Source organism: Mustela lutreola, chromosome 14 (genome assembly GCF_030435805.1).
Source record: "Mustela lutreola isolate mMusLut2 chromosome 14, mMusLut2.pri, whole genome shotgun sequence".
NCBI classification, from domain to species: domain Eukaryota; kingdom Metazoa; phylum Chordata; class Mammalia; order Carnivora; family Mustelidae; genus Mustela; species Mustela lutreola.
Genome location: NC_081303.1, coordinates 11,566,057 through 11,823,670, shown reverse-complemented (window position 1 = coordinate 11,823,670; position 257,614 = coordinate 11,566,057). Strand labels below are relative to the sequence as shown.

Sequence of the window (257,614 nt, the reverse complement as noted above, 5' to 3'; positions counted from 1 at the left end):
GCTCCTCCCCCAAGCCCACAAATGCCACATTGTATCACCTAGTACTTCCCATGGTACCTGCCATTTACTAAATGCTGAATAAACATGATAAAAGGAAATGGAAGAATGAGGCTACCGTGAGGGTAGAATAACCCTAAGGTAAATCACAAGCATCCACTACCCCATTCATGGCATCAGTGCGAGTGGGCCTCCTATGTGGGAGAAGGGAACAGAGAATAGGGCCAGGATTTCCCCCGCCTCTTGGTGGGACACTTTAACCACGGTGGCAACTCCCTGTAAGACTCAGCGTTGTTTCCTCCTGAATGGGTGACCCAGGGGGGTGAATGTATAGAAAAGTAGTGGAGAGAGACCATTAAAGTCAGAAGACCTCCAGCCGGGCTGATTACCCCTAAAGCACATGAAGTGCACACATAACTTTCTCTGGGTGTCAGAGTGATTTATGTTGTGTATACACTGGGGAGAGGCTCCTAATCACCTCCTTGGCATCATACCCTGGGGCTCTGGCTGGTTGCATTCTTTCCTTCTGCAGGCTTTAGGGAGTTCCTGTCGTCTAGGAGGTTATACCCAGCCACGGCCTCCAGAGGGCACCATGGAGGCGCTTCCTGGCAGCCTGTTCTGCTGATCAGTTTCCAGGGTCAGTGGTCCCAGATGTGAAAGCTGCTGAGGTCAAAGCAACGGATTAGGGAGCAGGGTGGGTGGGGGAGTGTGGGACACTGAATATCTACTCTGTGAGCTGAGAGTCCTTAAACAAACGTCTCCTTTTGTTGGGTCAGCTCCTTGCAACCAAGGAGCCACGACATGTTATTGTCTCTTTCATATCTCCCGGTTGGCCAACCATAGATGGTGAGTAAAATATATTGTACAAGCCTTGGATGGTAGCTGCCAGGGGAGGAGGTAGCCAGGAGCTCCTGAAAGTGCTCGGGACTCCATCATGGTACTTGGGGGCTATACAGGTTGGTACTACTCAGGAAGGGTAGATGGTATGGCTGGGAAAGGAATCACACCAACTTGCTGAAGGCGTCTCTTGCCAGTGGGAACGAGCCAAGAGCAGATCAGCAAGGAAGGGTGAAGACAAAGCCCAGAGCACACACAGTCCAGGGACATTTGGGATTGGGGAATGTCCCAGGCACAGATGTGGCCGTGGTGCCACAAAGCAGGAGGTCGTGGGGCAGGCAGATGATAGAGAAAAATGTCCTTTTCTAAAAGGGCTCTCTGGCCCCTCTTATGGCCAGATTCAGAGAAAAGCAGACACTGGGGAGGCCCCCCTCCTCTGCGGGAGAAGTCATTCATCCACCACAGCGTGAAGCTCTTCCTGGGTCCAGATAAGCCAGGATGACGCTGGAGTGGGCGTGGCTGTCATCTTGTCACAACCAGAAGGAGCCCTTGCTTCTTCATTTAACTAACTCCAAATTCTGACTCTAGGGTGTGTTTCTTCTCAAAAAAAAAAAAAGAAAAGAAAAAGAAAAAGGAATTAAGTGTAACTCCCTTCTACCCTCACGTAGCCTCATTCTTCCATTTCCTTTTATCATCCGAACTCTCCCATGTATGTGCTTTGCAGAAGAAATCTTGGCTGTGCCTCTGTTCTAGAGGCCGTGGTACCCAGACCCTCCTCCCAGCTGCTGAGGGCCGGGAGCTGACAGCCCACAGCAGCCCTTTTGCCTCCCCTTGCCCAGGGAGCTGCCCAGCTGAGAGTCCCAAACCCTCTTCCCCGCAAAGAAGGGGCAGCTCCGGACACTGACTGACGGGGAGGGGGGCACAAACCCTGGCCCCTGGCTTCAGGGCAGGTTACATCCCAGAGCACCCCTGCAGCAGCCTTTCCCTGAGACCACTCCCCTCCCCTGAGTTATTCCTTCCCCGGGACCCCAACTTCACCTGAGTCAGACTTATCTAAGGCCACACCCTTCGCTTGACTTAGACTTTACCTAAGATGGCATTCTTCGCCTGAGTTAGACTTTACCTGAGATCGCCTTTTTCACCTGAGTTAGACTTTACCTGAGATCGCCTTTTTCACCTGAGTTAGACTGCCCGTGATCCTATCTTTACCTGAGGTGGAATTTACCTAAGATCGCATTCTTCACCTTTAAGACTTTACTTGAGATCCTATCTTCACCCGCATCAGACCCGCACCCGAGACCACATCCTTCATGTGACTACTTACGTAAGATCACGTTCTTCACCTGAGTTAGTCCTAACCTGAGACCCCCGTCATCACCTGAGTTAGACCTTATCTGAGACCCCATCCTCACCCGAGTTGGACTTGACCACTTCCTTGCTCAGTGCTCCCTTTCCCTGTTCCTATCTGACCTTTTCTTCCTCCCTTACAGGATTTCCCTGAGAATAACCCTAAGGTAAATCACAAGCACCCGCTACCTCTACCTGTCTCGGGCTCTGCTTCCCCCGCTGGCCTCGGGCACCCCTTTGCCGTGGTCACCTGTCCCGCCCCTCATGGATGTCTAAGGGTATCCCCTTCTGCTCCTGCCCTGGAGTCACCAGAACAAGGCAGGGGCACACAGGTGGCCAGGGAGCCAGGGGGCGGATTTGGGAGAACTTTCCCTGTGACGCTGGCAAGATTTGGTGAAGGATTTCATGGGGGGAGGAGGGAAGAAAGGCAGGTGTCATGGATGACATCTGGGTTTCTGGATTTAATAACTGGGAGGGGTTGGAGGAACTGGGGGAGGCAGGAGGGCAGGCTCACCATAGCCTCTGGCCTTCCTTGGAGGTGATACCAGCCATCACCCAGCACATGTGGCTGTCTCTCCAACATGTTTGTGTTCCTTCCACCATTGTCTTGGGCGACAAATGACTCCCCTCCATGACTGGCCCTGTGTTTCCAGCTTGAGTCAGTGTAGGTGAGGGGGAAGGAGAAGGCAGGGCTGTGGGAAGAGGGGCAGGGGGAGGTGGGCAGCGCGGCTCCTGTACGTGGAACAGGTCTTACCTCTGTGTGTTCGGGCTCATCCTCTTTTTGCCACAAGGTCTGGAGGGCCTCAGGGCCTTTGCAGTCTCTTCAGCCCCATTCTCCTCCCCCCTTAATGGCCTCAGTGCATAGAGCACCTCTTCCTGATCACTCCATTCAAATTTGTCTGCCTCTACTTCCCCACCAACTCTGTCACCCCGGCGCCCAGACCAGCAAGAAGGACACAGGGCCCTGGATGTGTTTTCTAGTTCTCTTTCTACCCGTTTGCAAGCTGTCAGCCGGCCACACTTGCCGTCCACCGAGGTGAGCTCCTCTCTGGGACTCTTATGTCCGTTACGGCCAGCAGACCTCAGTTCAGACCAGCCTGGGTCTGACGTGATTCCTTTCTTTCCTCAACTTCTCGTTATTACACTTTACCCAAAGCGACCTGTGAGAATTTGATTTTAATCCTGGGAGATTTTGCAAGGGACTAAGTCAGGTAGGCAAAGGTTTGGCAGAACTTTGAGCAAGAGACAGTGATTGCGACTTTGATTATCTTTTACCAGCTTGCCTGAAAACCTTGTTGAGAGAAAAAATCAAACTCCAGCTTCTCCTGATTAAAAAAAAAATTCTGTTGTAAGCTCCACTCACATCAATAATTCCAAAGACTCGCAGGGACGTCTGGGTGTCTCAGTCAGTGAAGAGTCTGCCTTCAGCTCAGGTCAGGATCCTGGGGTCGTGGGGTCGAGCCCCACATTGGGCTTCCTGCTCAGTGGGGAGTCTGCTTCTCCCTCTGCCCCTCCCCCCACCTCTCTCTCATAAATAAATGAATAAAATCTTTAAAAAACCAATTCCAAAGATTTGCAGATTCCTGTCTTCATTTGTATTCATGAAATGTGTTTGTTGTTGTTGTTGTTTTTTTAAGATTTTTTATTTATTTACTTGGGAGAGAGGGAGAGAGCACGAGCAGGGGGAGCAGAGGCATGTAAACAGAAGCATTTGTATAAGGACAAATATTAGTTCTTCCCAGCATACATAATAATTGTTTCCTTGTTGTTTTAATTGCTTTTCCACCAAAATTGGTCTTTTACATTTTTATAGTTATTCTTTTTTTTAAGAGTTATTTATTTGTTTTAGAGAGAGAGAGAGCACAAAAGGGAGAGGGAAAGAGAATCTCAAGCAGACTCCCCACTGAGCACAGAGTCTGACGAGGGACTTGATCTCATGAGCCTGAGATCAGGATGGGAGCTGAAACCAAGATTCAGATGCTTAACTGACTGAGCCACCCAGGGGCCCCATAGTTATTCTTTAAATAATAAATGCATTCACAACAAAGCACTCAAAAGTTACAAAAACTCAGAACCCTTGCTCTAAAGCATCCTTGGCATGGGGGTGCTTAACCAGGGGAAAAAAGCAAATGTCCTTTAAAGAGTTAACACTGAAGAATATTACAGTCACTTAAACCGTGTGTTTCCCCAGATCTTCCGGTGAAAATGAGCCCTGGAATTGGGAGTCCTTGAAAGGACTAGTCAGCTGAGAAAGATTAAGGGACACCAAACAGGGAAAGAAGACATGAGAGACAAAGACCAGAGATATCTCGGCTCGCCAGAGACAAGCTGGGAAGCTCCATCGGTCACCGAGGACAGGGCTGAGAGTCAGAGAAGCCTGATCCTTGGAAGTGTCTGTGTCACACCAGATATCAGCACCTGGTCCTGTGCATTTCCTCATTCAGATCTGTCTTTTCCCAACTGCAACTCCACTCATTCATTAATTCAACAAGTATTGAGCACCAACTGTGTACCAGAAAATGCACTAAGTGCAAACAAGCACCCTGGGCACGTGGAATGTACATCCCAGTGGGAAAGACAGACAATAAACAAGTAAATGAAGAGACAATACCAAGATAATTACATATCTTAAGTGCAGTGAAGAAATACGCAGGTGTCGAGATACGTGAGGGAGAACAGGAGCACTTTAGAAAGAGCCATCAGGGAAGTTGTCTCTGAGTACGTGGTATCCGACCGAGCTCTACCTGATGATGAAGATGAGGTCACAGACGCAGAGGGTCTGGCCTCACTGAATTCCTGGAGGAGACAATCCATGCAGAGGGAAAAAAAACTTGCTTAAAGCCCAGGAGGCAGGGAAGAGTTTCCCAGTGATGGACGTCGGGCTGGTGTAGCTGAGGAGCAGGGGTGGAGGAGGAGGGCTGTGTGAGCTGGGACCGGTAAACTCAGAGGAGCCAGATCACGTGGGACCCTGTGTTGCTCAGGGTCTAGTCGGGAGAGAAAGCACACCCATAATTTTAACAGGGAGCATTTGGTGTGCAGACTCTTGATTAGGTAACTGAAGAGGCAAAACCATAGGGTAAGGTACCACGGAAGTAGCAAGTTCAGGAAGCAGCTAACATCCCGAGAGCTGCAGGTCCAAAAGGAAGTGCAGCCACTTATTAAAGTGGGTGAGTGTGGAGGACCCCGCCGGCCTGACACTCAGACCTCGGAGAAGGGGGCACAGCTGGGCTCATATCGATGTCTCTAAGCTCAGAAGACGAGTTCCTTCTGCCTGAACCTGGAACTCTGAAGAGGCAAGAGCTGACTGGTCCTGGCATTTCTGTGGGTCGTGATGAGGCTGGTACTGGGTGCAGTGGAAAGACCGCAGACTTGTCCCAACGATTGCTATGGGAAGGAGCTACCACTGATAGAAGGGAGTGATGTTCCCAGAACTCTCGCACCCCACAAACAAGCAAACAAACAAACCAACAAGTGCCAAATACAGAAATACAGCTCTTAGAATCCTAAACCCAGCAAAACAACGTTAGAAAAGAAGGATGGGTTTGGAGCTGAGAGACAGCCAAATGACCAGCACAGACCATGGATGCCACAAAAGGGGAACTTCAGTTTTGTTTTAAAAGCAATGGGAAGTCACTGGTGGGTTTTATGTAGGAACTTGGTCTAATCAGATTTCCCTTTTGAGAATATCACCCTGCTGACCGTATAGACATGAGAGCAGAGGAAGGCAGAATCCACAAGGTCGATCAGGAGGCTCCAGCATTGACTCCCAGGAGACATGGCGGTGGTGTGTTGCGGATGGAGAGACGTGGCTGGATTGCAGACGGGGAACGGATAGGACTCACCTACAGCTCGGAGGCAGGGACGCAGGAATGATGAACTCCTGGCTTTCCTAGAGACTTGGAAGCAAATGTCATTTACAGAAACAAGAAGGCTTGGAGAAGTGAATGAAGACAGGGAAATCCCAGGATAACATTTTGGATCACATCATACTATAACATTCCCACTAGACAAGTACATGGAGAGATCAAATAGGTAGCTTGATGGGAGTTAGACTTTGGAGCTAAGGAGAAATGGTGGGACACTACCATGGGTGACATGACTGGGTAGAAGAGGTCCTGGGACTCAGAGCTGGCGACAGTGTCCGATCTGGGCAGAACACTGAGGGAAGCTTCTGGACTTACTGTACAGAATATTTTTATTTTAAAACTCCATGTGTTATATAAGCTCTTCAACTGCAGGTAACAGAGGTTTACTCAGATTAACTGAGATAATCAGGGTGTATTTTCATCAGAGTCATGAAAATAAAGATGAGGACGTTAGCCCACAGCTGACCTTATGGTAACTCAGGGACACACAACGAGCCATGTTATTTTAATAGAGTTTGGAGGAGGTTAGGAGGAGCTAACACAGCAGAGTAAGGGGAGGATCCTAGACTTCCTTGAACACCCCTAGAGAAATATCAAATCCTTCTATATACCCAAGAAATCAATCTGAGGACTGTAAGAACAAAATACATAACTAGAAGGAGAGAAAAGGCTACACCGTGGAAGGCAGGAGACGTGATCTGGAGGAGAAACGGGTCACAAATGCTGTGGAGAGGAGGGGCCTCTAGTCACAGACCGGGGTGGGGGGTCAGTGTACAGGGGTATGCGGAGGAAAACACTTCCCAAAGCCATCGACTGGGAGAATGAGAGGGGCTGATTATTGGGAGTTGTTACAACCCGTGGGGCTCAAAGACTGGAGGTTTAGAGGTCCCAAGTGTGGCTGGTGTGGCGGCTGGTGGGCACTGTAATGTCCCTGTGGAGAAGGCGAGCAGATGCCCAGGAGAGGGTAGAACGACCTGAGGATCCCCTGGGACGCACTGGGAGAGATGGTTCCCCCTTCTTGAAGCACATCTGGGAGGGGTGGCATTGCCTCTCAGGGGACAAAAGAGCCAATCAGCACCACTGCACTCCTCTGCCCCTTGGCATACGTACAGAGACACCTGCTGAGGGCAGGTAACCTAGACACTGGCCTTTTGCTGTACTTTGCTCCAAACCCCACACTCCTGTGCTCTGATGGGACCACCCTTCTGGGACAAACCTTCATGAGTCCCAGCATGGCATGACCCTCCCCCAGAGGACCAGCATGGGTTCCTACCAGGCCTGGTCCTTAAAGTTTGGAGTTTTAAAACCCAGTTGGCCTGACTGGGATAAAAACGAGAGTTTCCCTACTCCCCATTCCAAGATGAGGGAGAGGGATGGAGCCATTTCCCACTCCCCATCAGCATAAACTAACTTCAGTAAGCAGCACAGTACCAACAATGGCAACCTAAACTGCTTACACCAAGCCCCAGCTCCCAGTGCTCTGCAGGTGCTGTTTTTCTTGGGCAAGTGTGCTTGAGAACCAGAGCAGTGGGCCCCTCTTCCAGAAGACCAGCACAGCCCCCTTGTCACGAATCACACCTACTGATCACAGGGTTCTGCAAAACTTCAGCTCTAGTGGAAAAAGCATCAGATCTCTTCTAACAAACAGACCAGAGCACATCTAGTTGAAACTCACCACACTCTGGCCAAGGGCCAAACACTGCCCACTGCAGGGAAGGAGAAACTCTTCAGAGGACTGACCTGAGGGAAAGAGCAGCCAAACACAGCAGCATGGTGCATGCAGCGTGGTGCACGCGGCACACAACAGGACACTGCCTGAAGCACCAGGCCCTGGATGATATATGGCCTCTTCATAATAAAGCCATTACAGTATTCTCAGGAACAGGAAACATAACAGGCCTTCCTAACATACTGAAGACAGAGACTTGGACAAAATGTCAAGATTGAGGAATTCATCCCAAAAGAAAGAACAAGAAAAAGTCATGGCCAGGAATCTCATTGAAATATACAGAAGTCATATGCCAGAGCCAGAATTTAAGGCACCAATCATAAGGATACTACCTGTGCTTGAGAAAAGCATAGAAGACACCAGGGAGTCCCAAACCACAGAGATAAAACACTTAAAACCTAGTCAGGCCAAAATAAAAATATGCTATAACTGAGATTTGAAACTGACTGGGTATAGTGAGCACAAGGATAGAAGCAGCAGAGGAACGAATACGTGACATAGAAGGTAAAATTGTGGAAAATAATGAGGCTGAAAAGAAGATGGAAAGAAAGCTCTTGGATCATGAATGGAGACTTGGGGACTCAGTGACTCCATAAAATGTAATAATGCTCATTTCATAGGAGTCTCAGATGAAGAATTATTTCATAGGAGTCTCAGAAGAAAAAGAAGAGAGGGCAAAGGAGGCAGAATGCTTATTTGAGGAAATTATAGCCAAAAAGTTTCCTAATCTGGGGAAAGAAACAGACATCCAAATCCAGGAGGCACAGAGAACTCCAAACAAAATCAACAAAAACAGGCCAATACCAAGATACATTGTAGTTAAATTTGCAAAATACAGAGACAAAGAAAACAGCCTCAAAGCAGCAAGAGAAAAGAAGTCCCTAACTTATAAGGAAAGTCACATCAGGTTAGCAGCAGACGTCACCGCAGAAGCTTGGCAGGCCAGAAGAAGGTGGCCTGGTATGTTCAACCTGCTGAATGGGAAAAATAGCTAGTCCGGAATATTTTATCAAGCAAGGCTGCCATTCAGAGTAGAAGAGATAAAGAGTTTCCCAAACAAAAACTAAAGGAGCTCATAACCACTGGACCAGCCCTGCAAGAAATATTAAAGGGGTCTTTGAGTGGGAAAGAAAGACCAAAAACAACAAAGACTAGAGGTAAGCAGAAATCCTCCAGAAACAAAGATGTAACAAGTAATGCAAGAACACTAAATTCATATCTTTCAATAATTACTCAGTGTAAATGGACTACATTCTCCAGTCAAAGGCCATAGGGTGTCAGGATGGATTAAAAAAAACAAGACCCAGTGGCTCAGTGGGTTAAAGCCTCTGCCTTCGGCTCCGGTCATGATCCCAGGGTCCTGGGATTGAGCCCCACGTCGAGCTCTCTGCTCAGCAGGGAGCCTGCTTCCTCCTCTCTCTCTGCCTGCCTCTCTGCCTACTTGTGATCTCTCTCTGCCAAATAAATAAATAAATAATCTTAAAAAAAAAAAAAAAAAAAAAACAAGACCCATCTGTATGCTGCTTGCAAGAGACTCGTCTGAGACCCAAAGACACCTGCAGATTGAAAGCAAGGGGATGGAGAACCATTTCTCATTGCTAATGGATATCAAAAGAAATCCGGGGTAGCCATCCTTAGGTCAGACAAACTAGATTTTAAACCAAAGGTTGTAACAAGAGCTGAAGAGGGGCACTCACTATATAAGAATAAAGGGATCTATTCAACAAGAAGATCTTAACACTTGTCAATATTTATGCTACCAACTTGGGAGCACCCAGATATTTAAAATAATTCATAACAAACATAGAGGAACCATAATTTAAGTGGTGGATTTTAACCTACAGCAATGGATAGATCTTCAAAGCAGAAAATCAACAAGGAAACAATGGCTCTGAATGACACATTAGACCAGATGGACTTAACAGGTATATTCAGAACATTTCATCCTAAAGCAGCAGAATACACATTCTTTTTGAGTGCACATGGGACATTCTCCAGAATAGATCACATACTGGGTAACAAGTCAGACCTCAACAAGTATAAAGAGACTGAGATCATACCATGCATATTTTCCAACCATAACAATATGAAACTTGAAGTCAACCACAAGAAAACATTTGAAAAGACCACAAATACATGGAGATTAAAGATCATCCTACTAAAGAATGAATGGGTTAACCAGGAAATTGAAGACAAAATTTAAAAATACATGGAAACAAATGACAATAAAAACATGACAGTCCAAAACCCTTAGGATGCAACAAAAGCAGCTGTAAGAAGGAAGTATATAGCAACGCAGGCCTATCTCAAGAAGCAAGGAAAATCTCAAATATGCAACCCATCCTTACACCTAAAGGACCTAGAGAAAGAACAACAAATGAAACCTTAAGCCTGCAGCAGAAGGGAAATAATAAAGATTAGAGCAGAAATCAATGCTATAGAAACAAAACAAAACTCAGAAGAATGGATCAATGATACCAGGAGCTAGTTCTTTGAAAGAATTAATAAAATTGATAAACCCCTAGCCAGACTTATCAAAAAGAAAAGATAAAGGACCCCCCAAAATAATCTCATGAATGAGAGAGGAGAGATCACAACCAACACCACAGAAATACAAATAATTATAAGAGAATATTACGAAAAATTATATGCCAACAATTTGCACAATCGAGAAGTAGATAAATTCCTAGAAACATATAAACTACCAAAACTGAAATAGAAAGAAATAGAAAACTTGAAACAGACCCAAGCCAGCAAAGAAATCTAATCAGTAATTAAAAAATCTCCCAACAAGTCTGGGCCAGATGGCTTCCCAGGGGAATTCTACCAGACATTTAAAGAAGAGTTCATACTTATTGTTCTCAAACTGTTCCAAAAAATAGAAATGGAAGGAACACTTCCAAACTCATTCTATGAAGCCTTCATTACCTTGATTTCAAAACCAGACAAAGACCCCACTAAAAAGGAGAATTTCAGGCCAAGATCCCTGATGAACATGTGTGCAAAAATTCTCAACAAGAAGACTAGCAAATAGAATTCAACAGTGCATTAAAAGAATTATTCACTAAGATCAAGTGGGATTTATTTCTGGGATGCAGGGGTGTTTCAAAATCCACAAATCAATCAATGTGATACACCACATTAATAAAATAAAAGATAAGAACCATATGAACTTCTCAATATATTCAGGAAAAGCATTTGACAAAGTACAGCACCCATTCTTGACAAAAAAAAAAAAAAACTCAACAAAGTAGGGATAGGTGGAATGCACCCCAACATCATAAAAGCCATATATGAAAAATACACAGCTAATAGCATCCTCAATGGGGAAAAGCCGAGAGCATTCCCTCTACAATCAGGAACAAGAGAGGGATGCCCACTATCACCACTGTTATTTAACATCGTGCTGGCTGCAGCAATCAGACAACAAAATAGAATCCAAATTAGCAAGGAAGAAATCAAACTTTTCCTATTTGCAAACGACATGATACTCTATGTAGAAAACCCGAAAGAATCCACCAAAAATTTGCTAGAACTGATATACAAATTCAGTAAAGTTGCAGGATACAAAACAACATACAGAAATCTGTTGCATTTCTATACACCAATAATGAAGCAATAGAAAGAGAAATTAAGGAATCGATCCTATTTACAATTGCACCAAAACCCATAAGATACCTAGGAATAAACCTAGCCAAAGAGGTTTAAAGATCTGTACTCTGAAAACTATAGAACTCTTGTGAAAGAAATTGAAGAAGACACAAAGACATGGAAAAACATTCCATACTCATGGATTGGAAGAATAAATACTGTTAAATGTCTATAGTTCCCAAAGCAATCTACACATTTAATGAAATCCCTATCAAAATACCACCAGCATTTTTCACATAACTAGAACAAACAATGCCAAAATTTGTTTGGAACCACAGAAGACCCCCAAAAGTCAAAGCAATCTTGAAAAAAAAAAAAAAAAAGCAAAGGTAGAGGCATGACTATTCCGGACTTCATGTTGTATTGCAACACTGTAATCATCAAAACAGTTTAGTACAGCACATGCAACAAAATAGAAAACCCGGAAGTGGACCCATAACTCTATGGTCAAGTAATCTTTGACAAAGCAGGAAAGAACATCCAATGGGAAAAAGACAGTCTCTTCAACAAATGGTGTTGGGAAAACTGGCAACATGCAAAAGATGATACCGGACCACATTCTTACACCATGCACAAAAATAAACTAAAAATGAATGAAAGGTCTAAATATGAGACAGGAAACCATCAAAATCCTTGAGGGGAACAGCAATAGCAACTTCTTACTAGATACATTTCCAGAGGCAAGGGAAATAAAAGCAAAAATGAACTATTGGGACTTCATCAATATAAAAATCTTCTACACAAAATCTTCTGTCCAAGAAAATAATCAACAAAACTAAAAGACAACCTTTGGAATGGGAGAAGATATTTGCAAATGACATATCTAATAAAGCATTAATATCCCAAATCTATAAAGAACTTAACAAAGTTGACAGCCCCCAAACAAATAATCCAGTTAAGAAATGGTTAGTAGGCATGCATAGACATTTCTCCAATGAAGACGTCCAGATGGCCAATGGACACATGAAAAGATGTTCAACATCACTCATCATCAGGGAAATGCAAATCAAAACTACAATGAGAGACCACCTCACAACTCCCAGAATGACTAAAATCAACAACATAGGAAACAAAAGATATTGGGGAGGATGTGGAGGAAGGGGGACCCTCTTACAGTGTTGGTGGGAATGTAAACTGGGGCAGCCACTCTGGAAAACAGTATGGAGTTTCCTCAAAAAGCTAAAAATAGAACAACCCTATAATCCAGCAATTGCACTACAAGGTATTTACCCAAAGGATACAAAAATACTGAATGGAAGGGACACGTGCACCCTGAAGTTACAGCAGCATTTTTCACAATAATCGAATTACAGAAAGAACCCAAATGTCCCTTGACTGATGAATGGACAAAGGAGTGGTCATGTATATATACAATGGATTCTCAGTCATAAAAGAGAATGAAATCTTGCTGTTTGCAGCAATGTAGATGGAGCTAGACTGTATTATGCTAAGCAAAATAAGGCAGTCAGAGGAAGACAGATACTATATGATTTCACTCTTATGTGGAATTTAAAAAACAGAACAAATGGGAGCACCTAGGTGGCGTGGTTGTTTAAGTGTTGGATTCAGTTTCAGTTCAGGTCTTGATCTCAGTGTCGTGAGACTGAGCCCCACATCAGGTGCCACCCTCAGTGTGGCGTCTTCTGGAGATTCGCTCTCTCTCTCTCTCTCTCTCCCTCTGCCCATCCTGCTAGTGCGCTCTCTCTCTCTCTCTCTCTCTCTCTCTCTCAAATAAATAAATCTTAAAAAAAAAAAAAGGTGAACATGGGAGGGGAAGGAAAGAGGCAAACCATAAAATAGACTCTTTTAAAAAAAGATTTTATTTATTTATTTGACAAACAGAGAGAGAGCACAAGCAGCAGGAACAGCCAGCAGAGGGAGAAGCAGGCTTCCTGCTGTCCATCCCAGGACCCTGGGATCATAACCTGAGCCGAAGGCAGACAGTTAACGACTAAGCCACCCAGGCACCCCTCAGTACATATTTTTAGAAAGAATGAGAATTATTTTATGTTGCTGATTAGGAATATATCCCAATACATTATTTTATTTTAATTTATTTTCTTAGTGGGGGAGGGACAGAGGGCGAGAACCCAAGCAGGCTCCACGCCAGCGCAGAGTCCAACACAGAGCAGATCTCAGGACTCCTATACCATAACCTGACCCGAAATCCAGAGTCAGACTCTTAACCGACTGAGCAACCCCAGGCATGCCCCGACTATACTTTAATTAGAGGTAGGCTGCTGGACTGACCAAGAGTCTAATCCACAAAGAACGGCCAAGGGAATGTTTGTGGGCAAAGCACACATTATTTCATAGAATAGTTCTGAGTCCTTCCCAGCACAGGGTGACTAAAGGCCGAACTTCTATGTTATGAAATATCATCATGATAACTTTTACCCGGAATTTTCTTTTTAACATGAGGATTAACAAATGTCCCAAGTAATAATTACGAAATCTCAATAAAGTAGCCATAAAATGGCTAGGGGCCAAGAACGTCAATTGGCTGTCTGTATCTGGGTGACTTTTTAGACTCTGTTTCCTTGGTCTGTATGTCTTATCATACACCCTACACCACACTGTCTTCATGAGGAGAGCTTTGCAGTAAACATTAAAGCCTGGTAGTGTAAGTCCTCCAACTCATTTCTTTTTCTTTCTTTCTTTCTTTCTTTTTTTTTTAGATTTTTATTTATTTATTGGACAGAGAGAGAGGTACAGCGAGAGAGGGAACACAAGCAGAGGGAGTGGGAAAGGGAGAAGCGGGCTTCCTGCCAAGCAGGGAGCCTGATTCAGGGCTCTATCCCAGGACCCTGGGACCATGACCCAAGCCAAAGGCAGACACTTAATGACCAAGCCACCCAGGCGCTCCTCATTTCTTCTTTTTCTTTTCTTTTCTTTTTTTTTTTAAGATTTTATTTATTTATTTGACAGACAGAGATCACTAGTTGGCAGAGAGGCAGGCAGAGAGAGAGGGCAGCAGGCTCCCCACTGAGCAGAGAGCCCAATGTGGGGCTCCATCCCAGGACTCTGAGACCATGACCTGAGCCAAAGGCAGAGGCTTACCCACTGAGCCACCCAGGTGCTCCTCCCCTTTTTAAAAAATTTTGTTTTTTCATTTCTTCTTTTTCAACTTTCAACTTATTCTAGGACTTTGGGTCTCCTCCACAGATGTTGATATCAGCCTCTCCGTTGGGATTTTTATCAAGATTCCACTGAATCTGTAGGGTCATGTGGGAGGAATAGACATCCGAAAAACACAGAATCTTCCAACCCAGGACTAAACTCTCTTTCTCTCCATTTATTTAGGTCTCCTTTAACTTCTCCCGGCAATGTTTTATTATGGAGGTCATCCCATATTTTGTTATATTTATCCAGTGGTGCACCAGCAAAGCAACTTTTGGGTGGGTGTCATAAAACCCTGATTTGTTCTGTGCCAATTTCTGTGTGTAAAATAGGCACACCATGATCAATTTCAAGCGATCAACGTGAGGTCTCTAAGTGGTTCAGGAGAGAGGAGAGAATTTGAGCCAGTTTCTATACACAGTGGATACAATCCTAAATATTTCATGGGTTTGGGGCTCTTTTAAATTCCTAGTATTGTGACTGTAATGTTGTTGGGTGGTTATTTGCAGATGGGGTTGATGATTGTTTGTTTGTTTGTATTAAGACTTTCCTGTCAGGCTAACTCAGCCCTCTTACTGAGGCAGTGACCCTTCTGGGGTCTTTACTCAGTACCCCGGGTGTGCACGCCCAGATTGGTCTCCACACAAAGTCTCTAGGGAACCCCCGTTTCTGGAGCACTTTCCTTGCCTAGCTTCTTCCTCCTCTACCTTCTTCCCCACAAACTGAGAATCACCTCGGTGCCACCCGCCCCCCACCCCCCAGTCTTTGTCTCTTCAATTCAGCAAGATCTGCTAGGGCTCTGCCTGGGTTCCCATTCCCTGCCCAGCAGTGTCAAAATTGCTTTCAAGGCAGAAAGCTGGGGTGATCCAGGGCTAACCTTATTTGTTTCCCTCACCTCAGGGACCACAGGCTATGTGGCCAAATGTCCCAAAGGCCAAGTGTCCCCAATATCCAAGCACCTGTCATTTCCTATCTTTTGACCAGTCTCCTAGTTGTTTATGCCAGAAAGGAGCAAGCTCCAGTTCAGCGACTCCTTTGCTGCCAGAACAGAAGTTACGGGTTTGCTTTCTAGTCTGAGTCAACACGTGCTTAATCTAAAACATCTGTGTTCCAAGGCTTGTTCTGTTGCTAAGGGCCCTGACAGCAAAACACTCCCCGGAGTTATGGGAGAACCAGAGTGCGTCTTCTGAGTGAGGGGAGAGACGGGGGAAGGCTTGCAGGGGAACATGCTGGAGCGTTCAAGACTCCCCAACTTCCCAAGTCCAGCAGGGAACTCCTGATCTTAGGTCCCCAAACCTGCTCGTCCAAGGCTTCCTGGACACCATGCTTGTCACCCTTCTTTCCCTTGCACCCCACATCCGACCCTTTGGTCCATGAGACCCGCCTTTACACTACCTCCAGAGCCCAGCCAGCCTCACCAGCCCCACCATAGCTGCCCTGGTGCTCGCCCCATCCATCTCTGCCTCACCACCCAGCAGCCAGCGTGATCCTTGCAACATGCAATTCCTGGGCTCTACCTGCCAGCAGCTCCTCGTCTCGTAGGGAGTAAAGCTTCATGAGGTCGCCCCAGTCTCTCACTTTGACTTTTGCCATTCTCCCCCTTACCCGTGCTGCTCAGTCCACGGTGGCCTCCTTCCAGGAGCTTTGGCCTCAGGGACTTTGCCTTTGTTCTACACTCTTCCCTGAAGGATTTACTGCCAGACACTCACTCAGCTGGCTCCTTTCCTTCCTTGTCTTTGTTCAAATGTCCCTTCTCTATGAGGCCCTCCCTGACCACTGCATCGAAAACTAGAATGGCCTCCACAGCCTCTAGGCCACCCTGGTCCTGCTCCCCTGCTGCGTTTCTGTCCAGGACACCTACCCCTTCTTGTTTGTTACACGCCTTGCCCCTTGTCTGCTCCATCCCGCCATCACCACCACCACCACCACCACCACCAGGAGGTAAATGAAGGGGGTGAGTATGTGATATGATCAGGAAACTGAAATCAGGGGGATGTGGCTGGAATGAGGGACATGTGGCAATGGGCCCAAGAAGCATGTCAGCTCGCCATGCTGGCATGTTTGAACTTCAGCCTGAAGCAGCAGGTGTTGCTAAAAGGTTCTAAGCTGGCATGGGAGAGAAGGTGTGGAGTGAAATCTGAACATATTAGTAGTAATTTGGTAGAAGATATTGACTTAGAGGTGGTGAGTCTGGACACAAGGAGGCAAGGTTCTAAGATCAATGGTTCAGGTGATGAATTATGAGTACCTGAATTCAATCAGTGGCAGAGTTGGGCTTTTTCAGGGAAAATGGTGGTGGAGTAGGAGGCCCCTAGGCTCACCTTGTCCCACAAATACAACTAGATACTATCAAATCATCTTAAATACCCCTGAGATTTATCTAAAGACTGGCAGAACAAACTCCACAACTAAAGGTAAAAAAGAGGTCATATTGAAGAAGTTAGGACGCTTGGAGACGTGGTTTGGGAGAAAAGTGGATCATGGCTTTTGCAGCAGGGAAGGAGCCACAGTCTCAAAGAAGAGCAAGTGACAAACTACAACACAGGGAAGCTCACAGGGAAAATAAACCACAATAGCAATTGGCTTGGAAAGCAAGAGAGGCTGAATTTCATGAATTCTCATCACCAGTGGGGCTTAAAGCTGAGAGTTTTAAAGGTCAGAAGCTTGGCTTGGGGAGAGCTCGGTGGACAATGGGGATACTCCAAGAGAAGGCAAGCAAACAGCCGGCAGATAGAAATCTGAAGAGCACCTGGGCACACAGAGGGGAAGTTAGTTGCTCATCTCAGAGCATGTCTAAGAGAGGCAGCATTCATGCATGGATAGACCCCTCTGGGAGAAAAGGAACTGGCTGTGCCATTTCCCTCCCCCACACCTCAGCATAACCACGGGGCCACCTGCAGGAAGCACTCACTACCTACCTTGCGTGCCCTAAACCCTGTTCTCCCGACACTCTGGTGGAACCACCATTCTCAGTCACGTTTGCCTCACTCTGGTGGAACCACCATTCTCAGTCACGTTTGCCTCAGTCCCAGAGCAATGGACTCCCTCCCCCAGAAAACCTGCCCAAAGTCCTGCCAACACTGCATCTCCTTACCCAGGAGTTTTGCAAGGCCTCATTTCTAGTGGCAGCAGCAACAGGTCTCATTTCACAAACAGACTGGAGCACACCTGGGGGACCAAATTCACAGCATTAGCACACATTGGAAGCAGCAGGCCCTGGAGAGTAGGGGACACTACATGGCAGGAGGACATTACCCTCAGGAACAGGAAATGTAGCTTTCCTAACACAGAGAAACAGGCACAGAGACAGACAAAATGAGAAAACAGAGGAATTTGTCTCAAATGAAATAACAGGATGAGGCCACAACCAGAGATCTAAGTGAAACATATATAAGTAACATCCCTGATGGAGAATTTATTTTTTTAAAGGATTTTATTTATTTATTTATTTATTTATTTATTTGAGAGAGAAAGAGAATGCAGCGGGGAGGGACAGATGGAGAGGAAGAGGGAAAGAATCCTAAGCAAACTCCTCACTAAGCACGAAGCCCAACACGGGGCTCAATCTCATGACCCTGAGATCATGACCTGAGCTGAAACCAAGAGTCAGATGCTTAACTGACTGAGTCACCAAGGTGCCCCTGCCTGATGGAGAATTTAAAGCAATGACCATAAGGATAATCACCGGAATTGAGAAAAGAGTGGAAGACCTGAGTGAGAACCTTAACACAGAGATAAGGAATAACATAGCAGAGATAAAGTTCTCAACAAATGAAATGAGAAATACACTTGATGGAATGAACAGCAAGCTGGAAGAAGCAGAGGAACAAGTTAATGACCCAGAAGACAGAGTAATGGAAAGTAATTAGCTGAACAAAAGAGAGAAAAAAGAATTATGCAAAATGAGAAGAGATTTAGGGAACTCAGTGAGGCCATCAAACATAACATTTGTATTATAGGAGTCCCAGAAGGACTCAAAAAAGGGGGCAGAAAATTTATTTGAAGAAATACCAACTGAAAACTTCCCTATTCTGGGAATGAAGCAGATATTCAGATCTAGGAACCCCCAACAAAAATCATTAAAAGCAGATCCACACACCAAGACATAGTATCTGTTTTGTTTTGAAGATTTTATGTATTTATTCTAGAGAGAGAATGAGAGAGCATTGGAGTGGGGAGAAGGGCAGAGCAGAGATGGAGAGACAGACTCCATGCCGAGCACAGAAGCCAACATGGGGCTCAATCTCACAACCCTGAGATCATGACCTGAGCTTAACTCACTGAGTCACCCAGGTGCCCTAATGCCAAGACATAGTATAATTAAAATGGTGAAATATAGTGATAAAGACAAAATATTAAAAGCAGCGAGACAAAAGAAGACAGTTACCTACAAAGGAAACTCCATCAGGCCATCAGCAGGTTTTCAGCAGAAACACTGGAAGGGAGGGGTATGTTATGTTCAAAGTGCTGGATGGGAAGAACCTACAGCCAAGAATACTCTATCTAGCAAGGCTCTAAGATTAGAAGGAGAGATAGTTTACCAGACAAAACAAAACAAAACAAAACAAAAATTAAAGCAGTTTGTGACCACTAAACCAGCCCTACAAGAAATATTAAAGAGAACTCTTTGAGCAGAAAGAAAAGACCAAAAATGACAGTGTGAGGGTAGGAAACAATACTCTAAATCAGTAAAAAATCAGTCAAGGAACTCACAAAGCAAAAGGATATAAAATATGACACCTTATACCCAAAACCTGGGTGGGGGAGAGGAGTTAAGAATGGGTTCAAACTTAAACCATCAACTTAATACAGAAGACTTTACATATGCCTAATGGTAACCATGTATCAAAACCACTACTAAATATGCAAGTAATAAAGAGAAAGAAATCCAAGTATATTACTAAAGAAAACCAGGAAAATATGAAGGAAAGACAAGAAATGATCAGAGAAAGTCTTCAGAAAGAAATACAATGCAAGTAATAAGATGATAATAAATACATTACTCTGAGGTGATGAATCACCAAATTCTACTCCTGAAACAAATATTATACTACATGTTAACTAACTAGAATTTAAATGAAAATTTGGGAAAATACTTTGGGGGTGACAGTCAGTTGAGCATGTGACTCTTGATCTCAGGGTTCTAATTTTGAGCCCATGTTGGGTGTATAGATTACTTTAAAATAAAATCTTAAAAAATAATAATGGGGGGTGTCTGGGTGGCTCAGTCAATTAGGTATCTTGCTTCAGCTCAGGTCATGATCCTTGGGTCCTGGGATTGAGCCCTGCATTGAGCTCCCTGCTCAGCGGGGAGTCTGCCTCTCTCTCTCTCTCCACCCCTCCCCATGTTTGTGTTCTCTCTCTCTCACTTGCTCTCTCTCTCAAATAAATAAATAAAATATTTAAAATGATAATGATAATTATTACTTTGAATGAAAATGGACTAAACACTCCAATCAACAGACATAGAGCGTTAGAACAGATTAGAATACAAGACCCTTCTATATGCTGTCTATAGGAGCCTAATTTCAGACCTAAAGACACATGGAAATTGAAAGTGAGGGAATGGAGAAATATTTTATGACGCAAATGGATGTCAAAAGAAAGCTAGAGGGGTGGCTGGGGGGCTCAGATAGTTAAATGTCTAATTCTTGGTTTCAGCTCAGGTCAAGAACTCGGGGTCGTGAGATTAAGCCCCATGACGGGCTCCCCACTGGCTGTGGAGCCCGCCAGAGATTCTTCCCCTCCTTCTGCTCCTCGTCCCACTCCAGCATGCACTCTCTCTAAAATGAATAAATACATAGAATCTTTAAAAAAGAAAAAAAAAGCTGGAGTAGCAATATTTATATTTAGCAAATTAGACTCTGAAACAAAGACTAACAAAGCAAAGACTCAACCATAGAGGGGACGATCCAACAAGATACAACAATTGTAAATATTTATACACCCAAGTTGGGAGCACCCAAGTACATAAAACAGTTAATAACAAGCATAAAGGAACTCAACAATAAAAATACAATAATAGTAGGGAACTTTAACACCCCATTTTCTTCAATAGACAGACCCCCTGAACCAAAAATCAACAAGGAAACATTGACTTTGAATGACACAGTGGAACAGATGAACTTAACAGACATATTTGGAACTTTGCAGCCTAAAACAGCAGAATACACATTCTTTTCAAGTGCACATAAATTATTCTCCAAAATAGATCACATTTAAGTCTACAAAACAAGCCTCAATGAATTCAAGAGATGGAAATCATGCCATGCACCTTTCCTGACTGTGATACTATGAAACTAGTCAACCCCCCCCCCCCACCAAAAAAAAATCTGGAAAGAGCACAAATACATAGAGGTTAAATAACGTGTTACTAAACAATGAACAGGTCAACCAGGAAATAAAGGAGAAATAAAAAAGCATATGAAAACACATGCAAATGAAAACACAATGGTTCGAAACCTTGGGTGCCAGCTAAAGCTGTTCCAAGAGGACGAGTTCATAGCAATACAGACCTAACTCCAGAAGTGAACCAGTGGCAGAAGCACTGAAAGAAAGGGATGGATTCCAATCATATCTAAGAAGCAAGGCCCTCAGGACTTGGTAGATAAACTGGTGTGAGGGGGGTGAGGGGGACAGAGGAAGAGCTTAGGATGACCACTGGACTTCTAACTCAGGTCACTCGAGGGGTGGTCGTGCCATTGGCCTAATACAGATGTAAAGCCATCACACAGCATTTCCAATCGTCCTCCTGTTCCTGGGTCACCAGGGCCTGTGACGCTGGGCTCGACAGCCAAGCCATTCTTTGTGTTCACCACAGGGGAACACCCCGCTGGTGGCAGGAAGCCTGACCTGAGTACCATTTCGTCACAGTTTCCCTTCCATCATGAACGACCAAGCCCATAATATAAATATTGCTTCAGTCTGTCGTCTAGGGCTTTGTGGTTTCTCCACTCACCCCGACTGCCCTATGAAGTAACGGAGAAGCAGATTTTGTCTGGGTTTCCCTAAAGAGAAGTTTAGATTTGTAGAAGGGGACAAAAGTACACAGGAGGGATCATCCCATCAAAATCTACCTTGACAACAAATATTTGGGCACAGCACAGTTCCAGACACTAAACTTAGCACATATGCCCTCAAGGGACTACTTTATCCCTCTGCCTTCTTGCGACATTCATTCCATTAACTGGGTGGTGAGAAAAAGATGCTTTGGCAGCCAAGGTTGACTGGTCAACCGTGAAGTCAATGGTCACGGTGGTCGGCTCGCCGTAACCACCAAGTCCAAGCGATCTGAATGTCCCTCCAAGGCTGGGACTGGCTGTCCTCCCCAGGCTGCAGGATGAGGAGCCCAGGGCTAACACCCAAGAGGAAAGTGTGAAGCATCTTTTTTCTAGAAGAGAGACCAGCCTGATGGGTGAATGCTGGATCTGAAATGCAGGGGCTATAAGCAGAATTAGTAGAGGGGGCGGGTGAGTAACAGGGTAGAAAGGAAGCATCCTGGAAAGATTCCCTGAGGGGCTGGAAAAGAGAAGCAGAACCTGTCAATGAGTATGGAGAGAGCTGTTGAAAGCAACTCCCTTGGACTCAAGCAGCTTATACAGCTATGACCCTGCATTTTATGGAATGGAAGTCGTGGGCGATATGGGGATTAGGATAGAAAGGCGTGCACTATAGGACAATAGAATATTTGCATTCATTTATTTGAAAAGCTTTTCTAAAGCAATAGGTAGCAACATGAGATTGTCACGTTATTGGAATACACAGATTAGAGGCTAGTGCTGTTTAGCCCATAGATAACTTCTAATAAAGGTTATGCCCAATTAGAAGAATGTATATAATTTCTCTTTTTTTTTAAGATTTTATTTATTTATCTGACAGACAGATCACAAGTAGGCAGAGAGGTAGGCAGAGAGAGAGGGTTGGGGAAGCAAGCTCCCTGCTGAACAGAGAGCCCGATACGGGGCTCAATCCCAGGACCCTAAGATCATGACTTGAGCCGAGGGCAGAGGCTTTAAGCCACTGAGCCACCCAGGCGCCCTATAATTTCTTTTTAAATGATAATGTCAAAGATGGCAATTTCAAGTTAAGTATATATACTCTGTAAGAGTTTTATCCCATGGGTTTGAAGTTGGTAACTTTTCTTGAACATTAACTGACCCTACTATGAGTTTCAATAAGTGGATCAAGCCAAGAGGTTCACCTTCATGATGTTTTTAAATGATAAGGGAAATAAAAACATTTGTGCCCAAAACAACGCCACAGATCCTTTCCTTCTACAGCTATTTGAACTGTTGTTTGGAAGAAAGTTAGCTTCCTTGGACTATTGAGAACTGACCTGAGTTAGCGGACAGACATGAAGACAAGAGCTCGTTCTACATGGCCAAACAGTTCCTGTATGGCTTTCATACTCCAAATGGAAATAGATTGTACCCTGAATATATTGTACCTTGAATATTGAACATATATAGATATATATATAATATATATGATATGTTTTCATATATATGAAGCATATATAAACATATATATATGAAACATATATATATATATGAAAAATGGGTGCTATTCTGTGTTTCTGCACTTAGCAACCTGTCTTTGCTTTTATGTTTATGACAAATAGCATCGAAGGAAGTAGCAAGTCACTGCAAAAAGCCCTCTCAATAGACAGAAAGAGACAGAGAGAGAGAGAGAAAATGAGATTGATGGATCTTTTACAAAACAGTAAACATACAGCCTTGCTCACATACAGCAAAACCCATCTGGGTCACTGAGAAATTTTAAGGTTTCAAAGTTGTTCTCTCTAAATATATTAGTGTTTCAAATAGAACCCTGGTTCCCTTTTTGCTAATGTGTTTACAATTTCTTTAACCAGAAAAGAGGAAGTATTACAATACGACTGAGTTTCCTTAAATAATGACATGGCAAAAATGTGTGACTCTGATAGGAAACGTAAACAATTATAGGGCATCTGGCTGGCTCAGTGGATTAAGCATCTGCCTTCGGCTCAGGTCATGATCCTGGGGTCCTGCATCGGGCTCCCTGCTCAGCGGAAGTCTGCTTCTCCCTCTGACTCTCCTCCTCAGGTGCTCTCACTCTCTCTCTCTCAAATAAATAAACCGAATCTTTTTTAAAAAGAAACATAAACAATTATGAATTCTTCATGAAATTTCTTGAACTTTCGTGCTGATGGAAGAAAGAGCAAGACTTTTCAAAACTGAGCTTGTCAATGCAGCTCGCTTTGTTTCAAAGGGCACCTTTGTGAACTATATAATCTGATAAATGTACAGGGATTGACTTGAGGTGAAACTATTTCATGAGGACAACAACCTACTAGAAACATCTAACCCTCGCTGTGAAAATGAATATAGAGCTAATGGGTCAGAAACACGGGAGGGCCTATACTTCACCTTGGGTGTCGCTCCCGAGGACACAACAGTGCCCTCGGGAGCTTATATTCCAGACAGGTAATAGAAAAGAGCTGAGTTTGGGAAAGTTAACAGTGCTATGTAAATACAGCGGCTTTCATGTTAGCTCAAAGGACTAAGCAAGTTTTGAAAAAACACATTTTACACAAAAGGAAATGGATCTGGATTAAAATGAAACCATTTCTGTTCTTTGTAGGCATTTGGCAAGCTCAAGGAGGAGATGAGCAGTGCTGAACAGATTGACGATTTTGGAGTTTGGAGCATGTCAAACGCTGTATAAAGGGATTCTGCTTCTAATTAAATAAAATTAGGTGCTAGCGTTTTGTCCCACCATCCCTGCCAGTTTTGGCATTCTCAGTTATCATCCTTCTAACTCTTTAATAAGCAAGAAACCTATATCACAACAGAGATGGTGAGGCTCACGGGGTCATCTGATCCAGATTCCATGCTCTGACAGATGATCTCATCAAGAATCTTGCAGAGGGATTTGCCTGGAACTTACAGCTCTGGATGCACTTGGCTTCCATGGGCAGAAGCCCAGTTCTAAAGTCCCCGCGGTTAGATAAGGCTGTTGGAATCTTGTGTTGTCTTGATCTGTGTTCCTTGTCTTCCATTACGTGCATTTTTCGGACTGTCCCATGATTGCCAAACCGGTAGGGCCACTTTGGTGTGACGGCAATGGCCAGTCTGGAGACTGGTCTTGTGCCACTGGTGGCAACGGGTGGGTGGGGGGTTCCTGTCTGGCAAGGCTGAGCCTGAGATCATCTGGGAGCCTTTCCCCTGAAATAGCTGCCATTGTGTGTATCCACCTTTGGCTTTAAGCTGCTGGGCGATGTGGTGGGGTGTGTGCACCGGTCCTGGGGAATTTTATGCTCCTTCTCAACAGTTCTTTGTGCAGTTGTCTCTCAGGGAAATTCTGGACAAGTTCCTTCTGTAACTTCAGGGTTAGCCTGATTGGCAAGGTGGGGGGGGGGGGTTCTGTCCAGCTGAGCACAAATTGAAGATACTTGTTCATTCGTGGGCTTGCATCCCTGTTTCCAGGAACAGTTGTTCTAAGGGTAGAAAGTGGAAGACTTCAGAATTTCAGATAATGCCGACTGCTATCCTCTCGGGACTCCTGAGGGTCTTAGCAAAGTCCCACGTGCTACACTTACCCTGAGTTTCAGTTTTTTTTTTTTTTTTATTACCGAGAGTATTCTGCAGGTTTCCTTAAAATAAATGATCAGCTGCTAGATCCCCATTTACAACTTTGATGACTTTCCAAAATTCATAAACGAATAGAACAATAGTTAGCAATGTCACATTAACTTGTTTAAATCTACTGGAATCTGCCAGTGTTCTCTTATGCTCCCCTCCAAAGGACGCCTGATATTGGAATAAATGATAAGGAAACACTTATTAGAGTAGACCAAAGCCAGTACTGAACCAGGATTCTAGGGGTGCTGTAGAATCTGGCTATTGGGAATGGGGAGAATTGTAGTGGGGACATGCCCCTTCTAGTATGGCCCAGGCCTGGCCAGATCCTTTTGTTAGGTTTTCTTCAGCATGGCTGAAAAAGGCAATACTTTCCCAAGAGAAGTTATTTAATGTGGTATGGGGGAGGGGGGAAGGTGAATCACAGAGAATTAAAAAACCATAACATCATTTATTCAGAAATATTCCTTGAGCATTGAGTATACACCAGAGACACAAACAGTAAACAAAACTTGAGAGAAAACTCCAGTCCCTGCTACCAGCCCCTAAAACTCATAGTTTTTAATACCCTTGCTGATTTAAAGGACCAAAACTGCAAAATATAAGGAGACACATGAAAAAAAATTTTTTTTTTTACAATCACTTGTGCAAAGTAAAGGGACATGAGAAAACACTTGATAAATTTGACCAACGGTCCCCATTCTTGTGGTGGAAATTGTCCTTGGGAAGTTAGACAGTAAACAGGTCATCTGGTGCCAGGAAGACACAGCAGGTGAGGGGAGAAAGAGGAAGAGAGGAAGGGGCGTACCTAGTGGGGGACATCAGGGAATGCCTCTCTGAGAAGGCCTGTGGATCTCATTCTATCCCTCTCTAGTCCCAAAAGTTTGGTTCGACCTTGCAAGCACCTCCTGGTTTTCTAGCCCCACCTCATGGACCCGCCTCATGGAAGCTGGTTTTGCAGACAATATGGCGGCCTCCAGCTGAGGACTGGCACTTCTCCGCCACTGGCCCAGGACTCGCCTCTCCATTCTGCTCTCTGGTCAAGGAGCCTGGATTCGTTTTCTAGGTCTGCTGTAACAAATGACCGCAAACTCACTGTCATGGAGGCCAGAAGTCCAAAATCATGGTGTCAACAAGGCCACACTTCCCCCAAAGCCTCTCTAGGGAGATCCTCCCCATCTCTTCTGGCTTCCGGTGTCCTCAGGCATTCCTTGCTTGGGGCTGCATCAGTCCAATCTCTGCCTCCACAGAGACACCTTCCCTCTGTGTCGTGTCTCTTGTCTTCTTAAAGGACACCAGTCATGTTCATTAAGGGACCATCCTACTCCAGTATGACGACGGACCTAATCACATCTGCAATCACCCTATTTCCAAATGAGGTCACATTCTGAGATAGTAGGGTTGGGACTTCACCATAGCTTTAAATTTTTTGTTGTTGTTGCTATTTAAGTACAGTTGACACACAATGTTTATTGGTTTTTGTACAACAGAGTGATTCAACAGTTCCATACATTACTCTAGCTCACATAATCAGTGTAGTCACCACCTGCCACCACCCAACGTTATTGCAGTCTTACTGTTTCCCCCATGCTGTACTTCATCTCCCTGACTGATTTATTTTATAACTGGAAGTTTGTACTTTTAATCCCCTTCACCCATGTTGCCCATCCCCCCAACCTGTCCACTGATGGCCACCGGTCTGTTCTCTGTATTTATGAGTCTATTTCCCTTTTCATTTGTCTGCTCTTTGTTTTGTTTTTTAGTTTCCACATGTAAGTGAAATCATATGATATTTGTCTTTCTCTGAGCAACTAGTTTGGTTAGCATAATACCCTCCAGGTCCAACCACGTTGTTGCAAATAGCAAGATTTCATTCTTTTTTATGGATGAATAGTATTCTAGTGTGTGTGTGTGTACCACATCTTTATCCATTCATGTATCAACGGACACTTGAGTTGCTTCCAAATCTTGGCTATTATAAATAAAGCTGCAATGAAGAGAAGGGAGCATATATCTTTTCAAATTAATGTATTCATTTTTTCTGGGTAAATAGTAGTGAAATTGTTGGGTCATACGGTATTTCTATTTTTAATTTTTTGAGGACCCTCCATATTGTTTTTCACATGGGGTTGCACCAATGTCCATTTCCACCTACACTTTTTATCCAAATCCTCACCAATACTTGTCATTTTGTGTCTTTTTGATACTAGCCATTCTGACAGGTGTGAGGTGATCTCTCATTGATTAGCATTTCCCTGATGATGAGCATCTTTTCATGTGTCTGTTGGCCATCTGGATGTCTTCTTCAGAAAAATGTCTATATATGTATACTTTTTTATTGAATTATTTGTTTTTTTGTGTGGTGAGTTGGATCAGTTCTTTATATGTATTGAATATTAACCCCTTATCACAGAAATAATTTGCAAATATCTCCTCCCTCGCTCATCAATAGGTTGTCTTTTCATTTTGTTGATGGTTTCCTTTGCCGTGAGAAAACATTTATTTTACTTTGGGATAGCCCTCACAGTTTGTTTTTGCTTTGTTTTCTTTGCCTGAGGGCATATATCCCGAGTATGTTGCTAAGACTGATGTCCAAGAGATTATGTTTGTTTTGGTTTAGGAGCCTCATGTTTTCAGGTCTCCCAACTAGGTCTTCAGTTATTTTGAGTTTGTTGTGTGTGGTGTAAGAAAGCAATCCATTTTCATTCTTGGTCATGGTGGCAGCCCATGTTTCCCAACACCATTTATTTGAAGAGACTCTCTTTTCCCTGAAGTATATTTCTGCCTCCTTTGTCATAAATTAATTGACCATATACTCATGGGTTTATGTCTGGGTTCTCTATCTTGTTCCATTGATCTGTGTCAACGTATGTTTTAGGGAAGACACAATTCAACCCAAAATAGACCAAGAGTCCACACAATTATTCCCCAAACAAGTGACTGGGCCAAGAGTGACTGACATCATGACTGATTGCGCACATACACTGAGAATTTCTTAGTGCCTCCATGCGAGGCCGACTTTACGACAACACTTTAATTGTGTGGAAAGCACAATCTTCTTGCAATATGAGTAACACCCTTCTGTCACAGGAGAATGATTAAGGTCAAACTCTCAGTTTATTACTAAATATACGTAGATTGGTAGTAAACAAGGGAATGTAGAATTTGAAGAAATTAGAGGCATCTGCTTAATTTTCTTAAATGTATAGAGATCATAGGAATAGCTAATATTTCCTGAGTGCTTATTAGATTCCAAGTAGAGCCGATTCTTGAACAACGCGGTGGTTGGGAACACAGACCTTTCACATAGTCGAGAATCCACATGTAACTTTTGACTCCCAAAACTTAACCTACAAGTAGACTACTATTTCAAAGCCTTACCAATGACACTAACAGTTGATTAACACATATTTTATTTTTACTTATTTTTTTTAATTTTTCTTTCTTTTTTTTTTTTTTAAAGATTTTATTTATTTATTTGACAGAGAGAGATCACAAGTAGGCAGAGAGGCAGGCAGAGAGAGAGAGAGAGGAGGAAGCAGGCTCCCCGCTGAGCAGAGAGCCCGATGCGGGACTCAATCCCAGGACCCTGAGATCATGACCTGAGCGGAAGGCAGCGGCTTAACCCACTGAGCCACCCAGGCGCCCCCACATATTTTATATAGGTATTTTATCCTGTATTCTTACAATAAAGCTAGAGAAAAGCAAATGTTAAGAAAATCATTAGAAAGGAGAGTGTGGCAGGGCGCCTGGGTGGCTCAGTGGTTTGGGCTGCTGCCTTCGGCTCGGGTCGTGATCTCAGGGTCCTGGGATCGAGCCCCGCATCGGGCTCTCTTTCCGCAGGAAGCCTGCTTCCCTCTCTCTCTCTGCCTGCCTCTCTGCCTACTTGTGATCTCTGTCTGTCAAATAAATAAATAAAATCTTAAAAAAAAAAAAAAAGAAAGAAAGGAGAGTGTGGGTGGCTCAGTTAGTTAAGCGTCAGAGTCTGGATTTCAGCTCAGGTCACTATGTCAGGATCATGGGATCGAGCCCCGCCTCCGGTTCCACGCTGAGTATGGAGCATGCTTGGCAGTCTCTCCCTCTCCTCCTGCCCCTTCCCCTCCACGTGCTCTCTCTCTCTCTGGAAAAAAAAAGAGAGAGAGAGAGACACACACACACACACACAAGTGTTACTACGGACTGATGGTTGTGTTATACAATAGAACAGTTATTAGTCTTTTCCATCACTTTGCAACATGGAAAAGCTATCAGCAGTCGCAGCGACCACACACTCCACATCAAGAAGGTGGGGGAGGTGAGAAGGATCAGTCACTCTGGGAACATGTAAGAATAAGGACATTCAGCTCAGTCAGAAAGCACAGCCCACAGTTCACGTGAGAGAGCTCTGTAGGAGACACTAGTCCCTTGCTTTCAACAGGGATGTATTGAGTCACAGTTCAGGTTCACGTGCATCTCATAGCCTTAAGTTAGAGAAAAATACCACGCTATGGTATTCCTATTTTCATTCTTACTAGCAGGGTCCTTCCTTTTTATTCCTCACTTTAATTTTTTTTTTTTTTTTTTTTTTTTGAGTTTTGGAGTCACTGTCACCCCTGGAAAACTTTTGCCTATGGTTGTTTCCATGAATATTGGGCTACCATTCCTGAAAGAATCCTCACAGCTGGTCAAAACGAGGGAAGACAACTAGCATTTATTGGACCCGACTATGTGTTCGGCACCATTGTGATGGTTTTACATAGGCTGTATACTTTAAGTCCCAGTGACGACTCAAGCAGGGGCACTATTCCCGCCCCAGTGTCCACATGAGGAGTCCATGCTGAGAGAGGTGCTGGCGCTGCTGAGTTGTGGCCTGAATGACAGGTGTAAGCCCTCAGCCTCCTGCTTCTCTTCGCTTCTGTGAGCCTGTTGCTGAGCTCTAATGTTAGGAAATTCCTCTCCTGGTGGGGTGTGGTGCTGAACTGCAACAATAACAACAAAATAACAGAAGAGACAATTATGTATTGTAGTCCTGGCATGTATCATGTGTCCTCATTAATCTTACCCCTATAATAGCAGCTCTGCTTAGGTGGTATTATTTCCCAATTTTATTGCTAAGGAGACAGGGCTGGAAGGTAAATCAACACACTGCTTTCTTCACTGAGAAAGTTCCTCTTTAGACAAAGTCTCTGCACTTAGTGATTGATTTCTCATTCTGGTGGAAGCATCGAGTTCCTTGAAGACCTGTCTATGCTGTTTGAAGACCGCGCTTGGAGGCCCGCTGGCTTCGAAAGGTCAGGTAAATCCCTCGGGGTCTCACAGGGAATGAGTGGTAGAGACAGGATTCCAACCCAGGTCAGACCATGCTCTCGCCCAGCACCGAGCTCCCTTTCCCTGGATTCATGGATCGGGGTGACGGCCGCAGCAAACAACCCTGTAAAACATGCTTTGTCTCCCCCATCCCCTGCCGTGATTTAACAGTGAGTATATTACGGCAGAAAAAACAAGGCTTTTCATAAATGATCTGTTAGAATTACAGAAGCATGTATGGGGCGCCTGGGTGGTGCGGTCGGTTGAGCTTCTGACTCTTGGTTTTGGCTCAGGTCATGATCTCGGGGTCCTGGGATCGAGCCTCACATCGGCTCTCTGCTCAGCAGGGAGCCTGCTTCCTCTCTCTCTCTCTGCCTGCCTCACTGCCTACTTGTGATCTCTCTCTCTCTCTCTCTGTTAATAAAGAAAATCATTAAAAAAAACAAACAAACAGAAATTCACACATATCTTGGATAGACTTGACCATCAGTGGGAGTGAATCAAGAGACCGGACGAATCCGTGTGGGTGGGGAAGAGTAGAACGACCCCTACCTCCCTCGCAGGCACCTGGAAGCAAACTCAGGGAGCCAGCCTGGTTGTCATTTCGCCAGCAGAACCCCCATCCATTGTACTGGCCCTGTCTGGACTGACCTTGCGCTCACATTGGCAGCAGTGAACCTTTCTCCCAGGACAGGAAGTCAGGGGCCCAGAGCTGGCTGTGTTTATCCAGCACAGACTGTCCTCTGTTGTAAGGCCATTGTGAGTCATCAGGCTTCTCCGGCCTGGATGAAATTTCTCTCAAAACAATTCCCCCTTCAAACTCTGACTTCATATTCATCAAGTGATCTTTTATTATTCCATTTCCCGGGTACCTCACCATCGGAAAAGGGGGTGCTCTGGAGAGGACTTACAGGGATCCTAGTTGAAGCAAGGACATATCCACTACTCTAAGCTAATAAATTAGAATTTGGGTTTATATATAAACTTCTAATGAATGTGGTTCATACAAGTCTGTCTCCTTGAGACAGATGAGCTCTGGGAGTCCTGGCATGACCCAGTTTCTGGACCTCCGAGGCTAAGTCTGGAGCCAAAGTCATGGTGCCCTCACCCTGACGGGGTCTGAGGGGCTGTCAAGCCAGATACATTGCTCCTGAAGCTCTTCCTCCGAGCTTCAACGACAAACACAATGGTTGGCCATATAAATGCCTGGAAACAAGTGAAGGTCAGCAAAGTTTTCAGAAGTCTAAAAAGTGACTCAGATGGCACACAAACCCAGAGATTATAGGAGCCACGTAATTCAGAAAAGTGACAAAAGGAAAGACCAAGCTTTGGAAGAGAATGAAAGTAAAAGCACGTTGTAGGGAAACAGACGGAAAACGCCACGGTGTCCACATGAGGCTCTGTCATGCAGTGATTTGTGGGCCCAGAAAACATCGGGAAGCACTCAGGTGGTCAGTGCAGGGGTCGGGATAAGGGGGTCAGGGGAGTCACGGGGCTTGAAAGTAGGGACCTGAGGATGACGCCTGGACTGGCAGGTGGGGGGAAGGGTTTGCCATTTCCACTGCTCACTCTTTTTTTTTTTTTTTTTTTTTTTTTTAGAGATTTTTATTTATTTATTTGACAGAGAGAGATCACAAGTAGGCAGAGAAGCAGGCAGAGAGAGGGGGGGGGAAGCAGGCTCCCTGCTGAGCAGAGAGCCCGATGCGGGGCTCGATCCCAGGACTCTGAGATCATGACCTGAGCCGAAGGCAGAGGCTTAACCCACTGAGCCACCCAGGCGCCCCATCCACTGCTCACTCTTTTTTTTTTTTTTTTTTTTTTAAAGGAGATAGGTTTTTTTTTTTTTTTTTAAACATTTTATTTATTTATTTGACAGAGAGAAATCACAAGTAGATGGAGAGGCAGGCAGAGAGAGAGGGAAGCAGGCTCTCTGCTGAGCAGAGAGCCCGATGCGGGACTCGATCCCAGGACTCTGAGATCATGACCTGAGCCGAAGGCAGAGGCTTAACCCACTGAGCCACCCAGACGCCCCATCCACTGCTCACTCTTAAAGAGGAAAGAAAATGAGCTAAAACAAGCCACTGGAAACATCTGTATTTATGGAACTATGGCACGGCTTTACGTTTCTCTCATCTTCTGGTGTCTAAAGCTTCTCAGAACACTAAGAATTGAAAATGCGAGTGGTTAGGAAGACCTCCCTGCTTGAAATAAGTCTTCATTCTGAAACCGTGGGGTGTTCCCGCACAAGCCGCATCCAAAGAGCTCCTTTGTGTGGACTGCGAGCTGCCCTAAGAGAGCCCAACAGAGGCTAGGGGTGGGGAGGGAAGGGGTGTGAAGGCTCACCTGAGGTTGGGAGCCACAGTTTGGATCTCTTCTTCTCCAGGAGGCTGACAATATGCAGGTTTGACAGCAAAAATAGCAAAGGAAAGAAACGATTCTAGTTAAGTACCATTAGCAAAGCCACTGGTAACTGTCATTGAATGATCTATGGAGATTTCTTGTACATAATAAATGGTTTCCAAATCAGTTGGAGTCATACCCAGCTCTGCCAAGGTTGGTTTTCATGCATCACTTTGTCCTTTCACGGTTCTGCCCCATGACTCTCCCCGAGCCTTGCAGTATCAGTGGGACTGTATTTGACGCTTTGAAATCTTCATGATCTTTATTTTTAACTTTTTTTAGATTTCACTTATTTATTTTAGAAATAGAATGAGTGCACGCTTGGGAGGAGGGACAGAGAGAGAGACAGAGAAACTCACGCAGATTCCCTGCAGAGTGTGGAGCCCCATGCAGGGCTTGATCTCACGACCCTGAGATCATGACCTGAGCTGAAATCCAGAGTCAGTCACTCAACCAACCAAGCCACCTAGGCGCCCCCTTTATGATCTTTAGTCTTTATTTTTATTTTGGTGGGGTGGGGGGATAAATTTTCAAGATCTTTACACTGAGACTCCTATCTTCTTTAATCTTTGAACACTAACTCAAAAAGGCAGGAATTCTTCTATGATGGCTCTGCTGTGTCCCTCCTCCCTCTTCTTTTTCGAAGTTAAAGTTTCCACTGTAGTCCCTGTTGAGGAGCAAGCTCCCCAGCCTTATTGACTAAGTATCTGTCAAGTGTCTGTTTTCCAAAACTGCCCCATTGGTGAGGCAACATATGATTGTCCAATTGGGATTAAGAGATCGCCGGAGTGCTGTGTCAATAGTGCAGAGAGTGTAAAAACCTCCTAAGCACACAAAACCATAAATGCTGTGGGAGCAATGTGCAGCAAGGGGGTGTTTAGTTATTCATACTTTAATCAGAACACTGGATTATATTTAATACCTGGAATTTGCCAAGTGTGTTAAACTTTCATGTCCACAATCTGTGGCCAACAAAATGAAGGGTAGCTTTCTAACTTCAAAATTAGACCCTTTAAAGGATGACTCAGTGGCTCAGTCGGTGAGGCATCCAACTCTTGATCTCAGCCCAGATCTTCATCTCAGGGTCATGAGTTCATGTCCTGCACTGGGCTCCATACTGGGCAGAGCCATCATAGAAGAATTCCTGCCTTTTTGAGTATGGAGTATTAAAAGAAATAGTAAAATAAAATTAGGCCCTTTAAATAAGAGAATGTAGAATCATACAAACAAAAGAAATCTGGGATTATAGAGCCATCATTCAAAAACATAAAAGTGGCAGGCCTTCCTTAAAAGTGTATTTTGTCCAACTGGTAAGAAATGAGTCTGTGACCCAACCCATTCTTTTGAATACATGGCTTGACCCAAACCGAAAGGTGAAGGTAGAATATTCCTATGACTGACTAGGACACTGAGTGTTCATTATAATTGCCAATAAGATATTCAAGAAAGAGTTGTAGCACTCTTTGATTTCAAAGGAAGGTTTAGGGGTGCCTGGGTGGCTCAGTCAGTTGAGCATCCGACTACTGATTTCGGCTCAGGTCATGATCTCAGAGTCTTGGGATCGAGCCTCCCACTGGACTCTGAGCTCAGCAGAGTCTGCTTGGGATTCTTTCTGTTCCTCTGCCCCATCCCCTGCTTGCACGCACACAAGTGCTCACTCTCTCTCTCAAATAAATAAATATTTTTTAAAAAAAGAAAAGAGGGGCACCTGGGTGGCTCAGTGGGTTAAGCCTCTGCCTTCGGCTCAGGTCATGATCTCAGGGTCCTGGGATCGAGTCCCGCATCAGGCTCTCTGCTCAGCAGGGAGCCTGCTTCCTCCTCTCTCTCTGTCTGCCTCTCTGCCTGCTTGTGATCTCTTGTCTGTCAAATAAATAAATAAAATCTTTAAAAAAATAAATAAAAGGGGTTTTATAAGAAATATTTTAAACAAAAGTTAATTTTCGTTTCATTATGTTGTCCTCAGTGAGTTCCTAAAGGACACAGATACTGGTTTTATCAAACTCTGTAGCCCCAGTGCCTTGAGTAACGGCCAGCCTACTGAAAACATTCAATAAATATTTGAAGGATGGACAAAGTACTGAATGAATGATAGGGAACTGAAACAAAACTATACAGAAAACTATAAACAAAACTATACAGAAAAATACAACCTGAGAGTTCCAATTTAGAATCTCAACAATGACATTTTGATTTTATTAAAGTTCTATATTGTTTTCTTTACTAAACAGGAATTCTGTGTCCCACTAATAAATAATTCACTTCTAAACCCTATAGGTCTTCTACACTTAAACTTATTTTCAGGAGAGGAATGTTCTAGGATATGCTGAGTTTTATCCTGGACATCCCATTGCTGGCTTTCCCCCTAGGCATTCTAGTGAACACTTTGTTTTGATTTTCAGAGACACTTCACCATGAAAAATGCATACTGTGCCACCTACACCCTTCTCTAATCAAATCCAACAAATCTACCTGAAGTTTATTAAAAAACCATATAGAGGACACAAGAAGGAGTAAAGATCAGAAAAAGGCAAAAGGGTTGGGGCGCCTGGGTGGCTCTGTCCTCAAGCGTCTGCCTTTGGCTCAGGTCATGATTCCAGTATCCTGGGATTTGCCCAGTGTTGGGCTCCCTGCTCCGCCTCTCCATCTGCCCCTCCCCCAGTTCATGTACATGCATGTTCTCTCTCTCTCCCCAATAAATAAATCTTTAAACACACACACACACATACACACACACACACACACACGCACAGATTTTAAGAAGTAACATTGGGAGAGGACGTGAACAACAAGGAAAGGCAGAGATGGAAATAATTTTAAAGAAGAGATTCATTGTGCTATGGTGTTCACGATAAATACCATAAACGTTCAGAGGGAAAGAAAGAAACTACATGGCTTTTTGGGTATCATTCATGTAAAACATTCTTTCAAGTGCATAAAGACTACAGAAATAGGGACATCTGGTGGGCTCGGGTGACTCTTGAACCGTAGATTTGATTTAATGTTTATATATATTTTTAAAAGAGAATAGATAAAATCCACCCCAAAGTATCCATGGAAAATCATTTGACAATGACAAATGTCATTGACAATGACATTTCCCCATCTGTAAAATGAGCCTAAATATCTCCAGGCTCCCTTTTAGTCAAATACTGCATATTTTGCTTTGAATGGTAAAATCATACATATACACTAGTTCACTAAACAATTATCTTAGCACTAATTTTTATGTTGGCATCATGCCATCTCTGGAAGCATAGCGGGGAAGAAGAAAAATAAGACCCTTCCCTCATCAAGCTAATTGTCAATTGGGAAAGTCAAGGGTGGGGCACTGCTTCTAGCCAATAATCTCTATAAGAATAATGAAAATGTAGCTGTTGAGACAAAAGATTGCCTCTCTTAGAGACAGACAAGCTCCCTTTGTTGTTTTGTTGTTAAAGTAGGAAGGTTCCCTGCCCCCACCAATTTCTTTGAAAAACAAACAAGATCTAAATCACAGCACTTCAATGAGATGCTAAGATCTGTGAAATCACATAGTTGTCTGTTTGCTCCCAGGATGCTGGCTGGCATGGTCCTGAAATAGTGCCTCTTAAATAAAACATTCCAAATGGAAGCATGAGGGTCCCCACTAGACAGGATCATGCTGTAGGCTTTTTACCAGAACCAAAACTGTAATAGCAACAACAACAACAACAACAAAACCCCGAGAACCTACTGGCCATATAGGTAAAAAGGGAATGATGTTCTGAGCTGGGCACACACTTCGCTTTAATCTCTGCAAGAGCCCACCAAGGGAAGTGTGTAAGTCACATTCTCCCTTCTTCCCAGAGTAGAGAACAGGTTCAGAAAGGGAAGTAATTCAGTTAAAGTGAGGTTGCCAGAAAGTAGGGAAAAGAATTAAAATTAAAGTTCTTCTGACTCCAAATGACCATATTCTTTTCATGATACATGCTTTCTCTGGTAAGGGAAAGCTTTGAGGCCAGGTTTACCAAGGCGCATTCTGGGGAACACCAATGAGGCCAGATAATCCAAGAGCATAAATGGAGTCCACTGTCAAGTATCTTTGGGAACTACCAAGCATATTAAAGGCTGTGAGGTATTACATAAAAGAAGCATTTGATTTTATTTAATCAGTTTTTCTCAAACTCATTTAACTGCCAAACCTAGATTTTCCCCCCATTTAATAGTTATTAACATCTCTTGGAACTAACAAATAGTTTACCATATGCTTAAATGACTGAAAAAGAGGAAAAAGTGTTGAATGAGAGCTTTAAAGTGAAAATTCACTTTTTGAATGGAATTTAAATAAACTACTAGCAGTTCTGAGGGTCGCATTAAAAAAATGTGAGATGTAGTTCGTTCTCAAGGTGATGGGGGAGGTGGAGGGGATGGAGGGAGTCAGAGGCAAACAGGGAAACAGACTTAGGACCATACATTTAGCATATTTCAGGGCAAGTTCCTAGTAAAGAATGAGGGCTCAAGTTGAAGGGAAGATTTGGGGGAGAAAAGAGGCTTGAGCTAGACCTGAGGGATAGTGAGATTTAGAAAAGGGGAGAGTCTGGGAGACAGTGAAAGGCAGAAGTATGTTTGGAGGATAGTTGTTGCGGGATTGTAGAGTGCAACGGTCAAGGAAGAATTCTTGAGACATTTTGGGCACAAAAGCTGTTTTTATTATAGTGCGAGGACAGGACCTGTGGGCAAAAAGACCTGCATTGTGATTGTGAAGAGTGACTGATCGCACAGTTTCCCATCCGATGGAAGAGAAGGGGACATTAGGGCTCCAGGAAATTGAGTCTATAGGTTCCTGGAGGTCTATTATTAAGATTGTGTTTCCCTTGTAAATCATTAAGACCTTACAAACTATAGAGGAGTTTCAAGTCTTATAGGACAGTGATCTTTATCAGTTGGCCATTTGTTTTTCCTTTGTTCTTGGGCAGTTACTAGTGCCTGAGGAATACCATATATATCAGATATGTATATAGTATATCCCACCTTATATTATGTATATCCCACCTTATATTATATATATCCCACCTTAAGTTGGGGAGGGGTCATGGGGTGTCAGCTAGGGTTTTGCCCTCCGTTTGCCTTTTGCTCCCTCATCACAGTTAAGAAAGGATCCTCAGAACTACAGGGGGAAATAAAATAGGACAGGTAGGGTTGGTCCAGATTATAGATAACCATACAGAAACCATTCTGCTGATAATGATGAAAGGAAAGATTAAAATCTGATTTGGAAAGCTGATTAATTAATCTGTATCAGTGTGGGGAGAGAGACTTGAATTTTACAACTGGCAGCCCCTTAGACAAAAGTTAACAGAACTCTAACGAACAAATCAGTCAATTCTCTAATCCAGTCCCTCTTGCTCTAAAGATAATGGAAGGCCAGAGAGGTCACTTGATTTTCCTAATGTCACACGGCTTCAGGAGCAGGATACCAGAGTTAAGAACTCAAGAAGTTCAATACGCAGGGATTGAGCACAAAATGGTGCCAAAGAAAGTTAAATGTACCATGGGGAGCAAGGGCACGACACAAATCAGCACATTTGCCAGAGGGATTTCGGTTTGAAAAGGTCTATTTAAAATAATTAAGACAAACCACCAAAACCCCTTTGAACTCCAGGTTAGCGCAACACCTTTGCAAACAAATACGTTGTTATGTTTAGAGGTTGCTGTCAACAAAGAAACACAAATTACAGGAAAAAAGAAATTACATTTTTAAAAGGGAGCGTATCTCAAAAAACACATGGGAGAGGGTAACAGAAAAGGACAAGCTTTCCTGATAACAGAAGCGGCTGCCACAATCTTCCCTCCACCTCACGTTATAATCCTTTTATTTGGTATTTACTATCAGGGACATAGTGGACATCTCCGTGCTTGAAACGCGTTTGGTGCTGGGACTAGCTTCAAAGATACCAACAACAAATTAAGGAAATTCCGCAGTGAAACCCTCAGCGACCAAAACGGCAACTAATTTGGGGTAAAAAGAGGAAAAAGATTAGGCTAGGCGGCGTGACACCTGTGGCCACGGGTATTTAAAAGGGTTTCCCCAGACTGCCACCTTGGGCACGAAGAGTCCGAGCACAAGGAACGAAAACCACCGAGGGTAGACGCGCCCGCCAAGGCAGCAGAGGCCAGCCAGGCGCAGCCAGCTATATCCGCTAGGGATAGACGCTAACGTGGCGGCCCCTCTCCCGCCACAGAGGAACCCTAGCCCCGCCCGCGGATCCCGGAGGCCCCGGCCAGAGATTACCACTCCCGACTCCACGCGCGTACGCGTGCCAGGCCGCCGCAGCGGGGTGGCGCGCAAGGCATCGCGGGACTTGTAGTTTCCTCCCGCACTCCCCCTCCTCCCGCCCCCAGCAGCTCTCTGGAGGCGGGGAGATCCTGCTCTATGTAAATGATCCGCGGTGCCAGGCGGGCTTCCCCTCCCTCCCCCTACCTTCTCCTGCGAGAGTTTGAAAATTCCCGCGGAGCCGGCGCCTAGGCCGGAACACTCGCGAGAACTCAGGTCTCCGCGCCGCGATCCCCTTTCCGGCTGCTGCCCTCCCTCCGCGCCCTCCCTCCGCGCCCTCCCTCGGCGCCCCGCCCCTCGGCGCCCCGCCCCACCCCGCCCCACCCCTCCCAGGCTTATAAGACTTGGTCGGTCCGCCCGCGGTAATGCTTAGAGCAGGCCCGGCGCCATCAGTCTGTAGGAGGCAGAGTCGTAGGGAGGAGGACTTGGAAGGGCGGCGCGGGCGGCCTCTGAGTCGCGGATCTGCGCGTCGGACGGCAGCCGGCGGAGGCGCCTCAGGGGCTGTGGGTCTGCGGCGGCCGGCGAGGTCGCGGGCGGGGGCTGGAGGTGCGGCGGCGTACGCGCCCTGCCTGAGGCGGCCGTGTCTCCCGGGAGATGCTGTGACGGACCCGCGCGGGAGGAGCTCGCGCGCGGCCTTGCGCCCCCTGCACTCAGCGGCCGGGGCGGTCTGCCGCCCGCCCTGCGCAGGTAGGGAAAAGGCGGGAGGGGCCGGGCCGGCGCGCGAGGGCGGGTCCGCGCGGCCTGGGCCGCAGGGCCGCGGGCCTCCCTGCGTGGGGCCGGGGGCCGGGGCGCGCGGCGCGGGAGCGGGCGGCCGGGCTCGCTGGGCGGGCGGCGGGGGAACGCGGTTGGCGGCGGGGGCCGCGCGCCGGGGGGAGGGAGGCCCCCCAGGCAGCGGGTTACATAACCACCGGCCGGCGGCACATGGCGGCGGAGAGGCGTTGCGGGAACCACCCCCTGCGCCTTCCGCGGCGCCGGCCGGGCCCGCACGCCGCGCCGGGGGGCCGGGCCCGCGGCATGCCCTGGGCGCCGTGCTCCGGAGTGGTGGAGACCTTGGTCGGCCTGGCCCCGAGCGAGCTTACCGGGCGGTGGAGCCGGTATTTCATCGCCGTGTGCTCCACATGCTCCTGGGCCTGGCTCGGGTGAGTCCGGGCCGCGGGAGGGGTCGGGGCGGCAGTGGAGAGTGCGGCGATTTGGTCAGCACGTCTTGGGGTGGCTGTCGTCTTCCTGGACCCCCGAACTTGAGGATGATCACTTTTGTTACTACTTGACTGCCGGGCTGTGGGGGAGGTTAGTTGATTCGCAGCGCCAACGAGGTCGGTGCTCGCTGTTATCTTTTTTCAAATACCGTTTGAAAAGTATTTGGAAGAACCTGGGCCCTTTAGGGTAAAATATAGGCCTCATGGAAACTTTCAACTTCCGTTTATTCTCAGAATATCCTAAAGAATCGGTAGATTTTGAGAACCTTTCGTGAGCTTTGACCGACTGAGTGGGAGACCAGGAATGACAAGCGCAGTTTCGAGTTAATGCTGGAGGGATGCTCCAGGTGTGTTAAGTGCTATGGGAAGTGTGCATTCTCTCCGTTACTGTAATTTTTGATCCTGTTTTTCAGTAACCTAGCAAAACGTCACCAGGTCGCAAAACAGCCAGAATTATTTTAAAATGATTTTTAAAAGATCCTTCTGTAGCAATTTGGGGATGGACACATCTTCATTTAAAAGGAAGCATAACATTGTTCCCTTTTCTCCTGCTGACCATGAAAATTTACAGCACCTTCTAATTTTTCTTCAGAATGAGGTCTAACTCTCTTAGGTTAGGCAAGCAGTTTCCACGATAAGTCTCTTCTGCTTTCCAGACTCAACTACTCACATATTTATGCTTTGCCTATTCCAGAATCCTCCCCATATCCGGGCCCATTTTTCTTGAAGATGTATGTAGGTGTTTCTTTGCTCATGGCCTTCAGCCTGGAGCTCCATCCCTGCTTTATTCAAGTTCTGAAATTTCAAATCCTCCTCACTTTAAATGCCATGTTTTCTAGTCACTCTTCCATTTCCCTTTATTCCACATCATTTATACCACTGTTGCAGCATTTATTTTTGTCTGATATTCTAAGGGTTGATTATATGTATCTCCTTCTGGAAGGTAAACTCTTGAGGTCAGGAAGTGGGTCATCTTAGTGCCCTAGAGTTCCCTGCCCAGCACAATGTTTTAAAAGTACTTGGAGATTAATAAATGTTGGAAGTAAGTTTGAAAGAGCCGCTACTAAAGAAGTTTAACTTAATAGTTTATTAGTAGAAGTTTAGAAGCTTTTGAGTCCACTGACAGCTTACACGTACATCATAATTCTTAGTCTTTTTAGGAGTCACAAAGAAAGTAAAAATGCATAGAGAATGTTCTGTGGAAATGTTTGTTCTGTGTTGTTACAATATAATTAGTGAACAACTAAATGAGAGTTTTTTTGCTGTAGTGGGATTCAGCTGCTTTTGAGGCTGTGTGCGTATCCCGCAGAACTGATTTGTGGTATTCTTTTTTTTTTTTTTTTTTAAGATTTTATTTATTTAATTGACTGACAGATCACAACTAGGCAGAGAGGCAGGCAGAGAGAGAGGGAGAAGCAGGCTCCCTGCCGAGCAGAGAGGCCGATGTGGAGCTCCATCCCAGGACCCTGGGATCGTGACCTGAGCCGGAGGCGGAGCCACCCAGGCACCCCTGATTTGTAGTATTATGTGTTATAAAATCTTTCCTAGTAGTTTTGTGAATTTTATTTTGCTTCTTAGTACTGAGACCATATATATTTAAAAATAAGTTGGACCCCAAACTCTGTGGCCAATAAGAGATTTTTCTTTTTAATAAGTTTATTTTTTTAGAGCTGTTTTAGGCTCACAGCGGAGTTGAGTGGTAGGTACAGAGACTGTAGTTCACACTGCCTGCTTCCACTCAGGCATAGCTTCCCCCCATTATCAACATTCCCCACTAGAATAGAACATTTGTTACAATTATTGAACCTACATGGACACATCATTATCACCAAAGTTCACAGTTTACATTAGGGTTCAGTCTTGGTGGTGTATGTTCTGTGGGTTTGGACAGAATGAGAAGTATCTACTGTTACAGTGTTATCAAAGTACTTTCACAGCCCTAGAAATCCTCTGTACTCTCTCTAGTCATCCCTCACTTACTGCTAAACCTTGGCAACCAAGAAAGTCTTTTTACTTTCTCCATAGTTTTGCTTTTTCCTGAATTGTCCTATCATTGGAATCATGCAGTATGTAACCTTTTCAAATTGACTTTTTTCACTTAGTAATAATTCTTATTCCTCTATGTCCTTTCATGGCTTGATAGTTCATTTCTTCTTTAAAGTTTTTGTCTGTTTATTTAAGTAATCTCTGCCCAGTATCTGGAACCTGAGATCAAGAGTCACAGGCTCTCCTGTTTGAACTAGCCAGGGGGCCCTCGCTCACTTCTTTTCAGAACGGAGTGAATATTACGTTGCCTAGACATTCTACCATTTATTTAGCCATTCACCTACAAAAGGACGTACTAGTTTTCTACAGATCTTAGTAGTTACAAGGAAAAGCTGTGATAACATCTGTGTGCAGTTTTTTGTGTGGACATGTTTTCAGCTCCTTTGGGTAAATACCAAGGAGTGTGATTGCTGGATCCTATGGTAAGAATATGTTTAGTTCTGAAAGAAACTGCCAAACTATCTTCCAGAGTGGCCGTACCATTTTGGATTCCCACCAGCAGTGAAGGAGAGTTCCTGTTGCTCCACATCCTCACCAGCATTTGGTGGTGTCAGTGTTCCGGATTTGGGCCGTTCTAAAAGGTGTGCAGTGGTGTCTCATTGCTTTGAAATGCATTTCTCTGATGACATATGAAATGGAGCTTCTCATGTGCTTCCTTGCTATCTGTGTATCCTCTTAGAGAGTGTTTGATAAGGTCTTTGGCCATTTTTTAATTGGGTTGTTTGTTTTCTTGTTGGCTTTTAAGAACATTGAGTTTTTAAAAGTCGATTTTATTGCTTAACCTGTCTATTTCTATTTCTATTCCCTGTGGTGAGTATCTTTGCTGTCCTAAAATACCATGTTTTGGATCTGTTAGTTGCAAGGCATTGTGACTCTGGAATTCACAGGAACAAGACATGATTTTTGCTTTTTAGGAATTCATACTATGGGGGGTGGGAGGACAGACAAACACAGATATCAGGTTTCAAAAATAATAGTTATGATTGCTAACCTAAGGGGAAAGGAGTGAGCTCAGAGATGAGATTATGTGGGAAAGGATGGGTCTATGCAGACCACACTGGGAGTTTAGTCTTTGATGGATGGGGTTTTGGCACATAGAGATGAAAGGGGGGAATAGCGTAAAAGAATGAAAGTGCTAGGCAGTAGCAAACTTCTGGGGAATTTGGGAGACAGCCCTGTAGAGATAGTCTGGAGCTGCCATTCATTGCCTGTGGCTGAGGATATTGGTTTTTATATGCTGTAGGGAGTCATTGAAGGGTTTTGAGAAAAATGATATAATCCTTTTGTGGTATCAAGAAGATGAACATTTTTATTTCACTGGCAGCCAGCATTTTTTTTTTCCCCCAATGTCCTGCTCTGCCTGCCTAGACCTTCAGAAGGAATTGAAACTTTCAGAGGTTGCTGATGTTGACATGTCGTAAAGGCTGGGACTCTACTTAATTTTGTACAAAACTGAGCAGAGCTGCTTAGCGTATATTTGTGAACATACATGTCTATATGAGATGTTCTTTCTAATAGTATAATTTTTCAGTTCTCTTCATTGTGCTTAAAATGTTAAAATTCATACTGTAAATTGTGATTTGAAAGGTCTTGAAGCCAATTTTTGCTCTGTGGATTCAGAGGCTAACTTTGTTTCATTCACTGAGCACTTTTTAAAAACTCTTGTGCCAGGCCCCATGATAAACTAAGAGTTAGAAAGATAGGTATTCACATTATCTAGAAGCTTGGGTGTGACATGAAGACAGAGTAGAGAAGTCCAACATTACATGTATTAGTAAGCAGTAGAACCAGGACTTAAAGCCATTTTAATTCAAAGTTTGTGCCTTTTCTAATACTCTGGATGGAACCTGCAGTTATTGTTCAACTTGCTGTTTCTCAGACACTAAGAGCTTTGAGAAATTCTTTTTCCTCTTGAAATAGCATCAGTTTGAGAACACAGCTCGAAATCCAGAGGTTCTAAAGGGGTAAATTCCTTTAGTTATATAGAAGCTAAGTCTAACTTGCAGGACCAAGAAGTGAATTATAATTGTTATTGTAATCCTAAGAAACAACTGAATGGAGAAGGGAAATGGGGATTTGAAGATAGAGGAGCACTTAGAAGGAAGCTGTGGTTTCAGCCTTTCATTTTTGTGTGTGGAGCATTTTACCAGATGATAAGCATTTAGTATTGGTTGAGTGAATTAAGAAATAGACTCAGAATTGATAAACTGATTATCCATTGAATGTGACAGATTAAACAGATCACTAAGGAAGTTAACAGCTTCAAGGATTCAAAGTTCTAGAGCCTTTAAATTTAATCTCTAAGTTTCTAAGGATAGCACTAACTTAACATCATTATAATCTTAATCTTTTGCGAAAATACTGTGTAGTTGGGTTTGCTATATGGTGTTGAAGTGGCTGCAGAGCATCTTGTTACTGGCCTGAGGTGGAAGGCGTCAGCTAGAGCACAAGCAACAGTGCTTTGGAGATGTGTGACTGACCTTCGATGTACCTGTACAGAAGTCCGTGTTATGGAACTGTGACTGGGCCTAGCAGAGAGAAAATCATGGATCAATTTAGGACAAGTACTTTTACAGAGAAATTGGACCACAAGTGTGCCTGAGAACCAGGTAGTGGGCCTCTCCCCCTTGAAGACCAGCACAACCCACCCCCAACGCATACACTGACCATAGAGTGCTGCAGAACTTCAGCTCCAGTGGAAACCGCATCAGGTCTCTTCTAACAAGCAGACCAGAGCACATCTAGTTAAAACTCGCCACACTCTGGCCAAGGGCCAAACACTGCCCACTGCAGGCACGGAGAAACTCTGCAGAGGACTGACCTGAGGGAAAGAGCAGCCCAAACACAGCAGCGCGGTGGCACGCAGCACACGACAGGACACTGCCTGAAGCACCAGGCCCTGGATGATATATGGCCTCTTCATAATAAAGCCATTACAGTATTCTCAAGAACAGGAAACATAACAGGACTTCCTAACATACTGAAGACAGAGACTTGGACAAAATGTCAAGATTGAGGAATTCATCCCAAAAGAAAGAACAAGAAAAAGTCATGGCCAGGAATCTCATTGAAACAGAGAAGTAATATGCCGGAGCCAGAATTTAAGACAACAATCAATCATAAGGATACTACCTGTGCTTGAGAAAAGCATAGAAGACACCAGGGAGTACCTTAACACAGAGATAAAACACTTAAAACCTAGTCAAGCCAAAATAAAAATATGCTATAACTGAGATTTGAAACTGACTGGGTGTAGTGAGCACAAGGATAGAAGCAGCAGAGGAACGAATACGTGACATAGAAGGTAAAATTGTGGAAAATAATGAGACTGAAAAGAAGATGGAAAGAAAACTCTTGGATCATGAATGGAGACTTGGGGACTCAGTGACTCCATAAAATGTAATAATGCTCATTTCATAGGAGTCCCAGATGAAGAAGAATTTCATAGGAGTCTCAGAAGAAAAAAAAAGAGAGGGCAAAGGAGGCAGAATGCTTATTTGAGGAAATTATAGCCAAAAAGTGTCCTAATCTGGGGAAAGAAACAGACATCCAAATCCAGAGGCACAGAGAACTCCAAACAAAATCAATACAAGCAGGCCAACACCAAGACACACTAAACTTGCAAAATACAGAGACAAAGAAAACAGCCTCAAAGCAGCAAGAGAAAAGAAGTCCCTAACTTATAAGGAAAGTCACATCAGGTTAGCAGCAGATGTCACCGCAGAAGCTTGGCAGGCCAGAAGAAGGTGGCCTGGTATGTTCAACCTGCTGAATGGGAAAAATAGCTAGTCCGGAATATTTTATCAAGCAAGGCTGCCATTCAGAGTAAAAGAGATAAAGAGTTTCCCAAACAAAAACTAAAGGAGCTCATAACCACTGGACCAGCCCTGCAAGAAATATTAAAGGGGTCTTTGAGTGGAAAAAGAAAGACCAAAAACAATAAAGACTAGAGCAGAAATTCTCTGGAAATGACGACTTAACAAGTAATACAAGAACACTAAATTCATATCTTTCAATAATTACTCAGTGTAAATGGACTACATTCTCCAGTCAAAGGCCATAGAGTGTCAGGATGGATTTAAAAAACAAGACCCATTTGTATGCTGCTTGCAAGAGACTCATCTGAGACCCAAAGACACCTGGAGATTGAAAGCAAGGGGATGGAGAACATTTCTCATTGTTAATGGACATCAAAAGAAAGCCAAGTAGCCATCCTTAGATCAGACAAACTAGATTATAAACCAGTTGTTGTAATAGCTGAAGAGGGGCACTCACTATATCATAATAAAGGGATCTATTCAACAAGAAGATCTTAACACTTGTCAGTATTTATGCTGCCAACTTGGGAGCACCCAGATATTTAAAATAGTTCACAACAAACACAGAGGAACCATAATTTAAGTGGTGGATTTTAACACCCCACCTACAGCAATGGACAGATCTTCAAAGCAGAAAATCAATAAGGAAACAATGGCTCTGAATGACACATTGGACCAGATGAACTTAACAGATATATTCAGAACATTTCATCTTAAAGCAGCAGAATACACATTCTTTTTGAGTGTACATGGGACATTCTCCAGAATAGATCACATGCTAGGTCACAAATCATGCCTCATCAAGTGCAAAAAGATTGAGATCGGGGTGCCTGGCTGGCTCAGTTGGTTAAGCATCCAACTTTTGATCTCAGCTCAAGTCTTGATCTCAGGGTCTTGAGATCAAGCCCTGCGCTGGGCATGGAGCCTACTTAAAATTCTCTCTCCCTTTCCCCTGCCGCTGCCCCTTCACCCTGAGTGTGCTCCGCCCCCCCCCCCCCCCATTTCTAATTTTAAAAAAGCTGATTGGGATCATACCATGGGTATTGTCCATCACAACGCTGTTTGTCTTTTTTTTTTTTTGTCTTTTTTTTTTTTTAAAGTAGGCTCTGCGCCCAACATGGGGTGTAAACTCACGACCCTGAGATCAAGAGACACACCAACTGAACCAGCCAGGCACCTCTCCAATCACAGCAGTAAGAAACTTGAAGAAATCCACAAGAAAAAAGCTGGAGAGACCACAAATACATGGAGGTTAAAAAACATCTTACTAAAGAATAAATGGGTCACCCAGGAAATTAAAGAAGAAATTAAAAAATACATAGATACAGTGTACTTGGAACCTCTTAATACTTGAAAACAGTCCCTACAGCACTAGGTTCTGTTTCTGATGGGTTAATGCAAATTTGACTTTATTTTGTTGAATTTATTTTGATTTAAGGTAACAGAATAGTAATAAAAATCTACCCACTGATACATTCAAGATAGCAAATGTTTCACAAAACTTTCTACTTCCTTTTACTTTATTTTAGGAGGTTCTGCCCCAGACATGGGGTTAGAACTTACAACCCCAAGGTCAGGAGTCACATATTCTACTGACTGTGTCTGCCAGGCACCCTTACTTCCTTTTGTTTTAGATTAATTGTGGATTTATAAACTTTACCTTTAAGGTTTTCCTGCAAATTAGGCTGCAAATTATTATATTTTGGAATTTAGTGATTAAGTCAAATGGCTCTGTGTACTCTCTGAGATCATTCTTTTCCCTTGAGTTTTCTCTTTCTAGACCATTGAGTACCCCCTACCCTGAAAGTTTTTATTTCCATATGTCAGTTTTCACCTCAAGATCATTATCTTTTGGTGTTAGCCATTGAAGCAGTTTTTCCCCCCTCAAAAAAGTGTTTTATGCTGTGCTACTCAGAATAATAGTGCTGGGGATACAAAGATAAGGCAGGGTGCCCGAAACTATAGGGCAGACATGGTGTCAGTTTTACCTGAAGATTTGAAGTCTAATTAATGTCCAGTACATGGAAGTTGCTTCATAGATTGTAGCTTCCTTCCCCTCACCACTCATTTTAGGGTGGGAATGCCTTCTGATCTTTTATTCATCTATAATTTCCCATTTCTGTATCATACTGAGGAGGAGGAGTTTTTTTTCTTCCCAGCAGGGATGGCTAAATTATCTCAGGACATTATTAAAATTTTGTGATTTTTCCATCTGGTATCATTTTCACAGTGATTTGAAATGTTATTTTTGTCATAAGTGGAATAGTTCAGTCTCTGGTCTCTTGATTTCATTGATCTGTTTCTCTGTTTTGTTGTTTTTTTGTTTTTGTTTTTTTCTTAATCGTACAGAACCAGCTTTTTGTTTCATGGATTATTTTCAACTATGATTTTTCTGTTTTGTTTCATTAAATTCAGTTCTCTTATTCCTTTCTTCTGTTGATGGTTTAATTTGTTCCTTTTCTAGTTTAAGGTGGAAGCTTAGGTTACTGATAGGAGATCTTCTAGTTGTTTAGTGCTGTGAATTTCCCTCTAAACACTGCTTTAAGCTGTATTACACAAATTTGGGTAGGTCATGTTTTCATTTTCATTCAGTTCAAAATACTCTTCTTTCTGAAGGAACTTATTCGACATTCTTTGTACTTCCTATCTGCTGGTGACTGTCTTTTTCACTCTTGTGTGTTGAAAAGTATTTTGCCTTCATTTTTAAGTGATATTTTCACAGGGGATAGAATTCTAGGTTGAATTTTTTTTTTCTTTCATAACTTAAAATATATTTTTTCACCATCTTCTGGCTTGCATAGTTTTACACCAGAAGTCTCTTGTCATTCTTGTTCATCTTTGCAGTGTAATACTTTTTAAGATTTTCTTTTTCCCTTGCATATGATATATTTTGTTTCAGTTTTAGTATATGTATTGCTGAAGTGAGCCCAAGTATGATGTATTTTGGTGCCATTTCTTCATGTGCCTTGTGGTTGAGTTGTTGGCCTTTTTGGATTTGTGGGTTTATAGTTTTCATCAAATTGGGAAACTTTTGGCCATAAGTTTTTAAATATTTGTCCTTTTTTTTTTTCTTTTTTTGAGATTGCTGTTATATATTAGGGCACTTGATATTGTCCCATAGGTCATTGATGTTCTGTTCTTTTCCTGCCTCAGCCTTTTTTTTTTTTTTCTTTCTCTTCCATGTGCTTCATATTAGATAGTTTCTTCTGTGGATGTTTAGGTTCAGTAATACTTTAAGTGTCTGAATCCCATTCAGTATTTCTCATCTCTCGAAGTTTGATTTGGTCTTTTTTATATCTTCTGATATATCTTCTGTCTTCTTGGACAGAGGTATTATGGCTAGGATAACTGATTTAATGTCCTCATCCAGTAATTCTAACTTCTGTGTTATTTCTAGGTCTACCTCTTTTTTGTGCTCTCTCTCGCTTTCTGTCTGTCTCAAATAAATAAAATCTTTTTAAAAAGGGGAAGGTAATTTTTTTTTCCCACACCACTGAAGCAGTCAGTACCTTTCTGAGTACTCTACTCAGTGCCTCATGTATTAGGAGGTTTTTCCACTTTGGAGGTATTCCTGGCCTTGTGTAAGCTTTGGGGATTGTTTCTCCTCTCTTTTTCCAATGATTCATCCCTTGGCTTCTGGTAGTTTATTTCCATGCTTATTACATGGATCATATGAGGTTCAGGGGACCCCACTGCTGGTATCTAGAGCTCTTTTTGTGTCTCAGACTTTCTGATCGCTATTCTCCCTGAAGCCTTCTAGCTATAATTCTTTAGGACTCCCTTTAAGGGAGAGTTTATTTGTGGTAGACTGTTTTTGTTTTTTTCTAAAAGCGTGTTTCATATTTAAGGATAATTCCAGGGATACATAATTATATGTTGACAGCAGTGTTTGCTTAGAATTTTCAAGATATTCCAGACTTTTGGCTTCCACTGTTGTTGAGAAGTCATTTCTTTTTATTCTACCTAGGATTCACTGTTCTTCCCAATTCCAGAGAATTGGTGTGGTCTCTACAGATTTGGGAAATACCTTTTAGAACATTGATTCTTCTTCTTCTTCTTTTTTTAAAAGATTTTATTTATTTGTTTGACAGAGATCACAAGTAGGCAGAGAGGCAGGCAGAGAGAGAGGGGAAAGCAGGCACCCTCCTGAGCAGAGATGTGCAGGTCTTGATCCCAGGACCCTGAGGTCATGACTGGAGCCAAAGGCAGAGAGGCTCAACCCACTGAGCCACCCAGGTGCCCCAGGCTTTTTTTTTTTTTTTTTTTGTCCTCTTAATAGATTTTATTTATTTGTCAGAGGGAGAGAGAGCACATGGGCACAGGCTTGGGGAGTGACAGGCAGAGGGAGAAGCAAGCTCCCGCTGAGCAAGGAGCCCAATGTGGGACTTGATACTGGGATCATCACCTGAGCTCAAGGCAGATAGTTAACCAACTGAGCCACCCAGGTGTCCTTAGAATATTGCTTTTTCCTTATTATTTAGTGTTATATTTTGAGGGATTCTGAATAAACATGTTAGATCTTCTTCCTCTCTTGCCTGTAACTTTTTTTTAAAGATTTTATTTTTGAGTAGACTTACACCAGTGTGGGGCTTGAACTCAACGCTGAGATCACGAGTCAGATCCTCCACTGACTGAGCCAGCCAGGTGCCCCTCTTGCCTGTAACTTTCAACTACTTATTTCTTTGTCTCTCTGTCCTACATTCTCGAAGAGTTTGGGGATTCTCTTTCTCATCCTAGTTTGCTGTCTTATTTGTTTTTTGAGTTTGCTTTTGTTTAAGTAGGTACAAGAGTACTGTTTGTTGAATGGAGACAAAAGAATATTTGTAAGTTAAAAAGAATCATGATGCAGTGATTACCTGTCTACTCACCATAAAAGTTTTAGAAAAAGGACATTGGAGTTCTTCTGTATTCCTTTCCATTCCAGCCCCTTTCCCTCTTCTCAAAGTAACTACTATTATAGTCCAAGTAACTACTCTTACGGTTTTTGTGTTTATTGTTTCCTTGCTTATTCATAGTTTTGTTACATATGTTTGTGTTTTTAAATATTATTTTCTTAGTTTTATAGCCTTTTAAATGTTATGTGAATATAATCATTTCTGCGGATATTTTTTGCTCCTTTTATTACTATTATTTTTTTAAAAGATTTTATTTATTTATTTGACAGAGAGAGATCACAAGTAGACAGAGAGGCAGGCAGAGAGAGAGATAGAGGGAAGCAGGCTCCTTGCTGAGCAGAGAGCCCGATGCGGGACTCGATCCCAGGACCCTGAGATCATGAACTGAGCCAAAGGCAGCGGCCTAACCCACTGAGCCACCCAGGTGCCCTGCTCCTTTCATTATTATCACACTCTGACATTTGTCCATATTGTTGCATATTGCTGCAATTCTCATTACTCCTTTGAGGTTTTCTCCCCCATTGAGTTTTTTTTTTTTTCCTTCAAAGATTTATTTATTTATTTATTTATTTGGCAGAGAGAGAGCGTGAGCGAAAGGGGGAATACAAGCAGGGGGAGTGGGAGAGGGAGAAACGCTTCCCGCTGAGCAGGGAGTCCAATGTCGGGCTCCATCCCAGGACCCTGGGATTATGACCTGAGCCAAAGGCATAGTCTTAAGGACTGAGCTACTCAGGCACCCCCCACCAATTGAGTTTTAAATTTTATAATTTTTCATTCCAGGAGTTATGTTACTTTTTTCAAATCTACTTGACCTTTTTCATGATAATTTTTAAAGTTTCTTCCTCACTAGCAAGCTAGATCTTTGAGTTCTTTACCATATTAAACATATTTTCTGTTCTCTGATTTTTTTTCAATATCTAAAATCTTTGATAGATTGATTCTGCTGGCTGGAGTTCCTTGTTCTAGTTTGTTATTTTGACTGAGTCATTTTCTTTGGAATTTCATCTTTGAGAACTCTGAGATTCTGGAGAATATTTGGTGGTGTCTGTGGGTTATGTAGAGCATTACCAACCTGAGAATAATTTATAAAACATTGCTGTCTGAGTATTGTCAAATATCATAGCTTGAATTCTGGCCTCCACTTTGTGTGAAGGGAAATATTCTTTTTCTGAGCAGATACTTCTAGCCATGGCCAAGAGGAGCAGCATTATTGCTCCCTGTCCTGCACAGTGGGTGCTTCTCTCACTGATTTCTCACTGATAAGGCTAATGGTATAGCCTTATGGAGTTGAATGGCACAGGGAGGAGGCTCTTCTTTGTGTGCCTTGGCTCTGTTTAGTCCATAGCTTTTTCTTCTGCCTCTATGCATCTCGAGAGTCTCAAAGTCAGAGACCACCAGCATTGGTTTTGGTAACCAACCCTCAAGGCCCAAGCCAGCTTAGAGGTTTCCAAAATCCTGCTGTCTCTCTCTCTCTTTTTTTAAAGATTTTATTTATTCATTTGACAGAGAGAGATCATAAGTAGGCAGAACGGCAGGCAGAGAGAGAGGGGGAAGCAGGCTCTCCACAGAGCAGAGAGCCCAATGTAGGGCTTGATCCCAGGACCCTGAGACCATGACCTGAGCTGAAGGCAGAGGCTTAACCCACTGAGCCACCCAGGTGCCCCCCGCTGTTTCTTCATGTTTGGCTCTATCAATTCATTCAAAAAAGTATTTTAACCATCATTTTTGGTTATTTACAATATAAGGATCATCCAGGAATCTAATCTCTATAGTGGAAGCAAAAGATACATTTTGATTTTTTTTTTTCTTCTATGGAATTAAAGACACATCCCAGACTCGATTCTCGAGATAACTGTGTTTGGACATTTTTTTATGGACTTTCTCCCCTTTGACCATAGCAGTAATTTTTCTAAAATGCATTAGTTCTTCCTGTTTGTGTGTGAAGAGTTCTTTGAGAGTAGGGCAGGTAATAAGATTAATGGCATTGAACCAGTTTTCAAACAATCTAGGGAATCATGTATGTCCTTAGGACATCTGGCTTAATAAATCTATACTCTCCTAAAGCTGTTGGGAAATACATTTTTAGGTGGGAACCACCTCAGACCCAGAAGCACGTAAAGTGGGTTTTATGATCAGATTTTAGTTTTAGCTTATTTACTTTTATGTGGTGGCTTTTTCTTTTTTTCCTTCTGGCTAGAGATAATCAAGTATATTATAGTACAAATATATCGTAATAATATTATCTTTTAAAAATACTTACAGTGAAAGTATGCGAGGCTTAACAGCAAAAGTGACTAGTGGTCTTCTGCCCTTGCCAGAAGTGAGTCTTCAGGCCCTCGAAGATGAAGTATCAGTGGAATCTGTGCTTCAGGGAAAGATTGCTGCAGGTATGGTAATATTGCTGAAAACTTAGATTTGATTGATTTGTAAGCTAATGAGCATGTATTATAATTTTTTTTACTGTGGAAGAAAAAACAATACTTGGTTATGGTGGTCTTATATAAGTGTAGAACATCTACAGTTAGTTATGTAATAACACCTGTATACTCTCAAACATATTTTCACTGAATCTTGGGATGGTTATTTTTCATTTTTCCTTATGAAAAATGCTGTATATTGTATCTTTCAGTGTTGGATATTTATATTTAGAAAATAGAAATACACAGCTGGGGTTTTTTTGTTTGTTTTTTTGTTTTTTTTCTGAGGGGGGTGGAGAGAGCGCACTCGCTTATGTGCACCAGCCGGGGAGCGGGAAGGGAAAGAGAGAGACTCTCAAGCAGGCTCCGTACCCAGTGCAGAGCCTGATGCAGGGCTTCCATCATGACTGAGCCTAAATTAATAGTTGAATGCTCAACCAGCTGATCCTCCTTGGCGCCCCTGATATTTCTTTATGATCCATCAGTAAGTTTTATTGGTGATGAATTTGGATTAGAATCTAAATAGTCATTATAAAAATCTGATTGTAGGGCCGTAGATAATACAAAATACTCAGAAAGTCTTGTGGGTTTTTTTTTTTTTTTTTAAGATTTTATTTATTTATTTGTCAAAGAGGGAAGCAAGGAGAGAGAGAGCTCAAGGGGGGTGAGTAGCAGGCAGAGGAAGAACTAGGCTCCCTGCTGAGCAGGGAACCCGATGCAGGACTCAGTCCCAGGATTCTGGGATCATGACCTGAGCCAAAGGCAGATGCTTTATCGATTAAGCCACCCAGGCATCCCAGAAAGTCTTGTTTCTTAATTCCACTAATCTGAACAAGATTCTAATGTGTAGTTTGATTATATAATGCAGCAGAAAACCATACCAGAGTAGCCATTAAATTGTGGATTTCAGTCTAGTGAAAGGTCTTCCAGGAGACTTTTCTGAAAATGAATTTCACAACTATCCATCCTAGCAGGTAGACAACAAAACTTATCAGTCATTTAGCTAGTTAGAGTGCTACCCCCTTGATTATTAAAAGTAGTAACAGTGCTTACTGTATGCCAGGCACTGTAACAACTTTTCATTGAGGTATTAGACCCTTACTGTTCTGTGTGGCTAAGAATCAAATATCCCAGTTATACAGGCAGGAAGTGGTGAAAGTGATTTTTGAATCCCATGTATTCAGGGCCTTCATTGTGCCATGCTATTTCCTTAAACTAGGTAGCTGCCCTTACAATGTAGTATATCCAGCTGTGTACTTAGATGCATGGTATACATCACAAATTGAAAAGTTACCACCAGTCATGTAGTTGGTCAAGGGAAAATTCGAGTCTGTTCTTAATTCCTGTTTTACTTACCTTCCCCATATGTTATTCATCAATAAGCCAGTCCTTTTAGTCCTGTCACTGAGCTGAATCTCCACATAAATAAAGTCAATCCACTTGTATTTATTCACGGTCACTGACCAGGCAGAGGGTATTCTCCTCCGGTGTGGACCCTGTGCTCCCCCTTATTATCCATTTTCTGCTTAGCAGCTAGAGTAACATTTAAAAACATAAATCAGATTGCTTAAAAACCTCCCAGTTACTTTATATTTTGTACATAATAAAATCCAGACATGACTAGTAAGGAGTCAAGAAGGGCTTCTGGTATTTCCTATTGTTACACTAGTTATGTCTTCTCAAAGTTTGAACTCTTCGGGGATAGAATCATGTGTTCCACTTCATGAGCGCCAGAGCACCTGATTTAATCCTTGTGGTATGATGCAGTGGAAGTGTGAATTTTGGCATTAGACTCATGATGCACTCTAGCTCTGGTATCTGTACCCATGCTTTTTTTTTTTTTTTTTTTTTTTTAAGATTTTACTTATTTATTGGAGAGAGAGCAGGAGCAGGGTGGGCAGCAGGCAGAGGGAGAAGCAGGCTTCCTGCTGAGCAGAGAGCCTGACACAGGGTTCAATCCCAGAACCCTGAGATATGACCTGAGCTGAAGGCAGATGCTTAACAAACTAAGCCACCCTGTAGCCATACATATTTGAGCAAGTTGTTTAACTGTATGAAATTTTAAATAGGGGTGCCTGGGTGGCTCAGTAGGTTAAAGCCTCTGCCTTTGGCTCAGGTCATGATCCCAGGGTCCTGGGTTCGAGCCCCGCATCGGGCTCTCTGCTTGGCAGCGAGTCTGCTTCCCTTCCTCTCTCTCTGCCTGCCTCTTTGCCTATTTGTGATCTCTGTCTGTCAAATAAATAAATAAAATCTTTAAAAAAAAAAAAAAAGAAAGTTTAACTAAACTTATCTCTGATGAGGTGTGACAAGGAATAAATGAGATAATCTGTTTATAGCATGTATAAAGGCACCACATGGCATGGTACCTTTACTGAATGGCTGCTTTATTATTGAGGTAATAGATATTCAATATATTTCACTAATTGGGACCACTCTGTTCTATAAATAGATTTCACTTTGGAGATGATAAAGTTATATCTGTGATGAGCTGTGTATTATATATGTAGAAGATCTAACTGCTGTTTAGTTAGGTGGTGTACATACGGTATTAAAATAAGCAACATTTTTTTCCCCTTCCTTCTAGGGAGGAGAGGACTTGCTTGCCTGGCGTGTGGTCAGCATCTGGAGGTAGTGCACTCGCTCACAGGAGAGCGGCTGTCTGCCTACAGATTCAGTGCAGTGAGTCAACAGCCGCCTGTGATCCTGGCTCTGAAGGAATTCTCTTGGCAGAAGAGAGTTGGATTGTTAATTGGATTGGAAGAAGCCGAAGGGAGTGTTCTTTGTCTTTATGACCTTGGCGTGTCCAGAGTGGTTAAAGCAGTTGTTCTCCCTGGAAGGGTAGGTACTGGTTAAGGTCTGTGAGCTTCTGCTTTCTGAGCTGCGCTCCTGCTGGGAACACAGGTGTGTTCACTTCGTGACTGTTCACTGAGCTGTACATTTATAATTTGTTTACTTCTATGACAGTGTGTTCGTTTTCATTAGAAGTTTAAGATCGAAAGAGGTTCAAGATAGTATATTATCAAAAGAACATAACACTTAAAATAGAACTTTCTTATTCTTGGTTAGAAAATTGCAGAGTGAAAGTAGGGATGACATCAAGGGTTCTAACATTCTTTTCTCTAAAAAGTATCATCCGAGTCTTGTTATCCTCGGTTGTGTTTTTCGAGGACACTGAAAGTTTATATTAGAGTATTATGTTCATTAGTATGGCATTTTTTGTTTTGTCTTTTTTAATTTGAAACTGTAGCCTTGGAGCACTGTGGAAGATAGGTCTTCCTTGTTTAAGATTTGAATGATATTTAAATAGTGGATTTATTTATAATTTATTAATTCTAATATATGTATGCCTTCCATATGCCAAACATCTTAACCAGTAGTAAGTATAGAAGTACTTTGAATTCAGGTTGTTTCTTCAGTAGGTTTATTCCTGCTCTTCCATATGCTAAGAAAAAGTATGTGCCCTTACCAAATGTACACAGACGTATAAATGCAAAATGATGTAAGAGTAGAATTCTCTCTGTACATAGTGTGGAAAAAAAAAATGTAACAAATATTTAATAGCATATAAACACTATACAATATGGATAATATATAAACCATACATAAATAATATATAACATATAAACAAATACATGCATTCATATAAATGTTATATTGTAGTCATAGAAGAGCATTTTTTTAAAGTTAAGAGATAAATGTCAGAATACTATGTTTTTGCAGTTTGGGAAAACAGACTCAGTGGGCAAATATAGCGATCTGAAGTGGTTTATAGCCTGGTTATCTTATATGTACTTGCTAGTGTAGATGTTAAGGGTAGAATTAATTTAGCAGTTTATTGAGTGCTTAGTGTAGATCAAGCTGTGTGCTAAATTTTGGAGATGAGTAGAGACGTAGAACTTGGTCCACACTGTTGAAAAAGCTGATAATCTAGTTGGGAGAAGACAAGTCAGAAGTTTACAGCATAAATATAATAAGTATTTTTTTTTTAATATATATTTTTTAAAGATTTTATTTATTTATTTGACAGAGATCCCAAGTAGGCAGAGAGGCAGGCAGAGAGAGAGAGAGAGGAAGAGAAGCAAGCTTCCTGCTGAGCAGAGAGCCCGATGCAGGGCTGGATTCCAGGACCCTGAGATCATGACCCAAGCCGAAGGCAGAGGCTTAACCCACTGAGCCACCCAGGCGCCCCTATAATAAGTATTTTGATAAACTCAAGCACATGGAACATGGAAACAGATAGGTAATTTCTACTCATAGAGGTTGGACGTTTCAGGCAATGAGACCAGCATGTAAAAAGTCACAGTATATGGAACATTTGGGAACTGAGCTTATTTGGAATGGCTGCGGGAGAGGGGAAATCGGAGGCAGGGTCTAGAAGTGCCGAGCGTTGAGATAGTAAATGACCTTGTTTGTAGTTTGTGGCGTCTGCCTGAACTCTCTGGTGAAGACATTTTAAGTTTAAAGCAGAACTCTAGTGTAAGAAGCTCTTTGGATTGGAGTAGTTCGGGCAGATAATAATGGTGAGCTGAACCAGGCAAATGACCTTGGAAAGGGAGAGGATGGGGCAGATTCAGAATATATTCAGAAGGTGACATGGATAGGACCTGTTGATCATTTGGTTAAGAGTAACTGAGAAGGAACAAGAGTTTTTATTTATTTTTTAAAGATTTTTTAAATGGAGTGTGTACATGTGCATGAACAGGAGGGAGGGGCAGAGGGAGAGGGAGAAGCAGACTCCCTCGCTGAGCAGGGAGCTTGACATGGTGCTCCTTCCCAGGACCCTGGGACCATGACTTGAGCTGAAGGCAGACACTTTACTGACTGAGCCCCCAGGTGCCTCAAAACAAAAGAGTTTTAGATAAGTTCTTGGTTGCTCAGTTGTGTGGATAGTCGGGATCCCATGAAAGAGGAAGGAGAAAGGAAGCATTGGAAGAGTAGTGATAGATAACCTTCCATAGAAGTTTGGTTGACTAGTTGTCTTTTGGCTAGGGCAGAATATTTCCTTTTAAAGTTGTTTGCTTTTAACTGCCTTACATTAAAATTAATTAAAGTACCATTATCAGTTAATCATAGAGTATTTGTGTGGGGAATACAAACTGAGATAGATTTCTTAACCCCTATCTGAGGGAATTGAAGAGACTGTGCTCTATTATTTATAGACATTATTGCCATAATTTGGAAAAGGAAGACAGTCCATAAAATTACAGCTTTCAGAATTAGAAACACTGTAGAATGTTTTGTGTACCAATGAATTCTAGACAGAGTCAGGCTTTTGTCTGTGATAATAAATTACAGCCTAAAAAAAATAAATAAAAATAAATTACAGCCTGAAACAAACTTCTATATTAATGCATAAACCATTGATAATTAATTTCCTCTTTTCTTTCTAGGACTCATCAGTATCATAGTAGAATTCACTAAGTACTTAATTATCAGATATCATACCTAATTGTGAACTAATAGGAAACAGAAGGAAAGCTGAGTATAAAATAGACTGTTTATTAGGTATAGACATTTAAGATTTGACACATGAGAGGAAAGGTAAAAACATAGTTTTATAATGTAGCTACAGTATGACTTACTAAAAATAACTAAAGTTCTTGTTAAATGTCAGTGATCCAGTCACTGCCAAAGCTTAGTGTGAAGTCCATTATTATATGGCCCTTTTAAAGAAGGTTAGACCTCTTCAGGCTTCAAGGCATAAACAGGACTTTTGTTTTAAAGAGTAAACAGTAAATTTTTCTTGAATGATTTATTTTTACTCTTCCTCAGGAAAAGAAGCTATCTGATTATGGAGTAGTTGGTTGAGAGCTTTGTCTTTTTTTTTTTTTTTTTTTTTTTAAGATTTTATTTATTTATTTGACAGACAGAGATCACAAGTAGGCAGAGAGGCAGGCAGAGAGAGAGAGAGGGAAGCAGGCTTCCTGCGGAGCAGGGAGCCCGATGCGGGGCTCGATCCCAGGACCCTGAGATCATGACCCGAGCCAAAGGCAGCAGCCCAAACCACTGAGCCACCCAGGCGCCCCTGGTTGAGAGCTTTGAAGAGAAAAAATCTAAGTTTGAGTTTTACACTTAATGTCTGTGTGACTTGAATAACCCCAGCTAAACTTTCTAAGTTTCAGCATGGTTTCATCTTTGAACAGGTAGAATTATATGTGATCCAGTATCCAGGGTTATGATGAATGTTAGTGAACCAATTAGTGCAAGGCCTGGCATACAGTAAACTTGGAGTAAACACCGTTATTATTCCAACTGCATGATTTGTTTTACATTGAAATAACGGTGTCATTTCTATTTTATCTGAAGATTTCATAGTGTTATTCAGATTTACAGGTATCAAATGCAAATTTATAATTCTCTAATAGAAAATGTTTAAATCCACGATAACTAAAAATCTGCTTTAACTTCCAATTTGTTTGTTGAGTTTTTTAATTGTATTTTCTCACTTTGTATAACAAAAACAAATGCTTTATTCTGCTTTTCTAGGTGACAGCAATTGAACCCATAATTAGTCATGGAGGAGCCAGTGCCAGCACTCAGCATTTGCACCCAAGCCTGCGATGGCTTTTTGGCGTGGCCGCAGTGGTGACCGATGTTGGGCAGATTCTTCTTGTTGACCTGTGTCTGGATGACATGTCATGCAGTCAGAATGAGTTAGAAGCCTCAGGTAATTGTTCAAAACCCAAAACTGAGCATCTGAATATTCTGATGCAGCGGATTGGTTTGTTTGTTTGTTTTTAAAACATCTTTTTTAAAAACATCTGAGCAGAGAGCCAGATGCAGGGCTTGATCCCAGAACCCTGAGATCATGACCTGAGGTGAAGACAGAAGCTTTAACCTACTGAGCCACTCAGGCGCCCCTAACCTAAAAATCTTAGAAAGTGTATGTGTTACAATGTTTCAGGAAAGGACCATTTGATCTTGAAGACCGTCTTGATAGTTAAAGCAATACTGTAATATTAGGGCAGAGCTGTTCCTCTGTAGATCAGCTAAGAAAGAAATGATCATTATTTTATCCCAGTTTATAATGAGTATAACTCATAAAAATTGTCAGTGCATAGTAAAACTGTTTAAAACTGCAAGTAGTAAAAATTGTATTTTTACCAAAAACTCAAGAACCAAGTCAGATTTCTGAGCAAAATTTTAAATCTGTAAAATGCGACTTGAAAAAAAACTTGGCAGAAATAAGTGGGTTAAGCCTCTGCCTTTGGCTCAGATAATGATCTCAGGGTCCTGGGATTGAGTCCTGCATTGGGCTCTCTGCTCAGCAGGGAGCCTGCTTCCCCCTCTCTCTCTGCCTGCCTCTCTGCCTACTTGTGATCTCTGTCTGTCAAATAAATAAATAAAATCTTTTTTAAAAAAATGCTTGAAATTCTCTTTATGGAAAATTGATAGAGGACTTCAGTAGTCTTTTTTTTTTTTGAGGACTTCAGTAGTCTTGATGAAGTTTTGTTTCAGAGTTTTTAGATAATATCATTCTAGATGTAAGGCTAATTAAAAATGCTTGTATTCATAATTAAAACTCTTCAGATCAAAATAGTGGAGTTAAAACATCCTTTATAAAATCAGAGGTCAACAATCAATAGTTGAATTCATCACAGGATGATTTTATAATGGAACTCTTTGGATTGTGATCAGAGATCAGAATCATTTCTCAGGTATAAGATTTACAGAGCTGTTGAATAAAAAATTGGGGTTTAATGCAGAAGTTTTTATGATAGTAATTTATGATTACAATTCTTTGCACTTCACTGTAATACACATAACACAGAAAATGAAGTTTTGGGGCACCTGGGTGTCTCACTCAATTAAGCATCTGCCTTCGGCTCAAGTCCCTAATCAGCTCAAGTCCTGAATCGGGCTCCTTACTCAGTGGGGAGTTTCCTTCTCTGCTCTCTGACCTTCCCCTGTGCACGAATGTGCTCTCTCCCTCTCTTTCTAATAAATCTTTTTTTTATTTAATGAAATTCCCGATATTTATCATACTATACTGTTTTATACTTTTCCAAACTTGGTAGTATTGTACATCTTCCCACATCAATACAGATAGTCTACCTTACTCTCTTGAACAAGTGTACAGTATTCCATTGTATGAAATATTTATTTTGGCAGAGTTTAATCCTTGCTTTTTATCAGAAGCAGAGGGATTAGGAGAGGGATCAAGTACAATATATGATTTTCCCCCTCTTCATAACAGCACTGAGGGAATCTGCCCTTGTATGTGGTTATATCACTATATGGGTCTGAGTATTTTTCCTTTTAATTGAAGATTTCAGAGATCTTCAAGTAGACAGAATATATATATTAGAACTCCCACATATCCATCATCTAAATTCAAGTTTAGTTTTCAGTTTCAAGTTTTAGTTTGGTTTTCAGAATTTACCATATGTGCATCTTTTTTCTTTCTTATCCCTCTTCACCCTTTTGCCTCTGCATTAATTTAAAGCAAATATTGGCTGTGCTACCATGTAATCGTAATGCCATGATCAGTCCTAACTATATTAATAATAACTCCTTGGTGTAGTCCAAAATGGGTCTGTAATCAGATGGCTGTGATTGGCTCTAGAGCATCTTTCTGCATTGGTATTGTTTGAATCTCGATCTGAACAAGGTCCACACATGACACTTGAGTTATGTCCCTGTCTCCTTGAAGGTGGAGTGGACCTCCCTCTGTCCCCTCCTTTCCTATTTATTTTTAGTTCTTCTGACTTGCTGAAGAAGTTAGTTTATTGATAGAATGCCCCACATTTTGGAATTAGTGGAGTGTTTTCCTGTGGTGTCACTTATATTTTGTATTTTTTGCAAATGAAAGTTAGCTCTGATTAGGTTCAGATGTGACATCTGGCAGGGACACTTCCAGAAGTGCTGGATATTTCCTGCTGTATCACATTGAGAGGCATGTGGTGTCTTGTTTCACCTTTAGTGATCAGTGGGTCCAAACAATGACACCACGAACCTTCCTTGTTAAAGTTTCCCGTCTGCCTTTGTACCAGCTATTCTCAACCAGGGCTGATGTTTGCCCTGTAGGGGATAATATCCTGGGGACGTTTTTGTTTGTTGCTCCTGGAGGGAGATGGTGCTTCTGGCATCTAATAGACCGGCCAGGGCTGCAGTTCACTATTATGTAGTGCATAGGACCATTCCCCCCAGCAAAAATTTATCTGACCCAGAGGGTCTGTGGAGCCAAGCTTGAAAAACCCTATTTAAATTGTTTCATCCATCGAGATCGTTACCTAAATCTTTTGATTCAGTAGCGGATATAAAAATGATTTTGAAATTCTCTTAATCTAAAGAATTTTCTCATTAACTAGGGCTGTTTACCCTGAGATACAGTTTGTTTGGAAGAGGCAGGATAAATGCTTACTATTTCTTTAAGTAGTAATTTTCGGGGTAAGGAGCTGGTACACGGTTACCTAAAATGGTTCAGTAAGATCTTTTGTTGGTGAGGACAGGAACTCAGGAGGTTTTGTGTACTTCATGTGTACTTTTACATTCATTATTGTTTATTGATGTTCAAAAGAAAAAAATTTTTTAAACTTATGAGAACACCTTCATGTAGTCTGACAAATCCCCTTTAGATGTTGATAGTTTCCTAGATTTTTGGCACACGATGTACTAGGCTCATCTTAGTATTTTCTGCCCCAGACGGGGACTGGCCATTTCTCCAAGGGGAATATTTAGGTTCTTAGTTCTAAATTTGAATAAAGAAATCATCAGCTTTTTTTTTTTAAAGAAAACCCAGTCAGCTTTGTTTATGATTATTAAGGAAATTGTGTTATCTTTTTTAAAAAAAAGTGTACTTCAGATAATATTTGAGATGTACCATGAGGTTTTTTTTTAAAAATCACACAGTTAAATGTATTTTGAAAATTAGAGCATTTAACTAGGCATGGTTGGCTGTTTTATAGTTCAGTGTGCTTTGTTATCACTAATTTTAATTGACCACAGTAGTCCTCAGTTGCAGCTTGAATAGTGGCTAAAATGTTTGCTTTTATGGTTGTTGTGATCTGTTAATCTTACTTGTCTTGTTTTTCTAGACCTTGAAGTTGTAACCGGCATCCCAGCCGAAGTGCCGCACATCAGGGAGACCGTGATGCGTGAGGGCCGCCACCTGTGCTTCCAGCTGGTGAGCCCATCGGGCACCCCTGTGTCAGCCCTTCGCTACATCAGCAGGACGAACCAGCTCGCTGTGGGCTTCTCTGATGGCTATCTAGCTCTTTGGAATATGAAAAGCATGAAAAGAGAGTAAGTACAGCTTCTTCTCTTACTTGATTATTGGTAGTTTCTTTCGGAATATAACTTTGTTTTGTTTTTTTTTTTAAATTTAATTTTATTTTTTTAGTGTTCCAAGATTCATTGTTTATGCATCACACCCAGCGCTCCCTCTATGCAATATGTGCCCTCCTTAACACCCATCACCAGGCTCTCACAATGTCCAACCCCGCACCCCTCCAGAACCCTCATTTTTGTTTCTCAGAGTCCACAGTCTCTCATGACTTGTCCCTCTCTGATTTTCCCCAACTCACTTCTCTCCAACTCCCAATGTCCTCCTCAATTATTACTATTTTAAAATTAGCATAAAGAGAAAAGGGTATGGTTAAAAATAAGATTTTTTTTTTTTTAGTTTTATTTATCTAAGTGATCTCTACACTCCAGATGAGGTTCTAACTCAGGACTCCAAGATCAGAAGTTGCATGCTCTTCCAACTGAGCCAGACAGGTGCCCCTCTTCTTCTTCTTTTTTTTTTTTCTTAAATAAAAAATCTTTAAAAAATGGCTAAAGAAGTGACCCTTAATTGAGGGAGGTAGCAGCTCAGCATTATAAACTTTTGATCTCTTTGAAGAGTTCAGTAGATGCCTGTTTTTCTTGTAAGTTGTCAGTTTAATATTCATTTTTTCCCCCAAGGCATGTTGTATTTATTTATTTATTTGTTTGTTTATTTATTTATTTACTGACTGACTGACTTTGTTTATTTATGGCTAAGTACCAGGCTGAAGCGGCAGTGCCAGTCCCTAGTAGCTCCATGGGGCGAGTCCACCCTACCTCTCTTTGCTTGAGAACCTTTTACCAGCTCTTGTCTTTGAACTGCTACTACGTGAATGCCCAGGGAACCTGGTTTCTGTAGTCTTTCCCCTGGCGCTGTCATCTCTTGGCTAACTGCTTTTTTCTATGTGGTTTGTGGGAACTCTTTGGATTCTCACTCACTGGGGTGTCGTGATGGGGAAACCTAAGTGCAGGGAGCGGAGATGAGAGTGTTGTGTCCGTGTTCGTCTTTCGTAGGGGGTCTCTTGCTGGTAGCAGTCCACAGTGGCCGACCCTCACCTGACAGGAGGGGCTGGTTTGCACACGTGTGTGTGTGGGGGGCACGTTAGTAGTTTTGGCCCTTCCCAAGGCCGTGTCCATTGTCTTGCCATCCTGTGTATGTTACGATCAGGCGATTCTCACACGAGACCCCTTATTCTTTCTGCATGAAAATATAACTTAAAAGTATGAACTGTGCTACTTCTTGTGCCTGTTGTAGATACTACACGCAGCTGGAGGGTGGCAGAGTTCCCGTGTATGCCGTCACTTTTCAAGAACCTGAGAACGATCCACGTAATTGCTGTTACTTGTGGGCTGTTCAGTCGACACAAGATAGGTCAGTGTGACACGTGTGTTTTTTAAAAATACTTGTCAAAGGGCGCTTGGGTGGCTCAGGTGGTTAAGCCGCTGCCTTCGGCTCGGGTCATGATCTCAGGGTCCTGGGATCGAGTCCCACATCGGGCTCTCTGCTCAGCATGGGGCCTGCTTCCCTTCCTCTTTCTGTGATCTCTTCCCTTCCTCTCTCCTACTGTGATCTCTCTCTGTCAAATAAATAAATAAAATCTTTAAAAAAAAAAATACTTGTCAAAGATGAGGCCACATTTCATTTTTGGGGGGAAAAGCCTTGTAGTATACTTTTTTTTTTTTTAAGCGAAAACAGCGTAATTCAGTGAATTAGCAAGTGGTAGTTGAAAGGATTTTGAAAGTTAAATGTTTCTACATGGTTGAGTAAATTCTGGGATATCAGTGAGAAAAATGGTACTTGTTTGACTTGCTTAAATGCTCTTTTGGAGTAAGCCAGTACAGGTGAGTGGGCAGCCTCTTACCACCTTAGACAGTTTTTATGGCCTTCTGTGTTCTTGCACTCCTAAGATTTCCTTTCTTCTCTTTGTTGTGTATGTCTCTCTCATTTTTATTTAACCCCACTCTGTTCCCTGGTCCGCCTGTTTGCCTTTTTCAGTATATTCTTAGCATTAACTTGGTTAATTTTTCTGTCATAACGTTTAATTTTGTCCCAATTATAGCTAGTGAAAAATCTTTCAACTGAATTCTAACCCATTAAGTTTGTTCAACTAGAGTAGTGTAAGTATTGATTTTGTGTTATTTTTCTTTGGTGTTTTGTTCTTTCTTAGCTGATGAGTGAAACAGTTGAGCTTGTGGTATAAATGCCATGATGGTGATAACGTGCAGTTCCCGGTACTTTCTCTTCCCAAGTCCTTCCTACTGTGGGCTTGAGGTACCTGAGTTATGGTCAGTTTGGTTTTTTTGGTGTGTGTGTGTCTTTTTTTTTTTTTTTTTTTTTAAAGATTTTATTTATTTATTTATTTGTGTGTATATGTGAGAGAGAGAGAGAGAAAGAGAGAAAGAGCACATGTAGAGGAGCAACAGGTAGAGGGAGAAGCAGGCTCCCCACCAAGCAAGGAACTTGATGTGGGACATGATCCCAGGACCCTGGGATCATGACCTGAGCCGAAAGCAGACGCTTAACTGGCTGAGCCATCCAGGCGTCCCTGGATTTTGTGTTCCATGTCCCTACTTGGTGGTTTGGCCTTGATTTTCTCTGTAGTAAGTCAGGAAATGAAATTATTTGCCACTTTGAAATTTGTCGTTCCTGGAAACATACTGAAATTAAGATACAGAGCCCACTGTTGGGCTACCCCTTCTTAAGTCAAACCCATATTTCCTTTCATCTGAGTGTAGTGGGGGACAGCAGCAGCTGGAGGGATGTGCCCTCTGAGGGCTCTGGATGGTGGGCAATGTGAAGGGACTTTTATCGAGACAGTTGTGATATTCTGCTCATTTTTCCTCCTAGAATTGTCTCTTAGGATAAGTTCTATTGATTTTTTTATTCTTTATGTGGGTTTTGTATTTTTTTCTGAATTTTGCACACTAAATTCTAGAGTGCTTTCCTCTTATTTTGGCGAATAAGACTGCCTTTTTTTTTTTTATCATGCCACTCTTCATTCTTGTAGTGTTCTCCGTAAGTGATGCCCACTCTGTTCTTATAACCATGAAGCTTATCTGAACATTCTGTGTTCCTGATTTTCTTTTGTAAAATTCCTGTGAATTGTATACACTTCTCTTCTTTCTTTTTTGAGGTAGTTTTCAGAGCTCTCTACAGCTGATTCTTGAACAGGGTGGGAGCTGGGGCTCCAATCCCCCTGTGCTGTCAGAAATCCACGTTTAACTTTAGACATCCATCCTGCCTCCCAAATTTAGCTACTGATAGCCTGCTGTTGACTGAAGCCCTACCAATAAACATCAGCAATTAGCACATATTTTATGTGTTAAATATATTACATAACTATATTTTATAGTATTGCCTTTTGGCTTATTGTTTTCAGTATATCTGTACTGTGCAGTTCATCTGCAGGTTTTCTCAAATTGTCACAAATCTCCAAAAAATTTCCCGCTTGTATTTATTGAAAAAAAATCTGCATACAAATGGACCCACACAGTTGAAACTTGTGTTGCTCTAGAGTCAAGTGTATTTGTGTTTGAAGTACAAACAAATCATAGATTAAAATATGGGCAGTATATACTGTTCTCTGTTTCTCTTACGGTGATGCCCAAGGTTTACTTCTCTTATTCACAACATACCCAGTAAGTAACCCATAGGAACAATTCTCTAATGACTTTTAAACCACTTAGTAGTACTGTATATAATATTCTTTTAATAGGACAAGGTCAATTTAATTGGTAAGTTGGGTTATTTATTCCTACATGGTTTACTTTGTGTTTGTCACTATTATTGATGTGATGTACTTTTGAGATTGGTATTTTTGTGGGCTTCCAGTCTTTGATTTGGGCCCTTCAGTTAGTTTGTCGTGGGCCTCTTTGAGAATCTGATGAAGGCTGTGATATATATCGGTATGTGACTGTAACATGATTTAAGGCAGAGTTCCTCACCTGTGGTCTGTGGGTAGACCTAGAATGGTCTGTGAGCTCCCTGAAATTATATATAAGATTATTTGTGTTTGTTTACATATGTATATGAGCAATACATAATAAAATATATGTACATCTATACAAATAATATGTGTATACATGTATAAATAATATTTATACACATGTAAATAACACATATATAAGTAATACTTATACACATGTTGGGGTATGTGTGTGTGTATATGTAGATGGTATTGGTATTGGTATATATAGATGGTATTGGTATTATAAGTAGATGAAAACAATACAAGCTCAGATTAGAAGTCTAACTTAGAAGGTGATGTCATCCTTCTTTTTCCCCATCAGAGTGATTATTTAAACAAAATTTTAAAAAGAACAAAAAGAATCACTGTAGACTGATTAAACCACCACAGAATTACATAGGTATAGATTTTAAATTATTGCCATAGTGCTCATCAATTATAATAAAAACCACATTAATTTTTAAATTTATTTTTATTTAAATTCAGTTAATTAACATGTATTGTTTCAGAGGTAGAGGTCAGTGATTCATCAGTCAAGGCACATTAATTTTATAATATAAGAAAGTAGATGAAAAAACTGACTGCTTTTCCCTTTATTGCTGTCTGCGGTTTATCCTGTTTAATATTTGGTCTTTTAGAGGTTATTCTTTGTTTCACAACCATGTGTTTATTCATTCCACACACTAATTGAGTGTTTATATGTACTAATGATTGTTGTGGAGAATGGAGCGCTGCATAATGCCAATAAATTTCTGTTCTTCTAGATGTTCTCTTTCAGCAAGTATATTTCATAAATACACTAGTGCACATTTCATATAATTTCAGGTAGTGATGTTAAATACAGAAAAATAAAGCTGGGAGAGGAGATATAGACTATGTAGTAAAGGGAACTGTTCTTTTAGATAGTTTAGTTGGGGAGATTTGAATGAAGTCAGTTGGGGCGAGTAGGTAGCAAAGCAATGGGGATATCTGGGAGAAAGAATTCAAAGGACTTAGAAAAATATCTCAAGGAAAGCTAGAAGAGCGGTAAAGGGTAGAATGCAGACTGGTCGTAGATGAAGTCAGAAGAGTGGAACTAGTTTATATAGGGCCATGGGGGCCGGGATAAGGTAAGTATATGAGTTCGGCCTGACTAGACCAGGCCAGTTAAATCAATTTCTGGTGGTAGGGTCTGAGCATTAGTATTTTTTCAATGCTCCTTTGGTGATGCTAACAATAAGCAACCAAGATAGGGAACCACTAGGCCAGAGTTAGACTAGCTAGAGAAGAAATCTGGGAATCCTGCACATGGAGATAATTGATGGTGGAGAAGGAGAGGGTAGAACAGCCAGCAGAGGACTGCGGGTCGTGTAGTCTGAGGAACATGAAGATCTTGTGGTATCCTGGAGATCAAGAAGAATATGTGTACTAAGAAAGATCTGCCAGAAAGAATAAGAATTCACATTCAGTCTGTGCTCTTAATACCTAATGAACGCTGTCCTTGAGCAGAGAGGAGTTGATTAGGGATCTTGGCCATATATTCATACTGTGTAACCCTCATCCTGTGGCCCTAGGCAGATCTTCATTTTAGGTAGAAGCCTCACGAGATGGCGGAAGAGACCAGGAAGAAGGAGCAAAGGACATGCAGTCCCCTCAGGATGGTTTTCTGTAGTTGCCGTGGGATAATTTGGTGTGCATCCTTTTGGCCAGAATGGGGGCTTGTTGCGCCAAGCTCAGAGCACACCTGTTGAAGATGGGGCAAAGCAGTGTTGGGTAAACCACTGTAGGCTCTGCTGCATACGGGCCCACCTAAAGTGTACAAATGACATCGGCTTAAGCAAGTTAGAATCTGTTAAAAATAAAAATCAGTTATTGTTTCAAAGGACTGCATTTTGTGAAAACAGCCAAATCACTGGAATTCCTTTACATTGACCTTAGTTTTGTCGTGTGCACTCAGTATTGTATACTGGGCAGTAAGAGCTGCTTGATATATCAGTAGGATCTTGAGTGTTTCTTCTCAGCTCGTTTCTGTTTCTTTCAGTGAAGGGGATGTGTTGAGTTTACATCTACTTCAGCTGGCCTTTGGTGATAGAAAGTGTTTGGCATCAGGACAAGTCTTGTATGAGGTAAATGGTACCGGGAATACGGGTTCATTCTGACCATTTTATTGTTGTTTGACTATTTTAGTCTTTGTTTTAAGATATTAGCATATTGAAAAGTCCTTCTATTCCAGTTAATACTGTATTCACAATGTAGTAGAAGTGTTAGATTAGGGATCAGAAGATGAGCAGTTGTGTCAGCATAGCCTTCTGAACTTCCCCATATACCATTTTCATCTAAACTGAGGGGATTGGACAAGACTCATTCGTGACTTCATTGGTACCCAGGAAAAGGAGCTCCATTTTGTTGCTCTAATATGGCAAGCAGTAAGCCATGGGGTGACTTTATAAACAGTCTTGGGGCACCCGACTGGCTCATTTGGTGGAGCATGCAACCCTTGATCTCAGGGCTGTGAGTTTGAGCCCCATGTTGGGTTAGACATTATTTAAAATCTTTTGTTGTTTGTTTGTTTTTTGTTTGTTTGTTTTTGTTTTTTTGGAAAAAGAGAGTGCAAGTAGGTCGGAGGGCAGAGGGAGAGGGAGAGAGAAAATCTTAAGCAGGCTCTACGTTCAGCATGGAGCACAATGTGGGGCTTGATCTCACAACCCTGAGATTATGATCTGAGCCAAAATCAAGAGTCAGATGCTTAACTGACTGAGCTACCCGTGCCCCACTTAAAAATAAAAATATTAAATAAATAAATAAATAAATAAATACAAATTTTTTAAATTAAAAAAATTGTCTTGCCACTTATAAAAAGGATAAATGCGTTAGTCTTTTAGGTGACTGAAATTTTTCCAGCTGAATTCTTGAAGACAAAGTGGCGTGCTGCTAATACCCACCTGGTCAGCCCCTACTTCCTTTCTGTAGAACAGGCTTTCTTAAGCTGGTGTTTGAGGTTGTATGGATGGCCTTTAAAGAATCCATAAAGCCTGTGAATTATCTGAGACATTTTTATGATTATGCATTTTTCTGGAAGAAAGTTTCATAGTTTTTCTTAGGTTCTTTTCTTTCCCTCCATAGATTGATTGATTTATTTGGGAGAGCGAGCATGTATGCACAAGTGGGAGGGGCAGGGAGAAGAAGGAGACTCCCAAGCAGACTCTGTGCTGAGTGGAGAGCCCAATGTGGGGCTTGATCCCAGGACCCTGAGACCATGACCTAAGCCGAAACCAAGAGTCCGACACTCACCCAACTATGCTACCCAGGCGCCCCGGCTTTTGTTAGATTCTTAAAGAGATTGATGAGGGGAGAAGGGGGGGGGCTGTTGTTCCAGAGCAAGAATGTCACTCTGAACAGAGGAGCGGGTTTGCTGGCCTCGTGTGTCTTTGTGCAGAATAGTGATGGTCAATCCAGTTCACACTCCAGCCCCAAGTACCTGAAGGTTCCCACGTTTGATAACTGCTTTAGAAGGTTTGTTGGTCATTATTTTCGAGAGACTAAGTTTATCTGTGTTTTATACTACATAAAATTTCAGAGGCCTTTTCAAGTGATTTGTTCTCTTTGTAACTTTTTTGTGTTTTCTTTGTATCATGTGAAAACTTTAAATTCAGAGAACATTTAAGTTTTGAATGACTTCTGGCTTAGAGTTCTATGAAGATAGAGATTTGTGTGCATTTCCTGTTTCAGGGGTTAGAGTACTGTGAAGAAAGATACACACTGGACCTCACGGGTGGCATGTTTCCTTTGAGGGGACAGACTAGTAATACCAAACTGTTGGGATGCCAGAGTATAGAGAAGTATCGATATCATGGCGACAGAGAGGAAGGTATGAATGAAGGTTGGTTAAAAGCACTCTTATATGTCATGTGGAATGCTTGCTTTTGATAGTTACCTTGATGTAAGATTTATGACATCCACCTTGATGGAAGATTTATGCTTTTTTAGAGTTCATACTCCTGGCAGTTAAAAAATTGGAATATTGATTATGGAATTTCTTTTAGGTCCGTATGAGACCGTCGGTATTCTTGCTGTGCAGAACTCAAGCGTCCAGTAGCTTGAGGGACCCCCTTGTATTTTAATCCAGCTTTTTTTTTTTTTTTTTTTTTTTTTTTTTTTAATCCAGCTTTTTAAACAGACAAGAATGGTCTCTAGTTTTGACTAGTATGAATAGTCTGTGAATAATGGTTCCTTCTGCGTATTTTTTGAGACCTCTGGCAAACAGACCTTGCTTGTCTTTAATCTCTCTCTTTCCTTTTAGTATCATCCCTTCTTCCTGGTAAACAACCTTTGCATGGTCAAAATGGCATAGATTTTGGAATCCCTCTTGGCTTCAAATCTCAGCTCTGTCAGTAGTTGTGACCTTTAATGAATTATTTAACATTTCTGAGCCTCCCTTTCCCCATCTGAATGGAGTAACGCAGTTGGACCTTTTGCAAAGGGTGGCTGTGAGAAGTAAATGTGATGCCGGTGGAGGTTCGTTCGGCTCTGGGCGTGCTCCCTACAGCCGTGCTTGTGTGTGTGCTTCCTGGGACTCATCCTCATGGTTAGGCCCTTCGTCTGGGCGTGTCCTCTGTGCTCGTCCCACGTCGGTTTTTGTGGCCCAGTCTTCACGTCCAACTAAACATGCCCAAAACACAGCTCTTCAGACTCTCCCTCTTGTATTCCCTACTCCCCTCTTCTTTCTGGGTTTCCCATTAGTTGTGTCTCAGATGTTTACTTTTTCTCTCCTTGGTGCCTCTTACCTTGTTCCTATCTTTCCATTCCCCGCAACCATCATCCAGGTACTAGTCATCCCCTCTTTCCCATAGAGCTGGATCAGCCCTTCTCAACTAGAATCCTCTAAAGAATCAAGCCCTGTGCCTCAAGGCGTCCATTTTTGGTATTGATATTCTCTGTGTTCCCTTGTTGGGAGAGTATGCCATCAAATAACGAATCAAAATAAATAAATCAAATAAATTCCTACTTTTACCTTCAATACCTCAAAGTTGCCAAAGTGTTAAGTGAAAACAAGCCGCACTATAACTTTCCTGATGAGTATTTTTTTTGTAAAATCTTCTTGAAATGGAGAGACAGTAAAGATATACTGAATGAAACCCTTCTTACAGAATGCGCCATAGAAATGCTTTTTGACATATCAGACGTGATAAAACTTAATTTATGACAAGATGTTGCTGAAATTTTATTTGGGGTAGTTTTAGTTTGTGATTATTTATTCAATTTATAAAAATTATATTCTTTTCTTTTAGCTCTGTCTCCTGACACTAGTGTTTCAGTCTTTACCTGGCAGGTGAATATATATGGACAAGGAAAGCCTTCTATGTATTTGGGGCTTTTTGACATAAACCGTTGGTATCATGCACAGATGCCGGACTCGTTAAGGTAGGACTTCGCACTCTCTCTCTTTCACATTTGTGTGTGTAGCAGCTCGGTCAGTTAATGATTTTGTAACATTTTCTTTTAGAGCAGGAGAATATCTGCATAACTGCTCGTACTTTGCATTGTGGTCACTGGATTCCGTTGTGAACAAGACTTACCCGCATTACATCTTGGATATACTAGTTAATGAGAGAAGCTTAAGTAGAGGAATTCCCCCTTCATATCCACCTCCCGAGCAGTTTTTTAACGCAAATATTTACAACTTTGGTATGTGTTTCCTTAATATTACCTCGAGAAAAATAACATGCACAAGTATATCTGTGTGGGTGTTTGTACGTGTAATATGTATTTGTATAGTATGTGTGGTATCTATGTAGTGTGTAGCATGCAGGTATATGTGCTTACCTGTTCATGTCTCGTTACTGTTAGTTAATATATGGGTAACTTAGGAAATTTAGTTTGATATGTACACCAGAAATTTAATACTTAGGTATTTTATAAAGATACTATGACTTATGAATTCGCTAGAAAAGATAAGTATTATTTATGTTAAGTTTGGTATCTTGTCAGAATGGAAATATTTGGAAAAGTTATTTTAAAATTTATTATATGTAATTTGATATCTTGCCTAACAGTCTGTTAGGATAAATTTTGTTGTATTAATGCCGTCTATGATATAATTCGTAAGCAGATTTTATTTTATTATTTTTTTACATCTTTTTTTTAGATGCCACTTGTTTGTTAAACTCAGGAATTGTTCATATAACTTGTAATGGCTTTCAAAAGGAGGTAGGTAACAACTAACAATGTGGACAGAGTATCTTAATGAACTGAAGTCAGATCATGGATTTAAACTTTATTTAGTGTTAATTATGTAAACTGTTGTTTCAGCTTAAATGGTAGCTTCTGCTAGGTTTGTGATATGAGCAACTAGTAGCATCAGTTACTGATGGCAGCGTGCCAGAAGATGTATTGGGGTTGTGTGGATGTTAGCTACTTGAACCGTAAGGAAAAGAGCGGAAGTAGGTCAGTGCCTTCGCCGTATCTCTTTGTATCCATACTCTTCATTCTCCTCTTTCTTCTCAGGAAGCTTATGAATGAGGCAAGTAATGCAAAGAAGATACCTAGCACAGTGTCTGGCGCAGAGCAGGCAATGACTAGATGTTGAAAAAGACTTCTCCAGGAAAACACAAAATGACAGATTTTGAAATTGATAACCGGCTAGATGTGCCTGAATGCCATATTTATACTTCATATTGGATCTCTCTGACATTAGATCAGGAGAATAAACTGCAGGGTGTGTGTGTGGGGTGTGTGTGTGTTCATTAAGACCTGTCACGAAGTCTGTCAGCTGTCAGCATTGGAGAATGTAACAGGGTTACCCATCAAAGACAGAATGCCCCCCAAAGTATCTTCATCAGTAATATTACTTTTAACTAGCATGCATTGGTTTAGCTCAAGAACTTGTAAACCCGTTTCCTTGCAAGAAGTGTAAAAATGGAGTCTTAAAATTTCTATTTAGTGTCTTTTAGCTTTATTCAGAATATTAAGTACAAAGTAGATGATAAGTTTATTCTTAAATTTGATTATTTGAAATTATGTATTAATGTTTATTCATCAATCTTTATAGACTTTGAGGTTTTTAAAGAAATCAGGAGCATCTCTCAGTGAATTCATACCTGATGGCTATAATCGATGTCTTATGGCTGGCCTTCTGTCACCAAGACTTACTGATACTCACCCTTCCAGTTTAAGTCAGGTGAGATGATTTATAACACTGTTGTTTCTTTTGTTATTAGCTTTCTATTATAGTATTACATTATTATAGTAAAAGTCTACTAGATAATTTCTGCAAAAGTAGATTCAGTAGTATAATGCTCATGGTTCATGATCAGTAACTGTGGTCTTAGGTTTGGCTTAGAATACATACTACCAGGACCCAGTAGGCCATAACTTGGCACGAGGTTCACTTAGCTGTATAGAAGGATTTAGGACAGAAGCCACATTGTGGCGGCCCCAGGCATGTCATGAGTAGAAGTAGTAACAGGCCAGGAGCCATTTTCCAGCCGCTGTGAAAAATGCGTAGGTACAAGTGAGTAAGACCTCATGAGTAAAAATCATCTTGACTCAGGTGGATTTCATGGTCTAGAATGCCAGTATGTGATCATTGGCATGAGTGTCACTGGGAACTTGTGCTGTCATAGGACTGTTGAATCGGAAGTTCTAGGAGTGGAACCCCGCACTTGGTGTTTCAAAAAGCCCTTGATGTGGGGGTGCCTGGGTGGCTCAGTCAGTTAAGCGTTTGACTCCTGATTTCGGCTCAGGTCATGATCTCAGGTTCCTGGGATTGAGTCCTGCTTTCCCTCTCCCTTGGCTCCTCTGCCTGCTTGTGCTCACACACACTCTCAAATAAATAAATCTTAAAAAAAGAAAAAGCCCTTAATGTGATTCTGATGCAGTGTTCCAAGAACCACTGCTTTATAGAAACCGGTATCTTCTGAGAGCCTGTGAGGAGATTCCAAGTTCCTGCAGAACAAGGCCGTTCTAGAAGTGAGACTCACTCATGGAAGCCAAAATCTCAACTTCCTAGTGGAGGTTTATAATCCAATCAGTTTTCCTGGTCCCAGTACATTTTACCTACCAGGGGACATTCTAACAGTAAACAGTGTTGCCTGGGGACAGCTCATAATTCACATTTAATTTAACTCATTATTTGTTAGTAAAACACGCTAGAATAAAGTAAGCTCCATTTTCCCATGGAGAAAGAGAAAATGTTAACTCTCCCTAAGTAGTGTTTGGATAAACTTATTTTAAAAATTACAGATATGTGGGGTCCCTGGGTGGCTCAGTGGATTAAAGCCTCTGCCTTTGGCTCGGATCATGTTCCCGGGGTCCTGGGATTGAGCCCCATGTCGGGCTCTGCTCAGCGAGGGGCCTGCTTCCTCCTCTCTCTCTCTGCCTGCCTCTCTGCCTACCTGTGATCTCTGTCTGTCAGATAAATAAAATCTTTTTAAAAATTACAGATATGTAACTATGAATTGCTGGAAAAAGAGCCTTTTAAACACCCATGGGATATAAATACTGCCACTCATGGTTTAACATTTACGGTTGGATTTTAATACTTAATTTCATGGAATAAGTGAAATATTCGATACCATTATCACTGGGAGATTCCTCCCTCCTTCCTCTCCTTTTATAGTTTGGTACCTATGTAAATATTAACCATGTGGTCATGTCGTGATCATGGTCGATGTTAATGTTCTTACTACATAGCTTGTTTTTTCCTGGAGTTTCTAAGTGGCCTTAAAAAAAAAAAAAACACAAACACCTTGCCTAGTCTCACACAAGCTTAATTTTTTCTTCCAGTTAGTTTTTGCTTTTTTGTGGTGCTCCTTTAGACGAAGGGTCTGATCTTCTGTCGGATTACTTCATTGCCCACTAATTTGTCGCCTTTGTCTCTGGTTCTGTTTTGGGGGAGATTTCTTCATCATCTACCTGGCTTCCCATCAGCTTTTTAAAAATTTGACCCTCATATAAAATTTCTGTGAGTACTTTTTCTTTGATCAGTCTTTTGTTTCTAGTATTCTGTTTTATGGATGACTAGCTGCTGCCCGTGTGTGTTCACAGTCTTTCTTGATTTTTGCACTGGCTCTGTTTCCTCTGCAGTCTAGTTTCTTCGTCTAGTCTCTTTGATGGCAGGGGCTCTCCTTATGCATTTGGTGGCCGTCATCTGTTCATATGTAAAGTGGGTCAGTAACAGATGATACACTGTATTTTGCAATGGTATAGTTCATGGAGAGGAATCCTTTTCTTGAGAATAGTAGATGGGACATGCACCATTTCAGTGGAGCAAGGCCACACTTTGGGGGAGCCATTCCATTTTCCCAAAGATCTGTGATGCATGTGTCCATGGTTCTTCATTGCAGGGTCCTAAGGGGGTATGGCTGGCTGTTCCATAGACTAAGTGTCCACCGGTTGCTTATTTTTAGCCCAGGTCTGACCACTCTTGCCCACCCCCTCCTCTGTACCTGGACTCTCCACGGACTTAGCCTGAGGGCTCAGAGAGCTAACTTGACTAGATTCTCATCTGTAGCTCCCGTCTGTGAGGACCTAAGGATGCGATTTCCCTCACACTGCTGAGTTCATCACCTTTCCTCATGACTGCCATTCATGGATCTTGTTGAGCTGTCTCACCCCATGATGCCTTCTCTTTTCTTTGCCCTCGTTGATTGATACCTTTCTCTGCTATTTACTACTGATCACTCACTGGGGTCTGGTGATGATACCAAGGCAGCAAGTAAATGGCTGTGTGTGATGTTCCATCTTTATCCATAGGTAACAAGAATTTTCTTTTTTTCAGGAAAGGCTAAAGCAGTTTATAAGGTTGCTTTTGTCTGTTGTGAGTAATAAATGGTCTTTTTTAACCCATCTACTTGATCAGAGTTATGGGAGAATTGCTAATATATTGTGCAGAAGATATCTATTCTTTCTGTCTAATGGCCCAAGAATACTCTTGAGGGCTTTGTTTGATAAAACGGCATCATCACACTCTGGGCGGTTGATTTCCAACCATATGCATTCAGGGAACACCTTTGCTCAGTCTTTCGTTCATAGTACTCTGTTTTATAGTGTCCATTCAGCTGCCCTCAAGAAGACAAGGAGAAAAAGCACCAGATTCAGAGTGGTTTCCTCCCAGAACTTCGGCCCCAGTGGCCCTGCCCACCCTACTGTCAGGAACTGGAACTTACTTTCCGGCCCAGTGCTCCAGCTTCCTGACCGCAGAGAACTCACGGCTCATCATCTTCAGGCCTTGAGCACTCCCAAGAGCTCCATTTAACTTTCTCACTTTAGGGAACTTGATACAGATTCTTTTTTTTTCCTGATTATACACTGTCAAATTTAGTTAAAGCAGTAATACCTTAAACGTGAAAAATAACTTGTAATTCAGCCACGTGAATAAAACAGCATTTAATGTTTTCCGTGATTAAAATCTGGTATCCACCCCACTTGGGTTTTTTTCCCCCAATTACATAAATAATACATGAATAGTTTGGATTTAGAAAATCGCTATAGGGTATTGAGGCATGTAACTATTGGCATTTTGTTAACCATCCTTCGTGTGCCCTTTTTTTAAAACTCCATTCCCAGAACAGGTCAAAGTAAATTACATTGTTTAGCAATGCACATGTAGAGCTAAAACAAAAAGAAAAGCAAGAACATGATGACTTCAGAAGGCAGGAAAGGGGTCGTGGTTGCCATGGGAGATGAGAGAGGTGGGTGGGATTTGTTTTTGGTCAGGTCCAAGCAGACACAGCTTCCAGGTTACTGCCACATATTCTCAGTCTAAACCTGGGTGGTGGTCTTGTCAGTGTCCCCTTCATAATCATTTGTTTGTATACATGGTGCATGGATTTTATGTATACTTTTCTTTCATGACTCTCTTTGTATCCCTTCTTCATATCGGGAAAAGGATGATACAGATGCAATTTCATATTTTCATTGGGTGGTCAGTGTTCTGTTAATTACATTATTTGCAAGTTTTACCCTTGTTTTATTGGGTCTTTTCCCTCTTGATTTCTTTTATGGTATCTTTTGCTACATACAAATTAATATTTTTGTAATCAAATGCTCCTGGCTTAAAAAACCTTGCTAATCAATGCTTCATTACCATTTAAGGCTTAGTTCATCTGTGTTCATCAGGTAAAGGTTGCTTTTCTTTCTCCTGGATGAGGATGAGTACAGCTGTGCTACACCCCTTACAAAACAGAGCACAGAATGTCCTTTTGTCAAACTACTGAGATACCACATTTATTTGATTTCCTCTGTCTGTGTACTGGGTTCTGTTTCTGGGTTTTTTATTATGTCCCATTAATCTGATCTATTTCTATGCCATTTTAATATACTGCTCTAATATTTGCTGATGTGGCTCTTTTTTCCCTATAATTGTCAATTCATAGGCATTTGTTCTTTTGTATTAATTACAACATGATTTTATCCAGCACTCCCATTGGAACTCTTCTTGAAAATTTGTTATAGTCATGTATTAATTTTGGAGAGAATATTTTTATCATCATTTCATCTAAGTCTTAAATGGTCTATTTTCTCATTTATTCAGGGTTGGTTTTCTATCTCAACAAGATCTTATAGTTCTTTTCAGTTCTTACAGGTGTCTCTTGTGCTTTTATCTCTTAAGTGCTCCATAGTTGTGCTGCTTGTGACTAGAACGTTTTTCCTCTATTAAATTCTGGGTGGTTATTGCTGGTACATAAAAATGCAGTTGGATCCGCAAATCAGTCAATGTGATACAACACATCAATAAAAGAAAGAACAAGAACCATATGATACTCTCAATAGATGCTGAAAAAGCATTTGACAAAGTACAGCATCCCTTCCTGATCAAAGCTCTTCAAAGTGTAGGGATAGAGGGCACATACCTCAATATCATCAAAGCCATCTATGAAAAACCCACCGCAAATATCATTCTCAATGGAGAAAAACTGAAAGCTTTTCCACTAAGGACAGGAACACAGCAGGGATGTCCATTATCACCACTGCTATTCAACATAGTACTAGAAGTCCTAGCCTCAGCAATCAGACAACAAAAGGAAATTAAAGGCATCCAAATCGGCAAAGAAGAAGTCAAATTATTACTCTTCGCAGATGATATGATAATATATGTGGAAAACCCAAAAGGCTCCAGTCCAAAACGGCTAGAACTTGTACAGCAATTCAGTAAAGTGTCAGGATATAAAATCAATGCACAGAAATCAGTTGCATTTTTCTACATCAACAACAAGACAGAAGAAAGAGAAATTAAGGAGTCAGTCCCATTTACAATTGCACCCAAAACCATAAGATACCTAGGAATAAACCTAACCAGAGAGGCACAGAATCTATACTCAGAAAACTATAAAGTACTCATGAAAGAAATTGAGGAAGACACAAAAAAATGGAAAAATGTTCCATGCTCCTGGATTGGAAGAATAAATATTGTGAAAATGTCTATGCTACCTAAAGCAATCTACACATTTAATGCAATTCCTATCAAAGTACCATCCATCTTTTTCAAAGAAATGGAACAAATAATTCTAAAATTTATATGGAACCAGAAAAGACCTTGAATAGCCAAAGGGATATTGAAAAAAGAAAGCCAAAGTTGGTGGCATCACAATTCCAGACTTCAAGCTCTATTACAAAGATGTCATCATCAAGACAGCATGGTACTGGCACAAAAACAGACACATAGATAATGGAACAGAATAGAGAGCCCAGAAATAGACCCTCAACTCTATGGTCAACTAATCTTCGACAAAGCAGGAAAGAATGTCCAATGGAAAAAAAGACAGCCTCTTCAATAAATGGTGTTGGGAAAATTGGACAGCCACATGGCAGAAAAATGAAATTGGACCATTTCCTTACACCACACACAAAAAAGACTCAAGGACCTCTGTGTGAGAAAGGAATCCGTCAAAATCCTTGAGGAGAACACAGGCAGCAACCTCTTCGACCTCAGCCACAGCAACATCTTCCTAGGAACATCGCCAAAGGTAAGGGAAGCAAGGGCAAAAATGAACTATTGGGATTTCATCAAGATCAAAAGCTTTTGCACAGCAAAGGAAACAGTTAACAAAATCAAAAGACAACTGACAGAATGGGAGAAGATATTTGCAAATGACATATCAGATAAAGGACTAGTGTCCAAAATCTATAAAGAACTTAGCAAACTCAACACCCAAAAAACAAATAATCCAATCAAGAAATGGGCAGAGGACATGAACAGACATTTCTGCAAAGAAGACATCCAGATGGCCAACAGACACATGAAAAAGTGCTCCATATCACTCGGCATTGGGGAAATACAAATCAAAACCACAATGAGATATCACCTCACACCAGTCAGAATGGCTAAAATCAACAAGTCAGGAAATGACAGATGCTGGCAAGGATGTGGAGAAAGGGGAACCCTCACACTGTTGGTGGGAATGCAAGCTGGTGCAACCACTCTAGAAAACAGCATGGAGGTTCCTCAAAATGTTGAAAATAGAACTGCCCTATGACCCACCAATTGCACTACTGGGTATTTACCCTAAAGATACAAACATAGTGATCCAAAGGGGCAGGTGCACCCGAATGTTTATAGCAGCAATGTCCACAATAGCCAAACTATGGAAAGATGAATGGATCAAGAAGATGTGGTCTATATACAAATGGAATACTATGCAGCCATCAAAAGAAATGAAATCTTGCCATTTGTGACAACATGGATGGAACTAGAGCGAATCATGCTTAGCGAAATAAGTCAAGCAGAGAAAGACAACTATCATATGATCTCTCTGGTATGAGGAAATGGTGATGCAACATAGGGGCTTAAGTGGGTAGGAGAAGAATAAATGAAACAAGATGGGATTGGGAGGGAGACAAACCAAGTGACTCTTAATCTCACAAAACAAACTGAGGGTTGCTTGGGGGTAAGGGGGTTGGGAGAAGGGAGATGGGGTTATGGACATTGAGGAGAGGGTATGTGCTTTGGTGAGTGCTGTGAAGTGTGTAAACCTGGCGATTCACAGACCTGTACCCCTGGGGATAAAAATATATGTCTATAAAAAATTAAAAAATTAAAAACAAAAGATACCTTTCAAAAGACCTAAAAAAAAATGCAGTTGGTTTTTGTGTATTCACTTAATATCTATTTATCAAATCAGAATCTCTTATTAGATTTTCAAGGTCTGGAGTCATCAGCAAATACGGGCTTCTACTTTTTCCATTTTTGTTTATCTTCTCACAGCGTTTGGTAGAACCTCTACAAACTTTGGAAAAACAGTGGTACCAGCAGACATTCTTGTTTTGTCCCCAATGTTAATGTAAATTGCTTTACTGAGTCTCCATTTAGAATCATGCTTTTCTTCATTTTGAGGGAGTCTTTATCATAGTTAAGCCCCTCTGTTCCTGTTCGACTCATCTGTTTTTTCATTCAGTTCTTTTAAAAAAGTTTCTTGTTCTAATGAATGAAATTCATACGTTTCTTTAATATTCAGCGTGATTTATGATGATTTTAAATAAGGCTTGTTAAGACACAGCTATATCTTATAGTTACCTGCTTACAGTGATTTTTAGTAAATCCATGGAATTGTGCACCTGTCTCCACATTCAGTTTGAGAACATTTTTCTCACCCCCACAAAACCCCCATGTTCTCCCCCCATTTCCCAGCTTTCAAACCACTCTGCTTTCTGTCTTCATAGGCTGCTTGTTACTTACAGTTCATCTGTGTGGTATATGCATCAGCCCCTCATCCCATTCGTTCACCCATTCTTCGGTTGGGGGGCATTTGGTTTGTTTCCAGTTTGGGACTATTATGAATGATGTTGTTCCATGTATAGTTTTGATGTGGGCTTGTGTTTTCATTTCTCTTGGGTATGGAGTTGCTGGGTCATGAGGTAACTCAGTATTTAAGTTTCCCAGAGTGGCTACCATTTTCCATTCCCACCATCAGTGTACAAGGATTCCAGTTACTCCACGTGGCCACCAGTGCCTCTCACTGCCTTTGTGTTTATAGCCGCCTAGAGAGTCATGAGTTTTTAACTCCTTAAATATTTGTATTTTTAAAATTTATTAATTGGTTTTAAAGAGAATGCCTGTGGGGGAGGGGGAGAGAGAGAACCTCAAGCAGACTCTCTGCTGAGCATGGAGCCCCACACAGGGCTCAATCCCAGGATGCTGACATCATGACCTGAGCCAAAACCAACAGTTGGACACTTAACCCAACGGAGCCACACAGGTGTCCCTAAGTGTTTGTATTTTTATAGAACTTGCTATCTCTGAGACTGTGATCAGATATCTTCTACCCTCATTTCTTACTCTTTTTCCTTTTTTTAAATGCATGGTTCAGGAAGAACAGTTAGAAGCTATCTTGTCAGCAGCAATCCACACAAGTTGCCTGGGACTTCTGACTGGATGTATCAAAAAGTGGACAAAAGAAGGTAAGATTATGGTTTTTAACAAATAAAAAAATCACTTTTATATTTAAAATTTTTTAAATAATTAATTTAGGGGTTTAGTTAAACTTTATTTTGAGCTAATTAGATTCACATTGCTATTTTAAGACATTGTGTACAGAGATCCTGTGTTACCCTTTATCATCACCTTCCCTCTGCAAGATCTGGTAAGCTTCTGGTACAGTATCCCAGTCACGACCCCCATGTTGTCCTTTTTATAGCCACACCTATGTCCCCCTACGCATAATCCCAGGGAGCCACCAGTCTATTCTCTATTTCTATAATTTTGACATTTCAAAAATGTTTAGAAATGACATTATACAATATGTAACTTTGGGATTGACTCTTCAGCAAAATTCTCCGGGATTCATCCCAGTTGCTGTGTATCCTTCTCTTTTAAAAACACACATGCTACACCCCCTTTATTTTTTTATTGAGTCATTCGAGAATAAGTTGAAGGTATCAACATTTCTCTTCTTGTAAGTAATTCAATATTATTTCCAAGACCAAGAACATTCATTCCAAAACCACTTTATACTTACAAAATTCAGAAAAACATTGATACATGCTGTTATCTGATCCCCAAACATTACTGGAATGTTACTAATTGTGCCAGTAACGTCCTTGATAGCATTTATAGGGATAGAGAATCCAAAATGGAATCCAGCATATACTTTGTATTTAGTTTTTATGTCCTTTTAATGTCTCTTAATCTCATATAATTCCCAGGCCTTTATCTTTCAAAAAATTGGCTTTTTTTTTTTTTTTAAAGATAAGCCTATCAATTTGCAGACAGTCTTTGAGTGTGTGTTCTTAAGCTTTCCTCCTGATTAGATTCAGAGTTGACATTCTTCACAGCAGCACTGCGTAAAACAGTGTGCTCTTTGCTGTGTTTCGTACCAGTTTGTTAGTATTGACGTTCCCACTGCTCACTTGATCAGTGTGGTCTTGGTCAGGGTTCCCCACTGGAGCTACTGATTTTTTGTTTGTAATTAATAATCCTTTATTTTTTTCCATGGATATTTACTAATAAGAACAACCAAATTCTGCGGCCAATCTTCGCTTTGTTCTTGAGTGGACGTGGAATAAAGTGGTTTTTACAAAAGAGGAATTTGACAGACTGTGTAAGTATTATATTAAAATATTAACCTCGATTTGTGTTTTAAGTACATGACAGTCATCATTTTTAATCATTTTGAAGTTGTAAACTTTTTTTTTTTTTAAGATTTTATTAATTTATTTGAGAGACAGCACACGTCGGGGGAAGGGGCAGCAGGCAGAGGGAGAGGGAGAACCAGGCTTCCTGTGGATCGGGGAGCCCAAATCGGAACTCCATCCCAGGACCCTGTGATCATGACCTGAGCTGAAGGCAGATGATTAACTGACTGAGCCACCCAGGCGTCCCTGAAGTTGTAAACTCTTTAAAGAAGTCTCAGAGGAAAACTTTTCTTTTAATAGTAGGGTGGCAAAATTAGTATTATTTTTATGTTTGTTTTTAAACATTTTATTTTTAAATAATTTCTGCACCCAGCATGGGGCTCGAACTTAAAATTTCAAGTTGAAGAGTCACATGCTCCACCACTGAGCCAGTCAGGTGCCCCGACGAAATTCTTTCTTGAGCAAGACTTTGCAATCGATTGTTAAACTGGCAATGTGTTAACATGCCTATAATACCAACTTTCAGAGTTGGACATTTTCTTTGATCTTAAGAGATTAAAGTATGAAGTTTGCGGATGATGGAGTCAGGGGGGTATGCCAGTTGACCTCAGAAGGTTCCCTTCTTACTCATTTTCTGTTCAAAATATTTATAACCAAAAAAAAGCTAAAGAGGAGGGCAAAAGGGGCACCTGGATGGCTCAGTGGGTTAAGCCTCTGCCTTCAGCTCAGGTCATGATCCCAGGGTCCTGGGATCGAGCCCCATATCGGGCTCTCTGCTCGGCAGGGAGCCTGCTTCCTCTTCTCTCTCTGCCTGCCTCTCTGCCTACTTGTGATCTTTGTCAAATAATTAAATAAAATCTTTAAAAATATATATTCTTAAAAAAAAAAAAAGAGGAGGGCAAAAACTCATCACCTCTGTCTTCTGCTAGCAGGTGACGTTATCAGTCATTTGCAGTAATTTTTCTTCTTGTCAGGCTTATTCATTCATCTGTCGTTAATCTGAGTTTTGAGGTGTCCTATAAATATCAGAAACCCATTATGTACAAAAATAATGTGATTGCCCTGTACATGAAAGTATAATTTAAGTTTAATTAGAAGTATATATTTTTGTTATTTCTATCATTGTATCAATGATGAATGAATTAAATGGACTTTTTAGTTAAGTTATTTTTAGTAGAGAATCTACTGTTAGAGACATGGGGTTCTTTAGTATTTTTAGGTCATACTTACAAAACATAAATATGAAATAATTATAAATACTTAAATAATTGAATAAATTATTTGAATAGTTATTAAATATTTAATCACTTAGTTAAAGTCAGGAGCAAACACCTGGTAATTCAGAGTTAGGGCCACAAAATGTATTTTTTTGAGTGGAAAATATATTCAGGACTGGGTTATGTAATTCATGTAAGAAAAGAAAAAAATTCAGATTGGTTCATAAATTATATGCCTTTATTACACTTTGAGCATAATCTGGTACATCAGGTTTGAACATGGTAACTCAGCCATTATTGCTGCCTTGAGCTGCATTACTGGTTAATGGAGTTCTTTTAAAAACCTAAATGTAATAAAAACACAAAGCATAGTATTTTAAATGTATGGGAAGTGAAGCAAATCAATTTGATTTGAGGAAGGATTTCTAATTAAGATGTTTTCTAGTTTCCAGTTACCCAGTAAATATTAATGTGATTAAATCTTAACTAAAACATGTAATCAGTAGCAACTAAAATACCCATTTTTTCCCCACAAAAGGATTTGAAAATTCATTGTTGAGTTTAAAATGAAAGGACAACCAAGTCTACAGTGAATTATAACAAGCACGTAGTTTTATTATGTCTTTATCTGAGTCTTAATGTCTCACTTTGGAGCACTGGAGATGGAAAAGTGCTCTTATAAAATAATCACAAAACAATGTGGCATGTAAAAGATCTGATAGGAAAGATTTTTACTTGAGGGGGAAGCATTTAACGAATAGACTTATTTCTAGTCAGTCTGAAGTTGACTCTGTGTCCCCTTCCTCTGCTCACATTGCTTGTTCCTTGTTCTGCATCTTAAAAAACTAGGAATTTATATTTGTCCCTTCGGGGTTTCTTAAGGTTATTTGCCATTTCAAAGTCTCATAATGTGTAGTCTAACTCTGTAGTTAATAGGAGTTTGAGAAATCTTGCCTTTATGATTTTAACTAACTCGGATTTATTGTGTCAGAACTAATCTGGTATTTTCTCCTGGAAAGGCATACCATTATTTGATGGCTCGTGTCGTTTCATCGACCCACAGACCATACAGGCTCTCCAGCAGTGCCACTTGCTTCTCAGCAACCTTAATTCCGTCTTAAATTGTTTCACCACAGAGGCCCAGGAGATCACGGAGAGAGGTGTGCTCTTTGTCTCGTATAAATGAGTTTTTGTTTAAATTTTACTTCAAGGAAAAATAAACTTCCTTGTCTTCCTTGTCTTAGATGCATCATTGTGCAAAGTACGAAGAGACTTATTTTATTTTTATTTCTTAAATGGAAACTGCAGACTATTACTAGATGTGCCCTGAGCCCATGCTTAAACATGCTTGGGAAATCTGCGGGTTAAACTTACTGTTAAGGTAGCGTACGTACTTCCAGTAGAGTTTCAAATTCTTCAATTATATGTAAGTTTTTATTCACAGAGGTCATTGTAAATGTTTGTCTTTGTTTTGCCATTTAAACAAATAGCCAGTTTCACGTAAAGGCCCGGTTTGAACAACCTACAGGAATATCCCTGTGCTGGTCTGTGTTACTGGCTGCGTTTGACTTGGAAATGCAGCATAGGCGGAAGCTCATGTAGCTTAGATGTCTACTTAGTGAGTCATCCCCTTTAGCATTGTGGAGATTTTCTGTTCAAGCTAAGTATATTGAAGAATCCACATACGCTGTTAAAAGTTTTGAGAACTGGGCAGGGTCTTGATTCTCCACACGGTTGAAGCACTGCACGTTACACGGCTGGTGTTTGTCTCCGCAGGCCTCATGGACTTGCACAAGAAGTGCCTGATCACGCGGCTCATCAGCCAGTACACGCAGGCGGTGCTCTGGTTCTGTCACTCGGGGCTCTTACCCGAGGGCTCAGGTAAAACACGGACTTCAGCTGCGGATATTACTGGAGACTTTCTGAAATCTCTGTCATTTGAGGGGTTCTCATTTTCGGGTTGCCTTTTTTCCACCATCCCTCTTCCATTAAGAGTTGTTTTAATATGTGTATTAACCAAGATTATTTGCCATCAGTCGAATACCTCTTTTCAACTAATGTATGCTACCAAGAATTAGATTTGACTTTTGCTCTGGCTTGTAGAGAACACTTCTAAGTCCTCTAATTTTCTGCATTTCCAGGGCACATGTTAGATTCTATTGAGAAGCACTTCTGTCCCTTTGCTTAATTGCTGTTGACCTTACTCTTTCATTATTCTCTGTGATTTTTACCTAAATAGTGAATACTGCTTGCTTTCTAAGTATATGAATGATTAAGGATTAAGGGGATGGAATTATCTCTGGAATAGCTTTTCCAGAGTTTTAAGCCTACATCCTTGTTTTTTACCAACTGTTATGAGAGACTCTTTTCTTGTTTGTGTATCTGTTAATAAAGGGATGTGTATTTATTACTTAAATTTAGGAAGCCTGCAGACTAAACAGTATCATGCAGTTATAGTAAAATAATGTGGATGACCTTAGGTATTGTTAGGATGTTTTGGAAATATTACTAATTTTCCTGATTCTTAAAAAATTCTAGATGATGCTGTGCAGTTGTCCAGGTTGTACTACAACTACCCTGTAATTCAGAACTACTACACCAGTCGTCGACAGAAGTGTGAGCGTCTGGCAAGGTACCTTCCAGAATTTTCCAAAACCTCTTAGAAGTTATTTTTGTAAGAAGTCATCTCTTTCTCAGAACAGAATTCATGAGGCTACAGAAAGATGAAATGCGTGGAATTCTCAAGTGACAGAATTTGTTACTAGCATTATTATAGTTGTAACATTTGCATGTTTGCCTAGATCTGTTACACCTCATTTGATAATTTGAGTGTGGCTACTCGTATTTCCTAATTAAGAGTTGTTACCACAGTTGATTTATTAGAAGAAATTCTGTCATTTAAGCATGTATTTTTCCTGAGGATTCTTATTTATACTTTTTAAAGATGTTATTTGTTTATTTGACAGACAGAGATCACAAGTAGGCAGAGAGGCAGGCAGAGAGAGAGGAAGGGAGGCAGGCTCCCCGCTGAGCAGAGAGCCCAATGCAGGGCTCCGTCCCAGGACCCTGGAATCATGACCTGAGCTGAAGGCAGAGGCTTTAACCAACTGAGCCACCCAGGCACCCCCTGAGGACTCTTATTTACTTATTTATTTTTATGAACATATAATGTATTTTTATCCCCAGACGTAGAGGTCTGTGACTCTCCAGGTTTACACACTTCACAGCACTCACCATAGCACATACCCTCCCCAATGTCCATAACCCCACTACCGTCTCCCAACCTCCCTCCCCTCAGCAACCCTCAGTTTGTTTTGTGAGATTAAGAGTCTGAGGATTCTTATTTAGAAAATGACTAAAGGCTCCCAATTCATCAGAAAGCCACAAAGCATACCTTCAGTTAGGCTTTTTATGTTCTTTCCATTAACAGTTGCTTTTCAGGCCCTTCAACCACTGTGTTCCTGTTTTCTTTGTCTTATTTCCTTTATTTTTCCTTTTTAATATACATGAATGTTACTCTCATTGGTTCCTTTGAAATAATGAAGCAGAGGTAATAGAACAAAGAGCAGGGATTATATAGCCTTGTTCCTCGGGTGGGAGTGACGCTTGCAGCACAGCATGCAACATTGATAGTGGTGGTTCACGAACATGGACGTCAGGTGTGTTGTCAGAATCCCCTAGAAATCAGTCCTCAGAAGGCCATGCTGTCTATAATTTGGTATGTGGCAAGTTTGGGGTCCGGTCCTTTAGAAGAAATAATCTTGGAGCCTAGGCACCGAGGTGGGAGATTGATTAGGCATATTATATTTATTTAATTTTTAAAGATTTTATTTATTTGAGAGAGAGTGCACACTTGAGCAGAAGGAGGAGGAGAGAGAGACTGTGAAGCAGACTCCCTGCTGAGTGCAGAGCCCGCCGTGGGGCTCCATCTCACAACCCTCAGATCGTGATCCCAGCTGAGCCACCCGGGTACCCCATCAAGCATATTTTAAAATCCTAGATCTGTTAGTTCCTAGATCTAATTCTAGATATGTGTCCCTGAATGGCTTTGCTACGTTTTTCTAATCCTGCTTGTCACGTAAGACTCGCAGGCCATGTAAATAAAGGTGGAGTGGTCGGTGTGGTGCTGACTGTCAGGGGGAAAGCTCAGGAAGGAGGAACTGCCACCCACCGGGCTGTTGTAGATGAGGCAGGTCCGGACAGGTTCTGCTGCCCACTGCAGGCGCTCGGGATAGGTTTTTGAAGGAATCGCTGGGTCAGAAGACTCAGGTGGTGAAAGGGAACTCATAGCCCTTTGACTGAACTGCTGGGTGTTTATACCCGACTGGCTGCTGTGCTCTTGGGCAGTTTGCTCTGGGTGGTAGAAGCAAGCTCAGGCATCTGGCGGCTGGACCGCGCTCTCCCCCGGGGAACCTGTGTGCACCAGCTTCCTGGCGACCAAGCCCGAGGCCTCTGCATCTAATTCTTGTTGGTGACTGGACTTCACGTGGTGCCAAATGGGGTCCTGTTCTCAACTCTCTTCTCCTTTGGATTGTGGGGATCACAAGAGTTTGGAATAAACATGAATGGCGAATAATCCTGAATGTTGCCCGTTTTGCAGAGGGAAATGGAACCCCGATTGCCTGATTATTGACGAAATGGTATCTCAATTGGGAGACGGCGTTGAGAGGTTGTGGAAGCGGGATGAAGGAGGCACAGGAAAATACCCTCCATCTAGTCTGCACGTACGTTTCTGGCCACGTGCTCCCCCTGAAGACTCTGCGGTTGCTGGGGGTATTGTTCCCTCCCGGCACGGGCTTGGGAGAATCAGGAACTGTGAATGAGTGAACATACAAAAAACACTGAATTTTTTATCCCTTTTACAGGCACTGCTTGACATATACCTATTGGATGACGTCACTGAAATAAGCAAACATGCTGTTGTATCCTTTAAACACTGTCAATTCCTGTATTACGTTCATCATAAAATTTGAGAGTAATAGGAACCTCAAACGTCTAATCCAATCTCAGCTGCACATTTGCAGTTTTTTTAAAGGAAGGTTAACCCAGGGTCTGTTGTTTGGGTTCGAATGGTCTATGGCAAATCTGAAACTATGCAGAATTTTGTTATAATTTTCTGGGGTTAGGATCCACAGCTGTCATCAGATTCTCGTGTGTGTGTGTGTGTGTGTGTAGAATTTTGTTATAATTTTCTGGGGTTAGGATCCACAGCTGTCATCAGATTCTCGTGTGTGTGTGTGTGTGTGTGTGCGCGCGCGTGCAGAATTTTGTTATAATTTTCTGGGGTTAGGATCCACAGCTGTCATCAGATTCTCGTGTGTGTGTGTGTGTGTGTGTGTGTGTGTGTGTGTGTTGGACATCATCAGAGTTACCAACATACCAACAGCAATTCTGAAACATTGCTGGCCAAATGGTCTTCTTTTTCTTTCTTTCGTTTTTTTTAAAGATTTTATGTATTTGTCAGAGAGAGAGAGAGCGCACAAGCATGAGTGGCAGGCTCCTCACTGAGCAGGGAGGCTGATACAGGACTCAATCCCAGGACCCTGAGCTCATGACCTGAGCCAAAGGCAGAGGCTTAACCTACTGAACCACCCAGGCATCAAATGATCTTTCTTAATGAGGTTAATTTATGTGTTCAATACAAATACATAATAAGTTAGTTTAATATTATGTTAGGCCTTGGGCCTGAACCCAGTCTTATTTGCAATAGTATTTTTGTGCTGATGTCAGTTTCTGAGTTTAAAAATGTGTAGTCCAGGGAGGGGTGGCTCAGTCAATTAAGCGTTTGCCTTTGGCTCGGGTCATGGTTCCAGGGTCCTAGGAACGAGTCCTGCATTAGGCTCCTTGCTCAGCGGGGAGTTTGCTTCTCTCTCTCTGTCAAATAAATGAATAAAATCTTTTTTTTTAAATGTGTAGTTCCATTCATAAATTATAAGTTACATGATGTGTTTGCTTTAGCCTTTGGCTTTTGCCGATAACTGGAATTTTGTCTGTACCTCTGCTTCTTCAGTGCTAATAAGCTACTGACTTCATGAGGAAAGTGGGCTTTTGTTAATCTCTTTTGCAGTGGTACTTACTACTGAGTGTGAATTTGTGAATTTGCATCTAGAACTGGCTGCACAGTTATTTAATAACACTGCCACACCAGGGTATCTGTTTAGGCTTTCGGAATCCTGAAAGCAGCCTCTTTAAGCCTCTGGTGCTGTAGTCTCTTGATCCCTAATACAAGTAGATATGTAGGAGATTTTCTTCTTGTTACTGTCCTTAATTCTCTTTTTTAAAGACCATTTATTTGTTGCTCGATATTATGTATTCCTTCCCAAACAAAGCAGATACTTGCATTGAGTCTTTTCCCACTGCCTTTGCCATTCCTTGGGGCCAGGTGAAACTTATTCAAGGCTTTTGGCTGATAGATCATAATGACTATGCGGTAAGTCTGTTCGCTGAGAATGTAAGCTTTCATCAGCTGTTAGAATTTCAGAAAGAAGTACGTAGCTGGATTAATTGTGATATTAAAGATACGACTCAGTCTACTTCTGGAGTAATTTACGGACTCAGTTCAGTCGATACCTTTATCAAGCAGTGTCATCGGCAATGAGAATACAAAGATGCAACACTTTAGGACCTCAGGGCCCACAAGGTCTAAAGAAGGAAATAAGTACTAGTGGTGCACTAGTGGTGCAGATTCGGCCATTGTTTTGTTAGAGACCCGCTTGGTGTGTTGCCATAGAAGGCAGGACTTGGTATTGATGTGTGACCTTGGTGGCAGAAAGATTTTACGTCAGATCTCAACCAAGCCTCAGAAGAATGGGGCTTTTGATAGGCTTTTATTTAAAATAAAATGTACCATGGATTAAAGTAGAACTTGACAGGTTATGTTTAAACTGTTGTTTGTGGCTGTAGTGTCCCCTGTCTTTTTAAAGGCTAGGTGTTTTTGTCCAAGTGCATCACATTTTATGTGCATGTAGCATTTTTTGTGTTTTCTTTGCAGAGTGGCTTGGATCTTCTGTTCCACCCAGCTACTGTAAAACCTGTGTCATGGCAACACTCAAAGATTATTGAAGCCTTCATGAGTCAGGGGGAGCACAGACAAGCCCTCCGATACATTCAGACAATGAAGCCCACGGTGTCCAGCGGTGAGGATGTTACCCTTCACCTCACCGTTTTGCTTTCCAATAAGTAAGTACATGTTTTGAAAACACCGTTGAAGCCTTGATCATGTATGTTAATAAAATGGAATTGATGAGACTGTCATATAAAATACTTTGCTTTGGTTGCGTTTACATCCTGTTCTTAGGATTCTTCATTGTCAATGTTAAGAAGAATATAAAAAACCTTTTATCTTAGAATAGGATGAAGAAGGAGGACTCTTGAGTAAAAGGGGAAGCCAAACTGAGCTTCATTCAGAATTCTCTCTCTTGCTAAATGGCAATGTGGGCATCTCCCCTGTGGGCAGTTGAGGTTTGGGGGGGGGGGTTGGGGGGAGGAGCCAAAGATACAAAGGAAGGATAAAGCCCTATTGAGTTGTAAAATCAGGTTTTGTATCTTAAATACCTGAACCAAACGGGATTTGAGCAGGTGGGGATTTGAGTAGGTCCTGTCTTTACATTGTTCCTTTTCTTCCCTTTGCCAGTGTTAGTGCTCTCTAATCAGCATGCTATAGATCCGTTCATATTATAGCTGTATATGTATATTGCTGTAGTTACTTGTGTATGTGACAACTATGACAAGTTAAAGGCATGATTGGAAATACAGTTGTCTGGTAATTTGGGTTTTCTTGTTAACCATATGATTTGGGGAAATTGCTTGGAGCTGTTACTTCCTATGAGATTGTAACTGTTTTATACAACTCACTTTTTTTTATCAGTTCTGTTGGTTGGTCATTTTTATATTTTTAGAAATTCGTTTCTTCACTCACCCCAGATTGTTTATGAACCAAATGCTACTTCAGTATCAGCATTCGCAAAGTTAAGCTTTCTTTGTTCTCAATGTATTTCTGAGAGGAGAGGGTTGAATCTCTAAATTTCAGGTAGAAGAGGAGTTCTGTAGTATGGTAATGGGTTGATTAGATAGGTAGGACACTGCTAGTGTCCTCGAAAGGAATAAATTAGGAAGTACTTGTTGAAATGAAATAACTTGAATTAGCCACAAACATTTGACTAGCTGAATAAATCTGGAATGAACGTAAGGGCAAGACAAAATTTAAAGAAGCTAGCGGCGATAGAGGTTTAAAAAAATGGGTTAAGAGTCCCAGTACTGAGTAGTCAGGCAGCATGTAAATTATTTTCAGTTGCATAAAAGCTGTTCAGTCTACTGACTTGAAAGAGGTTGTCCTTAACCACTAATGCTGACATCGAAAAAACAGATGTTGGAATCTTGGAAAAACACCTTTGAAAGGTTGCTTGTTTTCCTCTGCGATCCTTGTTATCTGTTATCCTTCAGTTCATTCACAACACATTTTTGTGGTTTGCTGGGTAGATCCTGATGAAGTTCTAGAACCTAGGTGAGGTTCGGTGGGCAGGAAGAGCATATGAAAACTCCCGTTGAAACCTCCCTTCTCCTCCCCGTCCCCCAACCGCGGGGTATATAACATGCTGACCCTCACAACCCCGGGCAGCAGCTCTTCCTGCCCACGGGTCCTGTCCCCGTGCTTTAATAAACCACCATTTTGCACCAAAGATGTCTCAAGAATTCTTTCTTGGTCATCGGCTCCAGACCTCAGCCCACCGAACCTCACCTAGGTTCTAGAACTTCATCAAGTAGTGGAGTATGAGGGCTTTCTTATTTTTAAAATTTACGTCAGTGTTGGCAGTGGAACAGGCTTTCTTGGAAGTTGGAGATAGTGTTGTCTCCTGCTAGAGGGGAAATGGAAAAATACATTATCATTTGCCCTTTGCCTTCAAGTATACTCTCCTGGTAGATTAATATTCGATAAGTCATAATCTTACTCTTACTACATTTGCTCAATTAGGAGTGGACATCATACTTTGAATTGGAAAATTTCCATGGACTGGTGGATGGAGGGTCAGGAATTAGGGTTGGTTTTTCTTTTGTTTTGTTTTTAATTTTCAATAGTAAAATACTTACATGCTTCCAAAAGGTTCGGGAGGATACACAGTGAATTTCCAGCCTGCTACGCTGCTTCTTGGTACCCATCAGTGTTAATAATTTCTAGTGGTGGACCTATGTAAGCAAGTGCATGTATGTTTCTTCCCCCTCCTACTTAAACTCCCACCCCACCTTTTTGAAAGCACTTGCTAGCATTTAATGAACCTCCCTCTGTGTGGCTTCAAGCTACTAGGATGCAGGCCCCAGCCCCGCCATCACACACACCCTTCATCTCCTCAGCTCTTCTGCTGAAGAAGTTCGCCCTTCGTGATGACGGGCTGTTTGGGGAGCGTTCTTTTCCCCAAAGCTTTGTAATAGTCCCATCACAGCACATTAGTGATGGGAGCAGCTCCAGGCTCATTTCTAGCAGCATTTACCCTACCACCTCTCCCTACCACCCCTACACAAACAGTGCTACAATACAAACAGCACACTCTATGTCTTGCTACAGTGTACTTTTTCCTGTTTAATTTGGACTTGATATCTTGATAGGACAAAGAGACTTTCCTGACTTTTGACAGTTACGTAGTAGTTCCTTGTGATGTGCTGTGTCAGTATTTATCGAACCAGCTCGCCTCAGCGAACATTTAGGTATTTTTCAGTCTGTTGCTATTTTAACCATTGCTGTGAGTAACCATACATTTTACACAGGTGCAGATTTCGTTTGTAAGACATAAAATCCTAAAAGTGGAACTACTGGGGGAAGGGACATTTGATAGCTCACGGCACACTGCCCTCTGGTGGGTGAAAGTGGTAACAGAGTAACGGGTTTCATCTCACCAAAATAATAAGAGAATGCACCTTTTCATAAAGCTGCTATTTCCTGCTTGTGACCTGCCTTTTGTTTTTGTGTGTGTTGTTGAGATTATTCTTCCTAACATGTTAGAGCTTTTTGTGTGTTAGGGATAGTAATCATAGGGTTTTTTTCCCCTCTTGTTTGTCATTTGTCTTTTTACTTTGTTTTAGAATGGATTTTGTTATGTTGAAAATCATGAAATCAGAATTATCAGTATTTTCATTTGACTTTTGTGTTTGTTTTTTCACTTTAATGTCATTTTTTGTTTTTAGTTCTCTTCATGGTATCTGCCCACTTTTGTGGTTTTTGTTTTATCATTTAGGTATTGATTTATCTGAAATATATTTTGGTAAAAGCATTTTTAAAAGAAGATTTCAGTGTATACAGAAATAGAATAGTATGGTGAAGGTTCCATATACCAGTCTTACATTGGATTCTACAAATAGATAATGTCCTACCTACTTCAACTTTATGATCATATGGTTTATTTTTAATTTATGTTGATATACTTATTCATTCTTCTTGTTTATTTTTCTGTCTATAAAAATGTGCTCATTTTCATACTCCCATATTTTTTAGGCAGGAAAAAATTTACCCCCCTAAGACACTCAGGTTTATAACAATCATACTCTCCTCCCTGTCCTGGTATGGGGTGAAATACAAGGCAGTTTTAGATTTTTAGGGAATACCTGTAAATTTGTTAGTTATCTGGGTTCGTAACCTTTGTAAGTCCTGCAGAGTATGTTAAAATATTCTGGTCCCAGAACAAGAAAATGAACAGTTGGCCCTGCCTGGCCTGTCAGCACAGGGAGCTCTTTTCTTCCCTGAGGAACTTTATATCCACAGGAAGCCTGGCTCAGTGCTGTGCAAGTTATTCTTCCATGTATTTCCATGCTGAATATTAATCGACGTGACTTAGTTCACATATTCTGTGTTTCTTATATGTGTCTTGGTTATTTATTAACAAGTTTTTATGTCAGTATTTGTGACTATTTCAATAACCACAGCTAAAGCTTTTTTATGAAGTTGTCCCTTGAAACCAAAATTATGTGTTGACTTAGAATTTGGTAAATGATGGCCTTTTTAAGAAAAATTATTTCCTGGTACTCATATGTACTTGCCATGTATTCTACCTCTCACAGCTCTGAAAGTTTTCAGCCCCTCCAAAAGTTCTGACAATTTTAGTGTATATCTTTCAAGACATTTTGTTACCTATTTAAGTAAATAAGTACATAAACATGTATAGGCTTTATTGGTTAATTTTTTTACAATTATAGTCACTGCTGATACAGTTTGAAGCTTGGTTTTTTGTTTTTTCAAGAGTATGTTATGAGAAACACTGTTGATGTCTCACTGCCCACAGAAGACAGTGTCTCATGCCCCCACATGGTGTCTGAAACTCCCTAATTTAACCCATGTTTTCCAGTCAGCTCTTGCTTATAGATCGGTCAGAATATTCTTTGACTGAGATAAGCCCGTCAGCATCCCTTAAACACAATGGTGCCCGGGTAGGTCTTTGCTCCCTTCCCCTTCCACTGCTCTCCTGCCTGGCGTGCATCCGTAAGGGCCCGGCTTTCTCTGCCACACCACAGTGATGCTCTTCTTCTCACGCCCTTGTATGCTCTGTGCTTTCCTGTCCTGTACTCCAATAACGACCCAGAACAGCCTCACACGAAGTCTGCTCGTGAGATCAGCAGACGTCTTGATGCCGTGACGTGTGTTTAAGAAAAGCTCAGAGTTCTCCAGCGTTACAAACCCAGAGTGTCACTGAAATTCTGTAGGTGGGTCGCTCGTTTGGAAAGCTTCCAACGGCTTTCCTAACACTAGGTCTCGCGGAACGCTGTTTCAGGTACATGGTGGAGGCCTGGACATTCCTGCGGCAGCACTCCACCAGTCTGAACATCGAGCATCTCCTGACGCACACGTACAGAGTCTGCCAGGAGACAGGCCTCATGGAGGACTTGCTGAAGCTGCCTTTCACAGAACTCGAGCAGGTAACAATGCCCCAGCACGCGCTTGTCGGAAATGCAGGAGAAGGGAGTAGCTAACAAGTGTTTTGCTTCTTCCTAGGACTGCTTGGTGAGATTCTTGCAGTCCAGCACCAATGTTCGGAATCACGAATTCCTTCTAGTTCACTATCTGCAGCGTGCCAATTACGTCTCTGCCCTGAGGCTGAATCAAACTCTGAAGACCAATTTTTCGGTATATAGTGAAATGTGTTCCATTATGGGGGCCAAGAGAGTAAGGAGAAGTGGTAACTGTTGTGTGAGAGTTTCTAGCTCAGTAACCACCGAGGCTCTTCATATCCCCTCGACCTTGGAGATGCCTCGTCTGACCTTCCCTAGCACGTTGGGAACAGGACATTCTTACCTGGGTCCATTTACATTGGCCATTTCTATTTAGATAACTGCCCACAGTCCTGCCAGACTAACCACTTCACTTAGGGGGAGCTAGAGGAGGAGGTAGAGGAGCAGTGGGAGTTACGTGGTTCGAGGAACGTGGACTTCAGGGCTCAGACAGATGCTCTTTTGTGCCGTGCTTGGAACACATTCTTGGAGCCTTGGTTCTTCCATCAGTAAAATGACAGTATCTGTTTGTGGGGATGCGCACGATGTGTCAGAGGTGACCTGTCGCCTGACCCACGTAGATACTTGGTACGTGATGACCATTGTTAGTTGTGGAGAAAACTCAAGCCTGGATGGGGGAGGGGTGGAACCCAGGACAGATGGGGACTGATAATGCAGTCAGGTGTGTGTCGGAGGTCCTTGGTTTGGAAGAATGGATATCGGAGAAGGAAGATATTGTTAGGTATTCAGAATTCTGTTTTAAATGGTAAATACATAAACATAAACATAGCACTTTTGAAGAATAAATGTTTACGGTTTATGGCATGTTTAATAGAATGACCGTGATCCTTGTTTGCGGGAGAGATCAGAGGTTCGAAATGCTATAGTAGAGCAGTATGGGAAAGTCCTTCCTAAAATCCAGCGAAGATTAGCTGTTGAGCAAGCTAAGCCTTACCACCTGTCCACATCACCAGTTCTTCGAGAAGGTAAGATTTGATTGAATACTATCATAAAAACATATCTTTGGTGAGAAAGGACATCAAGCAATTTATCTCGTGAAACTGTTGTTCTCACATTCAGCTCATTTTTGCTTTTTTTTTTTTCTGGTGGGCCGCTCTGCTCTCCCCAAATGTAAAGTTTTCTTAGAGGTTTTTATAACTGATTTATTAGGGCAGAACAGAATAAAGGATCTCGTTTTATTTCGTTTGGACACTCCCGTCCACCTTTTAGAGAACACGTACAGTAAATTATCTCCACCTCTCAAAAGTCCCAAGTTCTATTTCTGCATAGATGTTGCTGAACTAAGTATAACCTGTAACTGCTTATCTTGTGAGCCCTATGTCCTAGTCACTCATATTCATCTTCTGGTAAAATCCTGGTTTAGAAAGGAAAGTAAACCCTGAACTTGCGTTCTTTGTTTTACAGTTTCTAGACCCCAACCATTATCCACTGTTACAAAGCAAGCTGCAGCAGGGGCTGTGTTAACAAGATCTGCTTTCATCAGTAATGTGTTATCTAAAATCGGAGAGATTTGGGCATGCACTGAACCTAAAGGTGGCACCTCAGCCTCAGCCTCCAAGAGGTACTCTTCCCTTAACACCTTATGGTCTTGCCGCTCGTTTTTCTTTCCCTGGTATCCGAAGCAATCATGAGCCATCCAGTCTTAGAGTTTATTAGTCTGTGCAAAAAGGAAAAACTCTATGTTGAGTATTTTGATTGTAGGAAAATTTTTTTGTCTTTAAAAGCAGTTATGTTTATTGTTATTTGTAAATAAGCAGAAAGGTACAAAAAGTGAAAGCCCTCCTCTCCTACCTGATAACGCCTTTTTTAAAAAGCATAGTTTAATACTCTCTGTAATACGTACTGAGAAGTTACATTTTTATTTTCTTTGTAGTCCTAAAAGAGAACCCTCTCCTCTGCCACATCAGCAAGTGCCTGAGGCATTTGTTGGAACACCAATTTTAAAAGCATCACAAAAAGCTTCTAGGTAAGACTTAGTTAAATCATTTTAAAGTCACAGTATTAGATAATAATTACACTGTCATTTTCAATTACCTTTAAAATGTTGCAGTATTTTAAATTCTTGAATAAGTTTTAATACTTTTTTAATGCTTTTAATTTTTTATTTATTTATTTTTAAATAATTTGGGGGGTAGCACAGTAATTTTAGCACCAGCTGCTAGCCTGCTTAGAATTTTGGCTTAATGGTTTCAGATGCTTAGAGAAAAGAAGTGAACTTTGTTTTATTAAAAATCATGAGCAAAATAAACTGGTAACTTCTTTTAATACAATTTCCTTGTTGATTGATCCTGAGCAAAAGTTATTTTTGGAAATCGTTAACTAATTTTGGCTTATTGAAACTTCTGTACGACAGAGCCCACTAAAATGCCTTCCGTGGCTTCAGATCAGTAATACTTGTACAACTTAAACTGTAATATTAGAAAAGTAAATAAATAGTAAGTCAAACTTCTGTATCCAAGATGAAATGGTAATTGTATTTCATCTCAGAATATTGGGTAGTTGAAAAAGATGTTCATATTCTCAATAGCAGAGAACAAGTGTCTCAAAACATGCTTATGATCGTTATAAATTTGATTGTTTACATTTTATCAACAACAAAATTATGTTATTTTTTGAAAATAAAATGATCTGAATTTACAATAGAATAAGGTACTCAGAATAAGTTAATAATTTACAAACGGAGTCAAAAGCTGTTTAGAGTGGGCATATTTTCAAAGCATGAGAAGGTTTTCTGTTTGGGGGGTTTGGATTTAATTAGATTGATGTTGTTTTCCTTTAATTACCAGGAAGATTATTTCAAATAAAAGTCATTATTATTATCATTCTGTTTTCCTAGCAGTAGTTCCAATTTTTTCCCCACAAGTCACTTTTTCTCAGTCCCTTTGTACTTCAATAGATCTGGGGTTCAAGAAGGGAGCAATTAATAAAAGTTTTCAGACTCATGACTAATGGCCTAAGGACCTAAAGAAAAAGAAGTATAATGAGAATCCTTCAAAGCTATGATTAACTCAGATGGAAGAAAGTCAATTGAGGTGTGAATATTTATTTTTATAGAAATCATTCTGTTCCCTAATACTGTGTTTCAAACTGGTTTGCGTTAGTGGGTAGTGAGTAAACTCAATGGCTTGTGACTGGCCCATCTTTCGGTGGAATAGCCGAGGTCGCATCCCTCGGTACTGCGTACAGTAAGGCTAGTGCTGTGCTGTGCAGTGTGTGTTGTGTGTGTGTTTGATATGAAATGCATTACTAATGTATACCATGCCCAAAGATTTGTGGAAATCTTAAGATACGATGAAGTATTTAACATTTTTAAAGAGGATATAATAAAAACAAAATATCATAATCCAAAAATATTTTCTTGATAATTGTTTTAGTATAATTTAGATACATTGTCTTATAAGAATTTTGCTTTTACTCAGTAGGTACCTTTGTTGGACAGGCCCTGCTTTTGAGAAGGAGTCCTTGATAATGATTAAACATCTTGAGCAGGAATACTAGCACAGTGCAAGACAACTAACAAAATTCCAATTTGGGATAGTTCAGTATAAAAGTGAGCAAATGGTTTACAAATAACAGATTTTGAATACAAGTGAAGTAGAGAAGGAAAAGAAGAATTCGACAATAGAGAAACAAGTGTTAGTGGCCTGATGGGATATTCTTGGTTTGGTGGAAATCTCTCTAAGCTGTGCTTAGTACAGAATAAGCAGCAGTAGGATTAAGGAAATGCTTCCAGTAGTATTTCCCACCGGGCACCAGGCTGGGTCTTCAGGCACCCATCTGGGCTCTGTGCTCCACTGTCCCACCCGTGAGGATCTCATTTGAAGGTAGAGGATGGGACGGCGAGGCACAGCCATGTGGTGGTTTCATGCCCAGGCGCGGGGACATGCTGGACCTTTCTGGTCATTCTCAGCCGAACCAGAGTCACTTTAGGGAAGTAAAAATACATTGTTTGTATTGCTAGGAAATGGTCCGTAAAATAGACTATTCGTTAGGAAATTGCCTATGCAAATGGCCCATTAGAAATTGTAACCTGAAAATTTCACTTTAAATTCTTTATCTGTAAGTTTTTAAACTGATGGGACTATGCATATTTAATACAAGTTACTGATGAGGTTAGTTTTATCATTTGCATGAACTGCATCAGGACTTTATAGAAAACCAGCAGATTCTGGAGATTCCATTTTGTCGTTGAACTCTTTAATTTGAAAAAATTAACTTTTTGTGTGTGTTGGTGCTCAGTCTTTTATTGCAATAAAAACCATAAAGGTAAAGCAAGCCAGTATTCATTATGTATATCACATGTAGATAAAATGAGTTTTAATGTGTTCATAAAAATGTATTTATTTTATAGTAATTATTGGTAAAAGGGCGGGGGACTAGAGCTTTCTTTTTTATCGTTATCCAGAATTCCTAATTCTTGGTTTTACTACTGAATTAATTTTCTGACTTTTTTTAAGTATGATATTAATATCCTCACTGAACTTACAATTTCATGTGGTTACCCTATTTTAACAGTGAATATGGAGTCTAATGGTATACTAAATTTTTTATGTTTTCACTGTCACCTGGATCTTTTTGTGTACATGTGTGCGTGCTGTGCTTACAGGCCACTGGATCTGGTCGTCCATCCTGTGCGCCAGCCTTGTCAGCGTTTGGGGTTTATTCAGCAAACCCCCAAAAGATCTCCTGTATACCTAGCATCCAGTTCATTGTTGAAAGGATCACATCACAGTCCCTCTAGGACTGTAGAACTACATGTGCTTGAAACTCCTTTTGTGGTGAAGGTGAGTATTATATACCTCGTGTTCCTAGTAAAGCTAGGAAGTTCTCACTTGTCACACAGCAGGGAGAAATAAGCTATCTCTGATATCTCTGGATAACTGACAGCTTTAAGCCTTTGTGGGGTGGGGGGGAGTACCTTTTTTTTTAATCTTCTTAAATAAGACTTTACAAGACTTGACCTGTGCTTCCCTGATGTTATACTCAAGGTTAACAGTTACAAATACATTGTTGTTCGGAGAGTAATCCAAGTCTCTGGTTATTACAAGTTGAAACCTTAATTTTAAACCTCTGAAAAAAGTTTTCACATTCCTGGGTTTGCCCCCGTCCCATGCCATTTCTGCTGCCATTTTGCTGTTACTTCTTCCTTCTGTCAGAAGCTTTTAGTTCTCTGGTTTCTTTTTAATTTATATTCTCTCACTCCTTTGATGAAACTGCACTCTGTTACTCCTTCTTACTAGCAGTAAATCTGTCTTAATTTCTTTTCCTCCACCATCTCTGATAAATAATTAGTTGGGAAACCACGAAATTAGACTTGTGGTGGCAGGGTGCAGGCACCTTTTCCCATCCCGTTGTCAGAATGGTTTCATAGCAGTTGTGTGCACTGGCTACCTGTCCAGTGTTGTGGATTGAGTCTTGGAGGTGCCCTACCTTCATTTCTTTCCATTGTTTCTGGATATTCCGCATAGAAAGTGAAGCTAGGGGCTTCTTGCTTTTTCTTTCCTCCTCCTTCTTCTTCTTCTTCTTCTTCTTTTTTTTTTTTTTTAATTTATAAGAGAGAGAACAAGCAGGGGAGGAGTGAGAGAGGGAGAGGGAGAAGAAGCAGGCTCACCTCTGAGGGAGCTGACACGAGACTCAGTCTCAGGACTCTGGGATCATGACCTGGGCAGAAGGCAGACATTTAACCAACTGAGCCACTGAGGCATCCCACATTCTTACATTCTGAGGTGAATAAAAGATAGTTCAACAAATGTCAGTCCTAAAATAGTTACTGAAAGAAGTGGAAGAGAAGGTTGGTGAGTGCCTGATATTTACTCTCCAGGGCTGTGATTCCAGTTTTCATCCATTAAAAATAAATCACATTTTGTATTCTCTAAATCAAGGAATAATTTTGTGTCTGCTACCCAAAGTAGTCTTGAAAAAGAATCAGTATAACCTAACAGATACAATGGAATTTGGTGATCTAATGGGGTACAACCATCTGCGTTGCTAGTCCTTCAGAGGAGAAGTGAAGGGAAGGGATTATTGCAGCTTTAAGCCTTTGTGGGGTGGGGGGGGAGTACCTTTTTTTTTAATCTTCTTAAATAAGCTTCTTATAAATAAATAAGCTTAAAATAGCTTCTGTGCTAATTATTGTTACTCTGGTAAATCAGGATTCTCATAAGTTATCCATCAGTTACTGGTGGACTTATGTGATGAAATTGTATTTCTTATAAAACATTCTTAAAGTCAGGCTTATCATTTTGTATTAATTTGCTGTAATTAAGCTTGGTTTTTTTATACACATACTGTCCTTTCTCTTCACCTAACTAAAGTTTTGTAGGGACCCATTAAATAATTGATCTCTGCACCTTTATTAACATATAAAACTGGGAATAACCAAGACCTTAAGCGTGATTGTGGGTATAGTTTTGTGTTTTGTAGCCTTAGGTATAGAAATCTCTTGGGTAGAATTTTGTATTTTCTTTCCAGCAATCTATAATAAAACCTTTTACTGATGTGTTTATTAGAGTTGAGTATATAGGCACCATTGTGACTCAGTTGGCCTTCTCTGTCCTTAATGTAAGTGGCTTTTACAAATACTAATGGTGGAATTCTATACGTTTGTTGCAGAGAGCGAAAACTTTGGCCATGTCAGTTACTTCTTCTGGATTTGCCGAGTTCACTCCTCAGTCCATCTTAAGGTCTGGACTTCGAACACCACCTTTACCCTCTCCCTCTCTGTCACCTGGAAGATCCATTACCCCTCCTTCACGACTTAAGGAAACTAGAATTTCATTTATGGAAGAAAGCATGGCCACAAAACGGACTCCTGGAGTAAGTTTGACAATATTTAGAACAAATTAAGACTATATTAGTATTTACAAGTAAAAAGATAAATCGATTTGCAGGGGGTGGGGAGAGAAAGAGCATGAGCCAGAGGAGGGGCAGAGGGAGAGGTGGACTCCCCACTGAGCAGGGAGCCTGACTCGGGGCTCTGTCCCAGGACCCTGAGATTATGACCTGACCGAGACAGATGCTTAACTGACTGAGCCACCCTGGTGCCCCAGATAAATCAATATGCTTATAGATATTTAAATACAATCTCATAGATAGGCATGAAATCAGAAAACACTGGTTCAGAAAAAATCTCCTGGCACTAACTAGCCAAGCCAGACCCATCATTTACAACTGAAGTTTTAAAATAAGGCCCAGAAGACCAAGTAAATTGCCTATAATCAAACGGCTAATTGGTGGCAGAAGTGGGACTTTAGTCAAGATCTCCTAATTGCTTTTTTTTTTTTTTTTAAGATTTTATTTATTTGACAGACGGAGATCACAAGTAGGCAGAGAGAGAGGAAGGGAAACAGGCTCCCTGCTAAGCAGAAAGCCCAGTGTGGGGCTCAGTCCCAGGACCCTGGGATCATGACCTGAGCAGCTTTAACCCACTGAGCCACCCAGGCGCCCCTCTTTTCTTTTTTTTTTTTTTTTTAAAGATTTTATTTTTTATTTGACAGGTAGAGAGCACAAGTAGGCAGAGCAGCAGGCAGAGGAAAAGGGAGAAGTAGGCTCTCCATTGAGCAGGGAGCCCAATGCGGTGCTCAACCCCAGGACCCTGGGATCATGACCTGAGCCAAAGACATATGCTTAACCAACTGAACCACCCAGGCGCCCCAAGACCTCCTCATTTCTTAGTCTATGTGTTTTGTTTTGTTTTGTTTTTACCTTATATTGTGTTGCCTGTCTTATTACTATGTTCTTAATTGGGTGTCTCTTGAGACGGTATGTAGTCAGAGTTCCATTGTGGGTTAATAGGAAACCATTTAATGGTAGTGGGTTGTCTTGCCTATTTTGTGTTTGAGTCTTTGAGAAATACCGTTTTATTCCCAATCAGGGAAACATTAACAACCATTAACTTTCATGTATCTGGAGAGAATGGATTTATAGTGAGTTTTGACTGAGAAGAGAATCTAGAGAAATACCAAACATGAAAAGGTTGTAAGTAATCAGTTACTATTGATTGGAGATGGAGAGCTTAGACTCGACTGATTTCTCCTAGTAAATTATTTTTTTCGAAACCTTTTACTTGACAGGGTACAGATGACAGTAGGACGAAACTGTCTGTTACTACACCTCTCCATAAATGTGGAGGTCCAGCAAAAAGTGAATGGCTAAAGAACAAAGCCAAGACAACAGCCTTTTCCCTGAGTAGTCCTGAAAAGGACCATCAGGAAGTAGAATTAAGGTCCCAGGACGCCCCTTCCCAGAGTTTGGAGAAACTGGATATGAGCCAAGAGAGTAGCGGAGCCTCCACCAGGTCAGACCAGACAACCTTGGAGTATCAGGATGCACCTTCCCCGGGAGACTTGGAAGACAGTTTCGTGGCCCTGAGGCCAAGGCACTCTTCCACAGAACTCATTATCAACTTAACTGAAGCGACTGAGAAGGACAGTGATAAAGATGTGCTTGAATCCGAAACGAGTCCTCCAGACCTGGAGAAAGAAATGGGTAAGAACTCCTTTCTAGATATTTAAAAAATGTGTAGTAGAAGTCTTCCCACCGTGCACAAAGCTTCAGGATTAAATAATACACAATCACAGTGTACTATATTCTAGACACAATGCATACATCTGCCTTAAGGCCCTCTCCTACAGCTGTAAGAAGTAATAATACTGACTCTACAGTCTAGGTTGTTGTTATAGTTTCTGACTTGTCCAGCAACCTCAACTTTCTGGAAGGCTGCTCAGAAACCAGATCCATCATTCTCTTCATCATCCGTAATTCCAGAATAATCACTAGACAAACCAGATACCCAGAGGCCCATGAATTTAGAGTCTTTATGTTTACTTCTATATCAAAAAGATTTTGAGCTCCTAATGTCTGTGGAGAACCGGCGAGCCCCCCAGCGAGTGTGCTCCGTGTTGGGGAGCCTGCCGCTGACTGCAAGTAATTTAGAGCCTAGGGGACTAGCTATATAAGCAAACGAGCACTTACAGTGTAGCTGGAAAAACACTCCGGTAGGAGGCAAGGAAGGGGCCAGGGAGGCACCAGAGAGCGGGGAGAGACTTGGCCTAGAATCAGATCAGAAAATTCAGTCCGTTTTTTGTTTCGTAGCCCTGCACAGGTTTAATAAGCATATTTAAGGGTAACTCCTAACTTAGAATCTGCAAAACTAAATCACTTCAATAAGTATCTTTATCATACTGGTTTCTTTAGGCCTGTGATGTCTCTATGTAATAAACACAATCGTTATTGCTCTAAGAGCCTAGGACTCATGAACAGCCTCTGTCTACAAGTGTACATCAGTCCAGATGTGCTCTAAAATGATAAAACGGAGGAGAATGTTCATGACTTTATCTTCATTGATGATTCCTAAAAAGAGGAGGCAATCTCAAATAGAAACTTTTTATTGTTTTCATGGGGGGTTATATAGCACAAACTATAGGATAAAATAGGCTAGAATTGCATCTCAGCTACTTAGTAGGCCTGGGATAGTGTATCTGTGTGCTTCTGTGTCCTCATCTGTAAAATGAGGATAATAGTCCTCCCCACTTTGGTTGTCGAGGACTGAGTCGACCTATGTATAGCATCATACATTGGGCCCCGACTGAGAGAAGTGGTAGGGTACGGGGGGTTACCAGACTGGGCTCAGACTATTAGAAGGACCTGTTGCCGTTCTGAGGCCAACAGAGTAAACCTAAAAGTACAAAAAAGCAGATCCAGCAGCTTGTTACAAGTAATCATCCAGGGAAGATCGGGAGTACTCGGTAACATTTGGCAGAAGTGGTTGTGACTGTTGCTCATGCATGATTTGTAGGCACTGTCGCCGATCTGGAGACGAAGGACCTCTTGATTGAAGAGGAGGTACCCGCAGACCTCTGTCCCTTGCACCCCATTCCAGGAGGTGAAACTTCCTGCTGTGCTCCGCCAGACCACGACGGGTAAGCTAGTAGGGCAGGCTTCACGTGTGCACAGAGTGTGACGAAGTGGTAAGCCGGTAGCTTCGTATTCCACGCGTAGAGGAGCTTTTATTATATTTAGTTTTATTTTATTTTAGTGGGCATTCCTACTTTGGTAGTGGTTTCTGTTACGAAGGACCTTCATTTGTATGAGCATGTGTTATAGAGTAGTTGCTGTGAAGTTTTAGATTGATGCTAGACATTTCTGGAACATACAGTCATGATGAAGTAAGGCAGATCTCCTATATTCTTTGGGGATCGTGTTTCTGATGAAGCCGTGCATTCCTCTGGCCCCTCCTGGGTTCAGTGGTTTTGGGTAGATGAGGTGAGTCTCCTGCAGCACCAAGGTGGAATGTGGGGGCCATGGCTTGGAGGCAGTTTTGCTCCCTGCCATTTGGTGAATACAAGATTCCAGCAAAGGTTTTCATTTGCAATGACTGCTTGAACTGTTAAGCTCCTGGTTGGTTTTATTCAGTGTCTGTACATTCAGGCACTATACTGGACCATATGAGGTCTGCCAGCCTGAGGCCAGGTCCCAAACGGTTTATGATCTGCAGCAAGGTCATAGATCTTAGATCAAGATCATAGGGCAGCTTGTGTTAGACTATAAACCACTACATCATTCCTTTCCTGAAAGTCAGCTGAGCTCATCAGTGAGGTGACTGACGGCCCCTCTGGCAAAACCCCCTCCTCCCGTTGCAAGGCTGGATGCCTTGTGCCTTGGCACTGTTGAGAGGATTCAGAAAAGTTGCAGCTTTGATTATTATGAAGTCGTAAGGGTGATTTACTGAGGTTAATCCATATATAACACGATCCTTTAAGATACCCTAAGTGGTTCAGTGCTTTGTAAGTCCTGAGGGGGTTCACACCCACCCACAGAAATCACTGTTGTAATAGTCACGTCTCACACACTGACCTCCATCATGTGCTTCCCTTCTGAGAAGACAAATCCTGATTAGCTGGTTGGAATCTTCGCCAGGCCTCCAGAGAAAAAGTGGGAGGAAACAATATTATAAAAGCATTATGTAGATTGATGATTTAATTCTAATGTTTCTTGAATTTTAATGAAAATACTTTTGGCAATGGGTTTGACAGAGAATTGCAACAAATTGCAAAGCAGAGAGTAATCACCTGACAACAAACGTTGTGGTTCCTGGTGATCTAGGTAAATAGTCACCATCGTGACAAGCCTAGGTCCTTTTAAAATGTAAATGTATTAGTTGTTGCTTCTTGGTTATCCTAACATCATGAAACAGATATAAGTCTTAAAAATACATCTCTAAGGGCATCTGCCTTCAGCTCAGGTCATGATCTCAAGGTCCTGGGATTGAGCCCCTCATCAAGCTCCCTGCTCAGTGGAGAGTCTACTTCTTCCTCTTCTTTCCCTCTCCCTGCAGATCTATAAATTGGGTATATATTCCAAATGTATGTTTTTTTCTTGATTTTACTTTATAATTTTATTTGTCCCATTTTTAAAAAACGAGCATGCTTTTATTAGGTTTTGGGAAAGGGTCTGTTCAGAATAGGAGGGGATTACTGTGCCCATATTTCCAGAACTTATTTACACGAAGTGGCTTAATGCAGGTACCACTGGTCTCCTACTGTGAGTCTTTTTTCATACTCTTTCCAGATAATACTAAAATATTGAACCTCATTTTACTGAGTATATAGGAAATACTCTATAATATCTGAAGACTTAAGAATGTGCCCACAGAAAATTAAAAACTGGCATAAGTGTAATCTATATTGACGAGCATTTTAAAACAATTTTATTTGTAGTTTAAGGCCATGCATATTAGAAAGTGTGAATACCAAATACAGTTTTGTTCACTTACAAATGTTATAGTGTTACTCAAAATGAACTTGGGTGGTATTAAGTTCTCCAAACTTTGATTTTTTATTACCAAAAATGACAGGTAGCAGAGAGAGTGGGGTTAGAGCAGGGAAGAGCAGGTGGATCTTCTCAAACACTAACGCATGTGTTTCTGTTTCTAAAGGAAAATCCTTACCCTGAAATCCCAGGTACCAGTTTTAGACGAAGGACTAGTATCCATTGAGACCTGCACCTCTACAGTTAGAGCAGGTAATAATCAATGTGTATATTATTTTGACTTTAGAATTACTTCATTTTAGGGGTACCTGAGTGGCTCAGTCGGTTGAACATCTGACTCTTGATTTCAGCTCAGGTCATGACTTCAGGGTCATGGGATAGACCTCCCTTGCCAACTTCCAACTCCCTCCCCCACTCTGGCTCACGCATGAGCACATGCGCGCACCCTCTCACTCTTGCTCTCGCTCTATCCCCCATGCTCCCCCCAAATAACCCCCAAATAACCAAAAAAAGAATAATTTCAGTTTTAGGGTTTTATGTGATATAGAATATATATAGATATATATATTCTATATCTATATAGATAGATCTATCTATATATTCTATAAGAATAGAACATAGAATAAGAATATTTTAAGTGTTCTATTCTTATAGAATATATGTATTCTATAAGAATAGAACACTTAAAACACTAAAATTGAAATTATTCTCAGTTCTTTCTCTTCAATCAGGTTCTGTAGCTATAAGTAACCTTGTGTTCTAGGGAGATGTATCCACTATCAGAGCACTGAGTTGCTTGTAAGGCACTCGGAGGTCTAATAGTAGACGTCTTAGAATGGTTTTTGTGGACATATTTTCCTTTAGAACATTAAAGAAGAGTAAAATTAATTACCAGTCCCCAGCCAGATGGCATATCGGCTTTTCGATCTTCTGGGACTCCGATAGCTACATGGGGCAACTTCTGTTTTTTAACTGAAGACCAAGATTGGTTTTTTATTAGTAGAAAAAATAATTACAAACAACTGCATTTACTCTAGGGAAATTAACGAATATGTAGAGATCATTTGACTTTTTTTTTTTAATCTAGTGACCTTTTTTTTTTCTTCCTGTTAACACTGATAAGGTAAAGTGTGTGTTTTCCCATTCCTCTTTGCCACACGGACAGGTGAAAAACTTTCTTCATTTTGTTTTATAAGCTGTTTTTGTATATTATGGATACTAGCCCCATTATCTGTTAAAAGCATGCAAATGTTTTTTCCTAGGTTTTTTTTTTTTTTTTTTTTGTAACTTTTGACTCTTTTTTAACTTACGGGGGTTCTTGGGTGGCTCAGTCTGTGGCCTTATGGATACTTTCTGCCAAAAGAGAACTACCTAGTCCTTTTCACAGTGAGATATGGCCCAGACTGCAGGTCCCTTTTGCTATTGTACACCTGCTCAGCAAGGGTAACTGCTGGCCACTTGTCAGTCCCCTGATAACCATGATTTCCAGGTTCAGTGAATAGGGAACAAACATTTGAGCTCCTCTAAGCAATTGTTCTCATACTGAAGTTTCGCAGTAAGGGTGGGAATTATACCTAAGTTAAAGAAAAAAGCCACTATTGTCATTTTTAAATGTAAAACTTACCTTCATGTGTTTGTAGAAAGCAGATACATATTGTTTAAACTGAATGGATACTGAAGATATGGGTTTAATATGTAAACCCTTGTAGGCTTTTTCCCTGTAAGAAGTTAGAAACTATTGGGCAGTAGGACAGATTTTCAAGGAAATGTTCTCAAGTGCAATATGGCCTGTGCCTTTCTCTTGCTTCTCAAACAGTGTATGTGTGTGTGTATTTTTCTTTCAGCTGTGGCCGATGTGCACAGTGATAGCAGAGACTCTGGACTTGCTGCTCCTGAAAGTCCTGGGGTCTCTGACCATAAGCGTGACCAGGAAATAACACTGAACTTGCAGCAAGAGCACAAAGTAGAACTTGATGTCCTGAAAGCAAGTGTTGACTTAGCAGAAGAAAAACCTCCCGTTTCTGATGCTCCTCCTGATCCTCAAGAAATTCATGTAAAAAACTAATTTTTTACTTCGTTGTTAGTTTTGGTTTAGTTAGGTTTCAAACCATAGTTTAAACCTAATGAATTCACTTATTTTGACTGCTGTATAAAAACCTCTTTATAATGTCCATTAGAAGAAAGCATGTAAATATTTTGTGGAATATAAAAGAACACATCCTTTAAGTGAGAAGAGTGTTTTTCGTGAGAATCAAAAAGTTATGTTAAAGAAGTCAGAATTGTAACCATTAATTAATTTCTGCTTAGTATCTGGTTCAAATGACAGTTCTTTTAGCCATGAGAAAACAGATACTGGCTACTGCAGAGACCAGTATGACAGCGAAATTATTCAGAGCATTTGAAAATAATTGAATACAGTTCGAGAGGATTGTTCCCCCATGCAGACTAGTAGGAGAGTGCTCAATAGCTGGCTGGGGTTTAACTTCTATAACATGAGAAGGGATTTCTTTTCTTTCTTTCTTTTTTCCTTTTCTTTTTTTGTACTTAATATGACTTACGGTTTCTCAAAATTCCACCACATTTTTTTTAATATCAACAGGCAACTATATATGATAAGTGAATGTAAGATTCTAAAAAAAAAAAAAAAAACCTCTTCTAATTTATAGAAATGTGATTGTATAGTATTTGAAAGTTTCTTAAATCATAAAATGTCATGACTGTCCATATTCATTTTCATGAGTATTCTCACTGTAAAATGGATGGATAAAGTCCCTATTCCTTCAGCTGGGAAGCTAATAAAAATTGTGGGCGTGGTATGAGTGAGAATCCTCATTTCTGGGTATTTCCAGTCTTCATCTCACTGAATGTGGGGGGAGTGGGAAAATGTCATTGTCTAGGTGGGCGGTAATGTTCTACCTTCTTGGTCAGGAGATCTCTCTGTTACTCTCTACCTCCTCCTTTTTCTCCCCCTCCCTTACCAAAAGGTAAATGCAAGGACCATTCCTTCTTCCACCAAACCCTTGCAGGAGAGGTACTGAACTTGAAAGCCTTAGGAATTTCATGGTTTATGCAGCCCCAGCAAAGGGAAGAGGATTGAGTCTAGCCCAAGGGAGCTTATGTAGGTGAATTCTTCTTCAACCTTATGGGGATGATGCTGTTTAGAAAAAGTGTGGTTAGTTAGGGAATTTGGGGATTACCATTAAAACAATTTGGGGATTGTCTTTTTCTCCAGTTAATGTTTTTTCTCGGGCGAGAACAGATTTAAGTCCTTAAATTAGTATCATAGTAATTTTCAAGGTTTTATAAGGACTGTCTTTTTTAGCTAGGGAAATGTGAAATTTCTATTTTAATTCCATTTAGAATCTCAAAATCTTTTTCTGTCTAGTTATTTTGACCAAGTAATAATGTCTGATTGCTTAAAGGGATATTTTTTATAAAGTAAACCCATAAGTATATGCCATATCAAATGTAGTTTATGTTTAACAATTCATATGCCAAAGATGAGATGATTATTAAAAAACTGTATGCTTTAGGCTAAAATAAATGTATACATTAAAATTCTTTAACCGGTCTCTTATCTTTAATTCATTGTAGGTGACTGAACATGAAAAGCTCGGAGTTCAAGATTCAGGACACGAGGCTAGGAGTCTTGCATTTAACGAGTTGTATCCCTCAGGGACTCTTAAGCTCCAGTATAATTTTGATACCATTGAGCAACAGTTTTGTTACTTATCTGATAATAAAGACTCTGCTGAGTGTGACGTTCCTGAAGTAGATGGGGAACTTTTTGGGGCACAGAGCAACTTTACCTTGATATTGGAAGGTGAAGAAGGAGAATTAGAGACCGGTGATTCTGCAGCATCTAATGTGTTAGCTCCAGCAGCAAACACGGCAGCTGAGGAAAAACCCATATACAGTGGGGAAAACGGTGGACCTGGTGCAGAGTTGGCAACGGTCGTAACTAGTAATCAGGAGTCCCAAAAGGTAGAGACCTTACCATATGTGCCTGAACCAATTAAAGTAGCAATTGCAGAAAATTTGCTAGATGTAATCAAAGACACAAGAAGTAAAGAAATTACTTCAGATACAGTGGAACAGCAGTCCATTCATGAAAACATACCTTTAATAAGCCAGCAGGTCGCCACCAAGGTAGTCAAATCTACGTTGAAGACTGTTCAGGAAACCAGTACAATGACTATAAATGTGAGCCAGCTTGACGACACGATTTCCTCCAGAACGCGCAGAAGAGTACGTGTACAAAACCCAAGCGTCCTATCAGCACAGCAGGAAGAGTCCACAGCTGTTGATACTCCTGACACATTGGGCCTTTCAGGTAGGAGGACTCGGAAAAGAAAAGAAATTTCTGGGTCTTCTGAAGGTGCTTCTTCTGATGTCAGAGTTCTCTCTCAGAACCAGCAAATACCTCAAAACCCTGGGACTCCCAGGAGAGGAAGGAAAAGAACAGAAGATAATCAGGACATGTTAGGAAGTGATCATCCCATGGAACAGGACGTAGAGGTTACTCCAGCTGGCAAACTAAGGAGGGTGAAACCCTCTCAGCTGTTGGAACCAGAAACTGAAAAAAGTAAGCTTTCGTCTGTTACCAAAAAGACTCCTAAAGGAATTAAAAAATCTGTGGACTCTCTGGAAAGCGTTCAAATGGTAGAAATGGTAGATCTAGATCTGAAAGTTAGTAAAGGAGCACGTCCCAGCGGAAGTACCCGAAAACTGAGAAGTGCCACTCTAGAATCTTCTAAAAAAACAGGACATAGGTCAGTTGGAGAAACTAAGCTTTCATCTGTTACCAAAAAGACTCCTAAAGGAATTAAAAAATCTGTGGACTATCTGGAGAGTGTTGAAATGGTAGATCTAGATCTGAAAGTCAGTAAAGGAGCACGTCCCAGCGGAAGTACCAGAAAACTGAGAAGTGCCACTCTAGAAGCTGCTGAAAGTAGAGGACATGATGGAAAGCCCGTGGACCAGGCACTGCCTGCCGAGCCTGGTAGAAGTCCTAAAAAGAGGGAATGTAGCACACTTGATGTCACAGAAGACTCCAGACTGGATTCCTCACAGCTGAGTCTTCAGGCAGAGTTTGGTAGACCTAGAAAACGTGGTAGACCGAGAAAAGTTAATCCATCTGAAGATGTTGGGTCCAAGGCTGTCAAGGAAGCAAAAAGTCCCAAGAGGAGGTCAGGAACTCTCAGCAGCCAGAAGAGGTCGACAAGAAAGACCCCGGCTAAAAGAAAGACTGATGTTGCAAAGACAGCTTTAGAAAAATTCGTTTTAGTGCCAAACGAGGAACTTACTCTGGTGACAAGCTCTAAGAAAAAGCTTACGAAAAGGACTGGAGATCCAAGCCAGACGAGTACATTAGGCCCAGTATCAGAAAAATACACCGATGAAGGAACGACAGCCATGGAAACTGACAACCCAGAAGAGAGGGTGCTTGCCCCAGCCACTCCACTGAAATCGTCCCGTAGCACGAGAACTCGATCTAGCAAGACCATCTCGTTTCCCGACCTCTCTGAACCGAAAAATGAGTTTGTATTCTCTACTCCCATGTCAAAGGTTCCAAAGAAAGAGAAAGGTACGTTTATTTATATTCAAAGCACAGTTTTCATCTTGCTCAAAGTCTTCAGCTTAAGATTCTGTTGTTTAAATCACAATTTGATTCAAGACCGTAATTATTTCTCCTAAAAATGATTAGTATTTACAGGGAATTCCTCCCCCCCCATAAAGAAAACACGCCTTATTTTTAAATAGTAAAATTTAGAGATTTTATGTTTCAAATTTTATTCTCAGATTCAGGAATTTTCTTATTCACTGTGACTATTGAAGCCTTAGAATTCCCTTGACATGGGTTTAATCTTCTAGGATAGTATCATTTCTCTTCATTCTGCCCAGACATAAGTGACTTAATTTCTCCCCAGATAGAATCAGCTTTTTTTTAAAGATTTTATTTATTTATTTAACAGAGAGAGATTACAAATAGGCAGAGAGGGAGACAGAGAGAGGGGGGGAGAAGCAGGTTCCCTGCTGAGCAGAGAGCCTGATGTGGGGCTTGATCCCAGGACCCTGGGATCATGACCTGAGCCAAAGGCAGAGGCTTTAGCCCACTGAGCCACCCAGGCACCCCTAGAATCGGCGTTTTTAATCTAAGTACCACTGTATTTAGCTCGTGTTCCAGCAGATATCACCACCTCAAATTGTTTGAAAGGGAAGGAGTAGAATTTTATTGAACAGGATACAGAAATTATTTCAGTGCCTCTTCCCTGTTGCCCTTAAATTGGCCCGACTTCCCATCTAGCCTCCCTCGTTGCCCTGAGGAGCTCACAGCTGTATCACTGGGTTGGTATAGCACACACCTTCCTTCCCGGCAGGGGCGACGTGTCTTCCCAAAGGGTGAGAATATCTTATTCTTTATCTGTGCTATTAGGATTTGGAGGGGGGATGTTTCAGTGAAGTGGCCAATTAGGAGGAAGGGTCTAAAAGGTGATGTTGATGAAGGAAATATTGAGACACTGGTGTAGCTGAACAGAACCTGTTAGGGTCGTTCTTGGCAAATGTGATAAAAAATGGTTAGGTGTGCAAAATGTAGTCGTTCACTTAAGGCCTAAGATTGGAATTTCAGCAAAGCAGCTCAGGGACTCATAAGTAAAGTATGTGACTTTGTTGTATTTATTTAAACCTTTCAGAACTATTGAATATACTTCTAAAAGCATTAGTGAACATCCTGTAAAGTTAGTTGCCTCATGACTTGAGAAAGGCCACTAGAAATGTAAGCTGCTAAAAAATATTCAGACTGAAAATTTTCTGTATTCAGCATTCACTCTGCAAACACCTGTATAAATGTGCTGGATTCTGCAGTCATTCGATTTAGTTACATAGCCTGAGCCTAGGGAGGGACCCTGCGCCATCAGATGGATTGTTTGTTTTACAAAGTAACTTGTAGTTGCAGGAGGTCCGTCTTCCTGCCCCCTACCCCAGTTTGTTAAAAATAGATCTTTGATTTTGTAGTGCTGTAGGATTCAGCATGAGGAAAGGGAGGTCACGGCCATGCTCTCCATGGAGCCAAATGCAGTGACAGGAGTATCTGAATTGAGCTCACTTGACTAAGCTGCTAGATCAGATAAATTTTAAATGAAATGTCATAGGGTGAGTAGAAGGTCATTAACACAATCCTATTTCATGCTTTCCTTGTGACTTAGAAAAGTGTAGCAGACACACAAATTGTGTTAATAGGTGTCACTAGCATCTCTGATCTTCGTCGTCTTTACGTATTTGGTGTCTATATGCCCGTGGACTAGTTTTACTTGTTTCTGGAGTAAAATACGTGCCAGCCATGGAAGATGAGAAATCCCGTGTCTACAGTCATCAGCAGGACCGATAAGCAGCGTTCCCGTTTCCTTCCAGCTGTGTGTCTGGGGACGTACTCTGCTGCTTCTCCCGCCTCACTTCAGGAACATTTTCTGATCCTCTCGAATACTCTTCAGAACCGGGTGGGTGTTCCTGAGTCTGTGTGGCTCGTGGCTGCCCCACATCTCCCGGAGGGCCGCACACGCTTGTACGCTCTCCTGTTACCTACTGGAACTGTTGTCAGGTTCTCTCGCATTAAAAATAGGCACCTTGTCGCGGTAGAAGTGGTGAGAAATTGGGGACTGAGCTCTCTCGTTCCTGCCACTCAGTAGCTGGGCAGCCGGTCCTTTCCGTTTGCCACATCGGGCTTCTCACTTGGACCACAAAGGGGACAGCGCCAGCCCCGCAGCCTCTGGCCACAAAGCCATCACCAGCATCCAGGGCCGCCTGCCTCTCTCGCCCTCCTGCATAGAGTCCGCCCCCCTCCCCTGCCCGTCCTCGGCGTGTCCTGCCAGCAACCCCAGAGGGCAGGAGGCACCGCGGAGCGGGCAGGTATTCTCATAAGACGGGAAGGCGGTCAAAGAAACAGCCGTCTTAGAGTCTAGTTCAGGGTGTTTTGCGGGTCAAAAGAACGGGAAGCTTTGCCGTCTCTGTGGATTTGGTCTACTTTCTGCTACTCAGCGGCAGATCGTGCGGAGGGGCCTGCCGTGGGCCGGAGGCCGCGCTGGGATCGGTGTCTGTCAGGACTCTGCTGCGGCGCAGTGAAGTGTCGCTGCTCTTCCTCCTGCCCCAGTGCGGGGAGGTCGAGGCTCAGGGAGACGGAGCCCCCGCGCCGCGCAGGAAAAGCAGTGGCGTCCCGGAGCCCGCGGGCTGCCCGGAGTCGACGCGGCCGCGGACCAGTGCGTTCCTGGCCCCGAAGCCGGCACTCGGGAGCGCCCTTGAGAAGCGTCAAGAAGTGGGGGAGGAATGGACATGGCCAGCAAGGATCACAAAGTCTTGTTGGGCTTAGGAGAAGCACATGTGGGAGAAACGGGGGAGGCCGGACCTTTTTGCCCCGGAGTGGAGGGGTCCGCGTTGCCTTACTTGCTCCGTTGACGTGTAGGGGGAGACGCGGGGAGGAGTGCGAGGGGTCCGAGAAGCCAGAGGGGCTGTTGCTCCCGGTGGCCCGGAGAGGAAAGACAGCGTGTTTTTATTCCCTAGAAGGAACCTAGACAGCTTTCTTTTTAACGACCGAAGGGCAGTCACACCAGCTCCCCCGGTTGTTGCCGAGGCCGCCCCTTACCCGCTAGTAGCAGAGCGGACTTCGATTTCCGACCTCGCCTCGGTATTTTCTTGTAAGCATCATGTGCTTTAAAAGCAGAATTGGACGTCTTAGAGAAGTCTTGATTGTCTGATGGTCTCGCTGGGACTAGACTTGGAGAATTTTATTTCCGGACTTAAGTTCTTGAAGTAGTAACCTCCTAACAAATGCCGACATCGCTGGAGCACTCCCCGCGCACCGTCCACGCTGCTCGGATCCGCTCGTCTTCGCGGTGACGTCGTGGGTCCCGTCACTGATGGCATTTTATAGAAACTGAGGCACAGAGGGGTTTAACTGATTTGCCGCCTGCAGAAGCTAGGACTAGCCGGCGGCAGGCAGCCTCACCGGCTGCTTCCACAAGCACAGGGCTGCTTGCCCTGAGTCCGGAGACCCTGTGGGGAGAACAAAATCTGAGATGAAGTCTGTGATGTTTTTAGTTACATACTTTGAACCAGTTCTTAATTCAGCCATTTTTCTTTGTCTTTGAAGTATCTTCCTATCAGCCGGTTCTTCCACATTCAGTACTTTCTCTGCTGCTTTTTTCCTTTACAACGTGGACTTTCTTCCGTTGTTGCTTTGACCCAAGCAACTACCTCTGAACGAGCCGGAAGGAAAGAACTTTGGAGTGTTCTTTGAAGACAAAATTACTTCTGTAAACTAAAACCTTGTCTCTGGAATAGGTGGGCTTACGAAGCAAACTAGCTTAGCTTATGTACAAGATTGATGCTTCCCTTCCTAAGAATGTTTGAGGAGCAGTAAAGATTAGAAGTTGGGGTGTCTGGGTGGCTTGGTGAGTTAAGCCATTGCCTTCGGGTCAGGTCATGATCCCAGGATCCTGGGATCGAGTCCTGCATCTGGCTCCAGCAGGGAGCCTGCTTCTCCCTCTGCCTCTGCCCGCCTCTCTGCCTGCCTGTGCTCTCCCTGGCAAATAATAAAATCTTAAAAAAAAAATAATAATAAAATCTTAAAAAAAAAAAAAAAAGATTTGAACTAGTTGACTGATACAGTTCTGAGTATTATAGGTTTTATTTTTCTACTGTAGCATTTAGTTTGAGGCATTAGATGTTCCTGAATGTTGGGTTTGCCCCATTGTTCTTGTCCTCCTGGTGCGGCCGCTGTGTTCAGATGCTCGTGTCTTCCTACCGTGTGTTGTTTGTTCCAGGCTTTAAAAAAACCATCATTAACTGAGATGGATATAGATGGGCGTGGATACATTGTGTATTCTTTTCTCCCTGCCTTGCTTTAGGGAAGAAAATAGAGGCTCCGGCACAGCTGCAAGAATTAGTTTCAGATTTATCTTCTCGGTTTGTCTTCTCGCCTCCTGCATTAAGGACCAGGCAGAAAACCACATCTAACACATCCAGAGCGGGAGATGAACTGGTAAGAAGTGCAGTTTATTCATATGCTTATTTAAACATGCTCTGTACTCCGTATCGGCCATGTTTCCTAAATAAACCTCTGGTGAAAGCACAGATTTTTAGACCAAAAGCCCCAGATCCTTGTCTGCACTTCTGTGGGCTGCCCTGAGGGTACAGTATGTCACCGATGGTGTGTTCCTGGCAGCTGCGGTTTAGATTACCCATTAGGGGAAAGGCTTCTAGCTTTCAGTGTTGCCTCAGAAGGATCCGGATGTATTTATCTAGATTAGAGGTCTGAGGTCCCTGAACTCCCGGGGTATCACGCACACCCCACACTTGGAGAGAGCGTGTTTCAGAGGTGACTGTACCACCTGACTGCACATAACCCTAAAAATCAAAATAGCTCTAGGGCTGAGTGGGAGACAGACCCAGATTTTAACATTAATCTTAAACATTTCTTGAACTATCTACTATGAGCCGGTTACTGTTGAAGGACAAAGACTTGCACAGAAATCACTTGGGCAGATTCCTGGTCTTGCAGGAGCTCAGTTTAATTGGGGAGGCTGAAGCACGTAATTGTTTCCCGGTGTGGTGGGGATTATTTATGCTTAAAAAACCCTATCGACGGAAGGCAAAAGGCACCACTAGAAGAGAAAACTGGATCGCAGAGGCACAGGCCTGGCAGTACGCGGGGGTGGGGCGCTGCTTACAATCGGGTGAAGAGCACATTGAAGGAGGGAGGCCGTGAATTCTAGGGAGGAAAACTAGTCTCTGGTGGCCTGTTCCCTTACGAGATGACGAGAGCCTGGATGTGGACGGAGGCAGTGGGGACAGGAGGGCACAGACAAGGACGTGTTCCCCGTGAAACACGCAGGCCTTGGAGAGGAACCGGATGTGTGGGGATAGGGCCCTGGATGGCCCTAGATGACCAGAGTTCTACTAAAGATAAAAGGGGTGCATTTGGGACTTGTGGCGTCTGAATTCACCAGCCCTGTTTGGCCATATTCCTTGACTCAGGATAGAACTAATCCAACGCGGATTTTAAGTATTTACTTGCGATTTATCTTCTTAAATTTTTAACGCGTAGAAAGATAATGCTCTGTCAGAAACCGTGGGAAGGCCAAAAGTGAAAACAACCAGGACATCAAAGACAAGACAAACAAGCAGGTATGACCTTTTAGATGCTGTAATTTTTATCCAGAGTCATAAGTTAGAGAAATGAAACTCTTCAGGGAGCAGTCATTCTCAGGGGCATTTGTGCACACTGGCTCGTGGTGATGGCTGGGTCTCCCTACATAGCAGTGAAAGCCCATCCATCCTTTTTAAAGAAGGTTCGAGAGGGCAGTTCCGTGCCTGTTGGGATTTGGTTTTGGCAGTGGGTGGGGGAAGGCAGTGCGAGGTTTCAACCTTTCCTTGGTAAATGTAGATAATTACTAATAAAAATAATTGTAACTTAAAATTCTTGCACTTATTCTACTAGTAACAATAAAACTTCCATTTGTGGAGAAATTGAAATTTCTCTTGGTATATTGACACTTAAGCATGATTGAATTTCATAAAAGTACCAAGTAAATCCACTCGACCACCCTTTAAAAACGGACTTCATGAGACCTTGGAGGCCATATGAGACCAAAACTCGTAACACCGTTGACATGTCATTTGGCTTCGTGTATATTTGTGGGAAACGTTCCTATGACAAAAATGTGCACGAACTTGCCAGTTGCTGGCATGTGAGAGCTGATTCTCACGCACCTGACGGGCCTGCTGGGCTCTCAGCCCACTGACATGGGAAGACTTTATACAGCCTCCAGCTGCCATTTGTGACCGGATGCTTCTCTTCACTTCTCAAGATAAAGCACCAGGAAAGGGTACTGCTCATAGAGGCTTTTTCCTCAGTGTAATTGGGAAATGGATTCTAGTTTATATTATAATGTGTTTATTCTTACCTGAATTATGTTTTGTTTTCAGAAGCAAAGAAGAAGATAATTGGTCACCTCCTCCTGTGAAAATCCGGCTGATTTCTCCTTTGGCAAGCCCAGTGGACGGAGTCCAGATCAAGCCTCGAAAAGCGACAGCAGTGGCGGGAAGAGCTCCGGGAAGGGGCAGGAAGAAGCTGTCTTCCTTTCCAAAGCAAGTTTTACGCAGAAAAATGCTATAATTTTTTTTCAAGTTTTTAATGAACACCAATTTGTAAAATCATCCTAATTGTGTGGATTATTAAAAATCATCTAATTTGGGAGAAAATAATTTGTATAAATTACTGTAAATTTTTGTAAACAGAAGGTCTTCAATAAGTATAATAACTCCATTAAGGAGTGTGATTCTTTTAGTCTGGGCAGTTTTTCTATTTTATATTAAGACTTCATACATTTATATAATATGTAAATATGGCTTATTACTGGAATGTTAAATAAAGTGTATACTTCATGGTAGTTTGTGTCTGTTAGATTTTTGAGAGGGGATTTCTGTTTTAATAATGATTTTATAATGCGAGTAGGCATTGGTCCCATTTTCTTTTGCTACAGTTCAAGGTATTAGACCAGCCTTAAAATGAAGATGATTGAAGAACTGATTTTTTTTTAAAGTTGCTATTTTATAATTTATGCACTTTGCTCCTATGGTTGAGATTTCTAATCATAAAATGTACATATATCTATTTTTGCCTGTTACTATGTTGAAATTGAATTATGGGCATGTAATTTTGCCGCATTTTGTAGTTGAACAAATTTTGTATATTCTACCTCAAATGAGTCCTTTTCCAAGCAATGCATTGGTTAAATACAATGTTGTCATTTCTTGTTCAGCAAGCTTAAAGGCTCTTTACCTTTATGGTCTCTTCATTTTTCAGAGACTATTATCCAGATTAGAGTGACCGGTTCACTGCTCACTAGCCTCTTGGAAAGGTTTGAGAGGAAGGGAAATGTCGAACAAATCTGTCTCATGGTTGCTCGGTGCACCTCGTGTGTGCCTAGTCTCGCTACAATAAGTCTGAACAAATTTTATTATATTCTTGCTGTGAAGGAGCTTGCTATTAAAAAAAAAAAAAATCACAGAAATCCCTTAATATTCAGGTTTGAAAACTGACGCATTTTCGTAGGACCTCAGGCACAGACTGTTGAGGACGGGGATCGAGTGTGAGGTGGGAAGGGAAAAGAAACAAGACACTTGTGTGCAGTACGACTGTGCAATTCAGTGGGGACGCTTGATGTAGCCTGGGAAACTCATCCCGAAGTTAGTGCTGTAAAATAATTTATAACAGGTCATCGGATAGTGTGTAACGAATGGACCATTAATAATTGATTGTCTAGAAACAAACTGCTTGTGTTGGCTAAGCTTGTAATGTGTTAGTATGAAGCAGAAGCACTGTGCTTTCCACCTTATTTTTCTACCAAATCAAAACCACCAGAGCTGGGAAAATGACGACCCCTCTGCCGAGTACGGATGGTGTGCGGGTGGCTGTGCGCATGCGGCCTTTCAGTCAGGTTAGTGATGAATGCGATGCCGCCTGGTTGAGACTCTGACTAGATCTTGCATTTTATTCCTTGTTCTAATGATCGTTATCAAACGTGTATTCAAGCTGCTTGTCATTGATGGAACATTAAACTTCTTTAAATGAACTTGTTAAACGAGTAATTTAACGATCGCAACATAATTAGTGAACACGTAACCTCATTCCTTTGCACAAGTAGCTCAATAAAAAAATAATTGATGAGAGAAACGTACTGCAAGTTAGTTTTTTCAAACCAGTGTGAGTTGGTGAATACAGATGCATGCTCTTTTTAACAAATGTCCTTTTCCTCCCAACTGCTCCTTCAGCTGTGTTGCCACTGCAATGTAGGGTAAAAGAGAAGGGATACTTGTCCTGGGACCCCGTAGAAACCTCTGATTACCAAGGCATTAGTTACAAGTTTTCCGATAACTGACTGCTGTGGATCAAACGCAGTCCTAGAGAAACGGTGCATAGCAGTTTGCAGTCTCGTTACGTAAGTAATTGGTGACGGAACGTACCACAGTGGTGAGGCAAACAGCTCCCAGAGATGGATCAGGTCTAGTTCATTCTGCCTGGCTCGGTCATGAAGATTCTGGAGATGGAGGCATTTCACATGACCCAGGGGCCAAGTGAGATTCGGACAAGGATATTCCAGATGGAATGATGAGCAAGGGCTGTGTCGGTCCCGAATGGCATACAGGGAGCGTCATGGAGACCATACGTGAGGTCTTCCCATTTGGACCTTGTTCAACCTGATGCTCTCCTCACTGGTCCATTAGTATTCAAGATTGCTTTGCACGTTTTCCGTCAGTGTCTGTGATTTCTACTCCCTAACATTCATCTGTATCACAGCTACCAGGTGACTTGTCACAGGATAGCTTTCTACGCCCAACTGGACAACTTCAAGTGCAGGGGCTCATGGGGGCTTCTACAGAGGCATGGCTTTTCAGGCCCCCGACTGATAAAAATAAAGGATTTTGTATGCAGTTTAATGTCTTAGCCAAGAAGAAGGAGGAAATAGTCATTTTATAACCTAACCTGTCATAAGGCTAAAGGTAGTCCAGGGGTATTTTTCACTGGCCTTTAATACTGTTAGAGTAACTACAAGTTTTGAACAGGATGTAGAAAGTAGGCACCTTAGTTCCATGGCTTTTAGGACCCCTCATCAAACAGATGGCATTTGATCATATTCCACCACCAGTTTGGGCTAGCTTATACTGGAACAGTAGCACGGAGGAAAGTGGGCCAACTCAAGAGGTGACAAGGGTGGATGGTTCTGGGCAACTGGTGCCCCTTGGGAGGGGGAACCCCGACTCTCTGACTTCCAGTCTTTATGCTCATGGTGGGGTCGGAGCACCAGCTTGGTGAGACTGACTGTGTTTGAAGATACAGCATTTTCTTAGGAGCCCTTGAAGTCAGATGAGCTTGACTTTCTCACTCACCCACTATGTGACCTTGAAGGTTTTAAGCTCTCTGAGCCTTGGTTTCCTTCCATACAAAATGGAGATGTTGTTAACTTACGAGGCTTACTATCACAAAATTAGATGAAATAATTGTTAATCAACACAGTGCCTGACAAGTAGTCTTGATATTAGCCTCTATAATTTTTTCTTATTTGAGAGAGACCAAGACGATATTGGGGGGCTGGGGGGTGTGCAGAGAGAGTCAAGCAGACTGCACTGAGCGCTAAGCTCAGTCTCACGCACCAAGATCAATCCTGTAACACCAAGATCATGACCAGAGCCAAAACCAAGAGTCAGATACCCAACTGGCTGAGCCACCTAGGTGCCCCTTTACAATCTTTTATATAAGACAGTTCACCTACTATAGGGTTCGCTCACTTCAAGTGTACAATTCCGTGATTTCTAGTATATTCACAGATTGGTGCTGCTACCAGCAGTTTCAGAACTAAAATATTTATGACCTCAAGAATCAGTCACTTAGCTTCATCATCCTTGTCCCTCTGGTTCTCAGCAGCATTAGTCCGTCTATTCCCTGTTCTGCCCAGGTCATGTGAATGCGATCAGTCTTTTGTGACTGGCTTCTTCGACTTGGCATAAGGTCTTCAGGGTCCATCCACGTAGCACACACCAAAATTCCATTTCTTTGTGGGTGGATACTGTCCCATTCTATGGATGTACACATTTTGTTTAATCCACTCTTCAGTGGATATTTGAGTCGTGTTGGCTTTCTCCACAGCCTTACTTTGGTTTCTGCAAGAAATTGAGTCGTGTTGGCTTTCTCCACAGCCTTACTTTGGTTTCTGCAAGAAATAATGCTGCTATAGACACTCGTGTGTAAGCTTTTGTGTGGGCACATGTTTTTATTCTTGGGTTTACACCCAGGCATGGAATTGCTGAGTCATACAGTAACTAGTTTCATCACTGGAGGAACTGACTTTTCCAAAGCCAGCTGTACTGTCTTGTGCTCCCCACAGCCAGTGCACAAGGGTTCCACTTTCTCCAATCCAATCTAGCTATGTGACTATCCTAGCCTCTCTGGGTGTGACATGGTACCTTGTGGTTTTGAATTGCAGTTTCCTGATGACTAAGGATGTCAAGTATCTTTTCATATTGTTGTCCATGAGTGTATCCTCCTCAAATGTCTCATCAGATCTCTTACTCATTTTTAAATTGGATTATCTTTTTACATGGAGCTGTTCTTCTGGATACAATTCCTTATCAGATAATATGATTTGCAAATTTTCTCTCATTCTGAGGGCTGTCTTTTCACTTTCTTGATGGTGTCCTTTGCATCACAATCATTTCTAATTTTGATGAAGTCTTACTTTTTTTTGCTTTTGGAATTCATGCTTTCGGTGTCATTAGACTCTGTCCAATCCAAGATCATGACTATTTACTCCAATGTTTTCTTCTGTACTGAAATCTCTTACATTTAGGACTTTGTTCCATTTTTTAAAAAAATTTTTATTTATTTTTTGAGATAGAAGCACCCAAGCAGGGGGAGTGGCAGAGGCAGAGGGAGAAGCAGACTCCGCACTAATCAGGGAGCCCAGTGCAGGCTCAATACCAGGATTCCGGGATCATGACCTGAGCTGAAGGCAGATGCTTAATTGACTGAGCCACCCAAGGGTCCCTCGTTGGTCCATTTGGTGTTAATTTTTGCATAAGGTATGAGGCAAGGGTCCAAGTTCATTGCTTTTGCATGTAGCTCTCAAGTTTTTCCAGGACCACTTCTTGCAAAAGCTATTCTTTCCCCATTTTTGGCAGTCTTGTTGAAAATCAGTTGACCATGGAGGCCTGGGATGATTCTGTATGCCTATCGCTGTGCCCGTATCATGCTGCCTTGGTCACTGTTTGGTTTGTACTAAGTTGTGAGATTGGGAATTGTGAATCTTACTTTGTTCTATTTCAAGATGGTTTTGGCTCTTCTGGGTGCCTTCCAGTTCCATGGAAATTTTACTATCAGCTTGTCAATTTCTACAGAGAATCAGGTAGGATTCTGATAGAGATTTCACTGAATTTGTATGTCAGCTTGATGAGTTACCATCTTAACAATGCTAAGTCTTCTCACCTATGAACATGGGGTCTTTCCAATTTTTAGATCATCTTTAGTTTCACTCAACAATGTTTTGTAGCATTCAGAAGATATGTTTTGTATTTCTTTTGTTAAGTATTCCCAAGTATTTTGTTCCTTTTGACACTACTAGAAATGAAATTTTTCCATTTCATTCTTAAATTCTTCCTTTCAAGTGTATAGAATTGATTTTTATGTATTGATCTTGTATTTTACAACCTTACTGAACTAATTTATTCGTTCTAATAGTTTTTTTGGAGAGTTCCTTAGGATTTTCTTTAAACATGGTTTCCTTTGGTTCCATGTGCTTATAATGCTCACAGTCTGGCATCTGGTCACTGATAGATAATTTCTGTTACCTGCCGTTTTCCCAATATATGGGTCTTACTCTCCTGTTTCTTTGCATACCTTATCATTTTTTAATGGAAACCTGACACGAGATAATATGGTGTAGCAAATCTGGGAACTGATTCTCCCACCCCCCGTATGTAGCTTGTTACTGTGGCTTATTTGTTGGGTGACTGGTTGGACTATTGTAGCACAGTCCATCCCTCACCTCAGGAGGGCACAGCTTTGGGTATGCCCTGGACACCCTGGGTGACACTGGTTTGGGTTGGGCTCATTCCTCTCTTGACATCAAATTGTTCGACTCCACGGATTGCGGCTGACTGCTTTGTTGTCAGCAATTCCTGGAGGCATAAATTACTCTGCTAACTAATGCAATCAAATTCAGGTTCCTTTAAAAGGAACAGTCTCTGAGAACACTGACATATTTTTCAGGACTCCAGGGGGGTCCATCCAGCTACGGTGTTTCCCAGCCACCCCCATCCCCTCCTTGCCCCCGCAACTTCTGCAAACTAGAGGGCCTATAATTTAGTCCTTATCAAAACAGACCTCTCCCAATTCCCTTCCATCATGACTTCCGTTCTTGAGTGTGCCCTTAGGATCCAGCTTCTCTAAGAGGGCAAATGAAGTCCGTGACTTTGAGAGGACATGAGCTGCTATCCCCCTGGGCAGGATGTCTACACCTTGGCTCCAGACTTGGCGGTGGGGACAATGGCAAGTTGCCATTTTAGAAGCCCAGCACTTGTTGACTATGGAACAGCTGCTCGAGATCCTCTCAGCTTCTCTGTCCTGGCGTGGACCCACCACCTCGGGGACGGCCAATGCCCTAGTGTTCTCAGAGGGCTGATCCAAAGTAGAGCCTCTGTAGCACACCGGCTACAAGAAGGAGTCCCACCTTCACCAAGTCTCTGCCAGGACTTAGCCTCAGCAGCAGGGTAGGATGTGAAATGCTGAGATCCTGCTCCTGCCAAGAAGAAAGCCCTCCACCTGCAATCTGGGGAGAGAGGCAGCCTTGTGGTGGGGGCTCCAGCAGTCTAGGAGAGTCTCTGCCTGGCTGAGCTGGCAGGAGAGAGGAAGGGAATGGGCTGGCTTCAGATACCAGACTCCCCTTTCTTCATAACTGTGCTACACTTCCTTGAACAGATGTTTTGTCATTGGCCATCTGCCCTGAGGACCGTTTCCAGGGTCCTGAAATGGTTGTTTTTCCTTTTTCATGAAACAGGGAAGCTCTCTGTTGCCGTAGTCATTGCTGTTAGCATAGCTGGGTGTTAGGCTGGTCTCAGAAAATTAACATCACTAGAGATGATGATGAATAACCGGTAAGTGCCCGTCTTAATTCCTTAGGAGGTATGTATCAAGACTTGCCAAACAACTTGACAAAAACTACAATGATGAACTCTGAATTTGTAATTTGACTATAGAGAGAGAAGAACTCTGGGAGCAAATGTGTGATTTCTATGCATTCCGGGACCACCACAACCATACAAGACCCTAAGAACCCAGAACATAGGAAGACATTTATTTTTGACCTGGCATATTGGTCTCATGATGGATTTCAAAAGGACCAAGATGGTGTGTTGATTTCAGCTGATCCTAGCAGTCAATTTGCAAGCCAGGTAACTCGCTTCAAAACACAACTTCAAAGGAAAGGTGGTTTGTTTTGTTTTCTTTTTTTAAATGAAGTATTAATGGTAGAACAGTATAATTTTTTAATGCAAGCATGCTCTGGTATATACTTCCATTTGAGAGTTTGATTTTAAATTTTTTCCTTTTTCATGCTAAACATGAGGTCCCAAAGTACAGTTATTGCCTAAATAATTTTTAGGAACTCAATCAGTTGAATTACCATATGTTGTCATATTTTGAACAAGAAGTGTCAGTCAACTCAATTATATCTTGCCTCTCTGAAATAAGAAAATAAGCAATATTTGTGATACACTCAGCATTTGAGAATTCTTATTTTACCAAGTATTTCACATGTGCCAAACATTATTCCCTCCTGGGGAGTTAGATAGGCAAGTGCTTTCGAAATGTTACATGTTCTGGGATAAGAACATGGGATGTGATGGGGTAACAATGGAGAGGAGGTCATTTCAATCTGGACAAAGCTCATGGAGTTTCTAGGATCTGGGTGTGTGTAGTTTCCATCAAATTTGGAAAAGTCTCAACCATCATTTTTTTCAAATATCCTTTACCCTGACCTACCTTATTCCTTCTGTGATTCCAACCAGGCTTGTCCACAGGTCACTGAGGCTCTGTTCATTTCCGCCTAATCTTCTCTCTCTACTCTTGTCTGCCTATTTGTCTTTCAAACTCAGCTGAAAGCTCACAGCTTTTATTAAACCACTCCCGAAAACTCCCCCTGTCGAATACTTCTGTCCTCAAAAACTCCCTAAAAGGATCTCATGGACCCTGGAATGCTCTTGAGAACTGCCATCCCAGAGTAATCAATTAAAAAAAAAAAAATCAAATTAAATTTTGTAACTAGTCAGTCAATTGTGGGGAAATGGGATTAGGAAGCGCTCCATCCAAAACACAGCAGGAAAAGAGGGGGAAAGTAAAAAAGGAGATGGGAGGAGTAGAACACAAATAGTGAGCAGGTAAACTCAGTGCCAGCCACATCACTTACTACAGCAAATGTAAATAGACGTGCCAATTACAAGTCAGGAATGATTAGATTTCATAGAGAAAATGGGATCCAACTCTGATTAGAGAAGCCCCACTTTACATTATCATGTAAAAAGTAAGGAAAACTATAGAGGCCATATTTACATCACATAAAGTAGATTTCACCACAAGAAACACTCCATAATCAGAATCAATTTGTTAAGGAAACATACCATCCTAAATGGGTATGTTCCTAATAATAGAGCTTCAAAGTACATGAAGGAGAAACTGCTAGAAATTGAGGGAGAAACAAACAAATCTACAACTGTCATTAGTGATTTCATCACTCCTCTCTGAGTAATGGATAGAACAAATAACCCGAAATCAGTACTATACAGAAGACCAGACCAACACCATCAGCCTAACTGGCCATTATGTATTAGAGAACTCCATTGCTACCCACCACCCAACCACAGCAGCACACATCTTTACAGCTGAACACAAAACTTCCACTACAACAGACCATATTCCAGGTCATAAAACTAGTATCAATATTGTGAGATAACTGAAATCATACAAAGTACATTCTCTGTCCACCAAACTAGAAAGAAATTAAAGATACTGGGAAAATCTACAACTATTTGGAAATAGCAGAATTCTAAATAATCCATAGGTTAAGGAATAAACCACAAACAAAATTAGCAAATACTCTGAATAAGAAATTTAGGGGTGCCTGGGTGGCTCAATCGGTTAAGCATCTGCCTGTGGCTTGGGTCATAATCTCGAGGTCCTGGGGACGAGCCCCACATCAGGCTCCCTGCTCAACAGGGAATCTACTTCTCCCTCTTCCTTTCCTCTCCCCCATACTCTTGCTCTCAAATAAATAAATAAATAAAATCTTAAAAGCAAAAATTTAAAAATTTTTCAAAATTTGTGGGTCATAGCTCAAGGAGAGGCTTAGAGAAATTATATAGCATTAAGTTATTAGAGAAGCACAATCTCAAGTCAACATTCTAGTCTTCCACCTAAGAATTCAGAAAGGAAAGAGCAAATTAAATACAAAGCAAGCAGAGGAAGAAATAAGAAAGCAGTAATTAATGCAAAACAGTAAAATAATAGGAAAACCGATGAAACTCAAAGCTAATTTTCTCAAGAGTTCAATGAAATTGAACCTTTAGCCAAACCAATCAGGAAAAAAGATACAAAATACCAAGATGAGAAATGAGTCATCATGGCAGATTTTAAAGACATGTAAAAAGGAAGGGAATATTATGAAAAACTTATGAAAAACTTATTGCAAATAAATTCAGCAAGTTAGATGAAATGACACAAGCCACTGAAGGTCACACAAAAACAGATCATTGAACTAGACTGAAAGGAACTGAATTTATAGTTAAAAACCTCACAAAGAAAACTCTATGTCCAGATGCCTTTGCTGTGAATTCTACTGAAGTAAAAAATAATGAGAATTCTTAAAACAAAACAAAACAAAATCCTAGAGCTGACAGAAGAAGGAGCATTCATTTTTTGAGGACAATATTACACCAAAACCAGCCAAAGTTTATGAAAACACTACAGGCCAATATCTATCATGAACGTAAACACAAAAATTAACAAAATTTCAGCAAATAGAATGTAAAATATTTTAAACAATACATTTCTATCAAGTAGGACTTTACTGGAATATAAGATTGGCTTAATATTTGAGGATCAATGTAATTCATCATATGATCAGAATCCCGGGGGGCAATATTTGGTCAGATGCAGAAAAAACATTCGACAAAACCCAATCAAAATTAAAACTCTCAGTAAACTTAAAATAGGAGGGAACTTCCTGGAAATAACCTTCCCTGAAATACATAGGTAATATCATATTTGATGCTGAAACACTGAATGTGCTCCCCCTAAGATAGGACAAGGCAAAGAGGACCAATCTCATCATTTCTATACAACATTTACTGCAGGTCCTAGCCAGGGCAAGTAGGTAATAAATAGGAAATTAGTGATATGCAGATTAAAAAACGAATAAGTAAAACTATTTTTAGATTACATCATTATCCATGTATCTATCCATGTAGAAATCAGTAACAACAAAAAGGGTTACTACAGTTCATAAGGTTGTTTAGCAAAGCCAATATACAAAAATCAATAGTTTTTCTCAATACTAGCAGTGAACAACTAGAGAGTGAAACTTAAAATATTTACAATAACACCAAAAATATGAAATACTTTAAGAATAACTTTAACAAAACATGCAAAAGCTGTTCACTATAAAACATTATTGAAAGGAAGACGGACATGCATTAGAAGACTCAATATTATTAAGAAATCAAAATGAGTGGGGTGCCTGGGTGGCTCAGTGGGTTAAGCCTCTGCCTTCGGCTCAGGTCATGATCCCAGTGTCCTGGGATCGAGCCCCATATCGGGCTCCCTGCTCGGTGGGAAGCCTGCTTCTCCCTCTCTCACTCTCCCTGCTTGTATTCCCTCTCTAGCTATGTCTCTCTCTGTCAAATAAATAAATCTTAAAAAAAAAAAAAAAAAAAAAAGAAATCAAAATGAGCAATCAATTCAAAGCAATCCCAACCCAAACCCCAGCAATAAGGTTTTGAAGCAACTGATAAGCTATTTCAATAATTTACATGGAATGGTAAGGGACTTACAATAGCCAGAATTATTATTTTTTGAAGATTTTATTTATTTACTTACTTACTTATTTGAGACTGAGAAAGTGAGGAGGGGAGCAGAGAGAGAGAGGAACAAGTAGACTCCATACACTGAGCACAGAGCCCAGCATGGGTTTCCATCCCCTGACCCTGAGATCATGACCTGAGCCAAAATCAAGAGTCAGATGCTCAACTGACTGAGCCACCCAGGCCAAAATTAATTTGAAGGACCATGAAACCTGAATAATTTAAAACCCACTGGAGAGCTTCAGTTATCAACACAGAGTGGTACTGGCTGAAAGATAGAGATAACAGATCAATGGAACAGAAAAAAGTATCCAGAAATCGATCTTCATATATTGTCATATTTTTATGAGGATGCTCTAATGGGTTGAATAGTGTTCCCCCCCAAATCTAGATCCACTCAATACCTTAGAATGTAACCTTATTTGGAAATAAGATATTTGCAGAAGTAATTAGGCCATAGTGGATTACAGTGGACCCAAAATCCAATTCTTCTCTGATGAGGGAAATTTGGACACAAAGACACACGGGGAGAATGCCATGTGACTATGAAGGTAGGTGGAATGATGTAGCTATGAGCCAAGGAATGCCAAAGAATGCTGGGAGTTACCCGAAGCTGGGAAGTAGTAAGGAAGGATTCTTTCCTAGAGCCTTCAGAGAGAGCATGGCCTTGCCAGCACATTGATTTTGGACTTTCAGCCTTTGGAATCATGAGAGAATAATTTTCTGTTGTTTTTAGTCACCTGTTTAGTGGTAATTTATTATGGCAGCCCTAGCAAACTAATACAGGTGACAAACTTCTTCAAAATTAAAGCCTTCAAACAAATGATGCTGGAGATATTAGATATCCATGTAGAAAAGTATGACTTTCTTATTCTTTCCTCACACCATATAAAAATGAATTCAGAATGGATCAGAGACCTAACTGTTAGAGCTAAAATTATACAGCTTCTAAAGGAAAGGAGAAAATGTCTGTGACCTCAAATTTGAAAGATATCATAGGACACAATCTTAAAAAATATTTTTTAAGTTCAAGTATAATTATGATAAGAGAAAATAATAAATGAGACTCATTTGAAAAAAGCTTTTGCTCTTTAAGACATCCCAGTAAGAGCATGAAAAGGCAAGCTATGAAGAAAGAAAATAGTTACAAGACAGATAAAATATCCAAAATATATAATGAGAACATAAGTAGTAACCTCTTTTACCTCAGCCATAGCAACTTCTTCCTAGGCACATCACCAAAGGCAAGGGGAGCAAGGGCAAAAATGAACTATTGTAACTTCATCAAGATCAAAAGTTTTTGCACAGCAAAGGAAACAGTCAACAAAACCAACAGACAGCTGACAGAATGGGATAAGATATTTGCAAATGACATAGCAGATAAAGGGTTAGTGTCCAAATCTATAAAGAATTCATCAAACTCAACACCCCAAAAATAAATAATCCAATTAAGAAATGGGCAGACAACATGAACAGACATTTCTGCAAGGAAGACATCCAAATGGCCAATAGACACATGAAAAAGTGCTCCACATCACTTGGCATCAGGGAAATACAAATCAAAACTTCAATGAGATACCACCTCACACCAGTCAGAATGGCTAAAATTAACCAGTCGGAAAAGAACAGATGTTGGCGCAGATGTGGAGAAAGAGGAACACACCTACACTGTTGGTGGGAATGCAAGTTGGTACGGCCACTCTTGAAAACAGTATGGAGGTTCCTCAATAAGTTGATAATAGAGCTACCCTACAACCCAGCAATTGCACTACTGGTTATTTACCCCAAAGATACAAATGGGGCATGTGCACCCCAATATTTATAGCAGAAACGTCCATAATAGCCAAACTTATAGAAAGAGCCTAGATGTCCATTGGCAGATGAACAGATAAAGAAGATGTGTTATATATATTCAATGGAATAGGATGCAGCCATCAAAAAATTGAAATCTTGCTGTTTGCAACAATGTGGTTGGGACTAGAAGGTGTTATGCTAAGCAAAATAAGTCAATCAGAGAAAGAAAATTATCATAGGATCTCACTGATATGCAGAACTTGAGAAACAAGGAAGAGGATCATAGGGGAAGAGAGGGAAAAATGAAACAAGACAAACCAGAGAGGGAGACAACCGTAAGAGACCCTTAATCTCAGGAAAAAAACTGAGGGTTGCTGGGTGTTGGGGGAGATAGAGAGCTGGGTGATGGACACTGAGGAGGGTATGTGGTATACTGAATGCTGTGAATTGGGTAAGACTGATGAATCACAGACCTGTACACCCAAAACAAATAATACTTATATGTTAATATGTATATATAAAATGAATTTTTATAACTTAATATTAAAAAACAAGTCAATTATCATATGGTTTCACTTATTTGTGGAGCATAACAAATAGCATGGAGGACATGGGGAGTTAGAGAGGGAAGGGAGTTGGGGGAAATTGGAAGAGGAGGTGAACCATGAGAGACTATGGACTCTGAAAAACAATCTGAGGGGTTTGAAGGGGCAGGGGGTGGGTGGGAGGTTGGGGGAACCAGGTGGTGGGTATTATAGAGGGCACAGATTGCATGGAGCACTGAGTGTGGTGCAAAAATAATGAATACTGTTATGCTGAAAATAAATAAAAAATAAATTAATTAATTTTAAATAAACAAGTCAGTTTTTAAAGGGAAAATAATTGATCAGAGGCTTTGTTAAAGTAGATACCAAAAAACAATGAAAAAGTGTCATACTTTATTACTTGTTAGCAAAATGCAAGTTAATACCACAATAAGATAATACTATGCATCCATGAGAATGACAAAAATTAAAAACTGACAATATGAAAGGTTGACAGGCATGTGGAGCAACTGGAACTCTAATGTGGTACTTACGGCAGTGCAAAAATGTTGAGTTATCTTGGAAAAGTAAGCTCTTTAAAAGACATAAATACATTTGACCATACAACCTAGCAGTTCCAAGAGAAATAAAACATATGCTCTCACAAAAAAAAAAAAAAAAAAAAAAAAAAGAAAAAAAATTGGCAAGTGTCCTTTGCAACTTTATATATAATAGTCTCAAACTAGAAACTCACATTGAGAAAGGGAAGAGGGTCAGAGATGCAGTGGGGAAACAGACCTCAGGCACAGCAACCCTCACATAAGAAGGAAAAATCACGGTGTAGAAATTCTCCCCACGGATTGAAAGGATGGAGTCCTGCCATGGGTATGCCTAGCCCTGGGTACCTGAATGGTGAGAATGGGCCCCCCTAACACGTGGCTTTGAAAGTCAGCAGGCCTTAACTCTGGGAGAACCTGAGAGCTCTAAGAAACTGAGACTCCATTGTTAAAGGTCCAGCATACAATTTGAGACACTGCACAGCAGCAGGAGTTCGAAAAACACTGTATGCAAAGGTATATTGATTAGTTTTAGGTAATGTGCCAGAGGGTTAGGGATCTGTAGGAATTTTATCCAGGAACAAGAATGCTGGTCGGTGCCATTTTTCTTGCTGTCCTTCAGCCTAGCTGGCCGAATGCTTGCAGAAGCCAGTTCTGATGCTTTCTGTCTACCTTGTTAGCACTGTTTGCCCTGACCCAGCATTCCCCAGACTGCCACTACTACAGGCAATCCCTCCAAAGTGGCTCTATCCCCACCACAACCAACAGGTAGCTTTGGTTTGGACTGGAACCTCTCCAAAGTGGTTCCTACCCCAGTGGGGATAAGCAGCCAGCCAACCAGCACATTGATACAACTACAGCCAGGCCTATTAGTCATCCATGCCAGAGACCAGCCCTAACTCACAGTGCACCCACAGCAGCCAGTCTCAATAAGAAGGTACATGCAGCCCACAACAACAGCCTCCCTAGACCATGTGATTCCACTAACTGAGGCAGACTGTGCTGCTGGGCCCTACAGGACACCTTTTATATAAAGCCACTACTTTCAAGACCAGGAGACATGGATGACCTACCTAATAAACAAAAACAAACACAAAGAATAAGACAAAATGAGAACACAGACAAATATGTTCAAATGGAAGAATGAGACAAAATCTCAGGGAAAAAAACTAAATGAAATGGAGATAAACAATCCACCTGATAAAGAGTTCAAAGTAATGGTCCTAAAGATGCTTACCAAACTCAGGAGAACAGATGAACACAAGGAGAATGTTAAAAAAAGAGATAGAAAGTATTTAAAAAATCAATCATAGCTGAGTAATACAATAACTTAAATGAAAAAGACACTAGGAGGAATCAACAGCAGAGGAGAGGATGCAGAAGAACAGATCAGCAATCTGGAAGACAGGGTGCTAGAATACCCTGAACAGCAATTATTTAAGAAAAAAAGAAATTTTTTTTTTAAGATTTTATTTATTTGACAGAGAGAGAGTGATCATAAGTAGGCAGAGAGGCAGGCAGAGAGAGAAGGAGAAGCAGGCTCCCTGCTGAGCAGAAAGCCTGATTCGGGGCTCGATCCCAGGACCCTGAGCTTAAGGCAGAGGCTTAACTTACTGAGCCACCCAGGTGCCCCAAGAAAAAAAGAATTTTTAAAAATGTGCATAGGTTGTGAGTCCTCTGGGACAAATCCAGTATACTAACATTTGCATTATTGGGGTCCTGGAAAGAGGAAAGAGAAAGTTTCAAAAAAAAAAAAAAAACTTATCTGAAGAAATAATAGCTAAAAACTTCCCTAACTCTTGGGAAGAAAAGAGACATACAGGTCCAGGAAGCCCCAAACAAGAGGAACCCAAGGAGGTCCACATCAAGACATTTAATAACTAAAATGCCAAAAATTAATAATAAAGAATCTAAATAATAGCAAAAAGAAAGCAAAATGTTTTATACAAGGGAAATCCCAAAAGGTTATCAGCTTGTTTTTCAGAAGAAACTGCAAGCCAGAAGTGAATGGAGTGATACATTCAAAATGCAGAAAGGAAAACCTACAATCAAGAATACTCTACCTGGCAAGACCATCATTTAAAACTGAAGGAGAGAGAGTTTTCCAGAGAAAAATTAAAAATGAAAAAAAGTTGATCAGCACCTAACCAGCCTTACAAGAAATGTTAAAAAGACTTAGTGGAAAAGGAAACACCATAAATAGGAGAAAATCATGAAGGGAAAAGTTTCATTGGCAAAAGCAAATATATAATAAAGGCATTAGATCAATTACTTATAAAGCCAGTATAAAAGTTAAAAAAACAGAAGTAGTTAAATCATCTATATTTTTAAAAATCAGTTAAGGAAACACAAAATTTTAAAAATGCAAAATAGAGTGTTGTGTACATAAAACATATGGGGAAGAATTGTAAATTGTAGGGCTTTTAGAATGTGCTTAAACATAAGCAACCATCAACTTAATATAGACAGCTATATATATCAAATATTACATGTGATTCTCATGTAGCCACAACAAAATCCTATCACAGATACACAAAACTAAAGAAAAAGGAATCCAAACATAACACTAAGGAAAGATATCAAACCACAAGAAAAGAGAACAAGCAAGGAACAGAGAAGAATTAGGAAACAATGGCCAAAATAACAAGAAGCACATACCAATCAATAATTACTTTAAATGTAAATGGACTAAATGCTCCAATCAAAAGATACAGGGTGACTAGATCGGTGAAAAAAAAAATGTATATGCTGACTACAAGGGACTCCACTGTAGACCCAGACACACCAACTGAGCACTTTTTGCTTTCAGTCACAAAGTCAGAAAAAATATTCCATGCAAATGGAAGTGGGTGGGGGAAGCAGGGTAACAATGTTTCTATCAGACAAAATAGACTATTTTTTTTAAGTTATATTTATTTTAGAGACAGACTGAGCACACGCAAGCAAGGGATGGGGCAGAGACTGGGAGAGAATCCTTAAGCAGACTCCCTGCTGAGCACAGAGCCCTACTCAGGAACCAGGTTATGACCTTGAGATCATAACCTGAGCTGAAATCAAGAGTTGGGGATGCTCAACCAACTGAGCCACCTAGTCTGGTGCCCCAGACAAAATAGTCTTTAAAACAAAGACCTTAAAGTCTTTGTTTTAAAGACTAAAAGACTTAAAAGTCTTTAAAACAAGAGACAAAGAAGGGCATTACATGATGATAAAGCAAACAATGCAACAAGAGGATAGAACAACTGTAAATCTCTCTACACCCAATATAGGAGGACCTGACCAATATTAAGAGACATAAAGGGAGAAACTGACAGTAATACAATAATAGAAGGGGACTTAACACCCCACTCATATCAGTGAACAAATCACTCAGAAAACCAACAAGGAAATAGTGACTTTGAATGACAGGTGTGACCAAAGGGACTTAACAGCTACATTCGGAACATTTCATCCTCAAGCAGCAGAAAACACATTCTTCTCGAGTGTACACAGAACATTCTCCAGGATAAATTTTATGCTAGGCCACAAAAGAAACCTCAATAATCTTAGGGAGTTTGAAATCATATCACACATCTTTTCTTTTCAAAGAAAGGGGAAGCAGACTCCCCCCGAGCAGGGAGTCTGATGTGGGACTCGGTCCCAGGACCTTGAGATCATGACCTGAGCCAAAGTTGGACATCTAACCTCTGAGCCACCCAGACGTCCTTAAGTATCTTTTCTGACCATAATGGTGTGAAAGTAGAAATCAAGTACAAGGATAAAACCAGAAAAAACACCAACAAGTGGATGCTAAACAACAGGCTACTAATCAACCAGCAGGTCAATGAAGACATCAGAGAGGAAAGCAAAAGATACATGGAGACAAATGAGAATGGACACACAAGGGTCAAAATCTTTGGGGTGCAGCAAAAGCAGTACTAAGAGGAAAATTTAAGTGACACAGGTCTACCTCAATGAACAAGAAAAATATTAAATAAACAACCTAACCTTACTCCTACAGGAATTAGAAAAAGAACAAATAAAAGCCAAATTTAGTAGGAGGAGGAAATAATAAAGATTAGAACCAAAATAAATGAAATAGACTTAAAAAACAGAAAATAACTATGAAGCTGAGAGCTGGTTCTTTGAAAAGATAGGCAAAATAGATCTTTAGCTAGACTCATCAAGAAAAAGGAGACAGGGGGCGCCTGGGTGGCTCAGTGGGTTAAGCCGCTGCCTTCGGCTCAGGTCATGATCTCAGGATCCTGGGATCGAGTCCCGCATCGGGATCTCTGCTCAGCAGGGAGCCTGCTTCCCTCTCTCTCTCTCTCTGCCTGCCTATCTGTCTACTGTGAACTCTCTCTGTCAAATAAATAAAATTTAAAAAAAAAAGAAAAAAAAGAAAAAGGAGACAGGACTCAAATACATAAAATCAGAAAGAGAGACATTACAACAGACACCACAGAAATATAAAGGATTATAAGAGAAAATTACAAGAAATTATAAACCAACAAATTGGAAAGCCTGTAAGAAATGAACAAATCTGTAGAAACATATGACCTTCCAGACTGAATCAGAAAGAAATAAAAAATATGAACAGACCAACCACTAGTAACACAATTGAATTCATAATCAAAGAACTCCCAAGAAAGAAAAGTGTACAACCAAATGGCTTCCCAGGTGAACTCTACCAAATATCTAGAGAAGAGTTAATATCCATTCTCCTTAAATTATAAATACACACAGATCAAAGGCATAGAGTAAAGAGTCAGAAATGAACCCCTGCTTATATGATCAGTTAATCTATGAAAAAGGAGGCAAGACTATAAAATGGGGAAAACACAATCTCTTTAGTAAATGGCATGGAGAAATGGGGCAGCTACTTGGAAAAGAATGAAGCTGAACCACTTTCTTAAACCACACAGGAAAATTAAATTGATATTAAATTAAATTAAGTTAAATTGATGTGTAGTTAAAGACCTAAAAGTGATAACTGAATCTATAAAAATCCTAAAAGAAAACATAGGCAATAAACTCTTAGACAATGGTCTTAACAATATTTTTATGGATCTGTCCCTTCAGACAAGGGAACCAAAGCAAAAACAAACAATTGGAATTAATCAAACTAAAAAGCTTTTGCACAGCAAAGGAAACCATCAAGAAAATGGAAAATCAACCTACATAGATCAGTAAAACAGACAGAAAGCCCAGAAATAAAGCCCATGTGTATATGACCAAAAATCTATGACAAAGGAGCCAAAAAACGGCAGTGGGAAAAGGACAGTGTTTTCAGTAAATGGTGTTGGGGAAATTGGACAGCCACACGCAGAAGAATGAAACTGAACCCCTACCTCACACCAGTCACAAAAATTAACTTGAAATGTATCAAAAACTTGAACATAAGGGCTGAAACCATAAGACTTCTAGAAGAAAACATAGGTGGTAAGCTTCTACACATCAGTCTTGACAATAAGACTTTGGATTTGACACCAAAACCTAAAGTAAATAAGTAGAACTATATCAAAACAAAACAAAGAAACCTTGTATACAATAAGGAAATCATCAACAAAATGAAAAGGAAACATATGAAATAGGGAAAAAAATTGCATATCATGTATCTGGTAAGGGGTTAATATCTAAAACAGATGAAGAAGTCATACAAAAAACAAAACCCAAAACAAAACACACACAAAAAGCAATCCAATTTAAAAACGGGCAGAGGAAATGAATAGACAGTTTTCCCAAAGAAGATATGAAAATAGCCAACAGGTACATAAAAAGATACTCAACAGCATTCAACACCTGGGAAATGCAAATCAAAACCATGATGAGACACCCCCTCTTACCAGTTAGAATGGCTTTGATCAAAAAGACTAATTCTGCTGATCATTTCACAATATATACAAATATCAAATCATTATGCTATTCAACTGAATCTAATTTAATATTCTATGCCAATTACACTTCAATTTTTTATTTTTTTTTATTTTTTTTTTAAGATTTTATTTATTTATTTGAGAGAGAGAGACAGTGAGAGAGAGCATGAGCGAGGAGAAGGTCAGAGGGAGAAGCAGACTCCCCATGGAGCTGGGAGCCCGATGTGGGATTCGATCCTGGGACTCCGGGATCATGACCTGAGCCGAAGGCAGTCGTCCAACCAACTGAGCCACCCAGGCATCCCCTTACACTTCAATTTTTTAAAGATTGTATTTATTTATTTGAGAGAGAGAGAAAGGAGGATAGAGAGGGAGAGGGAGAAGCAGGCTCCCTGCTGAGCAGAGAGCCCGATGTGGGGCTTGATCCCAAGACCGAGATCATGACCCGAGCCAAAGGCAGACACTTAACCGACTAACCCGCCCAGGCATCCACATTTTAACTTTGTTTTTAAATATTTATCTATTTTAGAGAGAGAGAGAGAACATGTGTGCATGAGTGGGAGGAGGGGCAGAGGGAGAGAATCTCAAACAGATTCCTCCATTGAGCTCCGAGCCCATGTGGGGCTCAATCCCACAACACAACGAGATCATGACCTCAGCCAAAACCAAGAGTCAGACCCTTAACCCACTGTGCCAGATTCCCCACATCCCAATTTTTAAAAAGATAGTTTTAAAATACTGCAAGAATCGTGCTGTACAGAACCTTGATTGTCACATTTTCCTCATCCCCAGATGAGGATGACCAATTAGCTTTTGTTGACCGCCTATTATGATAATTGCTGAATAACTGTTCCATGTACTATAGTATAGGAAAATGTTTCATGTAGTTGACCATAAGATGGAGAGTAGGAAGAAATTAGAAATGTAAGTCTAAATCCAAAACTAGTTATTTTACTAAACTTAGTAAGCACTCCTTAGGTTTAGCTAATAGCGCCCAAGGTAGAGTTGATATCCTTTATGTGAATACGTTTTTCTGAGAAAAGTACAGTCACGATGTTTTCAGAAACCACTGGTCAGATTCTACATTTTAGGCCAGAAGCTCCCCTAACCCTTCTAGGGCAATAATTTTTATGGCTTTCTTATGATAAATGAGCAGTATGAGAAGACTGGTTACTGTCTGTGGTATATATATAAACCATACCATGGTGATATGTGCATCTTTCCCAGAAGTAAAAATTATATAGATGATACAAATGGATCTATAATGGGGGTGCCTGGGTGGCTTAGTCAGTTAAGTGTCTGCCTTTGGCTCAGGTCATGATCCCAGGGTCCTGGGTTCGAGCCCTGCGTCGGGTTCTCTGCTTGGCAGGAAGTCTGTTTCTCCCTCTCCCTCCGCTGCTCCCCCTGCTTGTGATCTCTCTCTCTTTTTCAAATAAATAAATAAAAATCTTTTAAAAATGTACCTATTGTAATTAGGGATCGTGTAAAGATTCTTTACTATTTTATTGATATGGGAGACCAGAGAAAAATGTACTCAGACAAGGGACATGGCTTTGACCATGACCCAGATACTGAAAGAGCCAGACCAATTCCTCTCTTCCAAGCAGTTGCGGGCACAGGCATCTGTGCCTCCCACTTAAAAGTGGGGCGGGGGGGTACAAATATGTACATGTGCTTATTGTAGAAATGCTCCAGATCTTCTGGGTCTTGTGGCAAAAAGAAAGAAAAAGAAAAGAAAAGAAAAGAAAGAGTTCACCAGCAGAGGACTAAAATTAGTGCAGTCATTTTGTGATGTTATTGTTTGTGGAGTAAAAAACAATGAGATGGTAGAAGATGCTTTCACTGGTCTCTGTCCCCTGGCTCCTTGCAACTGATGTCTAATTGCTGGATTTTAAAGACTGAGCCAGGCTAGGTTTGTACTAGGCTTTTTTGACACCAGCCCGGTGAAGATCCATGGTGATCAGTGCCTTCCAAATAGCCAACTCCCTTTTTGGTCTCCAGCTTTATGCCGCTGGTTCTAAGACAGCATCGGAGTCTTCTGTCAAACACGCAGCATGGGGGCACCTGGGTAGCTCAGTGGGTTAAAGCCTCTGCCTTCGGCTCAGGTCATGATCCCAAGGTCCTGGCATTGAGACTCACATCAGGCTCTCTGCTCCACAAGGAGCCTGCTTCCATCTCTCTCTGTCTCTGTCTCTCTCTCTCTCTGCCTGCCTCTCTGCCTACTTGTGACCTCTGTCTGTCAAATAAATAAAATCTTAAAAAAACAAACAGCATGGTACTAAGCAAGTTATCAAAACCAGAATATTTATTATGTTAAGGGTATTGTGAAAAGCCCGTGCTGAACGCAGTGTCTGTGATCTTCTTTCCAGACAGATGTTTTCCATGATCTCGGCCGGGGAATTCTAGACAGCGCATGGCAAGGCTATAATACCACCCTCCTAGCCTATGGCCAAACTGGCTCTGGGAAAAGCTACTCCATGGTTGGGTTTGGTGCAAACAAAGGTATCATTCCAAAGGTGTGCGAGGAGCTCTTTCAAGCAATTGAGAAGAAGGAGGGAAATGAAGACTACCAGGTACACGTGATCCGAAAATCCCTTCTTTGAGGAATTTCATTTTTCATTTTGGAAATTTCTGGCTCCAAACGATCAGCATCTCTATTTCAGGATAATGTTAATTTTCCATACCCAAGTCTTCCCAGGACTGCAAGATCAGGTTGCCGCTAACTAGAATGTTGACCTTTTCTGGTTCTATGGAGGCAAACCCAAGGCAGTAATTTTGAAAAGCACTTTGAGTATCCCAGCAGCAGACGTCTTAGAAGCTAATACTCATGAGGGATTCTTGCTGAGGCTGATCCAACAAGACCCTCACTGACTCGCCTGTGGTTTCCTTTGCTCCGCCTCTTCTACCAAGGCTGTGGGTGTGTGCTCATTTTCATTTCTTTCTTTTCTTTTTTTTTTTTTTTTTTTTTTTTTAGTAGGCTCCACGCGCATGGAGCCTGATGCAGGGGTCAAACCTGAGATCAAGACCTGACCTGAGACCAAGAGTCAGATACTTAACCAACTGAGCCACCCAGGCGCCCCTGTGGCATCCTGTTTTTTCACGGAGAGCATTCTTTCTCTCTCCGAAACTGAATTATAGGACTTTAAAGAACATGGTCTTATTCTCCATGTATCACCTGCTTTCCTGGAGTTCCTTTTTTCTCCTGTTTGTTGGATCTCTCATATTGGAGGCTTTCTTTGTCTGCTAACAGTGGTTTAAAGCATGTGACACCCACGCTCGTTGGAAGCTCTGGGGACATGAGAGGTGACGGAAGACCCGCCACCGGGAGACAAAAGACAAGCCTGCCAGAAGGTGGTGGCAAATATCAGTATCTTAAGACCTTTTCTCTAGGCTGGGGCCATTCAACTCCTCCAGCCTCCCACTTAAGGGGAGTTGGCTGGTCCAGAAATATTCCAGAAGCACAGTAGGGTAAAGACTGGTCTTTTTCTCTACAATGTTCAGATTGGGGGTGAGCAATAAAGAATGACATTTTTCTGTTGCCAATCGAGACCGAAACACGCACACACGCAGGGTCGTATATAGTTTTAACCTATATTAAGAACTTTTCCATAGCATCAAAGTTATGTGAGAATTGCTTATTGCATGTGAATCAGAACTTGCTATATTTGTAAATGATTTTATTTACTCGTCTGAGAGAGAGAGAGCACAAACAAGAGGAATAGCAGACAGAGGGAGAAGCAGACCCCCACTGAGCAGGGAGCCAGATGTGGGTCTTGTCAATCCCAAGACCCTGGGATCATGACCAGAGCCAAAGGCAGAGGCTTAACCCATTGAGCCACCCAGGGACCCAAGCATTATTATATTCAATATTAGCTTCTTCCTTTGTTGGAAATTAATGTTGTTCCTATATGACTTTCTTCCCCAAAGATGAGGTTCCAGAGGAGATTAACTCTATGTTCTTTTCTATACAGGTTACGTTCAGTATGTTGGAAATTTACAACGAGCAGGTAACGGTGATTCTATTCTCTGGCACACACACCTGTGGGACTCTGCAGCATAACACCTATGGAGCCTCCCCTCCCCCACCCTAAGATAAAGTCACAACCCTGTAGCCTGGCATGGACTACAGCCCTCACTTCCCTCTCCCGCGCTACCTCTTGCCCCTTTCTCCACTCACTCTGTGCTTCCGCCACATAAATGTCTTCCTCTCAGGAACATGTCATTCTTTCCAAGATCTACCCTTCTCTGACCCTAGAATTCTTCCCCTACCCCGACCAGTCAACCTCAGTCGGCATGGGGGGCAGAGGAGATAGCAAACTTTGTGTTCAAGGACCAGATGGTGTCTGCTGAAACTATTCACCTCTGTTCCCTAAGCAAATGGAGTATGGCGGGGTCCCAGTGGGGGGCCGTTCTTGGACGCTGAAACTGGAATGACACATAATTTTTGATGTGGAGCCGAGAGCCAATGGTCAAGAAAGAATTCTTGAGCTTCTTTTGGTGCAAAGAGGTGCTTTCGATAGAGCAGGGGACAGGACTCGAGCGGGGAAAGAGCTGCCCCAGGGCTATGAGGAGTGACCGATCATGGACTTCTCTCAGTGGGGGGTTAAGGACAGCATAAACCTCTAAGGAACTTGTGCGTGTTAGAAGCAAGGCCTCCAGGACCTTGGAGGGCTAGTTAGTGTTAAGATAAAGTTGCTTTTAGTCTTTAAAGAAACATCAACACGAAGGCGGCCAGTCGGCCAGTCGTGAGTTCCTTGGGGAATGTCACACTCAGCAACTTGGGCTCTAGGTTGTAAGAAAATTTAATTTCCGCTGCATTTCTCCTGCCTTTGTTCGTCCCATCAATTTGCACATGTCACACAATATTTTTCTTGTGATTTTTTTCAGTCACTTAAAAATGTGGAAAATGTTCTTATGTCAAGGATCCGACAAAAACAGGTGGCCAGCTGAACGTAGTCCCCAGGCCATGTTTTGTTTGTCCCTGGGGTGGCTGGAAAGGGCATGACCTCAGACCCTACTTCTCTCATTGACTGGCCATTGACTTTGGAAAATCACTTTCTCTCAGTTGTCTCATTCACAGAGAATGTAAAATAAGACATTACACATCAAGGTGACCTGTTTTCAATTTCTAACACAGAGCTTAGAAAATGCCAGATATTCGCTGCCCTTACCCCTTGATCATATAATACTGTGAAATTTTATTTGCCTATTTGGGTCTCCGGAACAGATCGTGTCCTTGTGAAGACCTTTCTATAGGAAATGCCCTCTCAATACTCAATATGCTTGTAGGTTTAGAATGGGTGCTCCGAATATTTACTGAGTGGACGAATTGACAAAGGCATCTAAAACTGTAACTTTCTCATAGAAGACCGTAACCTAATTGTTTTTGTGTAACCCCAAGCACCATCCAAAGCCTTGCACTTCATCATTCTGAAGTAAATACTGTGAAAGGAATAGATCTGTCAGTGTTTTTCTCTTTATATCAAGGAAAGAAAGTACCCATTTTGCTTCTTACACTCTTTCATGAGTCAGCTATTACCATTGAAGGCTGATAGTAAATGCAAATGAGTTCTTTTAAAAAAAAAAAGTTTTAAAATTCCAATTAGTTCACATGCAGGGTCATATTAGTTTCGGGTGTACAATATAGCAATTCAGCACGTCCCTACATCACCCGGGGCTCATGACAACAGGTGCGCTCCTCAGTCCCCCTCTCCTTGATTCACCCATCCCCCGCCCCCACCCACCTCCCCTCTGGTAACCAACAGTTTGTTCTCTAGAGTTAAGAGTCTGTTTCTTGGCTTCTCTCTCTTTGTTTTCCCTTTGCTCATCTGTTTTGTTTCTTAAATGCCACAAGAGTGAAATCATGTGATATTTGTCCTTCTCTGAAGGGCTATTTCACTTAGCATAATAGTCTCTACCTCCATCCGTGTCATTGCAAATAGGGAGATTTCATTCTTTTTTATGGCTGAGTAATGTTCCTGTATGTGTGTGTGTGTCTGTACCCATTCATCAGTCAATGGACACTTGGGGTTTCCCTAATTTGGCTATTGTACATAATGCTGCTATAAACCCTCATGTGTGTGTTTCCTTTTTATTAGTGTTTTTGTTTTCATTGGGTAAATCCCAGTAGTGCAATTGTTGGATCATAGGGTAGTTCTATTTTTAACTTTTGAGGAATCTCCATACAGCCTTCCACAGTGGCTTACCCAACAGGGTAAGAGGGTTCCCCTTCTCCACATCCTTGCCAATATCTGTTGTTTCTTATATTGTTGATTTTAGCCATTCTGACAGGTGTGTGGTGGTATCTCAATGTGGTTTTGGCATTTCCTTGATGATGAGTGATGTTGAGCATTTTTTCATGTGTCTGTTGCCATCTGAATATCTTCTTTGGAGAAATGGCTGCTCATGTCTTCTGAACTTTTAAAAATTGGATTATTCATTTTTGAGTGTTGAGTTTTATAAGTTCTTTATATACTTTGGATAATAACACTTTTAAATGTCTTCTCCCATTCACTAGGTTGCCTTTAAATTTTATTGTTTCCTTTGCTGTGCAGAACTTTTTATTCTGATGAAGTCCCAATAATTTCTTTTTGCTTTTGTTTCCTTTGCCACAGGTGACATATCTAGAGAGAAGTTGCTGTGGCCTAGGTCAAAGAGGTTACTGTCTGTGTTTTTCTCTAAGATTCTTACGGTTTCCTGTCTCACATTTATGTCTTTAATCCATTTTGAATTTATTTTTGTGTATCATGTAAGAAAGTGGTCCAGTTTCATTCTTCTGCGTATTTTTGTCCAATTTTCCCGAAATTATTTGTTGAAGAAACTTTTTCCCACTGGATATTCTTTCCTGCTTTGCTGAAGATAAATTAACCATATAGTCTCTGGTTCCCAATGGGTTTTTCTGTTAAGGTCACCAATTAAATTTCTATTTCTTTCAAGTTGCTAAGGCTTGGAAGACAGTGTGGCTCCTTTATCTCATACCAATAACTTTGGGAAGACAATTTCCTTTGTTACTCAGTTCTGGTAGTCATCTTACTGTGGTCTCCATACTGATATCTGTTTATGATGATAATCTGTCTGGAATTCTGTTTCCTCATCTTTAAAATAAGAACACTGGACATCCTAAGAATCTTTCCTTTCCTCATATTCCTTGACTCTCTGGTATATTCCCATTAGGTACTTCAACAGTCAATTAAAATGAAGTTTATTATGTACTTCTAATGTTTCGGACATCATCCTAGACTCTGAGGATGAGTTAATCCTTGGACTTAATTCCCACCATAGAGGAGTCTGGCGGGAGCTATAACACTTTACAGACAGTGATGCATTACATGTGCTCTGTGAATGGCGAGGAGCAAGGGGCAGAGAGGAGGGAGTGTATGACTTCGTGGGATGTTTAACAGCAATGGTCAATGGTCAATGGTCAATGCTGGGCTTGGACTGGACTTTGAGAAATGTGTAGGGAGGTTGAAGGCACAGACAGGGGCATTTTATGCAGGATTAGTTGTAACTAGTCAAAAAATACATCAAAGTTCATGGTGGTTAAAGGAAGAGTCAGTACCCTGCTTAGCCAGATTTGGATATATGGTGCGGTCATCAGGAGATGAAGCTGAAGATAGGCTCTGCCAAAAGTAAAGGGCCTTTGTCCTGGCAATAGTGGAGAATCTTTGGAGGATTTTAGAGGAAAATCAGATAATCAGATTGGGCTCTGGAAGAGTTCTCTAGAAGCAGATTGGAGTTGGATTTGAAGGTGTACCAAATAGAGTCAGAGTTCAAGAATTCCCAGGAAAGCCCAGGTGAGTAAGGAAGGTCTTGTGATAATCACCAATTTTGATCTCCAGACATACATGAAAGGTCCCGGCACCAGGATCCACCCCCATCTCTGGGTGCTCATACTTCCTCTCCATCCAGACAAATCTACTTGTTTTTTTTTTTTTTCTAATAAGACTTACTCAGTCCTATCTTAGATGTTCCTTCCAACAAGTTGTATGTTAGAGGAAAATTTTCCTAGCTACACTAGAAATGATCTCCATTTGGATGTCTCCTTATCCCTGGCACCTTATGTCCACTGTCTTAGTTTGGCTTGTCCGAACTTCAATCTGTGATCTTTCCCTGGCTCTAGGATGAAAAGCCATAGAATATCGGAGTTGGGGAAGATCTCAGAGATAACTTAATTCACCCCTTCCTATTATGAACACTCGGAAAGTAAGAGATTTTTCCAAAGTTTTATCAGGTTAGAGGCAGAGCCAGGACTGAGAACTGGGGTCTTAGACATCTCTGTACCATGTAATACCACCCCTCTGGGGCCTTTGGCTCCACCACAATCCCACAGTAGAACCTACTTAGCCTTGTTAGAAGTGGCTTTTCTTGGGTGAGAGACAACATGGGCTTTCACCCAAAGCCATGGTCTCTGTGTGACATCTCACCAGTCTCCAATAATAAGATCTGAAGAATCACCCATATTCTCCTAACATTATTTGTTAGCCTAGCTCTGGCTACACTGTTCTGTCAAAATTCATTCACTGAGTGACTCTTCTACATTGGGAACCAGGTCAAGATCTACAAGTAAAAGGCCCTGGTCCCACCCAAAGGGAGTTCACAGGCTTGTTGAAGTGCTTTAGGTACAAGAAAATACTAGAACTGAGTTTTTTAAAAAAAATTCTGCTTATTACAACAGGTTTTCCCTTATTACAACAGGTTTCCCTCCTGTTGGCCATTCCCCTATCTCTGACTTACCTAAATTATGAACTTGTGTAGTGCCTACAGAAATTTAACATTTTTTCATTCATGTAGTAAGTTTTTATTGAGCACTAAATATATTCTAGGCAGAGGTGTAACCATGAAGTAAATAGAAATCCCTGTCTTCCTGAAGTTTACTTTATTTATTCTCTTTTTCCACAGATAAGAGACTTGCTGTCTAGAACCAAGAAACCTGGGGGACTAAAAGTGAGGGAAGATCAACAGCTGGGCTTTTATGTGGACGGCCTGAAGTCAGTGCCCTGTGAGAACTATGCACAGATTGAAAGACTGATGGAACAAGGGACAAAAGTAAGGACCACAGCATCGACCAACATGAATGCCAGCAGCAGCCGGTCTCACATGGTTGTCACCATTCAGTTCAAGCAGGTGAGACTCACGGGAAGGCTGCTGTCCCAGGTTCCCACCAAGCGTGGTCCATGGGAAGGGTTCCCAGTGGCATGAAGAGTTGGTGAGTATTATGGAATCCTTTCAGATTTGGCCTATGGATTAAGGTGGCTACGGCCAACCATGGGCTTTAGGTTCAGAAAGAGAAGTGAGGGACTTCCTATTTTCCTACCTGCCCATATCCCCGTTCCACACAGGTTCCCCAGGATGATGAAAACCAGCTTCCAGATCCATGAGCCTAGAGAACCACCAGATGCTGACCAACCCTTCTGATACTTGGAAGTAGCAAAATAAGGTCTTTGAAACTAGCTAATCCATGTAACTCTCCACTAAGTAGAATTTTTTACAAACCTGAGCATATGTTTTTTCCTCCTTACTTCTTGTTAGATATCAGAGAGTAAACTCTACATCATCAGCAGTTTGATTCAGAAATACTTATTTTCAAAACCTGGGTAAACATTACAGTTAGCTATGATTTCACCACCTCTGTTTCCTAAGCCACAGTCCTAATACATAGGTGGAATGGTGATAAATGAAGATTGCCCTGTTCTAACCAGGAATAGTGGGAAAATACTGGACTGTATCTCTTTGTTCACCGGCTTTGAAACTTCAGGAAATCACTTACTCATTTTTAGTCTCAGTTTACTATTCTGTAGAATGAGACGAATAGCTATCCTACGGGAGTGCTGGGAAGCCTAGAGAAGTACCTGCATTTTAAAGAACTTTGAAGAATAACTGGGAGGATGGTAGAGAGCACTCTGAGCTCACCTCCGCCCACTGACACACAGAGACAACCACTCTGCATAATCCAGCTAACTCTGGAAACGACCTGAAGACCGGCAGAACAGCTCTTTCACAGCTAAAGACATAATGAGAAGCCCACATTGAGAAGGGTAGGAGGGGCAGAGATCTAGTTGGAAACGAATCCCCAGGCACAGCGACCCTCAAAGAAGAAGGATATCTTAGGCACTAGGTATTTCTTGAGGAGCCAGGGTATCAAGCTTTAATGGGGCACCCCCTGCTCTGGAGATCTGCACCAGAAAGACAAGCCTGATATCAGTCTTTGAAAAGTAGTGGACTCAACTCTAGGAGAGGTGGAGGAGGGCTATAAGAAACTGAGAGTCCATTCCCAAAGGGCTCTATCATGCACTGTGAGACCCAGCACAGAAGCAGTAGTCTAGGAAGTGCCTGGGTTATACATGAAGAAGATTTAGTGACTATTTTGGGGGCATGTGCCAGAAGATCAAGGATGGTAGGAGCTTTCTCAAGGAACAAGAGTACTGGAAGGTACAGTTTTTCTTGAGCTCCTTCTGCCTAGCTGGTCCATCCTTGAGGGAGCCAAAATCAAGAGTCAGACACTGAACTGACGGAGCCACCCTGGTGTCCCTCTACCAAACATTTAAAGAAGTGTTTAAAATATCCTTTTCAAACTATCCCCAAAAATAGGAGAGGAAAGAAACTTCCAATCTCACACTATGAGGTCAGCATTATCCTGATGCAAAACAAAACAAACAAACAAAAATTACAGATCAATATTCCTGATGAACACAGATGCAAAAATCTTCAACAAACAACTTCAATCATACATTAAAAGTATCATTCCCCCACAAATCCAGTGGGATTTATTGCAAGGATGCAAGGATAATTAGCCAATTAATTAAATAACCAATCAATGAGAAGCACCACATTAACAAAATGAAGGATAAAAATTATATGATTTTCTTAATAGACACAGAAAAAAAGCCTTTGACAAAACATGTATTCATGATGAAAAAACTCTCAATAAAGTGGGTTGAAAGGGAACATTTCAATGTACATAATAAAGTCCATATATACCAAACCCCAAACCAGCATCATACTCAATGGTGAAAAACTAAAGGCTTTTTCTCTAAGGTCAGGAACAAGGCAAGCATATCCATGTTTGTCACTTTTATTCAACAATTACTGGAAGTCCTAGTCAAAGCAATCAGATGATCAAACATGAAAAGGAATAAAAGGCATCTAATTAAGGAAGAAATAAAATTTCCATTATTTACAGGTAAAGTGATATTACACATAGAATACTCTAAAGATTACCAAAACACTATTAGAATAAATGAAATCAATAAAGCCTCAGGATACAAAATTAATACACAAAAATCTATAGATTCTTTTTTTCTATACATTAATAATTAACTAGCAGAAGGAAAAATTAAGAGAACAATTCCACTTACAATTCTATCAGAAAGAATAAAATACCCAGGAGTAAATTAAACTCCTCTGGGGGCGCCTGGGTGGCTCAGTGGGTTAAGCCTCTGCCTTTGGCTCAGGTCATGATCTCAGAGTCCTGGGATCGAGCCTTGCATCGGGACTCTCTGCTCAGCAGGGAGCCTGCTTCCCCCTCTTTCTCTGCCTGCCTCTCTGCCTGCTTGTGATCTTTCTCTCTGTCAAATAAATAAATAAAATCTTAAAAAAAAAAAAAAAAAAGAAATGTCCTCTGAAAACTCTAAGACATTGATAAAAGAAATTGAAGATGCAAATAAATGGAAAGACATTCCATGCCCCTGGGTTGGAAGAACAAATATTGTTAAATCATCTATACTAAAATCCAAAGTGAGCTACAGATTCAACACAATCCCCATCAAAATACCAATACTATTTTTTTTATAGAGCGAATAATCCTAAAATTTGTATGGAACCACAAAAGACTCCAAATAGCCAAAGCAATCTTAAAAGGAATAGAGCTGGAGTAATTGCAATCCTACATTCTAACCTACACTACAAAGCTATAGTAATCAGGACAGTATGGTACTGGCACAAAAACAGACACATAGATCAATGGAACAGAATAGAGAGCCCAGAAATAAACCCACACATTTATGGTCAATTAATCTATAACAAAGGAGGCAAGAATATATGATGGGAGAAACGACAATCTCTTCAATAAATAGTGGTGGGAAAACTAGCCAGCTACGTGCAAAATAACGAAACTGGACCACCTTCTAACACTGTACATGACAATAAATTCAAAATGGATTAAAGACCTAAAAGTGATTACTGAATCTACATAAAGAAAAAATAAAACATAGGGAGTCAATGTTCAGACGACAGTCTTAGTGATATTTTTCTGGATATATCTCCTCAGACAAGGGAAACAAAAGCAAAAATAAACATTGACTACATCAAAATAAAAAAGCTTTTGCACAGCAAAGGATCCCATCAACAAAATGGAAAGCAACATACAGAATGGGAGAAGACATTTGTGAACGGCGTAACCGACAAGGTGTTAGTATCCAAAAATACAAAAAGAATTTATACAAATCAACATCAAAGTAAAAACAAAAAACAGTCTGGCTTAAAAACTGTTCAGAGGATCTGAATAGACATTGTTCCAAAGAAGACTGATACAGAAACATGAAAAGATGCTCCACATCACTCATCACCAGGGAAATGCAAATCAAAATCACAATATGAAATATCAACTCCTGCCAGTCAGAACGGCTAAAATCAAGAAACCACCAAGTGTTGGCGAGGATGTGGAGAAAGGGAAATGTCTGTGCCCTGCTGGTGGGAATGCCGACTAGAGTGGCCATTGTGGAAAACGGTGTGGAGGTCCTCCAAAATTAAAAATAGAAATACCATGTCCATCCAGTAATTCCACTGTTGAATACTTGCCCAAAGAAAATGACAAAACTATTTGAAAAAGATACATGTATCTCTGTATTTACTGCAGCACCACTTACCAGAACCAAGACACAGAAACAACCTGAGTGTTCATTGATACCATATGGTATATATACTCAATAAAATATTACCTCCCTTTAATAAAAGAATGAAATCATGCCTTTCAGGACAACATGCATGGACCTAGAGGGTGTTAGGCTAAGGGAAATAAGTCAGACACAGAAAAAAAATACCATGTGACTTCACTTGTATATGGAGTCTTAAAACACAAGACAAATGAGCAAAGAGACACAGATAGAAACAGACTCATAAATACAGAGAGCGGGTGGTTGCCAGTGGGGAGGCTTTGGAGGGATAGGTGAAGAGGTGAAGGGGATTAAGAGGTACAAACTTCCAGGTATAGAAGAAGTAAGTCACAAGGATGAAAAGTGCAGCATAGAGAATGCAGTCAGTAATATTGTAATGACATTGTATAGAGACAGACGATAACTCCACTCATCACAGTGAGCATTTTGTAACATATATAATTGTCAAATCACTATGTTGTATACTGGAAACTAATGGCATGTCCCATGTCACCTGTGCTTTGATTAAAAGTAAAAAAAAAAAAAAAAATGGGAGCCCCCAGGTGGCTCAGCTGGTGAAACACCTGACTCCTAGTTTCAGCTCAGGTCGTGATCTCAAGGTTGTGAGATCCAGCCCCGTGTGGGGCACCACACTCAGCAGGGAGTCTGCTTAAGATTCTCCCTCTCTCTCTCTCTGCCCCTCCCACCTCTCTCATGAGTGCACACTTTCTCAGATAAATACATCCTTTTTTTTTTTTTAAGATTTTATTTATTTATTTGACAGACGGAGATCACAAGTAGGCAGAGAAGCAGGCAGAGAGAGAGGAGGAAGCAGGTTCCCTGCTGAGCAGAGAGCCGGATGCGGGGCTCGATCCCAGGACTCTGGGATCATGACCTGAGCCAAAAGCACAGGCTTTAACCCCCTGAGCCACCCAGGTGCCCCATCCTTTTTTTTTTTTAAGTAAAAAAAAATAAAGATTGTCATAAACTTTAAGTACTATTCAGATGATTTTATGTTAGTAACATTCATAGACTTTACATATGGTTTGCCCTTTTTTAACTTGATGTTTTAGAGGCAAAGGAAGAAATCCACTGAAAAACATGTACGTAGCGATCTAGCATTACGCTCGCTCACTATTGGTGTAATGATATTAACATCTGTTACTGTATGCAGGGCATGGCTAGAACCGTTACTTCTCTTATCTGTTACCCTCCTAACACCCAAATAATATGCCATGATCCCTGTTTTCCAATTAAGACAGTTGCAATTCTGAAAAGCTAGTTCTCACAGTCATGTAACCAACAAGGGATCTGTCACATTCTAAAATCCACGTTCTTTTTCCCTCCCTGCATGACCACACTGTCCCGAACAGTTCCTTATTTTGCAGATTTCCCAGTATTCAAATGTTTGATCACAGAAATACTAGAGCAGTAAATGGGATCTAATATACCACTGGAAATAGCTTTGCAAAATTGAGAAGGAGAAACTGAGACAGATATTTGAGCCTGATGATTTATTAATGTGAAATGTCCCTGTAAAGAAGACAGCCCTTTTTTTGAGAGAGAGAGAGAGAGAAAGGTGAGCAGGAGGTGGAGGGGCGGAGGTAGAGAGAGAGAATCTTAAGCAGACTCCTTCACCAGCAGGTAGTCCGACATGGGGCTTAGCTCCCACAACCTTGAGATCATGACCTGAGCTGAAACCAAGAGTCGGTGCTTAACTGGCAGAGCCACCCAGGTACCCGAAGTAGTCTTTTAATTTGTAAATTTTATTATATATTTTTGAGTGTGAAGTACAATTAGGGAAAAAATTTTAATTCCAAGAATTTTTTTATTATGTTATGTTAGTCGCCATACAGGACACCATTAGTTTTTGATGTCATGTTCCATGATTCATTGTTTGTGTATAACACCCAGTGCTCCATGCAATCCGTGCCCCCCCCTTAATACCCATCACCGGGCTCACCAGTCCCCCCACCCCCTCTTCTAAAACCTTCAGTTTGTTTTAAAGTGTGAACGAGATGGACTTCATATGTAGCCTGCTACCACTCTAATAGCACGACTTGTGGTGCTTTCCTACAGGTTTTCCTAGACAGACACCTCACCAAGCAGTCCAGTATTAATTTGGTGGATTTAGCAGGAAGTGAAAGGCAGAAATCTTCAGGATCTGAAGGAGACAGACTGAGGGAAGGATCACGAGTTAACTTAAGCTTAACCAATTTAGGAAATGTTATCAGGTAAATAATTGATGCATGGGTATTTATTTCTGCTGTAAAAATGTCCTCAGAAATTTTTAAAAATCAGATTAATCATAGACCTCGGTTCATGACCCACTGTCATCATTGGTTCATACCTGGTCCTCCTATATATTTTATTTTAAACATATTGTTCTTATTGTTGATGTTGATGTTGTTGTTGTTGTTGTTTAAAGATTTTATTTATTTGACAGAGAGAAACACAGTGAGAGACTGAACACAAGCAGGGGGAGCAGGAGAGGGAGAAGCAGGCTTCCTTCCCAGCAGGGAACCTGATGTGCGACTTGATCCCAGGACCCTGGGATCATGACCTGAGCTTAAAGCAGACGCTTAACAACTGAGCCACCCCAGTGCCCCAACGTATTGCCCCAGTGCCCCAACGTATTGCTTTTTAATAAAACTAAGAACACCAGTTAAGGTCACCACCCAACCCAAGAAAGAGTTGTTATTTCTCCGCTACGCTCTCCTTAGAGGTAGCCACCATCTTGGATTTTGTTTTTCCTCTCTCTGTGCCTCACTCCCTTTCTTGTTTTCTCACTTCTGACTATTAAGTTTGTGACACTCATTTCAGAAATGTACAAAAAAGGTAAAATATTATAGGTTTTTAGATCTTGTTCTTTTTTAAATGATCAAAGTATAAATTATGTGAAGTACACCAATCTTAAATGTTCAGTTTGGTGAATTTTTATATGTATATATCTACATGATTACTACCAAGCTCAAGATATAGGACATGCCCAAAGCCCAGAAAGTTCCCTCGTATCCTCCCCCTAGCTTTTACTCCCACCGAAAGAAACTGGCCTTTGCTACTAAAAATTGGTTTTTCCTAAAACTATCTTGATTTTCATCTAAATGTGACCATTTATAAGAGGTCACCCACTTCTGCATCTGGCTTATTTCACTAAGGACTGCGTCTGTGAGACTAAGCCATGTTTCTCATGTAATGTATTCACTCTTTTTCATTGCTATGTAGGATTCCATAGCAGAAAATATACCACAATTCATTTATCCCTTCTTCCATTGATGGACATTTCGTTTGTATCCAGGTTTTGACCATTATGAATAATGTTGCTGTGAACATTCTTGTACATACGCTTTGGGGAAAATAATTTCTTATTCTCCTCAAGGATACATCGGGAGTAGAATTGCTGGGATTGGCTTTTGCATCCAACATTATTAACAATAAGTGTCCATGTTATGTGTGGCTTTGGTTAATTGCCTTCTATTCTGTCACTAAACATTGTGTCTATAAGACTCCCTATGGTAGTAGAAGTTGTTACTTCTTTTTCATTATGATATAGTATTTCATTATGGGTATATGCCATGATTTATTCATTTGTTCTCCTTTTGGTTTGGCATTTCGGTTGTTTCCAGGTTTTGGAACATTCTTGTACAAGTCACTGGGTATCAATATATTAAAGTTTCTCTTGAGTACAGACAAAGGACTGAAATTGTTGCGTTGTTTGTAAGGTTGTGTGCAATAGCTGCTTTTTTTTTTTTTTTCAGTACCTAACTTTTGACAGTGGGGACAGATTATTTTCCAAGAGTCTGGGGCAATTTATACTCCCAGCAGCAATGTATAAAATATCCCACTGAGCCACATCTTTTCTAAGACTTAATATTGTCACATTTCTTGATATTTTCTGATTAAATGGTCTACCCATGGTCTGGATATTCCTGGTTATTAGCAAGTTTGAGCAGCATTTGGTATGTTTACTGGCAATATGTCTTCTCTCAAAATACCTTATGTTTGCCAGTTACTGTCTTTTTATTGATTTTTAGGCATTTTTTATGTATTTCATATTACTCTTTCCTCAGGTATATAATAAATCTTTTCCCAGCAGGTAGCTTGTCTTTTCACTTTAAGGTATCTGTTGATGAGCAGAAATCATGGTAATGGTTTTTGTTTTGCATTTCTTGTGCCTTGTTAAAGAAGAGTCCAAAAGGTATCTCCCTACGTTTTGCTTAATTTCCTATCCATCTGGAGTTGATGTCTGTGCATAGTTTAAGATAGGCATCCTTTTTGTTATTTTTTCCTTACAGATTACCAATTTTTCCAGTTACACTTGTTGAACAGTTCCTCCTTTCCTTGGTGGATTTCCTGTGCTACCTCTGTCACAGCCCAAAATTCTATATATTTTATTTAACTTTTTAATATGTTCAACTGGTCAAAGTCTAAATATTAATAAATGCTTCATCCTCTTCCTGGATAATACAAGGATCTCCAGCCTACATTTGTGATCGTTGTTATGTATGTTAATTCTACTCTTCTTTAACCCCAAAGACATTACTATTTCTATTTTACACAGTGTTCACTCTTTAAATTACTCATGCCTTCTTAAACCTCAGAGATGCTGAGATCAGTTTCCTCCTGGTGGAAGAACAGTCTATAGAATTTCCTTGAGTGATCACCTGCTGATGGCAAATTCTGGTTTTGTTGAAATGTGTTTATTTCACCTCATGCTTGAAAGGTAATTTTGCTGGGTATATAATTCCAGATGTGCAGTATTTTCTTTCAGCTATTAAGGCTGCAGTTTCCTGTTTTCTGCTGGTGGTCTAATGGCTATTTCCTTGAAGAAAATCAATCTTTCCCTTTAGCTGCTTATAAGCTCTTTTGTTTTGATGTTCTCCAATTTCATTATGTTGCACCTGAGTGTGAATTTATTTATTCTGCTTGGAATTCCCTGGCTTCCATAGCTCTGTAGATTAGTGATTTTCATCAGGACTGGAAAGCTCTCAGCCAGTACTTCTCATGCACTGTCTGCCCATTTATTTTCTCTCTTCTCTTCTGGAACTTCGATCAGACCATTTAAATCTTCTCACCTGTCCTCCAAGACTCTTAACCTTCCTCGATTGTTTGCCATCTCTGGAGGTCTCTGGGCTGCAATCCAGCTCATCTCTTTTGAACTATCTAGTTCATTAATTCCAGTTATAGCAGTGTCTAACTTGCTGTTAAACCTGTCCATTGTATTTTTCATTTCAGTTACTGTATTTCTTTCTTCCCAGCAGATCATTTTGTTTCTTTCTCCAGTCTTCTAGATTCATTCTCTAAATTCCTTGTCACTGTTGGTGATTATAATTTCCCATCAATAGGATTGCGTCCCTTCTCCTGCCCGCTCTGGTCAGGGACAACACCACAGTGTCTGCAGTCCCCTGGAGTGGGGTGGGGACTGGCACATTGACTTATTCACACTTTTTCTGGTGCCTTGTCATACAGGGGTCCTAACTTTATGGGCTCTTCTGAGGGCAGAATGAGAGAAAAGCAAGAAGAGGACTTAACCCCTTTCCCCATTCTGGTCTTTACACTTCTAGCTGGTGCCCTCTTCCTCAGACTGAAACTCTTCTTTATACACAGATTTACAACAGCCTGCAGGTTCCTCCGGTTTTCCTCACAAAATTTAGCATGTCTGCTCCTCAGATCTAGGCTTCCCTGTCTGTCACCATCTCTCTGTCAGGGACATCTCTCTGTCATGAGCTCAGAGAGGGAGCTGGTGGCCCATGTGGGTCGCCATCTTGCTGCAACATCGTCATACAGAAAGTGTCTCAACCAGTGGATATTATTTAGTCATGGCTCAGGTTTATGGGGTCAAAGACAGGATCGGACGGGTGTTTCTGACTTATTCCTGAGGAGACAGATTTCTTCTTGACCTATTTTTTTTTATCTGTTCTTTTGTATTTCCTTTTTCATTAAGTGCCTTGGCTGACGCCGCCATGGGGAAGAGAGTTTTGCACGTTCCCTACAGAGACTCCGTCCTGACCAAACTTCTCCAGCCAGCTCTGGGCGGAAACAGTAGAACCGCTTTGGTAAAGTGACTTTCTTGCAGCGTGTGAGATTGACTTGGCGGTTGCTGTTGTCGTCACTGTTCCTGTCACAATTACGCTCTGTGTACTGTGACGTCACACTTTGCATATATGTAACACATTCTTCCCTTGCTCGTGACTCCTGGAACTCTCTCTACTGCAATGTTCAAATATTGCTCATTTTTGTTTTTTATTCATTCTCTTCTGTAGTTTTCAGGTTCTCTACATGGAACATTACTATTATTATCCAGAAGAAACATATGAGTTTTCAAATCACACTGAGATGGTCGTACTATTCTAAATTGGGGGTCATTTCAGGGCAGGACTAGAAGTCTGTCTGATCATGTGTGACCATGTGACACAAGGCAGGTGTTTAAGCTGGAGAGGAGCTGAACTGTGTCACCTTAGCGGAGACTCCAGAGTCTTCCTAATGAATGCTGGCCAAGTGGGTACAATGTAGAATGTGTTAGAATCGGGATTCTCTGCCATTTGGCTCCAGGTGTGGGAAGGACCAACTCTGCCTGCCTCCTGCCTGCTGTCCCGGTTGGGAGAGAAATGCTCACTGCCCGGCCGGTTCTGTGCACACTGTCCTAAATTCACAGCAGAAGACATCCTTATTCTCTACCACTGAGCCTTGCAGCGTTTAAAAATATTGTAACGTTTTTCTGGCTGTCTATCTGCCCATGGGCCTCAATGGGAACATCCCCCAAGAACCTGGAATTTAAAAAGGGCCCGTAAGATGCTCAGAACATTAGACTACAAAGTCAAGTGCAGCAGGTCTGAGCCAGTGTGTGCAAACACTGGTGGACTTGCGGGTCTGTGGAGTAAGGCCCTGACTCAGGCGCTACGATGCTTTAACAGAGGTAGATGTGGTCGGGAGGAGGTTGGACGTTCCTCAAAGAGCACCTGCAAAGCCAACATCCAACCGCTTGGTCCTCTATGCTCCGATCCTATTTCTGGCACAAGTATCTTCACATTTCCTTTGCTTTAGAAATAATCTAAAGTGGATCTACTAACTGTATTCCCTCGACAGTGTTGCTGTGTGTTGGGAAGACATGTCCTGTGTTTGTGTCGTGTATCTGAGGTCCGTGAGCTGCCTCTGTGTGTGTGTGTGTGTTGGGGGGTATATGTGAAGTCGACATAGGCTGTAAATGTGGGTCGCGTGTGTTTTCCAAGTTGTAAAGCTCGAGCAATAGTGTAAATCACAAGATATTCTATGAACGTTAGCCACTACAACAGACCCCTCTAAAATCGCTCAGGCTGAGAGGCCGTTCTTTACAGATCGCAGCCATAAGCCCAGCTGACCTCTGCTACGAAGAAACTTTGTCCACACTAAGATACGCGGAAAGGTACGGGTATGAGTGTCTACTATCCCGCGTGGCTCCCGGTTCTGAATCTGCCAGATTCTTCCAGTACCCTTCCACCCAATGGGTTGGCAGCTGGGGAAGAGGTCTGGGAGGAGGCAGGACAGAATGCTTCCTGGGGGACCCGGGGCCCCCCTGAGCCTGTCACTCGGTTGCTCCAGCTCTGCCTGGGAGAGGCACCGGGGGCTCCAAACAATGGAGATGGACCGATGCCAATCCTGATGTGATTGACGTCAGTCTCCCTGTATTTTCCCGCCGAGTGGCATGGCCCTTCACACATTTCTCCCCTTGTCACGTGGCTCACAGGGAGCACAGAGAAAGGCAGGCAGGGGCTCTTAACGCTAGTAACATGGGAGGCGCGGCTTTCCCCTGGGCCGGTTCTCATTTCTCCAGGCCCCACGCATACGGATGATCCTCTCAGAGCAGATGGTCACCAGCATCTCCCCCCGGGGAGGGGCCGTCATCGCCGGGTTCCTTCTGTCCAGCGGGGCCGGGGAGCAAGTCTACAGCCGGGGCCTGGGCAGGAGGCTGCGGCCCAGACAGGTTCCTGCTTTTTGAGGCAGGCAATCTGGATCCTGCTTCTCCAGACCCTTTTGAGGAAGATGAGGGTGCGGGGCAAGGGAGCCTCTAAGGAGCAGCCCTCCACCCCTTTTGCGTGGCAGACACCGAGAAGCCCCCACCGGGACCCACCTGTCAGGGTCAGACGGGACCTTGGGATTCTGGGCCTCCCACCCCTCCGCGGCCTCCCTTACGGAGGGACGCGATTTCTCATCAGAGTCGGGGTGAAGAACCCAAGAGATCAGGCATGAGCCATGCCTGACACGGGGCGGCTGCTCAAAACCGCAGTGGTCACTGTCCCGCGCAGTAGTGGCCCCTGGTAGGGAAGGAGGCTTGCATTGCAAGGACACAGACTAGCGTCTCCCTTCACGGAGCAGCCTAGAGACTGTGTCACACCGTTAGATGTTTCTTCCAGCATCTGCACTGCGAGCTCACGTCTTTGGGTCGACTTGGTCTCTCCGCTCACTAGATGCAAATCTGTTGCCGGCAGATTTCACACGAGAGACCATGTGATGCGGAGGAAGGAGAAAACAGTAGCCCAAAGTCCTGGGCTCACAGCCTGGCTCTGCCATGGGGCCATGGGCCTTGGGGGCCAAGCCTTAGAAACCCGTCCCTTCCTCACTGAAAGAAGTAAGGTGACCACAGTTAGCCAACCAAAGCCCAGGATCCGCAGTCAAGCTCGAATTTCAGAGGCAGAGCGAGTCAGGAATGTGTTAGCTCTGCCCATTTCTGGCCGGCGCCCTGCAAAGTGGCCCAGGGCCTCATTGTGTGTTCTTCTTTGCACACGGAAGGGCTAAAAAGATCCAGAATAAAGCTGTGGTCAACACCTCGATGCTGATGAGAGAGTCAAAGGCAGAGAACAGCAAAGCGCTGCTTGCACACGGAAATTCCAGGACGGCAGGTAAACGGAGTCTGGGTCCAGGCCAGCAGCAGGAAGGCCGGGAGCAGGATGGCGGGAGGGACCGGTTGCAGGCTCAGCATGGGGCTTGGGGTGGGGGACACCTGATTGGAATCACTGGAGCCCTAGCCCAGGGCAGCCTCCAGGGACATTTTGGCCTTTATTTTGAGGCAAATGCAGAGTCCCATGCAATTGTAAGAAATAAAGGGCCCTGCCCTTCCTGGAGGGTCATTTTCAGTCTCATTTTTATTACCATTTTTGTTCTGAAGCCATGGTTTCTCCCGAGAAGACTCTTTCCTTCCCAGAATTGCACGGTGGCCACCTGACGTTGATTCTACTGATGGCCTCATGCAGTTAAATGATGTTCAACTCTCCAGAAACCTTAACGGCAGCACCCGTGGGGGCAGCAGAAACACTCACGGCACACCCAGCTGGTTTTTAGTTATTCTGCTCCTCGCCTTTGATATTGCACAACTGTTGCTGAAATGCCTCCTCCCCTTCCAGAGTGGCCGCCCTGTCTGCTGGCCGAACAGGGTCCCAGGCCGCAGACAGGCCAGCCGACCTGGGCACACCAGCTGCAGCAGGCTCGGGAAGAGTGGCAGCAGCGGTATCTGGCCATCGCCCAGGTGAGCCTCGCTGCCTCCACCTGCGGAGGCCAGCCCCTGGCGAGGATCCTCACCCCGTTCCCAGATGCGCACGGCCGCCTGGGCAGCACGCTCAGGTGGATCATAAGGGGGGCTGGGTCAAGGACAAGAGACAAGCAGGGACAAGAGACAAGCCAAGAGGGTTGATGAGTGAGGCTGAGGGTAGATCCAAGGCTGCCCATAATTACAGTTTGCGGAGAATTTGAGGACCATGAACTGTCTTATGGGGATGGTATGATGCCCTGAACCCCGGTGTCTAGCGTGACGTTCACTGCCGGTATCAGATCCTAAGTGGGTTGTCCTGTGACTTTCACACGTGGGTCGGGGAGATGCCCGCTTAGTCCCACATCCACGGCACACTCCCGCCATGACCTGGGCCCCAAAGTCACAGGCTCTGCATGAACCCCAAGTCAGGGACTAGGCACAGAGCCCTTGGGGAGAGGTGGCGTAAGCCCGGCCGGCCTTCCAAAAGGCTCGTGAAGACTGGAATAGAGGTGAGCCTCAGGCTCAGAGGGTGCAGTTGGGGTCGGGGGGTCTGCAGCACTGGGAGGCCAGGCCGAGTTAGGGCCCAAGGGTTCCAGAGGTGGGGACAGTAACAACAGAAAAGGATCTGACCCTCCTTACTCTCTATCTGAATTTCAAGATTTAAAAGTTTTCCTTGTGCCTTCACGGCACAGTCCAGGTCTATCGATCCTCTAGAAGGCCAAGACCGATCAGTACTGCACTCAGGGATGAAATGCGCTCAGGTGACCAGGAGAGTCCTACAGCCGTCACATTTGTCATCAACATCTGATGACCAGTAGGGGGAGCGTGGGATGTAGGGGAACAGGCTTAGCTGCGGCCTGGGGAAGGATGAGGGGGGGGAGGCAGCCGCCTGGGGCCTGGAGATGGCAGGGGGTGCGGTATGGGGGGAGGGGGCGCAGGGCAGGAAGGAGAGGTCAGGGTGGAAGGGGCCGATGCAGGGCAGCCGGGAACGGGGAGCAGAGCTGGGGATTGGCTACACTTTGCAACAGATGAACTCAGCCCCTGACGACTGACCTGCCAAGGGTCTCACCCCTGCCCAGACGAGCCCCCAGCCTCCCTCGGCCTCCCTCGTCTGGATTCGCTTTACTGGGTAATTTGACGGGATGCATGGACCACTGGCTTTGGGAGCAAGTGGATAGGACAGGAATGCTACTCTCTCCTGAGCGTGCGAGCCCTGGGACCTCTCTGTGTCTCCTCCAGGAGCGGCAGATGACCGAGACCTTCCCTCACCTCCTCAACGTCAACGAGGACCCGCAGCTCACGGGCGTTCTCAAGTTCTTCATTCAGACTGGTACTCGCCACCTCCTCCCCCGACCCCGACCCCCTCTGCACCTGCCCCTGCTTCTTGCTTCACAAGGATGTTTCTGTTCCTTTGGAATCTCTCTTTTTGCGGTAAATACATGCAACACAGAGCTCCCCATGCTGACCGTTGTTAAGTAGTTCAGGGACATTGGTGCATTCACAGTACTCTGCATCCATCGCCCCCGATCCGTCTCCAGAACCTTCCCTCTCCTCAAACCGAAACACTGTCCCCAATCAACAACTCTCAGCAGCCCTGCCCCACCCGCTGCGCTTAGGACTACTCTAGGCCCCCGTGTGAGTGGGATTGTACCATCTCTGTCGGTCTGTGACGGTATGTCTCACTTAGCATAATGTCCTTGAGGTTCCTTTTTTTATTGTAGCAGGTGTCAGATCTCCTTCCCTCCCTTTGAAGGCTGAGTAATAGTCCATTAGGTGTGTAGACCACATTTTTTTTTATTAATCTATTCAAACTTTGGAAAATGGCATCGATTTCATAGTAACCATAGGCTTTCCACACCCTGGCCCTATGCGCACCCCAGGACAGGAGGGGGATCATGCAGGATGGAAGTGGGGGGCAGCCCCCCAGGAGGGCCAGAGTGGTGTTCTGGGCTCTGTCCAGGGGTCAGTAACAGGACAGAGACAGAATGTCACAGACCAGACCTGGAAACCAGGCTTCAGCCCATCTCCCAAGGCCCAGATGCAATAGTTTCTTCCCCCAGAATTCCTACCAGTAAGGTGGAATTTGAAAAAAGTTAGGAATATCTCCCAAAAAGGGCGGAAGGTAAAACAATTATCCCTAAGGCAGCGTGGTGTGCAAGGACTTCTGGCTGAAAACCCTAGTGGGGGCAAAACCCTTGCACGATCCTCTAGGAGATGAAATGGCATGGCCCAATGTGCAACATGATCCTCCATCAAGGTCAAATCCCAACACACTGACAGACCAATTCTCCTCATTCTTTTCAAGGCTCATGTGACGCTGGTCGCGCTCCATCGAATGCCATCCTTCTTCAGGGCTTGGGGTAAGTCTCCAAGAGCCATCTTTGCCCAGAAGGCGAGAGCCGTGACCAGTCAGCCCACAGGAGAGCCTCCATGTTGGTCTGGTCATCACCGGGTCAGGCCACAGAGCCGGCTAGACCACCCCAAATAAGAAAGTGCCAGATTGTTCTTGGGATCCACTTCAGGGCTTGGGGAAGAAAGCCTCGTAAGGGCTTTCAAGCCCTCACTGAAATCCCTGCTGCTGCTCTCCACTTGTCTCCTCGGCTCGGATGTGGGGAGTTAAGAGGAAGACCTGTGGCCAGACGCTGTATAAGAATTCTGCACGAGGGGACCCACGTAGATGATGCCCACCTCCAGTGTCTCATGTCTTTTCTGGTCTTACCCACCAAAGCGACAGCACCCCAGATCCCTGCGCTCAGCGTTTTGCCTCACCAACTGGGCTGAGAGCAAGCCCAGCCTTTGAGGTGATCGCCTCTAAAAAGGGAGGCCCCCTGCCCCCTATGGCGGTCCCTGTGACCTCATAACTGTCCTCTACCTCTGTGGCCTGCCCACGGATTTCCAGCCAGGAGGCTCAATCAGCTCTTACGTACCTCAGCCCTCCCGAGCCAAAGTGCAGGGAGAGTAGGAGAGGGGGTCTGTGCGGACCCTGCCCCGCCAGCCTCCAAGTCCCTTTTCCTGACTCCTCCGGGGGACCCCCCTGGCGGCCTTTGCAGGTCTATAAATGGCCAAATTCCAGATGATCCGAGGTTAGACCCTTTCCTGCAGGACCCCTGGGCTCCGAGCAAACAAGAAATATGGATGTGCATGTGTCTCGACACCCAGAATATTCCATGACAACCAAGGAGTCTAGGAACATTCTAGAACAGTTAAACTGGTCATTCACAGCACACAAATAATATCTTGGGGGCAGCCAGTCTGGTACCTCTGACATTGTTCCCCAAGTCTTTAGCTGGGTTTGCATAAAAAGACCCAGAAATGGATCTAAAGTTCTCTGGGGTATGTGAATTATTTTCAGTCATTATTAGTCACCTGCCCCAGCATCCCCTCAAACACAATTTTGCCACTGGAGGTCTTACTGAAGCAGGAAAGAGGGCAAACAACCAGAAATGTTCGCTAAAGTCATCACTGTTGTGGCTCCTTAGACAAACTCTTGTCTTTTTTAGAATTTCAGATAAACACGCTTCCTTCACCAATCTGGATGGGACAGTGATGGTCACACCACACGGCCAATGCAAAGTTGTTGTTAATGGGGTGCCCATCGTGGCCAAGACCAAGCTGCAGCACCTGGTAACCCTTCCTGCAGGCTCACAGAATTCCCTAAGTCCCACCTTCGAGTTAGGAGAGGAGGATCTCGACAGGTTCCTCCGCACTCCCGCTGCGGTGGGGCCGGGCGGGGGCTGGGCCCCAACCACCCCGTGTCCTTCTGCTACAGTGTCATGATAGACGTGGTCATGGCTCGGGGTTGGGAGATCTGATAGTCACTCGCTGTGTGTTCTTGGGCAAATCACTTTGCTTCTCTGGACTTCATCTATAAAACAGAAAGGAGCGAACTAAAAGTTCATCAAGACGCTTCCCAGCTCTAACGTTTTATGACATCTTGGACTTCTTAAAAAACCTGCCACAGGGAGGGACTCGCAGAGCCTGGGCGTTCCGTCTCCTCCCCATGCCTCAGCCGGAGTCCCCAGCACCACAGGGACCCTCCCCAGCCTCCCTGTGACCCAATCCCCTCTTCAACCCATTCCTCACACCATGAACACAGAGAACCTTCTAGACAAGCTATTGGACCACGCCATCCTGGAAATTTTCAGTGACCCCACTTTGGGACACCTGTGTGAGCCGCCCCATCTCCCCGCCTCCTCCAGTCTCACTTCTCTGCGCGAAGGTCATGCTGACCTTCTCTTGGTTCTTCGGAACATCCCAGGCTCTGTTTGACAGCAGCCTTCCCCGCCTTGCTGAAACTTACCGCCCCTGACCTCTTAGCTTAAATAGTGCACCTTGGGAGAGGACCACTCTGATCCCTGGTACATGGCAGGTCCCCTCGCCCTTCTGCAGAAGCACCCCCTTTTCATTCAAGCCTCTTTCTCAGGCTATTACACTATTGGTCTGTAAAGTCCTAGAGGGGAGGACCCAGCTCTGTTTGGTCCCCACTGGGATCCCCGGGTCAGAGCTGGGTGTGGGGTGCAGAAGTCCTAAATGAAAGCGCGCACACAAAACCAAGACGCCAACCTCTTCCTCTCTGTTCTTGGGTCTCTTCCCTCTTGGGGGAACTCAGGAAGGTCTTGTGATTTAACACAGCCAGACTGGACTTAGGGCCTTGGCTTCCCCTGGAGCAGGCTGACCCCACACCCCTGGTCTCCACTCTTCTCCCCCTGAGCCAGGTGTCTCCTCCCTAGGACCGCCTTATCTTGGGATCCAACAGCGCCTACCTCTACATTGGGTTTCCTGCAGAGCGAGGCAGTGAAGACTTGAGCAGGTTTGACTATGACTTCTTCCAGCTGGAGAGAGCTGCTGCAGAGGGAGTGAGCGTAGACAAGCTTGGTGAGCAACCCCGGGCCCTGCCTTCTAGCATCTTCCATGCACTGATGGGAAAGCAACTGCTTTTGTTATGCGCTCTCCTGCCTCCCTTAAGAAAATAATCATTTACTGTTTCAAAGTGCAATGTTTGGAACGTTCAAATAGGATTTCCATATACGTGCAGAAAGAGGGCGTGTCTAATATTTAATTTGTTAAACTGCTTCTTTAATAAATGGAGTAGGGAGGCGGCGGGTGTATCCCGCTGGCCCTTGGACAACAGGAGTTGAATGGCACGGGTCCACTTACATGTGGATTTTTTTTTTTAAATACAGCATAGTTCTGTAAATGTACTTTCCTCTTCCTTAGGACTTTCTTCTCTCTAGCGTACTTTATTGTAAGAACACAGGATTGTTGTAAGAATACATAGAACAGACAAAATACACTTAGTTAACTAGTTAATCAACTGCTCACTGCTGAGTCTTCTGGCCAAAAAGTCTTCTACGTTTTGAGGGGGTCAAAAGTTAAGTGGACTTTTTTACTCTAAAGTGGGGGTCAGGGCCCCAACCAATAGCTCAGTGAGTGGACACAGGGACATCCCCCTAGGGGATCAGAATCCCTACCCAAGGCTCTGCTAGGACATTTTTAATGATATTTTTTTTTTTAAAGATTTTATTTATTTATTTGTTTGACAGAGAGAAATCACAAGTAGATGGAGAGGCAGGCAGAGAGAGAGAGAGGGCGAAGCAGGCTCCCTGCTGAGCAGAGAGCCCGATGCGGGACTTGATCCCAGGACCCTGAGATCATGACCTGAGCCGAAGGCAGCAGCTTAACCCACTGAGCCACCCAGGCGCCCTGATATTTTTTTTTTAAAAAAAGATTTTATTTATTTATTTGACAGAGAGAGAGAGATCACAAGCAGGCAGAGAGGTAGGCAGAGAGAGAGAAAGGAAAATAGGCTCCTTGGTGAGTAGGACCCTGAGATCATGACCTGAGCCGAAGGCAGAGGCTTTAACCCACTGAGCCACCCAGGCGCCCCTCTGCTAGGACATTTAAAGGACAGTCATTCCTTTAGCCTTATTTCCACGTTCTGGAGGTTTTACTCGAGTTTCCCCTGCTCTCCACCAGGCACCGTGTGGCTCTCAGACACAATTCCCACTGCCTTGTGGCCAGTCCACCTGTCCTCAGTGGCTGGACATGCTCTGCCCCCCTGCCCTGGAGCCTCTTGCCATGGCGGGGAAACTGTGTGGAAGATTCTCAATTTTGAATCAGTTTCTTGAGAATACAGAAAAGTTTCAAGAGTCGTGTGTAGAACTCTCATACACCCCTGAGCTCCTGTGTCAAAATTTACTACACTTGCTTTATCATATACCTGTGTATGTGTATATACTTAAATGTGTGTATGTGTTTGTGTGTGTGTGTGTGTGGAGCTAGGTGTGCAGACCGCTGTATCGATAAATGGATATAGCTCTATGGACAGACAGATGTACATCTCCCTCAGACATACGGATAGCTTTTTCTATACCCACAAAACCATGAGTTCCTAGTGATGAATTCCATGTTCAAAGCCCCAGGGGTTAGTCTAGTTTTCCCTTGGTGCAGAAACCTTCTAATATAATATTTATGTCCCATTTTTCTCCATCTTTCCTCTGGATTCCATCCCCTGGAGCAGAGGGAGAGGGAGAAGCAGACTCCACAATGAGCAGGGAGCTCCACACGGGGCTCGATCCCAGCACCCCGAGATCATGACCTGAGCCAAAGGCAGATGCTTAACTAGCTGAGCCACCCAGGCACAGCCCTACCCCAGCACCTTCTTAAGCATTTGTCCCTGCAGGGTCCCCTCCCCTGTACCATCAAATGCCCTCTGTGGGTCATTCCCATCACACAAACATGCTCCACTATCTTCTGCCATCAAAATAAACAAAACCCTACCTTGACCCATCCCCCTTTAGCTACCGCCATATTGTTTTTTGTTCCCTTCAATAGAAAACTAGTCAGCTATTTCCACTTTCTCATCTCCCACGCACACCCTGGCCTCCTCCAGGCTGGCCTCCGTCCCGACCATTCCTAGATGCTGTGCACTCTGTGTTCTAGATCTGTAGGCACCTGTCCACACCCATCTCACTGAAATCGTGGCAACGTTTTATACCATTGAGTATGCTCCCCTGTGAACTATTTTCCTCTTGGAACAATATGCCCTCTTGGTTCCCTTCGAGGCTGGTTCTCCCACATCCCCTTTCCTGGCTCCCCCTCATCTGAGCCATGGGGCACTTCTCCAGACGGTGCTCCCCGGGTCCTCATCCTGCCTCCAGCAGTGCTCAGTGCCATCTTACGGAAATGACCCTCAGCAGCTCTGTGTCTTGCTATCTACTCGCTCTCTCCTTGGTATCTTCACTCAGGTGCCTTCTCGATGCCATCACCTGCACGTCCCACGGATGTCTCAACCACTCACTGCACCCTATTTTCATACCCAGGATTTACCACATTGCGAATTGCTCAAGCCCCAAACCTAGGCCTCCGCCCTTCCCTCACTTCGCGATCCAGTCCGCCTTTCTTCCGTCTGCTTGTGCTACCATTTCTGTGGAAGCTACCGACTTCTCTTGCCTGTTACTCTCAGGTTGAAAAATGTTCATCAACTTCTCAGTGTAAGGCTAAAATCCAAACTCCTTACCACGGCTTTGAAGTTTTTCCTTGCTGCTTTGGCTCATTCTCAGCTTTCAACTCTCAGTTGAAATCTTACCTTTCAGGTAGATCTTTCCCCTTTCTTGGTCTTATCTAGTTACTCTCTTACGTGACTCCATCTCCTTCCCTAAAGAGCTGAGAGTCGCTGACACAAGGGAGCGTCAGCCTGGGTGTGGCAGGGGGACTGGCTGTGCCCCCATCTCCAGCACCCCCAGCTGCAAGCCGCCCAAGGAAGGGAAGTAAGAACAGGTTACCTGTCGGGCCAGCTGCAGCTTCAAGAGGAATCCCCAGACCTTCACGGGGCCAACCCTGTTTTAGGCTCCCAACCTGCCTCCCGGAACAATCTGAAGCCGCTTTGGTCGAGGACCCTGAGACCACGAATGGGAACCAGAGGCGGGGAGATTCCTGTGGGATGCCCCCGAGATTCACGGGTTGAGATGAGTCGGCATTTAAGAGAGTCAGGTGGTGGTTCTTCTCCACACTTGGTTTTGTTTTTAAAGATTTTGTTTATTTGAGAGAGAAAGAGAGAGCGTGCATGGGGTGGGGACAGGCAGAGGGAGAAGCAAACTTCCCGCTGAGCAGGGAGCCAGACGCAGGACTTGATCCCAGGACCCTGAGACCATGACCTGAGCCGAAGGCTGACCCTTCACCAACTGAGCCACCCAGGTGTCCCTGGTTTTGTTTTTTGTTTTTTTTAAATTACATGCTTATAATTTTAAAATGCAGACATTTGTTGAACAATCAAATGACTGAGGAGCATATGTATTCCCTCCCGGCTGACAAGTGTCCCGGAACAGGAGGCCAGTGCTCAGGAGCACGTGCTGTCCTCCTAGGGGCCGCGGGCCGCGGGGACGGGAACGCAGACCCCAGCGTGCTGGCTGTGTTCCAGGACTATGTCAAACTGATGCCGCTGGTGGCGGAAGCGAATCAAATGGGCGAAGAGCTGGACAAGGTAAGAGCTAGAGGACGGTCCAGCACTCAGTCCAGGAAGGGCCCCAGAGGACAGGGTCCACGGCCCCTCACACCACCGCCACGGCTGGCTCCGTGGTGTGGATGGGGACACGGGGGCCTGGAGAGGTCAGGACCCAGGACGCACCATGAGCCAGTGACAGAACCCAGGTCAACACCCAGAACTCTCCAGTCCCAGCTGCTAACGCCATTCCTTCCACCTCGGGCCACCGAGGCCCCCACAGCCCCCAGGGCCCCAGAACTCAGGACCGCAGACCAATGCCTGCCCGCTGAACCACCCCATCCCAGATTGCCCTCCAGTGGGGTTTCTCTGGGTCCGGCACCCCGAAGCTTTCTGTGCCAGAGAGGACCTACATGGGGGTTGGCTCCCTGGTGACACAGGACCCCAGTCCTCAGGAAACTTGCAAGAGACTTACGTCGGGACGGTCAGAAAAAGGGCGAGACCGGGCAGGGATTGTGCGGAAACGCAGGGTGACTCAGGGCAAAGTGTTTCTCTTACCAGGGACTCAGAATGGAGCTGAAGGTGAAGAATTTAGCGTCTTCAGACTCCAGGGGCTACGACCTACAGAAAGAGGTCATGGTGAAGGTGACGCACCAAAGGACTCATGAGGTGACACGCCCCTGGGGACGGGGTTTCGGAGGTACTTTCCCGGGGACAGAGGTCAGTTCAAGCCCTACAGCCTGTGGAGACCCAGAGAAGGGACACCACGTGTTGAGTGTGAGCTGGGACCCCGCGGATAGAGGACCCTCCTCTGTGGTTCCCTCCTGGGCCTCTCCCACACGCACCAAGTCCTGAGACTGCCCCGACCACCAGCACTGAGCACTTTCTGTTGAACAGTTTTTCAATTTTTAATTTATTTGAGAAAGAGAGAGAGAGCACAAGCAAGGGGAGGGGCAGAGGGAGAGGGAGACGCAGACTCCCCGCTGAACAGAGAGCCCGATGCGGGACTTGATCCCAGGACCCAGAGGTCCTCATCTGAGCCGAAGGCAGATGCTTAACTGACTGAGCCACCCAGGAGCGCTATTTTTAACATGAGTACCAGAAGGGAGCCCGAGAGTTTAGCCAGCTGATAGTCGTGTCTGTGTGCGAGCGAGCGAGACAGAGCGAGAGAGACAGAGAGGTGTGTCCTTCTGGAGAAGTGAGAAAATCTGCATGCTGGTTAAGATTCCAGAAAAGGCCTGGCTGATCCTTTCCCATGGTTGCCTTTGCTCACTGCCAGGAGGGTCCCCTTCAGGTACCTATGACCCCTTGCCTTTCTCTCTGCCCAACAGAAAAGACTGGGGAGCTCCGTTGGTGTCTATTACGTATTTCTGCCCTCGGAGCAACCCCGGGACCTCTGGCCCCAGCCCAACGCGCTCTCCTAGTCTCTCTAGACGAGCCCCAAATGCTCCAGGGGCGTCTGGGTGGGCAGCCAGAGTTGGCAAATGTGCCACTGGTGGAAGGGACCAACCATCACTGGGTGATCTACCCTACCAAGCAACGAGCTGGTCCCCCTCTGGGTCTCACCCTTCTGCTCATTCCCCCAAAGTTGTCAAAATCCTCTTAAAATTGTATAATGTCACAGGAAAAGAGTTATAAATGGATACTCAGGGACCCATGAGTGTGTTTCCTGCCGGGCACCAGGGTCACGGAGTCCCCACCGGTTGGGAGGGCCCATGGAGCCGACCTGAGCCAGGCCAGACTGGAGCTGAACTTTTTTTTTTTTTTTTTAAAGATTTTATTTATTTGACAGAGATCACAAGTAGGCAGAGAAGCAGGCAGAGAGAGAGAGAGAGAGGAAGGGAAGCAGGCTTCCTGAGGAGCAGAGATCCCGATGCAGGGCTCGATCCCAGGACCCTGGGATCATGACCTGAGCCAAAGGCAGAGGCTTCAACCCACTGAGCCACCCAGGCCAGAGCCTGAACTTCTGAGACATTTTTCTGTTCTTTTCTGTCTCTGCCTCTGACCCAACACTGCGGTGGCCTCCTCTGTACCCCCTGGGGTGAGGAGAGAAGCGAGACATGTCCCTGTCCCTTTGCGTCACAAATCTCACAGCTCTGGAGGCTGGAAGCCCGAGATCGTGGCACGGGTGGATCTGGTATCTGGTGAAGGATGGCTCCATGGGCCAGAGCAGACAACTTCTCGCTGGGTCCTCACGTGGCATTCTGGGCCTGGGAGGGCTCTGGGGCCTGCTTCATCAGGCGCTGATTCCATTCGTGAGGGGCCCACCCTCCTGGGCCAGTCGCCTCCCCCAGGCTCTGCTTCCTCATCCCATCACACCCGGGTTTGGGTTTCAATGTACGGATGTGGGGGGACCTAACACTCAGTCCAGAACTGCAGGCTGGACGTCGGCCCCTCGCACACCCCCAGTGCAGCTCTCGGGGGTCCAACACAGGGGCCAGCCAGGGCCATGGGGGGAGAGGGAAGTCTCCACTGGAAAGGCCAGCTGCACTCACTTTTCAGGAGCTCCCAGGCAAAAGCTTCCAGCCAGGGTGTCTGTGTCCACGGTCACCCCCTCTAGTCCTGCAGAGCTTCGCTGACGCTCAGAGGGCGGGGCTGTTCCTCACTGCACTGGAGGCAGACAAGAAAAGAAAGAAGTCTTTTAGGGTCCGGAAGATGTTCTTTCTTTTGAAGACACCTTACACTCAGAGAACGATGTGTCTGTTGAGTTGTTTCCAAGTTGCTCAGACAAGGGGTTGCTCGGTTTACCCGGTAACCACTTCTGATGGGACGTTTATGGTCCAGAACATTCCATCTCACTTGCATGCCCTCTCCCCGCTCTGCATCTTAGGCTTCTGTCCTCTCAGCAGCCGTGTCCCTCACCCAGTGAGGAGACAGACAGTGGCAGTCTCTCTCAGGGGCGTGAGCTCACACTTTTATCACCTTATTATTCTGTAGCCCAGATGCCCAGCCCAGGCCCCCCTGCATGAAAACCAAGGCACTGGCAGAGCTATTTTGCTTTCTGGAGGCTTGAGGACAATGTTTCCTTCCTTCTTCAAGCTTCTAGAGGCCCCTCCTTTCCCAGGCTCATGGCCATCATGCTCCATTTCCAAAGTCAGCCACGTGGCATCTCCCTGACCCAGCTCCGGCCACGGTCTCTCCAACTCCTCTTCTGCCTCCTCCTTCTACATTTAAGGTCCATGTGATTACACGGGGCCCACGTGGATAACCCAAGCGAATCTCCCAACTTGAAGGTCAGCTGATAAGTAATCTTGACTCCCCCTGCATCGACTTCCCTTTGCCAGACGAGGTAACACACGGGCAGGTTGCCGAGACTGGGACGCGGACATCCTGGAGGGCCATTCTTCCGCGAACCACGAGCCTCAAACCTCCATTCCTCCTGGGAGGGCCTGTCGCCTCCACTCTTCGTCATCTCCTTGGAGTTGTTCAGTTCCAGCAACTCGAGGATGCTGAACTGACGGGTCAGGAGTGAATGTGGACAAAGTGTGTGGAGAGCGTGGTATGGTCCTGGGTACCCCAAGCGCAGGCCACATGAGGGAGGTGAAGTCAGACACCCTTGACTCATCCGTGTGTTTCCAGGTGTGGATCTGGTCGAAAGCCAAGTTTATCAATAGGAAATTCCTAATGGAGGAACTTTACCAGCGCTTCCTGGAGGGGGAAGCCAGCCACGTGGCTCGGGAAGATGACCCTTTCTGGGACCCCGTCGAGGCCGTGCACCTGGGCTCGGCTCACGTGTGGCTCCAGCCCCTCGCCTACTGCATGAGGCTCGAGGAGCAGGTGGACTTCCTCAACTGCGACGGGACGGAGGAGGCCGTGCTGCACGTCCACGTGACGCCCTGCTCCCCGGGGGGACAGTGGGTGTCTCCCTCTTCCCTGGTCCTGGGTGTGCCCAGCAGAGGGCTCACAGCATGCCTGAGCTCTCCCGGGAGGTGGTCAGCTCGGTGTCCCGAGGAGCTCACGCAGCCACAACTTGGCCAAGCCAAAGCTAATTGGATTTTTGCCATGGCGGTCAAATTGGCTGACCTGGAATTTTCCAGAGCCCAGTGAGGAGGCCCTAGAGCCGGAAGGGATGAGCTGGTTTTCCAGCTCATCCCTTCTCCATCCAGGGCATAGGATCCAATCATTTTTTTGTTTCTTTTCTCAAGGTGGACACTGAGGTGCCTTTGTTCCCCAGCCTGGCCTCATTCCGGGTGGTTATTCGACCTTCTGTGGGGATGGGCTTTGCTTTAACTCTGCTGTATTGTCTCTCCGCCTCCCTCTGGGGAGCCTCCTCTCTTTCTCTCTTCAGGCCAGAGGCAGTTCAGGCAGTTTTCACAAAAGCCCAAGTCTCTTAGCAATCCTAAGAGAAGAGGCCGGCAGTCAGGGGCTCTGGTCTGAGGGCTCGGTCCCCTTGGGTACCCATGGCAGCCTTTTTGTCTTTCTGAAGAGGCAACAGGCTCAGAAAGGGGGTGAGAGGCTGCAAGGTCCTGTGACCCGGGGACCGAGCTGACCATCGATTGTCTTTCTTGCGACTCTATGACACTTTCTGGTCTCTGGGCTACCTCGGGCTACTGGTTTGCTGGTTGGTTCTGGGCTGCTGGGTTGCTCTCACGGCAAGTTAATAAAGCAGGATTCTAGTTTCTAGGCTTTAGTCTTTGTGAGTTTGGTGGGAGAAATGGCCCCTGTTGGAAAGTCCAAATTTGCAAACTTGTAGGCCTGGAGTTGGCTCTGGTCTGTGAAGCGTCCACCAAGGAAAGTGGCACCTCGAGAGGCTGCCTTTGGGTGGCCGGACGGCTTTCCCTGGGTAGCAGCCCCTTTCTCCCAGTGGGAACCTACCTAGGTCTCCAGGGTTAGCGCATTTATTGCATGAAGTGGATACATTGCTGTCTCCTCCTCAAGAAGGCTGTGAACTCCTTGAGTGTCTATTGAATGAACGAATTCCACAGCTGGTAACATCCCCTGTCTTTTCTTCAGAGACACGGGCCATCTCTTGAGGAGTCTCAATTGTCCCCTTTGACCACACAATCCTAACAGGTTGGGCCCCGGCTAACCCATGGTCCATGTTCTCCTCTATTTGCAGAGCATGTGGTGACGAGGATGTGGTTATGGACCCTTTGGAGCTGCTGGGCAAGAGGATGGACTTCCAGATTGGCCTCGTGCGATGTCTCGGCATCAAGTGGCTCAAGGAGCGCGCCGAGCGGGGTGTCCAGATAGGGTACCGGCCTGCCCCGCGGAGCCATGCGCACACACTACCCACTCGTGGGCCCTGGTGGGAGGGAGTCTTGCCTCAGGGGTCAAATACGAGTGTACCATGAAATTTTCTTCAGTTTCTCCTTGCCCAGCCCCAACATGAGTATTTCCTCATCTGTTTAGTGGAAGTTCCATTTCCTTCAAGGTTGTTGGACAGTAAGCCACGTGTGCTGAGAAGAGTGATTGAAGCAGGACTCATAGATTTTTGTCTGAAAGAATATCCAGTGAAGCTGTTTTATCTATATGGGATAGTTTGGGTTTGTTTTTTGTTTTGCTTTGCTTTTATTTTTGTTTTTTTGAGTTGGAAACAGAAGGACTGTATCGCAATATGGCAGAAACACCAGATAGGCTTAATTAGGCTGAAAGGATTTTAAGTGATCAAGGGAAGTTTTGAAGGACAAAAACCCAACCACCACCTCACATGGAAAATGAACATTTTTATAAGTAGAAAGTATTTATCGAAGTGTTTATCCATTTCCTTTTTGTTAGACACGTAATACCCTCCATGTAGCGGTGCTTCCCATGATAAGTAGCTGAGACGTTGGGGGCGACACTCGTGACGGGCAGTTGCTGGTCATCTTGGATCGACTGACCGATCCAGACCATCGCTCTTCAGCTCATGTGATCCTTTTCTTTAGAAATGTGTTCCTTCTGGTTTTAAATGGTGTTTTCTGTTCTTTCAGGTATAGAATTTATGATCTTTCAAGCACTTTCTATACCAAGCCTGTATGGAAAACTGTGAATCCTCAAATAGAAGAAACTGTCCAATTTACAGCCTTAAATGCATCTCAGGAGTTTCTGAACTATTTACAAACAAACGCTCTCGTTGTTGAGTTATGGGGTCTGCAAGGTACCCCGCTTACTTCCTCTTCGGCGCGATGCATCCTTCCATCAGCCACCACGTCTTTCTGGGGCTACTGAGGGACGGAGGGAGAGGGCGGGAGTCAGGGTCTTAATAGCCAAGAGCCATCTTCTCCTAGGTCCCTAGGCTCAGGTTCACTGGTTATACAGTTTAAATCTCTTCACGTGACACTGGGGACCGAGAGGGGGAGTTTCTTTCCTGGACGGTATCTTTCCCACATTTCAGAAGGCTGTGCCCAACTGAGCTCCTCTCAGCCAGATGTCATGGTCACAAGTGAAGGCCACATCATGGTGGACACCAAGAAAATTTCCACAGTGATGGATACAAGCCAGGTGGGCACATTCAGGTGGCATTCAGGTAGACAAAGCAGATGACAAAGAAATCCCAGGGGACAGCTGTTGAGGGATCAGCAGAGTTCCTTCCACTTAACAAGTGTTTTCTTGATTTCCTCCTGTGGTTGAGGGTCTTAAACCCTGCTTTCTACCACCCCCCACCACCAACTAGTTGTGTCCTGATAGTATAATTGGCAGTCCTAAAAGATATGCAAACAAGCCAGCCAAAGGCTAAATGGACATGTTTTTTGTAGACCACCTCAAATCAGATATCAGAACTTTATATGAAGTTGCTCAAGTTAGAACAGGAGACGGAACTGCTCAGAAACGTCAACAGAGCCTTGAGAGAGGAAAATGTGCTGCTCAAACACTCACTCGAGAAAGTTGCTTCTGCCAAACCAGGTAAGAGACGACCCAAGTCCTGGCTGTTTACTTTTTTTTTTTTTTTTTTTTTTTTAATCAGTCTCCGTAGAGACTGTCAAAAATTGCCAATGCCGACTATATTTCAAGTCGTCACGGCGGGGTATTGGGAAAAGTTTTCAATTAGCAATAATCGCGCCTCGGATAAACCTCATTGGCTACGATACTGCCACTGCGCAAAGCTTGGCTGTTTACTTTTTAAACTTCTACATCTGAGAGGTGTGTTTGTATTTCTAAGAAATTCACTTAAAAAAAAAAAAAAAGATTGTATGTGTTTATTTGTCAGAGAGAGAGGGAGAGAGCACAAGTAGGCAGAGCAGCAGGCAGAGGCAGGGGAGAAGCAGACTCCTCGCCCAGCAGGGAGCCTGATGTGGGACTCGATCCCACGACCCTGAGATCATGACCTAAGCTGAAGGCAGAGGCTTAACTTACCGAGCCACCAGGTGCTCCTCTAAGAAATTTACTCTTTAATGAGTTGAACTAGATCTTATTTCATTAAAAAATGCAGAACTTCCCCCCACTTCTGCCGGATAAGGTCTCTTTGGAGGGTCTCAGCGATGCTGGGTAACTGCTGCTGGGGAATGCCGTCAAAACACAAGTGCAGGCACTTGGAGGAACAGACGATTAAACAAATACTGTCTTTTCTCACTATCTCAGCACGTAAGCCATCAGATACCCTGAAGGTCCCTCCAATGCCAGCACAGCTGCCCGCAGCCGGGGACAGTCCTCACGTGTCTGCCCAGCGAGCCGGCTCGGACAGGGAGCTGGCCATGGCCCTGAAGGTCTTCTACCAAAGCATGAACGCGGCGAGAGGACAGTTTCTCAGACTGAAACATTATAAACCTCCCGTAAGTAACCAGAAGCCCGGGAGCAGAAGGAGACTTTCTCCATTAAATTCAGGCATTTGAGGGAACTGCACTGCCTGAGCTTGGGGAGGAGGGGGGAGGGGAGGGAGGTGGACACCTGAACGGAGTGGCCACGGCTCCCCTGGGCAGCCATCATGGGACATCGTGGGACATCCGGGCATTCTTTGACTTTGTGATTAGCAAAGCATTCCCGAAATGCAAATGGGGCTATTGTTATAAACCAAGTAAGATACTGTGGCAGAAAAACCATGACTACTTCAATAGATTCAGAAAAAGCCTGTGATAAAATTCAGCATCTTATCATGGTAAAAAAGTCTTAGCATATTAGGAATAAAATGTGCATTCCTGAATTTTATAAAGGCCATCTTAAACACAGAGCAAGCATGAGGCAGAGTGGCAAATCCTGAATGTTCTCTGTGTTGCATTAGGAAGAAGTCTGAAATGCCACCAATCAGAAGTATCTGTTTCCCACTGGACTTGAGGCTCTTGCCAGCACCACAAAGCAAGAAATACAAGGTAGAAAGATTGAAAAGGGGGAAACAAAATTATAGGAACAATAGCACATATTTCTACAGTATTTACTAAGTGCTTTAGAGTTACTAACTCAATTCTACAACAACCCCTTGCAGTAGGAACCAGGATTAGCCTTATTTTACAGTTCAGGGCCCTAAGGCACAAGAAGGGTTAAGTAACTTGTGTGAAGATACACAACTAGCTAAGTAGCAGGCCCAACCTCCAAACCCAGCCAGAGCCACTCCACAGTCTATATCCTTCCTATTACCCCAGGCTGCCTCTGTTTTTATTCCCAGATGACATGTTTCTGTAAATTAAAAATCCAGAAGACTCTAGAAATTAACTATTGGAATTACAAAGTTGCTGGAAAGAAAATCAATATTTAAAAATTAACTGCATTTGAATGTAACAGCATCAAACAGAACTACCTTGTATAGAAGATGCCATTTATAACTGTATCAGATATATAAAGTACTCAGGCTTACAACTAACACAAAACTATAGACTTCCATGGAGAGCATTTTGAAACTCACTTGAGAGACGTTAAAGATGTAAATAAAGGACGAAACATGCTGTGTCTGCATGGTTGGGCTGATTTGTTCTTGTAAATCTGTCACAGCTCCCTGAGAGTCCATGTAATCCCAATCAAATGTAATGGGGTCTGACATGATGATTCTGTCATTTAGATGGAATCAAAAAAAGTGAAGAATAGCCAAGACCAAGACCCCAAAACATCGTAGGAAGACTGGCCCCACCTGACACCAAGGTCTGTTTTAATGCTACTGTAACACATGGTAACATCTCGGTCCCAATCAGATAAGGTGACCAGAGGAGAAGGACAGAAGACCCAGAAACAGATTCACTCAGGACTGGGGACTTGAGAGATGACGGATGAGACGCAGTGGTCGTGGAGAGGATGGATTTTTCAACAAACGGTGCTAGAATTAAGAATACCTACAAGGAAAAACGAAACCGGAGTCTTACCGGTGACAACTGAGGACCCAATCATGGACGGTAAGAGCCTGGACACAACCATGAGCTCATGGTGGGACATGACAGGACAAACAGTGATGGACGCACCGACATTAATATGGTAAACTTGGGCCCAGATACCCAAACAAAGCCAAAAGAAGTTCGGAAGGGTTATTTATAACACATTTAACCTATAGCGAACTAATATCCAGAGTCAGGAACTACATATCAAAAGGATAAACAGCCCAGCAGGGGGAAAAAAAAAAGTGGTCAAAAAACCTAAACAGGGGGGCGCCTGGGTGGCTCAGTGGGTTAAGCCGCTGCCTTCGGCTCAGGTCATGATCTCAGGGTCCTGGGATCGAGTCCCGCGTCGGGCTCTCTGCTCAGCAGGGAGCCTGCTTCCCTATCTCTCTCTCTCTGCCTGCCTCTCCATCTACTTGTAATTTCTCTCTGTCAAATTAATAAATAAAATCTTAAAAAAAAAAAAAAAAAAAAAAAAAAAAAAAAAAACCTAAACAGGAACTTCACAAAAGAACCAAAAAAGTTAATAAATATACAAAAAAGTGCTTAATGTCATTAGAGGTTTGGGAAACACTACCTGAAACCACAATGAAACCGTACCATAAACCCAACTGTACGGGCAAAATTTTAAAATCTCAAAAGCCCGAGTTGTGGCGACCGTCTGGAAAGAATGGAAATCGGAATGGCCACTTAAAGCATTTTTTTGCCATTTACCCTAAAAAAGTTGAAGCTACACCGTCCCCAGAAACCTGCCACTGTCCTCCAGGGAGTTCACTGGTCCTGCAGAGGATTCAGCCCTGGTGCCCTGAAGCAGAGGTTCTTGAAGTGTGGTCCCATCCCAGCAGCTCCAGAATCATCAGGGGTCTTAGAAATACAAACCGAGGGCCCTGCCAGCTCTCCTGAACCAGACCCCTGGGGTGCAGCTCTGGGGTCTGCGCTTTAACCAGCCCTCCAGGTGGCTCGGTCTTGAAGTTTGAGAACCATCTCGCAAGACATTCAACTTACGGAATGAATTCACTTCTCTCCTACGTGTCCAGAACAGTACTCATTATATACACCATTCTTGAGAGAATTGAGGAAACAGTCACACAAATCATTTCCTATTCTGTGGTTCAGTGAGGAAGTGGCTGGAAAACCCTAGAGAAACCCGGGCCTACACACACTGGCTGTTCATACCATCTGCCTTCCACCCGAGAAGGAGCCCCAAACTGGAAACATCCCAGTGCACGCCCTCCTCACCGAGGAACACCATCCTGCTGGGAAAACAAACTCCAGCCCCCCAGCCACACGGGGCATCTCAGCCCGGACCGAACTGACCCGTAAATCACAAAAGGCAACACCCAGTAGGATCGCATAAATGGTCAAGAAACAGGCAAAATAGACTGTTGAGGGCTGCATTCCAGGCGGCAAGTTAATGCTTAAAGTCAACAGGCTAGTGGTTATGCCTGGGGCGGGGGGCTCGAGAGGCAGGTGCTTTCTGGGGCAGGTGTATTCACTCTAACACATTACAGGTACTCATTTGTGTGTTTATCTCATAATAGAAAAGAAAGAAAAGCTTTTAGGTGAAAAGCTAAAAAGAAGCCACAGCCTGTTTGTATTACTTCTCACTGCGAATATATAAACATTGTCCTTCAAGAGAAAGTTGTGGTCAGAAAACACACCGGAGAAAATGGCCAAGGTACCTAGCAGCCATTTCACGAGTGATCCTGGAGGCAGAAACCGAGAAGACGCTCAGGGACGGCCTGGGTGCCCGCGCGCGTCTCAGCACCGTCCCCCTCCAGCCCACCCGCACCCCTGCAGCCTCTTCTCCGGCACCTGCTTACCTGGGGTGGGGGACTCGGCAGCCCAGCTTCCCCCGCCCACGGGAGAACCGCCAGCTCCGCACAGTCCTTGGCCGACCAGTACTGGAGGAACACAGATCCTTCCAACCCGAGAAAGCGGCGTCAGCTCAGCGCGGCTCCCCGTTCGCAGCACCTTCCTGGGGACAGGGTGCTCCTGGGTGACATGCGCGTCTGCCAGCAGCTCTCAGCCGCCGCGCTGGGAGAACGTCCTGGGACCCCACTCAGTCCACACGCATTTTCACTCTCGTCACGTGAGGCTACTGTCCTTTTTTTCCCCTTTATTTTCAGGATGACGATGGATTGCTCCGACCGTTTGTGCACCAACAGTCGCAAAGGCTAAAGGACTTCGGGGAGCTGCTGGAATCCAGCTTGTGGAGACTGAAAAGCGATGTTGCTCGCATAGTGAGAGAGAAGAGAGCCGGCTTGCTGCACCCCGGCTAGCGTGGGCCGCTGACCCAGAGCACCTGCGCTGCGCCTGCCGCTCGCTGGGGCGGCCTGGGAGCTTGATGAACTTGGCCCTCTGCTGAGCTGGGCACTCAACATACCCAACCCATTTCTCAGACAGTTTCCGGCCTTCAGTTTGATTCCAAACCCTGTAAAAACGAACCCAGGGTGAAGGTGAGCTGGGAACGGGCCTGTCTCCAGCTGAATCCTGTTCAATCAGTCACTTCCCCACTGCAGCTGGAGGCAAGTGCCTTCCCCTCGATAAGCCTCCCATTCCCTAATATAGACAACGAACGACAACAGTAGTGACTGCGGGTGGCTAACGAGAATGACAAATACAGGGGCGCCTGGGGGGCTCCGTTGGTCAGGTGTCTGCATTCAGCTCCAGTCATGATCCCAGGGTCGTGGGATGGAGCCCTGGGTCTGGCTCCCTGCTGGGGGAGGGGGCTGCTTCTCTCTCTGCCCCTCCCTCTGCTGATACCCTCTCTCTCTCTCTCTCTCTCTCTCAAGCAAATAAATAAAATCTTTAGAATTATATTAAAGACTATAAAGCACTCAGAACAGGGCCTGGCACACTGAAGCATTGATACCTTTATAGTAAACAGCTTGAAAATTCAAATAAAGCTATTTTGATCAATTTCTTGCTGTCAGACCTGGATACAAACAGTGGTTTCAAACCCTCACTTTGCAGCCTTGCTCCGGCTCTAACTCGGCCTCGTTGAGTCGATCTGCGAAACATCCCTCAGGCCAGCAGCTGGGCAGCTCGCGCCATGGGGCCCGGGGTGGGGCAGGGTGGTGGTGGGGCAGGGTGGTGGTGGGGCAGGGGCCGAGGCAGAGAGCGAGATCTGCAGGGGATCAGTCAGTCTTGGCTCCACATGGAGCTGCCTGCCAGCCCCACAGAGGGTCACCGGGCACAGGCGGCTCTGGGAAAGGCTGCAGAGAGCCCTGACCCGGACGGCTGTTGTACTCACAGCAAGGCCCCGCGAGCCACCACGTGGCAGCTCCCGTCCTTCTTTAGGTTTCCAGGAGTTTGGCTCAGTTGTCTCCAGGTTGAGGCATGAACGGATAAACGAATCAGGCCTCCCCAGGACTCGGGGAGGGGGGCGGGGGCTGCCTCTGGAGAGGGCATTCGTGCAGCAGAATGGGGGGGGATGGGGGGACGGCTGATTCCCGCAAGAAACCAGGATGGAGGAAACAGGGGCAACAGGCCAAGTCTTTGCCCTGAAGTGTGATGTTAGGGGATATACAGGAGGTCACCGGAACTCCACTGGCAGGACAGGCTAGCTAGGAAGGCAGGGAATCTGGTGATTTCTGCTTAAGGATGGGGCCCAAAGGCTGTATCAGGGAGGCTTGGGTTTTTCCTGCAGCTCAGGTGCGGGACTAGTACACACATCAACTAAAAAACAACCTGCAAGCTTGCAGCCCGAGTGTGGAGCTCCATGTGGGGACAGCGGAGGGGCCTGGGGTCTGTGAGGCCTCATGGTGTCCTCAGGAGCCTGTCGGCGAGGCAGGCCAGCAGGGAGGCCCCAGGAACCAGGAAAGGCTTCTACCCCTTAGACTGAGCCTCAAAGTTTTCTAACAATTTGCAGAAATAACTGCAGAAAGGATGTGTACTTTCGGCAAAGGAGCAGCTAGAGGAGGCTTGTGGGTTACAAGGAACGTCTAGACGAGACACGCTTGTACACAGATGTATACACGCCAGTGTCCACCTTAGAGCCACTCGGCACACACTGCCAAGCTGCAAAGAACATGATGCGGTCTGTGGCCATATCCACTAACCCCCAAATGCACCTCTAAACCATCCAGGCCTCAGCTCCAACCTGCAGACCTCCACGGAACCCACTGGTGTATTAGGATTCCGCCCTGTGGCTCGTCGTGAGATCTGCTGCTCCTGCACACCTCCCTGATTTTAGAGAGGATAAGACCTTTCCTAAGGGCCCACCAATGAGGCCACAGCTGAAACTAATTCCCAACCAGGCCGGGAATAGGATGGGCCCTCTTCAAGCTAGGGCCCCGCTCAGAAGGGTCCCTCCACACGAATCAGGTTCCTGTCCATGTCGTGCTTCTCTCTGAAGAGTAGAAATTTCATAAAGGCAGTGGCTGTCCTCTTTATGTCATGAATAGCACAGAAGACAATGTATGTGTTTATTATATGCTTATTACAAAAAGGAAATTCCTTTGCCTTATTTTAGGGCTTCAGTGGAAAACCTAGTTAAAATACAATAGGGGTGCCTCAGTGGCTCAGTGGGTTAAGCCTCTGCCTTCAGCTCAGGTCATGATCCCGGGGTCCTGGCCTCGAGCCCCACATTGGGCTCTCTGCTCAGCAGGGAACCTGCTTCCCCCCGCCTCCTACCTCTCTGCCTACTTGTGATCTCTGTCAAATAAGTAAATAAAATCTTGGAAAAAAAAAAAAATACAAATAATAAATGAGAGAACAGTTCCGGTCAGGCAGTGCAAATCCACAGAAACTGGCCAGCTAGATCTTTAAAACCAATCACAGGTACAGAACTGTAGAAAAGAAACAACAGGCCCAATTACTAGCAGTACCCAGGTCAGAGCCCAACTCAAATACCTACACAGGTCCAAACACAAAGCCACTGTTCCAGTGACAACTGTTTATTATTCAACTTAGGTAAGAGTCAAAAAGTCAGTGTCGATGGGTGAAAAAGTAGGCTAAAATAGCAAAAAACAGTTTCATTTGGCAAAGGGCCAAAGAGTATATAGAGAAACTCCGTAGGTGAGGTCCCATTCAGCGTCATAGCAGAAGGGAGTGGCTCTCCCTGCCCCCTGTGACCATCGGCCTGACCGCCTCATCCAGGACTTGTCAGCAGCACAGAGGGAGACGCCCACCCCCGCCTCTGATCCGCCAGCTCATGTTTAAAAACTGACCATGAATTCTTCAATGAAAAATTCAAAGATTACTTCTCTCTCAGAAGCAATAAAACCACAAAATCAGCTAAGATTTGAAATTTAGGGAAGCTAGTACAATTTCCTGCTTTTTAATGTGTACGTATTTTAGATGTGACAAATCTTTTTCACATACAGTCAGACAGGATAGAGAAGAATTTCAAATTTCAAATTAAAAAAGGCCGTTAATTCATGCACTTTATGCCTTCAGGTAATTCTTCAACGGTTTAGACTTCAGAGCTGCTGATGACACTAAATTCAATGCCGCGCTGGTTGAGTCTGTCAATCAGCTTTGTTCTGGAGAAGGCTGCTCCGGGAGTGAAGACCCCACCCCTGTAAAACGAGAACAAGGTCAATCCCCGCACAAAGCAAGCTCTAGCCCTCTCCTGGGGGGGGGGCGGTGAGATTCGCTGGAGGCCTGGCCAGCAAGCCATGCAGAGAAAACCTTCATTCTGGAAAACCTTCATTCCATACACACTAGTTTGGGTTCCTTTCTCGAAATCAGCCAAATGAGCAAAGGAGCTATAAGCCAGGAGGAAAGTAGCCCTCAGCAAACCCATCCAGAAGGGCTCAGCTCCCAGGGGGATTGTCTCTGTGGACTGCTGAGTGTTTGAGGGGGACACTGAGGGTCATCAGCCTAAGGGACCACTGCTGTCAGTAAAGGCAATCCTCAGATTCAGGAGGATGAAAAGGGACCTGAGTGAAATAAATTTAGGCAACATAAATAAGACTTAACATAGAGGAAAAAGAAGTTTTTAAAAAAATCTAATGACTAATATTTATAAAGTGCTAAATATTTTCAAAGGGTATACAGCTGACTCAAACAACATGCATTTGAACTGCATGGGTCCACTTATATGTTACTTCTTTACAGTACTATAAATGTATTTTTTCTTATGATTTAACATTTTCATTTCTCTAGCTTACTTTAAGAATATAGCACATAATACCTATGTCAACAGTAAGCTATTCGTTAAACTTGGGGGAGTTAAACGTTACACATGCGTTTTCAACCATGCAGGGGTCAACTGTAGAATTATTTGGAAAAATTTAATTAGGCTTCACTTTATACCATTTTTATGTCACTGAACATTGTTTCAGGTCATGGCTACATTTATTTGTTTCTAAGCCTGTAAGCCTGGACTTTACTCTGTAAAGTTGGCCTACTTTTATAGTAACAGCTAAACACTCTAGTAACTGAGTCCACTTGATAATCATCTCGCCAAGATGCCATGCATCAGTTCCCACTGGCATCAGGGCTTCCCACTGCCGGCTGGGCACCATCAGCGCTGGCAAGAGGCTCCTGACAGGACTATTTAACAACAGGAACCTTCTCTGGGTAGCTGACTCCTGCCCTGCACTACTTTTACAAGGAAGGAAAGCCAGCCTACATAACCCTGAAACTTCTCTATTTATCTCTGCATTGTTCTCAGAGGCCAGTCAGAAACTGTCCTCTCACAATTTTAATTTGCCCCTATCTTTGGATCAGAGGTACTGAAAATGCTTATGTGCAGACTCAATGTCTGAAAACTGAAAATAAGCTAAAATATAACATAGATGAAAATGACATCTTCGAATTAGAAGAAAACCAGACTCACGTCTTCGGAAGATCCGAGATATCATTCAGAAGAGTCATGGCTGCCTGGACCATGGCTATGGAGGTGGCCACATAGCCAGCCTCTGCAGAAGACAGGCGATCAAAGCAAACTGTTAATGAAGTATGCATTTGACAACACCCAAAAATCAAACGGTTGATTTGATAGCTCACTCTAGATATACAGAATTTTCTCAAAAACTCTGTTCACTTAAAACTAATAATATTCATACAGTAGTTATTAAGTTAGGACTGTTAGTGCTTTAATTTTATTTTATTTTATTATTTTATTTTTTTAAAGATTTTATTTATTTATTTGACAGAAAGAGATCACAAGTAGGCAGAGAGGCAGGCAGAGAGAGAGGAAGGGAAGCAGGCTCCCTGCTGAGCAGAGAACCCGATGTGGGACTCTATCCCAGGTCCCCGAGATCATGACCTGAGCCAAAGGCAGCAGCTTAATCCACTGAGCCACCCAGGCGCCCAGTACTTTAATTTTATTAACCATACTTAATTCTCCCAGCAATTACATGACATTAATCCCATTTTTTTAATCCCCATTCTACAGGGGAGGACACCGAGGCACAGACTTGAAGTCAGCAGCAGCTGGGCCAGGAGCACCCAGAACTGCCATGGTCCACAGCTCAAGCCCCTGCGTGGCCTCTGGGAAGCAACTGAAGCCAATGAGCCTAATTCCTTGTTTCTCTATCCACACAACAGGCTCCACTTTAAGAAAAAGATTCCATTTCTTTAAGAAAAACAACTGAGTAACAGAAGTCCAACTTAAGAAGTAGCTTTAAAAGAAGTCTAAAAGCAAATGGAACTTTAGTGTTTACAATTCTGCCAAATCATAAAAATATGGTGAATTTATCTTAAAAAGCCTGGTGAGAATCTGAGAAGGCAAGATACAAAGTACCTTTGCCATCTGGCTTGATCGAAACTGCAAAACAGACCCCCTCTCATCTATCAGAGGTGATGGTAATTAAATGACAATTATACTAGAATTCACACGTAGGACTGTCTCTGTAGAGTTCTGTAAAATTCACACACCAAAAGTTCTTGAGCTTTTTTGGGTGACCAATCCTTTCAACTACCCATCAAAAGCCTTTACCTACTCCAGAAAAATACACATGGATGCAAACATTCTACAAACAATGTCAGTGTGTTCACCTGGCCCACAGCTTTATGTTAAAATTTCACTGCTTTAAAGTGAACCTTGAGTATGAGCATAAATGTCAACCAGCCCCTTTTCTTATTAATATTAAAATATGCCACTCAGAATTACTAATAAAATTAGACTGTAACAATTTCAATCCTTCCTTCAATGGAATAATTTATATATATACATATATATATATGGGGATAAAAAACAGAACAAACTTCACATAACTTCTGGGAGAATTATTTAATAAATAATTAGATTACTAATGTATTGATTTAATCATTTAATAAAATAATTTGTGCAAGTTTATCTCTAAAACAATGAAGCTTTAAGAAAAAAAACCTCACAATACTGCTTTCTGCCTTAAGACAATGTAAAACTCTGTAGCATTCTTAAGTCATATGTGAAATACCTGGTCCTTTCACCTGAGTACAAATTCTCATATTTGGTTTGTTCTTCTCGGGACTAAAGCCTTGGCCGTATCCTTGACCAAAGAACGTCAGTGTAAATGACGCGGCATCAATCTGAGAAGGAAGCACAGGCCTTATGTCAGGAACACACCACTTCCTCCCCGAACCTGGTAAAACCTATTACTCTACTTCACAGGAGACATTTTCAATAGATGAAAACATCACTAATCGGCCAGAACATCCTATCATGCGTTAAGCACCAGACAAAAAATCAATCCACGCCCGGCTGGTGCTGGGGGAGGCTGAGGAAGAGGAGTGAGCGCGGACGGTTCTTAGCCTGGGGACTCCAGACGGACAGCACCTTAAAAACACGTCCCACGGCCTGGAGCCGTGGGAGCATCTGGTGGCTCCTCAAAAAATTACAAAGAGATTTCCCACTGGAAATCTCTTTACCCCAAGGTACTGACAGGAGGATCCTGCAGGTGTATCTGCACAGCCAAGTTCACAGCAGCACCGCTCAAGACAGCCGAAAGGGGGAAGAAACCCAAGCATCCATGGCCGGAGATGGGGGCCGTACGTATGGGAGGTGTGGGTGTCTGTGCGTGTGTGGTGGGTGGGTATGAGTGTGTGAAAAGGAATCACTACTATTTAGCCTTAAAAAGGTATGAAGTCTGACACCTGCTACGACATGGAACCTTGAGGATATCATGCTCCGTGACACACGCCAGTCACAGAAGGACAAATACTGTCTGAGCGGACACACTCACAGACAGGAGAATGATGGTGGCCAGAGGCTGGGGAAAGAGGAGAAAGGCGAGTTATTGTTTACTGGGGACAGAGTTTCAATGCTGTGAGAGGAAAAGTTCTGCAGCCAGACGGCTGGGATGCCTGCACGGTCATGCAACTGCTGCAGACCAACGTGAGTTCATGCAGAACGAGTGCTGTCACTGTGAGACGCGCGGATACCACCGAATGCGCACAAGTGGCTAAGATGGTACCTTTCATGTTACGTGCATTTTACCACAATTTCAGGAAGAGAGGAAAAAGAAAGAGAGGGACAAGAGCCTGAGCTAAGGTGCGTATGATGGGTTTGTAGAAAAATCTCGAATGATGCCTACATTCGTGACTGGGCAGATGACAGCGCCACCAATCGAGATGGAAAACGAAGAGGAGAAAGAAGTTTCAGGGAAAGACGTTCAGATTCATGATGTGTGCAATTTCAAGTGCCCGAGGGACATCTGGGTCAAGAGGACCAGAAAACAGGTGGACAAGCAGCCGATCTAAGCGGGTCTGCTGAGAACACTGCGGAGACAGCCCGGGGACAGTGGAGGGAAGGAAGAGAGCGGGCACCTGGAAGAGAAATGGTCTCAGAAGCCAAGGGAGCGAGTATTTCAAGGACAATAATGTCAGAGATATCAGACTGAATAGGGACCCACAGCATTCAAAACATTTAGCAGAATGAAGACAAACATCGACTCTACCAAGGGAAAAACAGGGCGAAGGAGGGCCGAGGACTCCTCTCTGGGCCGGCATGTGCACAGACAAGGAGAGGTGGGGGAGGATGGCAGGGGACACCACGAGGAAGTCAGCAGGAAAGGTGAGGCTCAGGCCGGTATGGTCCTCAGGTCCACGCACTCAAGCACACGAACTCAGGCAGGTAACACCTGCTCTGCGGACTTCCTCAGCTGGAGGGAGCGGCTAATACCTTCACGTATATGACCCCGGGAGGACTAAATGCGATGTAAAGCACTTAGCTCCACACCTGCCACACAAGAAGGGCTCGATCTTTAAAGAGCACAGGTGGCGGGATTTGTCTTGTCCAGAGTCCTTCCCTGAGACAAGAGCAGCAGCCACAGGCCGGAGAGCAGGACTCGGCTGGGCGCACCACCCTCGTGCTCAACCCCACCAGTGAGGCAGGAGCGGAAACTGCAGGGGGCGGGGTAGACGGCAAGGAAAGCCCATGAGGAGATGGAGAGATCGCTAATTCAAAGCGACAGCATCAGCAAATGGTGCTCAAGTTCCAAGTTCCAGTGAGAGGGGGAAGCAGGCATTCGTCTCACGCCCATCCTCGCTGTCGGGGAAGGGAGGGCAGCTCCTGGTGGTGCCCGGGCGAGCAGATGGAGCTCAGGACCCAGGCCTGACCGGAAGGGGGGTGGGGGGGGTGGGCTGTCTGTGAACCACATAGGGGGAAGGAGGGAGGAACTGGCATGGGGGGAGGAGGCACCAGCGTGTGCAGAACGGGAAGGGAAGCGCTGGGGAGGAGGAGGTATGGAGGAGAAAAAGGAAGGCTAAACATTTCTGAGATCTCTGTGACGTCAGAAGAATAAAAGTTTGGAATCAGACGACTGGGTTCTCACCCCGGCTTGGCTAAGTACTCGCTGTAGGACTTTGGGCAAGTTACTTAACCTCTGGGCTCAGGCTCCTCTTTGGTCAAGAGGAGAGCCTACCCACTTCAAGAGTGTATGAAAAGACTGAGTCACCTAATTTATGTAAAGAACATAAAAGCACATCTGAAGCACAGTAAGTGCTCCAAGTTTTACCTTCCAGTAAGTGTGCTGAGGAAAAGTAAAAATGAAATAAAGAAAATCACTTAAGAGCTGTATACAAAAGAAAGGGTTACCTGTTTTTGCGTCGGACCTTGTTTTGAAAAGTAACCAAAGGAGAAGAGCCATGGGAACTAAAAAAAAAAAAAAAAAATTAAAAACCTTCAGTGATTTTTTTTTTAAATTTGTGGAAAATACTTCTAAAGACCTAGTTTCATAAAAATACCACTTACTTTTATGAGAAGCTGCCTCCCAATGCCAAACTTCACAAAGAATAAAAAGAAAAGTCCCGCAAACATCAGCTTAATGACAGAAGTGATGCCTCCCACCGTCATGTAGGCGGCGTACTGGACCTAGATGAGGGCATAAAGTCAGAATGTTACCCCCAACTTCTGCAGACAACGTAATACAAGAATGTAAGCTACTTACAACTTCCTCTGTGGCCATAAACAGTGAGCAAAAGCCGTTTATGTTCTAAAATCTTGTTCAGAAACCAGACATTGGGAGCCCATTTTTAAAATAAATTATTATAAGTGGTAATTAGCTTCCCTGACCTGAACACAAATGTCCCCTTGATCCATACATAAAAAGCACACAACAATGTACCTAAACGTAGTAATTATACATTATTCTAACTACAACCTCTTCTATGAGAAAATAATCTTATATTTTTTTTATTTTTTTTTTAAATATTTTATTTATTTATTTGACAGAGACAGATCACAAGTAGGCAGAGAGGCAGGCAGAGAGAGAGAGGAGGAAGCAGGCTCCCTGCTGAGCAGAGAGCCCGATGCGGGACTCGATCCCAGGACCCTGAGATCATGACCTGAGCCGAAGGCAGAGGCTTTAACCCACTGAGCCACCCAGGCGCCCCGAGAAAATAATCTTTTAAATTGAGATACAGTTTCCTCTCTTTTCCCCCCTGTGGCATGCTTTAGCTTTGGTCCTTTTTTTTTCCTTTCATTTTTTAACTTAAATTCAATGAATTAACATATAATATACTATTAGTTTCAGAGGTAGGAGTCAGCGATGCATCATCGTATATAATACTCAGGACTCTTTACAATACATACCCTCCTTACTGTCCACCACCAAGTTACCTCAGCCCCCCAACACACTCCCTCCAGCAACCCTCATTTTGTCTCCCATGATTAAGAGTCCCTTATGGTGTATCTCTCTCTCTGGTTTCATCTTGTTTCATTTTTTTCCCCTCCCTTCTCCCATGATCCTGTTTTGTTTCCACATACGAGATCATAACAGTTGTCTTTCTCCGATTGATTATTTCACTTAACATAATACCCTCTAGTTTCATCCATGTTGTTGCAAATGCCAAGATTTCATTCTTTTGGTGGCTGCATAGTATTCCATTGTACATATATACCACATCTATTCATATGTCAGTGGACATCTGGGCTTTTTCTATAGTTCGGCTATTGTGGACACTGCTGCTGTAAACATTGGGGTGAGGTGCCCCTTCTTTAGGGTAAATACCCAGTAGTGCGATTCCTGGGTCGCAGAGTAGCTCTATTTTCAACTTTTTGAGGAACACAGTTTCCTCTTCAAGTCTCAGAAACGGGAGCAATTACTTCCCAGACCAAAAGGAGAAAGATGTTACTCCAGAGGCTGGAGGTCACAAGGAGGAAAACCCAGACATCTCACCCGCCAACAGAGTATCCTAGCGGCCAAAACTCTCAGGAAGGGTTGTTGCGTGTTTAGGACACCAGCGTTCCCTGCACTAAATTCGCTGCTCTTCTGTTTCATCAACAAGGTATGCAGCTGCCAGACCTGAGTTATGGGGAAAGCTACCTCCTCCCCCATGAAAGCAAAATGCTTTACCCTACCGATTCTTACACTTTCAGAAACTGAACCCTGCATTATTTAGCCTGTTCTTTTTTTTGCTTTGCAAACATAATAATCCTACATTAAACAGGTATGGGAATGATAATGAACAGTACACTCTTCATTAAAAATTAAATCATATGCACTTACAGGTGACTGCTCCAAATTCTCGAACAAGTAGCGCTGAGTCCGCCTCACAACGGACACGTCTGATCCCAAGAAGGGAATGGAGTAGCTGTTCAGTTCTCTGCAGTAAGAAATCGGCCACCTGCAAGACAGACCCGCAGACCCAAGAATATGCTGCCTTTTCTTTACTTACAGTGAACTCTGTAAATTTCTGAATAAAAAATGTAGCTTTTCTTGAGGCAGTAATGACAACAAAGATGGCAGATCTGCTCTCAATTACAATTTATCTACGTGTCCTGTGCTCCCCACACCTACACCAAACAAATGAGTGGGACAGAGCAGAGTTCCTCACAGCAGGGGCTTGCAACCCCATCAATCTCCCCAGACAGTACACTCATTTCAACAGCCAAACCCTAGTATGAATTTAGAGTTCTCACATAAAAGTGCTATTAATAGACAATCTAGGGCGCCTGGGTGGCTCAAACATTAAGCATCTGCCTTCAGCTCAGGTCATGATCCCAGGGTCCTGGGATCGAGTCCCGCATTGGGGCTCCCCGCTCTACAAGAAGCCTGCTTCTGCCTCTCCCACTCTCCCTGCTTGTGTTCCCTCTCTCACTGTGTGTCAAATAAATAAAATCTTTAAAAAAATAGATAATCTACATTAGATCATGACACTTATTAAAATGGTGGTTTTACAGCACAAAATTAACTGATGTTTGATTTTGATAATGATAGTAAAAAGGCATAAAATTCGGGCGCCTGGGTGGCTCAGTGGGTTAAGCCGCTGCCTTCGGCTCAGGTCATGATCTCAGGGTCCTGGGATTGAGTCCCGCATCGGGCTCTCTGCTCAGCAGGGAGCCTGCTTCCCTCTCTCTCTCTCTGCCTGCCTCTCTGCCTACTTGTGATCTCTCTCTGTCAAATAAATAAATGAGATCTTTAAAAAAAAAAAAAAGGCATAAAATTCATTTTCTCCCAGAATGCAAATATATTATCATATATGAAGTACTTAAGCTTAGAATAATGTATTAATCATACTATATTTAGCTAGGAAGACAATCCTGTATTCACTACAAAACAGTCTCAGGCTTTTCTAAGTGGCAGACTTTATTAATAACCACACCAACAGCAATTTACTTAGACCTGATATGCTAAAGAATGGATTTTGGGGTGCCTGAGTGGCTTAGTGGGTTGGGCATCTGCCTTCGGCTCAGGTCAGGATCTCAGGGTCCTGGGATCAAGTCCCAAGTCAGGCTCCTTGCTCAGTGGGGGGTCCGCTCCTCCCTCTCTCTTCTGCCCGCCCCTCCCCCGCTCCCTGCCTCCCCCCTCTCACTGCCCCTCCCCCTGCTCATGCTTTTTCATTCTCTCTCAAATAAATAAATAAAATCTTAAAATAAAAAAAGAATAGATTTTAAGTTAATATACCTTCTTTTCAATTTTGAACCAACAATTGGGACAGGTTTCAGATTTGACTCATTTCGCAGTTTTTTCAAATTACTCTGATCTGCAAAACCATAAACTGCAGACTTCCAGGTACCATCGTGAATGCACAACCCCTAATAAAAATTCAGAAAGTAAAGAAACATGTCTTAAGGGATAATGACAAAACATAAAACCAAGAAATTTACAAGTGTTTACAGAGAACAGAATTCCGCCTCTCTCTGAGCAAGGCAAAAATCCCTTTCTTAATCTCGAGATCAATCTCAGGCAGGACTCCCTGGCTTGATCATACTCGATATTTACACCCATGTGTGGTCCCTCTTCTTCCTTCCTACCATCACTTATGCTCCTTGTAAATGCCACTGAGTTTTTTACCTATGCATTTCCACTCAACTAACTGACCATACTCCTTCAAAATTACCCTAATTCCTCTCCCTATGCTGATTCCTCGAAGTTTCAAGACATGTTCCTGAGCACATTTATGCACACGGACACAATGTACAGACCAATCCCGACCCGGCACAGTCGAGGTCCCACTGCCCCCAATGCACCTTACTCCAGACTCAAGTTATATAAATGCATCCCACATAAGTCTTGTTAAAATATATATTTTTTTAGTTTTAAGGCTCATTAATATTTATATTTTAATTTCTTCCTCCACTTCTTCAGTTTCTTTCTGGAACTGTAGGCAGCAGAGAACCCTTGCTTGATCTTGCCCAGACTCATTCGTTCAGTATTTCTCATCCTCAGTGTTTTCCATCCTTCCAGCGTAATTACACCCTCTCCACGAACCTCACCTCCAACGCCCATTAGACGTGAGGGGCAGAAAGGAGAGCACAGGCGAGGATATAGCCTCGGACTTGAGGTCTTAGTGCTGACTCTTCTTTACCTCCTAACTTTCGGATGGGCCTTTTAATTCTCTGTTACATAAGTATTTGAAACTTCATTTATAATTCTGATTGTACATAACCTTTCAGGTAGTTTACCTTGTTTGCATGAACAAAGTTATTTAGAAATATTCAAAACCAATTCTGTCACAAGATTTTTGAGAGAGGAGCATCAGTAAAACTGATGTGAAGACATTGTTGCTTGTTAATAAGGAGAATAAGAGAAACAATAAACCATCAGAAGATGCAGGTGTTTATGTCAGAGCTTTGACGACAGTGAAAGGCAGAGAGACACCAAACTTAATTCCCACTTTGATACGGATTCGTATCTTCTGTTGTGTTAAAACAAACAGAGCTAGAACTCTGAGGGGTTTCTATGTGAAACTACTCTCAATCTGGACCCAGTCAATGTGACCTGTTTGCAAACATTAAGATTCCCAGGGGCACCCCGCTAGCTCTGTCGGTGAAGCACATGACTCTTGATCTTGGGTACACAAATTACTTAAAAGTAAAATCTTTAAATAAAAATTAAAAAATAAAAAATTTCCAAATACCAGGAGAAAACAGTTTTTTGGAAACCTAAGAATATCTTCTTATACAAATAAGCTATCAAGGGCGCCTGGGTGGCTCAGTGGTTAAGCCGCTGCCTTCGGCTCAGGTCATGATCTCAGGGTCCTGGGATCGAGTCCCGCATCGGGCTCTCTGCTCAGCAGGGAGCCTGCTTCCTCCTCTCTCTCTCTGCCTGCCTCTCTGCCTACTTGTGATTTTTCTCTGTCAAATAAATAATAAATAAAATCTTTAAAAAAAAAACAAATAAGCTATCAAAAAGGCACAAATCAGTCCATTTTTTAAAACTGTTTACCTTATTGAAAAACATAAAATACACAAAACAAAGAGGCAATTTAATGAAATTGTGAAACAAATATCCCTGTAGACAAGGCCCAACTTCTGTCCTGCTTTCATAGTAATAAAGACAAATACTTGCTTTTCCTTAGAGTTTTACCACCTAAGTATTCATTCCTTGTGAATTTTGCTTGTTTCTAAACTTTACAGAAATGAAAGCCCACAGCCTATATTCCTCTGAGTTTGGCCTTTTATGCTCAAGACTGTGATATTAAGATTCATCATGTGTTAGAAATCGCTCCTACTTTGGAAATCAAAAATTACATGGAAACATATGAAAATGAAAACACGATAGTCCAAAACTTTTGGGACAGAGCAAAAGCAGTTCTAAGAGGGAAGTTCATAGCAATACAGGCCCACCTCAAGAAGCAAGAAAAAACTCAAATACACAACTGAGCCTTACTCCTGAAGGAGCTAGGAAAAGAACAAGACCCCAAACCAGCAAAAGGAAGGAAATAATAAAAATTAGAGCAGATACAAATGATACAGAAACTAAAAAGCAACAGAAGTGATCAATGAAACCAGGAGCGGTTTCTTTGAAAAGACAGCAAAATTGATAAATCTCTAGCCAGAACCATAAGGAGAGAGAGAAAGGACTCAAACAAAATCACTGAAGAAAGGAGATAAATAATAACCAACACCACAGAAACACAAACAATTGTAGAGAACATTAGGAAAATTTGGGGACGCCTGGGTGGCTGTCAGTTAAGCATCTACCTTCAGCTCAGGTCCTGATCCCAGAGTCCTGGGACTGAATCCCACATCGGGATCCTTGGCTCAGTGGGAAGCCTACTGCTCCCCTTGCCAGGAAAATGCAAATCAAGGGGCATGTGAGTGGCTCAGTCAGTTAAGCAACTGCCTTTGGAACTGGTCTTGAAGTCCCAAGATCGAGTCCTGCTCCGGGCTCCCTGCTCAGCAGGGAGTCTACTTCTACCCCTGACCCTCCCCACTCTCGTGCTCTCTCTTATCCTCTCTCAAATAAATAAAATCTTAAAAAAAAAAAAAAAAAGGAAAATGCAAATTAAAACTACAATGAGAAATCACTTCACACCTGGTAGAAAGGCCAAAATCAACAACACAAGAAACAAGTGTTGGTGAGGGTGTAGAGAAAGGTGTGGAGAAACCCCTGCACTGTTGGTGGGAGTGCAAGCTGGTGCAGCCACTTGAAAAAACAGCATGGAGGTTCCTCAAAAAGTTAAAAATAGAGCTACCCTAGGATCCAGCAATCACACTACTGGGTATTTACCCAAAGAATATACAAACACTAATTCAAAGGGACACATGGACCCCGACGTTTATTGTAGCATTATCTACAATAGTCAAATTATGAAAGCAGCCCAAGGGTCCAATGACAGATGAATGGATAAAGAACACACACACACACACACACACACACACACTGGAGTACTACTCAGCCATAAAAAAGAATGAAATCTTGCCATCTGCAATGACATGGATGGAGCTAAAGAGTCAGAGAAAGACAAATACCATATGGTTTCACTCACAGGTGGAATTTAAGAAAGAAAACAAACAAGCAAAGGAAAATAAAAGAGACAAACCAAGAAACAGACTCTTGAATTCCTATATTGTATTGAATCACCACACTGTACCCCTGAAACTGATATAACACTGTATGTTCACTATACTGGCATTAAAATAAAAAACTTTAAAAAATAAAGAACTGCTCTATTGCTGGCCTTTCCATTTTCTAAATGGTATCTTCTCATAAACAGACATTATCAATTTTAAATGTATACAAATTTATCACTTTTTCTTTCTATCTAATGCCTTCTCTGTCTTTTTTAAGAAACCATTCCCTATACAGCCTGGTGACTATAGTTAATCCTGTATTCCCTATGTGAAAGTTGCTAAGAGAAATCTTAAAAGTTTTCACCATAAGGGGCACCTGAATGGTTCAGCTGGTTAAGCATCAGACTCTTGGTTACAGCTCAGGTCTTGATCTTAGGGTCATGAGTTCAAGCCCCATGTTGGGCTCCAGGCTGCACATGGAGCCTACTTAAAAAAAAAAAAATTTCATCACGAGAAAAATAAATTTGTAAGTGTATATGGAAATGGATGTTAACTTATTGTGATAACTATTTGCAATATACTGCAGTATATATAAATACCAAATCAGTATGTTGTACACCTGAAACTAATGTTATATCAATTATATTTCATTAAAAAATAATAAAATATATGTGGGGGGGGAGAAGCCATTCCCAACCCTGAGGCCATGAAATGCACATCGTCTTCTAGAAGCTTCACTGTGTTGCCTCTCACACTGTAATCCACCTAAACTTGATTTTTTGTACACAGTGCAAAGTACGAATTTAATTTCATTTCTCTCCATCTGGATACCCAGTTGGCCCAGCATCACCTCCTGAAAAGCTCCTTTCCCATAAATCAAGTGCTCACGCACGTGAACTACTCTGAGCTCTTTACTCTGTTCCAGGCCTACTGATGTCCCACTGCCAATGTAATGCACTGATTTAATAATGAGTCTTGACACCCAAGAGCACCTTTCTACCTTTTTCTCCTTCAAGAATGTCTTGGTTATTATCAGCCCTCTGCATTTCCATATATATTTTAGAATTAGCTGGCCAAACTGCACACCAAAACAAAATCCTGTTTCAGATTTTGATTGGAATTACATGGGATTATAAATCAATCTGAGGAAAACTGACATCATAACAAAACTGAGTCTCCCGATTCATGAATATGGTGGATCCTTCCATTTCTTTGTCTTCCTTAAGGTCTCCAAACATGTGTTATAGCTTTCTTCACAGAAATATTGCACATTTTTCTATTACTATCCTTATCCTTAGGTACTTAATTTTTTCTATGCTATTAAAAATGGTCACTTTTTTAAAAAAATTCATTTTCTAACTACAGCTTGTATATAGAAATGCAACTAATTTATACATTAATTCTGTGTCCAGCAACAATAAAGACTAGGATGGAAATAAATGAAACAGAGAATAGAAAAATAGAGAAACTCAATGAAAACCAAATTTCTCTCTTTGAAGAAATCAACCAAATTGACAAACTTTTAGCCAGACTGACAAAAAGAGTGAAAGAGAAAAAGTTAGAGAAAGCACTCAAGTTACTAAAACCAGGAATGAAAGAAGGAACATCACTACCAACCTTACAGAAGCAGAAAGGAGTATTAGGGAATACTCCGGACAACTGTACACCACCAAATGAGACAACCTAGATGAAATGGACAAACTCCAAGAAAGACACTATTACAAATTGAACTGTGTCTCCCCAAATTCATAGGCTGAAGTCCTAACCGCTAATACCTTAAAATGCAACCTTATTTGAAAACAGGATTTTTGTAGACATAATTAATTAAGGGGAGGTCAAACTAGAGTGGGTAGGCCCCGTCCTTAACAGACCTGTGAGATGCAGACACAGCATCCCCACAGAGAGGACGCCATGTGAAGGTGGAGCAGAGATCAGAGCGCAGCATCTACACACCCCAAATGCCCAAGAGCCAGCAAACCACAAGAAGCCAGGAGAGAAATACTGAGCAGATTCTCCTTCAAAGCCTCCAAAGGAACCAACTCTACCAAAACCCTGATCTCCAACTTCTAACCTCCAGAACCATGAGAATAATAAATTTCTGTTTTTTAAGCAACCCAGTTCTCGGCAGTTCGTTACAGCAGACCTAGAAAACTAATGCCAATGCAAACCAGCAAAACTAACTTAAGAGGAAATAGAAAATCCTAGTAAACCTGTAAGTAAAGAAATTGAATTAATAATCAAAAAACTTCCCACAAGCCCAGGCCCAGATGATACCAAACATTTTAAGAATTAATACCACTTCTTTGCAAAGTTTTCCTAAAAGGTCAGTACCAATTACCCTGATACCAAAACCAGACCAAAAAAAAAAAAAAAAATCACGAGAACTACAAACTAATATTCCTTATGAATATAGATGCAGAGATCATCAACAAAATGCTAGTAAACTAAATCCAGCAATATATAAAAAGGATTATATACTATGACCAAGTGGGATTCACCCCAGCAATGTAAGATTGGTTCAACATACGAAAATCAATTTTAAGCAATACAATGGAAGACGGGAAGAAAAAACAAAAACCACATGATCATCTCAACAGATACAGAAAAAGCATTTGATAAAATATAACACCCTTCACATTAAAAACACTCAATAAACTACTAGAAGGAAATTTCCTCAACCTGATGAAGAGCCTCTATAAAAACCCTCAGCTAGACAAAGACATCTGTTCTCGCCACTTCTACTCCCCACTGTACTGGAGGGCTAGCCAAGGAAATCAGGTAAGGAAAAGAATTTTTCTAGCAATCTATGAAACTCATTTACTCATTCTAAAAATACTGCCTATAGATTTCTTTGGAATTTCCTACATTTACAATTATATCATCTGCTGAAAATAGTTTTGTTTCTTCTTTTAAAAAATAATATTTTTATTTATTTATTTATTTGAGAGACAGAGATAGCAAGAGAGAGCATGAATGGGTAGGGGAAGGAGAAGCAGGCTCCCCACTGAGCAGGGAGCCCGACTCAGGGCTTGATTCCAGGACCCTGAGATCATGACCTGAGCCAAAGGCAGATGCTTAACCGAATAAACCACCCAGGCACCTCTTGTTTTCTCATTTCCAACCTATATACAGTTTCGTTCGTTCTTCCTGCACTACTGCTCTGGCTACAATCTGGCGGAAGCAATGGGCACCCAGGTCTTACTCCTGCGCTCAGAGCAAAAGTTTTCAATGTTAAATACAGATTTAACTTTATTACAGCTTTTTAAAAAAAGATAATCTTCCCTTCTACTCCCGGCTTGCTGTAAGTTTTTAATCATGAATAGAAAGTACATTTTACCGCACTTTTTCTCTGCTTATCGAGATGATCATAAGACTGCCCTCCTTTAACCTGTTAGTGAGGCGGATTATAGTGATTATGTAATACGACACGTCCTATTCCTCTCTAAAACTAACTTGGTCAAAATATATTATTCTTATGTATTATTGCTTTTAATTTGCAAATATTTTACTTTGAATTTTTACATCTGTGTTCCTAGAACATGAAACTGGACTGGACTTTTGCATCCCGGAATTGTTCTTGTAGGGTTTTAGAATTACAGTTCAGTTAGCCTTGTTCACTCAAGTCAGCTGACAAAGACACTTACTGAGCTCCTACTATGTGACCAGAAGGAGCACCAGTTCTGGGTGCTTGGCGAACTAAAAAGACAAACATCCTTTTTTTTGTAGTGCTCACATTCCAGAGAGGGTTACAAACTCAATAAAAAATACAATACACAGGCTTTAGAAGGTGCAAAGTACTACAAGAAAAAAGAAAAAGAGTAGATATGATGAAGTGAAAATGATGGAATCAAGTTTGCAATTTTAAATGGGACTTCGTCAGGAAAGTGACATCAGAGGAAAGACTTGAAGGAGAGGGTGTCAGTCATGAAAACATCTCTGACAAGTATTTGCAGGAGAAGGAGAGAGCCAGGACAAAAGTGGAGGGCGGAAGTGTGCTGGCATGTTCGAGGGGGCACACGGGTCAGCGTAAATGAGGAAGAATGCCCAGGTGTGGGAGAGGAGGCTAGAGAGGCGACAAGGGCCACGTCACTTGGATTCTTGCACACGACCGGAAGGACATGGTCCGAGTGAGGTCGGAACAGGATCATCCCGGGCACATGTTGAGCACGACTCTACAAGAACAGATGGTAGCAAGAATAAGGCGTGGGGGAAAGAGAAATGATGAAGAGTGATCAGATTCTCACGTTTCGCAAAGGCAGAATCAACAGGATTTCCTGACTGACAGGATCTGAGGATTTGTCCTCAGAGGACAGAGAGCAACGACCCCGCCGTCCGACCATGGAAGGACACGCCACTACCAACTGAAACGGATACAAATGACCCAAGGTTGGAGCGCATTTGGAAACAAGAAACAGGAGGTCAGTTATGGACAAGGCACAGTCTGAGAGAGCTATCAGGTGTTCAAGGGCAGATGTTAATTAGGTGATTAGATGTTTTAAGTCTGGAGTTTAGAAAAAAGGTCTGGGTTAATGACATAAATTTAAAATACATTTCATCATATGCAAATATAGAGATTTTCATGTTATCTCTTCATTGATTTCTAGTATAACTGTACTGAGGTCTACAACACACTCTAGGACAGGGCTTGGCAAACCGTCTCTGAAAGGTCCAATCTGTAGGCCACAGATGGTCTCTACGACCTATTCTTTGTATTTCTATTGCAGCCCTTTAAAAATGTAAACAATCATCCTTAGCTTGTGGACATATAAAAAAGGCCATGGGCTGGGGCAGCCGGGTGGCTCAGTTGGTTAAGCATCCAGCTCTTGGTTTCCACTCAGCGTGTGATCGCAGGATCTCAGGGTCATGAGATGGAGTCCCATGCCGGGCTCCACGCTCAGCACAGAGTCTGCTTGAGACTCTCTTTCCCTCTCCCTCTGCCCCTCCCCCTCACACCTGCCACAGGCAAGTGGCTGACCTGTTCTAGAGCCCCAACAGCCACTGTATAAGCCTCCACGCAGCACACATGGAACATTTCCATCACGGCGGGAAGATCGACTGGACAGACAGGACAATTCTACACTATAATTTCAATCCTCTGAAATTCAAGCATGTGGTCTATGGTACAATTTTGTGTGTAAAATAAAAAACCTCCAGGGGAAAAGAAAGACAAGGAGAGACAGGACAGCTCAGTGACTGGGGATACACAGTTTTACATCCCTGTAAAACTCAGGCTGTGGGTTTTGCTTTAGGGGGAATGAGAGCGGGAGCTGCACTCCTACGGAGGCTTCAGCTGTCTTGTCCTGAGTCAAGCCCCAACTTTAAATTTAAATAATATTAATAAAAATAATACTTAATAACATTTACTGGGCAATTTGCTAACTGCCAACCTCTGTTCTGATTTAGAGTCACTGACTCAGCGACCACATGAAGCAGATGCTATTATCATCTCCTTTTACAGATGAAGGAAGGGGGGCCCGTGAGGACAGTGTGGTACTTGCCCAGGCTCCCGTCACCCATAAGTGGCAGAGCCAGAACTCAAGCCCAGGCAGTCCAGCTGCCAAATCTGGCTCGCCTCCCTGTGAACCACCAGGAGCTCATTGACCCTCTAGTGAAGGGAAGACACCTTCATGACACCAGCTCTCCTTCCAACTGCATCTCCTGCTGTTCTTTCAAAAGCAGCCTCTTTTCTACTCTACCAATTTTCTCACGATCTCCCTGATGTGACCTCTGGGTTCTGTCATCCTGCAGCAGCTCCCCGCAGTCCTCTAACTCATCTTCTGCTTATAAAACTCTCTCTCCTATCTGGAACGTGTTCCATGCTGGAGAGATGGAACTGTCTCTGTGGTGCCCCCTCCCAGAGGCCTGCGACCCAGGCCGAGGCAATCTGACTACGCCATTACACCAGGTCATACTGATGGGCTCAAAAAAGCCCAAAGGCCCCATACTTGACTGATCTTTCCTACCATGTGATACATCAACTCTGCTAGCTGTTCCCAGGAAATGAGGAACTTTAAGGACAATGTATCCCTGGGAACGCCAGCACCTTCCCTGCCACGCTGAGAGCCACACAGAAGAACCCAGAGGAAAGGAACGCGACATCAGTAAATCCCACACTATCCCCTGCAGAATCAGTCAGTTCCTCTTTGTGTTGCTGGTTTAAACTGGGTGGAGCTGGGTTTCTAGCCATGCTCCCCGGATTCATGCACGTATCCCACTCTTGCTTCTGAACCTTGCTCAGGGGACTGCTTCTGACTTTCCAGATGCTATTTCCTTCTCGAAGCTGAACTCAGCAAGGCCTCCAGGAGGCCTTCCCCAGTTACTCGGGCTCGGGCCCACTATCACTTCCCTTTACTCGGACTCTCCAGTGGGCACTCCCTGTCACCACGGATTTTAGCATGCGTGACACAGCTTTGTGTCTATTAACCTGATCCCACAATGTGGACAACTAGAACCATGAGTCTCACCTGCACACGGTCATACCATCCCGCAGCTGTGTCCCGACGCCACCGCTCCCTCTCCCTTAGCCCAGCTCCATGGCTCCCGCCTCCCACACTCGGCGCACGCCCAGCTCCTCCCGGCAGCTCTCACCTCTGGCCTCTCAGCGGGGTTTACTCTCCATCCTCAGAATCCTACAGTATTTCACCTGATCTCTCTAATGTCTCTCTCTCCTGTCAAGCCACATTATTCTCCCCTTCAGGACAGGCCTGTATCTTCTCCGTTTCTGGGTCACACCACCTTGTACTGCTATATGTACCTGCACCACCACAGAGGGCTTGCTGAACGAATGGATTTTGAACCTCAAGCGCAGACCTAGACCTGGCTCAAACTGCCGGCGACAAAAGGCCTATCGTAAACATGGGCCTCCAGGAATACGGCCACCTCGGGTCTCACGTTTCCCAACAGGCTGGATGGTCAGTGATGACATCACCATCTCTTTCTGGCCATGATGGCCTTGGCCCATGAGGCGCACAACACGTGTGTACAGACTTGGACTGAACTGGTTGACAACAGTTATTACACAACAATGAGAGATATTTTGGTGCTGGGATCATGGGACCTCATTCTAATACACTGAACCGTGCAGCTGTTTGTAACAAAATTCTATTTTAAGTCTAGGTAATTCCCAGCAAGCCACCATCTTTACTTTTTAAAATCAAACATAGTGACTCTCATACCCTAAAAATTACAAATATGTATGAAATTTAACTCATCGAAATCTTTTTAGGAGGCATGTATCATTTCCAAAATGTTTTTGTTAACTTTTAAAAACACCTGAGAAACAGAAAAACCAACCTCAGGTCCGGAATGTAGAGTCAGGAAACTTTCCACAGCAGTCAGAGTGCCTACAAGAGCAGCAGAACAGTAGAGTCAAATCAAATAAAATCCACACAACTAAGACATGCAGAATGCATTATTCCTATTTTTTAAAGATTTTATTTACTTATTTGAGAGAGCACAAGCAAGGTGAAGGGGAGAGAAGCAGACTCCCCACTGAGCAGGGAGCCCAACGAGGGGTTCGATCCCAGGACCCTGGGATCATGACCTGAGCCAAAGGGAGACGCTTAACTGACTGAACCGCCCAGGTGTCCCAAAATATAGCAATTTCTTAAGACTGGTCTTCCTAGTTTTAATTCCAAAGAAAACAAAATCATGGGGACTTGGAAAGCTGACCCTGAAAAAGAGAATGAACAGCCTGGTCATCAACAATGATGAGAACCACAGTCATCTAAGTGTTGCCTGGTGACCGTCGATAAACACCTAGATCATGAAGCGTAATCCCCCGAGATGATTCTGACTTAACTGACTTTAAACTTTAGAGACTTAAGTTGATAAATGGGGACCTACCAGATCCATGATTTTAAGATTAAGTGTTTTAAAGACGTTCAGTTGGGGGGCACCCAGGAGGCTCAGTCAGTTAAGTGACCCATCTCGGTTTCAGTTTAGGTCGGATCAAGCCTGGGATCAAGTCCCATGTCAGGCTCCACACGGAGCATGGGAGTCTGATTGGGACTTTCTCTCCCTCTATCCCTCCCACCACCCAACACTCACTCACGCTCTCTCTAAAATAAATAAATAACTTTTAAAAAAATGAGATGCTCGTCTTCTTTTTATTTGGAATGGTTCTAGCATTTAATCACGGAGTATGATATTGGCTATTGCCCTCTGACATTAATTATGTTAATATTCTATTCCTACAAACCTGCAATCAGTAAATGGCATGAATTGTCAAATCATTTACTGAGATGGCCCTCTAGTTTTTCACCTTCAATATTCTGATGTGATGATGACATAACTTCCTAATAAGCCTTGGTTTTGATATATTATTCTTTTAAAATGCCATTGAAGATTTATTAAAAATTTGGCATTTTTTTGACTACTAATTTCACAAAGCAAGACTGATCTGTAGCTTTCTTTCTTCTTTGGGTGCTATCTATCTGGGACTTTGGTTTGAGTTATGCTAACTTTTTACTATAAACTAGAACACTTTCCATCTTTTTAAGCTCTTAGGATAGTTTATATGACACTGGAGTTACCTGTTTCATGTCATTTTCTAAATGGACCCTTTTAAAATATGCAAGGCATTACTAATTTCCATTGTTTTACCACAATATTGATATTTTTCCATTTTTTTTAAAGATAAAGGGTTTTTAGTTCTAAACTGGTATTATTCACATCAAAAAGCTCTCAAGAAGAGCATACTAAGGTGCCTCGGTGGCTCAGTCAGTTAAGCATCTGCCTTTGGCTCAGGTCATGATCGCTGTGATCCCAGGGTCCTGGGATGGAGCCCCGCATTGGGCTCCCGGCTCAGCAGGAGCCTGCCTCTTCCTCTCCATTTGCCTCTCCCCAGCTCATGCTCTCTCTCATTCTCTCTTGCTCTCTTGCTCTTAAATAAAACTTTTTTAAAAAATTAAACTTTTAATTATAGTAGTTACATCAATTATATTTTTAAATGTGTTAATTCCTAAACCAACCAAGTTTGGATTATAACGGCTGTCAGAAAATCTTTTTCCAGAAATTTTGCAGCTTTAACCATAACTAAGTTGAGACAACGGACAATTCCTCACTTTGGAATACACACGGTACTAACTGCATCTTAAAAAATCATGTCAAAATTAAGCAAGTGGGGTTTTTTTTATTTTTAATTTTTTTAAAGATTTTATTTATTTGACAGAGAGACAGAGGGAGAGAGAGCGCTTACATGCAGGGGGAACGCGAGAGGGAGAAGCAGGCTCCCCACTGATCAGGGAGCCCAATGCAGGCTCCAATCCCAGGACCCCAGCACCATGACCCGAGCCGAAGGCAGACGCCCAGCCAACTGAGCCACCCAGGTGCCCCTTAAATGTTTTTTATTATTTTCTTTCTTTCTTTTTTTTTTTTTTTTAAGAGAAGGTGAGAGGGGGTCGGAGGAGCGAGAATCCCAAGCAGGCGCCACATCCAGCGCAGAGCCTGACACAGGGCTTGATTCCACAACCCCAAGATCACCACCTGGCCAAAGTCAAGAGCTGGATGCTTAAACGACTGAGCCACCCAGATGCCCCAAACAAATCATGCGTTTGAACATTACCCATTTATAGTTATATCTCTCTTCCCAACTAGATTTTAGTTCATCACAGTTATAAACATGAAAATTTTCTATTATTAAGTTCAATTACTGCTTAGTGATTGATAATTACCGTTCATCTTATTTCTGGTATATATTACCCCCAGATCTGCTGGAATGGAGTCAAAGCCACTGCTTCCAATGATATAAGATCCTTTTTCTGCAGCTTTCTCATGATACTTCCAGTACATTAATTCCAAAAACTAAAAAATTCAGGACAAAAATCTGAATCAGAGCTATACAGAAACATGTACATCAGCATTAAATGACAGACCTTAAAAGACAAAGCAATTACATTGTGAAAATGCTAACCAATGTGGCTTTGTAGTGAAATATTAACTGTGGAAATGTTTTTCACTTTTTCAGCAAATATTTACTGCACATCTATCACGTGGCAACTAGTGGGGGGTAAGGGCTGATCTGACTTAATGACACTATGAACTTTTTCAGAATGAGTTCTAAATGCAAAAGTAATATTATGAAAAACTAAATTAATATGCAAAAACCCCACAAAGACAGCAAGAACACATCTCTAAATCGTATCACACAGAGGGGCATCATTATAGACATGGGTCGGCACACACATGGTTGGGGTGAACAATGTGGAGCAGAAGAAGAGATGGAAGAGAGAATAATGTCTGTTCAAATCCTCTGCCTGTTTTTACAAATTACTTTTAGAACAGTTCTAGAGTCACAGAAAATCTACAGAGTGGAGAGTTCCCATGTACCCCGACCCAGTTTCTCCTATTGTTAGAGTTTTCTGTTAACATTTGCTACAATTAACAAACCAACACTGATAACATTATCACTAAAGACCATACTTTACCCAGATTTCCCTAGTTTTCACCTAATGTCCTTTCTCTCCCCCAGGATCCCACATCACATTTATCTGCCGTGTGTCCCAAGGCTCCTATTGGCTGTGACAGTCTCCTCGGGCTCTCAGGACCCTGACAGTTTTGAGGACTCTGGATCAGGTATTTTGTAGCATGCCCCCGTTGGAATTCTTCTCGTGACCAGTGTGGGCTTATTGCTTTTGGGGGGCAGGGGGGAGACCGCAGAGGTAAGGTGCATTTTGTGACATTCCATCAAGGGTATGTACCGTCACTGGGACTTACCAGTATGGACGGTGGCCCTGAACACTCGGCTGAGGTAGCGATTGTCAGGTTTCACCACCACCAAGTTCTTCTCTTGCTCCCTCCTCTCTGTACTGTTCTCTAGGGAAGGGACTGACTCTGTGTGGCGCCCCCTGAGGAAAAGGTGGTGAGTCACGCTCCCCGCCTCGAGGGTGGAGTAGTTACACAAGCAATTTGGGATTCTTCCACAGAACGTGTCTCTACTCATCCCTTTGCCCATTTTTAATTAGGTGATTTGATTTGTATTACTGCCTTGTAAGAGTCCTTCATTCAGTCTGGATCTTATTAAGGCTTTGAGATCACTTTTACTGCAGTTTATAGGACACTTTAGGAAGGTTTCCTCATTTTCTTTGCTGTGGGATTTTTTTTTTTTTTTTTTTTTAAATAAGACAGGAATTGGTTTCTGTCTCACTCAGGTTTCCTACCTCTTCTTGACTCGATTTTGGTAATTCACACTTTCCTAGTCTTTTCCAGTACGTTACTAGATCGGCACATTGGTGAGGACAGTGGCAGAGACTGCAGGAACAGATGAGGTGACAGTTCTCGAGAAGCCGGGGTGGCCTGGTGCTTGCGGACCTACTTCCTGCACGCAGGCGAACCCCAGCTGAGTCCTGCTTCTACCGAGGGGAGGGAGGACTCAGCAGCACGACTTAACCCCCCGCAGCTTCAGTTTACTCATCCACAAAACAGGCCAGACGACACCGACTTTACAGGAACACGGAACATTCAGATGACACAAAATGCTGGATTAGCAGAGTGTCAGGCGTGCGGTAAGCACTCGAGTGTGAGTGTCTACAATGTTTATATTTGGAGGATTTTACACTTCCTTTTCTGTAACGCTGTAAAGGTGTCTGATTACAAGAAGGGAATTCATTATGAAAACGTTACAAAAGTGAGATTCTAAGAATTTACACACGGCGCACCGTTTTAATTAAGCCCTCTCACAGCACGCGGAAGCTACAGAAAGCAGCACATCCTACACACAATTTTTTGCATTCCCTGCAAAAAATGAGGTGGTAAGGCAGGAAAAAAATTCAAGAGAATGGAAGACCTGACCATCGCACTCTCCTTCAAGCCATCAGTGGAACCGCGCGTCTCAGCACGAGGGAGGGGGTCCCCGACTTCTAAAACAGGTCTATGGGGCGGCACTAAATAGTCCCCCCTCTCACAGACAGCTCCTTCTTTCTTCTTCATTTTACATACCTGAGGCTCTCCACAGATGTCAATACAGCTCGTTCCATTTTCGATACATGCTTTTACTACAGGTTCTCCGTAAAATCGATACTGGAGGGAATAAAGAAAACCAACCGTTTACTCTCACTTAGCAAGCCTGACGAGTGACTGACAGAGTGAGTGATTTGAGAGAGAGAGAGAGAGAGAGAGAATGTGTGCACATAACAGGGCAGGGTCAGAGGGAGAGAGACAATCTCAAGCAGAGTCTGGGCTGAGCACAGAGTCCAGCCTGGGACCTGATCCCACAACCCTGAGATCATGACCTGAGCCTAAATCCAGAGTCGGACACAGAACTAACGGAGCCACCCAGGCGCGCCTTCCTTAGCAAGCTTTAATGAATGAAATGCCATTGAGTTTTGCAAGTAGAGTCTTAGTTATTAAGAATCAAATATTCATAAAGGAGCCGAAAAATCACGTAACTGCACCAGACCACTTCTCACAGGGTGAATGAAGGCACGTTGGAATTAGAGGAATGTGTGCTCACCTCTAATTGAAAACCAAACAGGAAGTTTTACAGACCAAGTGATTCATTCGAGTTGAATTCTGATGAACAAGGATTTGCCAGCAAAAAGAAAAATCCAGATAAAGAGAAAAGTATATGTGAAGGTGTGAGAAAAGGTAAGGGTAGCTGAAGCTCAGAGTAGCTGATAGGGACGTGATGAGAGACGGGCCTGGAAGGAACACTGGGGCCAGGTCAGGACTACTAGGCTCTCCTGAAGAATCCTAAGTAGGACAGTGGTATACGGTGTACAGAAAACACACCTCACTCTGCCTGACCCACTAGAAAACAACACCATGGCTGCTAAGAAATGACAAAGGGCGGAAGGAAGGAAGGGGACGGATACACCAAGGGTAAGACTGTTAAAGAGACAGAAGTGACTGGGCTTGCTGATCAGACAGACAAGGAGGCCAGTGGCGGCGGGGGAGGGGGGTAGGTTACTGGTCCTATTAGTCAAAATACAGACCAACAGGAAGAGGAGAAAGTTCATTTGTTGCCATGATTGGCCTGGCTCTCCACAAAACTCCCAAGTGAGAAACCTAGAACCTGGTTTTTACTCCACCTGCCCTGGAAGTCACCAAGTTTTACGAATTAGTTCCCTGAAAATCTCAAATCAGTTCCCTCCCCTCTACACATCCAAATCTGAGTTCATACACTTACCACCTCTGACGCAAGTTACCGTACACAGTAACCAGCTTCTCCGCAGCCAAGGTAGTCCCATGGCCAAAGAACACCAGATCATTATTCTAAAGTAAGAATCTGAGGTTATCTTTGTTTCGTTGCGTACACACACGAACACACACACGTGTGCACAGATATATATACATCTCTTAAAATCCTTTGCTAGCTCCACAGTGCCTATAGCTACTATAGGAGAAAGTCCAACCTTCTTAGCATGTTACGAAAAGCATCAGGTCACAGCACAACCCCTTTATCCACATATTCCAACAGCTCTCCACTGCCGGTCATCTCCGAATTGTGCTACTTCCTTGCCCTCCATTCCCTGGAGCCCCCTCCCCTGTTCGTGGCTGCCAGGCTAGCTCCTGGACCCTCTAGTGTCAGCCTTCTGGCCTTGGCTTAACTTCCCACGGCTCAGAGAGTGAGCCACAGCCTGCTGGCTACTGGGTTTACCTACAAGTACTGGCAAGCGGCAGTAAAGCATTACTGAGCTTTCTGAAATAATAACAGCTCCTTCTGGAAACAGAATGCGCTTCCCTCTCCGCCACAATGCCTCCCCACCAATCCCCACATCGTATTCTGTCTCAACTGGCCCACCTTTCTCTCTTCTCCGGGCAATCTGAGGTTGAGACTTCAACACTAACATCTCTATATTAATTTTTTTTGTTGTTTTTCTCTACTTTATAACCTTGTGCTTTTATGAAATAAATAAACAAATGGTAACAATCCTTGATCTCAGAAGAGATTTCTCCCCAGCGAAGCCAATCAGCTTATAGGTCAAAACTGCAATCCTGTTCTCAGCATTCCATGTCCTAACGTGGCTGTCTCCCAGCCACGTAGGCAGGCTTGCCTCAAGGGGCCCACAGACCCATTCCCTCAGTTATGGAAATAAAATCAGTATGCTTATTCACGCTTTTTTTTTTTAAAGGAAACACAAAGGAAAAAATGAAGCCTCATTAACAGTTAATACATGAATTGACTTGGGCATGTTCCCTGGGCCACTTGACGTGGTCCCGTGTTGAATGGAAACTATACAAGGGGCTCTGAGGGCAGCCTGGGAGGGTCCCTCATGCACAGGGGCCCACAGTGATGCCCTCATTCATTCATTTTCGGTATATTTCAACTGAATGCCTGTTTACACATGCCTAAGTAGTTTTACAGATATCCTGTTCACAAAATAGACAAAGAGGTAAAAACAAACAAACAAAAACCTGCGAAGAAACTGGTAATGACCCCAAACTCACAAAGTGAAAATGCCAATCCCAGGAGAGCCCAGGAAGGAGCAGATTTAGGGCAAAAACCTAGGGACTCAGATGCCCATGAATCATCCAAGTGGAAACACCAAGAAGGCAGCCGGACCTCCCCATCTGGTTTCCGGAGCAGTCCTCACTGGAAGCTAACGTGGGCCATCAGCATACAGATGGCATCCGAAACCTTTCGACCACAACCCACGCTGAGAAATCCACTTCATGTGGCAGTCAATATGTACAAATATACCAAACTGAAACACAAGTTTCATAAACCAGCACTTAGCCATATTACATGTAATTCACTCTATTTTCTATTCTAAGCTACCTGATCATTTTTTTTTTTAATGCTGGAGTCTCAACTTACTACACTATGCTGTTCAAAAATGCTGGCCCAAAATGGACAAGTAGGAAGCACCAAAGACCTCTCTTCAAAACAAAACAAAACACACCACACAAATGAAAACCAACCAACCTTCTGGGCTTCTGTCTGGGATGATGACAAGTTCTGGAGATAAGATGGTGCGGGTTACACAACACTGCCAATGGACCAAATGCCACTGGTTTGTACACTGAGAAATGGCTAAAATGGTCATTTTGGTTGTGTGTGTGTTATTACAATACTTAAATAATAAATATATTATTTTTTAAAAGTCTGGCTCAGAGAGTGCAAACAGAGAAATCTGTAAGGCTCGAGAGCTGAGCCTCTGGTACTTACAGGAAGATGAGACTATCCGACAGAAGGGAGGGGGACGGAGCTGGTGGAAAACCAGGGAAGAAACAGACCGCAGGAGCCACACACAGGAGGACGTGACCGAAGGGAGAAAAATGCCGAGAGCCTGGCTCCAGGTGAGTGTGGGCAGCTGGTGGGGCTTCGCAGACCGGGCTCCCTGGAACAGGGAGGTTTGCAGAGGTCGGGCAAGAGTGGCTTAGGATGGAGTGGGAGCGAAAAGTGGACACAGAAGGAGAAAGAACGTGTTCAAGGAATTCAGCTGCAAAGGGGGCACAGAAACAGTCCAGAAGGGCAGACGTGATAAAAATGTCAACATGGGGTCTTCAAATCCCCCAAACAGGGAAGGCAGAGTCAGGGTTATGCAGGTACGCAGGTGAAGAAATTCTCTTTCAACAGCTTCGACTGTCATAGCAAAAAAAAAAAAAAAAAAGGAAATAAAATAATCAGATCACCGAGGGAAGAGGGACAGGAGGCGAAAAACATGAAGACAAAGAGGACACAAGCTGTTGCTTCAAAGAGCAGGAGAGAGAACAGTCCAGGCAGGTGGGGTTAGGGTGGCTGGAGCTGCTCAGGCCCCACAGGAGGTTTGTCACCACATACTTAAAGACGGACCGTCAGCAGGGGGACACACTTTCTCCAGACACACAGAGCTGCGGGGTTACTGGCTGACAGAGGATGCAAGTTCAGGTAAGGTAGACGGGACTGGAATAACTGGAAAAAGTTTTGGTGATTCAAAGGGGCACCTGCACCCCAATGTTCATAGCAGCAATGTCCACAAGAGCCAAACTGTAGAAAGAGCTTAGATGTCCACCGACAGATGGAGGGATAAAGAAGATGCGGTATATATATATAATGGAATACTATGCAGCCAGCAAAAGAAATGAAATCTTGCCATTTGCAATGACCTGGATGGAGGTAGAGTGTGTTATGTCAAGCAAAAGAAAAATACCCTATGATTTCACTCACATGTGGAATTTAAGAAACAAAACAGATGAACACAGGGGAAGGGAAGGAAAAATAAGATGAAAATTGAAAGGGAGGCAAACCCATAAGAGACAGTGAGTTCTAGGGAACAAACAGGTTGCTGGAGGGGAGGTGGGTGGGGGGAAGGGGCAACTGGGTGTAAGGAGCAGTGGGTGTTATATGCAACATTCTACCTCGGAAACTAATTTTTAAAATAAATAATAAATAGAACACACACACACACACACACACACACACACTAAGGAGCAGTGGGTGTTATATGCAACATTCTACCTCAGAAACTAATTTTTAAAATAAATAATAAATAGAACACACACACACACACACACACACACACCATCTTTGGGTTTTTCCAGAGTACTGGGGTAGGAAGGGCGAGGAGGCTGGCTGAGGATGTACAGAAGAGAATGGTCGTAGCAAGAGAGCACAGAATCAAAACTAATTAGGAATGAGATTAATCTAAACAAACAATTTGAATACATTTTCACTGGATAATCAAAAAACCTTTCTGCTTTCATTTAAAACGTGATTATCAGGGGCACCTGGGTGGTTCAGATGGTTAAACAATCGCCTTTGGCTCGGGCCATGATCCTAGCGTCCCTGAGATCAGCCCCACGTTGGGCTCCTGGCTCAGCAGGGAGTCTGCTCCTCCCTCTTCCTCTGCCTCTCCCCCTGCTCATGCTCTCTCTCTCTCTGCATCTGTCTCGAATAAATAAATAAATAAATAAATTCCTTTAAAAAATTGTTTAAAAAAATGATTATCAATCTCCTAGATGCTTAGTGTTCAAACATTCTGGCAACTGTGATGGCTTCCACAGACCAGTAACTGTTACCAACATTCACCCTGGGACACAGGCCAGAAGTGTGTCCTCCATGTCCAGAACAACAACAGCGGATGGTTCTAATCTCGAAGCATCCTCTGACCCCCACCACTCTCAGTACCTCTTCCACCCCCATCCTGTACTCGGCCTGCCTGGGCTATTTCCCTGTGGGTCCCCTAGGACCCCTTTTTTCTCTCAGAAGACAAGGAACTACAAAACCATACATGAGCTCGTGCTCTGGCTTTCAACCATTCAAAGACTCTGCTCACTTCAAACCCGGACCTGGCCTGCCACACCCTCGGACCTAACTCCTGGGTTCCTCTCGGACGTGATCTCCCACCTCTGCCCTCTCTGGCGTTCCTGTCCTGCAAACCCATGTCATCTAGGACGTCTGTAGCTGCCCTTCCCTGCAGCACCTTCTCAACTACTACCACCACTCCCCTGCTCACCTCACTCGGGGCTCGACACTAATGTCAGGTCCTGCTGACCATCCACCTCACAGAGACTCATGTGCCAATATCTCTGTCTCCTTAACCTGCTTAATTTTTCTTCAAAGCACTAATCACTACCTACAACTATAACCTTAGTTTTCTGTCTCAACCACTGGACTGTAAGGTCCATGAGGGATTCTCAATTTTGCTCACCTTTATGTCCAGGTACCCACACTAGAGCAGTATCCATGTAATAAACATTCAATGAATATTTGTACTGAATAAATAATAGAGGAATATCATTTATCAGGAAATAAAAAAATATATTAGGGGCACATGCTCAAATATTTTTTAACTTAAGAAGCATGCAGTAAGAAAAAAAAAAAAAAAAGCTGGCAACCAGAGCTGTAACCAATGAAGGAACCAGGAGCCCTGAAGTAGTACCACCGAAGAGTCTGACTCTCTCAGGAAACCTGGGTCACATCCACTGGCTCCTCATAAGGAATGAAAACTCCCCCACACGGGCTTGAAGTCCTGAACCAACTCTTCTGTCCTCTGTCCTTATGTTCCTCTGGAATATCAAATACCAGACTCTGCTGGAAATGAATACATTGCTTGTTCCGACACAAAACCAGGTGGATGACTTACTGGCCCCACACAATTGAGGACAACTGCTGCCTGTTTAGCCATTTCATCTAGTGAGGCTGGATTCGTGATATCACAAATTATTATTCCAACTTCGGATGGGAGTGTCGGTCTTCCTGAAATAAGAAATAAATTGTTTGAAACAAATCCTAATACAGCATTAGATCTTCCAGATCGTCTTTTTATAGAAATCAGGGGTGGCAGATTTACTAAATATACTAACAAGAGGTAAAAGTTTTTAAAACCAGATAATTAAAAAAAAAAAAAAAGAGAGAGAGAGAGAGAGAGAAAGTTATGAGGAATATGGAGTTAACACTACACAGGTTGCTAAAGAAAAAATCATTAAGCTTTAAAAAAATCTAACTTAAGCAACATGCAAAGAATAACCGTGTGTAAATAACAATTTCACCATCATTTAGATACCGAGTAGATGACTGTCCTGATTTCTTCTCTGTTGCAAGAATTCCATTATAAAAGTTTCTCATCAACTACCAACCAATTACATATGACAAAATACTGGGGAGGGGGGCGGTAAAAAGAAGTTAACATGGACACGAGAAAAAAAAGGACTCTGAGGTAGAGAGCACAGTCTATCTAGGTAAGAACACTCATTATAGGCTTATAATGAGTAAATTACTGTAATTAGCGGAATGCAGGTTTTGATGGATCAAGGTGTTCCCCACAACAACTGAACCTGGGCATTACAATCTTGGCCACTTAGCTAGGCTGCACCTGTCCAGTCTTGGTGGGAAGGAAAAGGAAACGGAAGACCATATTTCAACAGTGAAATTGTTTCTTCTGAAAAAGTAAAACAAACCAACAAAAAACACCAAAAAGCTCTTTGGTCAAGAGTGCCCATTGGTGGTGACAGCAAAAAGGATTCTGCACTCCGGGGCCCAGGGTGGAATCAGAAGTGAGATGAAGATGAAACAGAAGAATGCAGGCGCATTTGGGTGCATGAGGTCCACTCGGGTGGGAAGGAGCCGCAGTTAAAGGCTCCTGAGACCTAAATGTGGGCGCTGTCTCGCTGTCCCATCCGTACCCCCGGCCTTAGGGCAGCACCCAGCACGGATGAGACCAGGCAGCAAAACCCTGTGGAACGAATGCTAAAAGAATAAGCCAACGCGACAGAGTAAGCCCGCTGGCGAATTCTCACAGGCAAAAAAGAAACTGAAAAGCGAAGTCCACGACGTCCCCGAAACCTGGAAAGCTGCCTCGCCCACCGCCAAAACCCAAGGCGAGGGGAGAGGACGAACAGTCGCCGGAAACCGATGCCGTCCCCTCCCGTCCGACCTCACCATCACGACCCCTCCAGCCCCACCAGCTCCCCCTCCGCCCCGCTCTAGAGGGACACCGGGCCGGCCAGGGAAGAACCGAAGTCCTCGGCGGCTTGGCCTGCGGGACCCGCCACGCCAACGGGGGGTTTCAACCCAGGAGACACGCATTGACTGCTGGGCTTCACGCGGGGAGCGGCCCAAAGCCACGGCCCCCCCGCACCCCGGGCACCGCTCCGGACGTCCGGCCGGCCGGGGAGCCCTGGGGAATGCAGGTTTTGATGGATCAAGGTGTTCCCCTTGGAGGCTGGGGAGCCTCCCCACCCCCCAGCCCCCGGAAGGACAAACGCTCGCTGCGGGCGACCCGAACCCCTGCCCGGAGCGGGAAGCCGCCCAGCCCGCGTTTACCCAGCTTCAGCGCAGCCCTCTCCACCACTCGCTGCAGCTTCTCCCGCGAGCGGCCCGCCACGGCCCAGGGCAGGCGGGGACTCAGCCCCGGGATCACCTGCTCCCGGGCCACCTCCTGGACCACGAACTGGCCGGTGAAGCCAGACGCGCCCAGCACCACCAGGTGGAAGGGCCTCGCCTCGGTCGCCATGACGAGCCCACAGCGAGCCGAAGCCCGGGAAGGGTGGAGTCCTCCGCGCCTGCGCCTCACGCAGCGATCCCAGTACCGGGCGCAGCAACGGCCTCTGCCGCGGCCGCCGTCGCCGCCGCAGCCAGCGCGCCGCGCTCCCGACGCCCCGCACGCGCCGCGGCGCAAGGGCCACGCCCACGTCCACGCCCCCACCCACGCCCACGCCCACTCCCGGGCCTGGTGTGCCCGCGAGAGCCTCGCACAGGGAAGGCGTTGGCCCCAATTCCTGCTGTCTGCAGGGACCCCACAGCGGGAGAACTGTTCTCCAAGGCCGAGGAGTGTTCGCGAAGCCGGAGCAAGCAGGTGGAGGGCGAATGGGTTCTGGGGCCCAAGGCCGCAGCGCCCTGGACCACAAGCCCCTGACCTCACCACGGGTGGTGCCCCTCCGCCCTCCGCCCAGGGACTTGGGGACCCCCTTCATGGTTGTCACTGCCCTGCGGCTCCCTGGAGAAAACAACTCCCAGAGCTAGCCTGCCTTTGAGCAGGGAGGTTAGGCAGATCCTCCAAATGCAGAAGTAAGTTTCTTGAGCTATGCGATTCATATATCCAGAAGCATTTTAATACGTTTAAATGCATTAGTAAATGCATGGGGGAGAAGAGCCATCTCCGGGTCCAGAAGAATTGCAAATAATTGTGTAGTTACTACCTCCTCCCGGAGAGGAGCTTACTTACCTCCATTCCCTCTGGATATAGGATTTGCTTAGCCACTTGTGTTAACCTTAAAAAGAGCCCTGCCCCCTATTTCACCAGCAAAATCGGGTTTAACCAGAAATAGCAGAGAATTGCAATTCCGGAGAAATTAGCTATGGCAAAATCAGATGCAAATCCCCAGAACAAAGGAGGGGAGTCCTTATTTATAGAAGAAAAGAGGAGCCCGGGAAGGATTTCATATACAAAAAGTCCATTGGAATAAACTGGGAGCTCAGATACTTAACCAATTGAACCACCCAGGTGCCTCCAGAGGACTTGTTTAATAAAGTTGGTATCATATCCATTCAATATCATCTATGCAAGTGGAGAATAATGAGGGAGGCATACGTGTTGTGACACAGAAATTATCCAAGATACATTGTAAGTGAAAGGAGCAAGTTCACTAACAACATGAGAGCATAAATCTTCTTTTTAAGATGAAAAGGATGTGTTCATTCCGATGAAACCTTGGGCAGAATACATGACAGGTCTTCCTAAAACAATCGCTGTGAAAGGCTTGGGGAACTGCTCAGTGAGTGGAAACTGTTATTAGCAGTGTTAGTGGTTATTACTAGGAAGTGGATCTGTATGAATTAGGCGAGCAGAAAGGGACTTGCACATTAAAAATTTTACCTTTCTATATTGTTAAAACTTTTGAGCTTTCCAAACAAGTACGCATTACTTTTATAATCATAATTTTTTATTTTTTTAAGATTTTATTTATTTATTTGACAGAGAGAGAGACAGTGAGAAAGGAAACACAGCAAGGGGGTGTGAGAGAGAGAGAGAAGCAGGCTTCCTGCTGAGCAGGGAGCCCAATGTGGGGCTCGATCCTAGACCTTGGGATCATGACCTGAGCTGAAGCCAGACGCTTAACAACTGAGCCACCCAGGCACCCCTATAATCATAATTTTTAAAAAGGAGCAGAAGCTGGCTTTGCACAAGGGGCAGAGAAGCCACTGTGGGAATCATGTCTTGTCATCTGCAGTCCTGCCCCTGAGGCCAGGTTCCTGTGTTCCCCCCAAGGCACATGTTTGGGTTCATTGTAAAACACAACAATATGCATAAATCTCACAAATGCTCCTTTGAGCAGAGAAAATTCAGGAAAGAAAGAGTAAATCTGTACCAGTCCCTTTATTCAAACTCCAAAAAGCATATCTGATCTACGGTGACAGGCATCGTGGAAGAATTTGCTTTTGCATCGAGTGGTCCCAGCAGGTCAGGCTCTTCTTGAAGTAATCCTCCAAGGGATCCCTTCTCCCCAGGGGACCAGCATAGAGGGTCATTTCAGCTCTAAGGGTAGCACCAAAGAGAAGGAGAGCCCCCTCATCCTACAAGAGAAGACGAGGTTAGCTTGGGGACAAGGTCACTGGCCGCCCTCTTGGTGAGGTGGTCAGAGACCCAGCCCTCTGCGACCTGGGGCTGAAAAGAGAGGAGAATTCCTAGACTGCCAATTTGAGGGTTTGCCAGGTGACATGGCTTCTGTCCTGGAGCAAACCACAGCGAAACCCCTCTGAGCCCTCTCCTCAACAAGGCCTTGACCTTGGTCTCTACAGACTTGAACAAACACTGATACAGTTCGTAACATCTCAAGGCTGCCTTCCAAAGGCGATGCTGGCTTAAAATGTCTGCCTGAGGGAATCCAGGCTGCCAAAACAATTCAGTGTTTGTTCCAACCAGCTCTGAAGATAGGGCCCCAGCTTCCCAGCCTCTGCAGGAGGGTGGTAAGCTCTAATTTGCAAGCCCCTATGCTTCACATAGACCCACCACTTCTTCCCACTTTTTTTTTTAAGATTTTATTTATTTATTTGACAGAGAGAGATCACAAGCAGGCAGAGAGGCAGGCAGAGAGAGAGGAGGAAGCAGGCTCCCTGCTGAGCAGAGAGCCCGATGCGGGCCTTGATCCCAGGACCCTGAGATCATGACCTGAGCCAAAGGCAGCGGCTTAACCCACTGAGCCACCTAGGTGCCCCTTCTTCCCACTTTTTGTCATTCTTTTCTTCCTGGGTTCCCTCTTCCTTCACGGGCCACCTTGGTAAAGTTCAGTTTCCCTAGTGCAATGATTAAATGATTAATTTATGCAATTAATTAAATTGATTGATTGATTTAATTAATTAATTAATTTAGTGCAATAATTAAATGATAAGTGCAATGATTAAAATCTGCCTTTACCATTTCGTCTGGTGTCTGGTTTGTTTATTTTCTTTTCTTCCTTCCTTCCTTCCTTCCTTCCTTTCTGTCTTTCTTCCTTTTTCTTTTTGAAATAGGCTCTATGCCCAATATGGGGCTTAAACTCAAGACTATGAGATCAAGAGTTGCACATTCTACCAACTGAGCGGACAGGGAGCCCCCTGACTTTGTGTATCTTTGACACAGCAAATCAGACAGAGAGAAATAAAGGAACACAGAAGTGGCTTTAAGGCTATTCCGGAAGCGAACAATACTTTGGGAGGCAGGGACTGTAGGAAGGAGGCAGAAAGTGGATGTAGGTAGGACCCACATTTAAGAACCATTATGGCAGTTACGGTGAGTGTGAAGGGAAGAAGTCATGGAGAGTCACCTCTAAGTTGTCCTGATTGCCAGAATCATTTGTTAATCTCCAGGGGATAACGCCACGCTTCCGAATGTAAACAGAAGACCAGCAAAACAGCCAACACAATCAGAAAATCCCTCGCGCGCGACCACATTTTAGAACAGGGGTTCTCAGCGCACAAGAAGTTGCTGAGTAGTACAACACGGGCCCATCTTTCCTAACTCATTGTTTCCACCAGCCTCTGCCCATCATGCTAAAAATGATTCAGTGAAAACAAATTAGTCTGCGTTGATCTTTTAGAAAAACAACAGAAACTAAGTCCTTTTTTTTTTTTTTTTAATCAATTGGGTGCTACTTCTTTCCCTTTCACATCGCTTTCTCTTTTTTTCCCTAGCTGAAAATCTGTTACTCAAAGTTCTCTGTGAAAATCCTCAGACATTTATACTTTATTATTTTTAATGGTTTTTTAAAGATTTTATTTATTTATTTGACAGAGAAAGGTCACAAGTAGGCGGCGGGGGGGCGGGGGAGCAGTCTCCCTGCTGAGCAGAGAGCCTGATGCAGGGCTCCATCCCAGGACCCTGAGATCATGATCTGAGCTGAAGGCAGAGGCTTAACCCACTGAGCCATCCAGGCGCCCCTTTAATGTTTTTATTTTTAATAAGCTGTGTATCCCATACCACGATGAGGCCATTCATACTGGCTCACAAGAGCCAAGGGTTCGATTTCCAGCAGTTTTATGAGCCACTTGAAGTCACGCTGGCAACTTGAACTGCACGGTGGTGGGAGTATTTAGTGGCACAGACCTCGCAGGTGGAAGGCTCAGTCCATAAGATGGCGCCGCACTTCAGAGGCCAGTCACAAGCCCTGGGCCATCTGTACTTTTGATGTGCCGGCCAAAAGCCCCTCCTCAGGTTTGATCATTTGCTGGAGAGGCTCAGAGACTACCAGGGAAACACTTCCCTTGTTATTGCGGGCTTATTATCAAGGATATTAAAAAGGATACAAATGAACATCCAGATGGAGAGGGAGGTGGATTGAGGTTCAAAAGGGTCCCAAGCACAGAAGCTTCTATTCCTGTAGAGTTGGGGTGTCTCGTGCTCCCAGCATGTGGATACCTTCACCAACCTGCCTGGAAGCATAATCGATATAATCATTGGCCATTGGTGTTGGAACCGAAAATTCCAACTCTCTGGCAACATCATTCTTTCCTCTGGGGCTGCGGAGTAGGGAGCAGAACCCACCCAGCAGCTCTCTAGGGACCCACCAAGACTGATCAATGGTTATGACCAGACCTAATGGTTCTGGTAATGAGCCAAGACTCAGCTCATTAGCATAAACTCAGGTACCCTTGAAAGGTGCTCATTAGGAATAACAAAAGGTGCCGCTCTCATTTCTTTCACTCTGAAAATTACAGGAGTTTCAGGGTCCCTGTGCCAGGCACCAGGAAAGAAATGATTATTTCTCATTATATTAGAAGATCACATGTCACAGGCACTCATATAAGTGCCAAGACCAGGGCGAGGGGGCCTCTCCAGGCTTTGAGTGCAAAATTTAAGGAGCCATCAAAAACAAAAACAAAAACAAAAAAACAAAAAACAGGGGCGCCTGGGTGGCTCAGTGGGTTAAGCCTCTGCCTTCAGCTCAGGTCATGATCTCAGGGTCCTGGGATCAAGCCCCACCTTGGGCTCTATGCTCAGCAGGGAGCCTGCTTCCCCCTCTCTCTCTGCCTGCTGCTCTGCCTGCTTGTGAGCTCTGTCTGTCAAATAAATAAATAAAATCTTTAAAAACAAAAACAAAAACAAAAAACCCTCAATAATCAAGAAAAATAATATTTTTTTAAAAATCAATGCAGGGATGGCTGGCTGGCTCAGTTGGTGGAGTGTGGATCTCTTGTCATGGGTTCAAGCCCATACTGGGGATAGAGCTTACTTAAATGAATTAATTAATTAAAAATAATTAATAATTAATTAAAAATAACTTTAAGGGGCGCCTGGGTGGCTCAGTAGGTTAAGCCTCTGTCTTCAGCTCAGGTCATGGTCTCAGGGTCCTGGGATCAAGCTCCACATCAGGCTCTCTGCTCAGTAGGGAGCCTGCTTCCTCCTCTCTCTCTGCCTGCCTCTCTGCCTACTTGTGATCTCTCTTTCTCTGTCAAATAAATAAATAAAACATTTTTTAAAAATAACTTTAAAAGACAATGCAAAATATCCGTGATGAGCAAAATGTGAAAAGCTCAAAATAAGATAGGACCAAGGTTACTGATTTTTACTTTGACCTCAGATTCCAGTCAGCTCAGCACAGCTCTGTTGCCGACACAGCATCCAAAACATGCCTGATGACCCAAGTGTCACCAGTTTGATCCCCCTACGGACATCAAGGGCTCCATTTTGGACACGATAAGTTTGGATATCCAAGACATCCAAGTAGGAATTGTCAGGTAGGAAATTTGGTCTTCTCTTTGGGAGGTCGGTGGTAGGACCTGGATGGAGCTAAAACATGTGCGGTTCTTCATAAACGGGTGGTAATTACAGCCACGTGGCTGGGTAATATTAACCAAGGGCATGAGTATGGGCAGAGAAAAGAAAAGATCTAAGGCTAACGACACTCCTGCCAGTGTTAACAGTTAACGTGCTCCCTCCCTGTTTGCTGATGTAAGGTCCTTGCTCCATAACAGAACTAATTTCCTCTCTTTGAGATTAGCAGACCCCTGGCCTTGGGGAATAAGGGACCAGAACATTCCCAGGCCACGGAAGCCAGAGCCTGTGTGAAGTCACCTTGGCTTTCTGATGAGCCCAGCAATCTTTTAGCAAAGTGTTTTTCTCCTTTAAGGCCACACCAAGGACTTTATTAATCAACCTTTGCACAACCGTAGAACTTGCCCTCCTTTGCAGAAAGAACAGACTGCTCCTGCCCACCCCCAGGTGCCAAGGAATAAGATCTTCTTGGACAAACCCTCCCAGGCACCAAGAAATTAGAATTTCTTGCACAACCTCCAAGTCCCGAGATTATCCTGTAGCTGATGTCATTGAGTCTGCATGTAATCAAGAAATGTCACAGACCGCAGCACTCCCTTCACTGATCAGTGCCCCTTACGGGTGCCTGGGTTGTCCAGTTGGTTAAGCATCCAACAAAGAATCCATCTTGGTTTCCTCTCAGATCAGGATCTTACGGTCATGAGATTGAGCCCCATGCGGGTCTCCACGCTCAGCCCAGAGTCTGCTGGGGATTTCCCCTTTCCCTCTGTCCCTCCCACTTGTGCCCTCTCTCTATGTCTCTCTCTTTCCCTCTCTCTCTCTAAAATAAATAAATAAATATTTAAAATAAATAAATGAATAAAAACCTTTAAAAATGTCTGGGCCAGGCAGAAACCTCAGAGTTGGTCTTTGGACAAGGGTCCACCTTCTCCCTGGGTGGCCGGCCTCCCTTCTTTCCAGTCAAAACTCTCTTGAGTCTTGGCCTTTGGAGAGCGATGGGTGGCCAAACTTGGATTTAAGTAACACAAGAACTGAGCCCTGGGACACTCCCATATCTTGAGCTCCACTGCTCAGTCCAATAGTCCAATAACATGGGGTAATACAATTCAATTTTAAACTACATTAAATTTCAAATTCTGTTCCTCAAGCACATGAGCCACATTTTAGGTCGTTAACAGCCACACAGGCCTGCCATGCTGGAGAGTGCAGATACAGAACCTCTCCATAGCACAGAAAGTTCCATTGGACCATGAGGAAGGTGAGAGGAATCAGCAATGGAGAGGCACAAAGAACTAGAAAGTACAGTTGAAACCAGGGGAGTGTGGTATCTTGGAAGCCATCTGAAGAATAATATTTCTTTAAAAAAAATTTTTTTAAAGAATATTTCTAGAAGACACTTCACAGGGCCAAGCCTTCTGAGGACTGAGAATGGCTACTGTCTCAGCAACGCGGTGGCTGCTGGGGTTCTCGACGTGGACAGAAGGGGAGGGAGCGAAAATCTCACAGTGAACAAAAGCAGTTTTACTGTCATGGGAAAAAGAGATCAAGGGGGCAAAAGCTGGAGGGGGGAAAGGGGATCCAGAGAAATTTTTTTGGGTTTGTTTCTTCAGCTGGTTTGTTGGCTTGTAGGACAATCCAGTGGAAAGAAACTGATGATATGGGAGAGAAAGAGGAAATATTAGGGAATAACCTTGAATCAAAGGATGAAGGTTAGTGCACCCCCAAGCATCCCAGACAGGATGTCAGAGATAGTAGGGGGGGATTATAGCATTGGTGCATAGACAGAGGTAAATGGATAGTGCATGAGCTTATGCAAATCCCCATCTGATTATGGGACTTTTTGCAGTGATGTCTGAAACCAAGTCTTCCCCTGGGAGTGAGGCTTGAGGAAATAGAAGCAGGAAATCATCTAGGAGGAAATCATCTAGGGTGCTCCTACTGGTCTGGGGTAAGACAGCCTCCCCGGATGAGAGCCCACACATTTACAGCAAGCATCATCCCCCCGCTGTTGCTTCTCTGCACAGGTGCGGTGTCGAGTCAGCCCAGCAATCCCACAGGACCGTGGCTCCAGCCTAGGGATTTGCTCACGCAACAGGCGATCTCTCAGGGCTCTGACCCCAGCCATGTGCTTGTCTTCTGCTCCACAAAAGCGGGGTGAAGCTTTCTTTACTGCCTGTTCCTCCCAATCGTAGGTACAGAGAAATTTTATTTTTGTTTAGTTGGCAAAACATCAAAATTTGCTTCAGTTTGAAATAACACTTCTGGGCAGAGGCTGATAATCATGTATTTGGAGAAAGAAATGTATATGAAAATAAAATAAGGAGACTAGGACTCCAGCTCTTTTAAAAGGAAGACAGCAGGGCGCCTAGGTGGCTCCGTCGGTTAGGGGTCTGACTCTTGTATTTGGTTCCGGTCAGGATCTCTGTGAAACACTGGATTCCACGCTCAGCACGGAGTCTGCTTCTCCCTCACCCGCCACCCCCCCCAATCAGTGAAATCCCCCCCGCCCAAATAAATAAATAAGTAATAAAATCTTTAAAAAATAACCTCTCAGCATAGTCCTCCACCTGGTACCCAAAAGCCTAATGACTATCAACAGAAGGGATGCTATTTGAGGGGACATATTTGGAGACTAGAGGTTCTCCAACGTCAGGTGATCCAAATCACCGGAAGGTTCTGTTGAGGCACGACTGCTGGCCCAGTCCACGGTTTCTGGTTGACTAGCTGGGGGCGGGGTCTGAGATTCTGCATTCCCAGCAAGGTCACCTGTGATGCCCCAGCTGCTCCAAGACCACAACTTTGAGGACCACTGTAGAGAAGATTGCTTCAAGAGAAAAACGGGATCAGAGACTGTCTAGCCAGTGGATGTCTGTAGTGCTCACCAGAACCTCTCATGTGAAGGTGCTAAATTATGTCAGTAGATCATTTATTGAGAGTTGGACAGGTAGAAGCAGCAAGCCAGGTAAATTAAAAATATCGATGCAAGGCCTGCCTTCTCCCCATGATTACCCCTCCTCACTTGACAGGGGAATCTAGACTGTTCTTTGATCCCCAGTGGGTGGACACCACTCTCCATAACCTGACCCTCAAGTACAGTGCCACCCCTTCCTCCCTCAAACTTTATGATTTAATAATATCAAAATGCGGGGCACCTGGGTGGCTCGGTCAGTTAAGCATCTGCCTTACAATCCCTAATCCCTATAATATAATCCCTATCAAAATACCAATATCATTTTTCATAAAAGTTGAACAAATAATACTAAAATAATACTAAAATTTGTATGGAACCACAGAAGACTCCAAATGGGTTTGGCGATCTTGAGAAAGAACAAAGCTGGTGTCACAATTCTAGATTTCAAGATACAGTACAAAGCGGTGCTAACCAAAACAATATGGCGCCAGCACAAAAACAAACACACAGATCAATGGCACGGAATAGAGAACCCAGAAATAAACCCACGACTGTATTGTCAATCTATGACAAAGGAGGCAAGAATATACAAAGAGGAAAAGACCGTCTCTTCAGTAAATGGTGTTGGGGAAAGCCACATGCCAGAGTGAGTCTGGACTTCTTACACCATACACAAAATAAACTCAAAATGGATTAAAAACCTAAATGTGTGATCCAGTAAGGGATAATGAACATATACAACTCAAGACCAAAAAATATATATGCAGCGATCTGATTAAAATGGGCAAAGACCTGAATAGGCGGTTCTTCAAAGAAGCCACCCAGATGGGCAACAAAAACACACAAAAAGATGCTTATCACTCATCATCAGGAACATGCAAATCAAAACCCCAGATTCTGCACCTGTCAGAATAGCTAAAATCAACGACACCAGACGCAACAGATACTGGCAAGGGTGCGTAGACAAAGGAGTACTCATGTATTGTTGGCGGGAATGCAAATTGGTATAGCCTCTGTGGAAGACAGGATGGAGGTTTGTCAAAACATTAAAAATAGGGGGGCACCTGGGTGGCTCAGTGAGTTGAGCAACCAACTCTAGATTTTGGCTCGGGTCCTGATCTCCTGGGCCCTGTGATCGAGCGCTGCATCCGGTTCCGTGCTCAACAAGGAGTCTGATTGCGATTCTCTCCCTCTGCCCCCCTCCAAATAAATGCATAAATAAAATCTTTAAAAAGGAAAAAAAGGACCATGTCTTGGGGTGTCCGGGTGGCTTAGTCGGTTAAGCATCTGCCTTCGGCTCAGGTTCTGATCTCAGGGTCCTGGGATTGAGCCTGCTCAGCGGGGAGTCGGCTTCTCCCTCTCTCTCTGCTTGCCCCTCCCCCTGGTTGCTAAATAAGATAAAATCTCTTAAAAATTAATTTAAAAAATAAGGAACTCTACATTTTTCTTCTTAACATTTTTGATGAGTATGTTTTCTGACTTCATATTATATTCAAATTTATGAAACTCCACACAATAGTGATAGATATAACTTCAGTACAGTACCCCTCTATAGATGTGCACTTAGACCATTGTCATTTGTCACTATTATAAATAACCCCACTGCGCGCATCTATATAGATAAAACTTTCTTTCTCTTGCATAATTTTATTACAGTAAATCTCCAAACTGAAGATTAAGAGGTCAAAATCTCTTAATACATATTTTCTCTCTATGCTGTGTTTATCTAGGGTCCCTATTAGGTGCAACTTGAACTTACTTACACATATCACTACTATCTGAATCTGAACTCTTTTTATAGCCATTGCCAAGGTACTATATGAACCTGAATTGTTTCTTATAGCCATTGCCAAGATACCTGCCCCAAAGCAAAATCTCATTAAAGGCAAAAAGTTTCAAGAAAAAGGAGGCTCCCCACTGAGCAGGGGAGCACAAAGCAGGGCTCAAATACAGGACCCTGGGATCATGACCTGAGCTGGAGGCAGATGCCCAGCTGACTGAGCCACTCAGGTGCCCAAACATTTATTTTTGAAACTGTTCAAACCTTCTGAAAAATAATAATGCAGGGAACACCCTTATATCCTCTTCATTCAAACACTGTTACTATTTGGCCACTGTTACCATGTATCCTTATATGTACATGCTCTTGCTGAATCATTTGGAAGTAAGTGACAAAAAGTCTCACAGGAGTTTTTAGAAATCTGGGATCCCATGGACAACCATGCATTGCATTTGGCTGTTGAATCTGTTTATCTCCTTGAATCTAGAAGGGCCCCCTCACCGTTTTATAACCTTTCATGACATCGACTTCTTTGAAGAGTTCAAGCCAATGGCCACAAAGAATATCCCACGATCTGGACCTATCTGTTGATATCCTCAGGACTGATTCGGGCTGGACATTTCTGGTGAGTTCTACTACATTGGTGATTCCAGTGGGATCCCCCAGCGATCCCTGCCCTGTGCAATTCCCCTCCCTTCGAGCCTGAGCAGAATCTGTGACTATGATGAACTATCCCTCCTGGGATTATGCTTTCTGATGCAGCAAGAGAGATTTTGTGATGTAATTAAGGGGCCAAATCACTGGTCTTTAAGAGAGATCATCCAAAGGGTCCTGACCTCATCATGCGAGAGCTTTAAATCAGAAATGGGGGGACCCAAAGATTTGAATTTCTAGAGAGACTCCATGTGAGGTTGTTGGTTGAAGACAGAGGAGCTGAAAGGAGCTCCTGGCTCACGGCCAGCCAGGAAGCAGGGAGACCCCAGTCCTACAACCCTAAGGAACTGAATTCTGCCAACAACAAGAATGTGTTTAGAAGCAGATTTTCCCCAGAGGCACCAGACAAAAACTCAGCCTGGTTCATAGTTTGATTTGGGCCTTGTGATGTCCTGAACTGAAGCCAGACCAGTTCTGAGCTGACAGGTGGGTATTGCCTTAAGCCGCTAAATGTGTGGTGCTTGGTTACGGAGCCATCGAAAATCAGTCCAGCATTGTTGGACCCTTCTTTGGTGCTATTGCAACACCCCAAAAGGAACACAGTGTCAGCGTGTCTCTTTGCTGGGGATATCTAGACTGCAGGATCTGAATGTCCTCCTTGTTATTGGGATATCACTGCTTCTAAGCCTTTTCAGTGGACAGAATCAGGGAACAATGAACTTACAGAAAAGTTGAAAGAACATCCATTGAAAACGAGAGCTGATCTGATGTTGTGCTGCCCTAAATACTTGCATATACATAGTGTATATGTTATCAGTATCAGTCTGGACTCGTGCATTTTTACTCAATTCAGTGGTTTATAAGCTTTAATGTCATTATTTATGCTGATATTCGAATTGCTCCGTATTTAGCCAGTGAGAGCCAGGATGTCAATAGGGAATTTTTAAATCCTTTTTTTAAAAGATTTATTTGTTTGTTATTTGTTTGAGAGAGAGAGAGAGAGAGAGAGAGCGAGCACATGAGCAGGGGGAGGGGCCGAGGGAGAGAACCTCAATCAGACTCCCTGCTGAGCGCAGAGTCCCATGCGGGGCTCAATCTCAGGACCCAGGGATTATGGCCAAAATCGAGTCAGACACCCAGTGGACTGAGCCCCCCACGTGCCCCTTTTTTTAAAAAAATCTTAAGCCCTGGAGTACCTGGGTGGTTCAGTCAGTTAAGTGTCTGACTCTTGATCTGTGGGTCTTGAGTTTAAGCCCCTCATTGGGCTCCACACTGGGCTGGAAGCCTACTCAAAAAAAAAAAGAAAAAAAAATCTTAAGCCCTAAAGTCTCACCACAATTAATATGAACAATAATTCCTTAACATGGTGTCAAATCCAGTTCACGTTCCAGTTTCAGGATTGCCTTCACACTATCTTTTTATAGCTCCATTTAAGTCAGCTTCCAAACAATATACACTATTTGTCGACAAACCTTGTAGGTTTCTTCGTCTATAACGAATCCTTCTACCCCCACTGATTTTTGTGCCATTTATTTGTTGATGAAATCACGCCTCCTGTCCTACGGATTCACCCGCATTCTGGATTTGGTTGATTGCATCTTTGATATGTCATTTAATCTTTTCCTTTATTCCCCTGGTTTCCTGCGCGTGAATAGGTAGACCTACTTGCTTGATTACATTCAGGGCATTTCCTTGCATGAAAACGCTTTGTGGCTGGGCCTCTGTGCTCCCCAGATCACACCATGGGGCACAGAGCATCAGACTCTCCCATCTGTAGAGATTGAGGTTCATTTCGGTCACTGGGCTGAGGTGCGGTCAGCTCTATTCTTCCACTACAAAGTGGACTACATCACCCTGATTGGCGGGCATTGATAATCCTTACTTCACTACCGTTGCAAAGCAGCAAGTTTCGAATTCTATTGTGCCTCTTGCAATTATTATGCTGAGATTTGTCAACTAAGGAGTATTGTTGGTAAGAAAAAAATGGAAGAGGGTCACCTGGGTGCCTCAGTCAGTTGAGCATCTGACACTTGGTTTCAGCTCAAGTCATGATTTCAGGGTCTTGAGCCCCGTGTCCTGCTCAGCCCTCAGTGGGGGTCATCTTGTCCCTCTCCTTCTGCTCTCTGCCCCCATAAATAAAATCTTTTTAAAAAAATGATAGAAATGCTTGATTCTTTCCCTTCATCCATTTTCAGAATAATAACACAGTGATCAGTGGATATTTTTAGAATTGCTATAAATGCATGGATTTTTATTTAATATGTTTCAACACATTGCGGTCAAAATTGTTTGGATGTTCGAACTGTCCCATTTTTTAACAGACTCAGCAGGGAGCCTGCTTGAAAGTCCCTCTCCCTCTCCCTCTGCCCCGCTACCCCTCCTACCCTCTCTAAAAAAAAAAAGAAAGAGAAAAAGTAAGAAAAAGAAAATGAAATCTTTGTGAACTCCAAATCTGTATGTTCTCATAAAACGTTATTGTTTCACCTGACACATTTTTGTCCATGATTCATCTTAAAATTTTTTTAGGGTATCAAGATTCACTTTTTGTTCTCATGAAAATATCCAGTGATTCCATTAACACTTGTTGAAATAAATAGGTATATATTTTTTAAAGATTTTATTTATTTACTTGACAGAGATCACAAGTAGGCAGAGAGGCAGGCAGAGAGAGAGGAGGAAACAGGCTCCCTGTTGAGCAGAGAGCCTGATGTGGGGCTCGATCCCAGGACTCTGAGATCATGACCTGAGCCAAAGGCAGAGGCTTTAACCCACTGAGCCACCAGGCACCCGTAAATAGGTATATTTTAGACTCGGAAGGGCACCTGGCTGGTTCAGTCAGTGAAGCGTGTGACTCTTGATCCAAGGAAGGGCCATGAGTCAAAGCCCCATGTTAGGGATAGAGCTTACTTAAAAATATAAAATAAAATAAATAAGATAAAACAAAATGTGTGACAAATGCGACATCTGAACAAGTTGATGAGCCAAGTGGGGGAGATTCGAACACTGAATATTTGATGACATTCAGGTGTTAATGTTATTTTTCTTAACTGTGATAATGGCATTGTTGCTAAATTTTTAAAATCCTTATTTTTTAGGGACATATATAGTGAGTTTTTTAACTGGTAAAATGGCAAGGCGTCTGGGATGGCTTCAAAATAATCTGGGATATATACTGACCTCAAAAGTGAAAACATCTTTGCACCCCAACTATAACAGTTGTTTCTTCTAATCTGGATAAATTCGTTATGAAAATTAAGATATCCTCAAGTTGGGTAAGGAAGGTTAGTGTGTTACATCGCATAACACATGCCTACTTAGCAGCGTGTTGATGCCAGTTGACTGTACACCCACGTGTCACTGTCGGACACACTCTTGCTGAGGCTGCGTGCACACAAGGAGGACCCACCTCCAAACAGGAGGTGATGCAGAGACATCGGGGGACTGTGTTTGGTGGCTTGATGGTGCTTCTCAACTCTGTCTTCCCGAAGTATTGGTGGACACATGAGGAATCGAGCTTTGGTTTCATCCAGACCCACGCTTGCCTTTGTTTGGTGGGACATACATTCAGACCTAATATCTGTGAATATTCCAGAAGATGGTGGGTTGTGCTGATTTTTAGGCCTTGCTTTGTGTGATTCCTTGTATCTTTGGGCTCGCTCCCTCTCCCACGCACAGAGGCATTCAAACACCCGCATGGGCATAAACTTCACTTCCAACATAGTTCTTATCAAACTTTTCTGCATTTTACATTTTCTCTGAACCCAATAATGTTGCTTTGTATAAGATTTTCCCTAAATGCTAGTGGGAAATCACCCACCTCCATGCACAATTATATCCAACTGGAACATTTCAAATAATAAACATCCCATAATCACAAACGTGATACAACGTAGCAAACCAAGTGACCAGGACATTGATTGGCCCATGGCTGGTACTCCCAGATTAAGGAAGATGACTTAGTTGCCACTTTTGTTTTATGAACACAAAACATTTCATAGCCAAAAAAAGTACCTCATGCAATTATCAAACAACCTTGTGCAGCAGATACTCTGAAGTCTGTTTTACGCGTGTGGAAGGCACTGTCCTTTGGCAGTCAGGTTTCGGACCAGGAACAGGACCCGCAAGGGCCGCTAGGTGGCGCTCGTCCGCTCCTCTAGCCCAAAGGCTGCAGGTTTTGACAGGTTTGTGTGTTTCCCCGGAAAACACCCCTGGGCATTCTCATAATAACCCTTTCCACGGCTTTGGCTATAAATAGTGGCTCTTACACCGCTGGGCCCTAAGCCGAACCCTGTTTTAATCTTTATGGCCATCACTCAGGAGCCAGCCCAAATCTGTGCTCCTCTCTCTTCCGGAGAACATCCTTGTGCACATAAAAACAAACATTTTTATTTTTATTTATTTATTTTTAAACATTTTATTTATTTATCAGAGAGAGAGAAGGGGAGAGAGCAAGCACAGGCAGACAGAATGGCAGGCAGAGGCAGAGGGAGAAGCAGGCTCCCCGCTGAGCAAGGAGCCCGACGTGGGACTCGATCCCAGGACACTGGGATCATGACCTGAGCTGAAGGCAGCTGCTTAACCAACTGAGCCACCCAGGCGTCCCCAAACATTTTTATTTTTACTTTATTTTAAACTCTAGTTTTTTTTTTTTTAAAGATTTTATTTATTTGAGGGACGGCTGGGTGGCTCAGTGGGTTAAAGCCTCTCTGCCTGCAGCTCAGGTCATGATCCCAGGGTCCTGGGATTGAGCCCCGCATCAGACTCTCTGCTCGGCAGGGAGCCTGCTTCCCTTCCTCTCTCTCTCTGTGCCTGCCTCTGCCTACTTGTGATCTCTGCCCGTCAAATAAATAAATAAAATCTTTTTTTAAAAAGTGAGCGTGACAGAGAGAGCAAGCACAAATTGGGAGGGTGGGAGAGGGAGAAGCAGGCTCCCCGCTGAGCAGGGAGCCCCCATGTGGGCCTAGATCCCAGGACCCTGAGACCAGGACGTGGGCCAAAGGCAGACGCTTCACCAGCTCACCGGCCAAGCCACCCAGGCACCCCCAAAATGCAAACTTTTAGACCAGTAGAAATACCTCCCAAACGTGAGTCTCACTCACCTTTGTCATGTTTTTAAGCATGTTTCCACATAAGGAAGGTTGACAGGATGGAGGAACACAGTGCAAGCACTGTTACATGGGCTTCTGTCATTTCATGTGCGTGTGGAAGGGGGAGCACAGATGGCCTGTCCTGCCCTCACCCCAGTGGGGGCGGGGGTCTCCTAGCATCGGCAAACATCCCAAGAACACTTACCAATATCCAGCAATCAAGGTTAAAATGAAAGAGATTTGTCTTCTTGGCGCTCATCTCAGAAGTACCCAGGGTGAGGGCAAGCAGGGAAGGGTCTTCCAGAATGGCTGGATTGCAGGAGGCCCTGCAAGGTGAAGCAGGACGGGTAGAGGGGGACGGAGCAGAAAAGGAAGAGGGTGCCTCAGGGTACCCCCCTCATGGTGGTCTGAGCACCTATGGGGTGGAAGGCCATGGAAGAATAACAGAAGTATTTGCACCATCGCACAGCCCTTGAGTGTGTCTTTGGTCCTCAGTGGGGAGGAACAAGCTCTGAAAATCTTGCCAAGAGTAGAGGGACACAGTAATAGTGAAGGGATGACCGCCATTTTCCCAGACCAGTTTCTTTCCAGTTCTTTCTCTCCCCAGCCACACGCCTCAGAATCAAGGCAGAGAAGCTGATGCTAGTGGCCAGATCTGGGTAAGCCACCGTCTAACACATCTACTAGTGATCTGGAGACCCGGGTCGTCCAAATTAGACTGAAAACATCTGCCTGCTTATATGAAGTAAGTGAGAATAAGAGTGAATAAGGAAAAGAGTCAGCCTCAAGATGGAGACCAAGGTTGTTCATGACTTCAGTCCCACTCCCAAGAAGACCGACTAGCAACTAGGCATGGACAAGACATCATTAAAATCCCAGAACGTAAGGGTGAGGCCAAAGCAGCCCCTGGAACACAGAGCGACGACCGTGTTTGAAGACGAAGAGGAGGGGTTCCATTTTGATCACACCGTTCCTCCCCCTGGCCAACACGGTGCGGCATCGAGAGGGCCCCCTGGGCCCACCTTTTTTCCATTGGGAAAAGGAGGGCCTAAGGTGGGCATCCAGTTCGCCAATGTTGTGGGACACTTTGGGGACCCCCTGGGGCCCGACCGCCGGGGACCAGAGAGAGATGAACAAGGGGGCAGGGCTTATAGTAACCCACACTTAGATCCTGGAGGACCACATTCCTGCAGGGGGAAGTCCTCCAACCAGATACCAGCCAGCAGCTCTGTCCATGGGCAGAGCTAAACTGGTGGCCCCTCTGGCCACAGACCTCAGTTGCAGTCCTGCCTGACGTGGATCCCCAGTCCACGGGGCTGAACCCGATATGGAGCACATTCTACATTCCTGCCTGGGCAGGGAAGCAAAGAGACCATCCCACCAACTGCTCAGCATAGCCTCCAGTCTTGCCACAGATGCCCGACAGCCTTGAAGGACATTCCATGGCCCACTGGGGCAGGGAACCAAGCCAGCAGCCCTGCCCAACTGTTGAGTGTCGCCTCTGGACGCACTTGACCAGCAAGTGCAGACAGTGACCCCAGCTGACTGCCGAGCGTGGTCTCCAGCCCCACCCAACATGAATGTCGAGTCCCGCCAGCAGTGGCACAGTCGGGGCACATGGTCTGGGACCCCACCCACCTGGGAGCTGCTGCACAGCCTGGCCCATAGCCCTGACCTACAGTAGTGGATTGGTGACACTACCACACCCGTGACTCTGCCAGCCAGAGGAGGTCACAGAGCCTAAGTGAAGGCTCCACATGGCCCTGGAGCCCAGCTGGAAGCCGTGCCCAGCTGGGGAGCCCAATCCAGGGGTCCCACTCAAACACCCCTCAGAGCACAGGCTGGAGGTCCCTAACAGCAAGCCCCACCAGCCATGAGTGCTTCTGCTGACCCACACAGGGCGCCACGCTGAGCCGACAGGCCCAGATCTTCCCCTGCTGAGACACCTGTAAAGCCTGGACGAGGAGATGATGTGCTCGAAACAGACAGCAATACAAGGACATGGAGATCACGAAAAATCAGGTAAACTTGACACCGCCAGAGAAAATGAACGAAGCTCCATTAACTGACCCTAAATAAATGGAGATTGGGGTGCCGGGGGCGGGGTGCTCAGTCAGTTAAGTGCCTGCCTTCGGCTCAGGTTATGATCCCAGAGTCCCAGGGTCAGCGGGGAACCTGCTTCTCCCTCTCCCTTTGCTGCTCCCCCTGCTTGAGCTCTCTCGCTCTCTCTCTCTCAAATAAATAAATAAAATCTTTAAAAAATTAATAGAGAGGCTGGCCCGGGGGTTGGGCCAGAAAGGGCCTTTCCCCGTGTAGCTTCTGGGCTCCTCAGGGTTCTTGGGAAGAAGGCGGCTTACTTCTGCTTGGCCAAGTGCTCACCTCCAATTTCCAGAGCCACTCCTGTGGTCCTTGAGCCCTCCCAACCCCCAGCCTGGGCTGTCTCCTCCTCTCTCATTCCCGGAGGAGGACGTGGAGCCCGGGAGGCCAGGCCAGGTCCCCGGGCGAGGTCACCATTGCTGTAGATGGGCCTGTTCTCATCTTGGACAGTCCCATGCCATCAGCTAAAGAAAATGGGTCCAGAGCATGTCATCTGTTTCTCTAACAATTTCTTGGTGTGTAGTTGCCATTTGGAATTTTCACAGGATTCTTCACATTCCTCGTAGGTGTAGGAAAATCTCTGTTGTTCCCATGTCAGCGTTATTTTCCTCCTGGGAGGCTGGTCACCTCCGTAAAGTAGGTGGGAAAATTAGATGTTGGGGCTCCGGAAGAGGTTTGCAAAGCGAGGGGCACTGCTCCCCAGGGGCTCTGGAGGGCGCCCCTGAGCTCAAACTGCTTAAGCTCTTGGAACCCAGGAGGGGGCGCTCCTGAGCACCAAGCCCCGGCCCAGGCGCCCGGCACATCCCCACCAGGCTGGCTGTTAGTGTTCTGGAGTATTCCTTGATTTTTCGGTCTCTTCAAGCAGACATTTGCTGAGCGCTACCCGGAGCCGAGCAATGGAAACTGATAATAGTTAACAGCTACTTGTTACCCGACCACTCAGCAGCGCTTTCTTGGTAGCCTCTAGGCCACAGGTGGAGCTGGGGTCAGGGAAGACCAACTCTTGAGGGATGAGTAGGGTTGGGTTTGTTTTGTTTTGTTTTTAAGATTTTATTGATTTGGGGCGCCTCGGTGGCTCAGTCGTTAAAGGTTTGCCTTCGCCTCGGGTCGTGGTCCCAGGGCCTTAGGATCAAGCCCTACATCAGATTCCCTGCTCAGCGGGGAGCCTGCTTCTCCCTCTCCCACTCCCCTGGTTGTGTTCCCTCCTTCCCTGTGTCTCTCTCTGTCAAATAAATAAAATATTTTTAAAAAGATTATATTGATTTATTGAGAGAGTCAGAAAGAGAGTGAGGACAAGCAGGAGCGAGGGAAGGGGAGAATCTCAAGCAGACTCTGCACTGGTTGGGGAGCCCCACTGGGGGCTCGAGCTCACGACCCCAACATCATGGCCTGAGCTGCAACAAGACCAGGGAGCTCAGCGCAGGCACCCCGAGGAAAGAGGAGGTTTTATAGGCAGTGGGAATAGAGGGGCCTTGTGGTGAGGAGAAGCCGGGGCACAGGGTGGGGCTGACAGCGAGGACAGCGGCCTGGAATGAGCTTCTCTGGGCCTCAGGGTTATCTCCTCAGGAGGCCCACTGGGCGCCTCACCAAATGGGGCAGCGGCCAAGAAGCCGGATCCTTCGGACGTGTCACTCCCCGTTGCTGTCCTCCGCTCTGAGACAGGCTGTCCAGGCCGTGAAGGGAGCGCCCGAGACCATGAGGTACAGGGACTCGCAGGCACAGCCCAGCCTGGCCGGCTATTTCGGTGACCTTGGACAAGTCACTAGACCTCTCTGACCTCCAGCTTCCTCTTCCGGAGGATGGGGTTACTTTTACAGGGAGGAGATTTCCTGCGGGGCCTTAGAGCCAGGAGGCCTGGGTTCAAGTTCGGCTCAGCCACTTACTGGTCGGTGTGTCCTGGGGCAGTCCCTGGCGCTCTCTGAGTCAGTTTCTTCACCTCTAGAATGGGGACGTAAGCTGCACCTCAGAGGATGAGTGAGAACTTGGCTAAGGCGGTGCTTTAAATCCAGGGCCTAGAACAGAATGGGCGCTCACATAGCAGCACTTCTGCCAGAAGCACGGTTTGGCCTTCTACTGCTCCCAAATACCCTGTTTGTGGGCCTCGTCTCCACAACAAGATCTTACCCTTGGTAAGGTCGTAAATTACGTTGCCTAGCACCAGGCACACCAGTGAGCACAGAATAAACAAACCTCTGAGCCCCGGAGCAGCGCCAGGATACCAGACGCCCGGCCCTTCCCTCGATCCCGCCAGTGTTCCCGGAGCTACTATGTTGGGGCTTGTAAATTCTGGAACTTTCCCTTTTAAGGACTTAAACTTTCTCCTCAACAGGGTTCTGCCGCATGAGATGCTCCCAGGATCGCAGAGGCATTCTGGGGCCACTTCTAGTACCACTCACGCATTAACCTTTCTTGGACAATACGCTTTCTAAATATCAGGTCGTTTAATCCTAATAACAACTTTATGGGGCGATTTATTATTATTCCCATTTACAGGGAAGGGATCCGAGGCAGGGGAAAGGTATGGCATAAGCTGAGGCCTACCCAGCAAGTCAGTACGTGGGACAACCGGGGTTTAAGCCCAGGTCTCTCCAAGAACAGAGCTCATGCCGGTGGCTGCTATGCCAAAGGCCTCCCAGGGAATCTTGACATACAGGCCAACACCTTATGATACTCAGTACTCGTAAAGAGTACTTAGTACTCGGTACTCAGTAAAAGTTAGCTCTTTTCCTTCAATCAAGAAGTGTATATACTGGGCACCTGGCAGGAGGCTCAGTTGGTGAAGCGTCTATCTTTGGCTCAGGTCACGATCTCAGGATCTCGGGATCAAGTCCCGCGTCAGGCTCCAGGGGATCCTGCTTCTCCCTCTGCCTGCTGCTCCCCCTGCTTATGCTCCCTCTCCTTCTCAGACAAATAAATAAATAAATAAAATTTGAAAATAAAAGAAGTGTAGCGATTGACTCCAGGTTGAAACAATTCCAGTGGTGACGAGGCTGGGTAGAAGACGTTACCTCTGGCCTCAGCTGATCCACTCTCGGTCCCAACTTGGAACATGGTCCAGGAAGGTGTAGATACTTGCGGATTTTCCAGCTGGGGCTAGAAGGGGGACAGGGTGTGAGCAGGTCCTCATCCAAGCACACGGGGCCTCATGCAGTGACGTCACCGTCAGGTACAACTTTCCCAGGAAGGTCAACTTCCCAGGGGAGCACAGGGGAAGGCAAGCAGCAGGCAGGAGGGCCACACAAGGATCTGGGAGCTGAACTTGGTGTTCCTGAGAGAGAGATGCCGGGGAGAAAAGCTATTCCATACGGTCAGTATTTACAGATGACACCATCCCTCTTATTTCGGGCCCCCAGACAATGGTGAGCTCTGGGGGGGCCCCACGGGGAGGTAGCTCCAGAGCAAACCAACTTCCCCAGCCGCAGGGTTCCCACCTCCCTTGAAACACTCACCTCCTCTCCGACAGACCCTTGGACCCATTGGTAGGGCATCTGCCGGTCCCAGTGTGGCTGGGGCAATCCCTATTCACAGCTACTGTCCTGTGATAATTAGTTTTGTGTGATACGTGGCAGGTGAGTCCATCCATCCTTCCCATCTGCCCTTCACGTTAAGCCTGCCCTCTCCTGGTGAGGGAGGCTCATTACATATATCCCAGCCACGGCTGGCCCCGGAGGAGGCCCCTCTGGGGACCCCAAGCCTGGAGGGGTAACATCTGAGGTCGCCCGCAGAGGTGGGAGGGACAAGAGGGGACAGAGTAATGTGCCGCCTTGAGAAATGGGGCTGGTGCCTACTTTCTAGGAAAAGAGATGAAAACCTTGGACTGTTCATCGGCCCAGAGAAGGCCAGGACGATACCCACTGGGGAACCAAAGCGGACTACGAGGGTGAAACAGCCAGACTCCCGTGCCCTGAGAAATTTCTAATTTAGTTGAGGCACAAAGATAAACAGTGCAAGATATAGTGCACCAGGTCCTGCAGTCACTTGTTTATTGAATTGTTATTCTTGCTTTCTTTTGTTTTTAAAAGAGAGCGTGGGAGGGGCAGAGGAAGAGGAAGAGGAGAGATCGAGATCGAGGCTTAAGCAGACCCCCCACTGAGCACAGAGTCGGACGTGGGGCTCAATCTCACGACCCTGAGATCATGACCTGAGCCGAAACCGAGAGTCAGTTGCTTAACTGACGGAGCCACCCCGGTGGCCGGTGGATTGTTTACTCATTCAACCCACATGAACTGAACTATCCCAGGCTAGGTGCTGGGATGTCCAGTCCAGGGCGATGCACCCTCCAGATGGTAAGTGCCATATACCAGAGCTGTGCTGGGCTTGTTGGGTCCTATCCCAAATTTGCCTTGCAAAGCTCGCCCCAAACCCACTTTATTTAATTCTATATCATGGTAGATAGCATTCAGCCCAATTTTCTGCTCCTGGCATTGGAGAAGAATGACCGCTGGCTGGTGTGCCCTGGGCAAGGAGGTTCTAGGAGATGTATGGGAAGGAGAAGAGATACAGCTGGAACAGGGAACTCATGTCCACACCACTGCTGGGTACATAATAATAATATCTGAGTAAATGTATAAAGGAAAGAAAATTCTTTGAATGAATTAAATGAATGGATGAAAATGAAGAATTCAGGGACCGGGAAGGAAGGTTTGCTCTAGATGCTAAGATGTTCTCAGGTCTTCTCCTGGGCATTTGCTGATCCTGGAGAGGAAGGACAGCCCCATCCACAGGCCAGTGTGGCAAAGTAGTGGCCCATGCCATCTAGGGACCAGAGCCACATTTTTGTTCTAACCCTGAACTCTGGCTGGGGCAGCGGTCACTGTCTCTGTGCTGAGCCGGACAGTGTGTGGGGCCCTGCTCTTGCGATGCCCAGGGGAAGGCACAGCCTAATGAGAAAGGGCACCTCTGGAGGAAAACTTCAACTCCAAGTGGTTGCAACAGAAATGACAACGAGTCTCTGTCCCATTAAAATGCCGATTAACGAGTCCCTGAGCCGACCCATGCGTGGAGACTCTTTGAAGACCAAGGGTGCTCCCTGGGGAAGTGGCCTTTCTCCAGGGGGTACACTCAGATCACGAACCTGCACAACTGGGATTTGGATTTGAGGGGTCTGTGAGATCCTTGGGCCGCCTCTGGTAGACTCCCCTACGATCCACCTCTTCCCGGCCCTACCATCCACCCCGTGGAGGGACCGGGGTCACCCCCAAATGGTCCCAGCCACCTTCCAACCGTTCTTCTCCATCCTCTTGTCAAATTGATGCCTCCCCCTGCACCTTTGTCCCTCCCCCTCCCCCTCCCCCCCCCTGCTCCCTTAACCCCAAGCCCCCACCCCACCCACCTCTCACCCCCATACTTCTCTGGACCTGCTACTCCCTCCAGTCACCTCCTCTTTCTTGTCAATCCCTAACTCTATTTTTTTTTTTACTGTTTAAAAAGTATTACTTATGGGGCGCCTGGGTGGCTCCGTGGGTTAAGCCTCTGCCTTCAGCTCAGGTCATGATCTCAGGGTCCTGGAATCGAGCCCCGCGTCGGGCTCTCTGTTCAGCGGGGAGCCTGCTTCCTCCTCTCTCTGCCTGCCTCTCTGCCTACTTGTGATCTCTCTCTGTTAAATAAATAAAATGTTTTAAAAAAAAAAAGTATTACTTATTTGCTGGAAAAATTTGGAAAAAACAGAAAGGTATCAAAAGGAAACAAATTAACCTATTCCCCTACCATAAGACAACCAGTTTCAAAATCATTAACATGAATGCCTAAACTCCTGTGTGTGTACAACATATATCTTCATAAAATTGATGGTATACTGCATTTACTGTGTTATAATATAATTTTCCATTTAGTATATCGTGGACATTTTGTCATACCATGCTTCCAAAATGTATATATTTTTTATTTTAAAAATATTTTTATTTCTTTACTTATTTAAGAGAGAGAGAGAGAAAGAGCAGTGGGGGAAGCAGAGGGAGAGGGACAGCAGACTCCCTGCTGAGCACGGAGGCCAACACGGGGTTCCATCCCACCACCCCAAGATCAGAACCCTGAGATCAGGACCCAGCTGAAACCAAGAGTCAGACACTCAACAGGCTGAGCCACCCAGGCGTCCTGCCAAAATGTATATTTTAATGACTGCATAGTATTATCTCAAGATTCTCTCAACCAATCGTTATCAGATATTTCATGTTTCTTATTTTCCACTCTCGGAATTCTTTATAGGAATAAATTCCTAGAAATGGAATTACTAGGTTAGGGCTATGTGACCATTGTTAAGGCTTGTGATCATTTATCAAATTATTAGCCAGAGGATTTGCACACATTTAACTTCTCCCAGTTGGGCGTGCATTTGCCTTTCCTGAGCACCCCCCCAGGACACCCCAGGCCAAACTGGATGTGATTGTTTTTAAAAACACCTCTAATCTAGCTGGACCCCTGAAGCCAGACTACCTGTTGGGCACCCCCACAGCCCTCTAGCGGGTTCTCCGCTGTCAGCCTCCCCCCGTGAGCTGGAGTTCTGAACTGCTGGGGCACATTCGAACACACCCCACATCGGAAGGGATAAATGAATGACAAATCTACGTCCTCTGCTCTCTCTCTGACTTTTCCTACACCTTCACCCTCAGTATCGCTGCTGTGATACAGACACACCCTGTGCCCATTCCCCACACACCTGAGCACTCCCCTCCTCTGCCCCACTTGGGGGCTCATATCTCGGGCTGACTCCCAAGCCCCCATGGCTAGCCAGACACTCAAACCTGAGATCTGGGCCATTTCCATGTCTGCTGAGCATCCCCTTCCGGGTGCCTGGCCTCGTTGATTCTGTCTACAACTCTGATGTCAAATTCAAGGTTCCCCTGTTCCTCTGAGACCCTCTTTCTTATGTCTCTACTTCTGTTTATGGTTCAAGTGGCCATGACATATTTGACCCGTTTTCCCTCTGGCTTTCTACCACCAGTCATCTGCCAAGCTCCATGGGAGGACATCTTTCTGGTGGGTTTCTTCATGGGCAGCCCTCCTGCCAGCCTCACAGTCACAGCCATAGGTCCTCATTGCTGTCCTCTGGACAGTTTCATCAGCTTCCTACTGGTCTCCGCCGCCTAACCTCTCCCTGTCGCCATTTGGCTCCCTTCCCAGTGGTTCCTGAAGGCTGTCGGCTGAGCCATCTCCTGGGAGAACTTCCTTAAAAACAAATTACTTATTGGACACCTGGGTGGCTCAGTAGGTTAAAGCCTCTGCCTTCAGCTCAGGTCATGATCTCAGGGTCCTGGGATCGAGCCCCGCATCGGGCTCTCTGCTCAGCAGGGAGCCTGCTTCCTCCTCTCTCTCTCTCTCTGCCTGCCTCTCTGCCTACTTGTCAAATAAATAAATAAAATCTCTGTCAAATAAATAAATACAATCTTTTTTTAAAACAATTACTTATTTGAGAGAGAAGGCGTGTAGGAGAGGAGGGACGGGCTAGGGAGAGGAAGAAGTAGGCTCCCCTCTGAGCAGGGAGCCCCACACAGGGCTTGATCCCAGGACCCCAGCCCAGGACCTCAGGATCTTGACCCGAGCAAAAGGCAGACACTTAACTGACTGAGCCACCCAGGCACCGCTCTTCAAAGCGCCTGATCATCTCACCTGTCACCTTGGACTTCTCAGCAGTTTCTCATTGAGTACTGATCCCAACCTCAGCCTCTCCAGACTAGAAGGACACTTTGGATTTTCGCACCAATGTCCCCTCCCAGCCCTGATGCCTGCTGCACCCCAGCAAAGAGCTCACATTCTCTCCTAGTGAGGGCACTTGCCTAGAATAGAAACACGCCTTCCTCTTCCTCATCTACATACCATCGTCTATGCCAGTCTTTCCATTTGGATTTGCTATCCTTCAGGGACCACAACAAATCTTATCTCCTCCACAAAAACTGTCCCTCAGAGACCACAACAAATTTTATCTCCTCCGCAAAACTATTCCTCCTTCTTCAAAAACTTCGAAGTGATCCTTTCTCCTCCTGGATCCTTATGACACTTCCATGTAACCATCGTTTGGAATTCTTGTGGAAGTTTGTCTGGCCCTGGGGTCGGGGATGGTGGGTGTCCTGAGATGGATGAGGGGAAATCCGGATGAAGCAGTCACCACACCCTAGTGGTACTTAGCATAAAAGGCTTTAATAATGGCTAACATCTACCGTCCAATTACATGAGAAAGCATCTTGCATGCATTACCTCATTTAATTTTCACAGTACATCAGGCAAATTAGTGCCTCAAAGATTTCAATCTGGGAGAGTCTCCAGGGCTGTCATCTTTTTTTTTTTTTTCCCAAAGATTTATTTATTTATTCTGGAGAGAAAGAGCAGGGGGCGGGGTAGAGGGAGAGGACCCTAACCCTAACCCTAACCCTAACCCAATCTCTAGCAGATTCCCAGCTGAGTGCAGAGTCTGATGGGGGACTCGATCCCAGGACCCTGAGATCACAACCTGAGCCGAAATCAAGAGTCAGTACCCAACCGACTGAGCCACCCAGTCCCTGGGCTGCCATCTCATTGAAGAGGAAGACACAAGTGCTAGGTAAAGGCGCTGGTTTTAGTTAGATTTCACACTTAATCAAGGTGCTTTGGAGGACACTGATGGCAGTTACGGAGAATGGGCAAAAGCTTCCCGAGCTGGCACCTAGAGACCCCACAGATAAGGTGTTATCATTGTTCCTATCGTACAAATGAGGAGACTGAGGCTGAGAGGGGGTGAGTGACTTGCCTACGGTCGTATAGAGGACACGGGAGGGAGCTGGGTCTTGAGCCCAATCCTTGTGATAACAAAGCCCATGCTTTATGGCATCATCATTACAGGATTTGGGTTTTAAGAAGGCTGTTTCTCCCAAATCCTTTAGCACATGATTTCATGTAGTTGGAACCCAATCAATACTGTTTGAATGGGTGAATAAATGAATATTGAGTGAATAAAAGAGATGAAGCCATCGGGGCACCTGGGTGGCTGAGTCGGTTGAGTGACTAACTATTTTGGCTCAGGTCATGATCTTGGGGTCGTGAGATAAAGCCCCGAGCTGCACATCAGGCTCTGAGCTGGGTGTGGAGTCTCCTTAAGATTCTGTCTCTCAGCATTATATGTTGTGTACTCTCTTATTTCATGTCTCAGTTTTAATTGAACATTGGGGAAGGCAGTATTGTAACTGTGACTCTGCCAGTATCTTCATTTAGAGGCCTGTGGCTGTTTTCGTCTCCTACGAAATTCTTGTTACCAAGAAAGGCAGGATTGCATTTTTTTTTTCCTTTCAGATGGAGTTGGTGTAGTGTATTCTTGGTTATCGAAATACTCGTAGTTTGGGGACTATGAAATGGTAAATATTCATGATGTGTAAAAAAGCATGATACGTAACTGTGTGATCTTAATTAAAAAAAAAAATGTTTACTTAAGTGGATACACACATGGGCCCGAGAAGTCGAACTGTAAACTGCTTGGGATTATGCATGACTTTGTTCTTTGCTTTGTGTGTTTTTCAGCTTCCTTTAATGCACATGTTAACTTTTAAAAATATTTTTTTAACCTAAAAAAAAATAAAAGATTCACTCACTTTCTTCTCTAAAAACCCGTAGCTCTCTGGGAAAAAAAAAAAAAGAGAGAGAGATAAAGCCATTGTCATAGCTTTTTATTCTTTCTATACTCAGTTACTATTCCCAGAAAAATCCATTTATCCTGTTAGCTCTAGAGATCTCCCTTGTTCCTTAGGTATGATGTCTGGTTTATGTGTGAACATATATCAGTGTAAATGTGTGTGACTGTCTGTCTGTTTGTGTGCGCTCTGGCTTCTCTGGCCAATATTCAGATTATCTGGATTAAATAGGGCAGATATAATGATATTCGTAGCTACTAGACTTAGGAAGGCAGCATTGTCTTTAAAAGGCTACCAACTAACTACTCATTTAGAAGCTAAACTTCTGTAACAGTAGGGATTTCTCTCAAACATGACTTTGTCCAACCCCATCTCATGCAGTTAAATGCTGACTTTGGTCTTTTATCATAAGACAGGGCTGAATGCGTGCTAACAGGTATCTGGGATGCAATACGGCCTTGGGCCTGTTGTTAAGGCTGAATTGTGGCCCAATCCACATTCATGTGCTGAAATTCCCAGTACCGGAGAAGATGACTGTGTTTGGAAATAGGGCCTTGAATGAGGTAATTAAGGTAAAGCAAGGTCCTGCAGCTGGGCCCCAACCCATTGTGATTGGTGTCCTCAGAGGAGGAGATCAGGACACAGACACAGAGAGAGGACCACCCGAAGACAGGAAGAGCACAGCCAAGAGGAGAGGCCCCAGGCTTGCTGGCAACTTGACAGTGGACTTCGAGCTTCCAGAACTGTGAGACGACATATTTCTGCTGTATCTTGTACCCTGTCTGCTGTATCTTGTTATGGCAGCTTTAGTGAACTGCTATATCTATTAAGTTTTTTTTTTTTTTCAAAGATTTTATTTATTTATTTATTTGAGAGAGAGAGAGAGTGAGAGAGAACATGAGAAGGGAGAAGGTCAGAGGGAGAAGCAGACTCCCCATGGAGCTGGGAGCCCGATGCGGGACTCGATCCCAGGACTCCAGGATCACGACCTGAGCTGAAGGCAGGTGCTTAACCAACTGAGCCACCCAGGTGCCCATGTATTAAGGTCTTGTAGGGAGGGAGGTACTCTGGAGGACATCCAGTCTATCTGACCCTTAGTATGCTTTTTTTTAGAAAAGGTTTTATTTATTTGTTTGAAAAAGAGAGCGTGCCTGTACATGCACAAGCGTGCACGAGTTGGGGGGTGAGGACAGAGAGGGACAAGCAGACTCCACATTGATCATGGAGCCCCACACCGGGCTTGATCTTATGACTCTGAGATCAGGACCTGACCCAAAACCAGGAGTCAGACACTTAGCTGATTCTTGATTTCCACACCTTCACTTCGCCCTCGTCTTCCCAGTCATGTTTTTCTCTGAACATCTGTCTCTCCTTTGAATGTCTCATCTTTATGGGATGCCTCTTTCATTTCAGACAGCTTTGACTGGTAGAAAGCTTTGTGGATTGAACAAAATCTTCGTCCACATTCTGAAGGCAGCTCTTTACGTGTGAACAGAGCTGGCACAATGTCTTTGCAGGCTGGGTTCCCCGGGACTCAGACTCTGGAATGCTGGTTAGCAGGCAGGCTGTTTATGAGAAGTATCCTTTGGATCAACACTGTGGAAGAAAGTGGACCAAAGCTAGAGTGGGCAGAAGAAGTGGAGCTCCAGTAAGGATGGCCCTGGCCAACCTACAGGGATCTCTGGAGCTCGAGGCTTTCCCGAGTTGTCCTGATTTGGGCTGAGGTGGCTTTGATCCGTCATTGAATGTGGGCTGCTTGAGTAGCTCTGTGGTCTTGGAGAGACAGCTCTCGGAAGGCTGAGGCAGTTCCTGAAGCTTCTAACCAGTAGGCAGAAGAGTAAGTGCTCAGTCAAGACCCACCTAGTCTTGGCATTGTTTTTTGGTATTTAAACATTGTTTATTCATTTTAGAGAGAAAGGGAGAGCATGATCAGGGGGAGGGACAGAGGGAGACAGACAGAATCTCAAGCAGACACCCCATGGATTGTGGAGCCCGTGGTGGGGCTCCATCTCATGACCCCGAGATCATGGCCTGAGCTGAAATCAAGAGTCAGAAGTTCAACCAGCTGAGTCACCCAGGCACCTCTGGAATCTTTCATTGAGCAAAAAGGTGAGCTTGTCATGGAGCTAATTTCTGAAACAGATTCCTAGAGCTCTGGGGAGGGATCCTCCCTAGGAGTCATCACAGCCCAGCTGGAGCTGGAGCCGGGTCACCGAGTTGTGTCACCTGAGCGTCCCAGCCGCAGAGGCAACATCGGGGCTTTCCGCCAAGGGCACTGTGTTCACCGTACAATCCTGGTTTCATCCAGGAAATGTTCATTATTAATGCAGCCTGAATCATGTCATTAGCTCATAGACATTATCACTATTGGCTTTTGATGACCATCCATTAGACCCCTAATTCTTTTTCTCATGTGCAAATCTCTTCCTGCACAGAAGTCCTGGAAACCAAAGCAGCTGTATGACTTATTTTCTTAGAATAAACATTAAATTTTTTAATATTTTATTTATTTCTCAGAGAGAAAGAAAGCACAAGCAGGGGGAGGGGCACTGGGAGAGGGAGAAATGGGCTCCCTGTGGAACACGGAGCCTGATGAGCCACTCGAAACCCCAGAACCCTGGGATCATGACCTCAGCTGAAGGCAGACACTTAACTGATGGGCCTCCCTCCTGGGGTGTCCCTAAATTTTTCTTTATGTTTATAACCAACATACGAGTCTCTCCCTGACCCCTTCAAGCTCCCTCAAAATTAAATTTCATTTGCACAAAAACATTAATTGGCAATGACTTGGGGCCTTTGAGTGGGGGATGGCACAAGATTTTTTTTTTTTTTTAAAGAAAAATAGGTATTTTTATATCGAGGGGAAATAAGCTGCGTTCACTGAATGGGAATAGCAACAATTTTCTTTACCTGCAACGTTAGGAGTCCCATAAACATCAGAGTTGAAGTGCCATGTTCTCAATTTTTTTTAAATTATTTTTAAGATTTTTATTTATTTGACAGAGCACAAGCAGGAGGAGGAGCAGGCAAAGGGAGAGGGAGAAGCAGGCTCTCCGTTGAGCAGAGAGCCCGATGCGGGGCTCGATCCCAGGACCCTGTGATCATGACCTGAGCTGAAGGCAGACGCTCCACCGACTGAGCCACCCAGGCGCCCCGTCAACTTATTCCTGCGCTGTTTTAGACCCTTAAAGACCGATGACGTGGTCGGCTGTCCGGAGGGCTCTCCATTCATCTGGCTTTATGGGAGCAGGGGGCACCTGAAGGACAATGCTCCTGCCGCAGTGGGACTGCAGCCAAACCACACACTCCCGGCCAGCACCAGCCGGGGGGCTGGAAGGAGAAAGCAAGGGGAACAGGGCAGTTGCACGTGTCCAGATCGCGGCATCCTGAGGCCTCCTGAGTCAGCAGGAAGGGAGGGGTGGTTTCCACCTGCCTCTCTCCCTCACCTTGCCCTTTGTTTTCCAGACTCGCATCTTTAAAAACAAAGTTCTCCTCAATGTAAACCCTAAAGACAGCCCTGCTTGGTTCTGATTGGCGGCCGTCGTGGGGGCGCAAGTTCTGATTGGTGGAGACGGGAGTGCCTGGTGCTGATTGGCAGGGACCCCTTCGGGGCAACCAGGCTCTTTCCCGCCTCTGGGTGAGAATTCTCAGCGCCTGTCCCCAGCCTGTTCCCAGCTTGTCCCCGGCTCCCCAGCCCTCCAGCGCCGGGTGCACCTCGGAAGCTGCAGCGTAGGTCCCCGCCCTTCCCCACCCCAGAGGGCACCTGCCGCCGTGTCAGCCCTCTCAGGGTTTCTTCACGTTTCCTCGTGTTGTGCCGGCTCTAAGACACCTGCACCAGCTCAAGGTCAAGGGCCCCTCGCCCCCCGTGATTAGCCACAGGCACGCACGGCGGCTCGGGGACCAGGAAAGATGACCAGCATGAAGATGGCCCCTCAATAGCTCTGTCGACAACCCATGAGAACACAGGGAAAATCACGCACATCACTTCTCATCACCATCTCCAGATTTCAGAAATGTTGCCAAGGAGGGCAGAAAACCCACTTTCCAGGGCCAGGCTCCCCGTCGGCTTAACTGGCTTTTGGGAAATGCAGCGGTGGGTGTTGAAGACAGGCTCTGCGCCCTGCCAGCCCTAGCTCCCAGCCCTCCTCCAGTCGGCCTTGTGCTTTCCAGGGCTCTTGGGCTCATCTCCGAGCACCTACAAAACATCCCTCCCTGTAACTGTGCGAGGCGAGAGTGAGGTCTCAGAAAGGCACCCAGGAACTGAAAACCAGGTTTTCCCTCTTGTTAAGATCTCGGAAGGCATCTGACTTGTCCCAGTTTGTCCTTTTTGGAATAGGAAAATTTTTCATTTCATTTTTACTGTAGTAATCCACGGAAGAACGAAAAAATCCAAGTGGAAATCGTGCAGGGAAAAAGCAATTCCATTACAAATGGGACCTGGAGTAGTTGAGAAGTGGAGGAGGAGAAAGGGCTCGCGTCCCACAGCCAGCGCAGCTAAGACACCGCTGAGCCCATGAGGTCACAGAAGGGTTGCTGTGGAAAGTTCCCCAGGAGAACGGTCTCTGAGCCTCCGGGGAAGCAAAATGCGGGTGCTGGGCCGAGGGCTGTTGGCCATGCAAGCACTGTCCCTAGGAAGGCTTTTGCAGACAGATTTCCCTCATCTCCCCCAGACCTTGCTCTCCCTCAGGTCTGTGTTGTGTCGTTTTTGTACCGTAACCATTTCAGCATTTCTCATTAGCATTGACTGTTATTTAAATTATTGATCCCTTAAGTGTTCATACCTTGCTAGACTGAGTAGTAATTAGTTAAATGGGGGGTGGGGGAGATTTACACACTCACACACACATAGGTACTCATCAATATGCATGATTTCTAAAATTCTATTATCTATTGTTGTTTTCCTCTCTATTCCTACTTGTCTTATTCTCTGACAAATCCAGGATGGTTTGCAGACCGGTAGGCAAACATGGCATTTCCTGTGGCCTATATTAAAATCGGCAGTGGCCAAGGAGCTGCGGAGGGTACTTCCCAGGACAGAGAAAAGCTCACTCTGCTCGAGGAGCTTGACATCTGCGCACACAGGCTGTGTCCCTGCAGGGACCAGCCCCGCCTGCTCCCTGACCCTACTCTTCCTGCCTTTCTGCCAATTTATCATTCTGCACAGAAGGGAAGAGACCAGATGGATTCTGGCCAGAGTTAATACTAATGTACTTCTATTTGTGAGTAATCATTTTTAACAGAAAATGGGGTTTGCTATCCTGAAGGGAAGGTCAGACAGAGAAGGCTAAACGCCTTGTCATGAGAAGCTGGTCTCGCTGAGGGAAAAGAAGGAGGCAGAGGGGCTGATGGTCGTTGGTGCAGAGCAGAGGAATCAAAAGCTAAGCCCAGGAATATACCAATTTAAAAACCATCTTTTTGCACAAGGGGAGGAAATGAATAACTTAGTTTCGGCTCGGTGTAGCCAGGAATCTTATATCTGGAACAAGGCCCGAGTAAGATCAAGATAACCCAAGAGCTAAAACTAAATGGAAACCATCGGCCATCTCTCTTCTCTGCCACCACGTTCTGGCCATTTGCTGCCCCTTTGCAGACACATTGATCCCACAGCTGTGCTGATGCTGTGTTTCCGGTTTACAGACCCACGACACTGCAGATGTCAGAGGCCCTTTCAGGAATCCAGAAAGGGCCTCTGAGAGCTGCTTCCCAGAGCTCCTCTTGTCTAGTCCCCTCTGCTTCTCTTGCCCTGATGAGCCTCTCCCTCTGGCCCTCAGCACTGGTATCACACGGTGGCCCTGATAGGATTGCCAGATTTAGCAAGAAAAATATGAGATGCCCAGTTAGATTTGATCTTCAGATACACAACAAGTCCTTTCTCAGTACATCTCATGCAATAACTGAGCATTTGCTGTATTTATCTGACATCCAAGGGGGCTGCGGTAGCAATCCCAGGGAATAAGCCCTGTAGATATCCCCAGCTTCTTGTTTAGACATAGAAACTCTTTCCTTTGCTCTGCTGATCTTGACCGTTAAGGAAGTCGCCAAAGCTGCTTGGATCCCAGTTTCGTTTCTGACTCAAGAGAGTCAAATGGTCAGGGTTGACACAGCCAGGAAGTGCTCACGCACGAGATCTGTTGCAGAGCTAGTCTCTCTGGATTCGCAGGGAATAGACCCCTTGGCGGGTCCCTTCATTTCAGGAGCACTTGTGATAAGGGATTGTCCCCGAGAACCAGGCCTCCTGGACCTGTACTGTGTGTAGAGTAGGTCTTGGAGACTCTGTACTGTAGGGCCTGTTGTGGGACTCCAGCCTGAGTGCTCTCCCCGAAGCCTAGTGGACGGCTGCTCCTCCCCATTGCCAGGACTGGATGTAGACGCTGTACCCCAAATTCAAGTGATCTGTTTTGAGCAGATACCATTGACTAAATCTCCTGATTCTGTGTTGCTTTGGAGACTCCACACTCTCCAAAGAACCCATTCTTGTCCAGTTCATGATCCTCTCTTATGTTCAGGTTCCCAGAAGAACATCAGCCTAGGGTACCACTCCCCCAATTCAATCAACTGCAGCCAGGGCTCTACGGTGACAATACATGAAACACAACAACTTGTTGAGAAGGAAATACCTGCGGTGGTCTCTTACTCAGAAGGGGCTTTGGGCACAGTGGGAGCTTCCCACTCTATGGGTCTATTCATTTATTCACCTCTTACTTGCATAGGCAGCTTCAAAGGACTTCATCCAACTCTTGCAATCCAACAAATACAGACATCCACATTGTCTTTTCTCGGTGATGGAGAACAGAATGCTTTGGACATTTTAAAGCTTGATGTCATTTGAGAGATTACATATGTAGGAAACTGTTCAGGCCGAACATCTAGCTACTGGACCCTATTCTGGAGAACAGAATGCTTTGGACATTTTAAAGTTTGATGTCATTTGAGAGATTACATAGGTAGGAAACTGATATTCAGGCTGAACATCTAGCTACTGGACCCCGTTCATCATCGCTCCAGAGACCACCTGCCTTCTTTGGCTCTTCTGAACCATGAAACGATCCTGTACCCTGAGTCTCATCTCCAGGGTTGACCAAATTACTCTTCCTACTGCAACAATTTAGTTTTTCCAATGGAGAAGAAATTTAAATGGGGCAAAAAAACAGATTGGTGACTTTATTTACAGTCACTTTTGGACCAAGTTTCTATCCACACCAGAAGCATAGGCAAGGACACCTTTCTTCTTTGTTTAGTTTGCATGGAGTCTGTCCACCCCCAATCTTGTACTCAGAAAATAACAAGCAGGGGCTGTCATCATTCCAATAAATGATGTGAGCCTTCTCTACTCCCTGAAGGCATATCTCCTTCCTGACCCTTGATCCGAGGCAATTAAGAAAAGCAATAAAATCACAAAACCTCACTTTTGATCAATGCATTCCGGCCAGAGGGAGGGAAAGCGGGCTGTCCTTACAGAATATCTATAATTAGATTGGGTTTGGAACTCGGACTGCTGCACTGAGAAGAGGACAAACACCGTTTAAATCGCCCTCTCAATACTTCAGAAGGAGCAGAGGGACCCAAAAGCTCCGAGCAGAACTGGGGGTGAAGTCAAGGCATTTTGAACGATGACCTTATTGCAACATGCTATAAGTGGGCACGTGAGAAGTTGGGTCTTGTACAAATGAGGGGTGGTACTTGGAGGTCATCCTTTCTCTGTAGCCTAATGAACTAAAAGCAGTGAAAAGGAATAAGGTATTCAGACAGACAGTACGGGTTCCCTTGCCCCTGTAACACCCCCAGGTGCCATGAAGCTACAAACTGGAGTTCAAAAAAATTAACAACTCTATTGAGGTATAATTTATGTACATAACGGTATCTGTGTAAATTGTCTAACCCAATGCATTTGGAAAGACGTATGTATCCACGAACTTAGGGCCACAATCAAGATACAGAACATTTCCACCAATTCCAAAAGTAGCCCTGGGACCCCTGCCGCCCACCCTTCTGCCATCCTGTTCCCCTCAGTGAGCCACTGATCTGTTTCTGCCACTGTGGATTAATTTGCATCATCTAAAATTTTATATGAATGGAAACACAAGACATGTACTCTCTTGTCACTGGCTTCTTTCACTCAGAATAAATACTTTGAGATTAATCAATATCACTTTTATAGTCACAAGATTGTGTTTCTTATTGCTGACTAGTATTCTGTTAGTGATGGGAACTAGTGTGTTCTCAGTTATTTGCTATTATAGATAAAGCTGCCATGAACACGTATGTGTGAGTTTTTGTGTGGACACCTTTTCATGGCTCTTAAGCAAGAACCTAGATGTGGAATGACTGGGTTGTGCAGGAGAGGTGTGCTTAACTCTGAAAGAAAGTGCAAGCTGTTTTCTAAAGTGGTGGTACTATTCCCTATGCCCACTGGCTGTGTATTAGGATCTGGTTACTCCGTATCCTCACCACCACTTTACAGTGTCAGTCTCCCTGTGTAACTTAATTTTTTTTTAAAGATTTCTTTATTTATTTGAGACAGAGAGAGAGCAGGGGGGAGGGGCAGAGAGAGAGAGAGGGAGAGAGAAGCTCAAGCAGACTCTGCACTGAGCATGGGGCCCGACGCAGGACTTGATCTCATGACCCTGAGATCACGACCTGAGCCGAAACCAAGAGTCAGATGTTTAACTGACTGTACCACCTAGGTGCCCTATCTTTTGTGTAACTTAAAACTTGCCTTTTAAATTATCTTCAGGTGTAGAGTTCAGTCACAGTAAATGCATTACAGTGTTGTACTACCATCACCACTTCTCTCTATTTTCAAAACTTTCTCAGCACCGAAACAGAAACACTGACAATTAAAAGATAACTCCATTTCCCCTTCCGTCTGCCCCTGGCAACCATTGTTTTACTTCATGTCACTTTGAATTTGCCCACATTTCTTATAAATGGAATTACACAATATTTGCTCGTGCCTGGTTTGTTTCTCATAATGTAGTGTTGTTCATGTTTGCCCATGTTGTTGTAGACATTTCATTGATCTTATTGTGGTTTTGATTTGCATTTCTCTAATGACTAAAGATGTTGAGCATCTTTTCACGTATTTATGGGCCATTTGTATATCTTCTTTAGAAAAACGTGTATTCAAGTTCTTTGTCCAATTTTCATTGGATTTTTTTGTTGGATCGTAGAAGTTCTGTGTAGATTCTGGATATTAAACCCTTAGCAGATATTTGATCTGCAACAATTTCCACTCATCCTGTGGCTTGTCTTTTCATTTTCTCCATAATTTCCTTTGATGCACAAAATCTTAGAGTATTTGTGACATCAAACTTACCTGTCTTTTGTTGCTTGTGCTTTTGATGTCATATCTAAGACTCCATTCCCAAATCCATAGTCATGAAGATTCACCTTCATGTTTTCCTCTAAGAGTTTTACGGAGTTAGCTCATACATAGGCCACTGATCCGTTTTGCACTAATTTTTGTATATGGTATGAGGCAGGGATCTAATCTCACTCTTTTGCATGTGGAAATCCAGTTGTCCCAGAACAACCATCTGGGGAAGAGTATTCTTTCCCCTTGAATGGACTGGACGTCCTTGACATCAAAAATCAACTGGCCAAAGATGTTTGGGTCTATTTTTCAACTCTCAATTTGATTCTTTGGTCTATATGTTTATCCTTATGCTAATGTCACAGTTTTGAATATTTTTTAAGATTTTATTTATTTATTTGACAGAGATCACAAGTAGGCAGAGAGGCAGGCAGAGGGAGAGGAGGAAGCAGGCTCCCCGTTGAGCAGAGAGCCTGATGCAGGCCTTGATCCCAGGACCCTGGGATCATGACCTGAGCCAAAGGCAGAGGCTTTAACCCACTGAACCACCCAGGCACCCCTGATTACTGTAGTTTTATAATATGTTTTGAAGTCGGGAAATGTGAATCCTCCAGTTTTGTTTTTTTTTTCCAAGACTGTTTGAGCTATTGGTACCCCTTTGCAATGCCACATAAATTTGGTATTTAGCCTTTCCATTTCTGCTAAAAAAAAAAAGGCCATTGGAATTTTGATGATTACACTGGGTTTGTAGATTGTTTTCAGTGTATTGACAACTTAATATATCCATAAACACAGGATAACATTCCATTTATTTAGATATTCTTTAATTTCTTCCAGTGGTGTTTCTTAATTTTCGGTATGCAAGTCTTCTCTTCCTTGGCTAAATTCATTCATATGTATTTTATTCTTTTCGATTCTTCTTCTTATTATTATTCCTGTAGATTATATTATGAATGAATTGCCTTCTTAATTGCCTTTCTGGAATTTTAATTGCTGGTATTTAAAAATGATTAATTTTGGTGTGCCTGGGTAGCTCAGTCGGTGTTCACTCAGGTCGTGTTCCCAGGGTCCTGGGATTGAGTCCCATGTCAGGCTCCCTGCTTAGTGGGGAGTCTACTTTTCCTTCTGTCTCTGCCCCAGCTCCTGCTCATGTACTCTTTCTCTCTCACAACTAAATAAATTCTTTTAAAAAATTGATTTTTGTGGACCCAGTAAACTTTGATGGGTTCATTTATTAGCTCTGGTAGCTTTCTCGTGGATTCTCGTGGAATATATATATATAGTCACCTGCAAATAGTTTTACATCTTCTTTTTCAATTTGGATGCTTTTTTGGAGCGGGGGTGGAATCTAATTCTGGCTAGAACTTCCGTACTGTGTTGAATAGCAATAGTAAAAGTAGAATCCTGATCTCAAGGAGAAAGTTCCCAGTCTTTCACCACATTAGCTGTAGGGTTTTTGTTTGTTTGTATGTTTTTGAAATTCTCTTTATCATGTTGAGGAAGTTCCCTTCTATTCCTAGGTTATTGAGAGATTTTTGATGAAAGAATGTTGCATTTTTGTCAAATGCCTTTTCTGCCTTGGTTTAGATAATCATGTCCCTCCTCCTCTGCTTTGTTCTATTAAAGGCATTATTACATTAATTTTCTTAAGCCAGACCACCCTTGCATTCCCAGGGATAGAGTCAGTCTTGGTAATTTTAATCATTCTAGCAGGTTTCTCACTGCTTCCATTTGCATTTTCTTGATGACTAATGATATTCAACATCTTTTCGTGCTCATTAGCCATTGGTGTATTTTCTTTTGTAAAGGGTGTCCAGAGATTTTTAACTGGATTGTTCATCATAATATTGAGTTGTACGATCTTCACATATTATGAATACAAAGCCTTTATCGAATAAATGTATTGCAAATATTTTTTTCTGTTCCTCAGTCTGCTTTTTCATTTTCCTATGTAATTCAAGGAGTAAACGTTTTTATTATTTATTTATTTATTTAAGACTTTATGTTTAAGTAATCTCTACACCCAATGTGGGGCTCGAACTCACAACCCTGAGATCAAGAGCCACATGCTCTAACCATCTAAGCCAGTTAGGTGCCCCCAAGGAGTACAAGTTTTTAAATTTCAGTAAATAGTTTTTCTTATATGGTTTATATATTTTTGTGTTCTAAGAAACCTTTGCTTACCCAAAGGTTGCAAAGATTTTCTCATTTTCTTTTAGAAGTTTCATAGTTTTA

The 257,614-nt window shown here is 43.6% G+C and overlaps 3 protein-coding genes, 1 long non-coding RNA gene and 1 other non-coding gene across 10 annotated transcripts; 2 read left to right on the top strand and 3 right to left on the bottom strand.

The window, feature by feature from the left end:
* Nucleotides 1-29,837: 29,837 nt before the first annotated feature.
* LOC131814737 (uncharacterized) lies at nt 29,838-31,181 on the bottom strand. The gene is made up of 2 exons (XR_009347429.1): nt 31,005-31,181; nt 29,838-30,124 (listed from the first exon to the last, which is right to left on the bottom strand). It is a non-coding gene; the product is annotated as an uncharacterized LOC131814737 (long non-coding RNA).
* An 8,291-nt stretch (nt 31,182-39,472) lies between these two features.
* AHCTF1 (AT-hook containing transcription factor 1) lies at nt 39,473-121,721 on the top strand. 6 transcript variants are annotated; one of them, XM_059147006.1, is made up of 37 exons: nt 39,498-39,831; nt 42,856-42,967; nt 53,362-53,486; nt 56,101-56,354; nt 60,003-60,183; nt 63,554-63,761; nt 65,038-65,154; nt 69,771-69,855; nt 71,459-71,597; nt 73,018-73,150; nt 73,233-73,414; nt 73,875-73,936; nt 74,778-74,906; nt 83,035-83,125; nt 84,175-84,264; nt 86,535-86,675; nt 87,292-87,396; nt 88,054-88,147; nt 90,116-90,239; nt 90,381-90,437; nt 91,799-91,945; nt 92,507-92,694; nt 97,269-97,413; nt 97,490-97,621; nt 98,321-98,471; nt 98,911-99,067; nt 99,380-99,472; nt 102,113-102,290; nt 104,119-104,322; nt 105,579-105,993; nt 107,303-107,426; nt 109,442-109,527; nt 111,120-111,328; nt 112,870-114,862; nt 119,178-119,311; nt 120,377-120,456; nt 121,258-121,721. In XM_059147006.1, exons 1-37 carry the CDS (start codon nt 39,510-39,512, stop codon nt 121,445-121,447), a joined length of 7,377 nt encoding a protein of 2,458 aa, XP_059002989.1. In that variant the 5' UTR covers nt 39,498-39,509; the 3' UTR covers nt 121,448-121,721. The 6 variants fall into 6 exon arrangements, with proteins under 6 accessions (XP_059002990.1, XP_059002989.1, XP_059002988.1 ...); XM_059147005.1 differs by having other exon boundaries at nt 71,459-71,609; XM_059147008.1 differs by lacking the exon at nt 39,498-39,831 and adding an exon at nt 40,587-40,687 and having other exon boundaries at nt 71,459-71,609.
* A 984-nt stretch (nt 121,722-122,705) lies between these two features.
* On the top strand, nt 122,706-183,619 carry LOC131815279 (kinesin-like protein KIF28P). Its single transcript, XM_059147011.1, has 22 exons — nt 122,706-122,771; nt 128,083-128,277; nt 143,055-143,258; nt 144,657-144,692; nt 149,584-149,808; nt 155,634-155,788; nt 159,499-159,610; nt 160,889-160,956; nt 162,321-162,405; nt 164,305-164,386; nt 165,362-165,416; nt 166,557-166,680; nt 167,787-167,931; nt 171,420-171,538; nt 172,058-172,165; nt 175,076-175,350; nt 176,556-176,690; nt 177,409-177,575; nt 177,813-177,919; nt 178,174-178,321; nt 178,997-179,187; nt 182,841-183,619. Exons 1-22 carry the CDS (start codon nt 122,706-122,708, stop codon nt 182,991-182,993), a joined length of 2,955 nt encoding a protein of 984 aa, XP_059002994.1. The 3' UTR covers nt 182,994-183,619.
* On the bottom strand, nt 178,383-178,523 carry LOC131815432 (U4 spliceosomal RNA). The gene has a single exon (XR_009347741.1). It is a non-coding gene; the product is annotated as a U4 spliceosomal RNA (small nuclear RNA).
* A 1,977-nt stretch (nt 183,620-185,596) lies between the features above and the next one.
* SCCPDH (saccharopine dehydrogenase (putative)) lies at nt 185,597-218,361 on the bottom strand. The gene is made up of 12 exons (XM_059145899.1): nt 218,019-218,361; nt 216,340-216,452; nt 210,269-210,349; nt 208,006-208,135; nt 205,625-205,674; nt 194,997-195,127; nt 193,599-193,716; nt 191,843-191,962; nt 191,687-191,743; nt 189,069-189,180; nt 187,502-187,583; nt 185,597-186,236 (listed from the first exon to the last, which is right to left on the bottom strand). The coding sequence occupies exons 1-12, from the start codon at nt 218,206-218,208 to the stop codon at nt 186,131-186,133; spliced, it is 1,290 nt and encodes a 429-aa protein (XP_059001882.1). The 5' UTR covers nt 218,209-218,361; the 3' UTR covers nt 185,597-186,130.
* Nucleotides 218,362-257,614: the final 39,253 nt, after the last annotated feature.

What these genes read in the sequence shown, in the direction of transcription:
- AHCTF1 (XM_059147005.1), top strand. Translation starts at nt 39,510, where the DNA reads ATGCTTAGAGCAGGCCCGGCGCCATCAGTCTGTAGGAGGCAGAGTCGT. An exon ending in ATGAAAAGCATGAAAAGAGA is followed by an intron (nt 63,762 to 65,037) that starts GTAAGTACAGCT and finishes TGCCTGTTGTAG; the next exon opens with ATACTACACGCAGCTGGAGG. An exon ending in AAGTGTGAGCGTCTGGCAAG is followed by an intron (nt 88,148 to 90,115) that starts GTACCTTCCAGA and finishes CCCGTTTTGCAG; the next exon opens with AGGGAAATGGAACCCCGATT.
- LOC131815279 (XM_059147011.1), top strand. Translation starts at nt 122,706, where the DNA reads ATGACGACCCCTCTGCCGAGTACGGATGGTGTGCGGGTGGCTGTGCGC. An exon ending in GAAACAGTAGAACCGCTTTG is followed by an intron (nt 159,611 to 160,888) that starts GTAAAGTGACTT and finishes CGTTCTTTACAG; the next exon opens with ATCGCAGCCATAAGCCCAGC. An exon ending in CGCACCAAAGGACTCATGAG is followed by an intron (nt 172,166 to 175,075) that starts GTGACACGCCCC and finishes GTGTGTTTCCAG; the next exon opens with GTGTGGATCTGGTCGAAAGC.
- SCCPDH (XM_059145899.1), bottom strand. Translation starts at nt 218,208, where the DNA reads ATGGCGACCGAGGCGAGGCCCTTCCACCTGGTGGTGCTGGGCGCGTCT. An exon ending in TACCAGAAATAAGATGAACG is followed by an intron (nt 205,675 to 208,005) that starts GTAATTATCAAT and finishes CTGCTCTTGTAG; the next exon opens with GCACTCTGACTGCTGTGGAA. An exon ending in ATCTCGGATCTTCCGAAGAC is followed by an intron (nt 186,237 to 187,501) that starts GTGAGTCTGGTT and finishes CTCGTTTTACAG; the next exon opens with GGGTGGGGTCTTCACTCCCG.